At 43.1% G+C, this 288,358-nt stretch overlaps 1 protein-coding gene and 1 long non-coding RNA gene across 3 annotated transcripts; both read left to right on the top strand.

Moving 5' to 3' along the window:
• Positions 1-114,317: 114,317 nt before the first annotated feature.
• LOC148507665 (uncharacterized) lies at positions 114,318-211,824 on the top strand. Of its 2 annotated transcripts, none has more exons than XR_015869681.1 (3): positions 114,318-114,463; positions 174,433-174,721; positions 211,708-211,824. It is a non-coding gene; the product is annotated as an uncharacterized LOC148507665 (long non-coding RNA). The 2 variants fall into 2 exon arrangements; XR_015869682.1 differs by lacking the exon at positions 211,708-211,824 and adding an exon at positions 184,860-184,935.
• A 35-nt stretch (positions 211,825-211,859) lies between these two features.
• IL15 (interleukin 15) lies at positions 211,860-267,320 on the top strand. Its single transcript, XM_088445779.1, has 5 exons — positions 211,860-211,874; positions 239,133-239,168; positions 239,973-240,011; positions 266,405-266,569; positions 266,946-267,320. The coding sequence occupies exons 1-5, from the start codon at positions 211,872-211,874 to the stop codon at positions 267,063-267,065; spliced, it is 363 nt and encodes a 120-aa protein (XP_088301905.1). The 5' UTR covers positions 211,860-211,871; the 3' UTR covers positions 267,066-267,320.
• The last annotated feature ends 21,038 nt before the right edge of the window (positions 267,321-288,358 follow it).

Below are 288,358 nucleotides of genomic sequence, written 5' to 3'. Positions count from 1 at the left end.
GATTGCATGCAATCACAGTTGCGATCGCTGCTGAATCAGGCCCACAGTGTGTAGTATTTAAGATAATGAATTTCACAACCTGCAATTAGGCCTTGGCCTGCAATTTAATGCTGCATTCTAATTATGTCATTCCACAGATACAGAGTTATACTGTAACTGGAGTTGTACTGGATTTTGCCCCACTCCCTATTCTTAAAAATACCACAAGTTCTCAATCATTACATCCCTTGCATGATACTTCTCAAATCTACCTCCTGTAACCTCACCTGGTAATTTGACACATTGTTGCTTAACATGGACAATTTCTTCCTTCTTTCTTTTAAAAAAAGCACCATATTGTTGTCCCATATTTCAGTCTTACAGACGTTTTAATTTAACTGGGCACCTACACATTAACTCGTCTCTTTCCTGTAGAAGAATGTATGATAGAACTTTCAGTGTGCTTTGTACAGAGTACAATGTTCTACTTTCAAGTTGTGTGCAGTGAAAACGAGCATAACAGAGATAAAAAAAAAAATGATTGCTAAAACAAAACCATTAAAACATAATAGTTGGTATGAATAGCACTGGTGAATTGAGATGTAATGCAATACAATATTCTAAGAGGTTTGCAAACATTGCTATTGATTTCTTGCTGGTTTATGGTTGGAAAACAAAATGTAATGCTTATCTACAGCAGTAGGAGTTAAAGGACATAAAAGAACTGTAAAACTGTTCCAACAATGTCAGCATGTTGTTCTGGCTGTCAAGTTCTATATTAGTGTGTAAGTAAAGGCAGGGGACATAAGTGTTCATACCACTTTCCTTGCAAATTTGTCAACTGAAATCTTAGAACCCTAGGGCCAAATGTAATAGGGTGAGAGTTTAGAAAATGTGAGAGTTTTCTCACACTATTTAAACTCGCCCAGTGTAATAGAGTCCTAGAACAAAGCAACAGAGCAAACTCGCACATTTTTCAGACTCAAAAAACTCTCACGATTTAAAATCTCATGTGAGAGTTTACTGCTAATGTTTTCTCATTTTGAAGATAAAATTTGATCAATGTGAGAGAGTTTACTGCTAATGTTTTCCCATTTTGTAGATAAAATTCGATCAATGTGAGAGTTTACTGCTAAACTCTTAGGGCCAAATGTAATAGGGTGAGAGTTTAGAAAATGTCAGAGTTTAGCAGTAAACTCTCACATTGGTTGAGTTTTATCTTCAAAATGGGAAAACATCTGAATGAGATTTTAAAGTGTGAGAGTTTTTTAAGTCTAAAAAAACATGCAAGTTCGCTCTGTTACTTTGTTTTTGGACTCTATTACATTGGTAAAGTTTAAAAAGTGTCAGAAACTCTCACTTTTCTAAACTCTCACCCTATTACATTTGGCCCTTACATTTCCTAAACTCTCACCCTATTACATTTGGCCCGTAGTGTTTTCTCTCAGCGAGCTTTTCATCCTTTTGAAAAATAGATAAAACAAGGATACAGGGCCTGATTCATAGGTAGATGCAGTGTTGATTTCAGTTACAAGTGGATGTTTTCAGTCTGTGCATGCATCCGAGTCACACGCTCCAATGGTGACCACACAGAACAAATTTGACGCAGAGAGAGACAATTTTAGTGGGGCTCCCTGGGTGGTAATAGGGGGTGTTGCACAGCATGTTGTGGCCAAAAATTGAGTCTTTTTTTTACAGTTGCACTGGCAGCCATGTTCTGACAGATATTCTGAGCAACCATAGGGCTGTCCTAATGGCTGATGGCGCGACCGAAGTGCTTCCACTAGTGCCGATGGTACAACTTATTATGCAAAGCGGTAGATGTATGAATGCCATGGAATTAGCATAAAGATAAAGATGCAGCCGTCCACCTCTGAATGAGGCCCACAGTGTCGTTCTTAAAAATCGTAATTAATACTGCGCAGGATTTTTATTTCTCTTCTGCCCTAAGAAAAACTCAGTGTATTTTATTAGCTTTTGCAATATCGAGTCTATGTGGACAGATTAAGAATGCACAGTAATCATGCAGAGGAATATATGAGGGCTCTTAATGATCCTGTACCCATTGTATGGGCAAGCAGACAGTGTCATAGTTACTGAAGGGGAGAAGGAGACAAAAGACAAGGAACACTGGTGGGAAAGCCAGTATAAGGGAAGAGCAGTAGGGAAGAGGGCCCTGTCTGACAGCTTACACTCTACTGAGATGAGGAAAACAGATGGAGGGTGAACTGGGAAGGAGACAAAGTAGGTAGGAGATGAGAATGAGAGAAGGATTAAGAGGAGGGCTGATAGGCCTTAGTGAAAATCTGTGTCTTTAGGGAACATCTAATGCTGGGAGACTGGAAGATAATGGGAGAGAGAGTGCATTTCACAGGGGGACGTTGGAGGAGATATCTTGGAATTGGTCATTGGTCCAAGAGTAAAAGGTTTTTGGTGGGCTATATTATCCAGTCACACTGCAATGTTGGCCTGGCAGCACATTTCATTAGTGTGTGCACCTAGGAAAAGCTAGAGGGATATTTTTCACTGAGGGGTGTGTCTTGCACTATTTTAATGCCATCACATTCCCATCTCCCTACAACTGTGTCACACGCTATGAGCATATTATGCCACTCAGATCTATATAGCACATGTACAACTCACTGCACTGCTTCATTTTCACCACCTCCAGGGGTGGGTATAATTTACACAGTCTTCTCATTAGAATACTGGCAGCAGCAGAAATTTTGCTGGCATGAACGGAGATGGTGTTTGACATTAGGGTATACCTGGGCTACTTACCTTCAAGAGCCCGGATTCTAACTGTCGGGATGCCGCTGTCGATATTCTGACCGATGGTATCTTAACCGCGGGTATTCTGTACTCAACCACCTGAGTGGAGTCGGGGAGGTGACCGAAAGTGGACGCAAAAAGAGGCCAGTCCATTGCATATTATGGTAGTTCCAAGGGTGTGTCTGCGATGGTGGCTAAATTCCCAATTGCAGAACAATACTCTCAGAGGCCATATTTAGAGAGAAAGATGTATTTAAATCTGCGCAGCCTAGGGCCTGCTTGAGCAGCCGATGTGCGTCTGATGTTGCGTCGATGATGGTGTATCCTCAACCCCTCGCAGATCTACTCAGAATGCAGATAAGGAAAGTGGGTGTAACAGCATTTACTCAGTCCGTTGCATGGTAGCTCAAATAGGGAGTCTGTTGTCAGACATTTGCATATTTTCACACATAGGCTGCATGAGGAATTGCAGCTGCAAATGTAATAGTATACAACTCTAAATCAGGCCCAATATGTACTTTTAACATTCCTTTTTTAAAACTTTTAAAAATAGGATGCACTTACCAGCTGGTTCCTCATAAGCCGCACTGGATGCTTGTACAACTGTCGGGAGTGAGGGACCAGGCCCTACCTCATTCTCTTCAGGCCTTAAAGATGGCCCTGCAATTGTCTGTGATGTTCCTGCAGGAACAAAATACACTGCATTATAATATACAAAGTTTGCAAAACAAACTCTACCACCATTAGAGCAATAAAATTCAAAATGTATGCATTACCTGATACCTCCTTGTCTTGAGCTGGATGGTGCTAAGGGCCATAGAGAGCAGTGCCGGGCCAGGGTACTGTAGGGGGCGTGACTTAATCGTTAATTTTGGCGCTGCAAAGTGAAGTTGTGCACCACACTGCTGTGGTGGTGGTGGTGGTGCTGTGTGCCCTTCAGCCATGGGCAGATCCACAGGGGCACAATCATTGTAATCTCTCCCCATGCACATCAGGTGCAGGCAAAGGAGACTGCTGAGCACAGCAGCATCAGCCTCTCTAGACCCAGCATGTGGGTTTGGGAGAGAGGCTGCTGCCACTGACCGATAAGAGGGGGCGGAGAGGGTAGACCTGCGCTCCTCTAACAAGCCCAGGCCCGAGGAATTAGTACCTGCTCCCTCCCCCTCTCAGAGCCCTAACTTAATCACAGTGAATTATATAAACAAGTGAATTGTGGTTGGCGTGCTTATATGTTAACTTAATGTATATTATACATTATGTGTAATGCATGCGTGCAAACATGAAAAATATGCAAAATTATTACTAATATACACTCATGTGATCGGGTGGGTGTATGAATCATGGATAGGGGGCCCACCATCTGTTCTGACTGCCGTAAGGATACTGCCTTTGAACCTCTATATACCCCTGCCTATACCTTCTAATATCCTACCTATAAACCTCTAAGGATGACGCTAATTTGCGTACGCAGTCATCCAGTAAATAAAGACTCCAGACTTAGAACATGTGGTTCCAAAGCACAAAGTATTATTCAAGTAAAAGTACAGCAGTAGGACGCTATGATCCTCATATAATCTTAGCGCAAAGAGATTATATAGACCCAAGTACAATTATACATACGCAGCGCTCTCTGGTCTAGATGTTAGGCATCATCAAGAAACCCCTCGTCAATCAGCATTCAGCACAAAGACTAGGAACCCAGGGTCAGAGCATATTTATACCCCCCAGAAATAAACAACACAATAGAGAAGTTTGTTGCTAATACCATTGGTCCTAACGGGGAGGGCATATGTTACAAGGCATTTAACAGGTTGATTCAAATAGACACCACCCAGCCTCTAACAACTGCGTGTCTCTGGTTTCCTGCCTCATGCAATCATCCTAACAGTTGTTCATATTATGTACATTTTATTGCTTGAAGTCTCTGCAATCCATAAGTTGAGAATGCATGATGCGATCTCCACACCGATGGTACCGGAATACTGTTGAGAGAGTACACATCAGTAAAATTCCAAACATGGCTTACTTATCATGTATAAAACCTTAGTTACGAAATAACCTTTATTTCATAGCAATTATAGTAAATGTGCATACTTGGATCTTATACCTTAAAGCTTATTAAACCTTTTATGTGAATATGTAAGTATGCGGGGTGTGATGTAAAGACGCTAGTTTACTTGGGGCAGATGCGTGCGCATGAAGCTAATAAACAGCATTTTCATACAGGATCTTATGCATGAAGCTAATATGCGATTAGTTACCAGCGCAATTGTGCATATTAATGTGTGTATGAGAAATTATGCACTTAAATCTCACTTAAACTAAGTGAACACCTAGCAGTGTGGAATGCTGAGCCTTATAGTTCCACATGCCCCCCTCTCTCAGCAGTCCCCACCCTTCCCAGGCTCAGAAGTACAGTCCTTTGTTCTCCCAGGTTCTTGTGTAAATGCAAATTAGCACAGCTACAAGACCCAAACCTCAGATAACACTCTTGGCTTTGAAGGTATTTTATTGCAGGAAGCCTGCTAATGTAAGGTGCTACAAACGATCCTCTTGCTGTATTCGAGCAGGGCCACCTGGAGTGAGAGCAGACGTTATGTCCAAGAAGCTTGTCTACACAAGCTAGTAGTCACATGGCCATTTGCTCTGTTCAGCTAATGCAATCCAATTTTGACATACTATAAAGCCATTTCTGAAATATATCCTTTAGGGGAATTATAATAATATACACTTTATCCAGAGCACCCAAACTACGTAAAGTCATGAAATGGGCTTTTGGTGAATCGCCGTAATTATGGCGATGGTCACAGATGCAAGCGCATTATGCTAATAGTAATATCGCCACATGTACTAAAGTGTGAGTTTATCTAAAATGGCGCTTAGGTGGCCATTCGCAAACTGGCGTCTTGCGATCTCATTTCCAAGATGGCATCTTGCGGCCAGTCGCAAGATGGTGTCGCTGCGATTAAATTTTAAACTGATCTTGTCTCAGCCAATAATCCACCTTTGACAGTCCACCCTTTGATAGCGAACAACATGCTATCACAATCTGATTTTAAAAAATAATTTAGGCTTACATTTATATACTATTTAGTGTTATTATGGGATGGCACAGATGGTTCTTAATCCATCAATAATGTGTCTCTGAGTGGGGACATAAAACTACTATTATACGCACACCGCAGATCTTGGAAGATCATGTGAAAGGTGTGGGGATACACCAGTCCTATAAAGGCAGTCTTGAAAGGGAATTAAGACTTTACATTATCTGAGGTGTTTTTAAAAATTACATTTCAATAATACATTCTATGCATGTCTAAATATAATACATTAGATGATGGTATATCCTAGTTCAGGGTTGTAATGCAGTTCTGTATTTACCTCTGTATTCATACTGACCACCATCATAATTTTGTTCTTTCGTTTTTCTCTATTATTAAATTTTCCACACTTCAACACAATAGGAACACACCGGACACATATGCCAAATATTATGATGACAATCAGTATAAGGATTAAGAATTTGCCTATGCTGGCGATCACTTCCTGGACCCATTCCCCTAGACCTGAGCACCATTTCACTGGGTTCAGCCATGAAACCCATCCTTCTATCTTCTCCCCTACTTCAGCCACTGAAGCATTATGGTTCTTACGAAATTCCCATTTTAGCTGCAGAATTTCATCCATCTTCCGGTCTATCACCTCCCTAGGGTCGCTGGTATCATTGGTGACATAGGTGCAACATTTTACTCCAAATTGGGTGGCCAATGTTACGCAATACCCTCCAGTAACAGCAGTTAAATTAATTAACACTAGCCTGTGTTGCACCAGTTCTTTCTTGTACACTTTAAATTCTCTCCCTGTATACCTGAATGTGTCATTGTACATCTCGGTGATATTATCTATCAATTTAGCAAGTTCCTGAATATATCTGAAGTTTAATGTACCCCAAGCAATCCTGATGGGATCCAATGCGACTAAAACTTGAAAGCCAGTTGTCTCACTAATTAACTGAGTGGCTTTGTGCACGTCACCAGGTATCATATTTCGTTTGCCTCTGTGTTCATATTGTGTGTGAAGATATGGTGACAGTGTGTTTTTATGTATACCAAGCATTTCAACATGTGTGAGGGTCATAACTTCTGGGACTACTCTTCCCAGGTAACACAAACCTTCGGAACTCAGGGAGAGCCACTTATACGCTTTTCTTCCACATATAAAATATACATTATCAGGGAGAACATAAGGAATGCTATGCATCATTATAATTAAGCACATTTCCCTTGCAAACAATCCTATTTCTGGGTCTTCCATCTGGTACATGCAAGTTTCTGGCTGTATTATTTTAGCACAATAACCATCTGGCACCTTACCAATAATTTCTTTGGTGGAACTCAATGTATACCGATACCTAAAATGTTTCCCACTAGATTTAATCGAGCGTAACAGATCATGGTTTATGGACTCATTATCAGCTCTTTGTGAGAAGGTCATCGTCTGATTATTCCCTGTCACTTCCCAACTCCCGGGTTTATTGGAGTTGGTTATGTTTAAACACAAAAGTGATCTATCTACTTGGAATTGATATAGTTTGAAATGAGGGGGTTTGGATGAGAGAAATTTTCCATCCAATGTTTTCCATTTTTGTAATTCTAAAATTTCCGTGATATTCAGCAGAAATGGCACCAACCCTACATTATGCTGTCCCTGTGGCACATGTGAACACACCGAGCAATCAGTTTAATTTAACACTTTGTCTACCATGCTATGATAATCCTCTAAAGGAAACCCACCCCAGTACGGGTTATATTTAGGTTGGCACTGTTGGATACAGTTCTCATCAACTAGGGACCCACAAAGCTCACAAATACAGGAATCTTCAGACGATAAAACTCCACACCGTCCCCGAGTATCCGGAATGACAGCTCTCTTAACAATAACAGTACTAAGATTGGTCAGACACTCCCCTGATTGGCATTCTACTCCTCCTGACTCCACTCCATCAGCACTGCCATCAGCTCCCATTTCCTCAATCGGTCTCCCATCACAGAAACTGGAAATTCCCGAACCGACCAGGATTGTGAACACTCTAAAAGAGAATATGAAAATGAACACAGCAGGCCCGTCCATTGTCACAACAAGACCTGCAAATTTCTCTTAGTTCAGGTATCGCACTACGACCTCTTCGATCCTCCCGGAACAAGCTCGCGAGCAACAGGTCCATGCTATCAGCCTTGTCTCCGACTTGTTTCTCCACCGGTTGATTGACCTTTTTGCAGTGAGTGGAATGGACCCAGGTATCTCTCTCAGCCACCTTCAAAGATGTAGTACTTGTCAGCAGCACCTGGTACGGACCTTCCCACCGATCAGTCAATTAACCTGAACGCAAGAAATTTCTGATCATAACATATTCTCCTGGTTCAACATCATGACAGTTAGTTTCAGGCATATCATGGGACAACAATTTCAGTTTCTGCTGCTGTTGCTTTAACTGCTTACTCTTTGATATAAGATACTTCACAGTTACCTCGTAGTTACCCTTCAAGTCTTCCTGTGGACTTATAATCAAATGAGGTTGTCTACTAAACAGTATTTCAAATGGGGACAGATTTAGAGGGGGTCTAAGAGTGGTCCTTATGCTATGTAGGACCAAAGGTAATGCTTCTGGCCATCCTAGTCCAGTCTCTGCCATGATTTTACTTAACTTATTTTTAATAGTCCCGTTCATCCTCTCTACCTTGGCACTGGCTTGCGGTCGGTAGGGGGTGTGAAGTCGGCTATTAATACCCATCAGCTTACACATATTTTGAAAAACATCACCTGTGAAATGAGTACCCCTGTTACTCTCAATGATTTTAGGGATACCGTACCTGCATACAAATTCCTGAACTATTTTCTTGGCAGTAAACGCAGCAGTATTAGTGGCCGCTGGGTAGGCCTCAACCCAATTAGAAAATACATCAGTGCACACTAATACATACTTAAGATTCCTGCAGGGTGGCAATTGGATGAAATCAATTTGTATCACCTGGAAAGGTCCATCAGTCGGTGGAATGTGGGACGGTTCGGTAGGGATCGCTTTCCCTATGTTCTTCCTCAAGCAGGTTAGACAGGACATTGCTATCTTTTCTGCATGTGAAGAAAAACCTTGTGCGCACCAGTATGCTCTCACCAACTTGCAAATACCTTGTTTTCCCAGATGAGTCAGACCATGTGCTACCTCAGCCAAGTTGGGGTAATATGCCTTGGGGGCTACTGGTTTACCTTGTCCATCCCTCCAGAGCCCGGAGGACTCTTGCCCACATCCCTTGGACTTCCAAATGGACTTTTCCTGAATTGAACACAAATTTTGCATCTCAATTAATTTCAGCATATCAATTGTTTCGAAAGACATAATTTTTTCAGTGGGAGAAAACATTTTTAACCCTGCTGCCCATTTTGCAGCTTCATCGGCTCTGTTGTTGCCCAGTGACACCGGATCATCCTCACATGTATGGGCTTTACATTTAATTACTGCCACCGCTTTGGGCAGTTGGATTGCTTCTAAAAGATGTTTTATGTGTCGGGAATGTGCAACTGGTGTGCCCGCTGCTGTCATAAAATTTCTCAAACGCCATAGAGCCCCAAAATCGTGCACCACCCCAAACGCGTACCTCGAGGCAGTGTAAATGTTAGCAGATTTGCCTGCTGCCAGTTCACACACTCTAGTTAGTGCTACTAACTCTGCCACCTGGGCTGAGTGAGGAGGACAAAGAGGTTTAGCTTCTATGATGTCTGTGTCATTTACAACAGCATAACCTGTACATAATTCACCTGTTTGTCTATGACAACTCCCATCCGTATAAAAAGTCACATGCACATTCTCTAAAGGTGTGTTGTGTATGTCAGGTCTAGCAGTAAAGGTCTGATTCAGATATTCCATACAATCATGCATATCATTATGTCCGCTGAACTCACCTCCCGCCAGCAACTCGCCTCCTTCCACCCTTTGTACATCATGTTGTACATATGGTAAATACGTTGCTGGATTCAGCGTGCTGCAATGTTTAACGGTGATGTTTGCGGGTGCGATTAGAGCTAGTTCCCATTTGGTAAACCTAGCCGAAGAGACGTGTCTGGTTTGAGCTGAGTTCAACAGAGCAGATACAGCATGTGGAGTGTAGACAATCAGATCATGAACCAATACTATGTCCTCACTTTTACTAACCAATAAAGCGGTAGTGTCACGATCCAATGCAAGAATTCCTCTGTGGAGGACGGTGAGCCGAGGGGTTCGGGTGACTAGGGGAGTGAGTAGACTAGGTCTCCTAGTTGTGGCCAAACCCAGGGTTTGGCTAGACCTGCCCAGGGGCGCGGAGTCTAACTCACTTGGTGGTTTTCTCCAGTGACCCCTCCAATTGGGATTTGGTTTTCAGCTGCACCAAGTGAGCAGGTTGCGGCCCTCTGGACAGGTACCTCGGAATGGCAGAAGACCGGAAACTATAATGAATGCAATATGACTGGAGGTGAATGGAATGAATGAACTCTGGAAATGGAACTGAATGCTATAACACAGGCAATGACTGGAAACAGTTAAGTATGCAGAAAAACACAGACATATACTGGGGATTGCAAAGGCAAGAGCAGAGAGGACTCAGGGAATATATGGGAATGCTAGAAATGATTGGAGCTGATTACCAGAGACAAGATGCCGAGCAAAGAACACAGACATATACTGGAGATTGCACAGACAAGAGCAGAGTGGACTCAGGGAATATATGGGAACGCTGGAAATGATTGGCAGAGACAAGACACAAAGAGAAGTCAGGCATACACTAGGAGAGTGCTAAATGCAAGTGCAGATTTGCACTGACAAGACACAGGGCAGATTGACACAGATATGTGCTGGGAGGTCCAACTGTGGGCTAATTAATACCAGCAGGTAATCTGACACCTCAGTGACACAAGGAAGCTGCAATACTAGCAGCACATATACAAAGACACACAGACATAGAAAACAAAACAGACTGGATACTGGGAGAGAACTACTCTCAGACTAAGAATAGCTTGGAAGCTAATACTGGAAACTGGAGAACTGTGAACAGGCTGAAGTAACTCTCTGAAAGATTAGCACAGAGCAATGCTGGTATCACTGGAACAGAGAAGAAGAAGTTGAACAGCAACTTACTGGGAGTTCTGGAGGCGGATTTATACCCAGGGGTAGCAGATTACTGGAGCACAGCATCAGCTGACTGAAATCATGCTACCATAGGTTAGGAGTACTGTCACATGAGAGGAACTGTCATGGCGGTGCCCATGATGGGAACTCCGATCCCCAGCACACACAGCCGACCATGGAAGCTCGCAAAAAGCACCTAAGGCAGAATACTCAGCCCCACATCCATCACTGCACCAGACGTCTGACTGCAAGGAAGTCAGGGGAAGCTGGCAAGGAGGTGAGAGAGGCTGATCCTAGGCTGAACCCTGACAGTACCCCCTCCTTTTAGGGTGGGCACCAAACACCCATAAAGGTTCAACTGGAACTCCTCAGAAAGACACAAAAAATATATTTGAAAAACACAGGAAACTCGAAAATCTTGATTGAAGATACAATAAGAACTGGAAAATTTACAAGAACAAGGTTCCCAATACCAGATGGATTCTGAGACTAATAATTGGAAGAAATAGTCAACTTGTTCCAAGAAAGGTTGGTCACCAGGAAGTCATCGATTCTTCTTCTTTTTCCGAGACTTTTTCGAACCACTTGAAGAAGAAGAAGACTTAAGTTGCAAAGTGTCTTTCATGGGAACTACCGAAATTGTTTTTTCATGGTACTCAGGATCATAGTCAGAATCTGTGTTATAATTCATCATCCTTATGCCTCCTTGAGTCTTATCCTTCTGGACAGGTTGTTTTTGTACTGGATCTTTTTGAGAAGGACTCAAAGAAATGCATCTGAGTTTAATAGCAGAGGGTGGTACCCCAGAACTTGAGACTTTGTTGAGATGAGTATCCTCGAGAGAACTGTAAGGATAAGTTGGACCAAATTCTTTAATGACTGCCGCAGTAAAGGCTACTATATCTGACAGCATCGGTTCCTTTGAATCATAAATAGGCTCAACCCAGTCCCAAGCTTTACCTCTAAAAGATGAAATTATAAATTTTACTACATTAGTAGGCTTGATTTCAGACCATGGAGAGGATTTCATAATAGCGATGAAATGATCCACCAAAGCATAATACTGCGTTATATCTCCATCAAAAAAAATGGACATAGAAGCATCAGATGGATCCTGAGGTATACCTTTAAATGTAGTGGTAGCATCATATTGTGAACCTCTTAACGAATTGGGCACTAAAACATTTGACTTTGACACAACACTAGAAGATTCTTCCTTGAGTAAAAAACCGGAGATCTTTCCTTGGGATACAGATTTTGAAATCCCTTTTTGAGATGTAAAACTTGAGACTTTCCCCTGGACTATGAGACTTGATACCCCCTGCCGGGGTACATAACTAGAAACCTCCTCTGGAGGTATAATGCTTGAACCCCAATCTTGGGGAGTAACACTTGGAAACCCTTGTTCTTGGGGTACAAGACTTGAGACCCCCTCCTGGGGTAAGACACTTGAACTCTTCTTCGGAAATGTAATACTCGAAATCCCCCCCTGGGGGATGGCACTAGGAATCCCATCCTGGGGTGAGACACTTGAAGTCCCCTCCAGGGGAATAACACCACGAACCCCATCTTGGGGCATTACACTGGGAACCCCATCCTGGGGTAAGACACTTGAATTCCCCTCCTGGGGTATAACACTGGGAACCCCATCTTGGTATGAGGCACTTGAAATCCCCTCCTGGGGTATCACACTGGAAACCCCATCCTGGGGTGGAATACTTGAAATCCCTTTCTGGGGAAGAATATTTAAGGCTCCCTCCTGGGGCGTAACACTAGGAACCCCCTCTTGGAGTATAGCATTAGAGGCCCCTCCTTGGGGTACGACACTTGAAACCCTCTCCTGGGGTATAGAGTCAGGAAACCCCTGTTGAGGTACTTGACTTGAGGCACCTTCCTGGGAAACAAGATTTGAAACCTTCTTTTTGGGTGAGAGACTCAAGGCCCCCTCCGGGAGTACAGAACTTGACACTCCCTGTTGGAGTATGGGACCTAAAACCCCCTTCTGGGGAAGCTGACTTGGCTTTTCCTTTCGGGCTACGCAATATGAAACCCCCTTTTGGGATGCAAGAACACAGACTTCCTCCTGGGGTGAGTGGCTCAGAACCCCCTTTTGAGGTATGGAACTTGAGACCATTTCTTGGGGAGTAACACTTGAAATTATGGCCTGCTCCTGGGGCATAACACTCGAAATGAAGGCTTCCCCTTGAGGCATGAAACTTGAAACGAAGGCCCTCTCCTGGGGCGTGAAACTCGAAACGATGGTCTCCTCTTGAGGCGTGTAACTCGAAACGAAGGCCCCCTCCTGGGGCATGAAACTCGAAACGAAGACCCCTCCCTGGGGCATGAAACTTGAAATGAAAGCCCCCTCCTGGGGTACAACACTTGTAACCCCCTTCTGGGTGAGAGATTTGAAACCCCCTCCTGGGGCATGAAACTTGAAACGAAAGCCACCTTCTGGGGCGTGGAACTTGAGACCCCCTCCTGGGGTGCGAGACTTGGGACCCCCTCCTGGGGTGCAAGACTTGGGACCCCCTCCTGGGGTGCGAGACTTGGGACCCCCTGCTGGGGTGCAAGACTTGGGACACCCTGCTGGGGTGCGAGACTTGGGACCTCCACTCGGGGTAAGGAAGTTGAGACCCCTCCTGGGGCTACTGACTGGAGTCCCATATTGGGAAAAACAGAATCCGGACTGGGACCGATGGAAATGGAATCCGGGCCGTGACCAGTAGAAATGGAATGAGTAGTGTCCCTGACTTTAGAAGGTTGAAATATCCTCCCAATATTTCTTAGACAAGGGTTGAAGCATCTTGTAGCAGGGCCCCAATCAAAAACTTGAACTTTCTTTTGCTCAGTGGACATCACCTCCTTATCTGTAACTGAAGAAATGGGAATCACTGATGGATGATGGGGAGCACTGAAAGCGCAGACATTGGGAGTCACACACTTGTCACTACTTCTCAGTGGGCGCAGAGTACAGTCCTTAAGAAAGTGATTGTCATAACCGCAATATAAACAGAGATGCAGTTCCTGGCGTCGCTGACATTCAACCTCAGTAAGTTTAGGGTGCAGGAAACTTTGATGCTTTACTTTAGTTTGTTTGGAAAAGCTGTTAGTCAAGTCAGGAGTAGCACTAGAAAGCTTGGGAATAACTTGAAAAATTTTGGGACGAAGATTTTGTAGTTGTTCTAGAAGCCAGTAGAAACTCTTGAAAGGTTCAGGGTCACGCACATCAGAAAATTGAGGAACCAGAGGACACTTGAGAGGTTCACTAGCTTGCACAGAAAATTTTTAATCTGTAGGTGTAATTGAAACTTCAGAACAAAACTGTGGAGAATTCACTGGTGGAACTTGTGGTGTGTCTGGGGACAAAGCAGCTAGAACTGAATGAATAACCATCATTTGACTAGAGAGTTCTTGCAGCTGCTGTCTGACGGATTGTAAAGCTGTCTCCTGTGCAGTCACATGAAAGAGTAAATCCTGAAACCCTGCATCACCCTGGAACCCAGCGGCTTGCATATTGGGCTGTTCAAACTGTCACGATCCAGTGCAAGAATTCCTCTGTGGAGGATGGTGAGCCGAGGGGTTTGGGTGACTAGGGGAGTGACTAGACTAGGTCTCCTAGTTGCGGCCAAACCCAGGTTTGGCTAGACCTGCCCAGAGGCGTGGAGTCTAACTCACTTGTGTTATGTTCTGGGTTGTTTGTGGACCCGGGGTGGTAGCAGGAGCAATCACAGAAGCGGATTTGAAAATAAAACTAGGATTTTTAATAAGTGCTTGAGTAGACATATAATGTGGCAGTAAACAAAAGTCCAGGAACATATAAATGTGCACAAGAGTTCTGTGGTGGGAGTAATGGGTTAATGTCCAAGAAAAGCAATTAGAGCTGTCCAGGTGTGCAGGTAGTGAAACTGAAAATAATCAAGCCAGGTATGCAGGTAGTGAACTGAAAATAATCAAGCCAGGCATGCAGGTAGTGAACAGAAGCAATGAGTAGGATGTCAGCAGGCTCAGGCACTCAGGTATGGGTAAGGGTGATGGAGGAAGCGGGGTAGTCCAGTGGAAGCTAGGAGCTGACAGGCAGACTGGCAGACAGCGAATTCACAGGAACAGGATAAGCACAGAGAACTCCCTCTCAGCTAGGCTGAGATACACGTTGCACTGGCAAAGAAGGAAGGCACTGACCCTTCCTAAATACCCCATGCCGTGCTGTTACTGGCCAGAGGGAACATGTGACTCACCAGGATTGGCCAGCCGCATCACATGGCCAGAAGGCAAGATGGCGGCGCCCATGGATGGATGGAGACGATGCCAGGCCTTACCAGTGCAGAGTGACAACAGGCCCGCACAACAACGCACGCAGCCAAAGCCCCCCGCCAGACACCAGCTCCGCCACCAGACAGCCCGCGCCACAATGACCTCACAGGTAACACTCGCCTAGCGCCATGCTGAAATACCCTGGCCGTGACAACTTAGTGGTTTTCTCCAGTGACCCCTCCAATTGGGATTTGGTTTTCAGTTGCACCAAGTGAGCAGGTCGCGGCCCTCTGGACAGGTACCTGGGAATGGCAGAAGACCGGAAACTATAATGAATGCAATATGACGGGAGGTGAATGGAATGAATGAACTCTGGAAATGGAACTGAATGCTATAACACAGGCAATGACTGGAAACAGTTAAGTATGCAAAAAAACACAGACATTTACTTGGGATTGCAAAGGCAAGAGCAGAGAGGACTCAGGGAATATATGGAAATGCTGGAAATGATTGGAGCTGATTACCAGAGACAAGACGCTGAGTAAAGAACACAGACATATACTGGAGATTGCACAGACAAGAGCAGAGTGGACTCAGGGAATATATGGAAATGCTGGAAATGATTACCGGAGACAAGACGCTGAGCAAAGAACACAGACATATACTGGAGATTGCACAGAGAAGAGCAGAGTGGACTCAGGGAATATATGGGAACGCTGGAAATGATTGGCAGAGACAAGACACAAAGAGAAGTCAGGCATACACTAGGAGAGTGCTAAATGCAAGTGCAGATTTGCACTGACAAGACACAGGGCAGATTGACACAGATATGTGCTGGGAGGTCCAACTGTGGGCTAATTAATACCAGCAGGTAATCTGACACCTCAGTGACACAAGGAAGCTGCAATACTAGCAGCACATATACAAAGACACACAGACATAGAAAACAAAACAGTCTGGATACTGGGAGAGAACTACTCTCAGACTAAGAATAGCTTGGAAGCTAATACTGGAAACTGGAGAACTGTGAACAGGCTGAAGTAACTCTCTGAAAGATTAGCACAGAGCAACGCTAGTATCACTGGAACAGAGAAGAAGAAGTTGAACAGCAACTTCCTGGAGTTCTGGAGTCGGATTTATACCCAGGGGTAGCAGATTACTGGAGCACAGCATCAGCTGACTGAAATCATGCTACCATAGGTTAGGAGTACTGTCACATGAGAGGAACTGTCATGGCAGCGCCCATGATGGGAACTCCGATCCCCAGCACACACAGCCGACCATGGAAGCTTGCATAAAGCACCTAAGGCAGAATACTCAGCCTCACATCCATCACTGCACCAGACGTCTGACCGCAAGGAAGTCAGGGGAAGCCGGCAAGGAGGTGAGAGAGGCCGATCCTAGGCTGAACCCTGTCAGGTAGCTGCTACACTCCTCAAACAAGTGGGGAGTGATCTTGCCACAGTGTCCAGTTGGGCATTGTAGTATGCTGCGGGCCTACTGGCATCACTATGTTTTTGTGTAAGGACACCTGCAGCACAACCATTGCCTTCCGAACAATACAAATCAAAAGGTTTTTCATAATCAGGTATTCCCAATGCAGGAGCTTTTGTCAGACTATCCTTAAGATTAAGAAAAGCCTGCTCTGTTTCCTCTGTGTGTATGACACGATCGGGCTTTGAGGAAGAGTCTAATTCCTGTAAAGGCAAGGCCAAAATAGAAAAACCTGGGATCCACATTCTACAGTATCCACACATTCCCAAGAAGGTACGAATTTGCTGTTGATTCTTCAGCAGTGTCATGTTCTGTATGACCTGGATTCTATCATTTGTAAGATGTCGTAACCCCTGGTGTCCCAAATATTTTACTCTGGATTGGCACAGCTGTAGTTTGTCCTTAGCCACCTTGTGTCCTGTATGCGAGAGATGAAGCAACAAAAGTTTAGTATCATTCGGACATGACATAAACGAGTCAGAACATAGCAATAAATCATCCACATATTGAATTATAACAGATCCATTGGCAGGTTGAAAAGATTGTAAACAGTTGTGCAATGCCTGGGAGAAGATACTGGGGCTGTCTATGAAACCTTGGGGTAACCATGTCCATGTGTACTGTACACCTCTGTATGTAAATGCGAATAGATACTGACAGTCAGGGTGGAGAGGCACAGAGAAGAAAGCAGAACAGAGGTCAATGACAATGAAATGGGTTGCATTTGGTGGGATCTGCATCAGGATGACAGCTGGATTTGGCACTACAGGGAATTGGCTCTCTACTACCTTATTAACACCTCTAGGGTCTTGGACCAGCCTATAACCCCTCCCACCACTCTTCTTCACCGGGAAGATGGGACTGTTGGCTACACTAGCTGTTTGAGCTAAAATTCCATGTTGCAATAATCGCTCAATTATTGGAAAAACCCCTAATTCTACCTCCTGTTTTAGTGGGTACTGGGGAATTTTTGGAGCTTGCCTGACGCTTTTTAAATTTACCATTACAGGGCTTACGTTTGCCATTAATCCAGTGTCCTGTCCATCCTTAGTCCAAAGTGAATCTGGAATTTGGGACAACATTTCATCTACCTGAGATGGATTTTCATTTAAACTTGTAGAGTGATACATTATCCTTTGGGGAGTGTCCAACATATCCCGCACCTCGTGTGCAACTCTCTCTGGAATATCTAAAAATACACCATCAGGGGTGCAATATATAACACATCCCATCTTACATAACAAGTCTCTACCCAGCAGGTTAGTAGGAGTCACAGCAGCCAGAAGGAAAGTATGCCTGGTATGCAACGGCCCAATAGTAACCTCTGTGGACTTTGTTAAAGGATAATGTTCCACTTTACCTGTTACACCCATTGTTGGTACTGTCTCGTTGGTCACCTGTAAATTAATGGGAGATTTTATCACTGACCTGGTTGCCCCTGTGTCTACAAGAAAAGGATATTCAGTACCAGCTACATCAACCATCATGACCGGTTTTTCCCTAGTACTTCCCGTTAACCTGACTATCTGTAGACTACAGGTATGACCTGACCCCTAGCGTTGGCTACCATTCTCCAATAAAGCATTTACGGCCACAATTGGAGCTCGTGCCTGCTGGACATTTGCTGGTCCCTGTTCATATCCCTTATGGGGATGTCCAGGTCTTCCCTGATTTGGGGTCCCTACTCTTTTTACTGTACAGTTTCTACTTAAGTGTCCTGTTTGTTTACAATTAAAACTTGTTCGTGGATCGGGTGAAGACACGTGTTGTTGTGAGGTTTGAGCAGAGGGTAATGGTGGTGGATATAGGTAAGGATAGGGAGGGTAAGGGTATTGTGGGGGATATGAGGTTTGTGAGTAGTATGGGGCCTGTGGTTGTATAGGGTTTGTGGAATAGAGCTGTGTTTGTTGTTGCGTGGGGTTAGTGAGGGCATATAACTTTTCAGTTGTAAGTGTGTGTGCAGATGCGAGTGTGTCTGTTGACTGTGACCCCGAGCTTGTATACTGACAGCCATTCGTTTTTCACTCTGGGTCTCTCTCTTCTTTGAGATGTTTTTATCATGTTCTATGGCAGATTCTATGAGGGTATCTATTGTGACTCCCCTCCAGCCAGGTTGTGAGATCTGAACCCGAGTCTTTAAATTCTTTTTCAGACCGTCCATGAGTACCGTGACTATCATTCCCCTGTGGTGAGTGCTATCATTAATATCTTCTAACCCACTGTACTGGGTGATAGCCTGCAGAGCCCAGTCGCAATAATCTTCTGCAGATTCACTCTCCTTTTGCATAATGGTGAAAATTTTGTTCCAGTTAACTACTACCGGAAAATATATACCCAATTGAGTTACAATGCGGGAAGTGTTACCTTGGTTTACTTGGTCTGTTAAGTAACACAATCCGTGATACACAATCCGTGATAAATTTTGTAACGTCGGTATTGCGTGGTAAACAGGCCCTTAACACCACATGCCAATCTTTATTGGTTGGCTCATGAGAACTACCCAATTTCTCAAAAATCTTTGACATTTGGCTAATTCCTTTTTGGGATTGGGGAAATCATTTATGATGGAATTTAGTTCTGCTCTTATCCAGGGACAATGCATTACTACTTCCCTCATGGGCATTTTTAAGCCACGCATCCCATTCATGCTGCCACAACTTTAAACATTCATAATATTTGACCTTTTTCTCTCGGGAGCGCATCAGACTGATGTGATCCCGGACATTATCTAGTACATTTTTATAAAAACGGCCAATTCTTGGAAACGGTCTAACACTCTTCATCGTCATTTTAAACCATACATCACAATACCTTATCGCATAAGCACCGTACTTAGTATGCATAATACGACGGGCCGTTCCAAACGGCGCTTCCATTAGCAGCACATCATTGTCTAACATATCTATTGTTTGCATGGCCCCCATTCTGAGACAAATCCTAAGCTTTTCAATAAAGATTTAAACTGGTGAAAGACAATCAAGATCCTTTCACTTACCTGTGGACGATTTAAATGGCAGCACCCACACACCTGAATAAGATTTGAAAAAGGCAACTTCCATACCCGGATAAGATTTAGTAAGGCAACTTCCACACCTATGGAAGTTTAAGTAGGCTACTTCCATGCACCTCTCTACAACAAAGACAACATGTACACCTGCTACTGTGTATAGAACGGTAAGCTGCTTACCGAGTGACTAGCACTTAGCCCTTAAAGGTCATACGGTACCTCTAACTGTAGGGAACAAGTTACCCCTACCAACAAATACTCACTGTTACACACTTTGTCCTGTGCAGATAAATACACGTTAACCCAGATATTGATAACAAATGAAAAATATAAACCTCAACGGTTTTATTTAAACACGTAGCAGCACAACCGGAAGTACGTATACGCTATTGTGCGACCAGTCACATACACAATAATGCGACTACCACACAACCGTATGACAACTTTTTAGCTGCATATGCAAAAGTGCATCTTTACCGTGCGCAAAACTGTGACTCAGCCACGTGCTCAATACTGCGGCACCCCTTTAAATGTTAGGTTCTATCAACAAAGGAAAACAAACTTTTTCCTCTCTTGTTCCTGGATTCTAGTCAGCTTCCTTGGCTCACAAGAAAATGTATAGCGATCTTCCAGCACAAAGCGGTTGCAGGTAAACCCTGCATGTGGCCACTCCACCCTTTGCTGAGATATCGATAACCGTATGTGCCATGTGAGTAGGTAAGTGACTTCACGATGAGCCCCCAACTAAGGATACTGCCTTTGAACCTCTATATACCCCTGCCTATACCTTCTAATATCCTTCCTATAAACCTCTAAGGATGACGCTAATTTGCGTATGCAGTCATCCAGTAAATAAAGACTCCAGACTTAGAACTTGTGGTTCCAAAGCACAAAGTATTATTCAAGTAAAAGTACAGCAGTTACACCCTATGATCCTCATATAATCTTAGCGCAAAGAGATTATACAGACCCAAGTACAATTATACATACGCAGCGCACTCTGGTCCAAATGTTAGGCATCAGCAAGAAACCCCTCATCAATCAGCATTCAGCACAAAGACTAGGAACCCAGGGTCAGAGCATATTTATACCCCCCAGAAATAAACAACACAATAGAGAAGTTTGTTGCTAATACCATTGGTCCTAACGGGGAGGGCATATGTTACAAGGCATTTAACAGGTTGATTCAAATAGACACCACCCAGCCTCTAACAACTGGGGGTCTCTGGTTTCCTGCCTCATGCAATCATCCTAACAGTTGTTCATATAATGTACATTTTGTTGCTTGAAGTCTCTGCGGTCCATAATTTGAGAATGCATGATGCGATTACCACACCGATGGTACCGGAATACTGTTGAGAGAGTATGCATCAGTACAATTCCAAACATGGCTTACTTATCACATATAAAACCTTAGTTACGAAATAACCTTTATTTCATAGCAATTATAGTAAATGTGCATACTTGGATCTTATACCTTAAAGCTTATTAAACCTTTTATGTGAATATGTAATGTGTAAGTATGCGGGGTCTGATGTAAAGATGCTATTAACTTGGGGCAGATGCATGCGCATGAAGCTAATAAACAGCGTTTTCATACAGGATCTTATGCATTCGCTAATATGCGATTAGTTACCAACGCAATTGTGCATATTAATGTGTGTATGAGAAATGGTGCACTTAAGTCTCACTTAAACTAAGTGAACACCTAGCAGTGTGGAATGCTGATCCTTATAGTTCCACATGCCCCCTCTCTCAGCAGCCCCCACCCTTCCCAGGCTCAGAAGTATAGTCCTTTGTTCTCCCAGGTTCTTTTGTAAATGCAAATTAGCACAGCTATAAGACCCAAACCTCAGATAACACTCTTGGCTTTGAAGGTATTTTATTGCAGGAAGCCTGCTAATGTAAGGTGCTACAAATGATCCTCTTGCTGTATTCGAGCAGGGCCACCTGGAGTGAGAGCAGACGTTATGTCCAGGAAGCTTGTCTACACAAGCTAGTTGTCACGTGGCCATTTGCTCTGTTCAGCTAATGCAATCCAATTTTGACATACTGTAAAGCCATTTCTGAAATATATCCTTTAGGGGAATTATAGTAATATACACTTTATCCAGAGCACCCAAACTACGTAAAGTCATGAAATGGGCTTTTGGTGAATCGCCATAACTTATGGCGATGGTCACAGATGCAATTGCATGATGCTAATAGTAATATCGTCACATGTACAGATAAAGTATGAGTTTATCTAAAATGGCACTTAGGCGGCCATTCGCAAAATGGCATCTTGCGATGTCATTTCCAAGATGGCATCTTGCGGCCAGTCGCAAGATGGTGTCACTGGGATTCAATTTTAAACTGATCTTGTCTCTGCCAATAATCCTGCTTTGACAGCCGCCTTGGACATCTTGTCCATTTTGCATTTAATGTAGAAAAATACTTCTGCCAATGGGTTTCAGAGCGCTTGAACTGGCCCACAGCATTCATAACCTGAACTGCCAAAGACCAGCTCTGCCACTTTCGCTTGACTGATGTCTTCATGGCCTGACTCCTAATGATGTCATAATTGGGCAAAATACCAGACACCAGTACCAAGTTCTCATCGAGATGCAGTCAGGAAACCGACGGTCGCAATGCCGACCGGCAGCTTCCCGACTGTCAAATCCCGGCAAGGAACTAATAACAGGCATCAAAATCCCGATGCCTGTCATTAGATCTACGCCAGGAGGCTGACACCCGGCATACCGATTGAAGGTAAGCCGGGCGCGGACAGCTGCAGGGGGGGAGGGTTAAGGGCTTCCGGGGGGGGAGAACTTAGGGACAGGCAGCCCCCCAGGAGGCTTAGGCTAGTGGAAGAGGGGGGTTAGGGTTATGCACCCCTGGGGGAGGTTAGGGTTAGGCACCCTCCCAGGAGACTTTGGGCCTGATTCAGAGCCAGATGCTCTGACAGAGCTCTCGCTCTGAGGGCCTGATTCAGAGCCGGATGCTATTTGCGCTTGCTCGTTCAGAAAAAAGGGATGGCTATTCAAATGAACCGTTCACTCTTTGCGGTCTGTTCACGCCTCTAGGTCTGAACGAGCGTACAAAACATGCGGTCAATTTTTGGAAAACTACACCCCCTGGCCGCTCGCATCCTACGTCATGTCCGCTATTTATTAGATTAATCTAGTAAATCGACCAGCGTATGAACTGCTCGCTATTCTTGTGGTTGGTTTTTCCTACCGCAATCATGCGAGCAGTTCTGACTATAAAATAACCCAGTGACGTTGTCAATGACGCTGCTGTATTAATTATGCACACCCATAAAATGCCCGTTTTGACCTTTAAGCATGCCTGCATTCGGATCTCCACTCCCCGTTTTCAAGCACCTTCCCCTGTTACCACCCACATACGCCTCCTCATGTCACTCAAAATAGCAGGCATTCGCTATTTAGCGAACAAACGATTTTCATCCGCACTGACTAGTTCGCACATGCGTATTACGATCCGTATGCATGCGCAGTTGTGCAAACATCGCTCGGAACGAACGAGCTGCCACTTACGAGCGGCTCTGAATCAGGCCCTGAATCAGGGCCAGCCCTCTGGTTTTGCAGAACGGCCTCCTGGCCGCTCGCATAGCTGTGGGTGACCACCCACAGCTATAGCGAGCAGCCATGATGATGGTTGCGATGGTCAAGGCCATCGCGACCATCGGGCTTGCGACGAGACCCTTGTGGTACGGTCTCGTTGCCACAAGCCCAAGAGTGCTTTTGGCTCAAACAGAGCCGAAAGCACTCCCACTGACATCACTTGTCAGTGGGAGACGGTTTGCCTGTCGCTATGTGGGTCTCGCGCATGCGCACGACGGAGCTGACTCCGTCGTGCACATGCGCACTGGGCCACCATCGACCCGCTTGCGAGCGCATAGCGCTCGCGAACGGGTCTGAATCAGGCCCTTTGGTTTAGGCTGCGGGGACGGGGGGTTAGGGTTAGGCACTTGGGGGGGTGGTAAGGGTTAGGCACCCCTAAAGGAGGGTTAGGGTTAGGGGATAGAACAGGGTTAGTTGTACTTACCTTTTGTAGCTTTGGGATCTTCACCCCTGCCGGGCTTCCACTGTCGGGATTTGCAGCCGGCGGCATTTCATACTGATTCCATTGTCATCATGAGCAGTGCTCAAAGTGTGCGGTTATACAACGTCACGGTATACTGGCACTTCAAGCACGGAGTCCTACTGTGCTGCCCACCAGAAGATCTGATGCCGGGCCAACAGCTGATTACAGCTGGCACACAGGCAGACATCCGTGCATGGAGAGGGAGCAGCACTATACCACCGTAATTTTTAATCTGTCACTGTCCGCAAGCCAATTGGACCTCGTGGACCTGCAGCCAATCAGGAGACGCTGCAACAGTTGCTCCTGATTGACTCGTGGACAGCACCAGATTTGAAATGACAGCAGCATGATACCGCTATCTTTCCATGGATGCCTTCTGGGCAGGGCACCAAATCCACATGGTTGCCTATGAGGGGGAGATGAGAGACACAAAGGGAGGTAAGAGGCTGCAGGGGGGGTTACTGTGGGGCATAATGTTATAAGGGGAATTACTATGTGGCATAATGTGTAAGGGGCACTAATCTTGGGCAGCATAATTTGTACTACAAATTTTGTATAGGGCATTACTGTGTGGCATTGCTTGTAAAGGGCATTACTGTGTGGCATCATTTGTAAAGGGCATTACTGTGTAGCATAATGTGTAAGGGGCATTACTGTGGCATAATGTGTTATAAGGGGCATTACTGTGTGTGTCATAATGTGTATAAGGGATACGGAGACAGAGGTAGGTGAGTAGGTGCATGAGGCAGAGTAGGAGACAGAGAAGGACAGCCAGCAAGGTAAAATGGAGAAGTTGCTCATACTGTAGCAACCACTCAGCTTCTGTAATTTTTCTAGAACAGCCTGTAAAATGAGTTAGAAGCTGATTGATTTTCAGTTTCTCTCTCTCCAAGATTTGCCCCTTAATCTGATTTTTCTGGTGATTTTTGTTTAGCCTCCCTACATTTGGGGATTTGTAATTGCACTCCATTTCATTCCCACAGAGTTGGTAGCAAAGTGAGCATAACTTACACTATTTTATGTACACTTTTCTATTGAGTATATCCACACATATGGAGATCCATATGAATATGGAGATGTGTACAACTCTTGGGCAGTAAATGAACATACTTTATTACAAGTCAACATAAATGTGTACTTGTACCTGTTCTGTAGCATGTGCAAAAATAAAGAGGTGTATATGCGGGTAACTTACAGGTCTGTATGTGCTGCTTTTGCGTGAATACACTCTTAGTGAACTTTGCCAAAGGGTGAAGCTAGGGTTTCTGTCACCTGGGGCAAAGACTAAGCTTGGTACCCTCCCAGTAGACAGTAAAGACTGGTATATTAGTAGTGTCAGGGCAAAACCCATTTTAGTACTGTTACACTACCTTCACAGCACCTTCTGCATTTACTCTGTGGTTCTGGGGTGTCCTCACTTTTAAATGGAGCATGCAGGCTTCACTGTCTTAAGACTCAAAGTTGAGTATCGTTGCCTGTAGTACACCACCTCAACCGCCACAGAGAACATAGCAGTGACCTCCATATGATACAGAGAGTATTGCAGTGACCACCATATAATGCAGAGAACATCACAGTGACTACCATAAAAAGCAGAGAACAAAACAGTGGTTACCATATAAAACAGTGACCACCATTTAATGCAGATAACATCAGAGTGAACACCATATACTACAGTAAACATTACAGTGATTGTATATAATACAAATAACATCATAGTGACTGTCATAAATGCAGAGCACATCACAGTTACCACCATATAATATAAAGACCATCAGTGACGCCACATATTGCTGAGAAAATCATAGTGATGGTAATATAATATGAAAAACATCAGTGACCTACTTATATAGTTAGAGCATCAGTGACTGACATATAATACAGAGACCTTCAGTGACTGTCATAATATATATAGTCTACGCCTGAATAAGAAAACAAAGTTATTAAATGATTACAATAATAACAGGACATGTAGTCTGTAGATCCCATTTTATTCAACACTATTATGACCCACTTCTTGGCTCACAAGAATGCATTGCTTTGTTATCAAGTGGAGAAGTCACTAATCTTGGGTGCCTGGGGGTTGCCAACTGTGCATGCAGGGCTGCAGACAGAATTTCAGAGTTCAGGCCAGCAGCCAGTTTTCTCTGAGGCACTGTTGTTGCACTCCACTCAGGAATTGGCTCCTCAGTTACATGATACTATCTGGGCCCCCCTCACTGCACAGCGCCACCACCCTCCTCCTTGCACCGCCCCACTCCATCCTCTCTACACCACAACATCTCCCTACTCACTGCAAAAGCATACTGTGCATAGACAGACTGAGGCTACACTAAAATCCAGACGGCTGCAGTGTCACTCATGTGATCTTAATTTGATTTGTTTGGCAGTAATGGATTAAGCTAGGACTCCTTCGTTGCAGGGCCGTCTCTTGCATTGGGCTTTATGGGCAGTTGCCCAAGGGCCCGAAGATTCAAGGGGCCCCCCAGCCCTCTGCAGTCCTGAAATGTTGGTAAAGGTTTTTTTTTTTTTTTTTTACATAGTGCTGTGCATTTTGTTTGAAGACACCTTCCGCGGCACTGACAGCCCCCCCATCGTCGGGCCATCTGTCCGTCCGTCCGTCACCAGCGCCCGCCCCCTGCCTGCGGTTGACTCACCAGTTTGCATGTGGAGATCACTACATGCGTCATACGCAAGACGCAGCAGCTCTGCCCAGGCCCAGACCAGCTGCTGCTGGCTCCGCCTCCTTGTCCTGCTCAGCCGCTGCCGCCGATTGCCGCGTAGCCCGACTCCATCTCCCTGGTGCCGGTCGGATTGGTGGTGACGTCACCTGACTGGTGGTGAAGTGACTGGAGCCCCCAGTCTGGAGCAGGTGACAGGTCAGTGCTTATATTAAACTGATGACCTAAACCTATAGATAAGGTAGCCCTGCCCCTATCAAAGGGGCAGCCTATATATGGATTTATGATAGTAGTGTTTTAAATGACATAAATTACCACCTTTTTTTTCACCCTTTACACTACATTATTTAACTCCTCAACAGTGTATTTACTGGTTTGATCAACTGTAGTAGAATTCATCTACCTGATCTAACCCTTGTTTTTTTCTGGGTGGGAAAGGTGCTACATGAGGACTAGATTTCTATTCCCATCCCTTTTTGTGCATCATCATGAGTTAAACAAACCAGTAAATGCACTGTTAAGGAGTAAAATAATGTAGTGTAAAGGGTGAAAAAGAAGGTGGTAATTCATTATGTAATTTAAAACTATACTACATAAATCCATATATAGGCTGCCCCTTTGATTGGGCTACCTTATCTATAGGTTTATACAGTAGATGCAGCCCTGACAATAGGTCACATGATGTTATTTCTCCACTCTTTATGCATAGTTACGAGTCGAGCATCCGTCCGTCGTCATCTCGGGATCTGGTCTCAGCTTCCTCTCAGGAGTCAGTACACAGGTGACAGGTCAGGAGACTCTTCTTAATATGCATGGGGTGATGGGGGAGGGGGAGGGGAATGCAACCTACCAGCTTACTGTGAACCTATCATGTCATGAGTCATGACTAGGACATTTTTGATAATGTAATGTAACATACATTACATTACCAAAAATGTCCTAATAGTCATAGTCATCATGAGCGCAGCCAGCCATACTTATGGGTGGGGTCCCCATAATGGGGTGGTGTGAAATCGCATTTCACAATACCTGTATCTTTTTTGTATATAATGTATATATATATATATATATATCTATCAGTGGCGGCTCCAGGGTGGGTAGGGGTCCCAGTGCATTGCTTTGCCCAGGGCCCACAATGCTGTTAAGACAGCTCTGCTTCGTTGGCACTCCCTTTTCGGCCATTCGGGTTGCATGCCAACCCAGCTGTGCCCCTAACTTTGTCTGAATATACCCCTTCCCACACCATTTCCAACTTTATGACTGTTACAGGAGAATTCTATTGTTCACCATTTAGGCATATATTGCACTAGAACTTAGAGGAGCAGACATTCAATATGGTCCTCAGATACCAGCAATTTCCAAATAGCAATCTTGGCCTTTTGTGAGTAAACAACAGTTTTGCATGTTTTCGTTAACACGTGAACAGACTTGGCCACATACAATGGGCAAGGAAAACCTTTTGTACACAACTGGATCATATGAAATTACATAATATCTCCCCCCCACACACACACACACTTCCTGGGAGCTAGGTTACACCCAAGATCCAAATAGGAGAGCTTAACACAGTCTGGGGCACACTTGTTTTGGATGCTCAATAAAGAGGTATTCAGGCCTATAAACTACAGGGACCATAAGTATATTTTACAATTACAACTCATTAGCAAAACCAAAAAGTTTCTTATTGTATTGAATTGCTCAGATTGAACAGTTGGTGTTGAACAACTGTTCTTCTTTAAGCGTCTTTCACATTTCATCACGTCCCTTGGTAAATTTACATCTTGATTGAGTGCTATGTCATCCTGGGAATTTGGTGCTAGGGGTTGGAGATGTAATTCTTCACCGACATTTTCCTTACTACAATGCGGATTTAGCTTGGATTTCATATTCTTACACTTGGGTCTTTTTCTCCTCTTCCCCAACACTGTAGATATTGAATTTTCTAATTAACCCCAATATACAGATATATATATATACACATACACATAGTTCACAGTGGTACTGGACTATAGAAGGACAGTAAAAAGGTCCACAATGTCTAGTTAGACACCAGATGTTAGACAGGTATTAGGACGACAGTGACAAAGGGTCAACAGGGACAGAAGGTTGACACCATGAAGGTTGACATGGAAGAAGGTTGACAGGTACAAATGAATAGGGTCAAAAGGTTGACACGAAAATGGTCGACCCACAAATGGTGGACACATTTGTTTTTTATTTTTAGGGTTAGGCACTTACCCTGATGGTTAGGGTCAGGCACTTTCCCCGATGGTTAGGGTTAGGCACTAGAAGGGATGGTTAGAGTCAGGCACCTATCCCGATGATTAGGGTTAGGCACCAAGGGGAGGGTAAGGATGAAGATTGGGGTTAGAAAACAAAAAAAAGGTGTCCACCAATTGTGTGCTGACCAATTTCATGTCAACCTTTTGACAATGTCGACCTTTACTTTGGGGCCTATTCATGATGTTAATTATCAGGGTCCGAATGGACCCTGATAATTAACATTCTAATTCACCGTGGCCACCGGAGCAATTCATCATGTGATTCAGCTGCCACCGCAAGCGGCTTCACTGCTCCTTTTAGGAGCAGTGAATCTTTTCACTGCTCCTCTCGGAGCTGTGACGGCGATGCGCATGCACGAACTACAGGTCACACATGCGCAGGAGACCCCCGATGTCCGGCGGAAGGAGCCGGACTAGGGGCGGAGGGATCCAAAAGGATCCCTTCTCGCAATCCGGACCTACTTCCCATAGGGAAGAGCGGGTTGCGAACCCCAAGCAGGGGTATTTGCCATCTGAAGATGGCGAATGCCCCCGCAGTCAAGCTCCGAAAATATAATATTTTTTTGGAGCTTGATGAATTCTGTCCCCATACTAGTGTATGGGGACAGCGGGCCATTCCGCAAACGGAGGGTAAGTATTCGGGCCATTCACCTTCTTAATGAATGGCCCGAATACTTAATTGTCACAGTTGCAGGTGAAAATGTGCTTTTTCACCTGCTTTTGTGACAATTAAGTGATGATGAATAGGCCCGTGTCTACCTTTTGTCCCTGTTGATCTATTGCCTGTGTAACATCTGGTGCCTTTGCAGACTTTGTCAACCCATTTACTGTGTATCTTTTATACCATAACTGTACAAGGTTATGCTAAAAACAATACATTGATATATACTGTATAGTCATATATATGTGTGTGCTTGACAGTTCATTTGGGATCCGGTCTATAGATAGTGAGTGTCTAGATAGACACCAGAGGACAAATGTAATAGGGTGAGAGTTTAGAAAAATGGAGAGAGAAAACTGTCACATTATTAAACTCAGCCAATGTAATAAAGTCACAGAACAGGCAGACTTGCATGTTTTTCAGACTCAAAAAACTCTCAAGATTTAAACTCTCATCCAGGTGTTTCCTGTATTGAAAATATATCTTGATCAATGTATTAGTGAGAGAATTTTACTGCTAAACTCTCACATTTTCTAAACTCTCACTCTGTTACATTTGGCCCCAGATGTTAGACAGTCAATAGCTCAACAGGGTCAAGGTCAGCATGAAAATGGTGGAAACGCAAATGGTCGACACTTTTTTTTTTAACTCTAATCTTCATCCTAACTCTTACCCTTCCCTTGGTTCTTCTGCCACTCCCCCAGACTTTCTCCAATTCTCTGGAACCTTGGCCACATCTGAAATAAAAACATTTGGCTCAGGCAGGATGGCCCTACTGCCGCGTTTAATGGGCTACTATGATCGCTGGTCCTGTATATGCTTGTAAAATGACACACAAAACCAAATTTAATATGCATCATATAATCATATGTGTAAAGTGCAAATTAGTCCTCTTCATGGATTTGCAGTACTCGCTCTAAAATCAAGCATTTGGAATCCCCCCTCTAGAAATCCTTCTTTTGTCCCTGGGGGGGCGGGTAATTGTCAAAAGAGCTCTTGTGTGATCAAGGGCTCTATTTACTACAATCCGCATTTTGAATGCAGATTGTAATGTGATATTACCGACTGAATTCGCATTGCAAGTTCAGCCAATATCACAGGCATTCACTAACAATGCCTTGCAGGGACAGAGCTTGCGATAAAGCACTGTCCCTGCGAATCCCGTCCGCACACGTGACAAGTGCCCACGCATGCGCCGATTGGCCATTAAGTCCCACCCCCCATTGTTAAGCCCCGCCCCCCGCAATCGCAACTCCCCCTCACTTAATTGCATTTACCTGCTGTGATTGGGGCTCCGGGCAGCTGACATACCATCCTACACTGGGACCCGGTCTCCTGATGACCGGGTCCCAGTGCAGGATGGGAGACCAGCTGACCAGAGGGAGGACATCATCGGAGCACCGGAGCAGAGATCAGCGTGTGGTCTGTTTAGACCACACAGCTGATCACTGGGGCCGGCTCCGGGCTCCGCTCTGCCTGTTAGAGCGGAGCAGGAGTCCGGTAACCGGGGGGGACCCTGGATAACGCCACCTCTGGGTGGCATTATTATCACAGGGCTTCCCCCGGAATTTTTTTATTTTTTTCACAAATTATTTGTACCAAGCAGATCACATTTCCCATTACAATGATGGGAAATGCAATCTGATTACTAAAAATAAGTGATAATTAGGGGTTGGAGTAAAATTTTAAGAATTCTACTCCAATTTCCCTTTAGTAACTTTAGGTGTAACTAAAATAATGTGAAAAGGGTGTGAAAAAATAAATGTTATATATATATATATATACTCCTTTTAGAAACAATGGGGTCATTCAGACCCACTCACGAGTGGCAAGTGGGTCGATGGTCCCCACTGCGCATGCGCACGACGGAGGGAGCTCCGTCGTGCGCATGCGTGAGACCCGGCGAGCGAAGGACTTTCCATCGCTCGGGGTCTCGCACCAAAGGGGGCGTGCTGTCGATGTTGATTGACAGCACGTCCCCTTTGGTGGGCGTTCCGGGGGCATGCCTGCCAGACGGAGGCGTTCCTATGGGAACGCCTACCATCTGAAGCCGGCCCCACTGACATCACTAGTGATGTCAGTGGGAGTGATTTTGGCTCTGATAGAGCCAAAATCACTCCTGGCCTTGCAGTTGAGAAACCCGACCACAGGGTTTCTCTCGCAAGACCATCGCGACCATCTTGTTGGACGCTCATATATTCTGTGGGTGGTGACCCACAGCTATACGAGCATCCAGGAGGACGCTCCATTTTAATGGAGGTGGGCCCTGATTCAGAGCGAGCGCTCTGGTCAGAGCGTCCGGCTCTGAATCAGGGCCAATGTGTGCTGTCTGTACTTTTATGCCTATTTGGTGCCTCTCTTGAGATAACACTAGTAGCTCACACAGCTTGTCTCCGTATTTACATTTAGTTAGAATACTTGTATAATATCATATGTCTGTGTCCTGTTTTAGTAGTCAACATCTAATACCTTCAGACACTGACTAATATAAACATTTATAAGGCAGTCTCTATATTATATCAGTTGTGAGCAGAACTAAAGAAGAGTAAAATCTCTTAAATACTCTGCACTATTCAAGTGGTGTTAGAAGATGTTTACTTAAATTTTAAGCTGGCTGCAGTAGGCTGTGCTTATAGGGCTTAGTCTGGAGAGTGCTTACAGATGTCCCTGGACATTTTCTTGTCAGCATCATATGTAACTGACAGCTTCAGCCACTCCCCCTGTTCAGGGGCGTATTAAGAGAGGAAGGGGCCCTTATTCACTCCCCATCCGGAGCTCCCTCTTCTCTCTCCAGCGGCTGCCGTGCACTGACAGTCTTAGTAGACTCCAGGCACTAGTCTGTGCACGGAGTCTACTGTGTATGTGCTGGTCACCGGGAAAATGGCCACGGTTACCATTTTTTAGGCGTTGTGTTGCACCTCTCCAGCCGATGTTGGGCTTCAGGGAGAGGTAAGTATTAAAAAGTATGGATGCATGCCCCCCCTGGACCCAGGGGCCCATGTGTACCGCACACCCTGAACCCATTAGAGATAAGCCCCTGCCCCTGTTCCTCACACCGAAGGCTATTGAATGCAGTGACTCAATCTCCATCCTGCAGTCACAGCAACTCCTCCTCACAGTCCACGGTCTACAGTGCTCTCTCTGCTCTAAACTACTCCCTTCAGGTAAGCTCTTTTATTCTCTACCTCTGCATAAAGGGGGCTGAGACCTGATTCACTCCCCCTGCTCAATTGCATCTGCTCCCCACTTCTCCTCATCCAACTCTGGGAGCCTCCCATGAAACAACTCCCCACTACCATATGCAAAACTCCTCATGCTAGAGAGCACTGGTACCTGACGGTGACACGACTTACTCCTCTTTCAGCCATTGCCTTAGGCCAACTGACACCCTGCTTGCCTCACAGCTATATACAGTGTCTTCTCAGTTTCCGTGGTAAAAGTCCCTTCAAATCGACCAATACCGGTTACACTTACATTAAACCCCATTTTTGCTGACATTAGTACACATGCACTGCCTTAGAGGGGTGCCCTGCATGATTCACTTGTACTGGGCCCCATGATTCCTGATTGAGCCCTGGATAGATCAATAGAGAGCATGGGTGTACAATTATTTTAGTTTCGGGGTTGCTTTAGTTTTAGTAAACTTTTTTGGGGCTGCACACAAAATATTTTGTATTTACAATACCTATTAATAAAATTTAAAAAAGGGAGGACCCTTTCATATAAGCCTACCTACCAGCAAAGCCTGCATAGGTGAAAAATGAGGACAAACCTGGGAAACTATCAAAACACGCAAAGTATCTGGGGACTCATCTAGAAGCTATGATCTTAAATGTGCCATTTGAGCCGCATAATAAGAAAATCTAAAAACCGCCCATAAACCTTACTCTGGTTAAAACATTTAATTGAATACGGGGTCGATGTTTTGCCCAGACCAATTATGAAAGGCTATTAATAAATAGAACTGGAGAGTGCTGCAATGCATACACAAATTTTGTCTGCACCACCATTTTTATTTAGTTAATTCTACCAGTAACTGTAAGGGGGAGCCTTCCCCAAGACTGGAGTTTATCTTTTAAATACTGTTACAGTGTGTATCTTAAAATATCACTATAATGTAGAATGATTATTAAAATCGGTGATGCGGTAAGAATTTTGAGCAGAGAAGCGCGCACTGAGAACCTGTGAATGGCGTGAATTAGCTACTCTCGCTGGGTGATCTCAGATCTGTAAGATAAATTCTCCAATCTTGTAAGGATTGAGCACTTCATTTCCACCAATACAGACAGGAAAAAGTAATACACCAGCAGTGTCAGACTGGAACAATGGGGATCACCGGAGATTTACTGTACCCCTATGGCCCAGTCTGACCCTGTATACTAGTCATGGCTCAGATAGATATGGATTTCTGTAAATAGATTAAGGAACTCGCAAAGGGAGGTATGTGTTTAACCCATTTATTTAGTTCTGTGACAGATATATATAGGTGACACCGGTGTAAAGCTTAGAATCAGGTGATGTATTGCTAAGCAGGGTATGATTAATTGGATCATATAGCAGGTTTGCAATGAGTCCTATAATAATCGTTCTATATATATATACTGATAAGCAGAATGGAGTTTAAAAAGACTGAATCGCAGATTGGCAAAGTCTGTAATAAAGGTAAAAATTGATCATTTTATTTAAGATGCCACAGATGTTAGGATGTTTAAATAATTGTTTTCCTTTAGGTATATGACTGCAGGAAATATGATTTTTAGGCATCGATATACATTACATTATAGATATTAAGAGACAATGTGATATGCATAATACTCAGAAGTTAGACACGGGATGTTACTTATGGAGCGTACACACGGTCAGATTTGTCAGACTTGTCAGATTTGTCAGATGAACGATTGAACGATTAAACGATTTGAACGATTTGAACGATTTTACCAAAGTTTTGAACGATTTGAACGATTGAACGATTTTTGACTGCATTAAAATGAATGGAATCGTCCAAGTCTGACTGCAAACACATCAGATGTCAGACATCGTTATCTGACCATCGGGAACGCGCATCGTTGATCGGCCATCGTTCAGGCATGTCAGATATGAACGATTTTCCTTCAGATATGAACGACTGAACGATTTTTAAATCGTTATCGTTCATATCTGAAGGAAAAATCTGACCGTGTGTATGCACCATTAGAAGTAGGGATATCACATGAAAAGCAGAAATAAGGAAATCTAGATTTGTCGTTACTGCAGTAAATAAGGAGACATCTTTATGATACTGATTACAGGTGATAATGGATTTAACTTTTATGCTTATAGCACTGTTTACGGTATATGCAATTGTTCTGAAGACTGTATATGGTATAATATGGGTTAAAAATAGACAGGTGGTATAAAATCCTGCTCATTTTAAAATCCCAGGTGTATACAGGTAAAGTATAATGGTATAAATATGTATATCGGAGTAAAGGATTTAAACATCCCCTAGTGTTAATAAGTAAGTATTGCAACCCCTGACCAAATCCATAGGAATTGGAAGATGGGTGGACAAGGTCTTTTTTGTAGGATCTTGGAAATATTAATAGCTGAAAATATTGTGTATATCTCATGAAGTGACATGTGGTAAATGACATCGGAACTGTTGTAAATGGTAACAGTTCATAAGAAATAGTTCTTAGAGATCCCAAGTGATATATAGTAACATGCACAAACGAGATATTTTTGTGTTTATAAATCCCTGTAAAATATAGTTAAATTGTGATGTAGGTATTATGGATAACCCTATGGTGGAGGTTTCATTCACCAGAACAGGGGGATTGACATAGATCATAAAAATATGCATATGATCATATTGTTTTAAATTGTTGCAGTGACAGTAACTCAGCGGAATGTAAGTTTTTTTCCTCCAAAACACCTGTAATTTTGATGTTTTACCTCTAGTGGCCAGTAGGGACACTCACAGGTCCTAGGAGGAGAAGTAGCAGAAGGGGAAATACACATCCATTTCCCAGCAGAGGTGGTAATGCCTGGAATTACTAAGGGTTTTTAATGAAAAAAATTACATTTAAGGTTGTTTTAAAATGGTCTTTTATTTAAACAGGTTCCACATGATGATTTTCTGTTCTTACTAAATGAATTGGGTATATCTATTAACAGTTTGTATGTTTGGAATATATAGGAATTATTTACATATTGACATGTCTGTATTATGTAAACTAACATTTCTTTCTATTTTCTCGGAACACCTGAATGCAGGTTAAAGTAGATCAAATGGCCCAAGACTTCCCTGATTCTCCTCAACAATTAATACACAGATTATTGTCAGGGGAAAAGGGGGGGGGGGATGTTATATGGGTATTTGAAGGTTGGAAATTTAGAATTTCCCAGATTAGGGAAATTTTTTGGGGAGATTTTCATAGAAAATGAGAAAAACAAAGGCATTGTAGGATCTTGAATGCCATCTAGTGGAGAAAACAATGTAAAGTTGAGTCTGTAACACTCGTCAATGTTAATGATATGTGATTTTTGAAAACTCCAATATGGAGCATACAAAATTCTAAATTATCACAGTGGGTGGGGAGGGACCGCTAATGTACAGAGAATCTGTTTTTTGTCCATGTAGGCAAATCAAGTCAACAACAGGATATCTGAAGACTGCAGACAGATCGGATGGAAGACAAGACATCAGATTTGGTAGGAAAGATGGAGACATTCAAAAGTACTGATCTCTCAATTTCTTATTTAGATGCTGACAAGGCCCAGCTGCAGACAGACAATATTCCTGACAGATGACTACACAAACCCTAAGATGATCGAACGGAAGATGATCAGACGGAACACAGATCGGAAGATGATCAGATGGAACAGATCGGAAGGACCAGGATACGGATCATCCAAAGCAGATGTCCAAGATGACAACACTCCAGAAGTGCGCCCTCATCCCATGTGGCGAAGATGACAACTATAGGATTTTGATTCCAAATGTTAATAAAAATTAGGAAAGGGTTTGGTTCACATATGAAAGATTTTTTATCCTTACATACAATCAAACAAGGTTTTTTCCATCTACATATGCGAAGCAGGAGAGGACCGTTACTTCTCCACCCTTTCATTACCTTTTATTTTGAACAGTGAAAATTACATTGTTATGATTCTCTCCAAACTGAATTCTCTCTCTTCTCACCACCTGTACGATCAACGAACATACACATAACACATACACTAAAATAGTGATAATACACAAGCTTATGTCAGTTCAACTGTCAGATGTCATTGAACTCACAACAGGGGGAAATGTTACAGTGTGTATCTTAAAATATCACTATAATGTAGAATGATTATTAAAATCAATATAAATTAATACTCATTACGTAATCCCAGAACCATATATAAATGAAATGTGATAATTTTCCCAGAGCTTAGAGGTAACAGAAACCAGTTCACAATATAATCTAATTAGTATTTGTTTACCCTAGCTAGGAGCTTTAGCAGTTCACACATATAGACGACTTCCTGCCTGAGACCCTACACAATAAGGTTTGAAATGTCCTTTTATGGGCAAGATCCCACAGGTGAGGTTGAATGCTGGGAAAATAGCTTTTTCACAGAGACACAGGATAGCATTCACACTGTGGACACATGCTTGCAAGGACACACCAGACACAGATGCAGGCAGACACACACTTGCAGAGAGATACGAAGGACAGCAGACTTCTCCCCAGAAGACTGCCAAGATGGAACTAAATACACCTGGAATATGGCTAAGTAAACTGTACAGTGGTTAGCCTATATGATATCTATAACTAGTTTGATTTAACTTGTTCGTAGCTTATATAGATTGTATGTAATAAGTTTGGAGTTTGGTAAGGGAATTTATAAGTCTGTGTTAGCATACAGTGGATGATATGGTGTAGTCTTTGTATATTCACATGTGTTTAATGGAGACTGTAGTTCGTTCATACGATCCACCATGTGCTTTAACAATAGCATAGTCTGAGAAAGATAGGCTTAGTGTGTGTTGTATTCTTGTGGTCTGACTGTAACATTGTGTAGTTAAGATTAAGATGGAAATTGGGTAAAATATTGCAATCTGTAGATATATAATTGTTTGATATCAGCTGGTGATGAAGGAACCCGTAATTCGATAGTGGTCAATTACATTGTAATAAGTTTATAAGTAATGCACACTGTTTAGTAGTTTATACTTTCTGAAACATTATACAATGGAATCTGGTTGAAATATAGTAGTATGGAATGTGAATATTTCAGGTTGAATTCAGCTAGTGGTTGTGGTTCCATGGGAGTTGCGGATTGCTAGCCATATTGTGATAGTATTGTGAAGTTATGTACTATCATAGTTTGGGATTTTATAGTTCAAATAGATTGGTATAAGTAATAATTACCATGAGAAAGGTAATCTGCAGTTTGTTAAAGATGGCTACCTCCATGTGGTGTGAACAAAGGAAATTCCATGTGCTCCACGTTTCCCCATTGAATCATGTGCTTGATTCAATGGAAGTTGTGAATTACTAGTCTTGTGATCATAGTTATAACTCTACCCAGTTTTGGTGTTTTACAGTTCAGATAGGTTTATTATAGTTATTATAATTATGATCATTAATGAATATATTATTTACATAAGTTACAACATTATGTGAGTTTTGTGACATTCAAAATGGAGTTTGTGATCAGAGACCATGCGGTTTGAACAATAGGATAAGGGCTTCAACAACCCCCACACACATCTCACACAGCAGCCATTTTCTCTCTCTCTCTCTCTCTCTCTCTCTCTCTCTCTCTCTCTATTTTGTCTAGTATTGTTAAGTTTAAACACTGTTTTATGAAGATTGATTTGACTATAAAAACATTTTACTTACAACATTTTGTGTGCATCGTTATCTTTATGAAAGGTAATTATCCAAATGATTTAAAAGGTATATAATTCTGGTTAAACACTTTGTGAGTTTATATATTTATGTTACGTATAACCTGATGTTAGCTCCCACTATTGGGATATCAACTCTGAAAACAGAACAGAAAACCAGCACACTTTATATCAAGCAATTTTCATTCCTCCAGGAAAGTGTCTATGAATAACGGTTCCAACATCACTTAAACCTAAAGAATAATCGGAAATAAAAACTTTCCATAGTGTTATCAAACCTTGATAAAGACTAGACACAGTTCAAACTTGTCAGTGGGATAAGAGGACTGCTATCATTGGGGACCCTGGAAGGACTAGAACACCTTGCAGGAAAGTGTGAACATCCACTAGAGAAGTAATTCTGCGCTGGAACCAGATGGACAGAGAAAAGACATGCACTTTCAGAGAGGCTTGGCGGAGTCTGAGATCCAATCCAGCTTGAAGAAAGGCAAGGATTCTAGAAACCCTAAAAACCTGAGGGTCACAGTTTCTAGTAACACACCACTAGAAATATGTATGCCACACCTGGTGATAAATCCTGGCAGGGGCCAGTTTACCTGCTCTTAGCATGGTCTGGACCACAGAGCTAGAAAACCATTTAGATCTTAGGAGGGATGTCTCAAGAGCCAAGCCGTTAAAGACAGAGACGGGCCTGGTCTGGATGTAGACAGGGACCCTGAGACAACAGGTCTGGTCATAGAGGAAGTTGGAAAGGGAACATCTATAGAGAGACTTTGAAGATCAGAGTACCAATGGCATCTGGGCCAAGTTGGAGATACCAACAGGACCATGTCCCCATTTTGCTTGAACGTCCGAAGAACTCGAGGCAGAAGGGAGACTGGAGGAAAGAGGTATGCCAAATGAAAGGTCCACTTCAGAGATAATACATCCACAAAGGGTGCGTCAGGGTCCCTCATCCTGGCCCCATACACTGGAAACTTGTGGTTGTGTCATGAGGCCATGATGTCCACATCTGGTAGGCCCCATTTGTCCGCCTGGAGGTGAAAGACTTCTGGATTGAGAGACCACTCACCTGTATGCATGTCATGATGGCTGAGGAAATCCACCTACCTATTGAGAATCCCGAAAAATGAACATTGTGGAGATGGTTGGGAGATGGCGTTCGGTCCAGGTGAGAATGCCGGACACTTCTACCATTGCTGACAGACTTCAAGTACCTCCTTGGTGATTGAGGTAGGCCACTGCCATGGTGTTGTTGGACTGTACAAGTACTGGCTTGCCCTGAAGAATATCCTGAGCCAGAGAGAGGGCCTTGTCAATGGCTCAGAGTTCAGGATGTTGATTGGTAAGATCGCCTCGGCTGGAGACCAGTGTCCTTGGAATGAGTGCTGGCCAGTCATTGGACCCCACCCAAGGAGGCTTGCATCCGTGGTGAGGAGTATCCAGTCTGGGATCCAAAAGGGGCAACCCTTGTTTAGGTGGGACGTCTGTAGCCACCAGGATAGAGACAAGCAAACTTTCGGAGAGAGGCCCATCATCTGGGATCTGAGCAGGTGAGGCAGCCCATTCCCCCTGGAGAGTATCAGGTGTTGTAGTGGCCTGTAGTGAAACTGAGCAAACTCCACCATGTCGAAGGTGGACACCATGGATCCCAAGGTCAGCATTGCAGAGTGAATTAACACTCGGCGACTGTGGAGTAATCTGCACACTTGTTGCTGTAGTACAGAGATTTTTTCTGCTGTCAAGAAGATTCTCTGAGTCTGAGAGTCCAGAAAGGCTCCCAGATGTACCATTCTTTGAGAAGGGGGTCAGGGAAGACTTTTTTCAGTTGATCAGCCAACCGTGCATTTGTAGAAAGACAATGGTTACTTGTAGATGGCAAAGAATTTCTGGGGAGCTTGCTAATAGCAATAGATTGTTCAAGTATGGGAGCAGTCTGATCCCATGACAATGAAGATAGACCGCCATAACTGCCATGATCTTGGTAAAGAACCGAGAAGCTGTAGAAATCCCAAAAGGCAGTGCTTGAAATTGGTAATGTTGCTGTAGGACAGCAAACCAGAAATATTGCTGATGAGAAGGCGCTATAGGTACATGTAGATAAGCATCCTGAATATCCAGGGACACCATAAAGTCCCCAGGCTCCATCGCCAGGAAAATAGAGTGTAGAGTTTCCATACGAAACCTGGGCACCCAGATACACTTGTTCAGAGACTTGAGATTGAGGATAGACCGATGAAACCATTTGGGCTTTTGAACCAAGAAAACTGTAGAAGAATAGCTCTCTCTGTTATGAGGGGACCGGAATTATTACCTCCGAGAGCAGTAAGGGCTGAATGGCCTTCTGGAAGAGCAGGTCTTTGCTTGGGTCCAATGGAGGTCCTGTGCAAAATAATTGCTGGGTGGAGCCGCCTCAGGAATGAGAGGGCATGTATTCATGGAAGACCACTTCTTTTACCCAGGTGTCTGAGGTGGTCTTACACAAGAACTGGGCAAACTCAAAAAGTCAGCCTCCCTCCCTGGGAGTCCCCAGGGATAGGCCCACCCTGTCAGGCTGAAGGCTTGTCCTCAGATGTGGTTGGTGATCGTGTTGTAGCCCAGGTCTGTTTGGTCCTAGGCTTGGAGGCCTTAGTGGATGCCGACTTCCATGGAAAGGACTGACCTTTAGCTTTTAGCTGGGGATGAAATCACTGAAAGGATGACATCCTAGGCCTCATAGCAGATGCAGAGGGTAAGAATGTCATCTTGAGAGCTGCCAAGGTAGTCACAATCTTGTCCAATTCTGGGCCAAACAGGATCCCCCTAGAACAAGGCAGATACTCCAAAGCCTTTTTAGAGTCTGAATCTGCTTTCCGTGAGCAAAGCCAAAAAATACAGCAGGCTACCATGGAAGTAGCAGATGCATTGGAAGCTAGGTGACAAGTATCCAAAGCCGCCTCTCCTAAATAGCAGGCTGCATCTCTAATGTGAGATATTTAGGATAGCTGTTCCCTCGAAACATCAGAGGGAAATGCATCTTCTAGGGCCTCTGCCCAACTCTCAATGGTTTTTGCCACCCAAGCCATAACCCTGGCAGGACAAGTAATAGCTCCTGTAAGAGAGTATATAGACTTCAGACAAGCTGCTATCCTTCTATCCATAATCTCCTTTAAGGAGGTTGCAGTGTGGATAGGTAAAGTAGCGTTCTTAACTAGATGTGGGAATCCACTGCAGAGGGAACTTCCCATTTAGTGCAATCAGTAGCTGGAACAGGGTAAAAGGAAGTCAAGCGTTAGGCAGCTGAAACTTTTTACAAGGCATATTCCATGCTTCACACATGTGATCAGATAGCTGATCAGAGTGAGGAAACTCTGGCAAAACTACCTTCTGTCATATAGTGGCTCTTTTGCCCTAGGAGTGGGTTCTGCCTCTTCTATTTGAAGAATAGATTTTACAGCTCTCACAAGTGCAGGTATTTTCAATTTAGAGGGGGGCTCCTCCTTTCCCGAGGGGGAGTCAGAGTGAGAGAGGTCTGCATCTTCTGCCTCCCCAGATGATAACTCAGAATCTGATAGCTGGTTGAACTGGGAAGATAACACAGCATACTTAGTAGGTTTACTATGTAAGGGTCTCTCCTTTTGCAGCATTTGTTGAAAGGCTGTAGAGGTAGCTGCCAGACTCTGCATGGAGGTAGAAAGTACGTCTACACATGGGGTGGGCAAAGGATTTGCAGGGAGTACCTGCTCTGGTCATCCCACAGGGGGAGCTACCACAGGGACCACTAGGTGATCAACAACTTTTGCCAACACCTGTGAAAAAGAAGCCCGGGGGGGGTCTTGAGGATGCAGGGCTGAGGGGCTAAGTGCCATATAACAAGCTGCACATAGACCATCTTAAATGAGATCCTGCTAAACAGGACTTGCAGGACACCAGACTGGGAGCAGCAGACCGCTTGTTATTCTTGCCTTTGCTAGACATAGCTGCAAGGATAATTGTAGCACACAATCAGGCATAGTGCAGTAGGCAACCCAGATATATGTACAATATGACACAGTGTAGTGTGCAACACAGATATACAGTATGTGATTGTACCTCACACATATAGATAGATGTGAGGTACAATGAACCCCCTATACTTCAGTATGCCAGGGTTATGATGAAAGAAAGGGAAAGGTATAACAGTTGTAGAAAAAATTAACAGCATGCAGCGCTAGCACAAGTCACATACAATGCAGAGAATACAATATAACTGCAGTGGACGCTAAATTCAACTACACAGATCGCAGTGGCTGGTAGGAAATAGCGCTGTATAACCTGGCTCCTGGGAGTGGTATACAGAGAGACCAGACCCAGTGTTCCCAGAGACCTGATGCTGATGCAGAAAATGGCTGCCATGAGTCTCTGAGGGGCCGGGGGGTGAGGGAGGAGCAGCTCAGGGGTGGCAAGACCATAGTGGAATGGCGCCCTGAGCTGGGGGAGGGCCTTCTCCCCTATGCTGACATCAACCACCAGGTCCCTTACCTGCTCCAGTATATTATACCCTGGTGGTTTAGTGGAGTCCGGGACAAACCGGTGTCCACATCAGAGCCTCTGGTCTGTCTCCTGAGACCGGAGGTAATGTGCATAGACAAGGACCTGCCTTACCTGTCCCCTTGAGTCCCAGCTGCAGTCTGGGGTCTGAGGAGCCCTGTTAGCTAGGTCCTCCCGGAGCCCCGCCGAGGACTCGAGTCGCGGAGGGGTGAAGGAGCAGCAAAGCAGATGTCCAGAGGACTCTCTAGTGCTGCTTGCTCTATTATTATTAAATATATGAAAATAAAAAAAAATGGTAAAATAAAGTTTGGGTTGCTTATTACAGCCCCACTGTTCTAACGGTGATCCAGCTCCTGCCGGACACCAATGAAACTGGGTTGCCTTCAGGCTTTGGGCGGGGTATCGGGGGAAGGATCGGATCATCCTGGGATTGAAAAAAGCTTTGCTGTTGGTGTCCGGTCCTCCAAGTACCACCTACACCCCATTGCCTCACTGTGGAACCCTATTGACCCCGTATATATATATGCAAACGAAGAGAGAGCACTCACCAATCTTCATAAAGTGGGTAGGCAGCTTTAATAATTCATAATAGCACCATAAACAATATGGACAGTCGACGTTTCGGGCCACTCAGTGCCCTTTATCAAGACCATAGAATCACATCCCGCATAGTCCAAGCAGCAAGTACCACCACCAAAGCTAATAAGTCTATATATACCCCCAAAGTATAGCAAGTAGACACACCCCCAATCAAATAAAACACACAGCCAGCGCTATCATGAGATGTCCACAGATGTCCTACACAGGCAATCATGCAATCAATACATGATCCTTTACCTGCTTCCTAAAGTCCAGTCAGGGACGCTCGCGATCAGGAAGTGCAGACTGCACGAGCAACACTCCACGTGTCTGGCAACGCTGTCCGGCGTGCGTTCCACCAGCTGGAACGCAAACCGGAAGTGACCTCATCTCAGTATGGCTAACCGAGTGGGTCAAACCAGCTCTCAAAACAAATTCATAGTCAAGCAGTGTACAAACAATCACAGCGTCAAACTGTAGACGCGATACTCCCAAAACTGTCTGATATTACTACTAGAAACATTCTACTATATACATAGATGCCAATGGATCAACCCATCAGCAAAATTAAATGGGACATCCTCCTTCGATCCACTCAAAGGTGGATAACACGCTCATGTTGCCATGGCAACCAAGGCTCCTTAGCTCACAAAATTTATATTAACTAACACCTCATAATAACTACCATCGTAGCAATATCAAAACTGGGTGACGCGCTCATGTTACCATGGCAACCAAGGCTCATTTACTCACAATATTTATAGTATCTATGGACACCTCATAAATAGCTGCCATTGTGACAATATCAAAATATTAAAAACACAATACTAAACAACCCCTTAAAATGAGTGTTAGCAAGATCAAAGGTATAGTGGAACCTTGATCCAGAAACCTCATTAACACAAATAGATCAAAAAAACTACATTAACACAATATACAGAAAAAATTTTATGCACAAAATATAACAAAAAAATTTTATAAAAAAGAACACACTGGTACTGAACACCTTTGCACAATTACAACTAAATACGTATATCTTGCATAAGGCTAAACTCCATTTAAGAAGTTACACCAGCAAGACAATCATAGAAAGGGTTATTATAACCCCATAGGTCAGATGAAAATATTTAAAGGATTTATTTCATTTAGTCCTTTAGGGGACACAGTCTCCAATCGGTGGATCCATCTTGCTTCGCGCTTCAGGAGTTGTAGACCTCTATCACCACCACGAGCCAGTGGTGGAATCCAGTCAATGATCATGTAACTCAGAGTACTTAATTGATGATGTTCCCTAAGGAAATGTGACGCCACCGGTTTATCAGTGGTCCCTGTGGCATAAGCCAAAAGTATGGAGGAACGATGTTGCGTCATTCGCTCCTTAAATGTGCGTATTGTTTTCCCCACATACATTAGCCCACAGGGGCATATGAGAAAATATATGACATGATCCAGATTACATGTCAATCGATGTCTCAAGTAGATTTTTTGTCCACTATGAGGATGACAGAAAAAACGTCCCGTAATGAGGGACCTACATGTTATACATCCAAGACATTTGTGGCAGCCTTTCCTCATGGACAACCCATTATCTCTGTTGGATTTACTCGGGCGTAGATCAGGTCTAAGTAATATGTATTTTAAATTGCGACCTCTGCTAACGCTCAGAAGTGGAGAAACGTGATTCAAATTCTTGAAGGCAGGGTCCGAAGTGATCAATGGCCAATGTCTCTTAATCGCTTTTTTCGTAGCTTTCAGATTGGTATCACATCGTAGTCCCAATATGATCTTATCCGACTTTTCATCTGATGGCCTAATCTGCCTATTACCCACAATAGCTTTTGCTCTGGTGAGGCATCTCTCAATATCCTTCCTGCAGTATCCCCGTTCGAGAAATCTATTACTGCATTCCAATAATTGCTCATCAGCCTTTCTTGGGTCTGAATTATTCCTCAGCACCCTAACGAACTGAGAAACCGGTAAATTAGATTTCAGAGCATCCGGGTGATGGCTCAAGGCCCATAGGAGGGTGTTTCTATCAGTTTCTTTTCTATATAGCGTGTAACCTATCGCCGATTCATGCCTAAACAACGTTACATCCAGAAAATTCATCTGAAGATCATCCGCTGCTGCCGTAAAGCGAATCGGAGAGTCAAGATCATTCAAAAACTTGACCATTTCAAAGAAAGAATCCTTATCACCCCTCCAGACAACAAAAATATCGTCAATAAATCTCTTGAAAAAAACTAACCTCTCTGCAAAGTGTCCAAAAATGTGTTTCTGCTCATATTGGTTCATGAAAATATTAGCGTACGATGGCGCTAGGTTAGAACCCATCGCGGTACCCGCCAGCTGTATAAACCAATCACCTTGGTACATGAAGTGGTTCAAACCCAGCACCAGACGCACTAATGATAGCATAAATTCAATAGGTGGCCCATTATAAGGACCCCTGAGCAATGCTTCTTCTACCGCTTGTATCCCTCCTTCATGAGGGATCACGGTGTACAAGGATGATACATCTAGTGTTGCCAATATACAATCATGCGGAATGACTCCCAACAACCTGAGCTCACTTAAAAAGTGCCCTGTGTCCTTCAAGTAGGATTGATTGGATTTAACAACAGGCTGCAGAAAATAGTCCACAAACCTCGCCAGTGGCTGGAGCAATGAACCCCTGGCCGAGATGATGGGTCTACCTGGGGGATCAGTGAGAGACTTATGGATCTTGGGTAGAGTATACAATATAGGGCAAATAGGAAATTCCACTGTCAAATAATCCAAAGTCTCATCACTGATCCCCCATTGCTCACACCCAGGTGTAATAATGCATCAACCTGTTTTTTAAATGAATGAATGGGATCCTTCCCAACCATCTTGTATGTGCTACTGTCAGATAATTGCCTTCTGATCTCATGATCATACTGTTCAAAACCTTGGAGTACCACAGTGCCCCCCTTATCCGCATTACGGATTACAATTGAAGTGTCATTCTTTAGGACCTTCAAGGCCCTTTTCTCAGACAAATTTAAATTATCATACGGTTGATACTTTGCCGCCTCCTGCTGACATTCTAGATCCACAACCCTCAGAAAAGTTTTAAGGCTAGCATTGTGAGAAACAGGGTCAAACTGGCTGGGACGTTTAAATAATGGCATAGATGGACCCAGTCCAGTCTTATTTTGATTATCAAAGTATTCCCTTAAACGTAATTTCCTCCCCATCTTAAAGTGATCAATGGACCAATTAAAAGAGTCAAAGCGTGTTGTCGGTATAAATGATAGGCCCTTGGACAATAGAGAATGTTCAGCAGGGTCTAAGGTACGGGAAGATAAATTAAAAATTAATATCTCCGACCCTGTCTGTTTCTGGGACGCCCTCTTCCTCTTGCCACGACCCCTCCTGGGGTGCGGCCTTGTGTTTTTGGGCCTATTCCACTTCTGGTGACCCTTGGATGTGGTACTAAAAAAGCTGCACCGGAGGGGGGTAGGCTTTCAGATGATTCTGCTTCAGAGGAGGAGTGTGAAGAAAAATCACCTTCCCCTCTGTGTGTCCACTGGTGCCCCCCCTGTGGATGGGAAAAGCCTCTCGATCTTCTATTCTCCCCCACCAGCCATTTATATACCATATGTCTCTGATAGTCAGATTCTACAGTCTCTAGTTTTTTCCTTTTGAACGAAATCAGATCCAGTTTATATTTATCCAACTTGGTCTGTAGCCATTCCACCCAATTCTCAGTTTTATCTGCCTTCAATGTAGGCAAGAAATCCTTCTCACAGTTTTTAATTTCAACCCTAACTTTAGCTAATTCTACCCCAACCTCTTCAATGACAAGGGCAATCAAATCGAATGAACACTTATTCAACACCCCACACCATTTGACGCAGAACGCAGGGTTTCTGCGACCAATGGTGGGGGTGTTGTTCACCCTGAAACCCCAGGGTATACGCTTCTTGCGATAATATTCTGAAAGAAATTGACCGTGTAAGGTCAAATCAGTCTCACGCTTTTTGAGACGATTCAATCTATTAAACAAATCCTGCGGAGTTTCAGAGGGTAGCTGTTCAAACTCCAACTCATTAAACAAAACCTTATCAATCTCATCGTCAGTCAAGCTAATCTGACGATTCTCAGCGTCACTAAGTGCTATTTCATCTAATACAGCAAAGCTCATTGTCAAGTCACTTCACCACACTGATGCTCAAAGACTTAGTACTTAAATGAGCATCACCAATATGAGCAGAAAAACAAGTACCATGTGTTCTTATTTAAAAACAAACAACAAAAAATTATATACACAGAACTTCATTGTGATGGAAATTGCATTCCCTGAAAAAAATGGGGACAATGATCTCTGACAAAAAATCACTCCTTCCGGTACATCCAGTCACAGTCATCAGTAACATAAACGATGAAAGACATATCATCCAAGGGTGCACATTCAAAGGATTCTAAAGAGCAATCCTTATATATAATCCAATTAGTATGTAGACCGGCACTCACCAAAAAAGAGGAATCAGCTTGTTGGGGTGCATAGCTCAGGACACCTAACAGAATCCATCCATAGGTGGCCATACACATGTGCAAACGAAGAGAGAGCACTCACCAATCTTCATAAAGTGGGTAGGCAGCTTTAATAATTCATAATAGCACCATAAACAATATGGACAGTCGACGTTTCGGGCCACTCAGTGCCCTTTATCAAGACCATAGAATCACATCCCGCATAGTCCAAGCAGCAAGTACCACCACCAAAGCTAATAAGTCTATATATACCCCCAAAGTATAGCAAGTAGACACACCCCCAATCAAATAAAACACACAGCCAGCGCTATCATGAGATGTCCACAGATGTCCTACACAGGCAATCATGCAATCAATACATGATCCTTTACATGCTTCCTAAAGTCCAGTCAGGGACGCTCGCGATCAGGAAGTGCAGACTGCACGAGCAACACTCCACGTGTCTGGCAACGCTGTCCGGCGTGCGTTCCACCAGCTGGAACGCAAACCGGAAGTGACCTCATCTCAGTATGGCTAACCGAGTGGGTCAAACCAGCTCTCAAAACAAATTCATAGTCAAGCAGTGTACAAACAATCACAGCGTCAAACTGTAGACGCGATACTCCCAAAACTGTCTGATATTACTACTAGAAACATTCTACTATATACATAGATCCCAATGGATCAACCCATCAGCACAAATCAAATGGGACATCCTCCTTCGATCCACTCAAAGGTGGATAACACGCTCATGTTGCCATGGCAACCAAGGCTCCTTAGCTCACAAAATTTATATTAACTAACACCTCATAATAACTACCATCGTAGCAATATCAAAACTGGGTGACGCACTCATGTTACCATGGCAACCAAGGCTCATTTACTCACAATATTTATAGTATCTATGGACACCTCATAAAATAGCTGCCATCGTGACAATATCAAAATTTTAAAACAAAACAAAAAATCTACTTGAGACATCGATTGACATGTAATCTGGATCATGTCATATATTTTCTCATATGCCCCTGTGGGCTTATGTATGTGGGGAAAACAATACGCACATTTAAGGAGCGAATGACGCAACATCGTTCCTCCATACGTTTGGCTTATGCCACAGGGACCACTGATAAACCGGTGGCGTCACATTTCCTTAGGGAACATCATCAATTAAGTACTCTGAGATACATGATCATTGACTGGATTCCACCACTGGCTCGTGGTGGTGATAGAGGTCTACAACTCCTGAAGCGCGAAGCAAGATGGATCCACCGATTGGAGACTGTGTCCCCTAAAGGACTAAATGAAATGAATCCTTTAAATATTTTCATCTGACCTATGGGGTTATGATAACCCTTTCTATGATTGTCTTGCGGGTGTAACTTCTTAAATGGAGTTTAGCCTTATGCAAGATATACGTATTTAGTTGTAATTGTGCAAAGGTGTTCAGTACCAGTGTGTTCTTTTTTATAACATTTTTTTGCTATATTTTGTGCATAAATTTTTTTCTGTATATTGTGTTAATGTAGTTTTTTTGATCTATTTGTGTGTTAATGAGGTTTCTGGATCAAGGTTCCACTATACCTTTGATCTTGCTAACACTCATTTTAAGGGGTTGTTTAGTATTGTGTTTTTAATATTTTGATATTGTCACGATGGCAGCTATTTATGAGGTGTCCCCATAGATACTATAAATATTGTGAGTAAATGAGCCTTGGTTGCCATGGTAACATGAGCGCGTCACCCAGTTTTGATATTGCTACGATGGCAGTTATTATGAGGTGTTAGTTAATATAAATTTTGTGAGCTAAGGAGCCTTGGTTGCCATGGCAACATGAGCGTGTTATCCACCTTTGAGTGGATCAAAGGAGGATGTCCCATTTGATTTGTGCTGATGGGTTGATCCATTGGCATCTATGTATATAGTAGAATGTTTCTAGTAGTAATATCAGACAGTTTTGGGAGTATCGCGTCTACAGTTTGACGCTGTGATTGTTTGTACACTGCTTGACTATGAATTTGTTTTGAGAGCTGGTTTGACCCACTCGGTTAGCCATACTGAGATGAGGTCACTTCCGGTTTGCGTTCCAGCTGGTGGAACGCACGCCGGACAGCGTTGCCAGACACGTGAAGTGTTGCTCGTGCAGTCTGCACTTCCTGATCGCGAGCGTCCCTGACTGGACTTTAGGAAGCAGGTAAAGGATCATGTATTGATTGCATGATTGACTGTGTAGGACATCTGTGGACATCTCATGATAGCACTGGCTGTGTGTTTTATTTGATTGGGGGTGTGTCTACTTGCTATACTTTGGGGGTATATATAGACTTATTAGCTTTGGTGGTGGTACTTGCTGCTTGGACTATGCGGGATGTGATTCTATGGTCTTGATAAAGGGCACTGAGTGGCCCGAAATGTCGACTGTCCATATTGTTTATGGTGCTATTATGAATTATTAAAGCTGCCTACCCACTTTATGAAGATTTGTGAGTGCTCTCTCTTCGTTTGCACATGTGTATGGCCACCTATGGATGGATTCTGTTAGGTGTCCTGAGCTATGCACCCCAACAAGCTGATTCCTCTTTTTTGGTGAGTGCCGTTCTACATACTATTGGACTATATATAAGGATTGCTCTTTAGAGTCCTTTGAATGTGCACCCTTGGATGATATGTCTTTCATCGTTTATGTTACTGATGACTGTGACTGGATGTACCGGAAGGATTGATTTTTTGTCAGAGATCATTGTCCCCATTTTTTTCAGGGAATGCAATTTCCATCACAATGAAGTTCTGTGTATATAATTTTTTGTTGTTTGTTTTTAAATAAGAACACATGGTACTTGTTTTTCTGCTCATATTGGTGATGCTCATTTAAGTACTAAGTCTTTGAGCATCAGTGTGGTGAAGTGACTTGACAATGAGCTTTGCTGTATTAGATGAAATAGCACTTAGTGACGCTGAGAATCGTCAGATTAACTTGACTGACGATGAGATTGATAAGGTTTTGTTTAATGAGTTGGAGTTTGAACAGCTACCCTCTGAAACTCCGCAGGATTTGTTTAATAAATTGAATCGTCTCAAAAAGCGTGAGACTGATTTGACCTTACACGGTCAATTTCTTTCAGAATATTATCGCAAGAAGCGTATACCCTGGGGTTTCAGGGTGAACAACACCCCCACCATTGGTCGCAGAAACCCTGCGTTCTGCGTCAAATGGTGTGGGGTGTTGAATAAGTGTTCATTCGATTTGATTGCCCTTGTCATTGAAGAGGTTGGGGTAGAATTAGCTAAAGTTAGGGTTGAAATTAAAAACTGTGAGAAGGATTTCTTGCCTACATTGAAGGCAGATAATACTGAGAATTGGGTGGAACGGCTACAGACCCAGTTGGATAAATATAAACTGGATCTGATTTCGTTCAAAAGGAAAAAACTAGAGACTGTAGAATCTGACTATCAGAGACATATGGTATATAAATGGCTGGAGGGGGAGAATAGAAGATCGAGAGGCTTTTCCCATCCACAGGGGGGGCGCCAGTGGACACACAGAGGGGAAGGTGATTTTTCTTCACACTCCTCCTCTGAAGCAGAATCATCTGAAAGCCTACCCCCCTCCGGTGCAGCTTTTTTAGTTCCACATCCAAGGGTCACCAAAAGTGGAATAGGCCCAAAAACACAAGGCCACACCCCAGGAGGGGTCGTGGCAAGAGGAAGAGGGCGTCCCAGAAACAGACAGGGTCGGAGATATTAATTTTTAATTTATCTTCCCGTACCTTAGACCCTGCTGAACATTCTCTATTGTCCAAGGGCCTATCATTTATACCGACAACACACTTTGACTCTTTTAATTGGTCCATTGATCACTTTAAGATGGGGAGGAAATTACGTTTAAGGGAATACTTTGATAATCAAAATAAGACTGGACTGGGTCCATCTATGCCATTATTTAAACGTCCCAGCCAGTTTGACCCTGTTTCTCACAATGCTAGCCTTAAAACTTTTCTGAGGGTTGTGGATCTAGAATGTCAGCAGGAGGCGGCAAAGTATCAACCGTATGATAATTTAAATTTGTCTGAGAAAAGGGTCTTGAAGGTCCTAAAGAATGACACTTCAATTGTAATCCATAATGTGGATAAGGGGGGCGCTGTGGTACTCCAAGATTTTGAACAGTATGATCATGAGATCAGAAGGCAATTATCTGACAGTAGCACCTACAAGATGGTTGGGAAGGATCCCATTCATTCGTTTAAATAACAGGTTGATGCATTATTACACCTGGGTGTGAGCAATGGGTGGATCAGTGATGAGACTTTGGATTATTTGACAGTGGAATTTCCTATTTGCCCTATATTGTATACTCTACCCAAGATCCATAAGTCTCTCACTGATCCCCCAGGTAGACCCATCATCTCGGCCAGGGGTTCATTACTCCAGCCACTGGCGAGGTTTGTGGACTATTTTCTGCAGCCTGTTGTTAAATCCAATCAATCCTACTTGAAGGACACAGGGCACTTTTTAAGTGAGCTCAGGTTGTTGGGAGTTATTCTGCATGATTGTATATTGGCAACACTAGATGTATCATCCTTGTACACCGTGATCCCTCATGAAGGAGGGATACAAGCGGTAGAAGAAGCATTGCTCAGGGGTCCTTATAATGGGCCACCTATTGAATTTATGCTATCATTAGTGCATCTGGTGCTGGGTTTGAACCTCTTCATGTACCAAGGTGATTGGTTTATACAGCTGGCGGGTACCGCGATGGGTTCTAACCTAGCGCCATCGTACGCTAATATTTTCATTAACCAATATGAGCAGAAACACATTTTTGGACACTTTGCAGAGAGGTTAGTTTTTTTCAAGAGATTTATTGACGATATTTTTGTTGTCTGGAGGGGTGATAAGGATTCTTTCTTTGAAATGGTCAAGTTTTTGAATGATCTTGACTCTCCTATTCGCTTTACGGCAGCAGTGGATGATCTTCAGATGAATTTTCTGGATGTAACGGTGTTTAGGCATGAATCGGCGATAGGTTACACGCTATATAGAAAAGAAACTGATAGAAACACCCTCCTATGGGCCTCGAGCCATCACCCGGATGCTCTGAAATCTAATTTACCGGTTTCTCAGTTCGTTAGGGTGCTGAGGAATAATTCAGACCCGAGAAAGGCTGATGAGCAATGATTGGAATGCAGTAATAGATTTCTCGAACGGGGATACTGCAGGAAGGATATTGAGAGATGCCTCACCAGAGCAAAAGCTATTGTGGGTAATAGGCAGATTAGGCCATCAGATGAAAAGTCGGATAAGATCATATTGGGACTACGATGTGATACCAATCTGAAAGCTACGAAAAAAGCGATTAAGAGACATTGGCCATTGATCACTTCGGACCCTGCCTTCAAGAATTTGAATCACGTTTCTCCACTTCTGAGCGTTAGCAGAGGTCACAATTTAAAAGACATATTACTTAGACCTGATCTACGCCCGAGTAAATCCAACAGAGATAATTGGTTGTCCATGAGGAAAGGCTGCTACAAATGTCTTGGATGTATAACATGTAGGTCCCTCATTACGGGACGTTTTTTCTGTCATCCTCATAGAGGACAAAAAATCTACTTGAGACATCGATTGACATGTAATCTGGATCATGTCATATATTTTCTCATATGCCCCTGTGGGCTAATGTATGTGGGGAAAACAATACGCACATTTAAGGAGCGAATGACGCAACATCATTCCTCCATACGTTTGGCTTATGCCACAGGGACCACTGATAAACCGGTGGCGTGACATTTCCTTAGGGAAAATCATCAATTAAGTACTCTGAGATACATGATCATTGACTGGATTCCACCACTGGCTCGTGGTGGTGATAGAGGTCTACAACTCCTGAAGCGCGAAGCAAGATGGATCCACCGATTGGAGACTGTGTCCCCTAAAGGACTAAATGAAATGAATCCTTTAAATATTTTCATCTGACCTATGGGGTTATAATAACCCTTTCTATGATTGTCTTGCGGGTGTAACTTCTTAAATGGAGTTTAGCCTTATGCAAGATATACGTATTTAGTTGTAATTGTGCAAAGGTGTTCAGTACCAGTGTGTTCTTTTTTATAAAAAATTTTTGTTATATTTTGTGCTTAAAATTTTTTCTGTATATTGTGTTAATGTAGTTTTTTTGATCTATTTGTGTGTTAATGAGGTTTCTGGATCAAGGATCCACTATACCTTTGATCTTGCTAACACTCATTTTAAGGGGTTGTTTAGTATTGTGTTTTTAATATTTTGATATTGTCACGATGGCAGCTATTTATGAGGTGTCCATAGATACTATAAATATTGTGAGTAAATGAGCCTTGGTTGCCATGGTAACATGAGCGCGTCACCCAGTTTTGATATTGCTACGATGGTAGTTATTATGAGGTGTTAGTTAATATAAATTTTGTGAGCTAAGGAGCCTTGGTTGCCATGGCAACATGAGCGTGTTATCCACCTTTGAGTGGATCGAAGGAGGATGTCCCATTTGATTTGTGCTGATGGGTTGATCCATTGGGATCTATGTATATAGTAGAATTTTTCTAGTTGTAATATCACACAGTTTTGGGAGTATCGCGTCTACAGTTTGACGCTGTGATTGTTTGTACACTGCTTGACTATGAATTTGTTTTGAGAGCTGGTTTGACCCACTCGGTTAGCCATACTGAGATGAGGTCACTTCCGGTTTGCGTTCCAGCTGGTGGAACGCACGCCGGACAGCGTTGCCAGACACGTGGAGTGTTGCTCGTGCAGTCTGCACTTCCTGATCGCGAGCGTCCCTGACTGGACTTTAGGAAGCAGGTAAAGGATCATGTATTGATTGCATGATTGCCTGTGTAGGACATCTGTGGACATCTCATGATAGCGCTGGCTGTGTGTTTTATTTGATTGGGGGTGTGTCTACTTGCTATACTTTGGGGGTATATATAGACTTATTAGCTTTGGTGGTGGTACTTGCTGCTTGGACTATGCGGGATGTGATTCTATGGTCTTGATAAAGGGCACTGAGTGGCCCGAAACGTCGACTGTCCATATTGTTTATGGTGCTATTATGAATTATTAAAGCTGCCTACCCACTTTATGAAGATTGGTGAGTGCTCTCTCTTCGTTTGCACATGTGTATGGCCACCTATGGATGGATTCTGTTAGGTGTCCTGAGCTATGCACCCCAACAAGCTGATTCCTCTTTTTTGGTGAGTGCCGTTGTACATACTATTGGACTATATATATATATATATATATATATATATATACACACCCACATACTGTATATTCCACAAACTTCCGGCACTCCAGCTGCAATGCATGTAATCATGCCTAAGGTACATTCCCAAGTTCAGTAATATATATAGATGAAGGCAGGCGGCACTCACGGGACTTCAGTCAATAAATAACACTAACACAGTGTGTGTTTGCCCAACGTTTCGGTTTACTTATCTTAAGGACATGAATCTAATACAACATAATCCACTTACCTATCTAGCCATGAATCACCCAGACAGTGCAGAGACATGCCTCCCACACCCGGCAGCTGGACACACTGATGACGTCATTAGGCAACGCCCACACTGTAGACCAGGGGTGGGGAACCTTTTTTCTGCCGAGGGCCATTTTGATATATATATATATAACATTATTTGCGGGCCTGGTTTAGGTGATGCCCCCACTGTGTGACGTCACAATGGGCGGGGTCACAATCGCCGGTGATTAAAGTAATGCCGAAAGCATCCTGAGGATGCTCCGGGGAGCTTTAAGGGCAGCGGTGTGACAGTCTGAAGCAACCTAAGGACGCTTCAGGTGGCACTGCTGCATAGATTCTGGCTGCATTGTGCCATTCTAGGCACCCTACTAGCCAAATGAGGCTAGCAGAAAAAAGCTCTGGGGGCCAGACCAAATGATACCGAGGGCCTTATAAGGCCCCCGGGCAGAAGGTTCCCCATCCCTGCTGTAGACCCACACCAATGACTCACCCGGACCCTACTGCCTGCCGGGCTGGGTTGCTTAAGGGATAGGTGTAAACAAAATAAATCACCACCAAAAATAAAAAACAAGGAAATCCTGAAAAACTTGCAGGTATAAATAGGAAAAAACAGGGAAATCCTGAATAAATGCAGGTATATCAGTACAAAAAAGGTCATAGACCTCAATATATTAAACTAACCTAACATAATACAAAAAATCCAATATTAAAGGTATAATCTAATTAATGCTAAAGGACTAATTTATAAGATACATGTATATGACTTGTATTTGTTTAATTTGAAACAAAAAAGAGGGGGGTATGGCATATTGTATACTCAATTAGTCTATACCAACAATATTACATTCTTTTAGTGATAATACACAATAATTTGTCATTGGTGGTGCTCCCAATGCCCAAGGTATAACATATAGCAAAGAAAATAGAAGAAAAAGAAGGGCTTGTTGCTGGGGCACTCATTAAATCATAAATTCACATAAAATATAACATTTAATAATAACCATTTAAATCACAAAAGGACCCCTCGCTACACAAGGATACTTGCTAAAATTAGAATTCATTATATAAATCTGGAATAAGGAATATGGCGAAAATATTCAAATGGGGGTAATCGATCGCCTACAATGATACAGTATAAGTCTGAATGCCGTGTTTACGGAGTACAGCACTTGTGTAGAAAGATGGTTACTCTAGTGACCCTGATAGTGTAACAGAAAACTTGATAGTTGATTAACAAACCAGTAGATATGTAGAAATAATAATGTACGATTAATTTGATGTGTTAGCACTCTGGGCCTGATTCAGACCTGCTCGCTAAGCAGCGTTCGCTCGCTAAGGGCGATTGTCGACCGTTTGCACATGCGTATGCTTCACAGTGCGCGTGCGCAAGCCAGTCACTGCGACCGGGAATCGTGCGCTCGTATCACAAAGACTGAGTGCTACTATGAGTGACAGATCATGCCGTTAGTGGGTGGTAACAGGGGTAAGGTGCTTGTGAATGGGGGAGTGGTGCTGTGAACGCAGGCGTGTCTACGTGTCTAAGCAGCGTTTTACGGGTGTGCATAATTAGCATGGAGATGTCATTGTAAATGTCACTTGGTTGTATTTCAGCCTGCAGTGATCGCAGTGCTTCCGGTGGGGTAGGGTCGACCTCAAGGGCTGCGAGCAGCTCCGATGGCTCTCGATGGTTTTGATTAATCATACACTTCCTGGAGATGACGTGTGTTAAGAAAGAAAAGTGGGTGTCTTTAGACCGGCGTGCGTTCGCTCTGTCGTCACTCTCTAAGACATAGAGGGCGTCCTTACACCAGACAGTGCGATTGCGGAATCTGCATACCTGGATCCTTTTGGCTGCGAGAGAGAGTGCAGCTTAGCGTCTGGGTCTGAATCGCCCCCTCTGTCCCAATCCACCTCCTACATAGTTCATCCTACAGCACCTGGCATTACCAGGTGGTGTCCCATCACCAGTACTAACCAGGCCCAATGCTGCATAGCTTCCAAGATCAGACAAGATTGGGCTTATGTTCATACATGAATAATATCATATCAGCAAGAATTGGAATTAATCAACTACTATACATTCCTGTAAGATTCAAATAGAAGGCTGATTTCACAATTAATTCTGTTACTGTATACCATCTGTGCAAGAGTAAAATCTATTGCGTCCAACTTAATTAGTTATACCTATAACGTGTGTCAGCCATACAAATATCAAACATACATTGGACCAGTTGAGGGAGACAATTACTCCATACATTGTATAAAGATCTCTCTGAGTCAGACCCTTTCTGTGAATAGTCTGTGAGAAAACAGAGATTCCTCTAGTGCCAGTGTAAGAGAGTCATACCTTCCTGCATATGCACGTTTGTAATTAACTGATTCGACTATACAAGAAGAAATATGAGGGCACTGTGCCAACAATAACTCCAATGCTTCATAACAACATGCATATGTGAGCCAATGATTGAATACATCACTTATCCTAGGAAAACATGCACTGTGCCAACGATAATCTCATAACAATTGCAAAAGCTGTACAGAAAAGGCACTGTGTCAGTATTGTTATCAACATCACTGCTTCAAAGCAAATGTATATCTGAGCTAATGGTTAGTTGCATCAGTTATCTAAGGAAAACATGCACTGTGCAAACAATAATCTCAACATAAATCCTTCCTAAGAATGTTTTTTACCCAAATATTATAAGCAGCATGATGACAGTAGAGGTGATCTCTATACAGAGAGTTATAGTAAATACTTAGACATGGGGCATTTCGCCTGCCAAATAACATGTACAATAAATTAATAAACACGAGGGGGAGAGAGATCTCTCTGTCCGTGTGTGGTTCAAGTGAGAGTAGCAAAAATAACTTAGTATAGCAACAAATATAAGTATAAGTCCACGTAGTGCCTACCACTCAAATGTGGAATCAGCAGCTGCACTGACATAGTAGTCAGGCAGCAGATATATGCACAGTTTCAGAGTTGCACGAAATGCCTTCCACTCAAATGTGGAGCCCAGCAGCTGCACTGTCACAGGGGTCAGGCAGCAGATATACATACAGTATCAGGGTACAGTAGTAAAGGTGCGGTCCATGCACTGACAAGATCTCTGGAGTCCAGATGACGCGCGTTTCACCTAGTAGGTGGCTTGTTCACCTTTCCATTGCCGCGTCTCATACAGGTTGTTCCACGTTCATTTAAGCAAGATGGTGAAACTGTTTCAGTCTATGGATCCATCCGTCTTCCATCTGCAAAAGCTTTCTATGACGATCTCCACCTCGAATGGAAAAAGGGACTTGATCAATCATTCTGTACCTGATTAAAGCCAAAGTATGATTGAAGTCCTTGAAGTGACGTGCCACTGGTTGTTCACACTCCTTACCTGAAAGTGCACCCCTATTGGCCGATCTATGAAGGGCCATTCTTTGTTTGAATTGTTGGGATGTATTGCCCACATAATGAAGCCTACAGGGGCAATGAATGATGTACACTACAAATTTACTACTACAAGAAAAAACATGTCTTATAGTAAACATGTTTCCTGAATGTGAATAGAAAAATTTGTCGCCAGGTTCCAGGAAACTACATATAACACAGCCAGTGCAATGGTAGTTGCCTGTTTTTTTACTGAGAAAATGACTCCTATTAAGTTCCTTGAAGCCGATGATGTCCGCATGGACCACATAGTCCCGGATTTCTTCCTCTACAGAAACAGGGCATCACACTTGAATCTTTGACTACCTTTAACTCTTTATCTCCGCTAACAATAGGCCAGTAGTTCTTAGCTGTACGCATGATGGTATTACTGGAGAATGTGTAGGTATTTGGATATGGTATTTTGTTTTGATGTTGCTCATGTCATTTTATAGAGAGCAGACTCCCTGGAGAGTGACAGGGCCTTATTTTTAGCTTCCAGCAATAGCCCTAGATGGTAAATCAAGTTCTAAACTATTGTGATCCACGCTTAATAGGGCAGCTAGGGACCAAAGTGATTTTCATGGATTACCAGAGTAGCATGCAATAAAGAAAATTAGTTCCCAAGTGCTCCTAATGGGAATTTCTCATAATAGGAGAAAAATAATTACTTCTCAAAATAATTATTTCTTATACATTCTTTACGTTATGAATGAGTCCAGGCAATTCTCCTGATCAGTCAATTTATTGCGTTGTATACAAATGCTGATTCCAGACGTAGAGCAGTCACTCCAATTCCTCTAATACTCCTCCTTTGCTCTGGACCACCTCTCCTGCATGCAGAATTCTCAGTATATGTTTATGCAAAACAAAAGAAGGGTACCAGCATAGCGTAAAACCTTCAACATTTATTTAAATATCATAAAAAAGGTGTACAACTTGATAAAGACCTGTGAGGAGGTTGAAACATGTTGGTGACTTGCTGTAAGGTGATTACAACTTTGTACCCAGATTGGGAAGGTAATGCTCTATAGGGGGAGCACAGAAATACCCCTATATGCTTGACAGTGTGCTTTTCTCAAAAGGTTATTAATGGTACACATCCATTCGCACATTTTTTTAAATATTGTAAAAGAGAATATAATAAAAATAAGAAGAACATAAGGAGACATACACAAAGCAGTGTAGACAATGTGGCTATAACAGTAATAGTGAAAAGGGGATGTAGTTATGAGACCGCCGGCCGCTGGTCTCAAACTCACCAGCGGAATTCCTGCAAGGGATTTAACATAGGCGTCGAAATACCGACGCCTATGTTAATCCCGATGCCGGAACGCAGAGGACGCCAGCCTGAACGAAGGTAAGTCCAGGGCGCCCTTAGCATTACCCGTGGGGGGGGGTTATAATTAGGAACTCTAGCAGGGTTAGGGTTAGGTTGGGGGAGGATTAGGGTTAGGCACCCCTAGGGGGGAGGGTTAGGGTTAGGCACCACCGGGGGAGGTTAGGTAAAGACACCTCCCCTGGTGGGTTAGGGGGTGCATAGACGGGGGTTAGGTTTAGGAAACCCTGGGGGGAGGTTAGGGTTAGGTATTAGGGGGGGAGGTTAGGGTTAGACAGCACTAAGGGAGGGTTAGGGGGGGGCAGGGGATGGTTAGGATACTTACCTGCCCCAGTCGGGATCTTCTCCTGTCGGGCATCCACTTTTTAGCCTCCGGCATTTCAATCCCATTACAGTGAAAAGATCACAATGAATTGCAATACTAGAATAGAGGACACATCCTATTAACTATTCCATGTTATTACAGTGGATGAATGTAAACAGCACAACAAAATAATATATAAGTATACTAAGGGCAATTACATTAGGCAATTCCAACTAATCTTATCATTAAGCCCACCCGACGAAATGGAATTAAGTCTAAAAATCCACTGCACCTCCTTGCACAAAAGCGCACGTATTCTGTCCCCAACTCTTGGATTCACTGGTACATGATCAATCATAAAGTATTAAATCATCGATAATCCATGGTTTAAACAATGTTGTCCTGACGAATGAAACTAGCAGAGCAGAAGTATCTGTGCTGTATGACGAGCACCAGGGGCTGTTGCTGTCATATACACTGAATGCCAGCAGTTTTGGACAGATCATACAATAATACACACACACACACAACAGGGTCGGGGAAGCGGTACCATCTCCTGGGGCAGATGGCACTGTGCAGCAACTGAGAAATCACACAAATCTGTTGGTTTGGTGCAACTGGCCTCAGCCAATTTTATTATGCAGCAAAAACAAAATAAACAAAAATAAACACCTTGCCGTATGATCCTAGCTAACTAACACAGTATGATCCTAGCTAACTAACAAACCATACAAGTTTTACCAAGCATAATTCACTTGATTCAACAGCACAATTTGCTCACAGAGGGCCATATTCAATTTCAACCGAAATGGCCCTTTTTTAATGTATCGCCGATGACGTCATTTTCGCCTATTTCCATTATCCCCGTATTCAATTTTAAAGACTTTTCGCTGATGCTATTTAAAAACCTCCAGCACAGACTTTTCGCTCCAATATTGAATACCCCCCCCCAGAGACACTATAGACTCTCCTTTTCCCCAGGCAGTGTGTCTCCCATTGATCAGCCTCACAGCCTTTAAAACACACACACAGCTGAGAGCCCTGATTAGCCTCATGTGAAGCCAATAGCCCAAAAACCGAACTGGGCCTAATGAATGGAGCCCATCCTCTATCTCGATTCATAAACCCCAGGAACCCTTTTTCCAGCTTTGTCAAAAAGCCCACAAAGCTGTTAACAACAACACAAACATTTTCCTGGGGTTTTTAAAATACATAGGTTAGGAATCCAGGGCAAATATATCTGCCTTCCACCTCTATGCCAGTGATTCACTATATTAATATATATATATATATATATATATATATATATACACACACACACATATATATATATAAATCCAAATCAACCAGGCACTCCCACCATCATATAAATAATGCTCCGATGCCCTCCAGGGCAAGCAGCCCAAAATATACAAAAGTCCACAAACGGAGGCACTCACGAGACTGAAGTTTCCAAGATTTTAAAAGTCCTTTAATCCTACGTTTCGGGATTATTACCCGTCGTCAGGGACATACAGCATATGTCTACCCTCCAACATGACCCGTTCCATTAGGTACAAAATGCTCTGCTCCTGGACTTCCCACCTAATTAATGATTGCAGTCACCTCTGTTGAACTAGGTAATTGATGAGACAGGTGTTTCATGACAGGTGGCTGCAATCATAAATTAAGAAGGAAGTCCAGGAGCAGAGCATTTTGTACCTAATGGAACGGGTCATGTTGGAGGGTCTGCATATGCTGTATGTCCCTGACGACAGGTAATAATCCCGAAACGTAGGATTAAAGGACTTATAAAATCTTGGAAACTTCAGTCTCGTGAGTGCCTCCGTTTGTGGACTTTTATATATATATATATATATATATTTATATATATATAGGGGCGTCACAAAATTTTTAGGTTGGGGGGGCCTAGATATAATTTCATTTCGGCACCCCATAATCGCTGAATGTCGCCCCCTCATTGGCAGTTGGAGTAACTTGCCACACCACCTACCTGAAGACAAGCCTTTGCTTTTGCTGATTTGGCCTCTGTATGCAGACATCACTGCTCTCTCACTCACAGACACAACACTAACACAGCACTACCGCGCAGCTCCGGGAACACATGTAGCCAAAAATGCATCCCTGCGCAGGCAATTAAATCAACCAGCAGCGGGAGAGTAGGACAGTTACTTGTGTACTGCCGGGAGTTGTAGTTTGGCATAGGCAATGGAACTTAACACTTCAGTGCACTGAATCTCGCTCTAGGACTACAGAGACCATCATGCAATGCAAGTTCACAGCAAGAACAGCTAGCAGGACCCTACTCACACCTAATAGAACTGAGCCTAGTGTATGCACCCTGCTATTCCCTGTACTATACACAAACCACAAATATTCTGTAGGCAGGGCCGGCGCTAGGCAGCGCTGCACCCAGCGCCGTCCTGTGTTGCCACCGCTTCCCACGTCCGCTCCTTCCCCCCTGTGCTTAAATATGCCCTATACCGCCGGGAGGGTGGTGGGTGTTTCCTGTGCCCTCCGGAAACAGTAGCACTCCGGGCGACGGACCGGCTTGCCCGAACCTGGAGCCGCTACTGTCTGTAGGTATAATAAACCAAGAAAATAAGACAAGGTTGAAAAAAACAAATATATATATCAAATGCCGCAAACTTTGCACCATCTGGCTACCCTATGTACAGACATGAACGTGCACATATAGTGACTACAGCGTCAGACTCCGTAAGTCTCATCATGGGACTCAGGGCCCATTTCAGACTAGCTCGCTAGGCTGCATTCACTCGTAGCTGCCGATGGTTCACAATGTGCGCATGCGCATGCATCGCAGTGCACGTACTACTCCATGAGATGGGGAAGCATTCGCTCACTGCGCATAGATAGCTCGCTAGACTGAGTAACAGTACAAGCTGTTTGTCGGTGGTAACAGGGATTGGTCCATGGAAACGGGGGAGTGGTGGTGCAAACGCAGGTGTGACTGAGCGTCTTAACACCGTTTCAAAGGTGTGCATAATTATTACAGAGTGTCATACTACACGTCACTTGCTTGTATTTCACACTGAAGCACTCAGTGTGCTTGCAGTAGGGTATGGTCAACCACAAGCGCAGCGATCATATCCGATGGTACTCGATGTTACCGATGGTTGTGTACACTTCCTGGAGATGATGTGCATAACTGGGCGTCTTAAGCATACATGCCTACCCTCCCGGTTTTCGCGGGAGGCTCCCGATTTATCGGGTAACCCCCCGCACCCCCGGAAGGGTAGGCATTTCTCCCTCACTAGGAAGTGGGCAGAATGAGGAGAATACCTGTGGCGATTGCGGGTCTCCATGAAGGGGGCGGGGCTTAAGATTTGATTCTGCATGAATCACAGCATTTGGCCCCGCCCCCTATGTAAATTTTACCCAATCGCGGCAGTTTTGCCACGAGGGGGTGGGGCTTAATGACACAAATCATTCGGCCCCACCCCCATCAGCCCCCTGCTGCTTCTCTTACCCGGGCTTCTCCCGGGAAGAGATTATTAAAGGTAGGTAAGTATGGTCTTAAGTCATGCTTGTGGGCGTCTCCATACACACCGCAATCGCACGGCAAAACATAGTGGGGGTGCTAATGTCTTCCCGTGCTATCACCTGCCTTTGCCAGATTTGCATACGCTGTGTGCGTGCAAATGCATGTAGCGAGCGGGGCTGAATCGAGCACTCAGCTCCAAGTAATGCACTGTGCAGTGCACTCAGGGCCTGATTCAGACCTGGTCGCAAGCGCTGAGCGCTCGCAACCGGGTTAATGGTGGCCCAGAGTGCATGTGCACGATGTAGCCGGCACGAGACCCGGATAGGGACGGGCAATCCGTCGCTCCGGGTCTCGCACCAAAGGGGGCGTGGTGTCGATGTTGAGTGACAGCACACCCCCTTTGGTGGGCGGGCCGGGGGGGTGGCTGCCCAGACGGAGGTGTTCCCATGAGAACGCCTACCATTTGGGGGCGGCCCCACTGACATCACAAGTGATGTCAGTGGGACAGCTTTTGGCTCTGTTTGAGCCAAAAGCTCTCTGGGGCTTGCGGCCATGAGACCCTACCACAAGGGTCTCGTCACAAGCCCAAGACCATCGCGACCATCATCCTGGCTGCTCGCATTAGCTGTGGGTGGCAACCCACAGCAGTGCGAGCGGCCAGGAGGCCGCTCCATAAAAAAAAAATAGATGCCCTGATTAAGAGCGAGCGCTCTGTCAGAGCGTCCGGATCTGAATCAGGGCCTCAGTGTGCTCCTGGACCCGTTCTGAAATTTTTGGGGGCCTATATTAATATTAATGCCATAAATGTATGCAAAACAGAAAAACTTTTGCTATCGGCGCTAACAATAATATACTGCAAACCTGTATAGATGTGTCCCTCTGTATCTAGGAGGTGAGTACATTTAACTGCAATGTAATGGTGCTAGTGTAGGAACCTGCAGAAAAATAAGGGGTCCCTTGATGATGGGCTGCGGGCTTAAATGCTTTGATCAAATCATGACAAAATAATCTTGGTTTTATTTGTTGCACACACATAGATTTGCAGTATATTATTGTTAGCGCCGATAGCAAAAGTTTTTCTGTTTTGTTTACATTTATGGCATTAATATTGCCACGCTGCTGGTGCCATGTGTGATATGGGTAAAACTGAACTCTTGCATATTTATTTTCTGTTTTGTTTCCAAATTTTGCCTTGTGCTGTCATGACTAGTTTCAATTAAGGCTATAAACGGCCTAATTGGGTGTGGCTCACAGGCAGCCCCTGTATAGATGTGTCCCTCTGTATCTGGGAGGTGAGTACATTTAACTGCAGTGTAATGGTGTGCTGGGCATATATGCTAGAGTAGTGACCTGCAGAAAAAGAAGGGGTCCCTTGACGATGGGCTGCAGGCTTAAATACTTAAATTTATGGCATTAATATTGCTACGCTGCTGGTGTGATATGGGTAAAACCAAGCGCGTGCATATTTCTTTTCGGTTTTGTTTCAAAATTTTAATCAAATCATGACAAACAATTTTATTTGTTGCATACACATAGATTTGAAAAACCATTTGTTGGACTGCACTTTAGTGGTTAATATCTGAAAATGACTTAATTATTTGTAGTATAAATGTTTTTGAATAAATATTCTTTATACCTTGGTAGCCCTTGTTTGAATAATCACAACAAAACAGGGCTTCTCTTAAAAAAATACACAAATTTATTACAACAAAATAAATATCATAGACCCACTGACATAAAATACCCTAATAAAAAACATACAAAACTTGATATAATGTATCTCAGAAAAACTGCATCGCTAATCGATAGATACTTGTAACTTATTAATGTTAACCCGCTAGGAAAGCACAGTGATTATTTCAAGCACATCAAATATTTCATCTGTAACATTATCAAGCAATTTGGCTAAAGCTTCTACATTGTGTTTTAACTCAAATCGGGGACTCAATAGAAATTTTAAATGCACCACCTCCTGAGCTGCGAGTTGCCATCAAACATATACAAAACAGTGTGATTTGTGTATGTTTCTGAGTGGCAAGTGTGTTCTAATGGTGCATACACACGGTCAGATTTTTCCTTCAGATATGAACGATAACGATTTAAAAATCGTTCAGTCGTTCATATCTGAAGGAAAATCGTTCATATCTGACATGCCTGAACGATGGCCGATCAACGATGCGCGTTCCCGATGGTCAGATAACGATGTCTGACATCTGATGTGTTTGCAGTCAGACTTGGACGATTCCATTCATTTTAATGCAGTCAAAAATCGTTCAATCGTTCAAATCGTTCAAATCGTTCAAATCGTTTAATCGTTCAATCGTTCATCTGACAAATCTGACAAGTCTGACAAATCTGACCGTGTGTACGCTCCATAAGGGTTAATTTAAAAAAAAAAATGACATGAGGTCCACCCCAAAAGGCTAACCAGCCCTGGACTTGCCAGCCTCTCCTGGTTCTTAAAATTACGGGGAACAAAATGAGCACCTGGCTGCAAGGCTAGTCCTGGTTTTAATTATAGGGGGGAAAAAATTGCGTAAGGGTCCCCCTATAATTAAAAACAGTACCGGACCCTTTTTAGCGGGGGCTTAATTTACATTGGAACCCTACACGTTTTGTTCCCTGTAATTTTAGTACCAGGACAGGCTGGCAAATCCAGGGCTGGTTAGATTTTTTTGGGGGGGACCCCACATCAATTTTTTTAAACAAATTTAAGCCTAAAAAGAAAAAAAAAAGAACAGACAGTCTGCACATATTTCACTGCACAAGCAGGCTGCTTATTCGAGAGACAAATTCAACAGCTTCAAATCGGATAGGATCGACAAAATACACCATTAATCAAAACAATCCTGTGAAAACCGGGACCTTGGTAAATTCCCGATTTTAAAAGTGTAAAAAAACGTCCGTTTTTGATCAATCCAAGCTGATTTGAAAAACGGGACAAATCGGCACCAACACGAATGATAAAAATATTTACCCCTGAGTCTGGATATTGTTACTGCCTCCTGTCTCTTGATATATTACTATTTGTACAACTACTCAGCTTAGTGCTTGTGATAAAAAAAATTCAAAGTTTAAAGCTAAAATTAAAAATATATCAAAATCAAAGCAAAGTATACATGCCCACAAGCTTTTGCCTGGCTTTGGGCTTAACAACATATATCTGTTCATAATTTAAAATTACTCCATCTCCCCTTGGGTGAAGATTTTGCAGTGGGAGGCGTGTATCCAGGTGTCCTTTCTCTGAAGTTTCACCGAAGTATGTGTAGTCAGCAAGATTTGGAATGGACCTTCACATCTGGGCTCATTAGCCTTCCTGGTATGTTTCCAAATTGCCACCCAGTTTCCTGGTTGTAAACAGTGTCTACCTGTATCAAGATTAGGGTCTGGAATAGAAGAAAAGACCTAATTATGTATTTTAGTTAATTGTTTCTATAGAGTAGATACATAGTGCACCATATTTGCAGATGACCTCAGTTATGATTTTCTTAGCCATTATCTTTTCATCTGCCCTCTGACACACCCACCCTCTAGGCCAGGGACTGAAGAGGCCCATACAAGAGGACATTACATCCAAAGCATTTCGGAAGTTGTATAAAATCAATTTGTATCCTCTAAAAGGAAATACTGAGTCTGGGGAGTACTTTTCAAAGTGGTTGGGACAGACTTACCTGGATTGTTCAATGTACATGTAATACCCTGGTAGGGAGAATTCATGGTGTGTATACAATTCACTAAGCTCTTGATTTTTCAGCTGAGTTGTTTCCACTTCAGGTTCTCTAATGATGGTGGAGCTATGGAAGTACAAGACCAGTCTCTGGTATGGCATGCAAGGCTTATGTGAGGTCATTTTATTTGCATGAAAGAAATTAATTTGAGTAAAGGAACACTGACCGCAGGATGGGTGCACCACAATGACAAACAATATAAACACTGGATATGCAACTCATCAAAAATTAGCAATAATCACTTGTGTATCAATGTACTGTACTGTACTCAATCTATGAATCACTTTTACATGCACCATGGATCGCGCAATAACATGAGTGACTTTCCAATATTATATGCAATAGTATACATCACTTTCAGACATTACATTCAAGAAAGGAATAACTTTTCCAATATATTGGCAGTATCACTATTCATTTATTAAGTATCCTGTAATATAACACCAAGGGAGTTCACTGTAACAAGATATAGTTCCGGTATATTTGAGCTCAGGGTGTGAGATCCAAATATAAGAAGGGATGTATATGCATATACATAAAGCCCTTAAATGCAAGATTAATTCCTCCAAAAGACACAGTAGTGGGAATGATCCTGAGTGACAAGGACACTGTTCTCCCTAGGATAACTCATGTGTTGTATTATCAAAAGCTTGCAATGTTCTGCACCACAGACTAAAATCTGCTTCCTTTCAACTAAAGGTAAATTAGTTGTCCCATAGCTAAACTAGTGTCTCCCTTTACTACTAGCTTGGTCAGGGGCCAGGACACAATACTGGGTGGTATGGGTAGGTACTCAGTCAGTCCTGGTAGGTGTGCTGGTTCACCGGGTCTCTCACATGCATTACTGGATTAGGGCTTCCCTCTCTGCATCAGCTCATGTCCTTGTGTTGATAGCAGGGGTTTTCTCTGTTGCTGTGGCTGTCTCCTCTGCCCTTGTGTGGTTACAAGTGTCGCTGGGACTCCCTCTTTACTTGCTGCCAGCATTCTCCCTGGATTCTCCCTTTCTGCCTCTCCGCAAGGCTACTCCCCTGTGACAGCTGAGGACCTACAGCTGGATACTCTGCACTAATCAGTCCTTCTCTGCTCATCAACAATGCTGTCTCTCCACACTGGCTCTTCTCTGCACTACTCAGCTCCCTTCAGGTTCAGGGCATATTTAACCCTTTCTCTGTCCAGGGCAACATTCCATGCCTGGGATTCCAGCTCTCAGAGCATCCAGTCAGGAGAAGGTAAGGAGGCTTGCAGCTGGTAACATTGTATTGTCCCTAACTGCATTAACCCATGTTGTCCCTGTGATTTCTGTAGATGTGGGCTGTGTGCAGCATGCCTCAGCCTTGCTGGCTGCAGAAGCATGCTGGCATCTGTAGTTCCACAGGTTTCTATGGGGGTACCACACATATTAGATACCCTGTTACAAAGGCCTGTGCTGTCTGTGGAAAACCTGGAGCTATCCAATTATGGTTGGTGATAGCCACCATTGTATTTTTCCCCAAGTGCACTTTACCATGTATCATCTGGGACATAACTGGGTAAAGTGCTTTTGGTAGACACAAACATTGACCTTCCCCCCACTCACCATTTGTGTTTTTAGCTCCTAGTTTTGACCATGCTCTTTTCTCAGCCTCTGGAGCTTGTGCCTGGAGCTTTATGAGGGAACTTAAGTCAATCTTGGGGGGTGGGATCTGCCACATAAGTGGGCTCACCCTGGGAGTAGTGACTTATGGCAGCAGCATGTGCGGCCTGGTCTACCAGTCTATTGCCTTCAGCTTTGGGTGTAGACTTTCGAGTGTGCCTTTATCTGTATCACTGCAAGGTTTTGGAGCAACTGGAATGCAGTAAGCAGTGCTCTGATGTGGCCAACATATCCTGTGTGTGTAACTTATGGATTCCTACCTATCGATTCCTACCTACCTATACCTTCTAAAATTGTCGCTATTTAGCGAAATGAGTCGCACAAGAAATAAATGCTTTCGGACTTTGAGTGTGGTTCCAAAGCACAAAAAGTTATTATTCAATATAAAAACAGTTGGCTACACGCTGTGATCTAAATACAATTAGCGCAAATAAATCATACAGACCCAAGGTACAGTTGTTACATACGCACGCGCTCTGGACCCAGATACCGGCATCAATATAGAAACCTCTGTCAACAGCAAGGCAAGAAAACTGGAATCCAAGTGTAGAGAGCCCACATATATACTCTTACAGGGATAGGCAATACAATAGAACAGTTTGGCATGATTCCATTGGTTCTTCTTCCTGGTTCATCTGTTACAGTATAGTTCATAGGTCAATTCGAATGGACACAAACCAGCCTCCAACAGCCCTTTGTATCCTTTTTCCTGCTGCATACTAAATCTAAGCTGGTTACATTACAGAGTACATTTTAATGTTTAACTCTCTATAGTCCATAGTTTGCAGACACATGTTGCGATCTTCTCACCGATGTTACCGGAAATCTGCAAAGACACAGTGGATCAGTACAACACCAAACACAGGGTCTCATTCAGACCCGCTCGCGAGCGCAGGATGCTCGCAAGCGGGTCGATGGTACCCAAATGCGCATGCGCGAGACCCGGATAGCGACAGCCAAGCTGTCATTCCAGGTCTCGCACCAAAGGGGGCGTGCTGTCGATGGTGAGTGAGAGCACGCCCCCTTTGGTGGGCGTGCCGGGGGCATGGCTGCCAGATGGAGGCATTCCCATGGGAACTCCTACCGTCTGGGTCCGGCCCCACTGACATCACTAGTGATGTCAGTGGGAGTGATTTTGGCTCTGATAGAGCCAAAATCACTCCAGGGCTTGCGGCAGTGAGACCCTACCACAGGCTCTCGTCGCAAGCCCAATGGTCGCGATGGTCTTGACCATAGCGACCATCATCATGGACACTCGCATAAGCTGTGGGTGGTCACCCACAGCTATGCGAGCGTCCAAGAGGCCACTCCATTTTTAAGTAGGAGGGCCCTGATTCAGAGCGAGCACTCTGGTCAGAGCGTCCAGCTCTGAATCAGGCCCACAGTCTGCTTACCATGTACTAAACCTTAGATATCAAATTACATTTATTTCACAACATTAATAATACTGAATAAACCTTGAATATTACACTCTAATACTAGGGAACCTTTTATGTAAGTGTGCAGTATGTAAGTATTGGGGTTTTGGGTAAAGATGCTAGTTAGCGTTGTGCGACTACGTGCTTGTGGAGTACACCATGGTACATGCTTTGCAGGGTTGATCATTTTATATGTTTTAGTGACTGTATTTATATGATGAGGAATTAACTTCTTTCTATTGCGTGGGAATCGCACAACGCTAAATAATAGCATCGCCGTATGTACTTATAATGGGCGAGATTCACTAAAATGGAGCTGAGCGGCCAGTCGCAAAATGGCATCACACAGATTTAATTTTAAACCGATCCTGTCTCAGCCAATTATCCGGCTTCGACAGTCCACCTTTGATAGCAAACAACATGCTATCATACTCTGATTTTAAAATTAATTTAGGCTTACATAATGACATCATTTAATGTTAATTATGGGATGGCACAAGATGGTTCTTAATCCATCAATAATGTGTCTCTAGGAGGGGACATAAAACTACCCTTATACGCACACCGCGGATCTTGGAAGATCATGGGAAAGATGTGGGGAAGCACCAATCCTATAAAGGAAGTCTTGAGGGGGAATAGGGACTTACATTATTTAAGATGTTTTAAAATAACATTTTAATAATACATTTCATGCATGTCTAAATCTTATCCATCATATGATGGTACCTTCTAGTTTAGGGTTGTAATGCAGTCCTACATTTACCTCAGTATTGATATTGTTACTACTGACCACCATCATAATTTCATTCTTTCGGTTCACCTTATCTTTACATTTTCCACATTTCAATACAGTAGGACCACACCTGACACATAGGCCAATTACTATGATGACAACCAGTATGAGGATCAGGAGTTTACCTATACTCACAATCATTTCCTGGACCCACTCTCCTAGACCTGAGAACCATTTCACTGGGTTCAACCAAGAAACCCATTCCTCTACCTTTTCCTCTACTTCAGCCACTGAAGCATTATGGTTCTTTCGAAATTCCCATTTCAACTGTAGAATTTCATCCATCTTCCGGTCTATAACCTCCTTGGGATCGCTGGTATTGTTTGTAATGTAAGTGCAACATTTTACTCCAAATTGGGTGGCCAAAGTTACGAAATACTCTCCAGTGACAGCTGTTAAATAATTTAACACGTCTATGTTGCACAAGTTCTTTCTTGTAAGCTTGCAACTCCCTACCTGTATACCTGAATGTGTCATCATACATCTTGGTGATATTATCTATTCATTTAGCAAGATCTTGGATATATCTAAAATTTAGTGTACCCCGAGCGATCCTGGTGGGATCCAATGCTACCAAAACTTGAAAGCCTGTTGTCTCACTAATTAACTGTGTGGCTTTATGTACGTCACCAGGTATCATATTTCTTTTGTCTCTGTGTTCATACTGTGTGTGAAGATATGGTGATGTTGTGTTTTATGAATACCAAGCATTTAACCATGTGTAAGGGTCATAACTTCTGGTACTACTCTTCCCAAGTAACAAAAATTTTCGGAACTCGGAGAGAGCCACTTATACGCTTTCCTTCCACATATAAAATATACATCATCGGGGAGAACATAAGGAATAGTAAACATCATTATCATCGCACACATTTCCCTGGCAAGTGATCCTACTTCAGGTTCTCCCATTTGACTCATACAAGTTTTTCGTTGTAATATCTTGGCACAATATCCTTCTGATACCATACCAATCATTTCTTTGGTGGAACTTCATGTATATTTATACCGGAAGTGTCTTCCACCCGACCTAATTGTGTGTAACAGTTCATAATTAATAGGCTCACGATCAGCTCTTAGTGAGAAGGTCATCGTCTGGTTATTCCCAGTCACCTCCCAACTTCCTGGTTCATTGGAGTTGGTGATGTTTAAACATAAAAGTGATTTATCTACTTGGTACTGGTGGAGTTTAAAATGAGTTGGTTTTGATTTAAGAAATTTTCCATCTAGTGCATGCCCTCTTTGTGATTCTAAAACCTCAGAGACATTTAATGGGAATGGCACTAATCCTACATTATGCTGTCCTTGGGGCAAGTGAGAGCACACCCAACAGTCAGTTTGGTTTGAAAATTTGCCCACCATGGTGTGATAATCCTCTAAAGGATACCCACCCCAATACTGGTTATACTTAGGTTGACACCGTTGGATGCATCTCTCATCAATTACGGACCCACAGAACTCACACATACAATAATCCTCAGATGATAGCCCTTCACACTGCCTCCGTGTATCCAGAATAGCAGATCTCTTAACAATCACTGTACAAGATTACAAGATTGGTCAGACACTCCCCTGATTTGCATGGCAGTCCTCCTCTCAACTCCACTCCATCAATACTGTCATTAGTTCCCATCTCCTCTATCGGTCCCCAGTCACAGAAACCAGAAATCACCGTACAAACCAGGATGATGGAAATTCTGGAAGAGAATACAAAAATGAACACAGCAGACCAGTCCATTGGCGTAGCAAGGATCTCCAAATTTCTTTAGCTCAGGTATCTCACTGTGACCTTTTAAACCTCCAGGAACAAGCTCGCGATCAACAGGTCCATGTTATCTGCCTCGTCTACGCCTTGTATCTCCACTGGTTGGTTGACCTTCTTACAGTGAGTGGAATGGACCCAGGTATCTCTCTCCACCACCTTCAATGAGGTTGTACTTGTCAGCAACACCTGATAAGGACCTTCCCACCGATCAGTCAAACAACCTGAACGCAAGAAATTTCTGATCATAACAAATTCTCCAGGTTCAACATCATGACAGTTTGTTTCCGGCATATCATGTGACAACAATTTCAGTTTCTGCTGTTGCTGTTTTAACTGTTTACTCATTGTTATAAGATACCTTACAGTTACCTCGCTCTTACCTTTCAATCTTCCTGCGGACTTATAATCAAACAAGGTTATCTACCAAACAGTATTTCAAAGGGGGACAGTTTAAGAGGAGGCCTAGGAGTTGTCCTGATACTATGGAGGACAAGTGGTAGTGCTTCTGGCCAACCTAGTCCAGTTTCCGACATGATTTTACTTAATATGTTTTTAATAGTCCCGTTCATCCTCTCCACCTTGGCACTGGCTTGCGGTCAGTAGGGGGTATGAAGTCAACTATTAATACCCATCAGCTTACACATACTTTTGAAAACATCACCTGTGAAATGAGTACCCCTATCACTCTCAATAATTTTAGGGATACCGTATCTGCATAAAAACTCCTGAACAATTTTCTTGGCAGTGAACGCAGCAGTATTAGTGGCAGATGGATATGCCTCAACCCAATTAGAAAACACATCAGTGCACACTAATACATACTTGAGATTCCTGCAGGGTGGTAATTGGATGAAATCAATTTGAATTACCTGAAAAGGTCCGTCAGTCGGAGGAATGTGGGATGGTTCGGTAGGGACCATTTTCCCAATGTTTTTCCTCAAGCAGGTCAGCCAGGACATTGCTCTCACCAATTTGTACATACCTTGCTTTCACAGGTGAGTCAGACTGTGCACTGCCTCAGCCAGGCTTGGAGTCCAGAAGACTCTTGCCCACATCCCTTGGACTTCCAGACTGCCTTTTCCTGAATGGAACACAAATTTTGCATCTCAATTAATTTCAGCATGTCAATCATTTGAAAAGTCATCATTTGTTCAGTTGATACATTCATTTTTAACCCTGCTGCCCATTTTGCAGCTTTGTCTGCCCTGTTGTTGCCCAGTGACACCGGATCATCCTCACATGTATGGGCTTTACACTTAATTACCGTCACTGTCTTAGGCAATTGGATTGCTGTCAATAGTCCTTTTACATGTCTGGAATGTGCAATTGGTGTGCCTGCTGCTGTCATAAATTTTCTCAGACACCATAGAGCGCCAAAATCGTGTACTACCCCGAAAGCGTACCTAGAGTCAGTGTAGATATTAGCAGATTTACCTTCCGCTAATTCACACGCCCTCTTTAGTGCCACCAGTTCTGCCACTTGGGCCGAGTGTGGTGGGCCTAAAGGTTTGGCCTCTATAACGACCTTGTCATTTACCACAGCATAACCTGTACATAACTCTCCAGTGTCAGTTTGTCTGTGACAACTCCCATCCTTGTAAAATGTTACATCTACATTTTCTAAAGGTGTCTCCAGTATGTCAGATCTTGCAGTAAAGGTTTGATTCATATTTTCCATACAATCATGTGCATCAATATACCTGCAGAACCTTTTGCCAGTGACTCACCTCTCTCCACCCTTTGTGCATAATGTTGCACATATGGTAAATAAGTAGCTGGGTTTAATGTACTGCACCTTTTGATAGTGATGTTTGCAGGTGCTATTAAGGCTATTTCCCATTTTGTGAATCTAGCTGAGGAGACATGTCTGATTTGGGCAGAGTTTAGCAAAGCAGATACACCATGGGGAGTATAGACAATCATAGCATGGCCTAGTACCACATCCTCACTATTACTGACCAATAGAGCAGTTGCTGCTACACTTCTTAAACACGTTGGGAGTGATCTTGCCACAGTGTCCAATTGTGCACTGTAGTATGCTACAGGCCTACTGGCATCACCATGTTTTTGTGTGAGGACACCTGCTGATAACCATCAGATTCTGTACAATACAAATCAAAAGGTTTTTCATAATAAAGGTATTCCCAATGCAGGTGCTTTTGTCAGACTATCTTTAAGATTAAGGAAAGCCTGCTCTGATTCCTCTGTGTGTATGACACGATCAAGCTTTGAGGAAGAGACTAAGTCCTGTAATGGCAAGGCCAAAATAGAAAAGCCTGGGATCCACATTCTGCAGTATCCACACATTCCCAAAAAAGTACGAATTTGCTGTAGATTCTGCGGCAGTGTCATGTTCTGTATGGCTTGGATTCTGTATTTTGTCAGATGTCATAACCCCTGGGTTAGGCAATGTCCCAAGTATTTAACCCTGGACTGGCATGGCTGTAGTTTGTTCTTAGCAACCTTGTGTCCTGTTTGTGCGAGATGAGGCAATAGACGTTTAGTATCATTTAAACATGACATAAATGAATCAGAACATAACATTAAATTGTCCACATATTGTATTAGAACAGATCCACTGGCAGGTTGAAAAGTTTGTAAACAGTCGTGTAAGGTCTGGGAGAAGATACTGGTGCTGTCTATGAGACCCTGGGGCAATCGTGTCCATATATATTGTACACCCCTGTATGTAAAAGCAAATAGGTACTGGCAGTCAGGATGAAGAGGTACAGAGAAGAAAGCAGAACAGAGGTCAATGACAGTGAAATGGGTTGCATTTTGTGGGATCTGCATAAGAATGACAGTTGGATTTGGCACTACAGGGAATTGGCTCTCTACTACCTTATTAACCCCTCTAAGGTCTTGTACCAGCCTATAACCCCTCCCACCACTCTTCACAGGAAAAATGGGTCTGTTGGCTACACTTGCTGTATGGACTACAATTCCCTGCTGTAATAATCGCTCAATTATGGGATAAACCCCTAATTCTGCCTCCTGTTTTAATGGGTACTGGGGAAATTTTGGAGCTTGCCTACCGCTTTTTAGATTTACCATTACGGGAGCTACATTTGCCATTAATCCAGTATCCTGTCCATCCTTGGTCCAAAGTGAATCTGGAATTTGGGATAACACTTGATCTACCTGAGATGGATTTTTACCTGAACCGGTAGAGTGATACATTATCCTTTGGGGAGTGTCCAACATATCCCTGACCTCATGCGCAACTCTCTCTGGGATATCTAGAAACATACCATCAGGGGTACAATATATGACATCCCATCTTACATAACAAATCCCTTCCCAGTAGGTTAGTAGGAGCCGCTGCTTCCAGGAGGAAAGAATGCCTGGTATGCAATGGCCCGATAATGACCTCTGTGCATTTAGTTAAAGGATAATGTTGGACTTTACCCATTACACCCATTGCTGGTACTGTCTCGCTTGTCACCTGTAAATTATCTGGAGCTTTTATCACTGATCTGGTCGCCCCTGTGTCTACAAGAGAAGGATATTTAGTACTAGCTACATCAACCTTCATTACCGGTTCTTCCCTATTACTTCCCGTTAACCTGACTATCTGTAGACTACAGGTATGACCTGACCGCCAGCGTTGACTCTCACTCTCCAATACAGCATTTAAGGCCACAATTGGAGCTGGTGACTGTTGTGGATTTCCTGTGCTCTGTGTATATCCCTTATGAGGATATCCAGGTACTCCCTGGTTAGGGGGTCCTACCTTCTTCACCTTACAGTTCCTATTTACATGTCCACTTAGTTGCAGTTAAAGCACCTTCATGAGTGGGGTGGGTGAAAGGGTTGCTGTGTGGGGTGAGCGGTAGGGAAAGATTGTGTGTGTGGATAAGGATGTTGAGGGTAACATGGTGGTTGTGGGTAGTATGGGTTTTGAGGCTGTGTGATGTGGGGTGGGGCTGTGTTTGTGGTGGTGCAGGATTGGTGGGAACGTGTAGTTGTACAGGTGCAGGTGTGTCTGGTGGCTGTGATATTACAGTCATTTCTTCTAGAGCTTGAATACTAACAGCCATTAGCTTCTCGCTCTGGGTCTCACTCTTTTTGAGGATGTTTTTATCATGTTCATAGCAGATTCTATGAGCATGTCTACAGTAACTCCTCTCCAGCCAGGTAGTGAGGTCTGAACTTGGGTCTTTAGGTTCTCTTTTAGACCATCCATAAGTACAGTGATGATCATTCCCCTGTGGTGAATGCTATCTTTAATATCCTTTATCCCAATGTACTGGGTGATAGCCTGCAGAGCTCGGTTACAATAATCTTCTGCAGATTCACTCTCTTTTTGTTTTATGGTGAAAATTTTACTCCAGTTAACTACTACTGGAAAATATACACTCAATTGAGTTATTATGCGGGTAGTGTTACCTTGGTTACTTTCGTCTGTTACGGGACCATCTCCATCCAATACGGAATCCATGGTAAGTTTTTTCACGGCGGTATTGGGTGGAAGACAAGCTCTTAACACCACTCACCAATCCTTATTGGTTGGCTCATGAGCACTACCCAAATTTTTAAAAAATCTTTGGCATTTGGCTAATTCCTTTTTAGGATCAGGGAAATCATTCATTATGGAATTTAGCTCCGCTCTTGTCCAAGGACGATGCATTGCTCCCTCCCTTGTGGGCACTACACCGTTCGCATCTGCATTCCCATTCGGAACAGTTATTGTCCAGATGGGATGCAGACCGGCCGCACTGCTATTTTTGACCTTGTTACCTGGCTGCGGATTGAGTCTATTACTGGTACGTATGTGATTAACAACTTCCTCTATGGGTGCAGTGGACGTTAACACTTCCTGTACTATCACTGATGAAGATGGCGGCACCACTTGTGCTTGTTGTGATGGAGCATCTAACATGTGTACAGCATGGGAAATGGCAGACGTAACAACAGGTTCATCATCCGCATCATAAACATTTTCTTTGTGATTACTCAAGAGAGGGCACAAGTTACTTGTTACATTTTTATGGGTTTTAACAAAGACTGTACCTGTACCCCCATCCGCATAGGGCGGTGGTGGTGCGCGTGAACCACTGGCAATACCTTCCACAATGCTACCTTGCTGCATGTGCGCGCTATCTCGCAGCGTACACGCACCGCAATTTAGAGCTGCGTGTGCACTCTCCTGTAAAGTGTTCGCGGGCACACCTTTAAGCCACGCATCCCCCTCACGCTGCCATAATTTTAAACACTCATTATATTTTACCATTTTCATTCAAGAGCGCACCATACAGATGCTATCTCGGACATTGTTCAATACCTCCTTATCAAAGCTGCTAATTCTGGGGAAAGGTCTAACACTCTTCATCGTCATTTTAAACCATACATCACAGTACTTAATCGCATAAGCACCGTATTTAGTATGCATAATATGCCGTGCCGACCCAAGCGGCGCTTCCAACAGCAGCACATCATCTAACATCTCTACTGTTTGCTTGGCTCCCATTCTGGGAGAACCCTAAGCTTTTCAATAGAGATTTAGACTGGTGAAAGACAGTCAAGATACTTTCACTTACCTGCGGACGATATTAACAAGATACGCCCACACACCTATGGAAGAATAACCAGGCTGCTTCCACGCACCTAATCCCTTTTTGACTACATTTCAACTGCTAATATGTAGGTATTCCAATAACACCTACCCTTTTCAGTGATTTCATCCACCCTCTGCTCAGTTCACAATCACAATTTAGCCAAAACTGTGCGGTTCAATCACAATGCTCAAATAACCCTAACTGATCACTGAATACTGCAACCACACTGAGAGCCGAAACTACAACAAAGACAACAACTACACCTGCTTATGTGTATAGACTGTGGTATGTACTACCAAGCCACTAGGCCGACACCAGGCGACTAGCACTTAAGGGTCCTACGATACCCTTAACTAGGGAACATGTTACCCCTACCAACAAATATTCACTGTTACACACCCTTTTCCTGCGCAGAAAAATACACGTTTTCCCAGACTATGGCAACACTGATCAAGGTATTTACAACAATGCTATCTATCAATATCACCGTGCACTCTCGACGGCTTTATTTAAAACACGTGGCAGCAATACAGGAAATACGTATACGCTATTGTGCGAGTAGTCGCATACACAATAATGCAACTACTAAACAAAACGTATTATTACCCTTACGCTATTGTGCGACTTCCCCTTTTAAACATAAAAATCTATCAATGAAGGAAAACAAACTTTTTCCTTCCTTGTCCCGGGATTCTTAATCAGCGCTCCTTAAGCCACAATAACGGGTAGCGGACTCTCGGCAACAAAGTGGTAGCAGATTTTCGAAGGCACAATGCGTTCTCCTGTTATGGTGTCTCCACCCTTTTGCTGAGAGTTCGCTGACCGAGTGTTACATGTGACTGGTAGCGTGATTCACACTGATAGCCCCCAACTATGGATTCCTACCTACCTATACCTTCTAAAATTGTTGCTTGAGTCACACAAGAAATAAATGCTTTCAGACTTTGAGTGTGGTTCCAAAGCACAAAAAGTTACAATTCAATATAAAAACAGTTGGTTACACGCTGTAATCTAAATACAATTAGCGCAAATAAATCATACAGACCCAAGTTACAGTTGTTACATACGCATGCGCTCTGGATACCGGCATCAATATAGAAACCTCTGTCAACAGCAAGGCAAGAAGACTGGAATCCAAGTGTAGAGAGCCCACATATATACTCTTACAGGGATAGGCAATACAATAGAACAGTTTGGCGCGGCCAGTCGCAAAATGGCGTCTTATTGCCATTCGCAAAATGGCGATGGGCAGATTTAATTTTAAACCGATCCTGTTGCAGCCAATTATCTGGCTTCGACAAACTCCATCTACATAGTATCTGTTCTGGAACCATCTACAAAGAAAATCCGAAATGTTAGAAAAGAGCAATGAGTTTTACTTCATAAATTCAACATAATACAATCAAAAAAGTGTGTATATTTTCAGTGTCCTCCTTGACACTGTCACTATCACTGTCATCATTATTTGTACTTGTACAAGGAGAAATATTGTCTCCTCTCCCATCTTATAATTCCTGCGGGAGCAATGACGCAGGGCTTACTAGTGTACACCTTTTAAAAGTTACATTATTTGCTATCATTAAAACGACCTCATATTTTGTAAGCCTAGCAGCAAACAAATGCTTTGTTTGAGCCTTAGTCAAGATTTCTATAACCCACTTGTGGTACTATAAGGGTTAAGGGTTGTCCTAACACTATGTCAGCACTTTTTTTCCAACATGAGAGCTGTTGCTGCCACTGCCTTTAATGCAAGTGGCTGTTGCCCTGACTACAGGGTCTAGCTAACAAGAGTAGTATGCCAAAGATGTATCCTTGTTTCCATGTGATTGTGTAAGGACCCCCGGAGCATGTGAGTTAGACTCATGGCAAAACAGTGTAAAGAGCTTACTATAATCAGGTAAAGCTAATGCTAGTGCATTAATGGTGTCTTGTTTTAAAACATGAAAGACTTCAATGTGTTCAAGTGTTAATTCAAGGGACCCTGTTGTATATGTCCCTTCAGTGCATCATACAAAATTGCAATTTATTTACATAAGGTATCCATATTCTGCAATATGCAAGTAAGCTTAAAGAGGCTCTAAACTGTTTGTATGCATGAGGGACATCTGCTTTTTGAATCACACTCTTTCTTTCTTCTGTAAGGTGTTTAGCTTGGTGTAATATTAAATGTCCTAGAAACTCAACTCTTGTCTGTATGGGTTGTAGTTTTTCTCTAGATACCTTACAATTTTTTTTATTAATCTCTCTTAAATCATGAATCACCCTAAAAGAGGGGATCCATCTGGATTTGGGTCTTCTTTTCACTAGTAAAAAGGGCGAGTTCTAACTGGAATGGCATTCCCTAAGAACCCCTTCTTTCAGGTAATCTTCTACCCGTTTGGTCACTGCAACCACTTGATCTAATTTTAAAGGATATTGTTTAACTTTAACAGGCTGCATATGTGGCTTTAAGTTTCATTTTCACCGGCTGGATGGGCAGTAGCCCTACATCCATTTTACCCTTTGCCCATAGCGTATCAGTGACTTTAGCAAATATCTCATTATAGGTGCAGGCTTTCAGTGTTAACAACATTAATGAGACCCGTTAATACATTACTAGTATCAAAGCCTATTTTTCCAAGAAGTCCTGGTTTGGAAGTTTGAGTCACTACCCCATCTCTGTATTCTAATGCGGCATTCAATGCTGACAGGGTCTTAAGTAAATCAGGTTTCAAGCTGTTTAGGAATGAATTTTTTAACATTCTCAGATTTCTAGCATTTTGTAAATTAGCCCTGTTGTCCTCATGTTTCTGTTTACATTGCTGATAGTAATCAGTGACAGATTGATTACATCCTTATGGGATATCTTGGGCAGCCATACTATTAATTTTGCCTTCACAATAAGTGTCACATTTCAACACCCATTCACACTTCCATGTATTTCTCGTACATGGGTCTATGTACTTCTTATCCCCATCCCAACTTCTGGTATTTTTTCTGGGTTCAGTATAGAATACCTTCAGTCTACAAGCTCTATAACTTTCTGACCAATAAGCACCACAATTCCAACAGATCTGATCTTTGGGGTTATTACATGCTTGACAAAATCTCTGTCACAAGCCGTGGCAGGGGCTTGTTTCCCAACGGCTCGGGACCTACACTGACTCACAATATTCAGAATCCGGTTCCGCTGATTACCAAGCACCGGGGATGCTGCAGAGAGTGACTCATACTCCCATATGCTGCTGATTGGCTGCCTCTCCTATTTGTAGCTTCCAGATTCATTCCCCCTCGTCGGTTATAGAGTTTTCTCCTACAGCTCAGTCTGGTTGTTCCAACTATCCTCCGTGATTGTCTACACTTCAGCCCCTGCTTCTGTTTACCACTCTCCATCTCCCTCCACGCTGCCTTCCAGGCTTCAGCAGGTAGCTCAGTTATTCAAACTGTTGTTCCACTTTGCTCTGATTGCCGTTAGCTTGCTGTCTGTTTTCACCATCCACATGCTGTGCTCAGTGTATGCAGGCTCAAGCCTTTGGGTCCGTGCTTCCTCTATGTAATCAGCAGCTACAGCTTTCTCAGCCCTACTGAGTGTAATCAAACTGTACATTTACACCTGTACTATTTTGAGCCTGTTGAATCCTGCACTCCTGACAGGCAACTCATCTAGCTAAGTTATCCTGCCCTACTGGCAGGCAACTCATCTAGCCAAGTTATCCTGCCCTACTGGCAGGCAACTCATCTAGCCAAGTTATCCTGCCCTCCTGGCAGGCAACTCATCTAGCCAAGTTATCCTGCCCTCCTGGCAGGCAACTCATCTAACCAAGTTATCCTTCCCTCCCAGCAGGCAACTCATCTAGCCAATTTATCCTGCCCTCCTGGCAGGCAACTCATTTAGCCAAGTTATCCTGCTCTCCTGGCAGGCAACTCATCTAGCCAAGTTATCCTGCCCTCCTGGCAGGCAACTCAACTAACCAAGTTATCCTGCTTTCCCAGCAGGCAACTCATCTAGCCAAGTTATCCTGTCCTCCTGGCAGGCAACTCATCTAGCCAAGTTATCCTGCTCTCCTGGCAGGCAACTCATCTAGCCAAGTGATCCTGCCCTCCTGGCAGGCAACTCATCTAGCCAAGTTATCCTGCCCTCCTGGCAGGCAACTCATCTAGCCAAGTTATCCTGCCCTCCTAGCAGGCTTCTCTACAAGCCAAGTTTTCCTGCCTTTTCTGGTGAGACACTTTTCCATTCATTAAGACACTCTCATAACATTATAACCGGCCAACTTTGTATTTAAGTCTGTGTGTTCCGTGTCCTTCATTATGGAGCAGGCTCAAAACCCTGCACAAATCCTTGCCGCACAAAACCAAGTGCTTACACAAAAAGTTCAGGAACTCTCTATAAGATTTTAGGATGTTTGGGCATCCACTCCTGGAGCTGTTCCCAAGGAACCTAAAATGAATCTCCCCGATAGGTTTTCTGGAGACCGTACTCAGTTCCTGAACTTCCGTGAGAGTTGTAAACTCTATGTTCATCTCCGACCTTTATCTTCTGGATCCGAGACTCAGCGGGTAGGATTAGTGATCTTGCTCTTACAAGGAGATCCACAGACATGGGCATTTGGTCTCGCTTCAACACATTCTGCACTTTTATCAGTAGATGCCTTTTTTAATGCTCTTGGATTATTGTATGCAGATCCTGACTGTAGTTCTTTGGCTGAATCCAAGCTGCGGGCCCTTTGGCAGGGAAAGAATCCTGCAGAGGATTATTCCTCAGAGTTTCGGAGATGGGCAGTGGATTCAGGATGGAACGACCCAGCATTACATAGCCAATTCCGTTTGGGTCTTTCAGATGCCATCAAGGACATTTTGGTCCAACATCCATCAACTGAGTCCGTTCGCAACTTAATCTCTTCAGCCATCCGTATTGACTGTCACCTCTGAGAACACAAACGAGAACGCAGTCTTTCTGTACAGTCGCCTCGGTCACCTTCCTGGCGGAGGACTCTGAGGAACCCATGCAACTGGGAGCTTTCTGGATATCGCCCAGGGAGAGACAAAGACGACGATCTCAAGGCCTCTGACTATATTGTGGAGCTAGAGGTCATCTGCTGAAATCTTGCATAGGCCAGTAAAAGATCAGGTTTGAATGTAAAGGAGGAGTTACATTTAGGCCTGGCATCTGTTTCCGCAAAAAATTTGTTGCTAGTTCCTGCGGTGGTACATCTGTCGCAATCCGTCCATTCCGTATCGTCGTTTGTGGACAGTGGTGCTGCTGGGAATTTCATGGACTTATAATTTTTTCATTCCTTAGGTTTAGCTGCAGTTCCTTTACCTCAACAGGTTCCTATTTGTGGGTTAGATGGTGGTCTGGTGGCTAATGGTCTTATCAAATTCAAGACACCACCTCTTTGTCACTCAGTTGGAATTTTGCATTCAGAGATGATTTCTTTCATGCTACTCCAGTGTCCTTTTGCTCCCGTCATTTTGTGGTTTCCATGGTTAATGACCCATAATCCCGTCATTGATTGGATTACGGGGAATATTGTCAAATGCAGTCCAGCGTGTCTAAATTGCTGTTTATCTACACCAATCCGGATGGCTACCTCTGCTGTCTCAGAGTCTCTTCCAGGATTTCCTGCTCAATACCATCTTTTTGCAGATGTTTTTTCTAAATCAAAGGCCAATTCTCTACCACCTCATCGTCCGTATGATTGCGCCATACAGCTGATACCAGGAGCCAAGTTACCCAAGGGTCGTCTCTATTCTCTTTCAATTCCTGAGAATAAGGCTATGGAGGAGTATATTGCGGATGCCTTGGCTAAAGGATTCATCCGTCCTTCTAAATCTCCGGTTGGGGCTGGTTTCTTCTTCGTCCAGAAGATGGATGGGTCATTACATCCTTGCATTGACTTTAGGGCATTAAATGAAATCACCATCAAAAACTCGTACCCTTTGCCCTTGATCTCTGTACTTTTTTATCAGCTCCGGCAGGCTTCCATTTTTTCTAAGATCGATCTCCATGGAGCTTATAATCTGATCCGGATCAAGACCGGAGATGAATGGAAAACGGCATTCAATACGCATATGGGGCACTATGAAAATGTAGTTATGCCATTTGGTTTGGCTAATGCTCCAGCAGTCTTTCAAGACTTAATCAATGATGTACTCCGGGAGTTTCTTGGCGTTTTTGTGGTTGTTTATCTCGATGACATCCTCATTTACTCTCACTCCATGCACCAGCATGTCCAGCAAGTCAGTCAGGTCCTATCTAAATTGAGAGAGAATTCGTTATTTGCCAAGTTGGAGAAGTGTGAGATTCATGTGGAACAAGTATCTGTTCTTGGATATATTATTTCTCCTCATGGTTTCTCCATGGATCCTGGAAAGGTGAAAGCAGTATTGGACTTGGTTCAGCCTACTACATTGAAAGGCATTCAATGTTTAATTGGTTTTTCCAATAACTATCAGAGATTTATTGACTCTTTTTCCTCCATTGTTGCCCCCATAGTAGAGTTAACCAAGAAAGGTGTGGATGCTTCTAACTGGCCTAGTCAGGCAGTTCGGGCCTTTGAACATCTCAAGCTTGCTTTCACCAGTGCCCCGGTTCTCAAACATCTGGATCCAGATCTGCCTTTTGTGGTTGAGGTGGACGCATCTGAGATTGGGACTGGAGCTATTCTCTCTCAGAATAATCCGTTGGATGGCAAACTCCATCCGTGTGCACTTTTTTCACGTAAATTTTCTTCAGCAGAGTGTAATTATGATGTTGGGAACAGGGAGCTGCTTGCCATTAAGTTAGCTTTCGAGGATTGGAGACATTGGCTTGAAGGAGCCAAACACTGGATCTATGGGCCTGATTCAGACCCGCTCGTGAGCACTGAGCGCTCACAAGTGGGTCGATGTTGCCCAAGTGCGCATGCGCACGACGGAGGTGGCTCTGTCGTGCGCATGCGCGAGACCCAAATAACAATGGCCAAGCCGTCATTATGGGTCTCGCACCAAAGGGGGCGTGCTGTCGATGGTGATTGACAACACGCCCCCTTTGGTGGGTGTGCCAGGGGTGTGGCTGCCCAGACGGAGGCGTTCCCATGGGAATGCCTACCATCTGGGACCAGCCCCAGCGACATCACATTACTAGTGATGTCAGTGGGAGTGCTTTTGGCTCTGATAGAGCCAAAAGCACTCCAGGGCTTGCGGCAGCGAGACCCTACCACAGGGTCTCGTCACAAGCCCGATGGTCACGATAGTCTTGACCATCGCGACCATCATCTTGGCCGCTTGCTATAGCTGAGACCACTCCAAAAAGGAGAAGGGACGGCTCTGATTCAGAGCGAGCGCTCTGTCAGAGCATCCGGCTCTGAATCAGGGTCTCTGTCCTCACCGACCACAAAAAATTTGGCATACATTGAATTGGCCAAGAGGCTTAACTCCAGGCAAGCACGATGGGCACTATTTTTTACCAGATTTAATTTTATCATTTCTTTTCGACCTGGATCTACTAACATCAAGGCTGATGCATTGTCCAGGAGTTTCACTCCTGTCCAACAGGATACTGTGATCAAAGAATCCATTATTCCCAGATCTTGTATCCAGGTGGCTGCATCTTGAAATTTGGCTGAGGATCTGTCTGTGTTTCAAGTGGATTCGCCTCCTGGTATACCGTCCAATCGCCTGTTTGTTCCTGTAAATTTGAGAAAAGCTGTCCTACAGGACTTCCATGTGAGACGGGCTTCGGATATCCAGGCATCATTGAATTAATGTCTCGTGTGGTTTGGTGGCCGTCTTTGGCTTTGGACATTTGGGAGTTTGTTTTGGCATGTGAGGTTTGTGCTCATAACAAGACTCCTCGTACCCCACCATCAGGATTACTGCTTCCTCTTTCCACACAAAAAAATCCCTGGACACACATTGCGATGGACTTCATTGTGGACCTTCCTCGCTCTGCTGGCTGTTCAGTTATTTGGACTATCATGGACTGCTTTAGCAAAATGACGCACTTTGTTCCTCTGCCCAGATTGCCATCTGCCAAAGAACTTTCTGTCCTCTTCATGGAACATATTTTTCATTTGCATGGTCTTCCCTGTGACATTGTTTCCGAACGCGGGACGCAATTTGTTGCACGGTTTTGGAGATGTTTCTGCACTGCACTGCACTGGGTATCAGTCTCAGTTTGTCTTCAGGATATCACCCACAGTCTAATGGGCTGACAGAACATGCTAATCAAATTATTTTGATATATATATATTTATGGTGTTACATCTCAAAATTCCAGAATGATTGGGTGTCTCATCTTCCCATGGCTGAATTTGCTTTTAACAATTCCTGTCACCCTTCTATTGTGTGACTGGCAAACATCCTCGGGCCAATTCATTTGATTTATCTTTCTCCACATCCTCTGATTCAGGGACTGTTTCCAGACTCCATGGTATTTGGGCCAAGGTGCATCATAATCTCCTCAAGGCATCTCTCCATTCTAAAAAATTGGCAGATAGACATCGGAGGCCTTGCACGCTGAAAAGGGGGGACAGTGTGGCTGTTCACTAGAAATATCAAACTCCGGCAACCCACTCACAAATTGGGTCCTCGGTTTATTTGTCTTTTCCGGATCATTTCTCAAGTTAACCCAGTTGCTTTCAAACTCCAACTACCAAATTCATTAAAGATTAATAACACTTTCATGCCTCTTTATTAAAGCCAGTCCATAAGTCAGATAGATTTAGGAACTGGAGTTCTTTCAGGCCTGCTCCGGTGGTGGTCCACGGTCAACAGGAGTGTGTGGTTGAGAAAGTGCTGGATTCTAGAGTATTTAGAGGTTGGTTGCAGTTTCTGGTCCATTGGAAGGGCTACGGTCCGGAAGAATGTTCCTGGATTCCAGAAGATGCATTATATAGTCTCAGGTTGAAGAGGATGTTTTTTCAGGAATTTCCCTTTAAACCAGGCTCTGGGGGTACTTCAACCCCGCGTCAAGGGGGGGGTACTGTCACAAGCCGTGGCAGCGGCTTGTTTCCCACCAGCTCAGCACCTACACTGACTCACAATATTCAGAATCTGGTTCTGCTGATTACCAAGCATCTGGGATGCTGCAGAGAGTGACTCATACTCCAATATGCTCGCCGGTTATAGAGTTTTTTCCTACAGCTCGGTCTGGTTGTTCCAGCTATCCTCCGTGATTGTCTACACTTCAGCCCCTGCTTCTGTTTACCACTCTCCATCTCCCTCCACGCTGCCTTCCAGGCTTCAGCAGGTAGGTCAGTTATTCAGACTGTTGTTCCACTCTGCTCTGATTGCCGTTAGCTTGCTGTCTGTTTTCACCATCCACATGCTGTGCTCAGTGTATGCAGGCTCAAGCCTTTGGGTCCGTGCTTCCTCTGTGTAATCAGCAGCTACAGCTTTCTCTGCCCTACTGTGTGTAATCAAACTGTACACTTACACATGTACTATTTTCAGCCTGTTGTATCCTGCACTCCTGGCAGGCAACTCATCTAGCCAAGTTATCCTGCCCTCTTGGCAGGCAACTCATCTAGCCAAGTTATCTTGCTCTCCTGGCAGGCAACTCATCTAGCCAAGTTATCCTGCCCTCCTGGCAGGCAACTCATCTAGCCAAGTTATGCTGCTCTCCTGGCAGGCAACTCATCTAGCCAAGTTATCCTGCCCTCCTGGCAGGCAACTCATCTAGACAAGTTATCCTGCCCTCCTGGCAGGCAACTCATCTAGCCAAGTGATCCTGCCCTCCTGGCAGGCAACTCATCTAACCAAATTATCCTGCCCTCCTGGCAGGCAACTCATCTTGCCAAGTTATCCTGCCCTCCTGGCAGGCAACTCATCTAGCCAAGTTATCCTGCTCTCCTGGCAGGCTTCTCTACAAGCCAAGTTTTCCTGCCTTTTCTGGTAAGACACTTTTCCATTCATTAAGACACTCTCATAGCACTCTATTTGGGCATCTCCATTTCCCACTGAACAACTTGGACCTGCTGTCCTTACAGTTGTCCCTTCAGAACAATCCTTAAAGGGCATACACTCACCTCTACTTTCCTTTCTTGTGATTCTTTCTCTGACAAGATCTGTTCTAACACTTTTATCCAGTTCAAAAGTTGTCTTCAAGTTTGTTACTCTTTATGTAGGGGCCATATGATTTATGTATCTGTTGTAATTTAATCGGGTCAAGTGTGCATTTCTGTGGATTACAGCCTTTTTAAAGAGTTTGGACATCCCCTCTGTTGCCCCAAGATCTAAAACTGTGTGCATGATATACATGGGGGTCTGACAGTTGTACAGGTGCATACTGTCTGTATTACCCAAATATCACAAGGTGTATCAAGGAACAATACTCATGCCAACCAAGGAAACCAATTATCAGACTGTTAAATAATAATAACACATTTGCATTTCTCACATTTAAAACTATAAGGACTATAATCAGTATACATTTTTAAACATTCATTAGATATGTCATTTCATAAAATAAAAACAAAAAAACAAGAGTCTGAGACACATAGATATCCGTACCTGAATCCTTAGACAGACACAGGAGGTTGCAACACAATGGAATCTGACTGAGCAGAAAAAACTACTCACCCAGGATAAATTCAGAATCCGCTGTCCTGGTCACTCCTGTCGTGTCCGTCCTTGGATCACCGTAGGACATCTCGGTGGGGCCTCCAAATATGATGGATCTAAACCAGAATCCTCAATGGTCAGTCTCCGGGCCAGAGCTCTTTATGTGTGTCAGAACCCCTATGATGAGCGCTCATTGAAATGTATATTCAGCTGAGGAGAAAAACAACACAAGACCAGTGCTGTGTTAATATTTCTCTGGTTATAATTGCATATCACACAGTTTTATAGATTTCTACAGACATAGTGATCTCACAGTGTAACATGTGAAAGTATAAACACTCATTGTTAGTCTTATCTATATTTTAAAGAGTGAAACACACACTGTTAGGGAGTAAGCACGGGAGTAAGCATATGTCATTATGTCTGGTACATTCCAATCTCTCTAGTCTATGAAGGTCACTAAAACCTGTCTCTATCTGATTCAGAATTTATACACTTATGAATAACTTATAAAGGCATACACCATCCTGTTACAAAATGGAGTCTCATGTGGATAGCTTAAGATCAAATTTCTTAAATGGAAATCCTTTGATGGTGTTCTGATATTTTTTTGCTTTGCTTTTTAAGGGTCAGCCTTGAAAGAGGTGACTTAGACCAAAATCGCCGTTTGGAAGGCCGGGAGCTGTGATGATGTTTGTACTCACATCATGTTTATAAGTATAGCCTAATTTTGACTTGAAGGCTTTTAAGGATGGCCACGAATGGTGTGTGTGTGTGGGGGGGGCATTTACAATGGCATAAGGGCTGGATATAACAATAGTTCAAGTGGATCACGAGACTACTGCCCATTCAGTCCCCAGCTGTCTGAAGCCCCACCAATGGCCAATGAAGCTCCACCCACTCACAGGTGTTTGAAGCCCTGCCTCATGAGTTCCGATCATTTACCCCTGAATCCTCCATCAGCAAATGAGGTAGACTTGGAGACTGGAGTGGGCACTAAAATTATGCAGAAAGTGGAGCCGCAGAGCATTAGCTGCCTACAGAAGTACACAGACAAGGGAAACACTGAGCAGAGGAATACAGGGCAGCTGCATGCATCCCCCACAGGTCAGTGTAATATCTGGTACTGCTCTGCCTGCTATGTGTAAGTGTGATCTTATACTCAGGCTGTGTGTATGCTTTAGTACTATTTGGTGTGGGCTTGAGAAAGGGGGTTATACCCGTATATTTCTGCGTTTATACTCAAATTTAGGAAGAATCTCTCTCCGGGACACGGGCTCTTTCTGTGCACTTAGGGCCTGATTCAGCATGGATCGCTAGCCTGCGTTTGCACGCACCCAGACGATGTTTGCATTCTGCGCATGCATACGCATCACAGTGTTTGTGCGCGAACCAGCCCCTGCATTCGGGAAGCGATCTCAGGGAGCATGCAGAGTCTTTACACAGTGATTGACAGGAAGTGCCCATTTGGTCAGAGAAATGCAAGCGTGCCTGTGCGTTCGCACAACCACAACTGTGCATATGGGTACAATGGTTTTCGAATTTACCAATGTTTTTGCTGTCTTAACTAATGCGGATGTAAGTACAGGTAAGAGGGCGGCTTTATGTAGTGCTGGTCATCTGCATCTTGTGCTGCGGTGGCAGTGCGATTGCATTCATTTGCATAATTTTGCATCGGCCGGGTACGTGTACGCATGCTTGCAATCCGTGCTGAAACAGACCCTTAGTGCACATGCACGCCCATCAGTCTGAGCATGGGGTAACCCATAGATTCCAGACACTTAATGCGGAATCTATTGATTAACAATGAGCCGCAGGTATACAGCGCAGGGAAAAGGCATAATAATTTAATATTTCTGGACCGTAAATCCGGAGCTTTACCTCCACAGCTAATTTAATCTGCTCCTATAAATAAAAATAGGAAAGCGCTAGCTATGCCTCCATAGAGCTATCCACACCCCATGGCACAAACCACACACCCTGTGTTGACCATACCCACACAGCACTGGTCACGTTCCCACATCACTATTCGCACCGCCTGTAGTGGCACACAATAGGCCCTTAATAAATTTTAGCTCCAGGCCCATGTGGACCTTAATCTGGCACTGATCAGGACAACCCTTTCTCTGGCTTTTTGTAGGTCTATCACTAGTTAACTCCTCCTTCATCTATTTGCACTTATTATTGCCATACCTCTCTATTCACTGTGGCAGATGGTTACGCCCCTTCAGCGGGCCCCTACCATTGCAATCCCATGGTGGTCCCTTCATGCCACAGTCCGAGACTGCATATGACTGCCACGGTGCTCAATCCACATAATTTAGACATAGAAAAATATGATGGCACTCCCTGGACTTATCTCTTAAATAATACACGGCCACACAGCTTACTGCCAACATTTTGGGTTTATTAGACCCGTTCTCAAGGACCAATACAAAATACAAATACAATGCTTATCTTAAATAAGATCACCCCAATTGAATTCAGCGCTGGACAGCCGTGTGCAACGTCCGGAGTGCACAGCAGGACTTCTGGCAGACGCTTTCGGTACTGCCACATGTCACTCAGCATCACCCCAGCAACCCAGACGCTGTAGTAAATACAGTAAAATCAGAGTTAACATAACTACATCTATGTAACATACAATTTTCACTAGCTAAATGAACATAATACCTTTCTATTTTATTTTATCTCTAAATATCATGGAAACAGCTATCTACAGACTACGTGCTACCATATTAACTAATAGCTTACCTACTAATATATAAAAATTTCTATCTATCTATCTATCTATCTATCTATCATCAGTCTTAGGGGCCTATTCATCAACATTAAAATAATGGTTTTAAGGACATTTTCCTTAATTACCGTTATGTATTTTCGGAATTTGATGGTGTTACTATACGCCACTCTCAGGTGGGGTATAGCGTGTTAAATGTACCTGCTTTTAGCTGGGCAGGTCCTCCTTCGGCTCACTCCGTCGCTCCCTGGTCCCTCCTCCGGCTCTGGCTGCTGCTCTGACTGTGTTCTCCCTGCAGAACACAGTAAAGTAAAAAAAAAAACACAATAAAGTCTAAAAAATGTCAGGGTCCGGGCAGTCGAGTAGGTGGGGGAGGAGAGCAGGGGGGGGGCGGACGGACACAGAGTTACCGCAGCTGTAATCACTAAAATTAAAAATTATTTACAAAACAAAATGATTGCAAAATGCAAAGACTGTATTTGCAAGTCAAATTGAATAAACATAACTTCAAAAACAAAAAAATAAATATAAAACAAGTTGATTTGGAACAGAAAAGCCAGACAAAATTTTAGGCGTGATGTATCACTACAGCACTCTGCACCTAGAGTAAACACTACATATGTGTGTGTAAATATGTGTATATTATATATGTGGTCATGCTCCCTCTGAGTGACGGAATGCACAGAGTGCATTGTGCCCTGTTACTGCTCTGTTTATATATACAGAGCCGTAACAGGGCACAATGCACCCTGTGCATTACGTCACTCAGAGGGATTGTGACCGGCAGCTCCGATATGTGCAGTGCTGACCGTGCGTCCACAGGATGCCCAATTGGCTGCATATACTATATACAAGGGTGTCCGTCTGTGTAGTATATATGTATATAAATACTGTATGTTTTCATATATATGTAAATATATACCATAGTTGCCTACTTTTGCTGTCGCTTCCCCAGGAGAAGCCCTGGGAGGAGAGGCAGGTGGGTGGCAATGGGGGCGGGGCCTGACAAATCATGTCATTAAGCCACGCCTCGTCACAGTAAAATGCCCACAATAGGCTTAAATTTAAATAGGGGGCAGAGCCAAATGACGAGGATCACTTCATTAAGCCCCACCCCCTGCACGGACACCCACGATTGCCACGGAAAATCTCCTAATTCTTCCCACTTCACTAGGAAGTGGGCAGAATGTGGGAGAAATGCCTACCCTTCCGGGGGTGCGGGGGGTTACCCAAAAAATCGGGAGGGTAGGCATGTATGATATATATACATGTATGTATTTACATATACAATATATACACATATTTACTAGAGATGTACGCCGACCCCCGTGTTTTGGTTTTGGTTATGGATCTGGATCTCCCCTGGTTTTGGATCTGGATTGGTTTTGCCAAAACCTCACCTCCGTGTTTTGTTTTCGTGTTTTGGTTTTGGAACTGGATTTTTTCTTAATAAATAAAAAAAAAAGCTAAAATCACATAAAATGGGCCTTTTTTGTTCATACAGTATTAATAACCTTAATAACATTTATTTGCACTCGTTTCCAGTCAATTTTGGCCAAAAGGTTGCATACAGCTTTCGGGCTCAATACTGATTGATATAATTATTAATTAAAAATACAATACTGGTGCACTCTGGGGTTTTCCTATTTTGTGGTGGGCACTCTTATAGTGAATCCTTCAATATTTGTGAATATTATTCTGTAGGTAGGGTGTTCTTAAAGAATAACCATAAAGTCTTAATATGCTGTATCCCTGTCCCTGAATGGGAAATGCCTCTAAATGTGTCCACAATTGTAAATAAACTCTTGTGGAAAAGGAATCATGGATAGTCCCAGCAAAGTGTTCTCGTAATAGCTGTAGTATGGGTGTTCTGATGTAAACGTTATGACTCTTCGCTCTCCTCTCCACCTTAAATATAATACAGTAGCACTGTATCAGGGACTTGGTGAACACGATAATGCGGGATAAGTCAGTAATGGCTTGTACTTACCAAATTATGTGGTTTGTTTCTGCTAGTTCTTCTCGTCCCGGTTCTTGCAGAGGTTGTGATGAGGAGTGATATAAGGGTGATATTACTAGTGCTATACAATATATGTGAGACTTTGGACTCCAGTCTGATTCAATACTTTTATTCTCAAAATATAAGCACTGTGACTCATCAGAGTCTTGCCATAACTGTTAAAATATCCTAATATTGGTAAAAAAGTATCAAGGTGCAACATGCACAAATAGTCTGTTAAAGCAGTCCTGTATATAAGGGGCACGGCCTAACACTTCATCCAAAATTATGGACTTTTCAAGGTGTCTACCTTTCTCTGTGTCCTTCTTTAAATAGGCTGTGTACTCAGCTGTGTCCTCGCTGCCGGTGTTCGCGCTGCCCGCACTTCCGGGTTGTGTCGCGTCATCAACGGCTTGTACTGTCCAAGTTGCGTGCACTAGAGTGTGCATTGCAGTCTCCATAATCGCTTTGCGCATGCGCCGTCCTCGGCGGCCATTTTGGTGGTGATTTTTCTAGTTGTATGATGCAAGGAGTCCTGCGGCGGCCATCTTTTTGGTTAGCTCTAATCATTGGCCTTAGAGTGTGCGTGGGAATGTTTCTCTCAGTGGTGCGTGGCCATTTTGTTGGTTGTACCTTCTATGTTGATATCTCCTGTATACCCATGATATTCAAATTGATCTTGCCTGATTACCTCATTCTAGTAAATATGTCTAGAGCTTTTTGTATTGGGCTGTGTGGTGCCATTCATCTGTTGGTTGGTGATCTGGATATTTTCAATTAGATAGGATGTTAATATCTATATCATTAACCACTTCCAGTGATCATTTTTATTTTTATTTAATATATTTACATTGTAATCATAATGTCACTTCCAAAGGAGTTATGTATTGGTTTTTATTGTAACCTAATCAGATTCCAATTGTTAGTCAATGTGGTTACAGGTGACTTCTGTTGAACAGGGGGTTTGAATTGTAGTGTTATTTCATCGATAATCGAGATATGCTCAGTGTGGACCTATGGATCAATATTTAATCTTTCTGGGATAAAGGTGTGTAAATGAAAAATGCATCTGCTTTCTTTCTTGTCTATCCTGACGTTGTGGTCTCCTCCCCTCAAATTGGGTATAACCTGGTTTATTGCTAAGAACTTCAATTCCTTGGGGTTGTTATGATGTTCTTTCTTAAAGTGTTATGACACACTATGCTGTTCGAAACCAATCTTAATATTGCGAATGTGTTCTGCTATTCTTGTTTTTAGATTTCTAGTGGTGCGTCCTACATACTGTAAATGGCATGGACATTCTAGTATGTAGATCACGTTTTTGCTGTCACAGCTCAGTGTGTGGTGTATTTTGTATTCCTGTTGAGTCTGTTTACTGATAATGCTCTCTATCGGAGCAGTGCTTCTATAGCCCTGGTTTTTACATGGTTGATAGCGGCCGCAATAGTAAAAGCCTGTCCTTGTGGAATACAGCGAATCCAACTGGGGTGATGATTATTCTCTGCAAGAATATAGGTGCAAGATTGAATAGTCCTTGGGCCCTCCCACTCACCCTTATGTTGTATATGAAACAGGACATTCACAGTTTAACAAACCAATCATTTCAGCGACAAGGACTGCCAATTGTGGCTAAGATGATTGGTTTGTTTGGACCCCCATAAAACAAGCTGCCAATGTGATACGGACATGGAAAAGAAAATGACCCCATACACAAACTGGCTTTACATTACTAGTTGTCGTCGTCCTCATCCTCATCATCCCCATCAGTGTGTACATCCTCTTCTACACACAATATTAATTTGTCCCCGCTGGAATCCACCATAGGCGCCTCTGTAATTTTTTCATGTAATTGTTGGTAGAGGTCTTCCTCGTGGAATTTGTAATTCATTTTAATGAACATCATCTTTTCCACATTTTGAGGAAGTAACCTCCTACGCCGATCACTGACAAGGTTGCCAGCTGCACTGAAAACTCTTTTGGAGTACACACTGGAGGGTGGGCAACTTATGTAATGTAAATCCAGTTTGTGTATGGGCCTCCAAATTTACTTTTTTTCCTTCCAGTACTGAAAGGGACTGTCTGACATGCCTATTAGGATGTTATCTTTGAAATAGTCCTCTACCATTCTGTGAATGGAGACCGTTTCACACATAGTCACGGTAGAAGACAAGTCACTAGTAGGCAGTTCTCTCAGGCCCAACCAGATGTCATTTTTTGGTGAACGATCTGCTTGACCAGCAGGCATTCTGTAAGGAAAATTGAGTCTTTTCCTGGCAGCTGCAGAAACTGAAGGAGGAGATGATGGCGTTTAACGTGCAGCTGCAGCTGACAATTATTTTACCAACATCTCTTTGCACAGTTTTAGATTTCGGTCTGTTGGAAAACTCACAAGGTAGGACTTAAACCTAGAATCCAGAATGGTCACCAAAATATTTTTCAGATTTCAATATATTGACGACTCTTGGATCCTGGTGAAGTGAATCAAGGGCTTGATCCACCAGTCCGACATACTTTGTGCAATCGCTCCGTTTCACCTCCTTCAGTTTCTCCAGCTGTTTTTGCACAAGTCTGATGAGGGGAATGACCTGAGTCAAGCCTGGCAGTGTCTGAACTAACTTCACGTGTGGCAAGTTCAAAGGGTTTGAGAACCTTGCACAACACGGAAATTATTCTCAACTGCGCTTGAGTAAGGTGCATTCCCCCTCCATGGCCTATGTCATAGTCCATTCTATAGCCCTGGATGGCCTTTTGCTGTTTCTACCATCCGCTGAAGCATATAAAGGGTAGAATTCCACTGAGTTACTACCTCTTGCTTCAGCTGATGGCAGGGCAAATTTAACAGTACCTGCTGGTAATGCAATCTTCGACAAGTGTTTGCCAAATGTCTAAAATGTCCGGATATTTTGCGGGCCACGGAGAGCAACTCCTGCACGCCCCTGTCATTTTTTAAAAATGTTGCCACCAAATTAATTGTGTGAGCAAAACATGGGATGTGTTGAAATTCGCCCAGATGTAATCCTCTCACAATATTGGTGGCATTGTCCCAAATCACAAATCCCGAGGAGAGTCCAAGTGGGGTAAGCCATTTAGCAATGATTTCAATGAGTTTTTCTAAGAGGTTCTCAGTGGAATGCCTCTTAGTGAAACTAGTTATACAAATAGTAGCCTGCCTCTGTATCAGCTGTCTTTTGGTAGATGTTGCTGCTGCTGTTGTAGGCAATATACCTACCCAGTGGGCTGTCACAGTCATGTAATCCTTAGTTTGCCCTGTCCAACTTGTCCACATATCAGTGGTCAAGTGGACAGTGGGTACAACGGCATTTCTGAGGACATTAATAAGGTTTTTTTTAATGTCCTTGTACAGATTTGGAATTGCTGTTCTAGCAAAGTGGAATCTAGAAGGGATCTGGTAGTGAGGACACATGACCTCAATTAACTGTTGAAACCCCACTGTGGTAATGGCGGATACTGGACGCAGTTATGGCATCAGTAATCCGCTGTGCAACTGTGTGATTGGTGTCATACTTGTTTCCCCTTGCAAACGATTGTTTGACAGTTAATTGTTTTTTGGAGGATACACTACAAGTAGTCTTCCTCCTGGTCCCCTTCTGGGATGAAGATCCACTGACAGCAACAGCAGCAGCAACAGGCATAGTCATCAAGGATCCTTCTGAGGAATCACGGATAGGAGAGGAGTCAATCATGCTTCCAATAACAACATTTGATGTAGCAGGACTACTCCCGATGATGAATGAGGATGTTCATGATGCAGGTGTTGGTGTTGGAGATCAAAGGTGCTTGGATCCCACAGAGAGGGAGCAGGTAGGTGACACTGAACTTGTTACGTTTGAGTTTTGGAACTTGGCGACATACACTTTGATATTTGATGAATGCACTCCAAGTGACATAACAAGGAGGATGTTACTAGGTGGTTTAGGTCCCTCCCTCTACTCACTCTTGCTAGGCAACAGTTACATATGGCTTGACAACTGTTGTCCGGATCGGGTTGGAAATAATACCACACGTGAGAAGTAGATTATTTTTTACTTTTGTCCTGGCATGACAACAATGGGCTTTGGCTTTTTCAAAACATGGGCAACAGCTGTTGCCTTACTTACACAAAGGACATCCTCGGCAACAACATCCTCATCACCAACACCAACATCCTCATCATCCTTAGCGCCTTCATCCACCAAAATATCCTCCTCCTACATGTGCAATTCCACAGAAGCATCCTCAATGATAACGTCTGCAAGATGTTGACTGCCCTTCCCCACATTTACAGATGGCACACAAATGTTGGAACTTGGAGGATCCTCCAGTACACTAGTATTTAGGTCTGGCACACACATAGCAACCACGGACACACTTGCACTCTCCTTGGGGATTTGAGATTTCGATTTCTCAGGACACACAGTTGGTTTTTCCGGAGCTGTCTTAACAACTTTCAAATTTTTAACTGGACCACCACTACTACTACTACTACAAGCAGAAGGGCTATCAGAATCAGCAGTCTTCATAAAGAAAGGCCAAGGCCTTATACTTTCCTTGCCACTTCGTGTAGTGAATGGCATATTGCCAATTTTTTGTTTATCTAAAGGCAAATTTCCTTTCAATTTTTTTTTCTTAACTTCAGTAAAACTTGCTTTACCAGATCGATGGCGTGACTTAAGCCCTGGGGCATGGGCATTCATATAGGACGAGGAAGTTGACGGCCTTGCACTGCTGGCGGCAGCTACAACTTGTGGTTCTTGGCCTTGCTCTCCTGTCATGTGACAGCTTTCCATATTTTCTGCGGTCTTGAAGCAGTGTCACAAGCACCAATAGTGTAGCCAAGGTGCGGTTACAAAATTCACACACATGCAGTCGTGCACACACAGACAAAATTATTAGACAAAAAAAAGACAATTGATTTTTAGCACTAGGTTGCGTTGCTGACTTGCTAGATCTTGTGCGGCTAAGCCTAAAACGCACAGACACACAGACAATTATTATAAAAAAGACTATTGATTTTAATTTTTTTTTAACCCCAGAACTTGAGCCCAGAGCACCAATTGATCATGACTGGATTCGGGCAGCAATAGGTTGCAACTTGCATTGCTGGCTGGATCTTGTGCGGTTAAGACTAACGCACGCACACACACAGACAGTAAAACATAAAAAAAAAGACAATTGATATTTAGTTTTTTTCAGCTCCAGAACTTCAGCCCAGAGCAATGATTGATCACAACTGGAGTCGGGCAGCACTAGGTTGCAACTTGCGTTGCTGGCTGGATCTTGTGCGGTTAAGCCTAACACGCACGCGCACACAGATAAATATTACACAAATAGACACTTTATGGTTTGTTTTTTTTGACTATTTTTTTTTTGAGCCCAGAACTTGGGCCCAGATGGATGCAGCAGAGCCCACATGTATTCTGCACCAGCCCAGATGGACACAGCAGACAGCACAGCCCAGAATGGACCAGTAGCACCAGCTCAGGACACAGCAGACAGCACAGCACCACCAGCCCAGGATACAGCAGACAGCACCAGCCCAGAATGGATCAGCAGTGCACCAGCCCAGGACACAGCAGACAGCAGACAGCACAACACCAAACAAAACCAGCAACTCTCCCAGGCCTGCACTACCCACACTCCCTGTTCAGTCTCCACAGCCGGAGTGAAATGGCGTCCGCCGCGTGGTCCCTATATAATACATTGATCATAGAGACGTAAGCTCGCGAACCGCGAGATTTCCGACTCTATGGTTTTGCTCGGTTTTGAGATCCGAGTCAGACGGGAAACCCCAAGCCTGCTTGGATCCGACTTGGATCTGCTAAATTCGGGTGGGTTCAGATCTCTGAAATCCAAACCCGCTCATCTCTAATATTTACATACACATATTCACACAAATATTATACATATACACATATATGTATAATATATGCCTATAACTATAGCCTGCATCTTAAGCGTGTCATCTGAAGCATGGAGTTAGAACTGGAGTTGAGTTTTAATACCATCTTTCATCTCTTTCCAGGTAAACTAATGCCATCTTCCATATCTGATGCCTTTCACTGAAAGAATAGTCTGTTTTGAAAGTTTGTTTTACAACTGTGAGGCTGCATCTTCCCCCACCATTAATTAGCTTGCTGAACAAACTGCTCAAACATTCCCTCCCACTGTGCTTAGATACTCCTGCAAAAGGGACTTGTTTTAAAGCCTGCACACACAGGCTTGGCATGCCACTATAGCCTGCATCTGAAGTATGGAGTTAAAACCGGAGTTTGAACTGGATTTGAACTTTTGACTACTTTTTAACCAAAAATTAAACCATTTCCCAAACTCAGCAGCACAGGAATGCTGCCACTCCACCTTCATTTACACTCCCCTGAGACTGGGTTCAGGTGCTGTCTCATGCTGCACCCAAATCGAACTCCACAAACTGCTGAATGCGACAAGACCACACACTCGAGCAAAGGAGATGCTGTGGCTTTTTGCAGATCATTCTATATTTTTTTTTATTTTTGATTAAGTTTAACATGGTTTTAACTTATAATGTGTTCACCATTTATTTGTTTTATTTTTTTTCCACCTGGACATTATACTTCCGCTACTTGCACACCTTGCCAGATGTAACCTACGCAGTGCACCCCAGATGGCTTCCTCAGATGGTTCTTTCTTGGGCAGTATGAACAAACACGCGGATCTAATCATTCAGGGGATTTCATATTTCAAATGTTTCAGTCACCCATATATGTCATGCCCAAACGGCAGCACTGTTTGGTGTATTTACTATTCCCTGTTTTGTAAAATGTGCTTCCACCCAACTGCATGATATACTGGTGTGCTATATACATCCATGGGCAGGATGTGGATCTATTCACACAGGATATATCATGCTGCCACACATGTGTCACTTTTCCCATATATGCCTTGGGTCCTTGTATGGCTTATCTCCTACAGTGCAAAATTCGTAGTGCACCCAACATGGCTGCCTCACCTGGCACACTCATGGATGGGATGTAAAATACATGGACCTGACTATTATGGTGGGACCCCACTCCTAGAGGTAAATTTACTAAGAATCAAGATAGGTCGAGATGACCATCTCAGGTGATTTATTGATTTGTTTCCCTGCTTGCAAATTTACTAAAGGCAAAGTCAGGTGAGTTGGAGAGAGATTTCTCTCATCTCACTCGTAAAACTCGGCTGAGATAGCAATCTCAAATTTTATCACCATCGGGCCAAATCAGAAGTACTTTTCACCTAAAACATACATCTCTCAAATTTACCAAAAATCGGGATGACAAGCTCGGGTGAGATAGGAGCAAACTCTCTGTCAAAATCACTTTTCAAAGTCTCAACCCCTGAGCTGCGAGATGGTCATAAACATACACAAATCATTGTGATTTGTGTATGTTTCTTTCTGTAACTGGAAAAAATAGGCATAATTTGTAAAAAAAAAGCTGTGAGATCCCCCCCAAAACACTAACCAGCCTCGGGCTTGCCAGCCTGTCCAGGTTCTTAACATTACAGGGAAAAAAATGTGTAGGGATCCCCTGTAATGTAAGAACCAGCACAAGGCAGCAGGGACAGAGCTGGTTTTAAATATACAGAGAAAAAAAATGACGTGAGTTCCACCGTATATTTAAAACCAGCCCTGGACCCTTTCTAATGGGGTACTGATGCCACAGCAAGGGGAGATGAAGCTGTAAGGGAAGCTATAAATGTGGACGATGCATTATATGTAAACATCTACACGCCACACGAAAAACTTTCACGAACTCAGAAGGATCTAAGGAATTTACAATTAAAAGTTTTATGAATTGCAATTCCACCTCAGTCATTTATTTGTTGGAGTGCACGTGTGGAATCAAGTATGTCGGCAAAACCAAAAGAATGCTGAAACTACGAATTCAAGAACATATTACAAATATTAAGAATAAAATTGAGGGTCATGCAGTGTCCAAACACTTTATTACCCACCATAACTCCAATCCTGAGGAATTAACGTTTAAAGCAATTGAACATGTGACTGTAAGTGAAAGAGGAGGTGATTTAGGGAATCTTTTATCCAGACGGGAAATGTTTTGTATCTATGAACTGAACACCTTGGCTCCCAAAGGTTTTAACGAGAGCTACGAAATAGCACCATTCCTGTTAGCAAGTACTAAGAAGATGGACAGAATGTACTGTACCATTACTACTATACCATCATGAAAATGCCGATGGGCACCCTGGGGGGCATATCATGCTCTGGGCCTGGCAAGTATCTGGGAGGGAGACCCCCAGAGAATACCAGGTGTAGTAATGAAATTCATTCAACAAGTGAATATCACCCTACATATGTAATGGAAATAATTGGTGATAAAGATGAGAATATGAGGAGACTCAAAAGGTACCTACACTCATACCAGTATTCGTATGCCCAAACTTGTCCGATCTTGGAAGCTATACATGACTGGGCCTGGTCAGTACTGGGATGGGAGACCTCCTGGGAAGACCTGGTTTTGTAGTTACTGGAGTCCTCAAGGGCGAATGAAGAATCACCTACAAAACTTGTGAAGTGCATCCTAGAAGAAGATATGGCTACAAGGAATTTTCTATACTAATATCACCTACCTCAGTTTCTTATCAAAAGGAAGAAATTACTGAAGATGATTTATCAGGAGGACAAACTAATAAACAGATATCGTGAGATTGGCAATTGGGAATTCTGTTTCCACTACCCTACACAAATGACTGTTTTAAAATCTGTTACCCTGAGAATCACAGAACTTGATAAGAATTGACTATCTTTGTCCTAAGATTATATACTTTTCTATTTCTGCTTAATCATCTCTCTAATATCTAATAACTTGTGGTAAACCTACACTATATTGATAAAAAAAACAAACCTACAAATTCTTTCTTAAATAATATAATATATATAAGTGACCTTGATTAATTCACTTAAGTTTTGTTTCAACTTTAATCTAAGTGAGCAACTGTGAAAATACTTTCATGTGACTATATACAAAAAATATGATGACCATTCTGGTTCAGAATTGTTTATTGTTGCATATTCATGATTGACTCTGCTTAACCCTAGGAATCCTGATATTCCGCATAGAGGGAGCCTGAGGATATGAGATGTGATTTACGAGCAGAGTATGGAAGTCCACTACATATAGGATCCCAAGGGCGGAAGCTATTGGACTATGAGAGACCATATCCAGACATGTAGTGAAGGCGGAAGTCCGGAAGTGTCCACGGTGGAGTACAAGAACAGAGGTGACGCTGCAACATCCGGAGCTGAAGGAAGAGGGCGGAAGTAGCGTGATATGACAACATCCAGAGTAGAACAAACGAGGGCGGAACTGATGCGATGCTCTGAACTACTGGCAGCCTGTTAGAAGCGTGTATGCAACACTGGGAGCCCAGCAGAGTGGGCGGAAGTGACATATCGCTCTGGACTCCAAGCGATACACTGAACTTTGAAAACGCATATAAATAGTAGTCTATGAATATTTTTAAATGTGGAAGATTTTGCCCATTGTGTATATGCTTTCCAATATATTCTGTATGGAATATTTAGTAAATTGAAGCTCACTAGGAGTATAGTTGAACTTTGTACCTGGAAATAATTGGTCCCTAATGAGATATGGAGGGGTATAAATAGGTGGACATTACACCACAACCCTCATCCCCATGAAGAAGTCAGCAGATGAAACGCGTTGGTTAAATTCTCTCCTTGTCCAAGAAATTCTCATACCTTGACTCAGATAAGCTATTATACTCTCATTATTTGTTTATTTATTTTTCTCCCCTCCTTTTTTAATGATTGTATATGTTGTTTGAACTGATTGAGGCAGAGTTTTTTTTCCTAGCAGTTTCATTTTATATATGTTTTTTAAATCCCTGAGTTAAATTGTATTTTAAAGTTTTTAATAGTATTTATCTATTTTAAACATCACGGATCTATGCTTTTAAACAGCTCTTCTATTTATTTGTATGCACTTTATCTGTTTAGCACTTTTTGCACATAAGCTTTATACATGCCTTCCTAAGCTTGGTATAGGATATATATTGTGTTAACCACTTTGCACATAATAAGCGGATTTGTCGCCCAAAGTCAATCCCCCCTTCTCTTTGTTATTTAATAGTATATCACCAATACTACATCCATTGACACGGAGCTGACGCCCACCTAAAGCATTGGGTTTATCCGCAATATTCACTAAAATCCACTAAAAGTTTGGTGTTATTCACGTCACAATTGATTATTGAAATTATACTGGCGCCGAATCCACATATATCTTTATATATATGCATAAGAGATGTGCACTGATCTGGTTTTGAATCTTTTTCCTTGGAGTTTTATTTTTAGGTTTTTGTTTTGGATCTGTATATTTCCCAAAAATTATATAAACCACTAAAACAACATAATTTGGGCCTATTTTAGTTTCTACAGTATTATTAACCTTAATAACAATAATTTTCAGGCATTTCCATGCATTTGTAACCACCTCACAGCTCACAATATTGATTTCACTGTTTTTCACTAATATAGGCGAAAGGCTGCAGCGAGCTGGCTGGCTAAAGTAAGTAACAGAGCAGCAGCACAAACAGATGGCAGTTTAAGAAAATATAGAACATCTATGAAACATTGCCACACAGCAGTGGCAGACAGGCTGGCAGTTTAATAAACTATAATAATGTCAGTCGGCAACGCACCAAATTGTGCAAAATGTAAAGAAAAGAGGTGCAAGATGGAATTGTCCCTCCCACCCACTCTTTTGTGGGTTATTAAAATGGACATGCACAGTTTAACAAACCAAGCACTTTAGCGACTAGGACTGACACTTTCGTGTCTGAACTCCTTTATTTGGACTCCTACAAAACATTTTTTGGAAGGACTACCTTCAATTATTAAGGAGGAGGTTGATGATGAGGGTGTTGGTGGTGGAGATTGCATGTGCTGGTCCAAACTGCTGGTAGCTGATACTGGACTGCTTGTTATTAATTTACAAATTCTTATAATTTTGTTAAACAAATTGCATGAACTTGCTGAAAATTATGTAACAGGGAGGAGGTGCCTAGATGGTTAACGTCCCTTCCTCTGCTAACTTTGGCTTTACAAATGGAACATATGCCTTCACAACTGTTGTCAGAATTTAGATTAAAATAATTCCACACCCAAGACGTGGCTTTTCTGGCTTTTCTTTTATCATGAGCAAGAACTGCTGCCACTGGTGGCTGATTTACGCAAACCACATCCTCATCATCAACATCCTCATTACCGTCAGATAGGACACAAATTTGCCCCTCATCCTCCTTTTGCACTTCCTGCACACTATCATCCTCATTTTTTATTATTTTACCATCTAATACTAGCACAGCTGTCATGGCGTCAGTGATCCACTGTGAAACTGGGTGACAGCTGTTATACTTACTTCCTCTATCAAAGGACTGTTTAATAGTCAATTGTTTTTTAAAATTACTACTAGTAGTAGTCTTCTTGGTCCCATTCTGGGATGAAGATCCACCCCCAGCAGCAGCAACAGGCGCTACGCAAGGATCCTTCTGAGGAATCATGGATAGGAGAGGAGTCAGTCATGCTTATGAAACTGGATGACTACTTCTGATCACGAATGAGGATGTTGATGATAATGCAGGTGTTGGTGGTGGAGATTGCAGGAGCTTGGATCCAGATAGAAGGGAGCAGCTAGGTGACACAGGACTGAATGTTCGGTTTTTTGTCCCCAAAGTTTCAGAATTTGAAATACCCTTTCCAATTTGATGAACATGCTGCAAGTGACGTAACAGGGACGAGGTTGCAAGATGGTTAAGGTCCTTACCTCTACTCACTGTTACTTGGCATTGGTTTCAAATGGCTTGGCAAAGGTTTTCCGGATTTGGGTGGAAATAATTCCACACATGAGAAGTGGATTTTTTGGTCCTTTGCCCAGGCATGCCAACAATGGGATTTTTCCAACATGGGCAACAACCGTTGCCTGATTTACAGTTTTTATACAAACATCCTCCGCAGCAACATCCTCATTATCAACATCCTCATCATCCTCCTCGTGCAATTCCACAGAAGCATCCTCAATTCCTACATCAGCATGTTGACTTGTGCTGCTCATCCCCACATTTGCAGAGGGCACACAAATTATAGAAGCAGGATCCTCTTCAAGTACAGTATTAGAAAGGTCAGGCTCATACATGGCAACCGCGGACAAACTTGGACTCTCCTCAGAGATTTGTGTTTTTTCCAAGCACACAATTGGTGCCGGTGTCTTACTCATCTTAACAATTTTTTTTGTACCTCTCCTACAAGCAGAGGGGCTTAAATCATCACTAGAACCACCAGTCATAAATATAAAAGGCCAAGGCCTTATCCTTTCCTTGCCACTTCTTGTAGTGAATGGCATATTGCCAACTTTTTTGTTTCTCTAAAGCTGACAGCTTAGATTTTTTTTTCTTTAACAGGGTAAAAGGTGACTTTTTTTTAGCCTGGCTTTTTTACCTGACTTAAGCCCTGGTACATCAGCCTTCATAGATAACGTTGGTGGCCTTGCATCGTCAACATGACTGCTGCCGGCAGCTAGAAGACTGGTATGTGGATCCTGCTCTCCTGTCATGTGACTGTACTCCATACTCACTGCAGTCTTACAGCAATGTCACCAAGTAATTAAAGCACAGCTAATTTGCAGCTACTGTAATGCAAACAACCAACCACACACACAAAAAATTGTTTTTATTTTCACACTGGTGGTGTGGCTAACACGTACACACAAAAATTGTTTTTATTTTCTCACTGGTGGTGTGGCTTACATGCACACACAAAAAAATTGTTTTTATTTTCACACTGGTGGGGTGGCTAACACGCACACATAAAAAGTTGTTTTTATTTTCACACTGGTGGTGTGGCTAACACTGCCACACAAAAAATAGTTTTTATTTTCACACTGGTGGTGTGGCTAAAACGCACACACAAAAAAATGTTTTTATTTTCTCATTGGTGGTGTGGCTAACACGCACACACAAAAAGTTGTTTTTATTTTCACACTGGTGGTGTGGCTAACACTGACACACAAAAAATAGTTTTTATTTTCACACTGGTGGTGTGGCTAAAACGCACACACAAACTTTTTTTTTATTTCACACTGGTGGTGTGGCTAACATGCACACACCAAATTTTTTTTTATCTTTTCACTGGTGGTGTGGCTAACATGCAAACACAAAAAATTGTTTTTATTTTCACACTGGTGGTGTACACACACATTTTTTTTAATTTTCACACTGGTAGTGTGTGACAGGCTAACACGCACACACAAAAAATTGTTTTTGTTTTCACACTGGTGTTGTGGGTAACACGCACACACAAAAATTGTTTTTATTTTGTCACTGGTGGTGAGGCTAATACACAATTCCGCACACACACTAAAAATTGTTTTTATTTTCACACTGGTGGTGTGGCTAACATGCACACACAAAAATTGTTTTTATTTTCTCACTGGTGGTGTGGCTAATATGCAATTACGCACACACAAAAAAAATGTTTTTAATTTTTCACTGGTGGTGTGGCTAATACGCAATTACGCACACACAAAAATAGTTTTTATTTTCTCACTGGTGGTATGGCTAATACGCAATTACGCACACACAAGCAATTGTTTTTATTTTCTCACTGGTGGTGTGGCTAATATGCAGTTACACACACAAAAAATAGTTTTTCTTTTCTCACTTGTGGTGTGGCTAATACACAATTATACACACACACACAAAAAAATTGTTTTTATTTTCTCACTGGTGGTGTGAGTAATACACACAATTATGCACACACTAAAAATTGTTTTTATTTTCACACTGGTGGTGTGGCTAACACACACACACAAAATTGTTTTTATTTTCACACTGGTGGTGTGGCTAGCATGCACACACAACACGCACACACAAAAAAATGTTTTTATTTTCACACTGGTGGTGTGGCTAATACGCAATTATGCACACACAAAAATTTGTTTTTATTAATTCACTGGTGGTGTGGCTAACATGCACACACAACACACACACACAAAAATAGTTTTTATTTTCACACTGGTGGTGTGGCTAACACACACACACACAAACTTCTTTTTATTTCACCCTGGTGGTGTGGCTAACATGCACACACCAAATTTTTTATTTATCTTTTCACTGATGGTGTGGCTAACAAGCAAACACTAAAAATTGTTTTTATTTTCACACTGGTGGTGTACACACAAAATTAGTTTTTTACTTTCACACTGGTAGTTTGTGACAGGCTAACACGCACACACAAAAAAATTTTTTTATTTTCACACTGGTGTTGTGGGTAACACGCACACAAAAATTGTTTTTATTTTCACAGTGGTGGTGTGGGTAACACACACACACAAAAATTGTTTTTATTTTCTCACTTGTGGTGTGGCTAATACGCAATTACGCACACAAAAAAAATTGTTTTTATTTTCTCACTGGTGGTGTGGGTAATACGCAATTACGCACACAATAAAAATTGTTTTTATTTTCTCACTGGTGGTGTGGCTAATACGCAACTACGCAATTATGCACACTCAAAATATTGTTTTTATTTTCTCACTGGTGGTGTGGCTAATATGCAATTACGCACACAAAAAAATGTTTTTATTTTCTCACTGGTGGTGTGGCTAATACGCAATTACACACACACAAGCAATTGTTTTTATTTTCACAATGGTGGTGTGGCTAACACGCACACACAAAAAATTGTTTTGATTTTCTCACTGGTGGTGTGGCTAACATGCACACACAAAAAATAGTTTTTATTTTTTCTCACTGGTGGTGTGGGTAATACGCAATTATGCACACACTAAAAATTATTTTTATTTTCTCACTGGTGGTGGGAGTAATACGCAATTATGCACACACAAAAAAATGTTTTTATTTTCACACTGGTGGTGTGGCTAACACGCACACACACAAAAATTGTTTTATTTTCTCACTGGTGGTGTGGCTAATACCCAATTATGCACACACAAATTTTATTTTATTTTTTTCATACTGGTGGTGTGGCCAATACGCAATTACGCACACACAAGCAATTGTTTTTATTTTCTCACTGGTGGTGTGGCTAATACACAATTATGCAATTATGCACACACAAATTTTTTATTTTATTTTCACACTGGTAGTGTGTGTCAGGCTAACATGCACATACAAAAAAATTATTTTATTTTTTTTCACAGTGGGGGTGAAGAGCACCCCTGAACAAGGCAGCAGTCCCTTGATAAATGAGACACAGACAGCACAGCACCCCTGCACACCTACATTTCTGATAAGTGTGGCTATCAGGTGCACATACACACAGAAATAAAAATAAAATACTTTATTGTTTTCACACTGGGGGTTAATAACACCCCTGATGGACAGAGCACCCCCTGGATAACACAGCAGCGCAGCCAGACCCTATAGATAACAGCCAGCCAGCCCCTATGGAGTGGACAGGACAACAGCCAGCCAGCCCCAGTATATATGGATATTATGGACAACAGCCAGCCCCTATGGAGTGGACAGGACAACAGCAAGCCAGCCCCAGTATATGGACAACTGTCAGCCCCACTCCCTATGGACATAAGCAGCCAGCCCCTGACACAACAGTAGCCTTGTCAGCCCCTATGCACATATGGACATAAACAGCCAGCCCCTGACACAACAGTAGCCAGCTGCTATGCACAGCAGAACAGGACAGCACAGCTCCCAGCTACCTCAGCACAGTTCCCAGCTCCCTCCCTCTTCAATCTCCACAGCCGGAATGAAAAATGGCGGCAATTGCGGGACCTTTATAGTATCGAAAAACCTGCAAGAATCCAACAGCGAGATGATGATGTTTTGCCTCATTTTCAGATCTGAGTCAGGCGGGAAAACTCGAGCCAACTCGGATCTGACTCAGATCCCCTAAGTTCGGGTGGGTTCGGATATCTGAGATCTGAACCTGCTCATCTCTTATATATACAGCGGATAAACTAAATATTGAACACATCAACATTTTTCTCAGGAAATTTATTTGTAATGGGGCTATTATAATGAAATTTTCACCAAATGCCAACAACGACCCATGCAATCCACACATGCAAAGAAATCAATACTTTTTCCCTGTCATTTCACATTATTACACATAACTTAATTTATGGATATCTATGGTTTGAACACATGAAGAAAGGCAGGTGCAAAAAGGCATGGAAAGTCAAGACACCAGCTGAAATCTATCAGTAATTAGAAAGCAATCCTGCCTCTTGTCAGTGCAAATGATAGCCTATAAAAAGGTGCCCCTTTACAATGGTGTCACATAAGAAACATCTCATGATGGGTAAAAGCAAAGAGCTCTCTCAAGACCTTTGCAACCTTATTGTTGCAAAACATACTGATGGCATTGGTTACAGAAGGATTTCTAAACTTCTGAATGCTCCAGTGAGCACTGAATCTGGAAAGAACATCACCATAAACCGGCCACGACCAGGTGCTCCTCACAAGATTTCTGACAGAGCAGTGAAGAGAATTATCAGAAGAGTTGTCCAAGAACCAAGGACCACTTGTGGAGAGCTTCAGAAAGACCTGGAATTAGCATGGACAATTGTTTAAAAGAAAACAGAAAGTAATGCACTCAACCACCATGGCCTGTATGCACGCTCACCAAGCAAGACTCCATTGCTGAAGAAAAAGCATGTTAAAGCTCATTTAAAGTTTGTTGCACAACATTTGGACAAGCCTGTGAAATACTGGGAGAATATAGTCTGGTTAGATGAGACCAAAATTGAACTCTTTGAATGCCATAATACACACCTTGTTCGGAAGAGAATTTGCACTGCACATCACCCCAAAAACACCATACCAACAATGAAGTTTGGAGGTGGGAACATCATGGTGTGGGGCTGTTTTTCAGCATACTGTACTGGCATACTTCATTTAATAGAAGGAATGATGATGATAAAAATCTGCTGCCATCTACCAGGATGCTGAAGATGAAACAAGGGTGGTAATTTTAGCAAGACAATGATCCCAAACACACAGCCAAGGACACTCTCAATTGGTTTCATAGAAAAAAAATAAAGCTGCTAGAATGGCCCAGCCAATCACCTGACTTGAATCCAATTGAAAATCTATGGACAGATCTAAAGATCAGAGTTCACAGAAGAAGCCCATGGACCCTTCAAGATTTGAAGACACTTTGTGTGGAAGAATGGGCCAAAATCACACCTGAGCAATGTATGTGACTAGTTTCTCCATACAGGAGGTGTCTTGAAGCTGTCATTACCAACAAAGGCTTTTGTACGAGGTATTAATTACATTTCAGTAAGCGTTGTAACGCTGTAACCAGGAAGTGGGCATGAGCATGTGACTCACAGCGCTTAGGTAACCAGGATGTGTGCGTTCCACGAGAAGGAAGGAGCAGGGTTTGAAACGCACGCATGTCTGACCAGATTACATAACAATCAGTGGGTTTTGCTTTGGATGTTTATTTAATATGTGTATTATAAGATGTGTCCATTGGATTTATCATCTAAGTCCCCTTACAGCCGGTTAGTTTGTTGATTATACATGTAACAGGTACCACGCGGGTGTTTTAAGAGGGAGGTGTTGGATCAATGTAATTGCATTAATTATGTAATTAGTGTGTGTATTTATATGTTCAGTGTTGTATGTACTTGCATCTTGACAAAGGTCCAAGCATGGGACCGAAACGTCGATGGATGGCTGTACTATGGCTGTATTTTTAAGATGACGTAAATAAAAACAAATTTTTTTGATATCTATGAAGTCTGGTGAGTGCACCCTCATTTTGTTTGGAGATTGTCTTTGACAAGGTATTTACCTTGTTTGGGTCAGCTACCCCAGCATTGGATTCAGGCTTAACGTGAGTGTGGACAGTTTGCGCTTTTTATATATATATATATATATATATTATTCAATATGGGTAGCACTCCCACTGTAGAACAGAATATCAAAAGCTGCTGCCTTCCTAGGTATCCCTCGGAGAGGAGCCAATATATAGAAAGACAAAGGCGGCACTCTATATAACATGCCAACACACAGCTGGTTAAAATAGAATCAATGTTTCAAGACTTAGTCTTGAATCGTTGATTCTATTTTAAACCAGCTGTGTGTTGGCATTTTATATCTGAATGCTGCCTTCGTCATATATATATAGGATATCGATACCGGCGGCACTCAGGGATTTGATAAAGGAGACAACACACACGTTGAAGACAGTCAAGTTGACGTTTCAATGCAAAAGTATTTTCATCAGGACACTTTTGTATTGAAACGTCGACTTGACTGTCTTCAACGGGTGTGTTGTCTCCTTTTTCAAATCCCTGAGTGCCACCGGTATCGATATCCTGTGTTTGGTGCATGTGCTGTGGACCGCTGCCGGATACTTCCAGTGTTTCCTATTTATATATATATATATATATATATATATATATAAAAACATATATATATATATATGTATATATATATACACATGTGTTGCTGACAATCTGACGTTTCCTGTTCTCTGTGGCCCCGATCAGCAGGAGCCAGCAGACTGTTTAAGTCTGACACCTCAGTCCACAGTTGGGCAGTCGGGCAGCAGCAGCCCTCCCTGGAGCCAAAGGAGAAAGAAGGAGCACCAGCGAGGTATCTTCATTCTTGGCGCTGACTGATGGGGTGACACACATGTATGCCACAATGGAAGCGCCGGCACTGCACACTCCCTATGCTAAGCTATTATGGCGCTACCATTTGGAGGTACTGGACCATGCTCCTTTCAGCCCTGACCTGGCACCAACTGATTTCCATCACTTTGGATCATTTAAGAAGCACCTGGGTGGAAGGTGATTCGCAGTTCAGAAAGCCGTCATGTCCTGGCTTCAGGCGTTTGACACTGATTTCCTCTATGCCGGGATAAATACCTTGGTGTAACATTGGAACAAATGCTTAGGCAAGTACAGTAGGTGGAAAAATAATCTGTACTATTCATTATACGTATACAGTATGTAAGAGTTGAATACATTTATGCAACAAGAGGTCTTGTTAACTTATTAAGTGAACCACTCTTATATATTTAGTAAACCACTCATATATATATATATATATATATATATATATATAATATATATATATATATATATATATATAAATATATTCATATATATATATATACCACTTACATATATATATATATATATATATATATATATATATGTATATATATAGGGCATATTCAATTGGGTGCGAGTGTTAGCGAGGTAAAAAAATCTTGCACCCAATTTTGGAATACCGCGGGTATGCACGCTCCCGATACCCGTGGTATCCAATTTTAAAAAAAAAGGTTGCAGGGTTTTCGGCTCTGAAAACCCGGCGGCGCGAGAAAAAATAATAATCGTCACTTACCTGGCCGGGGGTCTCCGGTGGTCTCTGCAACTCCCAGTGGCCTCCTCTCCATCTTCTCACTGGAGAGGGGGCTGCTGGTAGGCCCCAGGCGCTGGTGGGAGGGGCAAGGGCTGCTGGGAGATGTAGTTCTCCCAGCACCCATTCCAGGGGGGGGTCACACAGACACTGGGGGGGCACACACTCACTCATACACACTTACAAACACTCACACACCCTGACATACTCACCCTGCAGCAGAGGACACGGCTTCCGACGCCGGATGAAGAAGAAGATGCAGAAGACAGTGCTGCAGAAGGTGAGTAATTATGGACTAATTGAGCTAATTGGATACAATTGCTTAATTAGTCCTCAGGGGGGGTGCCGCTGGGGTCCCAGAGCAAGTCTCAGTGATTTTACCCCAAAATAACGATTTGGGGAAAAATCACACTTGCTCTGGAGGTGTGTGAAAAAAAACACAAAAGTGAATTGTGGCGCTAGTGCATCTGTTCTTCCTGTTTATATATATATATGTATATATATATATATAATCTTTTAACTATAATATGTTCTGTTTTCTTTAACATAACAAGTGGGTTGGCACAACTTTTGTTTTGAAACCTGACGAAGGAACGTACAGGAATAGTAATAAGGAAATAAAAATGTTACAGTCATAAACCGGTTAGTATGCCTCCACTGTACTAATATACATAAGGACATAGGCGTATGCAGCTTGGAGGGTGGAGATAAAAAGTTCAGATTAGAATCTGCCTCCTCTGTCAACGAAGAGTAATGAGACAGCTTTATTTTTTTATACTGTTGTTTAAAAGTTAAGGAAACAGTCATTTTCCATTCTTGGAAAGAAGCACATCTGCAAATAATCAGGAAGTAGAGAGAGTGGATCCTGGTTTTCCCTACCATGTTCGGTTACAGCTTCTGATCCTGAACAAAGTTCCTGTGCTGAAGGTTGGTGTTGCAGCTTACACGAGATGCAGCTGAAATGTAAGTCACTGTATAAGACTCTTGCATTGTATTGAGAACGCTGTTGCCTGTTTCATACTATCCAGTGTCTGGTGACTAAAATAATTGTTTGTAAACATGCATCATAGAAAGGGTTAAAATAGTTGCCTAGTTTTTAGTTTTTGTTTTGGGACTGTTTATGAAACTTCAGTGCAGACTTTCTTTCAGCCGAAGATACTTTTATTTTTTAACCCCAGTGAGCATAATAGGCCATTTAGTTAAGAAAATGTACTGTACTAAACTGCAATGTTTGTTAAAGAACTATGCACTTTAACTGACACCTGACTGCAGCAACAAAGTCTGATTTAATTCTGGTTAATAACTGTCTATAGTCCTTGACGTAGTAGGAATGACTTGTGATGAAAAGTTATACCTGGCTGAAGCAAGCATAATTTGCAATAGCAATATTGGAGATAATGTTACACAGGATCATACTTTACCGCATTTTTTCACATTGCAGCAATAATTTTTTTTTTAATCCTGGGACTGATGGCAAAGTAAGACCTACTGTATACCAGTTCTTGTAGTTCTGCACCCGCCCAGAAAGCAGACTGCACACATAAGGACCAATGGAAATATGCGTGCAGGTACTGTGTACAGAAGAGGGCAGTTCTGCGTAATTAGGAACATAATTTAGTCAGGCACAGAGATGCATATAATACACCTGTCCAAGACATACAGTACATTATACTTTGCAGGTATCCGAGGGCAGATGCAGAAATCTATTGAAGATAATGATGGTTGTCAGCACTACCAAACTGCTTCTGTTTGGCGGATTTAAAATTTTCACATGTGCAGAATGAATTTCCTCTGACCCCCCTTACCCCGGGCAGTGACGCATCGGTCCATGACCACCAACATCACTGCCGGAATTATGACATATGGTGGGTACACACCTGAAAGATATATCTGCAGATCGAGTGATCTGCAGATACATCTTTAGATGATGGTTGTTCATACACACTGAAAGGCCATCATCTCTCCGGCAGCCGCGGGTTCCGCTGGCAGGGAGGCAGGTCGGGCGTGGGACCGCCCCCCTCCCCACACCTGCCATTGTGTGTGTACGGGCAGTCTGCAGACCGCCCGTACACACTTGCCAATGCAGCACACCCTTGCCCCATGCAGCACAGCCAATGCGATATGTCTGTGAACTACGCGATTCACAGACATATCGCCTGTACACACTGGCCGATGGCCAGCAGTTATATTGGTTGATCAACTGATCGGCCAATATATCGGCCAGTGTGTACCCAGCATAATAATGCTGTACGAATGTGCTGGGAACAAAAGTGGGAGGAGGGGAACTTTGTCCCCCCCAGCACTATTTGACTGAGCTATGTGGTTGGGGGATGGGTGGTGATGATGCTGGGGGGTAAATATAATTTTTTACATTTACACGGGTTACAGAGGTTGTGTGCAAAAAACAGGAAAGTTTTACACACCGGGGTGTGGGGGGATTATAAAACAGGGTCTCATTTACTGCAAAGGTGGTGGGGAGTGATGTTAAAAGGATCTATTGTCACTGGGGGTTGGAGGTAAATTTACAATCGGGACCTATTGAAATATTTTATTTTTTCAATAAAATATTTAAATTCATATTTAAAATGTTTTTGCATTATATTTGTTAAAAAAAATGTCTGTTAAGTGTTAAATGTTTATGCTTCTAATTATTTGTACCAATGTGTCTGACTGAGGGTGCGTCTGAGTTTCTGTGCAATGTCAGTTTATCTCTGAACAATGTATTTTGCCTTCATGGTTCATACCCATAAATTTCAGTTTTGGATATCAAATATTGGTATGATGTTTTGGGGTGCTGACTGGTATGATGGAGCCCAAACTTGTATACTTGGCATGGGCAGAGGTAAGGTTGTTTTGACCAAAGGCTTATGTAATATTCTTAGGAGCATACACTGGGTTACTAGTGGAGGCAAATATAATGATTAATAGACTGATATAATGATGATACAGTTGGTTTAATGTGTTGGACACAACATGCCAAATGTAATAGGGTGAGAGCTCACAATTTTTAAACTCGGCCAATGTAATAGAGTCCGAGAACGTGCAATCTCACATGTTTTTCAGACTCAAAAAACTCTCAATTTTAAACTCTCATCCAGATGTTTTCCCATTTTGAAAGTACAACTCCACCAATGTAACAGTGTGAGAGGTTACTGCTAAACTCTCACATTTTCCAAACTCTCATCCAATTACATTTGGTCCAAGATGTTGGAAACAGTCACACAGATGGTAATAATGGAGAAAAAGATGCTACAGTATAATGGGTACAACAGTATTTCTACTCTATTGGATAAATAAGTTTGGTATAATGTAGTTCGCAGAGGCTTACTGTCATGTTGGGCACAGGCTGTATAATGTCCTTAGCAGAGGCTGATATAATCAGATGTTGGCCACCAGGTGGTATAATGTGGTCAGGGCCACTTCTAGACCAAGTGGAGGCCAGGGAAAAAATTTCCTTTAATGCCCCTCTCCCTATATTTTCACACACACACGCTGCATCCATAGCCTCACACACGCTGGCCCCATAGTCTATCATACACACACTGACCTGATAGCCACACCCACACACACTAACCCCATGACCTCACACAAACTCACTGCCCCCACAGGCACTAACACACACACACACGCTGCATCCATAGTCTCTCACACACACACACTGACCTAATAGCCACACACACTAACTCCATGACCTCACACACACTCACTGTCCCCACAGCCTCACACACACTCCCTGTCCCCACAGCCTCACACACACTCACTGCTCCCACAGGCACTCACACACACACTGCCCCCATAGTTTCACAAACACACACTGACCCCATAGCCTCACTGCCCCCACAGCCTCATACACACTCACTGCACCCACAGCCACACACACACACTGATTCCACAGCCTCACACACACACACACTCACACACTGCCCTCATGGCCTTACACACACAAATACAATGACCTCATAGACTCATACACACTCACTGCCTCCACAGCCTCACACACACTGACAACATGACCTTACACATGCTGCCCCCATAGCCTCACACACACACTGACCTCATAGCCTCACCCATGCACATTGACCCCATGGCCTCACCCACACTCACTGCCTCCATAGCCTCACGCATACTCACTGCCCCCACAGCCTCACACACACACTGTCCCCATGGCCTCACACACAAACTTCCATATAGCCTCACACTCACTGCCCCCATCAGGGCCGGATTAAGGTCTGTGGGGGCCCCTGGGCAACAAACATGTGGGGGCCCCTATTAAATGTGGACAAACTGGGGGTATGCGCAATGGGGACCTCATGCAGAGCCCAAAGTAGTGGTGACCTTTATGCTGTGTCCCCAGGAATGGTTCCCCTTAGGCAGTGCCCCCTATGAAATAACGCCATTAGTAGTGCCCACAGTAGTCATGCCCTCTGTAGTCATGTCCCCAGTAGTAATGCCCCCTGTTGTAGTGCCCCAGTAGTAATGCCCCCAGTAGTAGTGCCCCCAGTTCCTCCAATAGTAATGGTCCCTGTAGTAGTGCCCCAGTAGTAATGCCCCAATTAGTAATGTCCCCTGAGTAATGTACCCCAGTAGTAATGCCCCCCACTAGTCATACCCCCTGTGGTAGTGCCCCCAATTGTAATGCCCCAATAGTAATGCACCCTCTAGTAGTGCCCTCTGTATAAATGTCCACAGTGGTAGTGTCCATGTATAAATGCCCCCGAGTATTACCCCCAGTAGTAGTGCCCCCTGTATAAATGCCTGAGTAGTAATGCCCCTAGTATTAATGCCCCCTCTAGTAGTACCCGCTGTATAAATGCCCCCAGTAGTAATGTCCCCCGAGTATTGCCCCCAATACTAGTGCCCCCCATATAAATGCCCCAGTAGTAATGACCCCCTAGTATTGCCCCCAGTAGTAAAGCCGCTTGTAGAAAAGAAAAAGAAAACCTAATACTTACCTTGAACCCCCCAACCGCTGCCATCCAGTCTGCTGAGCTGCTCCTCTGCACTATGAGAGAGACGTCATCACACACTCACTGTCCCATAGTCCCATAGGAACCTTCTCCTGCAGCTGCTCCAACCTCTGAGTCAACGCGCTGTTCGGGAATCGCAATGCAGCGGAGGAAGAGGCGCACCATTGGTCAGGCTAGGAGCGGCAGAGAGGGTGGTCACTGACACACTGACAGCGACTTCACAGTCCCTTTTAGATTCCCAGATGCTCATTTCCAGAGTGTCCAGGGAAATCCCAGGCCTCGTCTAAGCCACAAGATGTGCCCAGTGCAGAGGGCAGGCCCCTGGTCTACTATCACACTGTGCTAGAATCTTAGAGCACCTTCTTCTCTAGCCAACTATGTTTATAATTAATACTTTCAATAACAGTAAAATAGCATTTAATTTAAAACTGCACCCAGTGGCCTTTATGTTATTGCCCCCATAGTGCTCCTATATCCCATTGCTCCCAGAGTCAGAAGTGCTTCTATATGCTAATGCTTCTGCAGTGCCCTATTATGTAATTGCCCTAACAGTGTTTCTAATTTTATGCAGAACACCCATCCCTGGCCCACCTTTAAAACGTTAAACAGTAAATGGAGGCATGCAGCACAGACAGAGAGTGGTCACCCAAAATATGCTACATACAGCTCCCAGCCTCCCACAGCCAGAGCATTGGAAGAGGATCCTGCTGGTGCTGCGAAAAAGAGGGGAGAGGAACCAGCAGGTGGTAGGGGTGCCAGTTCTCCAGCCCCTGTTTTGTTTTGTGATCAGAAGACCACCTTCATTGTCTTCCACCATGCAGTAGGGATGGCCATCAATGGGTCCATCGGTGGTTACCATTGATGGCACACAAACCATCTATTCTGAACCAACAATGACTCCAGATATTTGAAACGTTCCTGTAGAGTTGGCATAATCTGCTGTGTTCTTCTCTTTTATTTCTGAGCAGTGGTTCTTATCAAGATGGACATCCACCTACTGTACATATTTCCAGAGGACTGCGCTTCTTTGAACCTCTCAATTGTGTTTTGTGAACCAGCAATGGTTTGCACAACTCAATGGGCACCGCTGAAGGGGAAAATGGCGGGTCAGGGGCCAATCAGAAAACAGGGGCCAGGCTTAGCAACACCAGAGGGTGCCCCGTCCGGAAAAAAAAACCATCAGCTCCCTATTATACATCGATGGCTAAGAAACCGTTGATGATTTGGAATCATCGATGATCGATGGCCATCCCTACCACGCAGCCCAAAAAATGTACTACTCTGGGAACCAACTGCAAGGCTGGTCTCTCAGAGTTGATCAGCCTTGCAGTTTGCCCCCCTGTGGCATTGTGCCCCTGCGTGGCTGCACCTGACAAACAGGCCTTGAGCCAGCCCTACCAGTGCAGCATGGCTCGGGCCAGATGTTCAGGTGGCGGCTGCGGGGGCAGGGCTGTGCCCTTCCAGGCTCCAGAGCTCTGGGCAAGGGTCCTGTTAGTCCGTGCCTTCAGCAGCCCCTGAATGTGGTGATGGCTCATTAATCACTAAGGTTCCTCTCTGCATAATCTTACATTATTTGCAATATTTCTCCTCTTTTGTTGTCTTTTGACTTTGAGAATGTGGCGTGTGTGATCAGGGCCGTAGAGAGCCTGGCCGGGCCCGGGTAAAGGAGGGGATGTGGCCTAATCACGGGAGGAGTGGCCATGCCCACTTGAAAGAAAAAAACCTAACTTTGCAGCGCTGAGGAGGGGGGCGCTGTAAGTCCCCCAGCCTGGCACTAAGCGTCAATGTAATCGCTCTCCCCCACAGCCATAGGAGATTGCTCAAGCTGCTGCAGCAGCCGCGAGTAGTCTCACACTGCAGCCCAGCACAAGCTATATGCTGAGCTGCTGTGAGGGGGGGGGGGGTTTGATGCCAGACCCGGGTCCCGCCGGGCCCCTCTAGCAAGCCTGGGCCCAGGTAAACTGTACCCGCTTCCCCTCCCTCTCGGCGCCCATGTGTGTGATGCTCCCTTAATGTAGTCCGCTGACTATGATCCAGGGGCACAACTCTGGTTAACCTCACTTTGTCGCTGGGCTTAGACAGGTCAAGGCAGTAACTCTTAACCTGACCATAAACTGAATGATTATATCATTCAGATTCGGCTGATACATGACAGTTCTGAAAAATTACAGTGCAGTGTATATACATGAACAATTATTGCTGAATGCTTAAAAATAGGAGAAAAACAGTTGTAACTGTTTATTTGATTATGAAACATGTTTGATTGTCCTGACTTTCATTCTGCAGATTCCATGAAGTGAACTGTACATTGTGCCCATATATCATTATAGGAAAATTACTATTGGGTCTAAGCCTTCAGAAAATCTTGCAGTGTATGGTCAGAATCAGTGATGTGCGGTCAGGTGAGGCAGGTTATCAGAGTCTTTCCTTTTATACTTAGGTATACTCCAAAGTTTTTACTATAAAAATTATAAGAAACATTAAAGAAAATATTATAAATATCTTCTTTGTATTAATCTACTAATTTTTATAGTCAAAACTCTGTAGTAAAAAGTGTATGGCAGGTGAGGCACTGCCTCCCTTGTCTGTCGTTTCCGCACATACCTGATCGAAACACACCAAATTTCCGCGCACTATATACTGCTGCACACTTGTATAATGCCCACATGAACCCTCGGGTTCATATATGTATGTGTAAATCTGGCTCTGCTACTAGCCAATGCCTCCCCAGCCATTTACCTCACCGCACTTCACTGGTCAGAATTTGTTTCTCAATCCCCCTGTGTTGATTGGCTGATCCATGAGACACCTGCACAGATGCACTTAGTTACTGTGACAGAATTATCAGGTAACAGGTAAGTAGTGTCCATGCTTCTCCCTGCACTTTTCATACTGCAGCTATTTCAGCACCGTCCTCCTCCCCCCACAACCACCTGTCCAGTACTCAATGTCTTTCCAGATCCTGTTGTTCCAAAGCACCGTCCCTACTTTCTCTCCATAGAAACATATAAAAATAGAATTTGACGGCAGATAAGAAATCATTTGGCCCATCTTGTCTGCCCCTTTAGAGTTAGATTATTTGGGTTAGGGTTGTTATGGGTTTAGGGTTGTTACGGTATTAGTGTTAGGGGTTAGTGTTATAGAGTTAGGTATATGGTATTACGGTTAGGGTTGAGTTAGGTGATTGGGTTATAGGCTTGGTTAGGGTCAGCTGTTAAGGTTATTAGGGAGTTAGGGTTGTTTGGGTATTAATTTGAAATGGAATTCCATTGACTTACCTTATATTGGATGCACCAATTCCAGCCATCTTTTGGTCAATACCGGACGGATTACCATTCCATAGGGGGGGGAGAAATATATTTATTATACTTATATATTTTATTTTGATTCCTATTTGTTATGTTCTTGGATTTTAAAGCTATTTTTCTGTATATGAACTGATGAAAGTGTAGTTATGTGGTTTTAACAATGATCTCAGGTAGTCGCAATGATTGCAATCACATGACACTGACATCTAGGTTTATAAGTAGGTCAGTTCCTCTTTTCCCCCACACACCTTGAGGAAGGAACATCATTCCGAAACGCGTCGGTGGTGAGGGGAGAAACACTGTCATCCGTTTGGTCCTGAAGGGAGTTCTTCTACTGTATGGGTGTAGGAGGTGGTGTACACGGGTTCATTAACATCCATCCGCTCACGCTTGCTACAGTGCCTACCTTATAGGCCCTTTCCGGTACACAGTATAACCCTAAGGGGATTTGTTGTATATATTTCTTTCAAAGTGTATTTATTTGTATTTTTATTAAACCTGACTGTTATATGTGATGAGAGGTCATTTCTTTATGATCTTTCCCCGAGTTTCCACACTAAAGGACCTTATGTTTTGAAGTGGTCACTCACAAACGATGGTGGTTTGATATAAAGGAGGCTTTCAAAGATACCTTTATGGGCATATATCTCACCGGTGTCAGGTGAGCATCTATCCTTGTGGGAGGAATCTTTCCCTGGCTCTCCTTGGAATATTACTATTATCCATCATTTTTGGACTTTATTGTTGTTTATATGTTTCTATGTTTTATTTACTCCACCATATTTCTTTTAGATCAGTGCTGGGTGCCTTTACTCTTGTGTTTAAGTGTATTTAGTGGATAAGGGATTGGTGATCCTTTGGGTTTGGACCCCAGCAGCCGGTCTGTAAGCGCAAGTCACCACACACCTTTTTGTTTTGATAAGGTTGATAGGTGATTAGAGTTTAAGTGTTAGGTAATTAGGGTTGAGGAATAGTGAAATGATATTAGGGTTATGGTATTTAGGTTAGGGATTAGAGTTACGGTATTAGTGTAGGTGGACAGATACTATCAGCCAGGGCACTGAGATCCAACTGAGAAAAGTGTTTAGAAACTGGTAATATTATAAACTTTCCAGAGAAAGAGAGTATATCTGCACACTCTAATATATGGCGAGTTACGGTCACGTATAAGGCCCCATAGTAATTAACCAGTAATGATCAATTTATGGGGGTGCAGCCCTAATCCAACCAAGGTAGACTATATTAAACAAAAAGAGGCTAGGGATTGTTAGAGATGGGTGCACATGCACAAAATCAATACATCAAAGTTTGACTTTTATTAGCTATTATACTAAAAATACCATTCACTAGGAATGGTACAGTGAAAAATACAGCTGAAAAATAAATTAATTAAATTGATAAACATACATATAGATTAGTGTATAAAGATAGAAAAATGTGAACAAATAATGTATAAAAAAGCAGGGTTCACCATTTCAATTTCCCATTATTATGAAAGCAATGTACTATGTTGAACTGGAGCAAAATTATATGTAATATGCACAGTTAATATATCTAATGATAATAACCTACATATAAATGCTCATTGTTGGCCATAGAGCTACATTAGTAATGGAATTCACTAATATTGGTGGTAATAATATCACATCTACTTGAGTGGCTTGCGAATACTTTTATTACCAGTTATTTATATAGCGCACACATATTCCGCAGCGCTTTACAGAGAATATTCGACCATTCACATCCGTCCCTGCCCCAGTGGAGTTTACAATCTATATTCCCTACCACATGCACACACACATACACACTAGGGATAATTTTTCTTGCGAGCCAATTAACCTACCAGTATATTTTTGGAGTGTGGGAGAAAACCGGAGTACCCGGAGGAAACCCACGCAAGCACAGGGAGAATATACAAACTCCACACAGTTAGGGCCGTAGTGGGTATCGAACCAAAAACCTCAGTGCTGTGAGGCAGTAATGCTACCATTACACCATCTGTGCTGCCCAATACTTCAGCACTAATGTCCTCCTTAATATAAGGCATAACTGTTGGTTCAATCCTGTAAAGGTCAGACAATCACATAACGATACTTATTATCATTAGCTATCTCATATGTCACAATTTATTCACTTAATATAATACACATTGATTTGTGAGCATAGAGTAGCGTCACACTAATACTGCTGTATAATATCACTTTTATTCTGACTGATCATTTCATATGAAGCTCACAGATCACTTTAGCTGTGCTACCAATGAATAATGTTACTGCAATGTTAACATCATCCCTATTCAAGTAACATTATTAACACACCATATATTTATAGTGTTTTCACTTCTGAACTGGTACAAGCATTATAAAGTCACTGTTAGGCTGTGTTGCCAATGACTAGTGTTGTTTCAATGTTAACATCCTCCCCAATCAAGTACCATTATTACCACAGCTCAGATAATCACAGATTGCTAATAATTATCTATATGTTATTCTGGTAGATTTAATTATTATTGTTGTTACTAAGTATTTATGAGCACTCCTAAAAAGGAGTGCAATAATCACATAATAATTGATATCATGTGCCTCACTGCAGCTTTCAGCAAGGTTCAAAATAATAATAAACAATCTGTGTGATAAATCACAAATCTATAAGTCACACATTTTGTTGTCTCATGTGTCACAATTTATTCACTTATTGTAATACATATTGGTTTGTGAGCATAGAATAGCATCACACTAATACAGGCATATAATGTCAGTTTTATTCTTATTGATCAATTCAAATAAAGCTCACAAATCACTTCAAGCTGTGCTGCTAATGAATAATGTTACTGCAATGTTAACATCATCCCTAATCAAGTGTCATTATTACCACACCATATATTTATAGTGTTACCACTTCTGAACTAGTACAAGCATGATATATACATTTTCATGGGACTATGTGGTGGACCCACTTGAAATGCCAACGTGCGCGTTTTACTGTGTAAACAGCTTTATCAAGGCTGAACCAAATTGTCCCCTCAGGTGCATATTTAACAGATATAGGCGACCAATCAAAATGCTGCTCCAGATCAGATGCATGTGGCAGCCAATAGGATCCATAATTACAGCTAGCTGCATCAGAGATCACATGATCTCCCTTAATATAGCTCATTCATGCCATTTGTAAACAAGACCCGATCACATGATCAGATCTCATGTCCTCCTTAAGAAGGAGAAGAACATACAAATACTATGATAATAAGGTAAGTAGTGTCAGAATGATAAACAAAGCAAAATAATAAATGTAATATAAAATAATATAATAAATACTAAAGAAAAAAAAAATATATATATATTTATAATAATAAACTTAAAGACCATCGAATCCATCTCACAAATAAAAAGAGGTAATAAACCACAATTATATTAAATCTAAAAAAAATATATATATATTATATATATAAATTATTTATCAAGTGAGTAATCTAATTGTTAGGGATGATGTTAACATAGCAGTAACATTATTCATTGGTAGCACAGCTAAAGTGATCTGTGAGCTTCATATGAAACGATCAGTCAGAATAAAAGTCATATTATACAGCAGTATTAGTGTGACGCTATTCTATGCTCACAAATCAATGTGTATTATATTAAGTGAATAATTAAGTGAATAAATTGTGACATATGAGATAGCTAAAGGTAATAAGTATCATTATGTGATTGTCTGACCTTTAAAGGATTGAACCAGCAGTTATGCCTTATATTAAGGAGGACATTAGTGCTGAAAGATTCGCAAGCCACTCAAGTAGATGTAATATTATTACCACCAATATTAGTGAATTCCATTACTAATTTAACTCTATGACCAACAAGGAGCATTTATATGTAGGTTATTAGATATATTAAATGTACATATTACATATGATTTTGCTCCAGTTCAACATAGTACATTGCTTTCATAATAATGGGAAATTGAAATGGTGGACCCTGTTTTTTTATACATTATTTGTTCACATTTTTCTATCTTTATATACTAATCTATATGTATGTTTATCAATTTAATTAATTACTTTTTCATCTCTATATTTCACTTTACCATTCCTAGTGAATGGAATTTTTAGTATAATAGCTAATAAAAGTCAAACTTTGATGCATTGATTTTGTGCATGTGCACCCATCTCTAACAACTCCTAGCCTCTTTTTGTTTAATATTGTAAACTTGACATGCTGTGGAAAAATTGAGTTGTTTTGTTCCATTGTTTCACTGTTGTTCAAAAAATTATCCAAGCTGACTGACACTACTTGGTTCCTGTGGTGGTGATTTCATTATGACTCTAACACTCTGTAACACATCCTGTATAAACACATCTTACACATTATTAGCCAGTATGCACTAAAATTCAAGGATATGCGATTTCCAGCATTGCCGGTTTCAGGCAACATGTGGCACTCCAGCTATGGTACTGATACAAGTTTCAGAAGGCCAACCATTTTAGTGACTGGACCACTTAGTTTTGTCATTTTAAAACAGGTTAATGAGTCACAGGTTGGCTACCCTGATCTACAGTGGGTAAAATAAGTATTGAACACATCAACATTTTTCTCAGTAAATAGATTTGTAATGGGGCTATTGGAATAAAATTTTCAACAAATCTCAGCAACAACCCATGTGATCCACACATGCAAAGAAATCAAACATAGATGTCCAGAAATTAAGTTATGTGTAATAATGTGAAATGACACAGGGGAATATTATTGGAAAAAGGCATGGAAAACCAAGTCACCAGCTGAAATCTATCAGTAATTAGAAAGCAATCCTGCCCCTTGTCAGTGCAAATTAATATAAACTGGTTCAGTCCCAACTGATGGCCTATAAAAAGATGTCTCATTACCAAGGTGTCACACAAGAAACATCTCATGATGGGTAAAAGCAAAGAGCTCTCTCAAGACCTTTACAACCTTATTGTTGCAAAATATACTGATGGCACTGGTTACAGAAGGATTTCTAAACTTCTGAATGTTCCAGTGAGTACTGTTGGGACCATATTCCGGAAGTGGAAAGAACATAATTTCACCATAAACCGGCCACGACCAGGTGCTGCTCGCAAGATTTCTGACCGAGGAGTGAAAATTTTTATCAGAAGAGTTGTCCAAGGGCCAAGGAGCACTTGTGGAGAGCTTCAGAAAGACCTGGAATTAGCAGGTACAGTTGTTTCAAAGAAAACAATAATTAATGCACTCAACCGCCATGGGCTGTATGCATGCTCACCACACAAGACTCCATTGCTGAAAAAAAAGCATGTTGAAGCTCGTTTAAAGTTTGCTGCACAACATTTGCTGCCATCTATCAGGATGCTGGAGATGAAACAAGGGTGGACATTTCAGCAATGATCTCAAACACACAGCCAAGGACACTCTCAATTGGTTTCATAGAAAGAAAATAAAGCTGCAAGAATGGCCCAGTCAATCACCTGAGTTGAATGCAATTGAAAATCTATGGACAGATCTAAAGATCAGAGTTCATAGAAGAAGCCCATGGACCCTTCAAAATTTGAAAACTGTTTGTGTGGAAGAATGGGCCCAAATCACACCTGAGCAATGCATGTGACTAGTTTCTCCATACAGGAGGTGTCTCATTACCAACAAAAGCTTTTGTACGAAGTATTAAATACATTTCAGTAAGCGTGTTCAATACTTTTTCCCTGTGTCAATTCACATTATTACATATAACTTAATTTATGGACATCAATGGTTTGATTTCTTTGCATGTGTGGATTGCATCGGTTGTTGCTGACATTTGGTGAAAATTTCATTACAATAGTCCAGTGGTTCTCAAACTCGGTCCTCAGGACCCCACACAGGTCACGTTTTCCAGGTCACCCAGCAGGTGCACAGGTGTAATCATTACTCACTGACACATTTTAAAAGATCCACAGGTGGTTATAATAATTTCACTTTTGATTCTGTGAAGAGACCTGGAAATTATGCACTGTGTGGGGCCCTGAGGACCAAGTTTGAGAACCTGTGCAATAGTCCAGTTAGAAATATACGTATTTACTGAGAAAAATGTTGATGTGTTCAAAACTTATTTTACCCGCTGTATGTGAAGCACTATCCTAATTTCTCTAAGCATTCATCATGATAATCTACTATAAACTACTATTAGTCAACTGGTGGTGCTCTCAGTTAGGTGAATCTTAAGAAAAATGGTTTTCTGTATAATTGCCATTATTTCATATAATAAAACACTTCCGCTCACCAACCGATAAAATCATGCCCTATTCAAAATATAAGTCCCTCTTTGTGAATTCTTGTGTGAGCCTGCTTATGGAAGAAATAGTTTTTATATGTTGTTATAAGCCTAAGGGTAAAATATTCCTATTTAGCTAGTTTAAATAATATTCAATGTTACATAAGTATTAAAACATCCACATACAGTATATATAGTTTATTATAGGAACATTTCAGCGGTATCGATAAAAGATAAATTAGAACTCCTTAATACGTCTGTGTCTTTCAACTGCTGTATTTTCTGGCATGGTAGCCTCAACATATCCAATAGTTATTTTTAATCTTCATAATCTCTAATTTCTTTATTCTACAGCTCAGTTAGTTGGGACAGTGTGTTCTGATTATAGCCTGATCAGGATAGTTCCTAAAATAGAATGTCTCCCGAAATGTCCTTTTCTTGTTGTATATAAGAAACATAGCTAATCAAAGTAATACTATGTTGTCTATTTACTAAGCAGTGTTAGGAGACAGAGTGAAAAGTGTTAAGAAAGTGATAAGGTGCCAGCCAATCAGCTCCCACCTGTCATCTTTCAAACACAGCCTGTGAGATGGCAGTTGGGAGCTGATTGGCTGGCACCTTATCACTTTCTTATCAATTTTCACTCTGTCTCCTAACACTGCTTAGTAAATAGACCTCTTAATTTGAACCAATGAAAACAAAACAATGTGTCATTGATATACACTGTACATGCTTATGCTTATGATGAATATGAAGTAACGCTGCAAGGAATTAGTATAACATAATCCAACTACATTTGTACACATGCAGAATATTATACCATGTTTAGTGGAATAAATGACATATTTCTGCAAAATTCAAGAAGAGTGATATAGTATATATTGGGGACTCTTGAACTGTTCTTTAACAATAGGTTAATAAAGCAGTTGCAAAAAAGGTTAGCATACTGCACACATCTTTCAAAGACATCAGTGATAGAGGAGGGAAGTTACTGAAGAAAGAAGTCAGAATTTTTTTTGTAGAAATTGTCAGTTTTTACGGATCAGTTTTTTACTTAAATTGTGTAAATTGTCTAGTCCCTTAATCATCTCATTATGTGAAATGGTACATGAGAGTAGTTGGCATATAGAAAATGGTGGTGTCAATCTCATCGTCTCCTCTTGGTATAAACTAGGAGTAAAACCTCATATGGTGTAATACCATATTATTTCCCAGTGGCGTAACTAGGATATTTGGAGGCATGGGCAAATTGCAAAATGGAGCCCCCCACCCCCATCTATGTGCGGGGCACCGTAGGCGCACACGGTGAAAATGGGCGTGGCCACAAGGGGCGTGGCCACTGAAAATGGTACATGACACACACCCCTTTCTTGTCACTGGGAACATTTCTTTCCATGTGCACCTTAAAGCAGTGCCCCTTATACAGTCCCCCGTATGCAGTGGCCCTAGTAGCGGTCCCCCTTATGTAGGCCCCAAGTAGTGCCCCTTATACAGTACCCCCAGTATGCAATGCCCCCAGTAGTGGTCCCTCTTATGCATGCCCCCAGTAGTGCCCCTTATACAGTACCCCCAGTAGTGGTCCCCCTTTTGCAGCCCCCATTAGTTCCCCTTATACAGAGCCACCTATAGTGGTCCCCCTTATGCAGGCCCCCAGTAGTGATCCCCCATATGCAGTGCCCCTGTAGTGGTCCCCCTTTTGCAGTCCCCCATTAGTTCCCCTTATACAGTGCCCCCAGTAGTTATCCCCCATATGCAGCCCACCAGTAGTGATTCCCCCATATGTTGTGCCCCTTATACAGTGCCCCCTGTAGTGGTCCCCCTTATGCAGCCCCCCATTAGTTCCCCTTATACAGTGCCCCGCAGTAGTGATCATCCATATGCAGGCCCCAAGTCTTGATCCCCCATAACCAGTGCCCCTTATACAGTGCCCCCAGGAGTGATCCCCCTTATGCAGGCCCCCAGTAGTGCCCCTTATACAGTGCCCCCCCAGTAGTTGTCCCTCTTATGCAAGCCCCCAGTAGTTATCCCCCCTATGCAGTGCCCCCTATAGAGGTCCCTTCTGTGCAGTGCCCCCAGTAGTAAGCCCCTTATATAGTGCACCCAGTAGTAGTCCCCCTTATACAGTGCCCTTTATATAGTGCCCCCAGTAGTAGTCCCCCTCGATGCAGTATCCCCAGTAGTAGTCCCCCCCAGTAGTGGTCCCCCTTGATGCAGTTCCTCCAGTCGTAGTCCCCCCCAATGCAGTGCCCTCAGCAGTAGTCCCCCTGGTAGTAGTCCCCAGTAGTGGTCTCCCCCGAAGCAGTGCCCCCAGTAGTAGTCCCCTCCTTAGTACCTTAGTAGTAGTCCCCAGAAGTGCCCCCCCGATGCAGTGCCTCCAGTAGCCAGTAGTGGTGCCTCCCCCCCCCCAGCAGACACACACATAAAAAAAAATAAAAAAAACACTTACCTTAATCCCAGCTCCTGCTCCCGCCGCAGCCATTAGCTCCTCTGTCCTCCCGTCATGATGTCTCTCCCATTACTAACTGCAGGAGGCGGAAGATGGAGCTCATGAGTGAGCTCCAGCCTGGCTCCGGCAGTGGGTGCAGCAGTCACCCAATAGTCTGTCTGACTCTGACTATTAATCAGTGGTGGGCATTGGCCAATAGTCTGTCTGACTCTGACTATTAATCAGTGGTGGGCATCGGCTCTAAGCACGGACTAGGAGGTCCGTCGCCTGGAGCGCAACCCTGCATCCTGCCTGAGCCCGCCCCCTACTCTCCTGCTAGCGCTATTGGGTAATCACTCAGGGGAAGGGAAGGGGCATGGCCATGCAGCACAGGACGGTGCCTAGCACCGGTCCTGCTGCTAATTAAAACAAACACACAGCTTCTGGTCGGTGGCTGTGGGTTTGTACTGTGTGTAGTGCTGACCCAATGGCACTATACTGACCTCAGTGTCCTGGACTGCGTCTGGCGCCCCCCCCCCCGCACCGCTGGTCTGATGGCGCTCATGGCACACGCCCTGCTTGACCCCCCTTAGTTACGCCACTGCTATTTCTTAATGTATCCAATCCAACTTACCATTACATTGGATATTGTATTTTAAAAAAATCTTAGATAACTTCAGGTGTCATGGAGACCCTGTGGGCGTCACATGACTACCTGTACTTTGCATGCAATTATTAATGTATTATAGTGAATTCACTTACTTGCCATTACCGCTATTATCCGGTGCTAATGGTGCTGTATGGCAATGTTATTACTAGGCTGTGAGCCTAGACGCAGACTAAGGGGTCCCGACACAAAGCATTTCAGCAAGTCAGCCTCAAGGCTGAGACTATACAGCCTAGTAATAACATTTCCATTCAGCTCCATTAGTGCCAGATAAGAGTGGTAATGGCAGGTAACACATGATATATCCCACTTATTTTGGAATTTAACTCTGCAGAATGCAGTACTCATTATTCCCCATGGGGACTGCTGTCTGGTACAGGTTACCAAGCTCCAAAATCTTAGCAATACAGAACTTAGCCCCATTAGCCAATGCCATCTTCAGATGGGATTTGGCACCCTAGCCCTAAGTGGGGAGTATTCCTGGAGAGGTATTTTTAGATGACATTATGGACAATCTAGCCGTAGGTGGATAGCATTGCTGGAGAGGGATCTTCTGATTTATCCTTGGCTGCCTCAATGCTCCTTCCTACTACTATATTGCAAACTTTTGAATAAATGTAATTCACCCTTTTAGAGACCTAGTATTTCCAGTTGCTTGTTTTCTAAGTGAATTTTAAAAACCTAACTCTACGTGTTTCATCTGATAAGACTTCTTCAGGGGTTATCCTTTACTACAAAAATATATACTAATGGGTGTCAGAAATACAATTTTCTTAGTGTTACAAGAATATATATATATAAATAACTTTTAGATTTTTGCAGCTTGAAACTTGTACAACTTAAAAGTATACATGGGAAAGACACAGTAACATCACATTACATCACAACAAATCGGTGCGAGTAACATCTTATTAATAGATGAGTACAAATAAAATATAGGTTTACAATTTAATACCTTTGGAGGTTATACAACATACAATAGTCTTGGAAAATTCAGGAAATATCAGCAAGGAGTGGATTAGTGATTCCCTCAATAAGATCAGGGACACAATGGTCTTTATGCATAAGGCACACCTATTAGAGTAGGAACTTTATGATAATGGATATAACAACTTAATAATAATGGATGTAACCAACACTAGCAATATCAATGATTTGTGACTCACACACCTACCACAAGCCTTAATGTATACACCAATGTGTTGAAATAAAGGCTTTTGATGGCAAAATAAAACTCAGGCAAAGTAAAATTCAGGCAAATTCACCTAATGGTACATTCAAAATAAATGACACTCCTAGTAAGTTTACAGGAGCATTGGCTATAGCTTAAATTGTCATATAAAATTAACATAAGAATAGTTCCATTATTAATATATTACAAGGCTTATAGGCAAATCACATTATATTTACATATAGATAGCCATATAAATGGATATTATATTTATATCTAAGATAGCCATATACATGGACAATCAGTAAATCCCTTAATATGAATATATGACCACAATTTTAATGAATTGTGGCCACAAAAAGTACTTAATTGTTTAAGGGTGTTAATAATATTTTCATTAATTGTATGGGCTTTTGATACAGATAAAGTTAATAAGTAAATATAGCATGTACCTGGGTAAAATCTATTACTATCTTTCAATACAATATAACTTAGAATATTAGGAATATAGCGCCCCCAGTAAACATATACTTGCCTACTTTTTTGAACTCCCCTTTGGGATCCAAAAAGGAAGATGGAATTCATGTCATGACAGACCCGCCACTGCTGCACAGTGATGGAGATTTACATCATCACACAGTGGGGGGCTGGTCATGATGAAAAGATGGACAAGACTTACATCATCGTGTTCTGCACAATGCCTCATTGCCCCATCATAGAAAGAGAATGGGGATGCCCTAGTCTCTCAGCAGTCTAGGAGGACTCACCAAAATTCACTAGTCTCTGGACATTCTGGGAGAGCAGGTCAGAATGGTCAAAAGTAGGTGACCTCAGGTGTATAATCTGCACTTAACAAGAAATGCTTTTTGTCCACCCAACTGGCTCATACAACCCTGCAACTGCCATCTGGGACTGTATATCTATATGCCTCCATGGAAAACAGAGTGTACCTTTTCAGTCTCTAGATAAACCTTATTGGTTAATAAAACAAAAGTATGAACATGTTTCTTTTGATTAATCAAGTAATTGAAATAAAAAAGTCCCATAGTGCATGCAATTATGTGCCAACACATGTATTTTCTAGTTTAGAGCATATATAAGTAGAGATGTGCGCCGACCCCCATGTTTTTGTTTTTGTTTTGGATCTGTATCTTTTCTGGTTTTGGATCTGCTAAAACCGCCCTTCAGTGTTTGGTTTTTGGTTTTGGATCTGGATTTTTTCTTAAAAAATCATAAAAACAGCTAAAATCACATAAAATGGGCCTGTTTTTGTTCCTACAGTATTATTAACCTCAATAACATTTATTTTCACTCGTTTCCAGTCAATTTTGACCACCTCACAGCTCACAATATTGATTTTTTTCACCTAGTTAAGGGCCAAAAGGTTACATCTAGCTAGCTGGCTGTCACAATTCCTAGGCAGAATCAAAACTGAGTGATAAATAGAGTTGAGGACTGTGCAAAACTCATGGTTGGGGTACCCCTTGATGATTGAAGAATTGATAGTTGTTAATTGATACAGTCACTGACTGAAGAAGGAATTGATAGTTGATAGTTGGCGCAGCCACTGGCTGAAGTAAGAATAGTTGATACTTGATAATTGGTGGAGCCACTGGCTGAAGTAAGAATTTATAGTTGATAGTTGGCGCAGTCACTGGCTTAAGTAAGAAATAGTTGATACTTGATAATTGGGGCAGCCACTGGCTGAAGTAAGAGTTGATAGTTGGCGCAGCCACTGGCTGAAGTTAGAATACTTGACACTTGATAATTGGTGTAGCCACTGCCTGAAGTAAGAATTGATAGTTGATAGTTGGCGCAGCCACTGGCTGAAGTAAGAATAATTGATACTTGATAATTGGTGCAGTCACAGACAGCACTCCTGAGCAGCTAATTCGTTGATAAGTGTGGCTACACACACACAGGAAAAAAAAACACTTTGTTTAATTTTTTGTTTTTGATTTTTACACTGGGGGGAGAGCACCACTGAACGAGGCAGCAGCCCTTTGATAAATGACACAGGCAGCACCCCTGCGCAGCTACATTGTTGATAAGTGTGGCTAACGCACACACACACAGAAAAAAAAACTTTGATTATTTTTTGTGGGTTTTTTTACACTATGGGGGAGAGCACCCCTGAACGAGGCAGCAGCCTCTTGATAAACGACACAGGCAGCACCCTTCCACAGCTATATTGTTGATAAGTGCTGCTAACGTGCACACATACACAAAAAAAAAACACTTTGATTAATTAAATTTTTCTACACTGGGGGGGAGTGCACCCCTGAACAAGGCAGCAGCCTCTTGATAAATGACACAGGCAGCACCCCTGCACAGCTATATTGTTGATAAGTGCAGCTAACGTGCACACATATATACACACACAGAAAAAAAACTTTGATTATTTTTTGGGGGGTTTACATTGGGGGGAGAGCACCCCTGAACAAGGCAGAAGCCCCTTGATAAATGACACGGGCAGCACCCCCTTGCAGGTATGTTGTTGATAAGTGCAGCTAACGTGCACACACACAGAAAAAAAGCCACTTTGATAAATTTTGGGGGTTTTTTTTACACTGGGAAGAGAGCACCCCTGACAGACAGAGTACCCCCTGGAAAACACAGCAGCACCCCTTTATGGACTGCAGTGACACAGGAGCCAGTGAAGCCCCCTCCTTCTGTCTGCAGCACAGCTCCTATAGAGTATAGAGTGGACAACAACACATCCCTTATGGACAACAGCACAGCCCTGGACAACAGGCTGCCAGCCCCTATGGAATACAGCCAGCCCCTATGGACAACAGCCAGCTCCTATGACAAGTGACAACAGCAGCAAGCCCTTATACACAGCAAGTCAGCAACAGCACAGAACAGCCGCTATGGACAACAAGAGCTCAGCCCCTCCCTTGCTTCCTCTTCACTCTCCACGGCCAAAATGAAAATGGCAGGGAGCGCAGAACCTTTTATACAATCCAAAACCCGTGATAATCCGACAGCAGGACGATGACGTTTTGCCCCACTTTGAGATCCGAGTCAGGCGAGAAAACCCGAGCCGCCTTGGATCTGACTCGGATCTGCACAATTTATATAAGTACTTGTGTGCATTTTGCTTTTGGAATCTGCCCCTGTAAAAACACTGTGTAACATTGAACTGAGGGCCTTATTCAAATATGTACACTAGTGTAATCACAACTGTGTTCCCGTGAGAAGCTGCTGTGCGAAAATATGCAAATATTTCAAATGCAGGGATATGTATTGAGAAACCCACCGGGACCATCACAAATCCAAGCAACTGCGTACACATTTGCAGCCGCCGTCGCAGATCACGCAATAATCGCCCATCTAAGTAGCCCTATGGTTGAGCAGAATGGCCACCTGAACTGAGATGCTGGAAACCACTTTATCTGCGTACGAGATCACAGTTGTAGGCTGAGACATGACTGCAGTTTGCCCCCAAATGGTCCTTTAGAGTCAATCTTCACTGCGAGCTGCATCATTATGGTACCTTGGCGCATGCACAATCAGATGATAATCACTCAGCTGCGTAACTATCTGAATCAGGCCCAATCGTGTGCAGATGGAAATCCACATAATGGAAAGAGTAATCATAGAATCTCAAAGTTCTGCCTACTATCACAATATAACAACCTATTTATTCATTGTAACTTTAATATTTTTATCCCAGAATGCTGTTCAGTCGATCCATATTCTTTCCTAAATTAATCACAAGTGAGAGACAGTTCTCATTACACCTTTGTGTATTTCAATGTTTATTACATAGGCCAAAATCCATGTAGAAAATCACTTTCCATATAAAGGTTGTATGTAAAGTGCAAAAGTCAACTTGTTTAGAGAATAACGTAGGCTACACACTGATAGATATATTGGATGTTCCACTGAATGGGCGATATATCTATAGTGCATATTCTGGTGTGTACGATGTCATTCACAGACTTATCCAATCTGCTATGCAGCACAGCACATGAAGATTTATCATGCAGATATAACATTTCATCCACTGGTGTGTAAGGACGACCTGCCAATCACCGTACACATGCTGCAGGAACCCGGCAGTGAGTGACAGCTCAACTGGGTGGGGAAATTTAAATGCCCGCACAATTGTGACATCAGCGCTCACTGCGCAGACAAATTGCCAGAATGATTGGTGAGTGTGTATACACTTACCATTCATTAGATAGGTCGGCGGGTCAACCAAACGGCCGACCTGCCGGCCTAGTGTGTACCAAGTTTTAGCCAGGGATTGATCTCTCCCACCTTCAAGTAGATATGAAGATCAAGTCTTTTGGTGGCAAGAAAATGGCTCTGTGGTCACACTAACTTAGGAGTGCCCCAGGAATGTAGCCATCTTGCCCCAGAGGCTTATTTAAATGTTTTGATCTACAAAGCAATGTGGGTGTGCATAGATTGCAGTTTGTGAAAAATGTGCTGAATCACCCGATTTCAGCCAAATCATGCCATCAGAAAGGTTCCAGCTTCACATAAAAATTAGCACATTAGTTCACATATGGGTACATGCTGTCACAGAACGTAATTTGCACTGAGATGGCATCCAGAGCACATCATACATTAACTACATAGAGAAGTACAATTACCCAGACTAACCACGCAGTTGCTAGTGTTTCCTTGTGTTGCTTGTGTTTGTCTAACAAGTTTAAAACATGCTTATCAGGTTCAGGAGACATGTATGAGTTCATCCAAAGGTCAACATATTGATTACTTTATGGCACATTGCTGTCAGCATTTTGTCATTGTTCTCTAACAAATATTAGAAAATGGAGAAAATTAAGAGAAAACCAATTGAACCCATTTAGTAACAGATGTGACCTGCACCTCAGTTAATAGAATATTTGTCTTTATTTACACACAGGGATTTTTAATACTAACTTTTTATAAATTAGTCTACTGACAAAATGTATATAGTTTGTTTACCAGATACAAATATTTATTTTAGTAGCAAATTGCTAAATATTTCCTGAATGTTGACTTTGTGAAATATGTATTCATTTACATTATGCAGTCAGTGCAATTGTACATCACCTAAACATGTAATACATTCTCCTGACTACTGAGGTCTGAAAAAGTTATGCATGCATACAGCATCTATTCACAAGAAAGAGGAACTGGAGGCATGCCCCCAACGTGACATAAATGGGGGACGAGGCTCGCAAATATGGCATTTCCCACTAAGTCATGCCCCCTGTCCTGAGACCACTCCCCTTTTATTGGGACTCACTATTACAAATTGTCATCGTCACAACATGGTACTGATACAGCCACATACACCCCTGTCCTCACTAACACAGTCACACAAGGGAACAGCTCACTGCCTCCCATAATACCAGCACTCATATGCTGAAAGACTCTTTGCTACTGTGAAGGGATGTAGATGCCACCCACAGCTATTGCGAGCTGCCAGGATGATGGTCGCGATGGTCTCGACCATCGCGAACATCGGGCTTGCGACGACCCTTGTGGTATGGTCTCGTTCATCGCAAGCCCCAGAGAGCCGAAAGCTCTCCACTGACATCACTCGTGATGTCAGTGGGGCCGCCCCCAAATGGCAAGCGTTCCCTCGGGAACGCCTCCTTTTGGGCAGCCACCCCCCCCGGCCCGCCCACCAAACGGGGCGAGCTGTCACTCAACATCGACAGCTCACGCCCCTTTGGTGCGAGACCCGGAGCGACGGATTGCCCGTCGATAGCTGGGTCTCGCACATGCGCACGACGGAGCCGGCTCCGTCGTGCGCATGCGCTGTGGGCCACCATTGACCCGGTTGCGAGCACTCAGCACTTGCGACCAGGTCTGAATCAGGCCCTCTGTACATAAAAAGGAACAGAAGATGAAGAATGGTTTTAGAAAATTGCTCAGACCCTAGTCAGGCCTTTATTTGTGAAAGGCTATGTAATCAGGTATTTTAAAAAAAAATAATAATAATTACACCACAATATATTACAGTGCCAGATATAAAGCAGGTTAAAATACAACATATTGGGATTTATTTAATCATTTGGAATAATTGAGGATGTGAAATGATAGCCAGGGATGTAATTGCTATGGCTCCTCTGCCTTCCCCCCTCAGTAATGAAGTGGGTATGGCCAGCATGTGGGGACAAGTTAATGTAAAAAAAAGTGAAACACGCATCAATGTTATGTTGCTGTGTGCCTCAGTCTACACTGTGTGTTGCTACTATACAAACCAATTGTAGAAATAGAGAGTGAACAGTACTAATATGTCTGAAAAAAATATTACACCATATGAAAAATAATTAACATATTGTTCTAAAGTAACTTTGTAATAAATCAATAAATGTATTATATATATATATATATATATATATCTCATATATTTTTAAAGATACTTTTTTAACAGACTTTCACTTTATCAACTATTTACACAATTACCATTTACCGATGCTCTTTTGTGCCATTATTGGGACTTATCAATTATTACCCCACCAATGTATGTTTGTTTTTTTAAATGCAGCAATAAATAGCTTTTTTTAAATTTCTCAACCAAGCTGTATAAGAGTGATATGTTTCATGTTATGTTTTCATTTGTTAGGCATTATTGAGTGCCTGTATATTGTATGTATTGATCTATCACAAAGTTACTTTAGAACAATATGTTATTTATTTCTCATATGGTGTAATAATTTTTCAGACATATTAGCGCTGTTCACTCTCTATTTCTACAATTATTTTGCATATTGGGAGGGTGACATCCTCCAATTGAACTAGCTGCTATAAGACAGCACCATTCTGATCTGTCCATTCCCCCTTTTTTATATATATATATATATATATATATATATTGTATAGTCTACTATACAAACCAGCCTAACTTTATACTGAATGTGTGAAAGGTGTTATACTGATTAACGCTAACTAGAAACAATGGGATAACATGGGAGCCTCAGATTAGACTTTATTCTATGACGTTATGTTATTTATAAGTGCCTCCTCATTCTACAGGGAGCATTAATTTCAGAGAATTTATACTGCTACAGAAACTACTGATCCTTACGTTCCAAACTGCCAGTTATAAAAACTGAACACTGACATAAAAATAACAGGCAACGGAATAGATTAGATACCACACATGCATCCTTGGCAAAAATATTGTAGATAATGTGTCTGTGAATGTGAATATTTCAAAACTTTGGTCTATCCAAAAGTTATATACATGTGATAATACTAAACACCTACCAGTTCTATTAAATATCAGCTGGTGGCTAAAATATAAAGTGATTGCCATAACAACCGCTGATCACAAATTACAATGACTGGCTAACATTGTAACATAATGGCAAAAAATGTATTGAACTATCAATTAATGAACGTTGTATGGTTACTATAGCTATTTCAATAAATATGCTGTTAAATAGATCTCAGGGAATTCGGTCACGTAGTCAACTACAAATAGGCTGATGGTTAAAATATTGACACAAGAATAATGGTTGACAAGTACAATGTTGATTCAGTTACACCTATGTACTAGGTTGACTACCATAAAGGGGGCTGTGCCTCAAGGAAACTCTCAATCACGTCACTCTGGGGGCATGCCCAGCATCCCTGGAGATGCTGAGCTGTCCCCGGAGACTGTACCGGTCTGCACTGCTGACTCCTCCTCTGTTGCAGAAGCTGAGTGCTGCAGGAGAATGTCACACTGCAGCACCGGGCTGCTGCCGCTGAGGAGAAGCCGACATTTTTGTTTCACCCCCTCTGAGAGTGACACCCGGGTGCAGGCCGCACCCCCATAGTAACACCACTGAGACCACCCCCAATATTCCCACTATCTATGTGGTCAGTTCACGAAAACATAGTCCTAGGTGTTCCAAGAACACAAAATAAGTTGTACGGTTGGCATAGACAATGTAACACCATTCTTGGGCAAAATTAATAAATTGTATAGCTCAGGAGCATTTCATTAGCACATGATAAATTAAAAAAAATCACTCTTGATGTTGCTTGCACACCACCAAAATAAAATAAATGAAAATCTGTGAAACAGCAGTGCACACCTGTTTCACAATTGGAGAGAGTAGATGTTGTTTACAGCCAAAATGTTTCTATATTTTACAGTTTTATTTTTAAAAATACACTTTCTACATAAATTTTTCAAGATGCATTTTGTTTTTGATTAAAATGGACTATTAAATATGATGACAGTAGGAATAAGATCCTAAATAAACACAACAAGAAAACAGCACCTTACATTAAGTCTCAAATGTGGAATAAGAAGATTCAAGGCTCCCTGTTGTATGCTCCATGATAAGCTTAATAATAATAACAAAAAGCTAGCACTATACACTGAATATGGCCCGTATTCAATTCAACCGCGAAAAGACAAGCCACGATGTTTTCGCCGCCTTCGCGTGTTTTTAGGCAATACTTTTTCCCTGCGTGCTCCAGGAGCTTATTTCCGTATTCAATTCCAAAAGATGCGAAAAGGCAAACAGGTGAAAATCAGCGAAAAGCGAGACTGGCGAAAAGTGCCTAAGCTTTTGGGGAAATCAGTCTGTACCCATGAAAAAGCTGCACTATATCAATATAGAAGAGTTCTAATAGCCCTAATAAAAGTGTTTTGTGTTTTTAAAGTATCAGAATTGGCTGTTATATGCTTATATGCATAAGTGCTGAAAAATTATAGAAAGCTATTTTTTTTAGAAAAATAAGTACCGTAGTTAAATTTGGGGTACATGAAAATGGGTACTACCGTGTTTCCCCGATAATAAGACCTACCACGAAAATAAGCCCTACCATTACTTTTGGAAAACGGTCAAAAATAAGCCCAACCCCGAAAATAAGACCTAACAAAATCCCCATATTTATCCGGTCCCTGCCTGCGCTACACTAAAATGCCCCCAGCTCCGCCCCCCCCTGCATGAAATTGATGCCGCTGTTAAAGATTTAACAGTGGCATCCAATCACAGCTGCAGCGTCTCACTCTCTCACAGTGAGCGCTCGGCAGCTGGCGTGCGTGGCAGCATCATTTACAGCAGCGCCGTGGAGGAGAAGAGAGAAAAAGAGGAAAAAAAATAAAGGTAAGTAAAGAATTGTATTGAATTATTGAAATTGCTGTCAATGTTAATTAAAATAAGCCCTACCCCGAAAATAAGCCCTATGGAGTTTTTTGGACAAAAAAAAAATAAGACAGTGTCTTATTATCGGGGAAACACGGTAGCATATTTTTAAGTCTCTAAAGTGAAGATTTTAAATATCTTAAAAATACACCTGCTGCAGCCTCGTACAATCCGAAAAACACCTGTCCCATCCATATAGCCCCCCCAAAGTACCAGGCCCCTCACTTTTTAACCATTTTCCAACACTTTTTTTTTTAATGTTTTTTGGACTGTCATTGGGGGGTGTCCAAAGGGTTCTGGACCAAATCCCCACATTTGCACCACCAAAATAGTGATTTTGCCCTTCCAATTTGCCTGCCTATACATAGAGAAAACTTTTCTCCTGTTTTTTTTCCGCTCAGGCTAAAACTCCTGCAATTGAATATGGAGATAAGTTGAAAACAGGCAAAAAGTCCAAATCAGCGAAAACTGTTCTCCAAACGGCACTTTTCGTGGTTAATTGAATACGGCTCAACTCAGAGTGCTTTACCTGTGCATGTAAAAACAAGCAATAAAACACAATATAACTTAACTGCAAAGATATAAAGTATTGTCTGTAATATGTATTAGATGGCTGATTGAAGTTCTTGCACAGGTGTGTTCTCATACACCTAGCCTTATCACTTCATTCAGCGAGACCCCAGTTGCCACTGAGCTACCCTGAGAGGTGCAGTGTAGCGTCTTTTTCTTTAAACGCTGCAAAACACCACAGTGTAATACTTCGACTTCAACCACAAGGAATTAGTTCTAAATATTTACAAAGTCTCAGATGATGCAAAAGGGAATTTAGTGTGAGAAAAAGCTGCAGTCGCTGCATTGTAGCTCTTTGTATACAGATTCAGACTCATTCGCACACAGATGTACAAATGTCACGCATGAAATTGATCAGTTCAATCTAGCAGAGTCATATTGTTGCTTCCAGTTATTTTATTTATGCGAATAAGATGCACATTTTGATCGAAAAAGAGGCCCAGTGCTGCCAGGTTGCCAAGGATCTGGAGCACTGAGAGGTCCTGTATGACACAAATATAGCCACAGTGTATGAGGATACATCTCTATGTTTCTCCTTATCTGTTTCTTAATCTATCTCAGTAGTACACTCAAGAGGGGTTTCTGAGTACCCTGACAGAGGGGAGAGCAAGCACCACAATGTTAATAAGCTCCATCCCCTCGCAGCAAAATGTCGTGATTCGCTGGTCAATGGGGAGGAGGCAGAGCCAAAATGATGCTATATAATTAGAATTGCATCATTTGGCTCCGCCCCTCCCAATTGACCCGCAAATCGCTGCATTTTGTCACGAGGAGGCAGGGCTTATTGACATGGTGCCTAGTCCCATCTCCATCTCCAACCTGCAGCATGGTAAGTGTGTGTACGTGTGTAATGTATGTGTGACATAGGTCCATGTATAGGACCGAAACGTTGGAACTCTGAATGCTGTAATTTTTTACTGAGATTAAATAAAGATATATTTTTAGAAGACTGGTGAGTGCACCTCCCTCCTTTCCATTTTGTACATGCAGAGCATACAAGTGATCCCCTATGGGTAGCTACCCCAGCAATTGGAAGCTGTAAACGTGAGTGTGGACCATTTTTGGACTATATATACGCCTACTGACGAAGTCCCATTGTGACGAAACTAGTTTGGGCACTGGAGTGATGCTTGGTATTGGTCCCGCCAGCGCGAAGGAGAAAGGGCTGGTTACCCGCATCTACCATTAGTGGTCAGACGGATTACAGGATATCCGCCGTGCGGTATTCACCTGGACTCTTTGTGATATGCTTGCTCATGTTAGACAAAATGTGAGTGTTCCTATTTAGAATGCAATAAACTCTTTGTGATTTATTTCACAATGGTGCGCTCTCTTTTCTTTGTGCCATATATATATATATATATATGTCAGTGTATATATAGTAGAAACCTCCCCATAAAAATCCTGCGTTTGTCCCTGTATCTGTGACATTCTAAATTAACCTTTTGTGGGTAATCAGCATTCCTCAAATTTTTAACAGTGTTGCTGATCTGCCATGCAGTACACCCTTTGAACTATCTAGAGATTCCATTAAGTGTTGTCTGCTGTAAGTAAATTAATTATCTCCCAGTAGTTAATATTTAACAACAGGAAAACTGTTACATTAATAAGCATAATATTATTATATATAGTCATATTGTAAATATAACGACAGATTGGCCATGGTCAGGGATGAGGGAGGGTGCCTGCACTGAACGACATATCGTTCAGTGCAGGCACTGCAGGGGAAGAGGAACGACTGTACGATTACGATGTTGTAATCGTACTGTCTTTCCATAGTCGGGTAGTAGATGCGCACCTTTACAGTCTAATATAGCTTCTAGTACATCACAAAAAGCAACTATTTTTTCCCTTCTTTTGTATAGTAAATAAAGGCCCTGCATGGCACTGTCAGATTAGGCCATGAAGTGCCCCAATTACATAGGTTTTTCTACATATTGAAAACATTACACCCAGATCTACAGTTTTTATTCATTTTTTATAATTTTATTCATTGAGCTAGTTTAATAGGATATTTGACCTTTTTTGACACTGCTGCAGGGGAATGGTATTAAGGTAACACATAGGATACAAATGTTACTATTATTTAATAAATACTCAATACAAGAGGAAACAGAATCAATTACCATAAGGAAAAAAAGTATTTTTAAGTTACACCTTTATTTTATTGCCTCTCAGATTGATTTGTTTGTTTGAAGTGGAGAAGTGCATTATACATTAAATATTTCAATGTTTTATGGATTATTTATTTATCAATAATTTTACTATTATGAGATTTTTAAAAAGTGATACTATTGCTTATTTGTATATTCCTGGTTATTCTAATGTACTGTATGTTGAGTCCAGGATCCAAATCTCAGTGCTACTCGTGGTTTATTTTATTATTTTAAACGCTTTAAAAAATAAATTACTGGGTTGCCAGACAGGCATAGTGTGTGGACACACTTCGCGGAGGGTTTTGGAGCTTGACCATAAAATCTGCCAGAATCAGGGATTCCCCAAGTAGCCTATTGCAGCCACATTAGTGATCAGGGCCAAATGTAATAGGGTGAGAGTTTAGAAAATGTGAGAGAAAACTGTCATATTATTAAACTCAGCCAATGTAATAAAGTCACAGAACATGCAAACTTGCATGTTTTTCAGACTTAAAAAACTCTCAAGATTTAAACTCTCATCCGCGTGTTTCTAAATTTTCTAAACTCTCACTCTATTACATTTGGCCCCTGGTATTCAGCCTGCTCATTATGAGCTGTTGAAGTTAAAAAATACTTTTCCCAGTCTTGTTCATGGCAAAGTAAATATATTTATTTAAAGAGACATCTCCACTTTTCTGCGCAGAGATTCGTGGAGTATGTACAAAGAGAAATCAAGGAGAATTCTGTCTCTATACCAGAAAACATGGGATTTTATACACATAATTACATAAAACAAAAGATTCATTAACATAAGGATGTTCATATGTACATTATAATAAAGGTTTTTCATTTGATGATGTAGAGAAATGGGCTGTGACAATGGCCCTCATTCAGAGCCGTACGCAAACAGCAGTACGCTCGTTGCGTTCCGATGTTGACTAACCGCGCATGCGTCGGTGTAACACTGCGCATGTGCGTACGGCAGATTGCGAGCTTTTTTGGTCTCGTTCGTCAAATAGCGTACAGGAAGTGACATGTCAAATGTGATTGACAGAACAGGGCGTTTTTGGGTGTTGACGGGGGTGGAGATGGAAAAACGCAGGTGTGGCGAGGCGTTTTTGGGGCGTACATACATTAGCAGATGCGAGCGTAAAATGTGTACGGACCGACTCATACGTCACTGGATGATCCTCTTTCCCTTCAAAATGCTCGCACAGCTTAGGGTCTGGATTACTCGACCACATTGGCGATGGCCTTCTCCTCCATCCCAGCACTCCACGATGTTGCTGCGATTAATCACGGGTGGTCAGAACAGCAATTAGTGTTGGATTGAAAACCGGCTTGGTATGTGTTTTGAAAGCAGTTTTTTGTGTTAGCACAAAAGCGTACGCAGGTGGAAATCATAGCTGCTAATGTGATGATTACACAATCAATTTTCGTACATTTGTGGTTGTTTCTTTTGGGCTCAATTTGTTGGTTAGGGCCTATTGTAACAATAATGTCTTCCTGTTTTTTGGGTTTTTACCTTTTTCTTTTGGCCTGTTGAATTTGCATCGTTATGTTAAATTTTAAACGTTCCTTAAAGAGCCCTTTTTTTTTGGCCATGTAAAATGTGGTTTTTGCCAGTTTGTGCCTTTTGGCCCTGGATTAAATGTAACCCATTTTGACAATAATGTGAGAATACAATGTCAGTTTTTTACTTTTTTTTATTGCTCAAACAAAAAATAAAAAAAAAAACAAATTTGTGGAAAAGTTTATTTGCAGGGTTCATTCCCAAAGTTACAATAATTGGGCCAACATAAAAGATTTATGAAATGTAGAACACAAAATTAAAAACAATTCACAAGAAAGGAGAGGGAAGTTTGACCAGAAAGGAATATGAGCCAAGCACAGAAGGAGTGTGGGAAAAGTCGCCATTGCTGTCACCGTTTTTTCACCCGTTTGGCTGGGGGAGGGAGGGCGCCAGACCGGGTCCGGGATGTCATCGGGCTTGCCTGTCCAGAGGCAGATGTTGTGGCCTCTGGACTAGGCACAGGGCTAGGCACATTTATAGGATTGGCTGATGTTGTGCCAGAGGTGGAGGATCCTGATGTTCCGGCAGGAAGGGAGGTCGGCTCCACCATGTGCTGGCGAACGAGCTGCTCTAGGGCATTGGCGATGCAGATGTTGGCCCTGGTATTTTCCGCCAGGGCCTGACCAATGGTCACGTTGGCCGCAGCATTTTGCTCCAGGGCCTCAGCCACCCGTAGCAGACTGGTGTCCATCCTCTGCAGAATCTCCGTATGGAAATCCGATTTGAAATTGAGTTCTGTGAGGAGGGCCACTGCCTGCGAGGGGGATTGCCCTGGACTGGCTTATGCAGGGTCCTCAGCCGGATGTACTGGTTCCTCCCCTGCAGAGCCAGCAGAAATTCGGCGGCCAAGGCTCCCCTCTGGAGCAGACTCATCCGCCTGTTTCTCTGTTAGGAAAAATGAGAAAAGACTCACATTAGAATCTACATATTGGCCCAATAACATTTCAGAGTTGGTGACATCACAAGATTTACCTGGGACAACATGAGGAGCCGCAAAGTCTGGCATGTCCGTATCCATGTTGGACACGCCAAACACCTCCACAGGCTGCACACACCCCTGTGCCAGCTCTTCTAAATCCGTCAACTCCAATGACACAGGGGTGGGACCCCCACCTGTCCCCCTTGCATGCCTAGCCCTGTCCGCGAGTTTTTGCTTTAGGCGATATTTGAAGTCGCCCCATCTGTGGGATAAAATGGGAACCATTATCCTTTTGTTTAAAATGGGGTTTGTTTATATGGGGGGCAAGTGTTTACTTACCGCCATTTGACATCCCACGCTAGACGGACATAATCACCCACCCTATTGACAGCAACGGCTACCTCTTCCCACATTCTCCGCTTCTGGCTTGTACTCATATTCCTGTCTGCCTGTGGCAGGATGTCCACACACTTCTGAATCAAAACCTCCATCTCCTTTCTTGTGAAATGTGGCTGCCTTTTCTTTTTGGCAGCTTTGGCCGGAATACTGGGCCCAGCAGCCTCTTCCATGTCATCCTCCTCACCTATTTGTGTAAATAAGCAGATTTCTCAAATTCACAACTTGCCCAATCTTATGTTTCAAATTAATCATTGAGACAAAATGCATGAAAGACTTACCGCCTGACTCTTGTCCATTGTTTCCCTGGTCTGTAGCCATGTCTGAGGTCCAAACAAGAAATACACCAGAATTTAAATGTTGTTTTGTGACGTATTTATACATGCGTCCTTATTTTGCGGCCGCATCATTGATTGTGCGTTCCTATGATCCCTCCTTAATTTGTGCGGGAAACGAAACACTATTTATGGCTTGGTGTGTCTCGAGTCGAGGTGGCGTTTTTGGATTGTTGGAGGTTACCTTGGTTGGAGTTTCTTGTTTGCGGATTCAGGAGTTGGCGTTTGGAGTTTATTTTGTTTGCTAGATTTGCGTTCTTATTTTCCGTTCGTTTTTTATTTGGTTTTTTTTTCGGCCTCGTTTATTGATTTGGTAAGTTTTGTGAAGTCTAACTTGGGTTCAATTGGTGTCTCCTTTTGTTTGTTATTGTTCTTAATTTTTTGAACCATAATTTCATCTCTTTTAGTTTTTTTTTTATTTCGGACCCAAAGACCTTTTGATTTGGAATCTTATATATTTGCTCTTGGTAAGTCCATTTTTTAACTTGTATTTGCGAACTAATTAGCGCATTTTTCTCTGTTTGTTTTTTAACTTGTATTTGCGAACTAATTAGCGCATTTTTCTCTGTTTGTATAGTGACTTGTATTTGCGAACTAATTAGCGCATTTTTCTCTGTTTGTTTTTTAACTTGTATTGGCGAACTAATTAGCGCATTTTTCTCTGTTTGTATAGTGACTTGTATTTGCGAACTAATTAGCGCATTTTTCTCTGTTTGTTTTTTAACTTGTATTGGCGAACTAATTAGCGCATTTTTCTCTGTTTGTATAGTGACTTGTATTTGCGAACTAATTAGCGCATTTTTCTCTGTTTGTTTTTTAACTTGTATTGGCGAACTAATTAGCGCATTTTTCTCTGTTTGTATAGTGACTAGTATTGATGAACTAATTCGCGCATTTTTAAATGCTTATTCATCCTGTAAATTTGTTTGTGGCTGCCCTTTAGCATTTTTGGCTTACATTTCACCCCAATTTGACGTACTGTGTGCAATGTCGTTTTGCTCTTTGCCCAAATGTGTGTTTCGCCTATTTTATGTTTTGTCTAGCACCAAATTTAGAAACATAAATGCACAGACTAAACTTTTACAAATTAATATTGGGATTATTTTCAGTTTTGACGTATCATGACAATACCCCGGCATGTAAGCAGCAATGGATGGTATCATCAAGCTAAGTAGTTTTAATTTTCTTTTGGGGTGGGTCCAAAGCCTTACATTCAAATCTTGCCATTTCAGGTTGATCTTGGGCGGATTGTTCTGGCCAGGCTCCCGGAAGCCGACCAACCTCAATCTCGTCCCAGGCGTAGGCATCGTAGGCGTGCAAGGCCCCAGATATTTCGAACACGTGTCACCCTTTTTGGAATGCCCGATGATGAGGTTTTAAGATGATACCGTCTTCCTCCCAAAATCATCATAGACACTCTCTCATTAATAGAGAGTGATCTTGAGCGGCAAATTGACAGTCCAACAGCAATACCACCACTTACGCAATTTATGGCGGTGTTACATTTCTGTGCCTCAGGATCGTTTCAAACAACGGTGGGAATAGTGGCGGGCATCTCACAATCCTCCTTTTCCAGGATCCTGAGGGCAGTGATGCAGGCACTTTTCAAGCACCTCCATCATTTTATTAAAATGCCTTTGGATATGGGTGCCCTTAGTGTGGCCAAGGCCAATTTTTACCAAATAGCTGGCTTCCCACACATCGGGTTGTGGATGGTACTCACATACCACTTCAGCCTCCAGCATGGCTGGAGGCAATATTTCGCAACCGTAAACACTATCACTCCCTGAATGTAATGGTGGTATGTGATGCCTCCTTCCAGATCCTGTCCCTGAATGCAAAATTACCAGGAAGTGCACATGACTCCTTCGTCATCCGGCAATCAGGGATATGGCACAAATTAAATAACCTACAAGCTGGTGATGCGTGGCTTCTGGGTAAGTGGAGATCTTTAGTACATAACAATGTTAAGCTTGATACACAGTGATCCTGATGTTGTCTATTCTTTTTCACAGGAGACAGTGGATACCCTTGCATGCCCTGGCTGCTCACTCCTTATTTGGCTCCCACATCAGGCCCACAAAGTGAATTTAATACCGCACTTACAGCCACCAGGCAAGTGGTGGAGCGCTGTATCGGCCTTTTAAAAGGCCGATTCAGATGCCTCCACCGCTCTGGTGGCGAGCTCATGTATTTGCCGGATATGGTTTCGAAAATTGTGGTCCTGTGTGGGATATTTCACAACATCGCCATAAGGAGTGGTGTCCCAATGCAGCCAGAGGATGCCTTACCTGAGGATGGCCCCCCCGAGGTTGGTCGGAGTTCAGTATGTGGGGGGGCCATACGCGATGATGTGGTGGCCCGATATTTTAGGTAATTATTGACCAAACAACAGTGTGTATACCCAATGTGTTACGGTTTTTTGGCGTTCATCTTTTTTGATATTAATTCTTGCACCATCTTCTGTTTGTTTGCATAATCTTTGCCACTCCCACGATGACTACTTCCTGCTACCCTTCAAAAACCTTTCTGTGGAAACTTCTGGAATATATTATGACCCATATTGCAACGCCATATTTTTGAAATCATGTGGGCATGGACCTTCGTCAACCAGTTCTTGATTTGTTGTGTGTTTGTTTCCTGTTTTTGGTATGTGGTGTATTTCTGATTATCACTGTGTGTTTTGTTTGTGAGTGACCACTTTGTTTTTTGATTTCTGTTGTGAATAAATATTTGGAGAGTGTAATTTGTTTCCTTTTTGGGCACGTTAGAAGCAAGTGTAACCAAACTCCCAAACGTTAAATTTACCTAAGGGGTAACCCAGTAATGAAGCAAGTGGAGCGAAAATGTAATATGTTTTCGGGGTACTAACCAACACACCAAGGAATCCTGTACAATCAGTTGCCTTCGTAAGATTGGCCTAAGCAGATTGGCCACCAAATAGGAACCTGTAAAATGTTGTAAACTATTATGTTGTCCACCCCAAAAAAGGAAAATGACATTGGTACTGGGAAGTGTTTCTTGTGCCTGTTTGCCTTCAAAAAACAACACACAATCTGTAGTGAGATTATTTGGCAATCCTTGCTTGTAGAGTCTACTTATGTCAGTGTAAAGAATCTTGGATTTATTAAAAACGCATGAGACAGAGCGTGAATTAAAACTGATTTATTTGTAAACAATTTGAAAAAAAAAAAAACTAATTCCTAAGGAGGACCGCCAGATGGTCAAGGCCCTGCAGAAGCCCAGTGACTTGCTCCCGCATACGTGCCACACACTGACAGATTTCTGCCCGACGCCTCTGTTCCTCTGTGGGTGACAAAAGTTTGGGGATTAATACATCAATAATGAAGCAACATTCAAAAAAAACACAAAACAAGCAAACCAAAACTTAAAAGCTTGTGCCAAAAAACAACATTACACGGATAAAACCCAGCACCCCAAAATGTCCGAGCCCAAAAATACAAGGGCCCTAAAAAAATGCACACAGGTGTGATATGTGTATGGTGAAATCAGCAGGAACAGGTAAAGACAACCCCCGAAAATACCCTAAGGCGACAGAAAGCCAACAAAAATGGGGACGACACATGATTACATACAAACAGTTTGTGGTGCCCTAAAAATAAAAAAAAAACATACCGTTCGGCAAAACGCCAGAGCGAGAAGCCACTCCCTCGACCACCTCGGAGGTGGCTACATTCCCCAAACCTAGGGGCAGGGTGTTGGAAGAATCCTGGGAGGGGGTATTTGGAGGAGGGGCGGATGGAGGAGAGGGGGAATTGGGCTGGAGGGGAAGTAGACCAGAAATCTCGGCCACAGGGTCTGGGGAGGAGGGGGTAATTGAGGAATTGGGGGTGTTAGAGAGGGGCCGGGACCGGCGTCTTGTCTGGCGATGACGCCGTAGTCTTTGCTGTGCCCCTAAAAGATGTAAAAAATATTGTGGTTAGTTTCAACAGGAATCCAAATACAAAAAAAATAAAAAATAAAAATAAAAAAAATATAAGTACAATGACTAAATAGGACAGACATGAAAACATGCACATGCAGATATGACTACAATGACTAAATAGGACAGACATGAAAACATGCACATGCAGATATAAGTACAATGACTAAATAGGACAGAAATGAAAACATGCACATGCAGATATGACTACAATGACTAAATAGGACAGACATGAAAACATGCACATGCAGATATAAGTACAATGACTAAATAGGACAGACATGAAAACATGCACATGCAGATATAAGTACAATGACTAAATAGGACAGACATGAAAAGATGCACATGCAGATATAAGTACAATGACTAAATAGGACAGACATGAAAACATGCACATGCAGATATAAGTACAATGACTAAATAGGACAGACATGAAAACATGCACATGCAGATATAAGTACAATGACTAAATAGGACAGACATGAAAACATGCACATGCAGATATAAGTACAATGACTAAATAGGACAGACATGAAAACATGCACATACAGATATAAGTACAATGACTAAATAGGACAGACATGAAAACATGCACATGCAGATATAAGTACAATGACTAAATAGGACAGACATGAAAACATGCACATGCAGATATAAGTACAATGACTAAATAGGACAGACATGAAAACATGCACATGCAGATATAAGTACAATGACTAAATAGGACAGACATGAAAACATGCACACGCAGTTAGGGCCCACAAGATAAACTTGAAAACCACAGTCCATAAAACTTACTTTCCTCGATCTGCATGCGAAAGCATGCCAGCAAGCGGGGCGTACGCCGGTGCAGGTCCGACCACCTGCACTCCAGCTGGCCAATATGTCGGCGTGAGCCGAAGGAGCGCAGGCGGCGACGTACCTCCGCATATGCGGAACGCTTTCTGCTATTTGAGATGGGTGGAGGCTGACTGGTGATCCGCCTGTCCATCACCTCCGTGAGCACCAGCAGTTCACGCCTGGTGAATGCGGCGGATCTCATGATGGCAATGGTGTATTTTTCGAAAATTATTTTTAATAAAGCACCAAAAAAAAATTTGATTGGCTAATGTATTTGGGAAATTAACAGGACAAATTCTATTGGTTAGTGTATGAGTCATGTGTTCGACAGGGCCACAAATCTCTTGAGAGTTATGATAGGCTTGATGCAGTGACATGCGTAAGCAAATTTAAATAAAGAAATGAACCACAGAAAATTTGTGGGGATACAAACAAATAGAACAATTGTTTAATTGGGGCTAACATGTCTTTTGAACAATAAAAGCGAAGGTTTCAGCCGTACGTATTCTGCGAGTAAACACAAACACGGACAAGATTAAAGTTTATTGCATTGTGTTGAAAAAAAAAAAACAATTAAGCTAATTGATACATTGATTGGCATGATACGATTGAGGGAGGTAGGCAGAAAAAACGAGCAGGTAATCGGAATCTGACAGGCCCACTTCCGGTTTGTACTTGTGCGTGCGTTCCCTTCAAGCCATTTCGGGGATGTACGCTCGCTATTTGGCACGCTCGTTAGTTAGAGGAGGGGTCGCCTGAGTTTGGGGCAGATTTTTAGCTGCGAACGAAAAAACGAGCGAGTGCTTGAATTTAATATTTTTTTACGTACGCCGAACGTACGTACGCCCACTTGCGAGTGGGTCTGAATCAGGGCCAATATACAATGCATGTATCGGGGTCAGCTCATTAGTAAAAAAGTAAGCAAAACTGCTGACGCATCTGTGTTCTTAGCATCTGATGCCCCGGTCGAGATGACCATTAATAAATTAAATACGATGTTGATTTTGTCTCTTTCAAAGCAAATATGAATACAGGTTCCTTTGTCATTTTCGAGACAGTCAGGCGCAAAAAAGTCACGTAATCCATATTAAGTGTCTTTTTAAACTTGTTTTTCCTTTTATTGAAGACATTTTAACCCATATCCATCCGAATCACTGCAAGAGCTATAATCACATATATTAAAATAAAACCTTAATAATTCCTTTTATCAGACAATATAGGCAATACAGACTCCATTTTAATTTAACCTCAACAATTAACACCTGCTGAGGGGTATGTTATTTACCTTCGCTTTTTGCTTTGTTCTGTTTTGTTTGTACCTGCTGGCAATTGCCAGTTTTACACTCATATTTTTGAAGCAAATATTCTATTTTTATCATATAACTAACACCAGGTTATAATTAATATATATATGAACTCGCAAAGTGTTAACTAGAATTAAATACCTTTGAAATAATTTCAATCAGTTGGATAATTTCCTTTCAATAAGAACGATGCACACAAGATGTAGTAAAGGAAAGATGTATTTATAATAGGGATTAGCGGGTTTGGATTTCTGAAATCCGAACCCCCCCGAGCCCCCCTGATCAGAGTCGGGAACCGAGTCCGGCTTGGGTTTTCCCATCTGACTCGGAACTGATATCGACGCAAAACGTCATCATCCCGCCTTCCGGATCTCGCGGGTTTTGGATTCTATAAAAGTTCCCCGCGTCGGCGCCATTTCTCCCTCCGGCTGTGGACAGTGAAGAGGGAGCTAGGGCTGACTGGGCTGTGTTGTGCTGCTGTTGTCCAAAGGGGCTGTGTCCACTCAGTCCATAGGGGCTGACTGGGCTGTGTTGTGCTGCTGTTGTCCATAGGGGCTGGCTGGGCTGTGTTGTGCTGCTGTCATAGGGGCTGGCTGGGCTGTGTTGTGCAGTCAGTTGTCCATAGGGGCTGTGTCCACTCCAAAGTCTATAGGGGCTGGATGGACTGTGTCCCATAAAGGCTGTATTCCTAAAGGGGTGCTGTAGTGTTGTACAGGGGGTGATCTGTCCATCAGGGGTGCTGCCCCAAAGTGCACTCCAAATAAAAATAAAAAAAAAATGGTTTTTTTGTGTTTGTGAATTGTGTGCGCAGTAGCCACACATGCATCAACAAAGTAGCACCAAGCGTGCGCCTGTGTCATAAATCAAGGGCCGACTGGCTTGACTGTAAATGGGTGCTGTAACCCCCAAAGTGCACTCCAAAAAAAAATATATATATTTTTTGTGTTTGTGAATTGTGTGCGCAGTAGCCACATGTGTATCAACAAAGTAGCGCCAAGCATGCGCCTGTGTCATAAATCAAGGGCCGGCTGGCTTGTTCAGTAAAAGGTGTTGTAACCCCCAAAGTGCACGCCAAAAAAAATTAAATATTATTTTCTGTGTTTGTCAATCGTGTGCTCTGTGGCTGCACGTGCATCAACAAAGGAGCAGTGCCAAGCGTGCGCCTGTGTCATAAATCAAAGGCTGGCTGGCTTGTCCGGTAAAGAGTGGTGTAACCCACAAAGTGCACGCCAAAAAAAAATTTTAACTTTTTTTTTTCAGTTTGTGAGTTGTGTGTGCAGTAGCCGCACGTGCATCAACAAAGTAGCGCCAAGCGCGTGCGCCTGTGTCATAAGTAAAGGGCCAGCTGGCTTGATCGTTAAAGGGTGCTGTAACCCCCAAAGTGCACTCAAAACAAAATAAAAAATTATTTTCTGTGTTTGTGAATTGTGTGCACTGTGGCTGCACGTGCATTAACAAAGGAGCAGCGCCAAGCGTGCGCCTGTGTCCCATAAGTAAAGGGCTGGCTGGCTCAACTCTTAAAGGGTGGTGTAACCCCCAAAGTGCACTCTAAAAAAAAAAATTTTTGTGTTTGTGAATTGTGTGCGCAGTAGCCACACAGGCATCAACAAAGTAGTGCCAAGCATACGCCTGTGTCATAAATCAAGAGCTGGCTGGCTTGACCATTAAAGGGTGCTGTAACCTCCAAAGTGCACTCCAAAAAAAAAATGTAATTCTTCTTTTCTGTGTTTGTGTGCACCTTAGCCGCACGTATATATCAATCAATATAACATAAATGGAGGACCAATCTTTGTCCCCTAAAAATAAAATAGGTAAAGATCAAGAACCACTTCCTCTTAGTGCTGAAGCTGCTGACACTAGTCATGACAAAGACAATAAAATGCCATCAACGTCATCTGTCAAGGTTGATGCCCAATGTCATAGTAGAGGGCATATAAAATCCCAGATGACAAAGTTCAGGAAAATGACCTTAAAAAAACATTTAAATCATCTGAGAAGAAACATAAACTTGCCAAAATGCCATTTACGACACGGATTGGCAAGAAACGGCTAAGGTCTATCCCTGTGTTCATGACTATTGGTTCAGCTTCACATGACGATGGAAGCCCTCCTCCCACTACAAAAATCAAAAGAGTTAAGCTGGCAAAAGCACAGCGTAGAACTGTGCGTTCTAAGAAGATATCACAAATCCCCAAGGAGAGTCCAAGTGTGGTGGCGGTTGCAATGCCTGACCTTCCCAGCACTGGATGGGAAGAGGTGGCTCTTTCCACCATTTGCACACCCTCTGCAGGTGCGGGAAGGAGCACCCACAGTCTACTTGCTGATATGCAAATTGAAGATGTCACTGTTGAAGTACAACAGGATGAGGATACTGGTGTAGCTGGCGCTGAGGAGGAAGTTGGCGAGGAGGATTCTGATGGTGATGTGGTTTATTTAAATCAGGCTCCGGGGGAGACAGTTGTTGTCCGTTTGATGAAAAAGCCCATCACAGTAATGCCTGGGCAGAAGACCAAACATTCCACCACTTTGGTCTGGCAATATTTCTATCCAAATCCGGACAACAACTGTCTTGCCATATGTACCATATGTAAAGGTGAAATAAGTAGGGGTAGGGACGTTAACCACCTAGGAACATCCTCCCTTCTACATCACCTGCAGCGCGTTCATAAAAAGTTACTGTCAAGTTCAGAAACTTTGGCTAAGACCGTAAGCAGTCCAGGGACACCTAAATCCCTTTGTCCTGTTGTATCCAAGCACCTGCAAACCACACCGTCAACTCCCTCCTCATCAATTTCCTCCTTAGTCAGGATCGGAAGTAGTCCTGCAGGCCATGTCACTGGCATGACTGACTCTCTTATGCTGATTCCTCCAGAGGATCCTGCATTGCTACGCCTACTGCTGCCGCTGCTGCTGTTGCTGCTGGGATTCGTTCATCATCCCAGAAAGGAAGTAGGAACACCACTACTTTTACTAAACAACTGACCCTCCAACAGTACTTAGTGAGGAGGATGAAATAAGACAGCAGTCATCCTGAAGCAAAACGGATAACTGAGGCCTTGACTGCTATGTTGGTATTAGATGTGCATCCGGTATCCGCCATTAGTGCAGTGGGATTTAGACAATTGATGGAGGTAGTGTGTCCCCGGTTCCAAATCCCGTCTAGATTCCACTTCACTAGGCAGACAATACCGAGACTGTACAGAAACTGTTACCTGTGTCCTCAGTGTCCTGAAAAATGCAGTTGTACCCAATGTCCACTTAACCACGGACATGTGAACAAGTGGAACAGGGCAGACTAAGGACTATATGACTGTGACAGCCCACTGGGTAGATGTATCACCTCACGCAGCAAAAACAGCAGCATCACCAGTAGCAGCATCTCAGAAACACCAGCTCGTTCCAAGGCAGGCTATGCTGTGCATCACCGGTTTCAGTAAGAGGCACACTGCCGACAACCTCTTATAGAAACTGAGGGAAATCATCGCCCAGTGACTTACCCCACTTAGACTCTCCTGGGGATTTGTGATATCTGACAATGCCACCAATATTGTGCGGGCATTACATCTGGGCAAATTCCAGCATGTCCCATGTTTTGCTCACACAATAAATTTGGTGGTGCAGAATTTTCTGAAAAGGAACAGGGGTATGCAGGAGACGCTTTGGGTGGCCCGAAAATTTTCTGGCCACTAATGCCATTCAGCGACAGCAAACACTCTTGAACCTGCCCCGCCATCACCTGAAGCAAGAGGTTGTGACGCGGTAGAACTCAACCCTCTATATGCCACTCAAGCCTATACATCCACCTATGACATAGGCAAAGGAGGGGGTATGCACCTGACTCAAGCGCAGTGGAGAATGATCTCCGTGTTGTGCAAGGTTCTCCAGCCCTTCGAACTTGCCACACGTGAAGTCAGTTCAGACACTGCCAGCTTGAGTCAGGTCATTCCTCTCATCAGGCTTTTGCAGAAGCAGCTGGAGAAAGTGAAGGCGGAGCTAAGACGGAGCGATTCCGCTCAGCATGTGGGACTTGTGGATGAAGCCCTTCAATCACTTTGCCAGGATTCCAGGGTGGTCAATCTGTTGAAATCAGACCACTACATTTTGGCCACCGTGCTCGATCCTAGGTTTAAAGCCTATGTGGTGTCTCTCTTTCCGGCCGACACCAGCCTGCAGAGGTGCAAAGACCTGCTGGTGAAAACACTGTCAGCTGAAGCGGAACGTGACACGTCAACAGCTCCTTCTTCATTTTCTCCCGCAACTGGGGCTGCCAGGTAACAACTTAGGTATCCTAAGCAACCCGCGGGGATGCAGGGCAAGCAGGACCAAGTTTGGACATCTGGTCCGGACTAAAGTACCTGGCAACAATTTCTGACATGTCTACTGTCACTGCCTATGATACTGTCACCATTGACAGAATGGTGGAGGATTACATCGGTGACAGCATCCAAGTAGGCATGTCAGACAGTCTGTACCTGTACTGGCATGAAAAAGAGGCAATTTGGTGGCCCCTGTACAAACTGGCTCTATTTTACCTGAGTTGCCCCCCCTCCAGTGTGTACTCCGAAAGAGTGTTTAGTGCAACCTGGAACCTTGTCAGCAAAAAGCGTAGGAGGTTGCTTCCACAAAATGTGGAGAAGATGATGTTCATAAAATGAATTATCAACTCTTCCAGGGAGACCAGCCTCCAGAATGTACAAGGGGACCTGTGGTGGTGGATTCCAGCGGGGACAAATTAATACTCTGTGAGGATGAGGATGTACACAACACTGAAGAGGGTGATGAATCGGTGGATGAGGCGGATGAGGACGACATCTTGCCTCCGTAGAGCCAGTTTGTGCAGGGACACATTAATTGCCAGCTTGTTTTGTGGGGGCCCAAACGAACCAATCATTTCAGCCACAGTCATGTGGCAGACCCTGGCGCTGAGATTGGTTTGTTAAAGTGTGCATGTCCTGTTTATACAGCATAAGGGTGGGTGGGAGGGCCCAAGGACAATTCCATCTTGCACCTCATTTTTTTCTTTGCATTATGTACAGTTTGGGGCCTAGTTTTTCAAACTGCCATCCTGTCTGCCACTGCAGTGCCACTCCTAGATGGGTCACGTGTTTGTGCGGCCCACTCGTGTCACTTAGCATAGTCATCCAGCTACATCGGTGCAACCTTTTGGACATAAAAACACTAGTGTGAGGTGTTCAGAATAGAAATGAGTGGAAATTAAGGTTATTGAGGTTAACAATAGCATAGGAGCAGAAAAACCAACAAATTCTGTGATTTTTATGCTTTTTTTCAAAAAAATACAGATCCAAAACACAAAACTCAAAACCCAAAACACGGAAGGGTGGTTTTAGCAAAACCAATCCAGATCCAAAACATGAAGAAAGATCCAGATCCAAAACCAGAACACAAAACACGAAAAGTGGCCGGTGCACACCCCTAATATATAATTAAACAAATTTATGTATTGATGTTCATAAAACAGTATTTAAACCTTACAATACCAGTCAAAATACAATCAGCGATAAGAGAAAGGGAGAGGAGAGAGAGATAATTCAAGATGGTTGCTAAGAAAGCATGGTGAGAGTTATGTATGGTATTCTTTGATTATGCGTGTTTATAGGTGATAAGAATTATGCTTGCAATATGCAGATACTATAACTATTAGTGAGATGAGGAGCTCATCGCACCTAAAATAATACTTAAAGGTGTGTGTGTATGTATACAGCTATGCAGAGAAATGTAAGGGGGATGGTAAGGCCGCATGGATCTTATTGTTTACTGACCTCATGGTGGCAGCCATTTTGACTGCAGACTCCATTAAGCACATGGAATCCCTTTTGTCTACAAGGCCTAAACTCCCATTGAAAACTCTCATAATGCCATTACCATACCAATCCAGTAACTCACATATATATCCATACACCTCCTTAGTACTATCATAAATATGCAAACTGGATATTGTATGCAGATTGTTACACTATTCTCACACACCACAACTGTGTGATATCTTCAGACAAAACATTACATTATATCAGGCTTGCATACCCTCCCGATTTGGCCGGGAGCCTCCCGATTTTTGGGTGCCGCTCCCGGCCCCCCGGAAAGGCAGGCAAGCCTCCCGGAAGTCTCACACCCTCCCCACCTCCCCCCTGAAAAAAAAAACAAATCCCCGAAGCGGGGGGCCCGGTGACGCGATTCGCGCAGAATCGCGTCATCGTGGCCCCACCCCCTGCTTCACAATGCCGAAAATCAAGGCATTGTGAAGAGGGGGCGGAGTCACGATGATGTGATCGTGCAGCTCCGCCCCCAGCTCCGCCCCCAGTGTGACCCAAAATGGCCGCCCCGCCCCCCCGCTATTAGCTGACAATCAGCTCCCTCCCGGAAGGCTGGAGCTGATTGTCGGCAAGTATGCGTTATATTGTATTCCAATATCTAATACAGCCAGCATTCACTAGGCCATTATATTGTCTAAACACATAGTGAACAATATGAAGAAACTGCAGTCTCCATTAAACACATGTTTCAAGGCCTTTTCACCAAGGGAACAACACATGGAACCAAACCTATTGTTTAAATCACATAGTGGCTTCTATATATTAAACTACAGTAGACAGTATATATGTTTATCTGAGCCAGTCATCCATATAATAGACAAAGACTAAACTTTACCAAATTACTATATACTCTACTGCATGTTAACACCGGGATGCAATCGGGAAACCGGCTGACATGATCCCGACAGCCGGCTTCCCGACTGCTTTTTCCCCGCGTGGGTTAAATGACAGGCATCTATATCTAGACGCCTGTCATTTTCCCGACGCCGGGAGACAGGCGCCTGGCATCCCAATCGAAGGGATGCTGGGCGCCGCGAGCGGACAGCTGCGGGGGGAGGGTTAGGTTTAGTGCACCCGGGGGGGACTTAGGGTTAGGCACCCTCCCGGGAGGGTTAGGGTTAGGCTAGGGGGAGGGAGGGTTAGGGTTAGGCAGCCCCAGGGGGGACTTAGGGTTAGGCCCCCCCGGGGGACTTAGGTTTAGGCAGTGGGGAAGGGGGGGTTAGGGTTAGGCACCCTTTGGGGGGACTTAGGGTTAGGCACCCCCCCGGGGGACTTAGGTTTAGGCAGCGGGGAAGGGGGGGTTAGGGTTAGGCACTTACAGGGGGGATTAGGGTTAGGCACTTGGGGTGGAGGTTAGGGTTAGGCACCCCTAAGGAGGGTTAGGGGAGTTAGGTTAGGTTAGTTATTACTTACCTGAGGACGATTGGGATTTCCAGCGCTGTCGGGCTGCTGCTGCCAGGATCTGTTCATCTGTCGGGCTGCCGCTGCCGAGAATCGAACCGCCAGCCATACGGCCGGCGGTATTTCATACCGATTCCGTTAACACCAATCATTACAAATACCATAATTCTGTTTCACAGAATATTACAAAAAATCCAATTACAAATCTCTTTCCTGCATGCTGCCCCCTAACCAATACACAGACTTACACCTATTTAACCAAAGCTTAATTAACCATAACCCTTAAAAGACATGATTTCAACTAAGCCATGTAAGCCATGTGTGGTTTGAGAGACAGATACTTATCCACCAGGTAGGTAAGAGGCCAGCTTCTCCATTGAGGAGTGTTGGAATTTCATCCTTCTCGTCTGGTTGCAACAGCCTGAATGAATATCTCTACCTGTGTCCTGCTTCATGAGCCCTGTGTGAATGCGTGAAATGCTATTTTCCCAGCCTCCACCTCACCTGTGGGGTCTTGCCTATAAAAGGATATTTCAAACCTTATTGTGTTAAGTAGGGCCTCAGACAGGAAGTGGTCTATATGTGTGAACTACTAAGGCTCTGACTAGGTCTGTTGATATGTACATGACCCTGATAAACTGGTTTCTAAGCCCTGAGTCTGATATTTTGTGATTCATCTATATATTATTGCTGTATAAGTAAATTAATATTAATTTATATATATTGATTTTAATACATACACTGTTACAACACCTAAAATACATAAATCAAAATGGTACTAATTACACAGTTTTAAATATCTTCCTCCACATAGGAGGTGCTAAGTGAGATAGGAAAAGGAAATGAGGATATAGGGACATAGTACATGCTCTGGTTTTGTCACGCAGGACTATTGGTAATGGTGTGGAGCGCACCATCCCCGCCAGAGTTAGTGAAATCCAGGAGAATTGCGACAGTAAAGAGATTCTTCAGTCCTTCATTGGATTCAGGCACAAGCCTTGTTGCGTTATATATATATAGTATTTAAGCAGAAAATAACTGGGGGAAAGTGATATATATATGTTAAGTTTGTGTTGCAGGTACATACAGAACAGGCTTTGAGTTCATAAGATAGGTTGGTGCTGACCTTGGTGTTGGTGTACACATGTTCTTGAAGAAATGTACCATTGTTGGAAAACATTTTATACATATATACACTATAGCAATTACTAGCAAACCTGTGGGCTTGATCACCGGCAGTGCAAGGACAAATCCGGTCCTTGCACTGCCGTAGGCAACAAGGACCGCCTAACACCACAACGGGTCAGTGTCCTCCCGCCTACTTTTATTTCTATCAGCACCACTCAGGTTCCCTCTGTCATCAGTGGTCCTCTCAGTGAAGACCACAGACAGCAGAAGGTGACCAGAATTTTAAGGTGTTGTACTTTGTCATTCTACCCTTACGAACTTGTGAATATGATTGCGAACAACCTGTCTAAATGATGCAATTATTTGTGAATAACTGTATATTTCCTGATTGAATTTGTCAATGGTTCTAAACAAACTAGGAGAACCATCTATTCAGGATCACCTTATTATATATGGTTACAAACTACTAAATATTAGCAGTTTCTTTACTGCTGAATGGTATGCTGTATATCTACAGAATTCACATTTTTGATATCCAGATGTTGGACACATATATGTTAGTAGATACTACTCTCCCAAATCCTACTCAAACGGTTTAAGTGGTAAGAATTTTTATACAGTATTAAAAACTTGATTGTATATTATTTGTGTTATTTAGAAGAATGTAACATGAGAAAAACCTATTGTATACTGGATGCCTGATAATATTACCTCATTAACTAGGGAAAACTGAATCTTCCAGTATTTTTTGCCACAGCACTCATAAGGGCAAGTTAGTCTATTATTATTGCTGTGAATTATATTTCCTTAGGAGTGCTGACATAGTATTTTCGTCAGACTATTGTTACTCAATATATATCATTAAAGAAAAACACTATAATTGATGATTTTAGTAATAGGGAGACTCATTATCATTAGTCTTACTGACATTTATTTGAGTCATCAAATATTCCTTTCTTTTAATATATAATAATAAAAGCTAAATTTTATTGCTTTCATCATTTCATATTACATAATAATTACTAATTTAAGAGTGCCCCTGAAAAGAAGTTTCTTGTCTAGCTCTAGTCTAGAAGTTTTTGTCATTTAGGAGTATGTTGCATACTTTATCCCAGTGAGCACCACCAACATATAAAATCATTCCTATTTAAGCATCATTGATATAATTGTTGGTTCTAATAAGTACAATTTAACATAATTGACTAAAAACCTGTGCGGGATGAAAATAACCTTTTTGGATGGGTTTACATTTACCAGCTCTATTATAATGGTTTTTACTTTTTTCGTAAGCAGCTATTGGAGCAATACAGTTTAATTCAATATTTACATATATAACAGGGAACTTCAGATGACCACTGGCACCTATAATGATTATACCATATATTATTATTCTTTTATTTCATGATAATGACTTAACGGCCAATGTCAACAATCACGTAGGAACCATAGGTGGGTGTTGCTACCTGCTTACCACAGCACTCGACTCCAGATCTCCAGTCAGTTGGAAAGTTAAAATTCCTACTATTCATTTTTACTAAAATCAACTTTATCATAAACATTATAAGGTCTTATGATCTATTATCCTCCTTTTTCTTTGTGGGGTTTGGGTTGAGCAGGACAGGCTCACCTGCCCACTCTCCTCTATTACCCCCTTAACATACCAAGCTATTTCCTTATTCACTGTTTGAACAGTGCCTCCAAAGCTGGGGTCAGATCAGCCTCCTTGTTGGTGCCTCTTGCTCGAGAGGTGGAAGTTGCCGGGTCGGCTACTCTCTTATAATGTGAACCATGGATCCCGGTAGGCTTCTCAGCAACCTTTACTGCAGTGGAGGTGGTTAGGAGCACCTGCTATAATCTATCAATTATCCTAAGTTTAGAAAATGACTTACTATTACACACTCACCAGGAATCACGTCATGGCAGGTTGTGACCTGGGAGGAGACAATGCTCTGCTGTATCAATAAAACCTGCTTGTTTAACAGTAGTAGTGTAGTTTATCATGGTTGTCCTCTGGACCTAAAATTAAATGTGGGCATTTCCTGAACAATCTCTCATATGGAGACTAATTTTATGGAGACCTGGGCGTAACCAGGATGTTATGCAAGACATGGGTAGGGTATTCACCCAATTCATTCCTGTATCCTATGTGACCTTTGACCAGTGGCGTAACTAGGGCAGGGCGAGCGGGGTTCGTGCCCTGGGCGCCGTTGGACCGGCGGCGCGGAGGGGCGCCGCCGGCCACGGTACCGGCCCGCCCGCCCTAGATAGCCAGTATAGCGCCGACCGCAATGAGTGCGGTCAGCGCTACACATTTGCACAGGACCGGCGCTAGGCTTCCAGCGCCGGTCCTGTGCTGCACGCCTGAGCCCGTTCCCTCCCCCTGAGCGCTTGCCCAATAGCGCCAGGAGGCGGGCTCAGGCTGTGCATAACACACGCATCGCCGCAAGCGCTGGCGGCGATGCGTGTGTTAAACAGCAGCCAATGAGAGTCAGATAGACTCTCATTGACTGCTGCAGCACCCACTGCAAGAGCCGGACTTCCGTCCGGCTCCTTCAGTGGGTAATGGGACTGACGTCATGATGTCACGACGTCATGACGTCAGTCCCATAATGCTGAGCGCGCCAGCCCGGGCGGACTGGAGGGCTGGAGCGGCATCGCGGACAGGAGCAGCGTGGAATCAGGTAAGTATATTTTTATATATATATATTTATTTATTTTTAAACCTATCTGCACAACGGGGGAGGGGTTGGCTACTACTGGGGGGGACATCTACTGGGGGTGCCATTGGGAGGACCTCTACTGGGGGGGGCTACTCTACTGGGGACTACTACTTGGGGGGGGACTACAACTGGGGGCATTCTAAAAGGGGCCTAGTATTACTAGAGGCACTGCACTTGGGGGACCACTACAGGGACCACTGGATAGGGGGGGGTCACTACTGGGAGCCTGCATCAGGGGGACCACTACTGGGGGCACTGCAAGGGAGGGGGGGACACTACTGCTGGGGGCACTATATAAGGGGCTTACTGCTAGGGGCACTGCGGGGACCACTACAGGGGGCACTAGATAGGGGGGATCACTACAGGATGCCTGCATAAGGGGACCACTACTGGGAAAACTGCATGGGGGGGACTACTGCTGGGGGCACTATATAAAAGGGCACTGCATAAGGGGATACCGCTACTGGGCACACTGCATTGTGGGGACTGCTACTGGGGGCACTGCATAAGGGGGAACACTACATAGGGCACTGCATTTGGGGGGGCCACTACTGGGGGTACTGAGTAAGGGGAACTAATTGGGGGCTGTATAAGAGGGACCACTACTGGGGATACTGTATAAGGGGCACTACTATGGGCCTGCATGAGAGGGACCACAACTGCATACTGGGGGTACTGTATAAGGGGTACTACTGGGGTTAAGGTGCATATGGATAGGAATGTTCAGTTTGAAAATAAAGGGGAGTGTCATGTTGACCCGCCCCATTTTTAAGTGACCACGCCCATTTTTTTGCCGCGCACGCCTTCGGCGCGCGCACATGGGGGTGGGGCTCCCTTTTCAAATTTGCCCTGGGCTCCAAATACCCTAGTTACGCCACTGCCTTTGACAATTTATTTTACGTTCATAGTGACTTGTAGGTGCAGTGCACCCTGAAATACTTGTCCTGTGAAATGTCTACCTTGATCATATTATACTAAAATTACACTTGAAAACCTGCTTCTGTATAATGAATACTTTACACCACAATATCTAATACATATTGTACATCTCTACTGGATGGAAACTGTATGAAGTCAATCTGTATTGCCAGGAAAGGTCCTTGTAAACGCGGGATGTGACAAATGGTGTGGGAACCATTCTTCCTTGGTTTTCCTCCTAAACAAGTGAGACACCTGCTCTTTTACCTGCACAGGAGGAGAAGTCTGGAGAACACCAATATAACTCACCTTCCCTTACAATGTGAGTAAACCTATGGGCTGTCTCTGCCAGGCCAGGTAATAGTGATTTTGGTGTTACTGGTCATCTCCTCTCATTTTCCCAGATACCTTCCACAAAGAGATTTCTTGCTTAAAGACATTTATACATTTTTTTTTTCCACAAGTTTCAAGTGTAAAACCTTGCAGTGACCCAAATATTTTCATTTTCAGGAGTTTAAAATTCTCCTTTTTTCAGCCTGCTTTGCTGTTTCATCAGGCTGGATCATTTCGACGATACATTTCTTTAGGTAGCTTGAATTTTTAACTTAGGGTTAGGCACCCCCCTGGGAGGGTTAGGGTTAGGCCAGGGGAAGAGGAGGTTAGGGTTGGGCACCCCCCCGGAAGACTTAGGTTTAGGCTGTGGGGATGGGTTAGGTTTAGGCACTTAGAGGGGGGGTTAGGCACTAGGGGAGAGGTTAGGGTTAGTCACCCCTAAGGGAGAGGTAGGGTTGGGGGGTAGGGTTAGTTATACTTACCTAAATCCCCTGTCAGGATTTTCACTGCTGTCAGTCTGCCGGGGTTGGGATTTGAACCGCCAGCACATAGGGCCGGCAGTCATTCATACTGATTCTCTGTGGAGTATAGTAGTGTTGAGTAAGGTTTCAAATGCATCAGATAATTCAATATCCTTGAAGTCTGAACTGTCCTATGTTACACAGATTCAAACACATTCATATTACATACATCTAAACATATCCAGAATATGTATATATAAAAGTACCCTTCTCAAAATCAGACTTTCCTCATCCTCTCTCCAACTCTTCCAGTGTGCCTGAAAATATTCCTTTTCAGGCACGCTCTTCACATTCTAGGATCCAATCATCTTCACTCTATACATCATCTCTATACTTCTACATACTTTGTCTTTATTCACTTTCATATAATTTCTTCCTTTTATTAGGAATAATCTATTTTTTTTCTTATTTAATCTCTCCCCACCCCTTGTGACAATCCTGTCACACACAAACAAAGACCAAATCCCTTACCAATCCACATAATATATCATATCCCAAAAATGAGAGTTATGGTAAGAACTTACTTTTGTTAACTCTCTTTCTTCGAAGTCCATATGGTCTAAAGGAAGACCTTGGGGTGTAGGTGATGATACTGAATCTGGGCACCACACAGTTAAAGCTTTCAGATCCCAGGATGCACTGGGTCCACTCTCCCTATATCTCGCCCCCAAGCCAGAGGCACCTCAATTCGTAATAAGCCGAAGGCCAGAGGAGGATAAGAGAGATGGAAGACAGGTACACTCAAGAATCACATTCTCACACAGAAGGAGATGGAAAAACCGGTGACAAGCAACATAGCCCATACGAAGCCAATTGCGTCAGGGCAGGTGCCCTGTGGACCCTATGGACTTTGAAGAAAGACAGTTAACAAAGGTAAGTTCTTACCATAACTCTCATTTTCTTCTTCAGGGTCCATAGGCTCTACATGGAGACCTTGGGGATGTCCCAAAACAGTCCTTTTAAGGGTGGGGACGCTCCTGCGCTGAGAGGAGAATCCAGCGCCCAAAGGAAGCATCCTGAGAGGTGAAAGTATCAAAGGCATAGAATCTCTGGATAGAAGACCATGTGACCACATTACACAGCTGAACAGCCGAGGCGCCATGGCAAGCTGTCCATGAGGGACCCACAGACAGAGTAGAATGAGCATTAACAGAAGCCGGAACAGGCAGGCCAACCTGCTTGTAAGCCTCTGAGATAGTCATACAAAGCCACTTAGCCATTGTTTGCTTATTGGTTGGCCGTTCCTTCTTGTGAAATCCATAGAGCACAAATAAGGAGTCTGATTTCTGAAAGGGAACTACTACGATCCACATAAATCATGAGGGCGCGTACCACATCAAAGGAGGCCTCACCTGCCAAGGTCTGGTGACTGAAAGGCAGGGACTATAATTTCCTCATTAATGTGGAAAAAAGAAACAACTTAAGGAAGGAACTCAGGGCGAGTATGAAGCACAGCCCTATCCTGGTGAAATATCAGGAAGGGAGAACGACATGAGAGCGCCCCCAACTCTGATACTCTCCTGAGATGCAATTGCCAGAAGAAAGAGAGTCTTCGCTGTTAACCACTTAAGGTCTATTGAAGCTAGAGGTTCAAATGGAGGACCCTGGAGGGCCCAAAGAACTACTGCCAAATCCCAAGGAGCCACTGGGGGGACAAAGGGAGGTTGAATCCAGAGGACATCCAGGAGGAATGTGCGAATATCCAGAAGTGGAGCAATTCTATGTTGGAACCATACAGAGAGTGCAGAGATATGCATTTTCAGTGAGGCCACAAGGAGTCCGAGGTCCAATCCAGCTTGAAGGAAGGCCTGGACTCTGGAGATCTGAAACACCTGGGGGTCATAATTTCTAGGACGACACCACTGGAAAAACATATGCCACACTCTGTGGTTGATCCTAGCAGAAGCTGGCTTATGCGCTGTAAGCAGCGTGTTGACGACAGAATTAGAAAATTCTTTGGACCAGTGGTCGAAGTGGGGCAGTATACAGCGGTATGACATACCACCACTTCCCGGCCCCACTTAATTTTAGCTGCAGAAGAGAATGCACCAGCGCTGGGATGCAGTATGGCATCCCAGCGCTGGAGCAGCGGCTGGCATGTAGCCAGGTCAAAGCAGCCATCTGGTCCCGGCTGCATTGTAAGCAGCGCACACTGGCTGCCAGCCAATCAAGGGGCTTGCGGCCGCCAGCCAATCACGTGGCTCGTGACTGCCAGCCAATCATGGGGCTCGTGGCCGCTGGCCAATGAGAAGCTGCCAAGTGGCAGCTTCTCATTGGCTTGCACTATTGCAGCAGCAATGAAGACCCGGTACTCCTGGCAGCTCCGTTCCAGCAGTGCAGGACCGAAGTTAAGAGGGAAGTAGAGAGAGGGGAGGATGTGAGAGAGGGAATAGAGAGAGGGGCAGACAGAGGGAGGTAGGCAGTTAGTATTGTAGGGGGTGAAGGAAGAGAGGGAAGCAGTGAGAATGGCAGAGTGTGAGAGAGGGGAGCAGGCAGGGATAAATGTGGGGGTGGGTGAGACGTACAATGGGGTGATATGGAAGCAGGGGCCCTGGGGGGGGAATTCAATCTCCATATCCCCACCTCTAAATTCTCACTTCGAGCACTGCTTTGGACCTTAGGAGGGATGTCTCAAGAGCCACACTATCAAAGACAGATGATCCAGGTCCTGATAAAGGTCCAAACTGTAAGGTCCACTTCATTGACAGAGTGTCCACCAAGGTTGCCTCGGCATCTTTTGTTCTGGACCCGTACACTGGTAATTTGTGATTGTGTCAGGAGGCCATGAGGTCCACCTATGGGACGCCCCATTTGTTCACTAGGAGGTGAAACACCTCTTGGTGAAGAGACCATTCCTCTGGATGCACAGTGTGATGGCTGAGGAAGTCTGCTTTCCAATTAAGATCTCCCGGGAATGAACACTGCCTAAATGGCCAAGAGGTGACACTCTGCCCATGTCAGAATGTGTGACACTTCTGTCATTGCTGCCTGACTTCGAGTGCCTCCTTGATGGTTGATGTAAGCTACTGTGGTGGCGTTGTCAGATTGAACCTTCACTGGTTTTCTTAGAAGTATATGCTTGGCCATCTCAAGGGCCATGTACATGGCCCAAAGTCCAATACGTTGATTGAAAGTGTTGCTTCGACTGCTGTTTAATGACCCTGAAAAGAGTGCGGTCCGGTCACTGCACCCCAGCCCCAAAGACTGGCGTCCATTGTAGGAGTAGCCAGTCCAGGATCCAACAGGGGTGACCTTTGGTTAGACGAGATGTCAGTAGCCACCAAGACAGAGACAGACGCACCTCTGGGGAGAGCACTATTGTCTGAGCCTTGATCTGGTGGGGCAATCCATTCCATCTGGAGAGGATCAGCCCCTGCAGAGGTCTGAAGTGAAATTGAGTATATTCCACCATGTCGAAGGTGGACACCATGGATCCCAGAACCCACATAGCCAAGTGTATTGACACCTGGTGACTGTAGAGGCATCTGTATATCTGTAATTGCAATGTGGAGATCTTGTCTGCAGTCAGAAAAATTCTCTGCTGTTGAGAATCTAGGAGGGCCCCCAGATGAACCTGCCAACAGAAGAGGTCATCCAGGTATGGTAGTAGCCGGATACCATGATTCCGCAAGTGGGCCGCCATGATGGCCATAACTTTAGTAAACACCCTTGGAGCAGTGGATAGGCCAAAGGGTAGCCCCCTGAGCTGGAAATTTTGCTGTAGTATTGCAAACCAGAGATAACATTAATGAGAAGGGGTTATAAGAACATGTAGGTATGCGTCTTGAATATCCAGTGATACCATAGAATCCCCAGGTTCCATAGCCAATATGATGAAGCGCAAGGTTTCCATCCTGAACCTGGGTACCCTGAGGAATTTGTTCAGGGATTTGAGCTTGAAGATAGGCCGATGAGATCCATTTGGCTTCTGCACTAGAAAGAGAGTAGAATAGTAACCAGTCCCTCGCTGAGGTAGTGGAACTGGCACAATTACCCCTGCCTGCAGCAAGGACTGAATGGCTTTCTAGATCTGTGAGGCCTTGTTATTGTCTGAAGAAGGGCCTGTGCAGAAAAACTGGTTAGGAGGTCTTCAAAGGAATGAGAGGGCGTAACCGTGAGAGACCACTTCTCTTACCCAGGCATCCTTGGTGGTCTGACACCAGCACTGGGAAAACTGAAAAAGTTGGCCTCCCACTCTGGGGTCACCCAGAGGGAGGCCTGTCCCATCAGGCTGCGGGTTTATCCTCTGGTTTGGAGGCCGGACAACTTGTGCCACAGGCCTGTTTCTTAGGTTTGGCAGCCTTCTTGGCAGTGGACTGTCTAGAAAAGGACTGCCCTTTAAATTTCCCTTGGGGACGAAAGCACCTAAAGGAGGAGGCTTGAGACTTTGAAGCAGATGCCAAAGGCAGAAACGCAGATTTTGATTTTGCCAACATGTCCACAATCTTGCCCAGGTCTGGATCAAACAAAATCTCTGCATTATAGGGCAAGGCCTCTAGGCCTTTCTTAGAATCGGCATCCACACTCCAAGAGCGCAGCCACAGGGAACTGCGAGCAGACTCAGCTGCAGCCGAGACCCTGGAGGTCAGTAGACTAGTATCTAGAGCGGCCTCACCGATATATGCAGCCGCATCCAGGATGTGGCCAACCAGCGACACCTGATACTCCGGAGCTTCCGAGGGGAAGGAGTCCTCAAGTGCATCCGCCCAACACTCTATAGCCTTAGATACCCAGAAGATAGCCATGGGTGGGTGGACAACAGCTCCTGAAAGAGAGTATATTGATTTCAGGCAAGTTTCCACTTTCTTATCTGTAGGATCTTTCAAGGAAGAAATTGAGGGCATAGGTAACGTTGAACTTCTAATCAATCTTGTAACGAGGGAATACACAGCGGGGGGTGATTTATACTTTTTACAATGAGCCTCAGGAAATGGCCAAACATTTTTGAGGTTGAAACCTCTTACCTGGTGATTGCCAGGCAGCAGCCATGTGATCCACTAGTTGATATGACAGAAGGAACACTGTCGAAGTCACCTTTATTTGTTTAACCAGAGGGTGTTTGGATTTGGGGGCTGGCTCGGCATCCTCTATAACCAATAAGGATCTGACCATATGCACCAAGACAGGGATATTAATCCTTGACTTAGTCTCAGTCTCTTGCAAAGGGGAGTCTGGGTTAGAGATGTCAGCTACTTCTCCGTCATCAGATGACATCTCAGACTCTGATAGCTGAGTGGATTGAGATGACACTACAGGACGCTTAGCTGGCTGTACAAAACCGTCTCTCATTCTGCAACATGGTCTGAAATGGCCATATAGAAAGCTGCAAGACTCTTCACTGAAATAGAGAAAACATTCACCCATGGTGGAGGTATACCCTGTGGAAATCCCGGAGTGGGAATTACAGCCTGTTGTGACACAGGAGGGATCTGCATAATGAGTAGTCCCTGTGAGGGAATTACAGGCTGCTGTGGTGTCCCCATAGGAGGAAAATCGGGACCGCTAGGTGGCCCGCAATGGAGGCCAGCATCTGTGAAAAGACCGCCCAAGGGGGCTCCTGTACCGATGTTGGGGGGTTTGCGCTACCCGGTGGGTTATAACACTTCACATATAACCCATCACGAAAGAAATCCTCCTCACTGCAGAATGGGTGCAGAAATATGTTCATTACCCTTGTCAAACATCTCTGCAGGGTAAAATAACACACAATATGGTACTGGGTACAATGCAACCATGAAACCTGGTCCTGTCTTATGCTTGGGTAAGCTTCAGGGACCTTCTGCATAAATATGGCACAGTGCAGCATGCAACAGTACGTGACCAACCTCACAAAGATTGTTTATATGTATGAGGTTATTTAAGAACCATCCTAAAACACCTGTATTAGGGCATGAAATAGAGAAAGGGTATAGCCATATGCTGACAGTAGAGAAAAGAGACACAGACAGTCAGCGCTACCACAAGTCACATATAATGCAGGAATTACTGCAAATTGGCCCTACACTCATCTACACAGACTCAGTGTCTGGTAGGAAATAGTGCTACGGACCACGCATTGTCCTGAGAGAGCTGTGACTGCACCATGAAGAAAATGGCTGCTGGAGACCTCAGAGGGGGCAGCTCAGAGAAGCCAGACCTCAGAGGAAATGTGCCCTGAGCTGAGGGGAGGATCCACTTAAACAGGGAAGCTGTCTCCCCTGGTAAATTATTAACCCCTGGGATGCTGGTTTCCTGCACTAAATGTCCCTGGTGGTCTAGTGGATCGTGATGTCTTGTGCCTGCATCCAAACTCTGCACCTCCGGTCTGTTCCCTGAGAACGGAGGTATCGACTGCCTTAACATGCGGGTCACCACAAGCGACAACACACCTTACCTGTCCACTAAAGTCCAGTTGCAGTCTGGGCGCTCTCCAAGGGCCCTGGCTAGCATCGACCCCAGGAATGTCCACCGAGATCCCCAGATCGGTACTGGCATCGCGGCTCGGAGGGGTGATGGAGCTGCAGCGCACACATTCATCGGACAGTCTGCTGCTGCATGCTTTATGATGTAAAATAAAATCATAAAAATAATAGCTTAAGGTCTGCCTAAGCAGCCCTCTGCATAACAGTGACCCGACTTTGAACAGGCACCAACAAAACTGAGGTGCCTCTGGCTCAGGGGCGGGGTATAGGGAGAGTGGACCCAGAGCATCCTGGGTGGTGAAAGCTTTAACTGCATGGTGCCCGAATTCAGTTCCTTCACCTACACTCCAAGGTCTCCCTGCCTATGGACCTTGAAGAAAATATATATGTATATATATATATATATATATATATATATATTAAACTACTGGATACAATATAAAACATAGAAGATATTTCTGAAAATCAATTAAGATATTAAAGACTATCTACACAATATACTATAAACTTTTAAGATAAGAGATAATATGAGTATTGTACAATTATAATACCCCTCTATGGCCCCCATTTATTAACGAGTTTTATCACCAAAACGAGTGATAAATTTCACTGCGTATGATAAATGGTGCTCCAGCCAATCAGCTCCCAACTGTCATTTTTCTAACAGTTGACAGTTGGGAGCTGATTGGCTGGAGTACCATTTATCATACACAGTTGGGAGCTGATTGGCTGGAGTACCATTTATCATACACAGTGAAATGTATCACTCGTTTTGGTGATAAAACTTGTTAATAAATGAGGCTCTATGTGAGGTATTACATCTGACATTGTACAGTACATGTGTATGTTATTACACATACAGACTACAATTCAAAGCAGCCTCTGCAGCTGCTGAAGAGGTCAGGAGTCAGGTGGTCAGACATGTGGCAGTTGGTCAGGGAGAGTCTGAGGTAATGGTCTGAGAGCAGGACACCGGTGCTGGTAAAAGACCCCTGACAGGAACCAGTAGCTGTGGCACTGTTAGTGAGCATGGACATGGAGGTGAAGAGTGGAGCCGCAGACCAGCCCTTGAAGGGGGGTCCTGAGGTGTCCTTTTAGTAAACAGACCTGCGCTTCTGAGGTGACTCCTCCTGGCTGGAGAGTGATCAGTGAGGAGAGGGGCTTGGCAGATTCATTCCTGTCAGATGAATAAAACAGCAGTTAGTGACTTATATTCTCCTTACCTGTCTCTGCTTGGAGCTTATATAAGAACACAGTCAGTATACAAGGACGTCAGGAAAGCTAGCTACTAACAAACACGGGTGTGCACGATTCTCTCAGTTACTGCTAACAGCTTGCTTCTATTTTACCTCTACCCACCTCCATAAATACTGTTCCTCCTTTATTAGACTGCTGAGGTCAGTTATGCTATTTGGCGTACTCATGAAAAGGGAAAATTTATAAATCTATGTGCACCGACAAAAGAGTTAAAGAGCAGACACTCATTTTAAAAAGGATATTGTATAATAGTTACCTTATACTTTGAATCTCTAGTGTTGTAATAGTGTGATAGGATTATGTTTATTATAGGGTTATAGCAGGGTGATAAAGTCGCTCCTTTAGGAGCAAATAACCTGTTAGCTTATATGTCCTTGTTGGAGATAAATATTTCTTTGTTCATGTATCTTTAATGTGAAACGTTAACTATATTTAAACAGTACAAGCAAAGAAAATGTTCCTGTTCAATAAACATATATAGATGTACTTTTTTGTTCATATCTAATATATTAACGACTAGGGCTTTTTTCTGTACAGGTTGAGTCTCCCATATCCAAATATTCCGAAGTACAGAATATTCCGAAATACGGAATATTTTACGGAAGTCTTTTGTCCCAGCACTTCAGGGCCGCACCCTCACCACCAAACCAGACTCCCAGAATTTTGATGAAGTCCGGCTTGACAGCAAAGGGGAATGGAGCGGAGGATGACAGGTGCCACTGCCCGAACAGCATAGCCTCTGACTTCCCGCAGTTGACCTTTGCCCCTGAAGCTCGGCCAAAGTTCTCGCAGGTCTGGACGAGTGCTGTCACCAAATTTCCGAAAGGTAAGATTGTCAGGTAAAGCTGCTTGCAAACATGACCTATGATCGTTATTTGTGGGTTCATGTGCAGGATCTATAGAGGAGATAGGGGATCTAGAGTCTAACGTGCCTGTGGAAGTTAAGGGTAGACTCAGTTTACTTTCCCCTGGGTCAGTTTCTTTTCCCCTGAAGTAGCTGTACATTTCCCAGGGTATCATTGTCATTGTCCCTTGATTCCCCAGAGGCCTGTACATCCCCTACATTCTTCTCCTCACTATTTTTGCTGGGTTGTGGATTGGTCATAACCATAGCCACAACAGAGATCATCAGTAGGTGATTCCCTGATGGGGCTGCAATAGGTTCTTTTATAAGAACAGGATATAATTTGGTGACCATATTTTCCTTGGATAGTTGACTATTTAGAGTAACATATAATTGGCTACAGGGCTGGCTCTAGGAGTGTTCTACCAGTGCACTACCTCGATAAAGCAGCCATAGGCGAAACGCGTGTCGGCATTCCCTGAGTGCTGCCAGTCACCGCACTACTGTATGCGGCTATAGGATCGTTATTTGCATTATATGTTGTAACATTTGTATTTGTGTTTATGAGGGTTAACATCTGAATCGGGAGAGAGCATTGGTGTACCCACTAAGCCTGTTATTATACCCGCGGGTCACTCTGAGACTATTCATACCTCAGAGAAAATACAGAGATATACGATCTGAACTATTTTGGATCAGTGTGACATAAAGATACCATTCTAGACCAATGATTCAAGAAAGGGTTAACCTTACCCATACACACGAAAAAACTGACACAGCACTGTTATGAATGTTTTATTGGCTAAAGCAATCATGGAATAGAGAAATTATATGTACTTATTATAATGAGATCCATGTAGCAGCATAGAGTTATAAATGATTAGATATTATTAAAGGAAATAACATTTATAAAATACAATTGCTGCTACCATTTAGGTCACTGAGTTATTACATCCTACTCTCTATTTTCCAGAAAGTTACTTTGAAACAACATCTAAAAAAGATACATTGTACACCCATTATAACTTTACTGACTGATACTTTGCCAAAAGAGAATTCACAGACAGATACTAAGAAAGATCCAAATGACTGACAGCACCGGGAAGTGTTTTTAAATCACTTTTCATTACAATCTTTTTCACTTTCTAAACTCTTTATTTTTATTTTTATATTCGCCAAGATATCTGTACATCATATTTTAAGAGATATTAATAAACGTTATATTTTATTGATGATTCAGAAACCATAAAATGAGTACATTAAACCCATGAAAGTGCATCGGACCTTGTATCTTACCTTTTTTCTTCTCCAAAATATGATTTGATAACATTTATATAAGATGATATAGTAGCACCTCCATATGATAAATCTCTGTTGGATACCCCTACAAATATAGGGCCTGATTCAGACCCACTCGCGAGCGGCTGTCCGCTCGCAAGTGGGTCGATGTTCTGGACTGAGCATGCGCACGACGGAGGGAGCTCCGTCGTGCGCATGCGCCAGACGCGACTAGCGAAGGAAAGTCCTTCGCTCGTTGTGTCCGATCAAAGGGGGCGTGCTGTCAATGTTGATTGACAGCACGCCCCCTTTGGTAGGCGTGCCTCCCTGACGGGGGCGTTCCCACGGGAACGCCTCCCGTCAAAAGCCGGCCCACTGACATCACTAGTGATGTCAGTGGGAGTGATTTTGGCTCTGATAGAGCCAAAATCACTCCGGAGCTTGCGGTTGAAAACCTCAACCGCAGGCTCCGGCTCGCAATTTCGATGGTCGCGATGGTCTCGACCATCGCGGCCATCAAAATGCACACTCGTATAGCCTGTGGGTGGTGACCCACAGCTATACGAGCGTCCAGAAGGACGCTCCATTTTCATGGAGGCTGGCCCTCATTCAGAGCATGCGCTCTGCTCAGAGCGTACGGCTCTGAATGAGGGCCATAATGTTATATGGAGTCTTGTACTAAGAAAAATTTTATGAATTTCTGAATATAATAAATATTTATGAATATTAAGGTCAGTGCAGTATCAATATTGTTTTCTCAGTTATAGCTTAATTTGCCACAAATGTAACACACGTAAACTGAGTTCAATCTGCCAGTCATCTGGTGATACAGATATAGTATCTCAGCTCTTGACAATGAATGTAAAAGTTAAAAAGTATAAAAAATATTTATATTTACCTTGATCCGGATCACTCCAGTCCTTTGACAAGAGCTAAGATACAGTAGCACGTAGAATCCTTGATGTAGCAGAAATTGTGGCAGTCAGACTTTGAGCCCTCATCTGTTTAAGGTAAAAATACTTTTCCCAGTCTTGTTCATGGCAAAGTAAATATATTTATTTAAAGAGACATCTCCACTTTTCTGCACAGAGATTCGTGGGGAATGTACAATGAGAAATCAAGGTGAATTCTAGGCCTGATTCAGACCCGGTCACAAGCACTGAGCGCTTGCAACCGGGTCGATGGTGGCCCAGAGCGCATGGGCACAACGGAGCCGGTTTCGTCGTGCGCATGCGTGAGACCCGGATAGCGACGGGCAATCCATCGCTTCTGGTCTCGCACCAAAGGGGGCATGCTGTCGATGTTGAGTGACAGCATGCCCACTTTGGTGGGCGGGCCGAGGGGGTGGCTGCCCAGACGGAGGTGTTCCCATGAGAACGCCTACCATATGGGGGCGGCCCCACTGACATCACAAGTGATGTCAGTGGGAGAGCTTTCGGCTCTGTTAGAGCCGAAAGCTCTCTGGGGCTTGCGGCCACGAGACCCTACCACAAGGGTCTCGTCGCAAGCCTGATTGTCGCGATGGTCTTGACGATCGTGACCATCAGCATGGCCAATCGTAGTAGCTGTGGGTGGCAACCCACAGCAATGTGAGCGGCCAGGAGGCCGCTCCATAAAAAAAAAAAGACGCCCTGATTCAGAGCGAACGCTCTGTCAGAGTGTCCGGCTCTGAATCAGGGACTCTGGGCCTAATTCAGACCCGCTCGTGAGCGCTGAGTGCTCGCAAGTGGGTCGATGTTGCCCAAGTGCGCATGCGCACGACAGAGGTGGCTTCGTCGTGCGCATGCGCGAGACCCGAATAACGATGGCCAAGCCGTCGTTATGGGTCTCGCACCAAAGGGGGCGTGCTGACGATGGTGATTGACAGCACGCCACCCTGTGGTGGGCATGCCGGGGGCGTGGCTGCCCAGATAGAGGCATTCCCATGGGAACGCCTACCGTCTGGGACCGGCCCCACTGACATCACTAGTGTTGTCAGTGGGAGTGCTTTTGGCTCTGATAGAGCCAAAAGCACTCCAGGATTTGCAGAAGCGAGACCCTACCGCAAGGGTCTCGTCGCAAGCCCGATGGTCGTGATGGTCTTGACCATCGCAACCATCATTTTGGCCGCTCGCTATAGCTGTGGTTGGTCTCCCACAGCTATGCGAGCGGCTAGGAGGCCACTCCAAAAAGGAGCAGGGACGGCCCTGATTCAGAGCGAGCGCTCTGTCAGAGCATCCGGCTCTGAATCAGGGCCGCTGTCTCTAAACCAGAAAGCACGTTATTTTATACACATTTTTACATAAAACAACAGACTCATTAACAGGAGGATGTTAATATGTACATTACAATAAAGGTTTTTCATTTGATGATGTAGAGAAATGGGCTGTGACAATATGCAATAATATGGCTCATTAATAAATAAGTAAGCAAAACTACTAATTCATCTGTGTTCTTTGACATCTGCTGCCCTGGTCGAGATGACCATTTAGCAAATACAATGTTGATTTTGACTCTTTCAAAGCAAATATAAATACGGATTTGTATGTTATTTTCGACACAGTCATGCGCCCAAGGTCATGTAGTCCATATTAAGTCTATTTTTAAACTTGTTTTTCCTTTTATTGATGGTCGCGATGGTCAAGACAATCACTACCATCGGGCTTGCGACGAGACCCTTGTGGTAGGGTCTTGTGGCCTCAAGCCCCAGAGAGCTTCTTGCTCTAATAGAGCCAGAAGCTCTCCCACTGACATCAATGACGATGTCTGTGGGGACGCCCACAAACGGCAGGCGTTCGCTTGGGAACACCTCCGTTTGTGAAGCCACCCCCCGGCCACGCCTACCATATGGGGCGAGCTGTCAATCCCCATCGACAGCTCGCCGCCTTTGGTGCGAGACCCGGAGCGACGGAGCACCTGTCGCTAGCCGGATCTCGCGCATGCGCACGGTGGAGCCGGCTCCGTCGTGCACATGCCCAGTGGGCAAATATCAACCCGATTGCGAGCGCTCAGCGCTCAGCGCTTGCGACCGGGTCTAAATCAGGCCCTCTGTTCTGACAGCACATACTGTAGTTAACATTAAAGTTAATTGAATTGCATTCTTGGAATAATTGGGATCCAACTCCAGATCATACTGTTTATACAATCCTACTAGAGACCTTGTCACAGATTCTACATCCAGTCTATGCGAACACACTTGTCCAATTTTTCAGCAGACCACCAATCTGCATCTGCTGAAATTGTAACACCATACACACTCTTCTAATCTTTGTCTGACTGGCTCCAACTGACACACAAATTTACATAATAAGGGGCAGAGCTACATGGCACATTACCATACAGGAAAAGCAAATATAATCATTGCTATTTGTATAGTTGCTGTTCTGGTATGCTTTTGCTGGCTGCACTTAAAGTGTCGCAGAGCCCATGCTTTAGCCCTTGTTGCTATGGCTTCAATGCTGCAATTGCTGGAACTCAGTAAAAAGAGAAGCAAGAAGTATTCCTGTTGGTCCAAGGAGTAGCTGAGGAGGTGAGATTCATTTTATAATAATAATAATAATTTTATTTATATAGCGCTTTTCTCCTAAAGGACTCAAAGTGCTTTACATTTACAGTACAAAATACAAAATAAGCTTAAACAAGGGACATTAGTGAAATGCTTGGGTGAATAGGTGAGTCTTGAGTCTATTTTTGAAGGATTCTAGAGTGGAGGCCTCTTGAACTGTGCGGGGAAGTGAGTTCCAAAAGGTTGGAGCCACAAAACTGAAAGCTCCACCCCCAGACGAATTCTGTGAGATTCTAGGTACTTTCAATAGTCCTTCATCAACGGATCGCAGTAATCGAGTGGGACAGTAAGGAATCAGAAGCTGCTTCAGGTACCCTGGGCCATGGTCATGAAGGGCTTTGTAAATTATTAATCCAATCTTGAAGGCAATTCGCCATCTGACAGGCAGCCAGTGAAGGGAGTAGAGACTGGGTGCTATGTGGCTGGAACGGGGCTGGTTGGTTAATAGCCTGGCAGCTGCGTTTTGTACCATCTGCAAGCGGTGTAATTCTATTGCTGGGAGCCCGAGGTAGAGGGCGTTGCAGTAGTCTAGGCGTGATGATATAAATGCATGTATGACTTTAGGCAGATCTTCTGAGGGAATTAAGTGCTTGATTCTGGCTATGTTCCTCAGATAAAAGAATGAGGATTTGATTGTGGCTGATACCTGATGTTTAAGTGTCAAGCCACTATCCAGGACAACACCAAGATACCGCACATGTTTAGTGTTTTGTAATTCTGAACCCCCAAGCGTAAGTCCTGTTGGTTGGCTATGCTGTAGCCCAGTCCTGTGACCTATCATACGAACCTCTGTTTTATCAGGGTTCAGTTGCAGCCAACTGGCACTCATCCACTCCTGAAGCTCAGCTAGGCAGCCTTTTAGGGTTGTTATTGGGTCCTTTGTACCTGGAGCAAAGGACAGGTACAGTTGTGTATCATCTGCATAGCAGTGGTAGACCAGGTCATGACGTCTGATTATTTCACCCAATAGTAGCATGTATACTGCAAAAAACATGGGAGATAGTATAGAACCCTGTGGGACACCACATGGAAGTGACACTGGTGATGAAGAGTTTACTCCAGAAGAAACTCTCTGTGACCTGCCAGTGAGAAATGATTTGAACCATCTAAGGACTGTGCCATCCAGTCCACAGAAATTTTTCAGGCGCTCAATTAGAATCCCATGTTCCACAGTATCAAATGCTGCTGAGAGATCCAGAAGGATTAAGATTGAACAATCACCTCTGTCTCTTGCCATCAGAAGATCATTAAGCACACATACCAGGGCTGTTTCAGTGCTATGTCTTCTCCTGAATCCTGACTGGAATGGAACATAAATATCATGGGTAGACAGGTGGGTTTCCAGTTGCATTGCCACCACTTTCTCAATGACCTTTCCTAGAAAAGGAAGGTTTGATACTGGTCTATAGTTGGTCATGCAGTCGGGGTCTAAATTAGGTTTTTTAAGAAGTGGTCTAACAATTGCTTCCTTTAGTGGTTCTGGAAAAATGGCTGTTTGCAAAGAGCATTGAACTATATTTGCAATTACAGGGCCAATAATGTCTATACACCCTATGAGAAGCTTGGTTGAGGCAGGGTCCAGATCACAGGTGGTGGGTCGCAACATTCTGATAATTTTAGCAATGTCTTTTACATCCATTATGTCAAAGCTGTTCCAGGGAGACAGGTGGCTTTCCTTGGCAGGCTTGGTAGTTTGGCACTCCTTTGATGGCACTGTGGGGATTCCAGCCCAGATGGAGGATACTTTATCTGCAAAGAATTTTGCAAACTCATTGCATCTTGACTGGGAGAGGGTTTCATCATGCTGCAAGCATGCTGGTTTGCAAAGCATCTCCACTGTACAGAAAAGCTGAGCTGGCCTATTGTTTGCTGCCTTGATCTCATTTGAAAGGAACTCTGTTTTCTTACGGGTGATTTTTGATTGATATTCTCTTATATGTTTGATTAGTGTTAACTTATCCTCTACCAGGTTCTTCTTCCTCCATTGTCTTTCAAGTCTACATCCCCTTTTCTTGAGTTCACTAACACTATTGTAAAACCAAGGGGCTTGACGGTGTGGCATGAGGGGTAGTATACGCACAGGGGCATTAATATCCATTGCAGTTGTCACATCCCTGTTATAGTAATGGACAAGGGAACAAGGATCTTCACAGGCCCCCATTACCGCAGAAAGATCCTGGTTTGCTGCAAGAGCCTTGGGAGTCATGCCCCTCCTTGGACGATGCCTTGTCAACTCCATGGGTAAAGTTCTATTTTGAGGGGTTGCAACTGAGAAGTGAATTGAGTGGTGGTCTGACCACGTGACTGGGTTTATATTTAGGTCAGAGACATCTAATCCAATCTGGAAGACAAGATCAAGAGTGTGACCACTTATATGAGTAGCCGAAGGAATGACTAGTGTGAGGCCCAGAGCATTCATTGTGCACAGGAGATCTTGGCCAAGGTGTGAGAGCTCATCATCAACCCATGCATTGAAATCCCCTAGGATCAGCCATCTTTGATGCTCCAGAACTAGTCCAGCAACAATATCTGCAAATTCTTGTAGAAATATATTTCCATCTCCAGTGGGGCGGTAAATGAGAAGTACTCTGAATCCTAATTCTGTAGAACTCCGAGCAGCGATGCACTCAAATGAGTGAGTCATTTCCATTGGGTGGACCCTAAGTTTAAGTGCTTTTCTAAAGCAGATGGCCACTCCCCCTCCCCTGCGGTTAAGTTTTGGGTTGTGAATGACAGAATAATTTGTTGGAACTGCAGCTTCCAAGGTAGGTGCTGCATTTTCATCTAGCCAAGTCTCTGTAATACTGGCAAGATCTGCAGATTCACTAAGGTCAGCAATTGTGGCAGTCTTGTTTCTTATAGATCTGGCATTACAATGGACAGACCTGATTGGGCATACCGGAGTGCCTCTAGTTTTCTTTATATTGAGTGTGGGAGCTCTGGGGATGTCAGTCACAGAGCGGGCGTTTAATAATCTGTTCTTCCAAGCACAGGGCCATTTGAAAGGTACCACTTCTATTTGTCTTCTATATGAAACTGGTGAACCTGAAGGCAAGGAACTTACGTGGCTACAGCGGATAAGAGATTTTCGTCCTCGCTTCCCACGACTGCCCCATTGAGTTTTTTTGAAAATTCCAAGGGATTTAAGAATGGAAGCCTGTGCTGGATCAATAGGAACTGCTGCTCGTGGTGGGCGGAGTGAAAGCATAAAGCTGGAGGTGTAAAAATACATTGGGTCATCGATGAGAGAGCATGAATTGCATTTGATGATGAGAGAAGATCAAGTAGTTTTTTTCTGTTTTCTCAACTCTGTGTATGATCCAGAAGTTATAATGGGATTCATGAGCAGACTAATTTAATTTGGCCATTGCTATGTCCAGTTACTTCTCTCTTGTACAAAAGGTATATTTTGAGGAGTATCTAATAAGCTAACTTGTCTTTTCAGTTGATGATTTAGTTACACAAAGTATTCCAGGGCAAAGCAGGCTTGTGGAAAGGTGTTAGAAGCCATTCCTATTGTATAGGTGTGAAAATCCCAGTGTGAGACTCCTTTTGAAGTAGATATTCTGTGCAAGGGTAAAGATAACATGTCTCCAGGGGAAAAAAAAAAAAATGGAATCCTGTGTTTTAAAATGACCAGACTTCCAGATTGCAGAGACTGGGGATACTGTATTTTAGATTATTAATGCAAGAAATCAGAGTTATTTGCTGAGCAGACACCTCTGAATGATGTCTTAGGGGGTAGATGGAGCTAAAGATAATTTGTATTCCACAGTACCTCAGACCCTCCAACTATACCGATTTGGCCGGTACAGTACCGTTTTTTAACGGACTGTACCGGCAAACACTGTCTGTACCGATTGTACCGGATTCTACAGCGCTGCGGGGACACAGACTCCCGCAGAGTTGCTAAGTAACAGGCGGATCCCTCGGCGTCGTCTGGTCTGTTATTGACTCAATCAGCTGTCTCAGTCTCAGCCAGGAGGAGCGGAACTTAGAGGCGCTGCCGCCGCTGCCCGCCGACCGGGTCCCCAATTGGCTGTAGCCGGAGCATGACGTCATACGCGCATGACACATCACAACGTTATGCGCACTGCTGGAGGGCCTGGGTGAGCTTCGAATGAAGAGCAGCAGCATCGGAGAAGATGCCAGAAGGATTTTGAAAACAACTTACAAGTAACAAGGTAAGTCAATATAAGTGTTAAAAAAAGCTGGCCGGGCAGCGGGAGGGAGTTGCAGCGGTTGTGAATAAGTTACTATCTTAATACATCTACTTTAATAGCTGTTTCTATGAAAAATGGAAAGAAAATAAGGAAATGTCTTACTGAAGATACCATTTATTTCAGAATCCAGTTCAGTTATTAGTATTACAGGCTTGGAGACTCTTCCCCTCCGTTCTAATGCTCAGGCTGTTACACAGTGGACAGGACACTTTATAATAATACTCCTACAAAATTATAAAACACAATGGGTGGAATTCAATTGTTTCCGCGGCCCGGATCTCCCGTCTAAAGTGACGGGAGATCGTGGGCCACTATTCAATTGTTCCAGCTTTACACGCTGATCGCGAAAAGTGCCGTTTGGGCGCCCAAACAGGTCACTTTTCACCGATTTCAGCTCGCACCCCTCTAGGGCTGCAAGCTGAAATTTAGCGCTGGCAGCTGATCGCACCCGACAGGAGCAACAATTGAATAGCTCCGTCGGGCGCGATGGGGACTGGAAACAATTGAATTCCACCCAAAGTATCAAATACCAATTAGAAACTATGTGGCTGCAAGAGAGGAAAATATAATGTTTATATTTTCCTCTCTTGCAGCCACATAGTTTCTAATTTGTATTCAATACATTGTGTTAAGGTGCCCACACACATAGCGATATTTTACCCAATCTGGCCGATTCCGACACATTGGAACGACAGATCGTGTAAAATATGGCCAAATCGTGAGTCCCCACTCACGATCACGATGCGATGCGCGTCCCCACTGGTCGTACATCGCATCTTCAGATCTGCCATGCAGTAGGGAAGATCTGACAATCTAGGACACGGTGCACTGTGAAAGTCTGGATGCAGGAGACATCGTATGAAGATTGGACACCAAATCGTGTGCAGATCGTGTGCAGAGCTGCCGGGGAGAGTTTCAAGGGAAATCGTACACGAATCGTACACATCGGCTGATCGTGTGCAGATCGCCATGTGTGTGTGGGCACCTTTAATCTTTTACAATTATGTAGTTGTTAGACTATTGCCATTATCATGCTATGTTGCTGACAAATAATGATGTGTTTTTAACTGTTTAGATTAATTATGTGTGGTGATGGGTTTCACTCCAATGACGTCAGTAAACTTCTTGTCCGGAAACGGTGCCGTCTTGTTCGCGAGGTGAAGTGAATAAAGGTATGTGTTTGTAATTTCTGTATCAATTGTGGGGTCCATTGATAGGCATATTCTCCCTCTCACTCTCCTCCTCCCCCTCTCCCTCATACAGATGTGCCGTACTCCCTTTCCTGGCGGTATTTGCATATTTAGTCAGCTGCCGTCCGCGAGCCAATCACAGCTCACGAACCAGCAGCCAATCAGATGTTGGCCTCTAATCAACTGCCACTCTGCATGGCCAGCGCTTGGTTAAAAAAATGCTGCAGTGGAAGTGAACACTCTGCAGGAGTTGACCGTGAGTGCTGCGGGGAGTGGAGGCACGATAAGTTTATTATTAAAAACACATCCTGTCCATGGGTGCAGTCAGGCTAATTATTATTTTGAAGTGGGGCTCAGCATATGAGCTTGCCTAATTAAAGGCCCCCTGATATTTGCATACCCCGACTTCAAAATTTCCACTTCGACCACTGGTGATATATATATATATATATATATATATATCATAGATTTAAGCAAGTGTTTAAAGAACTGAAATTTCAAGTTCATATGTGTGTGTGTATATGTATATATATATATATATATATATATATATATATTAGCGGTGAGCGGGTTCAGATTTCTGAAATCCGAACCCCCCCGAGCCACCCCGATCCGAGGCCGATCCGAGTCAGGCTCGACTTTTCCCGCCTGACTCGGATCTGAAATCGAGGCAAAACGTCATCATCCCGCCTTCCAGGTCTCGCGGGTTTTGGATCCTATATAAGGTACCCGCGTCGGCGCCATTTTCTCACTCGGCTGTGGACAGTGAAGAGGGAGGGTGGGAGTTAGGGCTGGCTGGGCTGTGTAGTGTAGTGTAGTGCAGTGTAGTGTTGTGCTGTGCTGTGCTGCACTGTGCTGCTGTTGTCCATAGGGGCTGTGTCCACTACTTGAAAGTCCATAGGGGCTGGCTGGACTGTGTTGTGCAGTCAGTTGTCCATAGGGGCTGTGTCCACTCCAAAGTCCTGTGCAGTGTCCCAGTTCTAAAGGGGTGCTGTAGTGTTGTCCAGGGGGTGCTCTGTCCATCAGGGGTGCTCCCCCCAAGTGCAAAAAAAATATATATTTTTTCTGTGTTTGTGAATTGTGTGCACTGTGGCTACACGTGCATCAACAAAGGAGCAGCGCCAAGCGTGCGCCTGTGTCCCATAAGTAAAAGGCCGGCTGGCTTGTCCGTTAAAGGGTGCTGTAACCCCCAAAGGGCACTCCAAACAAAATAAAAATATATATTTTTTTGTGTTTGTGAATTGTGTGCGCAGTAGCCGCACGTGCATCAACAAAGTAGTGCCAAGCGTGCGCCTGTGTCCCATAAATAAAGGGCCGGCTGGCTGGATTGACAGCTAAAGGGTGCTGTAACCCCCAAAGGGCACTCCAAACAAAATAAAAATATATATTTTTTTGTGTTTGTGAATTGTGTGCGCAGTAGCTGCACGTGCATCAACAAAGGAGCAGCGCCAAGCGCGCGCCTGTGTCCCATAAGAAAAAGGCAGGCTGGCTTGTCCGTTAAAGGGTGCTGTGACCCCCAAAGGGCACTCCAAACAAAATAAAAAAATATTTTCTGTGTTTGTGAATTGTGTGGGCTGTAGCTGCACGTGCATCAACAAAGGAGCAGCGCCAAGCGTGCGCCTGTGTCCCATAAATAAAGGGCCAGCTGGATTGACCGCTAAAGGGTGCTGTAACCCCCAAAGGGCACTCCAAACAAAATTTAAAAAAAATTCTGTGTTTGTGAATTGTGTGCACTGTGGCTGCACGTGCATCAACAAAGGAGCAGCGCCAAGTGTGCGCCTGTGTCCCATAAGAAAAAGGCCGGCTGGCTTGTCCATTAAAGGGTGCTGTGACCCCCAAAGGGCACTCCAAACAAAATAAAAAAATATTTTCTGTGTTTTTTAAATTGTGTGGGCTGTAGCTGCACGTGCATCAACAAAGGAGCAGCGCCAAGCGTGTGCCTGTGTCCCATAAGTAAAGGGCCGGCTGGCTCATTTCTTAAAGGGTGGTGTTACCCACAAAGTGCACTAGTCTCCAACAAAAATAAAAAATTACTTTCTGTGTTTGTGTGCGCCTTAGCCGCACATATATATCAATATAGCATAAATGGAGGCCCAAACTTTCTCCGATAAAAATAAAATAGGGAAAGATCAAGAACCACTTCCTCCTAGTGCTGAAGCTGCTGCCACTAGTAATGACATAGACAATAACATGCCATCAACGTCGTCTGCCAAGGCCGATGCCCAATGTCAAGTCCAAGTGTGGTGGCGGTTGCGATGCCTGACCTTCCCAGCACTGGACGGGAAGAGGTGGCTCTTTCCACCATTTGCACGCCCCCTGCAAGTGCTGAAAGGAGCACCCACAGTCCACTTGCTGATATGCAAATTGAAGATGTCACTGTTGAAGTACAACAGGATGAGGATACTGGTGTAGCTGGCACTGAGGAGGAAGTTGGTGAGGAGGATTCTGATGGTGATGTGGTTTGTTTAAATCAGGCTCCGGGGGAGACAGTTGTTGTCCGTGGGATGAAAAAGCCCATCACGGTCATGAATGGACAGAGGACCAAACATTCCACCTCTTTGGTCTGGCAATATTTCTATCCAAATCCGGACAACAACTGTCTTGCCATATGTACCATATGTAAAGGTGAAATAAGTGGGGTAGGGACGTTAACCACCTAGGAACATCCTCCCTTATACGGCACCTGCAGCACGTTCATAAAAAGTTACTGTCAAGTTCAGAAACTTTGGCTAAGACCGTAAGCAGTCCAGGGACACCTAAATCCCTTTTTCCTGTTTTATCCAAGGAATCGGTGGATGAGGAGGATGAGGACGACATCTTGCCTCCGTAGAGCCAGTTTGTGCAGGGACACATTAATTGCCAGCTTGTTTTGTGGGGGCCCAAACGAACCAATCATTTCAGCCACAGTCATGTGGCAGACCCTGGCGCTGAAATGATTGGTTTGTTAAAGTGTGCATGTCCTATTTATACAACATAAGGGTGGGTGGGAGGGCCCAAGGACAATTCCATCTTGCACCTCTTTTTTTTCTTTGCAGTATGTACTGTTTGGGGCCTAGTTTTTCAAACTGCCATCCTGTCTGCCACTGCAGTGTCACTCCTAGATGGGCCACGTGTTTGTGCCGCCCACTCGTGTCGCTTAGCATAGTCATCCAGCTACCTCGGTGCAATCTTTTGGCCATAAAAACAATATTTTGAGGTGTGAGGTGTTCAGAATAGACTGGAAATGAGTGGAAATGAAGGTTATTGAGGTTAATAATTGCATAGGAGCAGAAAAACTACAAATTCTGTGATTTAAGTTGCTTTTATGCTTTTTTTCAAAAAAATACAGATCCAAAACACAAAACCCAGAACCCAAAACACGGATGGGTGGTTTTGGCAAAACCAATCCAGATCCAAAACACGAAGAAAGATCCAGATCCAAAACCAAAACACAAAACACAAAAAGTGGCCGTTGCACACCCCTAATATATATATATATATATATATATATATATATGTATATATACAGTCAGGTCCATAAATATTGGGACATTGACAGAATTTTCAGATTCTGGCCTCTATTCACCACCACAATGGTTTTGAAATGAAACAAACAAGATGTGTGTTAACTGCAGACGTTCAGATTTAATTTGAGGGTAATTACATCCAAATCGGGTCAACGGTATAGGAATTACAACATTTTCAATATGTGCCTCCCACTTTTTAAGGGGCCAAAAGTAATGGGACTATCAACTCAAAAGCTATTTCATGGACAGGTGTGGGCTATTCCCTCGTTATTTCATTATCAATTAAGCAGGTAAAAGGTCTGGAGTTGATTCTAGGTGTGACATTTGCATTTGGAATCAGTTGCTGTCGACTCTCAATATGAGATCCAAAGAGCTGTCACTATCAGTGAAGCAAGCCATCATTAGGCGAAAAATCAAAACAAACCCATCAGAGAGATAGCAAAAACATTAGGTGTGGCCAAATCAACTGTTTGGAACATTCTTAAAAACAAAGAACGCACCGGAGAGCTCAGCAACACCAAAAGACCCGGAAGACCACGGAAAACAACTGTGGTGGATGACAAAAGAATGATTTCCCTGGTGAAGAAAAACCCCTTCACAACAGTTGGCCAAATCAAGAACACTCTCCAGGAAGTAGATGTATATGTGTCAGAGTCAACAATCAAGAGACGACTTCACTAGAGTGAATATAGAGGGTTCACCACAAGATGCAAACCATTGGTGAGCCACAAAAACAGGAAGACCAGATTAGAGTTTGCCAAACAACATCTAAAAAAGCCACTACAGTTCTGGAACAACATCCTATGGACAGAGGAGACAAAGATCAACTTGTACCAGAGTGATGGTGGTGGTAGTGTCATGGTGTGGGTATGTATGGCTGCCAATGGAACTGGTTCACTTGTATTTATTGATGATGTGACTGCTGACAAAAGCAGCAGAATGAATTCTGAAGTGTTTCGGGCAATATTATATGCTCATATTCAGTCAAATGCTTCAGAACTCATTGGACGGCGCTTCACAGTGCAGATGGACAATGACCCGAAGCATACTGCAAAAGCAACCAAAGAGTTGTTTAAGGCTAAAAAGTGGAATGTTATGCAATGGCCAAGTCAATCCCCTGACCTGAATCCGAATGAGCATGCATTTCACTTGATGAAGACAAAACTGAAGGGAAAATGCCCCAAGAACAAGCAGCAACTGAAGACATTTGCAGTAGAGGCCTGGCAGAGCATCACCAGGGATGAAACCCAGCGTCTGGTGATGTCTATGCGTTCCAGACTTCAGGCTGTAATTGCCTGCAAAGGATTTGCAACAAAGTATTAAAAAGTGAAAGTTAGATTTAGGATTGTTTAGTTTGTCCCATTACTTTTGGCCCCTTAAAAAGTGGGAGGCACTTATAGAAACTGTTGTAATTCCTACACCGTTCACCTGATTTGGATGTAATCACCCTCAAATTAAATCTGAAAGCCTTCAGTTAAAGCACATCTTGTTTGTTTCATTTCAAAGCTGTTGTGGTGGTGAATAGAGGCCAAAATATGAAAATTCTGTCAATGTCCCAATATTTATGGACCTGACTGTATATATATATATATATATATATATATATATATATTATATTACTGCCAGGATGCAGTAGTAAATCTATTTGCAATATGCTGTAATGGTGGACAAGGTGGGGCGCCAAATTACTGTCTTTCCTCTTGTGACACAAATGCTAGTTGCGGCCCTGGCATGAAAGACAAAGGGATTTGACCAGTTTTATCTTAGAAAATAAATAGGGATAGAAGTAGAGCAGGAGTTTGAGTATGTAAATAAAAATACAGTATATGTATTTTGCGTCACTAGTTGTATACAGAGTCTTGTTTAGTCTCTGCATGTACGAATTACAATTCTGTCTGCAGAGGTTCACTGTGTGCAGGGCTACAACATGCTGCAAGGAAGGATTGATTGTGTATAAGAATTTTATTTCTGTATTTTACGTTTAGCATCCTGTGTGTCACTAACATTTTTGAATACTGAATACTAAGGGCCTGATTAAAAAATGGACGGAACTGCTGCGCCGCACACAAGTGGCCGTGCAATGATGTCCATCTCAAATGCTAATGCAGGAGGTGGTGTCTGTAGGAAACAAACACCTCCTTGCTGTATCTGCATGATCTCAGCGCTGTAACCATCGGTTGCGATTGTTGTCCCCTTGGCCAGGCTGTGGTAGTTGAAGCTAACCGCAGCCTGACCGAGTCCTGGCGGCTTGCGAGGCCAGGAAGTCAGACCCTGTGCTCAGCAGTCCCAGAAAAGGGGGCAGCTTGGGGAAACTCCATGCGGTATCGCAAGACCCATTCTGCACATGTGCAGAACAGGCCCTGCGAGTAGAAAACATTGGAGATGTGCGCTAGCCATCAGGTTAGTGTACATCTCTGAATCAGGGCTGGTTCTAGACCAAGCGGAGCTCAGGGCAAAAATGCCTTTGGTGCCCCCTCACCCATTAAAAAAATTGAACTTATCTTACTTTAAGCATATCAATACATGTGCAGGGTATGGCGCTGTTCACTCATATTAGACCTCTGATCTTTACCTTTATTTTAACCAGATTGTATACCTGTTCCTATATTTTTAGTGTCTTCAGTTAATAGTGTACTAAGGGGGTCATTCAGACCCACTCGTGAGAGTCAGGACGCTCGCAAGCGGGTCGATGTTCCCCACTGCACATGCGCACGACGGACGGAGCTCCGTCGTGCGCATGCGCGAGACCCGGGGAGTGACGGGCTTTCCATCACTCCAGGTCTCGCACCAAAGGGGGCGTGCTGTTGATGTTGATTGACAGCATGCCCCCTTTGGTGGGCATGCCGGGGGCGTGCCTGCCAGATGGAGGCGTTCCCATGGAAACACCTACCGTCTGAAGCCGGCCCCACTGACATCACTAGTGATGTCAGTGGGAGTGATTTTGGCTCTGATAGAGCCAAAATCACTCAAGGGCTTGTGGCAGGAAGACCCTACTGCAGGGTCTCCGTCGCAAGTCCGATGGTCATGATGGTCAAGACCATCGCGACCATCATCATGGACGCTCGCTATAGCTGTGGGTGGTCACCCACAGCTATACGAGCGTCCAGGAGGCCGCTCCATTTTCATGGAGGAGGGCCCTGATTCAGAGCGAGCGCTCTGGTCAGAGCGTTCAGCTCTGAATCAGGCCCTAAGTACTTGGGATTAATATTTTACTGACCCCTCCATACTTGACACTATATCACAGACCCCACTGTACCCTACAATACAGAACACAGACCCCGCTATAACCTACATTATATTACTGACCCTTCTTGTTAATAAATCTCTCCCTATGTCACTGTCACTATTAGAAAAAAATTGCAATGCAGACACTTACCAAATCCCCAGTTCCTTCAAGACAACCCCCTCCCCCCTTCCCCTTTTCTCTGTAGACACCTATAACTAACTTTAAGCTCCTATGTGCTTATCAGCTCCTCAGTCTTCTTGCTTGGGGTATCTCCTCCGTGAGGTCATGGGTTTCATTCCCACCATGGCCCTAACCAGTGGCGAGTCTAGAGAAGGCTGCAGCATGGTCCAAAATTCAAATAGAGGAGCTATACCAACTGCCATTCTAAATGCTGCCAAACTTCTCCAGCCGGGACTCACTGGCAATTGGTGTGACTCCCATATTTCAATTTTGAATAGTTCTACCATCCCACCTCCTGAGCCCCCACTCATCCCTAACTATGTGGAGTTTGTATATTTTCCACATGCTTGTGCTGGTTTCCTTCGGGTACTCAGTTTTCCTTTTTTTATTTAATCTTGTTTTGAGGCTCTCCAAGTTATGTCACAGAATAGGTTTAAAGAATTTACATTGATTAAACTAATTTATATATGTTGACTGCTAATTTTCTTGCTAATTTTAATTAGGTATGAGCGGGTTCGGTTCCCTGAGAACCGAACCCACCCGAACTTCGGGGATCCGGGGCGATCCGAGCCCAAGCTCGGATCTCCCTGTCTGCCCCGGATCCCTCTCCCGAGGCAAAACCTCGAGATCTGCTGTCGGATCTCGAGGTTTTGCCTCGAGCGGCCATTTTAAAAAAAATGCCTTTGCCTTTAATGGGCAAAGTGCTGATTGGCTGACAGAGCCGTCTGTCACGGCTCTCAGCCAATCAGCATTATGGTGCTCATTTGCATGTTGCACGGACTCGTGAGATCCGTGCTACATGCATCTGTGTGATTGACAGTGACACAGAGCACAGATGGGTCAGTGAGACCCGTCTGTGCTGCTGTGTATTTCAATGACACAGATGCACGCACGGACCAGGAGATCCGTGCTACTTGCATCTGTGTCATTGACACAGAGCACTGACGGGTCCGTGAGACCCGTCTGTGCTGCTGTGGTAAAAAAAAAAACCTGTGTAAAAAAAGAAAAAAATGGCGTGCCCCCCCCCCAAAAAAAGAGCAACCAGCCCCGGGCATTAGTGACCCAGTGCTGGGTGTGCTTAAATACAGGGGACAAACGACGTAGGGGTCCCCTGTACTTAAGCACAACCAGCACCGGGCTAGTCAGAACCAGCGCAGGTTGCCAAAATACGGGGGACAAACGACGTAGGGGTCCCCCGTATTCTGCGCAACCAGCTCTGGGCTCTGATCCGGTCCTGGTTCTGGAAATACAGGGGGAAAAAATTAGTAGGGTTCCCCTGTATGTTCCAGAACCAGCACTAGACTTTTTCTAGCGGGGGGCTGATGCCACAGCCAGGGGAGCCCTTTCACCGGGCCCCCCAGCCGCAGCATCAGCCCTGACCGCTAGTCAGCCCAGGCCGGGGATCCCTGGAGAGCTGGGGACCCCCCCAATAAAGGGGTCACCCTCTCCAGGGCACCCCAGGCCCAGGCTGATAGCCCGGGGCTATCCCCGCCACCCCTGGTGGCGGTGGGTGGCGGGTTGATTGTGTGGTGTGTGTAAATAAAGAATAACAAACATTGTCTTTACAAACTGCAAGTCCCAGCAAGCCTGCCCCGCATGCTGGTACTTGGAGAACCACAAGTACCAGCATGCAGGGCATTAAGGGCCCACTAGTGCCTGTAGTTCACCTGTAAAAAAATGTTTAAAAAAAACACAAGACACACACACCGTGACAGTATAAGTTTATTAAACATACATACACACACACACATGTACACATACTCACCTATGTAACCCTGTAACATCGGTCCACTTGTCCGGTAAAGTATCCATAGGGGACCTGTGAAAAAAAACATACTCACCATCTCCTATGCGAGGTTCTGTCCTCTTCGTTCCAAAGAAGGCATCCCCGGACTTGGCAAAAAAAAAAAACGAAAACGCAATCCACGAACTTAGTACTGTTCTATAGAACGGTACTTCCCGAATGAGAGCTTAGCGGCGGGGTATCACCATGGAAACCCCGCTGCTAAGCGTTCATTGGCTGAGAGAGGCCATCTCCCGTCTCTCAGCCAATGAACGGCTCCCTCCATTGTAGTCAATGGTGGGAGCCGCAAGGTTATTAAAGTTTACCCTGCGGTTCCCACCATTGACTACAATGGAGGGAGCCGTTCATTGGCTGAGAGACGGGAGATGGCCTCTCTCAGCCAATGAACGCTTAGCAGCGGGGTTTCCATGGTGATACCCCGCCGCTAAGCTCTCATTCGGGATGTACCGTTCTATAGAACGGTACTAAGTTCGTGGATCGCGTTTTCGATTTTTTTTTTTGCCAAGTCCGGGGATGCATACTTTGGAACGAAGAGGACAGAACCTCGCATAGGAGATGGTGAGTATGTTTTTTTTCACAGGTCCCCTATGGATACTTTACCGGACAAGTGGACCGATGCTACAGGTTACATAGGTGAGTATGTGTACATGTGTGTGTATGTATGTTTAATAAACTTATACTGTCATGGTGTGTGTATCCTGTGTTTTTTTAAACATTTTTTTACAGGTGAACTACAGGTACTAGTGGGCCCTTAATGCCCTGCATGCTGGTACTTGTGGTTCTCCAAGTACCAGCATGCGGGGCAGGCTAGCTGGGACTTGCAGTTCTACTTGTAAAGACAATGTTTGATATTCTTTATTTACACCACACCACACAATCAACCCGCCACCCACCGCCACCAGGGGTGGCGGGGATAGCCCCGGGCTATCAGCCTGGGCCTGGGGTGCCCCGGAGAGGGTGACCCCTTTATTGGGGGGGTCCCCAGCTCTCCAGGGATCCCCGGCCTGGGCTGACTAGCGGTCAGGGCTGATGCTGCGGCTGGGGGGCCCGGTGAAAGGGCGCCCCTGGCTGTGGCATCAGCCCCCCGCTAGAAAAAGTCTAGTGCTGGTTCTGGAACATACAGGGGAACCCTACTAATTTTTTCCCCCTGTATTTCCAGAACCAGGACCGGATTAGAGCCCAGAGCTGGTTGCGCAAAATACGGGGGACCCCTACGTCGTTTGTCCCCGTATTTTGGCAACCAGCGCTGGTTCTGACTAGCCCGGTGCTGGTTGTGCTTAAGTACAGGGGACCCCTACGTCGTTTGTCCCCTGTATTTAAGCACACCCAGCATTGGGTTACTAATGCCCGGGGCTGGTTGCTCTTTTTTGGGGGGGTGCATGCCATTTTTTTCTTTTTTTACACAGGTTTTTTTTTTTTTTTTTACCACAGCAGCACAGACGGGTCTCACGGACCCATCGGTGCTCTGTGTCAATGACACAGATGTATGTAGCACGGATCTCCCGGGTTCGTGCTACATGCAAATGGGCACCATAACGCTGATTGGCTTCTTGTCTGCCACTGCAGTGCCACTCCTAGATGGGCCACATGTTTGTGCCGCCCACTTGTGTCGCTTAGCATAGTCATCCAGCTACCTCGGTGCAACCTTTTGGCCTAAAAACAATATTGTGAGGTGTGAGGTGTTCAGAATAGAGTGGAAATGAGAGGAAATTAATGTTATTGGGGTTATTAATAGCGTAGGAACAAAAAAAGGCCCATTTTATGTGATTTTAGCGGTTTTTTTTATTTTTTAAGAAAAAATCCAGATCCAAACACAAAACCCAGAACCCAAAACACGGAAGGGTGGTTTTGGCAAAACCAATCCAGATCCAAAACACGAAGAAAGATCCAGATCCAAAACCAAAACACAAAACACGAAAAGTGGCCGGTGCACACCCCTAATTTTAATTAGTATTTTTTCACGATATTGTGAAATACCTATGTAGTTTTTGCAACTGTATAATATAAATATTATACATAATAATAACTTATTATTATTGTGAAACAGGCACGAGTGAAAAGGCAATCGATTCAAGAAATAGATGCAGGCAGACCAGGAAAGGCACAAGTTGCAGAGATAACACAGGCAGAGGTGGGAAGGCGATCGATTCAGGAAGTAGATGCAGGCAGGCAAGGAAAGGCACAAGTCGCTGAGATAATAATGCAGGTAAGAGGGTAAAGGTGATGGATAGAGGAATTACCGTAATTGCACAGTAGTTAGCATCAGAATAAAGAAAGAAAGCAAATATAAAACAATGTCTGAAACCAAGGCCAAGGTGTCACGACGTGATAATACCTTTAAGGCCTCTTATTGTGCTAGTGGTAGGGATTTCATAAAAGCTTCCCGGAAAGGAGTAAAGTATGCATTTTGTGAGCACTGTGCTTGTGATTTCTCTATTTCTCATTGAGGAATGAATGATGTGAAAGTTCACATAAGCACTGTCAAGCACAAGTCATACGCAGAACTGAATAAGGGCTTAGCCTCATCAAAAGCTCTGATGAATGTCTGGGCCAAACCATAGAATCCTACAAATGATGCTACAATAAAAGCAGAGGTTCTTTTTCAAGGTTTTGTCTTGCAGCATAACTTACCCTTTGCAGTGAATGACAGCTTCAATAAGATGGTTTCCAAGATGTTCCCTGACAGTGAGATAGCAAAACGATATTCATGTGGACACACAAAGGCTAGTCACTTAATTCATTAATTCAGTGCATTGGACAAGAAGGTATTAGTGAAGTAAAAAAACAGCTGACAACAGAATCCAGAGAAAAAGTAAAATGGTATGCTCTTAGCACTGATGGAGGGTCTGATATCGATACAAATACTTCCCAATACTGATAACATACGAACATGCAGATGGGTTCATTAGGACTCGGTTTCTTGACATGCCCACAATAAACTATGCAGATGCAAAAAACATTGCAGAAACTGTGGAGAGATGTCTTTCCAATGCCGGACTTAGTCTCACCAATTGTGCAGCATTTGTATCAGACAATGCATCTGTCATGATAGGCAAGCACAGGGGAGTCCTTAAATTGCTCCAGAACAAGCATACAGGTGGAGAGATCTATGGAGTAGGCTGTGCTTGCCACCTTGCACATCTTGCTGCAAAACAGGGAGCAAAGGCTTTGTCATTTGATCCACAAGATTTTCTAGTGGATATTTTCTACCATTTTAATAAAAGTGCCAAAAGAAAGGAGTTGCTAAGAGAAGATATTGCATTTTGCAATGAAACAATAAGAAAAGTGCTAAAACATGTGTCTACTCGTTGGCTAAGTATATCTCGCACACTTGAACGTGTCCTTGCCATCTGGGATGGACTTCGCTGCTATTTTTTGACCCACTTCGATGAAGACATTGATGAACCCCCTTCTTCCAAACAACAGAAGATGGACAAAATACAAAAACATTTCTCTATGGCCAGGGAGAGAAGACTGGTGAAGATTTTCAAGAACCCTGTCTACAAGTTATATATTTTGTTTTTGCATGCAGTTATGCCCAGGTTTGAAAACTTTAACACACTGCTTCAATGTGAAGATCCAATGATACATTGGCTACACCCGGCTATGATGAAACTTTACCGAGATTTGCTTGGATGCTTGATGCAACCTTCTGTTATTGTGGAAAACAGCAGAAACTTACTTGATATTACCATCAATGAACAATTACAAAAGCCTGATGAAGATTTGTTTATTGGTTTCTCTGCAACTCAGCTGATAAGGAAGGAAAATCTTGCTGGATCCTCAGAAGTAATCAAGTTTTATTCTGAGGTGAGAGGATTTTTTGAGAAGTCTCTGAACTACCTGAAACAAAAGTTCCCTCTCAATGATCCTGTTTTGAAGGCTGCTGCTGTTTTTGATCCCAAAGTTAGGTTGACATCCACTTCTTCAATGATTGAAATATTAACAGAAAATTTCCAGGATATTATTCCCTCAAACAAAGCTGACCAACTTCTCATTGAGTTTACATCCTATCAAACTTCCCTGGATCTACCCATATTCTCTGAAGAGGAGAGAATTGATAAATTTTGGCATGATGTAGCAGAGCTTACAGAACCAGCAACTGGGCAGCCCCAATTTAAATTGCTTTCACATTTAGCTAAATATATTCTTCTCATTCCACATAGCAATGCTTTCTGTGAAGGTATATTTAGTATGGTAAGGAAGAACACAACTGAGGTACGAAGTTCTCTTGGGAAATCGGTGGAAGGTCACTCTTCAGATGGACCCTATGCAGACTCTACAGGCATCAGGAACAACCTCTGTGCTTTGTTGGCCTCCAAAATTAATGTATTTAAGAGTACACCATGCACAAAGAGGTCACCATCAGGGGATCTGCTGCAAATGGCAAAGTCTTCAACTTACAAGAGTTTAACATCAAGAAAAGAAGCACGTACTTAAGATTCAAGACAGTGTCTTCTATGCATCTGCATTAGATGTTTTTGTGACTATACATAAATTAAGAGTTGTCAGTTTTTGTTAGTGTAGTAAGCCCATTGTTATCTAGCTTCTGTATAATAATTGACATTGATGCAGTAGCAGAAAATGCTTTTATGATTAGGTTTATATATTTTGTACATTTACAGAGTTCTATTTTAAGTACAATAAAATAAATGTTCATTTATTTAAGCTTATTGAACTTCTTAGCAATTATTAAAGGTAAAGACACAACCAATGGGGCAAGACACGCCTCCTCTAGCTAACACGCCCCTAGGTGGCAAAGTCTCACCTCTGGTGTTTCAAGTGTACCTTTTTCTAGGTGTGAAATGTTGGAGGGTATGAGTACCTTGCTCTGGGGTGTCCACTGCAGAGGTAATGCCAGTCTGGGTTCTGGTGGAGAGGGCAGAGGTTTCAATCCAATCCAATGTGAATCTCAGTGCAGGAATGCAATCCGTTGATTTTGGAGAGATGTCCATGTAGTGCAGTACAAGATAAAGGTAAGTCCTTGGATATTTCTTGTGTTTCTAATGTCACTTTTGTAGAATTTAAGCTGTTTTATGGAGATGTTCAGGAGCATATAAAAGGTGAGGCAGCCATCTTGGGTGCCTGTGCATAATTTTCCCATATGCGTCAGTGAGATACGTTACAATAATCCTGATAATTTCCAGAATTTTCTCCACATGAATCACCCCACGTTCTAGGAGCTATGGCAGCTAGTCACCACGCTTATACTGTAGATAAAAAGGACAGCAATTTAAGGAGACCCATTCCAGTGATGCAGAGATTATTATCTTTCTTGGCTACTGGAAGGACCATGGCCAACTTGAAATATAGTACAGTTATCTCACCACAAGCCCTAGAGATCACCATTCTGTGTTGTTGCATGTAGGCTGGACCTGTATACATCATGTCTTTGTGCAGTATCCATGATAAACATTGTGCTTGCTATGCCTCTGTGTGCCGGCCCAAGGATAATTCTCTCCATCCTGTTTTTTCCATCCATCCTTTTTACTTTTTGTGCCAGCGCTGCACAAAACAGGTCAGCATCGCCCTCCTCTTTTTCCAAAGGGTGGTTTGCAGGATCAATTATATACCATGTAATTGACTGCGCTTGTCGAATGGCATCATGTGGTCTACTCTTCCCCCTCTTTATGGCAATGGAACGTTGCTATGTTGTTGTGACCTCTTCCAACTGACTTTCCATTCAAGTCAACATATCACTGGTGCTTTTAGTAGGGATTTCTGGTGTTTCTACCATGATAGGTGAGGTTTGCTTGTTCATAAAAAGAGATGGCTGCTGGAGAAAAAAAATTATATTATGAATTACGTATGAATAGTACATTGTTTTTAACATTTACGTTCTTTATCTACAGTATGTTACAGTTCCCATTATGTGCAGAGGAATGGAAATGTATAGCTGATAATTGAGGAATTGTGGAATTTCCCAAATTTCTGTGGTGCTATCGACGGGAAACACAAAACATCAGAATTATGTCACCATCTAATTCATCTGCCTATTTTTACAAGGGATTATTCAGAACAGATCTACTTGCAATTGTCAATGCTTGGTATGAATTCGTTTTTGTGGACATTGGTAAAAATGGGAGAGTGTCAGATGGTGGTGCACTGGAACAAACTGTGTGCCAAGAAAGGCTGAAGTCCAATGCACCCAATTTGCCTACATGGGAACAGGCAACGTGATATGGAATTTGTTTTCGTAGCTGACAAGGCCTTTGCACTTCATAAAAATGTTCTGAGACCTTTCCCACAAAGAACATTCACTTCTGAGAGGAGGATTTTCAACTATACAGTAGGTTTTCCAGGGTCCAGAGAGCAGTGGTAAATGCTTTTGGAATATTAAGCAACAGATTTCATATTTTCCATACTGCAATCAAACTTTGCCTATTGATAAAGTGGCCATGGCCTGTTGTGTTCTATATAACTACCTACATAGAAAAGGCACCACTATGCACAGCACTGCTTCCCTGAAGAAGGAAACCATGGATAACCCTGATGATCTGCTGGTTCTTACATCACTAGAACATTGTGGTTTTAAAAATGCCAGTGCTCAAACAAAGGCATGCAGAGAGGAGTATGTCAATTACTTTAATGGGGCCAGAGCCTTGCCATGGCAGAATGACATGATATTACTGATTGCTTTATAATATAATTGTCTTGTTTAGGAAAATGTTTCACACTTGTTTGCATAACAACTATTTTTTAAATTAAATGTTTTTTTTTTATTGCGTGTCAGGGTGTGTGTTTTTTGTGTGCAAACTTACTATTTCACTGGTGGGAATGTCCTCCATTTCTCCACTATTTGATGCAGATGACCCAGCACTCACTCCACCACTCAGGTTCCGAAAAACAGAAGCTTACAAAGATGACTCAAAGTTTATCTGGACTTATCTGATTTGAGAGGTTTATCTGATTTGAGAGGTATAAAATGGTTGTAGTTTAAACAAAAAATGTATGTTTTGGGATGAATTAGGTGGGGCCTATTTTGGGATTAACTGACATTTGTAAATGTTTGGAGGTTTGTTCTAGTGAGTATATGCAGAGTATATTATTGTATATGGGGTGGGATGGTGAACTTTAAGTAGGGCTTAAATTCTAAAAGTGGCCTCATGTAGGCTGGTCACATATGTGGCAAGTGAGACAAATTCAACACAGAATGTAAGGTAGCAATACAAGGCAGAACTACCAGACAATTTGCTTGTTTCATTTCTGTTTTAGGGGTCTATTTATTAACTTGTAAATCACTGCAATTTGGAATGTTGTTTTAAAAAAAAAAAAAAAATTGTAGGCTCATAACCCCCACCCCCAGTTATTAAGCAGAAATAAGAGGTGTGGTTAGGCAGATGCAGGTGTGGCACTATCAGCAGTTGTATCTAATGACACAGAAGAACCACTTCCTCAGGAAGCCATGTTCTGATGGAAAAATTGTGCCTGTCATAGGGCTGTTGCAAGTTTCAATGGTGCATCCAATCAGGTGTGGAACTAGCGATGGTGCAGCCAGTGCATTGCACTGAGCCAGCCGCTATGAGGGGGCGTGCAGCCGGTAGTTTTATAATGAGTCACACTGACTCATTAGTACACTGCTGCTACGTGGGCCACAGCTAAACAGGACCTGATTAGGGCTTGTGGGGGCTCTGGGGCAACTAAGTTGTGGAATCCCCATCAATAAAATTGCTATGGCCCCACACAACAACTACTACTGTCTCCAGCCTCTCCAATGACCATCAAGGTTGCAGCATACTACCTTATGTCCGCAACACTTCTGGAAACTGACTCCTGGCAGCATAGCGGACATGATCTAGAACACTGATAGGGGCAAACACAAGAATTTTGAGTGGGGTGGTTAGAGAGAGAGGGGGGAGAAAGAGGGACACCCCTACACCGATTGGGATTAAATGAATGTGAGGTGGTCCAGTTGGATCCTGGCCGTTTTAGGGTGGTTGAGGTCCCAGTCGGACCTCTTGTTGGTGTACGCTCTGTAGAACTTCGACCCAGAGATGCTGGTCAGAACATTGATCTGGGGAGCCTGTTCTGAGCCTTCCACTGGATGGATTTGGATAAAAACTTCACAGAGGGGTGGCAATTGGTCTGGAATGCATAATGGAGTGGTTGTGGTCTCGTTCAGACCCCACGGCAGAGTGCACCAGGAAGAACTTTGACCCATGGAGCCTGTTCTGGGCCTTTCACTGGATGGATTCAGATGATATCACATAATTTGAATGAAAACTTCACAGAGTAGTAACATTGGATCCCAGAAAACATACTAGGGAGTTGAGGTCCCGGTCGGACCTCCTGTATGTGTACACTGGGCAGAACTTTGACCCAGGAAGCCTGTTATATGCTTTACACTTAATGGATTTGGTTGAAAACTTCACAGAGGGGTGGAAATTGGTCTGAGATGCCTGGCAATTAGTCTGGGATACTTAATAACTTAAAGAGTAGGTCCCAGTCAGACCTCCTGTTTGTGTACGCTGGGCAGAACTTCATGTATATATACAAATAAATAAGAGTGCACTCATCAGGCTTGATACAAGAAGTGAAAAATATACTCAACACTTTATTCTTTCATTAGAAAACACGACAGTTGTCCTAGGTCGACATTTCGGTCTGTGCAGGGACCTTTCTCAAGACCAACAATCTGCCACAAGGTCAGCCATACTGCGGAAGCAATTACTGACATGCATCTGCGCTCCTCTTTTATACCGTACACATGTATTGCGGCCGGAAGTGATGTCATCGTCACAGCATAACCATTATATATCATCCCATCCAGGTAACACACATAGGGGGTCATTCAGACCCGTTCGCGAGCAAAGGATGCTTGCAAACAGGTCGATGTTGCCCCACTGCGCATGCGCATGACGTAGGGAGCTCCGTCGTGCGCATGCGCGAGACCCGGACTGTGACAGCCAAGCTGTCGCTCCGGGTCTCGCACCAAAGGGGGCGTGCTGTCGATGTTGATTGACAGCACGCCCCCTTTGGTGGGCGTGCTGGGGGCGTGCCTGCCAGACGGAGGCGTTCCCATGGGAACGCCTACCGTCTGAAGCCGGCCCCACTGACATCACTAGTGATGTCAGTGGGAGTGATTTTTGCTCTGATAGAGCCAAAATCACTCCAGGGCTTGTGGCAGCGAGACCCTACCGCAGGGTCTGCGTCGCAAGCCCGATGGTCGCGATGGTCAAGACATCATGACCATCATCATGGACGCTCGCTATAGCTGTGGGTGGTAACCCACAGCTATGTGAGCGTCCATGAGGACGCTCCAAAAAAAGGTAGGAGGGCCCTGATTCTGAGCGAGCGCTCTGGCCAGAGCATTCAGCTCTGAATCAGGCCCATAATTATATCATCCTTTGTCATAAAACCTCGCTACCACCAATATCCATTACTGGGAGATCTTACCCTATGTCATGCTCTATTCTATTCTCCATTTTTCAAAGCTCCCATGCTGTGGTGCCAAACATGTCAGAGCTAACTGCTGGACTCACTTTGTATACTCACTGACACTTGCTGTTTGCTGTGGAGACCCAGAGATTCGGCTGCTTTACTGTGCGGCTGGACACGCTGCCACTGTCCCAGTGGAAACTGGGCACATCAGGAGATCCACAAGATCGTGCACACCTGACTATTGTGGAGCCCTGGAGACATAGACATTGTACTGCACAGCTGACACATTGTTGCAGTTAAGGTTGAGGCTGGGCACAACACGTGAGTTACAGGACTGTACTTATCTGACAGAAAGTTGATGCCTGGTACCTCCGTTTGGAGAAGTGCCTCCCTTTGTCTCCCCCTGTCCAAATATTGTGTGCACAGCGTATGACTATACCTCAAAGCCAGCATTGCTATTATGGATATCCACAGAACTCCACAGAGCCTTGGTTGAGTTCTATTGAACTAGCTATGGGACTTCAACTATATTGCATCGATTGATGTAAACTTACATTCTTCAAGTATCGCACAATACAATCCTTATACTGGTAATACCAGGTTTTTTAGGATCCCCTCCTCTAGGTTTTATTATACATTGTAGTGTATTATTGATTCATTTAGCTTATAATAATTTTCTGTAGTTAATAATATTATTGTCTTATATGTGATATTCTATGACCGGTCATATTGTTGTTTCAGGATATTAAATTTTCATTTATATTTTGATAAATTATATTGTGTTTTATTTTCAGTCAGGTCTTCTTTTCATCCCAATTAGCGCAGATAATACAATTACTAGTTTTGTGGATATATTATGTGCAAAACTTTGACCTTGGTATTATGTTAAATGTCATGTTTTTTTTCTATATTTCGCTGTCCATAGGGATTAGTAGTATATTTCCAATCCCCTTTTTTCTAAGATATGTGCTTTATGTGTAATGTCTATGTAAGTCTATTTTATTTAGACAGCAGTTCTAATTAAAAGTTATATTTTATATCCCTGTGACATTTCAGACTATGAGAGTGCACTCATAGAGTTTCTTGTTTGTTCCTCTTTGAACAATTTTTCACTTGTTAGTAAACCTGCTGTGTTGGAGATGCAATAATTAGCAGCCTAATTCCTGCATTTCTATGAAATTGCTATGAATTGTCCAACATAACTAATTAAGCACATGTGCAGTACGGGTTTGTGATCATGCATGCAGAGTGGCAGCAGACTGTCAGTGATTAGGACTCTGCTGTTTCTAGGTGGAGAGGGGCGGCGACAGCCTCGGGGCCTGATTCAGAGTCGGACGCTCTTTCAGAGCGCTCTCTCTGAATCAGTGCCCTCCCTCTCTTTTTTTAGAGCGGCCTCCTGGCCGCTCACATAGCTGTGGGTGACCACCCACAGCTATAGCGAGCGGCCAAAAAGATGGTCGCAATGGTCAAGACCATAGCGACCATCGGCCTTGCGACGAGACCTTTGTGGTAGGGTCTCATTGCCGCAAGCCCTGGAGTGCTTTTGGCTCTATCAGAGCCAAAAGCACTCCCAATGACATCACTTGTGATGTCAGTGGGGCCGGCCCCAGACTGTAGGTGTTCCCATGGGAACGCCTCCGTCTGGCCAGCCACACCCCCGGCATGCCCACCAAAGGGGGCGTGCTGTCACTCACCATCGACAACACGCCCCCTTTGTAGCGAGACCCATAGCGACGGCTTGCCCGTCGCTATCCGGGTCTCGCGCATGCGCACTTGGCCAACATCGACCCACTTGCGAGCACTCAGTGCCCGTGAGCGGGTCTGAATTAGGCCCTCTGTTCCACAAAACAGGCATGTAGCCGCCGTTGAGGGTGAGGGATGAGCCCAGGATCTCCTTCTGCTTTGGGAGATTTCCTGGCCTCTTTTGAGTAACTGCAATCACCGGCTTGAGTGACCCCCATGGTCCCACAGCTGGCAGGGGATCATGCAGATGATCCAATGCTTCGTCCTCAGATGCAGCTTGGATCAGTAATGCATGCAGGAGGCAGGAGGCAGGATGCTTCCTGCTGCATTACCAAATTTCTGCTATCGCAGATGCTAACATGTTAGTAGCTGTGATAGCATATATGTCCAAGCCTGAATCACCCCCTAAGTTTCTTCTTGCTCATAAAGAGCACTCTGTCATCAGGAATATTTGTAGACGCCATTGTGTATAACCTCAAAACAGTTCAAACTGCAGCTTTCTGAAAATTTAAGCTTCATGGACAAGTTATGGACAAATTAAAGCTATATAATCTTTACTTAGGGGTCTATTTACTAAGCAGTGTTAAGAGACAGTGTCAACAGCCAGTGGAAAGTGTGTAAGGCTTCTCAATCTGCACACCCACTATGCGCACTAATCAGCTTTTATCGGAAGGGGTATGGGATGCAGAGCCCTCTGACAAAGTACTATATGAAATGCGTTAGGACGGGGCCTGACTGACACAACACGCACACACCCATGGCGTTCTCCAGCTGGCATGGAGCTCCGGTGGTAACTGAGCACGGCATGTGAGTGGGCTTACAGCGTGGTGTGGGGACTGAGGAGACTCGTGGTCGAGATGGAGTTTGCCGTTGTGGTGCAGTATTATCATGTGGTATCCAGCCCACAGAGTTTTATGATCTGGTACGAGTACTACAACCTCGTTACTGGGAGTTATATGTTTTACTCCATGTAAATAAATTGATTAATGCACTATAGAGCGCTCCCTTTTCTCTTTTATACTTCCTATATATATATATATATATATATATATATACAAATATATATATATATATATACACACACACACATATATATATATAATTACACACACATTATATATATATATATATATATACACACTTATTATATATTTATATATATATACACACACACACATACTATATATATATACAGTATATACATATATATTTATATATATATATATATATATAATCGTCCATAGAAAATCGCACATCTCACACCTTTCTATGGACGATTATTGTAAAAAATCGTTTTTTCTTCTTTTTTCAAAATTGCACTTATGATATTTATTTTTATTGCTTTTCTTCAACATGTTTTTTGAGAAAATTTTTTTTTACAGAGAATGGATATAGGTGTTGGAGACCTGACTGGTACCAAGCGTTTTTTGGAGAAAGATATTTCAAAAATATTGTTTGCAGAAACTGACCAACTTGCCTTTGATATTGACAGTCCTGCTGATGTTTTTTCTGATTTAATCAAATTGAAGAAGAGGTATATTGAACTAGAACTTCATGGATTAACCTTGTCACAGTATCACAAGGACAAATTGATCCCTAGAGGGTTTCGTATTAAAAATCAGCCAACAATCGGCAGAAATAAAGAATTCTGCAGACAATGGTGTCTCATATTAAACCAATGTAGTTTCGATCTCATGATCTTGGTTATCCAGCAAGTCAATTCTGACATTGAAAATTTGAAAAAGGAAATTGCCGTGTGTGAAACCAATGGTTTGAATATATTGAGAGCAGACACTAGTACCGAGTGGTTGTCCAAATTAGAGAACAATATTGCAACTTTTAAGACTGATTTATTAACCTTCAAAAAATCCAAATATAAAAAAGTAAAGGAGGATTACAAAGATCTCAGGGTATATCCCTGGTTGGTGAGTCAGACAACCAGACGTCCCTGGAGAGGGGGTTCAACAAATAGGAGGAGATTTGAAAATACTTTTACTGATATAGAGTCACATACGTCATTCAGTGATTCAGATAATTCAGTTGCACAGAAGGGGCATTTTTTAAAAGAAAAAGTGTACACTCACAGCAGGATCAAATTAAAAGACCCTGCAGGCGAGGGGGGGTCAGGCATAGAAGGAAAACCAGAGGTCCCGACGGGGAATAAGGAGGTAGTGTTGTTTAATTTATCTAACTATACACCTAACACAGCAGAAATGTCAGTGTTATCAAAAGGTTTATCATTTGTACAAACTTACAAACAGAATGCTTTTAGATGGGAAACAGAATTATATCGCTTCCATAGGCAATTACGTTTAAAAGATTTTTTTGCTAGACAACCAAAAAGCTTGAACACTGGTCTACCATTTAGAACCAAAAGTTCTTTTGATCCACCTGTTAATAATCCTTCCATAGAAACTTTCATGCGACTAGTTAAAAAGGATACTATACCATTATTAAAGAAACAGGGTAAAATTCATAAAAATTTGAACAAAGACGAAATTAAGGCTATCCAGACCTTAAGAGATAACCCTGAGATTATAATTCGCCCAGCAGATAAGGGTGGGGGTGTAGTTATATTGAACCGGTCAGATTATGTTAATTAAGTTTTACGGCAACTTAATGATAGTACATGCTATCAAAAACTTACCTATGATCCTACAGGTTTATACAAACGTGAAATTGATAACATAATAGAAATGGGTGTTTCAAATGGTTGGATTGATGAACAAACCGCCGGGTTCTTAGTACAGGATTTTCCCAAGATTCCCCTGTTATATATATTGCCAAAAGTCCACAAGTCACTCATTAATCCTCCAGGTAGACCCATTGTCTCCTCAAGGGGTTCTTTAAGTCAAACACTTTCACAGTATGTGGATTATTATTTGCAGCCTATTGTACAAAAAACACCTTACTATGTGAAAGATACAACTGATTTCCTCAATAAATTAAAATCTTTTGGACCACCACCGGAACAGTGTCTACTTGTGACATTGGATGTCAACAGTTTATACACAAATATTGATAATGTTGAAGGGATGGAAGCCATTAGAAGAGTAGTGGGTATGAGCCCATACTATAATGGTCCACCCAGTGAATTCCTTTTCTTACTTATGGAGATCATCTTACACAAAAATTATTTTTTGTTTGACAACATGTTTTTTATTCAACGCAGGGGTACTGCCATGGGTTCGAATATGGCTCCGGCCTACGCGAATCTCTACATGTATGACTATGAGGTTAAGCACATTAAGTAAAATCAGCATTATTCATAATATATAGCATTTTATTTGCTTTACATAGATGACTTATTTTTATTCTGGACTGGCAGTGCCCCTGCGTTGAAAAGTTTTGTTGATTCTTTAAATTCTCTACCGGGTTCTATCAGGTTCACGTATTCCTGCAGTCCACTCAGTACTTCATTTTTGGATGTGTCTGTTGCAATTGAAGCAGGAGAATTCACTACGTCCATTTTTAAGAAATTGACTGATAAAAATAGCTTTTTACTGGCCAGCAGCTTCCATCTGCAACCCTTGAAAAAGGGATTGCCTTACTCACAAATGGTGAGAGTCGTAAGAACTACCTCGGATATCGATAAGATCCCAGAGGCCCTACAAAAAATGGGTCAAAATTTCATCAACAGGGACTACGATACTAAAGAGGTTCAGGCAGCTATTCAAAAATGTCTTAAATTAAAAAGAGAGGACCTATTAATTCACAAGATTAAAGTGGATGAATCTGAAAGGATGATAATATCAAGCACATATTCAATTTCGTCTACCTTGATGAGGAAAGTGATCATCAAATACTGGTATATTTTACAAAGTGACCCCATAGTGGGTCCTTTTTGCCAACAAAATCCACAATTTTGTTATAAACCCAGCCCCAATCTAAGAGAACGTATCACATTCTCAGATATAAGTCCAAGGGTCAATACGCGGGGTAATTGGCTCTCATCGAAAATTGGAGCCTTCAAGTGTGGTGGATGCATTAACTGTCGGCATTTACTAGTGGGAGAATCCTTTCATCACCCTGTTACGGGCAGACGTTACCAGCTCCGACATCGATTAACTTGTGAATCAAAGTATGTGGTATACATAATTGTATGTCCATGCAAAAAACTTTATGTGGGTAAGACCATACGTATGGTCAAGGAACGCATTGCGCTCCATAGGTCCTCAATTAAAAAAGCAGCCACTATGATGGACACCAGCACACCACCGTTAGCAAGGCATTTTATCCAGCATGGCCACGGTATGAAGGATTTTGTATTCAAACCAATTGATCACATACCACCACTAAGAAGAGGTGGTGATAGACACAGACTGTTGCTGCAACGTGAATGTGAGTGGATTTATAAGTTGGACTCAATGGTCCCTTTGGGTCTCAATGAGGAATTCACATTTTCATAATTTTTGTAAGCCATGAGCGAGACTGCAGGAATTAATACGTGCAAGAAAAAATAAGAAAAAACATAAGTAAATGTTTTGTGTAAAGCTTAGTGAGATTAGAAATATTAACATGTGTAGAGAAAAACATTGGTTTGTGTATACACAGTATATTTTTCTTTTTTTGATTGGATCCTTTCTGTGAAATTGTGCACGTGATTTATTGAAATTGATGGTCATTTGTACACATGAAATTGGATTGGAACTTGTAGAAAACATGTTTTTAGAGCATGTATTGTATACAGATTAGAATTATTTCCCCTTGGATTTGCATATAACTTTATACTAATTCCTAATATGTTTTGTACAATATTTGAACACTAGATATGTATATTGATGTTTTGCATATGGGGTATAGAATGTATTTATTGTTATATATTTTATTGCATTGATGGGTAAATTTGATCTATCTTGTTGGTAAACAGGTAGTGCTACTGCGTTTGATTAGCAGCGCTGGAGGACATTTGTCAGAATTGAGTGCCTTCGGTTGCTATGGTGATGAGACGCTAGTGACTCTGTATTGGGTTGTATTGTTAGAGATCTGGCAGCCGCTTCCTGTCAGACGGAACTCTGTGGCTGATAGTAGTTGGTGGGGAAGCCACAGTAGTTCCGTTGTGTCCGGCGCATCACTTCCGTTTTGACGGAGGACGGCGTCCCGCCATGTGGATCATGGTGTGGATGCGGAGAGTCCGTCTTCCGGGATGTGATGGCCGCTCAGATGGGAGGTGATGCATGCCAGGTGCGTGCACAGGTGAGAGTACTCATCATGGGGGTGTTAGGTATTTAAGGGCATTCGTTGCTAGAGTTGGCATAGCAGACCCTTGAGGAAGGTGGCAACACCGAAACAGCTGTCGGGCTGGGAGCTATCAATATGCCTATAACAACGGCGATATGATAAGTATCATTATGTCATCTACATGGATGGAATGCAGCTATATGCCTTTTTTTGCATTGAAATAAATGTTGTCTTTTTTGCTACAAAGCTGGTGTGCTGGTTGGTGCTGCCTGTTTCCTTGGATACAGTTTAAGCATTACATTTATATATATATATATATATATATATATATATATATAAATGTCTATATACACATATATGTACACATATATACACACACACACACATATATATATATACACTATATATGATATATATATAGTTTGTGGGTTATGCTCTGTCTCTCCAGCCCTGCACAGTGTTCTTGCAATCCCCTTCTCCCCCAGCCAGGCTGCATGAAAATCTTACCCCTTTGCTCCAGGTCCAGGCTGGTGATGGTGCGGCTCCTCTCTTCATTATTAGCGCGCTGTGACATAATGGGATTCTGACTGGTGTCTGGATTCCGGCGTCGGCATTTTGAGCACCGGTATCCCGACAGCTGGGATATCAACTACATCCCACTTTTATCAAATCCTTTCTTTGTCACAGTGAAATATACCATCTTTACAGAGGCAAATTATTGGTTCCTTTGGACATGCAATTTAACTGTGTTTTTATGCTGCTGACCAAGACCTGATGCTATATCCTAGTGAGACGTCATCAAGTCTTTTTATTTATATACCATTTTGTGTATCCTGTGGGTTTTTTTCTAGTTCTGCTTTATTAATTAAATTTTTACATGAATTTAATGTAAATATGTTTTATCTTTATTTTTTGTGAGTTAAGTCAAACCTCTTAATGCTTAAAACCGGGCTCACGTTGTTTGATTTAGAGCAACACCAGGGTCTCACACATTCTTTATTTAACATTGTAACTATAAATCAAATTATTTCAATCTGTTGATGTATAAATTTGCTTCATTGTGCATAAATGACTGTCCATCCTTTTATCCATTTCAATAATAGTTACATACAAATAGAAGGTTATTTGTACATGGAGGGTGGGGCAGCACCTAAGATCTGTGGTGTAGCTGTTTGTCACTCAGGTTGTGCTAGAACAGTTTTTCTTGTCAGAAAGCTTTATTGCATGTAGATGAAGAACGAGTCTCACAATTTTCTTTTGTAAACTTTCAGTACAGTTCTTACCTTATGTGACTTGTTGACTGGGAGTCTAAAGTTGGGCACACACACTGCACAGATATATCTGCAGATGATGGTCGTTCATACACACTGAACGACCCTCATCTGCTTCTGGCCACGTGTCTTGCCCCCTCCCCGCGGCCTCTGATGCATGTGTATGGGCGGTCAGCAGACGGCCTGTACACACTTGCCGATGGACAGATATGTCTGCAGATATATCGGCCATCGGCTGTGCAGCACAGCCGACATGATATGTCTGTGAACGACGTCATTCATAGACATATCGCTTGTACACACTGGCTGACGGGCACCCGATATATTGGCCGATCAATTGATCGGCCAATATATCTGTCAGTGTGTACTCAGCTTAAGTGAAAAGCGCAAGGTGCATATGCTTACATGTTTATTAAGTCATGGCATTATCTTTTAACACAGATTGCTGCAGGAAGTCTCAGTTTCTAGATGAAATCTTGGAAGATGTCCCATCAGTGTCGCTTACTTCATGATGACATACATGGATAGTAGCCTTATTTTAACTTGGCTCCCCAACAATAAATGCATTTCATGACCCTGTATATAATCATCATCTCTTTATTTTCATGGTAAGTGACACTCTGTAATTCATTGTTATGTGTTTATCAATGGTCATCTTGTAAAATGTATATCTGCATATCTTTGTAGTCAAAGGGGCATATGTATCACGCCTCAGAGAGAGATAAAATGGAGAATCTTCCCAAAGAATCCAATCAGCTTGTAACTATCATTTATATAGCACAGACTTTAAAATGACAGAAGCTGATTGATTGCTTTGGGCAACTGTTCCACTTCATCTCACTCCAAGGCTTGATACATCTCCCCTATATTATCTGCTTGGTTTCTAGCCTATGTCTAGCCTATGATGCAACTATTGTACATTTTGTTAGAAGTGGAGTGCACTACTACGTAGTCTCCAACAGAATGGCCCCTGTAGGGATAATGCATACCTTAACCAAAATGACTGCTTGTAATGTATCTGAGCATGTGCGGCACCATCTTATCACTGTGAATGAGCGACATAGTGGAGTACAGACATCATCCTCTTAGCTCCAGAGTTCTGTGACATTACCCCACTGCATCCACTGTTCCAGACTCTGTACTGTTATCCTGATAGAGGAACATCACTGGCTGGTGAGCTTTCTGCACTCCTGCTCCGCTACAGGCCCTGCTTCATTAATAAATATATATGTAACAGACAGTAAGTATGGTTGTACATTCACTTTCTACAAATAAACCGCAGAGCCTGGTTAAGCTACCTGAGAGATCATTGCCTACATAATTACCCACTAGTGTGTACAGTATTCTGCTTATCCTCAATATACATACATTCCCAACACATTTCAGAAAATCATAGGATAAACCACAACAGACTAATGTTGTGCTGAATATTCTAGTACAGAGTTTCCCAAAATCCGCCGTTACAGTTTAGGTTTGAAGGCTATTCATGCTTGAACACAGGTGACTTAATAGGTACCTCAGTCAATTTTATTTAACCATCTGAACTTAAGCACGGATTAGTAATGTTAAGCAGAAGGTGTATAGGGTAGTCTATGCAGATACATAGAAATTCAAACGGCGTCAGTTCTCACCTAGTATGCTTTTGATAAAGACCCAGGAGATCAAAACGCATCAAGCAGGAGGTGTGTGCATGTTCCTGAGACTTGACCGGTGACCAAGGGATTTGTAAGCAGTGGGACCCTGTTTATGTTGATCCCTTAGGATGATCCGGACATCCTGAGCACCGGCTACCTGGCAGGGCTGGCTCCAGATGTTCTAGCACCCTGTGCAAGAAATTTTGGAGCGCTTCCTCCTCCCAATCCAACTATATGCATAATTAATACTTTTATTATTATTATTTTTATATATATTGTCCCCCACAGGAAATAAAGATAAAACACGTTGGCCCAAACACAGGAAAAAATAAAACACCCGCCCACACACACACAGGGAAAAATAAAACTGCATCACTGTAGAGAACTGTGTGGACCGGACGACTTCAGGCTGCGTGACCTATAATTTGATGCTGCCGCATCACCATAGGACACCTCCTGAGCCGCGTCTGAGCCACTTGGAAGAGCCCAACATTAGCCCAAGGTTAGTACTGCTGCGTTACCTCCACACCAGTTATCATCAGCCAGCAGGTGTGTTAGCATCTCACATACTGTAGCAGCACTGTTACATGGGCGCTGCCATCTTGGATTTGCTCTATCTTCGCAACTGACCAATTCCTTCCCTGAACCTGTGGTCACCCGTGTGCTGTCAGCCAACCCTGATTTGGCCCTCTTGAGGCGGGCTATTTAAATGGCTTCCGTGGACTTCCTTTGTGCCTATACTTTGCCTAACCTACCTGGTCAGCAGATCTCGTGTGTCCAGTTTCTGGATATCTTTGCGTTCCTGCATTCCAGTGACTCCTTCTGGAAGTCTCCTTGTACCACTGTACAATGTGGGGAAGGCCGAATTTGAAGGAAACTCTGAATTCACAAACAGTGGTGTCAGGAGAGATAACTAGGAGGAAAAACTGTATGTGCTTGTTTCTGAAGCTTGTGCCAGCATGATGTAGAGGGGCCAACTAGTGTTTGCTGTTGTCCACTTCAAACTGAAATCTCAAATGAATACTAATTTTAAACCTACTGTTCTCCCCAGCCAGGAGCAATTTTTAGTGTATCAGATTCTCAATTCATTAGAGTTTTTGAAGTAGAGGGTGGAAATTGATTTTATAGATTTGGAAAGTGTTTTTGTTAAGCAGGATGCACAGAATGTGATCTGGATGGGGTGCCACAAAAATGCAAGCCTTCCACCAAAGCTGGAGCAATGGTAAGGTTGAGCGCTACTGACTGTCCATGTTTGATTTGACATTTTATTCATTAATCCACCTATCCTGCTGATAAACGTTTTCTCTTTAAAGAAATAAAGTCTATTTTACTAGACCCTGTATTGATTAATAACAGCCTCATTAAAAACTACTATTCCTCATCACCGCTTGATATCAGAGTTGGTTGAATGTAGTTGTGGATCCTCCATGTTTTGAAATTTGATTTGCTTTGAGCAATATTAATGCCAGTTTATCATCCCTCAATTTCTACAAAAGTAGATGAAAATTAACATTTTCACCTACTTTTGTAGAAATTAAGTATCGGGGTCATTCATTATATCACAGATATCTCCTGTTTACCTTTCAGTCATCAAGCTCCAATAATATTTTTTTCGGAGCTTGACAGCGGGAACCTTGAGTATATCAGGATACACTTGATAGAAGATAAGGCATCAATCTTTCTTGGGCAAACTACTGTAAGTCATACTTTATAGAGCCAAGTAAACAAGTCCTGCAGTTTAGACAGCCTGACCTTAAAGTCTGGAGAATAACATTTAATCAGTCATGTGATGTTTATTCAGACTGATGAGTTATGCACAGTAACAAACAGCATAAGAAACAGCACGTAGCGATTAGCCATTTAACTACATATCAACACCACTAATATTAAATGCACAACCCGGCATGTTTAAGAAATCTTACCAAATGTTCTTATTAATATAGTATCCTTTATGATATTTAATTTCACATGAAGTTGCCCTTAGTAGCTTTTAAAGCAAATACATTTTATTTTGATCTTTTTTTTTACTTAAACCTCATCTTTGTAGATACCCATTGTCTTGTCTACTAAAATGTCTATTGTTCCGCTTTTAATCAAGAAGTTTTATTCTATGGGTTCCTTAAGCCTAACAAAAAGACTTTGCCACTACCCTTAAGAGGATGGGGTACTGTCACAACCCTGCTTTTGCAGTCCTTTTGCAGTAATGCTGTCTCTGTATAGGTTGCTTTGCTTCTTGCACATACCCAGTTTGAACATTTCTTTATAGGTCCTTCGCCCAAAAACGTGCTTGTTTAATTGTTGCTCCCAAGTAGGTATGCAGTGTGACTTGTAAATGAGAGCTTTCCCATGACATTGATCTTGCCTGTAATGAACCTGGTCTGTTATTTGGTTAGTGACTGAACTATTATTGTTGCCTGACATTTCTGATCATTTAACTTCATTATTGTATACTGACCCTGCTTGTCACCATGTTTATCGCTTGTGACCCTGACTGTGCTGTCTGCCCCTAACCAGGGACTAAATTCTAAATTAGTACATAAGCTGCCTTGGTGTATTTCTGATAATTATCCTAAATGTCTATAGTTATCATGCACTACTTGCCATTGCCTGTGGGTCTTCCCAACTTGCCATGGCATACGGGTCTTTCCATTAAGACATGCAAACAAAATTCACGTTAAAAGTAGTTAAGTGTTGCTTTTTAATAAAGTAATTTCTGAGAATTCTTCTTATGTCCAAAAGTGATAGAGCCAAATTGAAAAAGTATGGGTATTCTGTAACACTCAATAGGCTCTGCAGTTACCCATGGTTTGAATGCAGTTATCATTCTTCATATGGGTAGGCATCTTTTTTTTTTGTAAACAAATTTTTATTAATTTTTCAGATTATTATTCAAATAATACATCACATAGGAATACGCGGACATAACAAACATAATATGAATAAAGGGAGAAGCACAAGGGAAAAGACATAGAGGAAGGTGAGGGGAAGGGGGGAGAACATAATATAAAATGAGAGTCGATTAGAACCATATATCTATACTCTGAGGTAGAACTTTATATCCAGACAAAATTAAGTGGAATAAATGCAGGTGTGTGTGATCTAATTTAGGAAAACCAGTTAGTCCAAACACTTAGTTAGGACCTAAATCACGAGGATGAAGCAATACGCCTTAGTAAATACCATTCAGTGTTCTCGAATAGTTTAATAATATGAGCCTTAAATGAGTCATCTAGAATATTGATATAGAGTTCCCATATTTCATAGAACCTTTCTACTCCCTTATCTAGATATGGTTTGGTCGAGTGCCTGTCAAAGTATTGTACAGTAATTGTAGCATTTTTGTTTGACCTCATTGAGGGTAGGGGAGGATTTTGTGGTCCAACGAGCAAGGATGAATTTCTTCGCCAATGTTATTTTTGCCTGGACTCAGATCCCAGAATTTAAAATGAACACAAAAACAAGCAAGTAAGTTAGGTTGCAGGTGGAGAGAAAATATTAAGTTAACAAAATGTATTACTTTGTGGCAAAACTTGCTAATTTTACTACACTCCCACATGCAGTGTATAATGTAGCATTAGCTGCATGACACTTAGGACATTCGCCCTTTTCTGATGATACCATATATTTACTTTGGGCTGGGTAGATGGAGGCTCTCTGAATTGTTCTTATGTGAACTTCTTGTAGATATGCTGACTGCAAACATCTGAGAGTGGAATCATAGTGAGTAATCCAATCTCACAAAGAAGTGAGAGAGGGAATATCTACTTTCCAAGTATTGAAAAAAGAGGACCATTGAGGTGCAGAGAGTTTATGAGTTAAATGAGGACATATTTATTTTATATGAAACTGTATTGATAATTTTCAAGAGTGAATAAAGTGGGTTGAGTTCCACGGCTTCATGCGATAGCGATGGAAGAAATGTAATTCCTAGATTGTAAATACATATAGAAATGTTGTTTTTGCGAATGAAACAGAATCGGTATGACATACTGCCAGACATAAGCCCGGCAGATGTAATACAAATGCTTGAAGGCAGAAGACTGAAGATCCCAACAAGGTAAGTGTGGGGGGGTTAGGTTAGGTTTAACCCTCCCCCTCGCGGCTGTACGCTGCTGACGCCTGGCTTACCTTCGTTCGGTATGATGGGTGTCGTGATTTCGTCGGGTGGATAATGATAGGCATCGGGATTTTGACGCCTATCATTAGTCCCATACCAGGATTTCACAGTCAGGAAGCCGGCAGTCGGCATTTCGACCGCCGGCTTCCTGACCGCATACTAATTAAACATCTGTTGTAAGTCTGTGAAAGATAATATATGCCCACCTGGGTCAAACAGTTTGGCTATCAATGATAATCCTTTTTCTTTCCAACAGTGTTACGCACAAAAAGGGCTAACGCTGGGCTCTTGATTGTTTTCTGGAGACCAACTAGTCTAATGTTGTTCCGGCAAGACTGGTTTTCCAAGTTGTCTATTATATTCAACAAGTGAAAGTTATCTTATTCAAGCTTGAGCACTGTGCACTTTACATGTGAAACATCTTGAAAAACTTCACCCAGTTTGTGTTCTGATTCTGTGACTCTATGGGTTAACTGTTGTAACTGTGAGGTGATGTCAGAGACAGCCTGACATAAGAGGGGACCCATAGATGTTTTTATAGCATCAACCACAACATTATATTTGATAGGTACCACAGGGGAGCAGCGTGTCTGTGGCAAGGTAGATGAATCTTGTGCAACTGTTGATTTCTTTGCTGTAGGAATTACTGCTTCAGTCTCAGCATTCGGCGCCATGTTGGGATCCGCATGGCGTGTCTCTGCTGCTGCGGCTTCAGCGTGGTGGTGGAGGAGATATATTTCCTCATAAAAGGTCAGCCGGGGGTAGGCAATGTGTTATCCTAGGCAGGAGGCTGGAGTGCAGCCTTGAAATAGGCTTTAATTGCGGGACAGCGGCGGAGCTCAGCGCCGGAGCTGGCTGCTCCATCGGACCAGAACCAGAAGTCTCAGGTAGGCATCTTTTTTTGTAAATGCCGAACCAATGTTTGTACCTCCTTAAATTACTAAACAGCTGGCTGAGATGGAGAATATACAGTACATGGAGGAACTGGTCTTATGGACCCATGGTTGCTTGGAATCCTTCTATGACATGGTCCAACTGTTTTTTATTTAAAGACTCTTCAGATGATAAAACTGGTAGAAGTTATTAATGGTTCTGCCCCGTAATATGAGTTTTGATGCAAAACTAATTTTGTGTTCTCCTGTGTTGACCGACAAATTCTAGGACCATGACTGTTTATTCCATGTTAAAAGTTGTTGCATAGTTACAGCAATACTTCCGTGGGATATGATTGGCCGCTGTCCACTGTAGTCCCCTCCTCATTGCCTACGTCCCCACCTCACTCTGATTTGTACTAAGACACATGAAGTATTATAGAAATAAGATCTGAATGGTCATTGGAATGTATGCAGCCTCTCAAAAAAAAATAATATTTCATCCCTAATTTATTTCTTATACTTTCTTTTTTCTTCAGCTTTGCTTTTTCCACTATGGATCTATGGAAGGCAATACATGATGATCTGGAATCACTTTATAAAGCAAGTAACTTCTGTCTTGTTTTAGTGATCTACTATATTTTTCAGAAGTATTGGAGTGCATCCTTGCAGCAAATGCAGCATACTTGGAGAATTATAAATGTCACATATACTATTACATTTCACCCTTAATTTAGGAGGTACTTGTAGAATTATAAATGTCACATATACTATGACATTTCACCCTTGGTTTAGGAGGTACTTGTAGAATTATAAATGTCACATATACTATGACATTTCACCATTAATTTAGTAGGTACATGTAGAATTATAAATGTCACATATACTGTTACATTACACCCTTAATTTAGTAGGTCCATGTAGAATTATAAATGTCACATATAATATGACATTTCATCCTTAATTTAGGAGGTACTTGTAGAATTATAAATGTCACATATACTATGACATTTCACCCTTGGTTTAGGAGGTACTTGTAGAATTATAAATGTCACATATACTATGACATTTCACCCTTAATTTAGTAGGTACATGTAGAATTATAAATGTCACATATACTGTTACATTACACCCTTAATTTAGTAGGTACATGTAGAATTATAAATGTCACATATAATATGACATTTCATCCTTAATTTAGGAGGTACATGTAGAATTATAAATGTCACATATACTATGACATTTCACCCTTAATTTAGTAGGTACATGTAGAATTATAAATGTCACATATACTGTTACATTACACCCTTAATTTAGTAGGTACATGTAGAATTATAAATGTCACATATAATATGACATTTCATCCTTAATTTAGGAGGTACATGTAGAATTATAAATGTCACATATAATATGACATTTCACCCTTAATTTAGGAGGTACTTGTAGAATTATAAATGTCACATATACTATTACAATTCACCCTTAATTTAGGAGGTACTTGTAGAATTATAAATGTCACATATACTATGACATTTCACCCTTAATTTATGAGGTACTTGTAGAATTATACATGTCACATATACTATTACAATTCACCCTTAATTTAGGAGGTACTTGTAGAATTCTAAATGCCACATATACTATTACAATTCACCCTTAATTTAGGAGGTACTTATAGAATTATAAATGTCACATATACTATGACATTTCGCCCTTGGTTTAGGAGGTAATTGTAGAATTATAAATGTCACATATACTATGACATTTCACCCTGAATTTAGGAGGTACATGTAGAATTATAAATGTCACACATACTGTTACATTACACCCAGGGCCGGATTGAGTACCACATGGGCCTGGAGCTGAAAATGAACAAGGGACTATAATGAGAAGCAGAGGAGGTATGACCGCTGTGTGTGGCCAGTGCCATGTGGGCACTGGCCACCCCTATACTCTCAGCCCCAATGTCTCCCTAAATATGTAAAAGAGAAAAATGCTTCATTTTGTGAGGTAAATAGAATACAATTTTACTACTTATGATCTATGGCTGAGCGTGTGGAGAGTAGATGGCCAGTCAACATCATGTTGTCAGGACAGTGGGCCTATTTTGTATGTGGAGGCCTGGAGCTGTAGCTCCATCCGCCCCATTGTTAATATGGCCCTGATTACACCCTTAATTTAGGAGGTACATGTAGAATTATAAATGTCACATATACTATGACATTTCATCCTTAATTTAGGAGGTACATGTAGAATTATAAATGTCACATATACTATGACATTTCACCCTTAATTTAAGAGGTACATGTAGAATTATAAATGTCACATATACTATTACATTTGAAATGGTCAAAGACACTAACCAAAGTATGCGAATGTAGTATGGTAGGCTATAAAATAAAACATATAATTATACACACTCTAAATACTACAGCACATACAAGGTAGTGACACAAAATATTAAACAATCTTTTGTGCTTAGGACCAAGAGAGAATCTAAATGTTATTTATGAAGATTGCTTAAATGTGCAAATCTGCACTAAAACTAGGGATCAGTGGGTTCGAATTTCCGAAATCCGAACCCCCCGATCCCCCCCGATCCGAGCCGGGAACCGAGTTTGACTCGGGTTTTCCCGCAAGACTCGGTTCCCGAAACAAGGCAAAACGTCATCATCCTGCTGTCAGATTCTCGTGAGTTTTGGATTCTATAAAGGTCCCGTTGTCGCCGCCATTTTTCATTCTGGCTATGGAGTGTGCAGAGTTAGGGAGCTGGGAGCTGTTGGTTGTCACTCAGTGTTGTGTGTTACTACTTAAATAATAAAGTACTGCTGGCTGGCTACTGTGAAGAGGGAGGGAGCTGGGAGCTGTTGCTGATGCTGACCATAGGGGCTGGCTGGCTACTGTTGTCCATATACAATCATAGGGGCTGGCTGGCTACTGTTGTCCTTGTCCATATTGGGGCTGGCTGTTGTCCTGTCCATAGGGGCTGGCTGTTGTTCTCTCCATAGGGGCTGGCTGGCTGCTGTTGTCCATATACAATTATATAGGGCTGGCTGGCTACTGTTGTCCTTGTCCATATAGGGGCTGGCTGCTGTCCTGTCCATAGGGGCTTTCTGGCTGGCTGGCTACTGTTGTCCATATACACAGGAGCTGGCTGGCTACTGTTGTCCATGTCCATATAGGGGCTGGCTGGCTGGCTGTAGTGCTGTGTTGTCCAAGGGGTGCTCTGTCCTTCCGGGGTGCTCTCTTCATCCCCCCCAGTGTGAAAAGCTGCCCTTCATCAAAATTATTTTTACAGGGGCTGTCCTGAGGGTTGTACGCTGCTCTTCAGCATCAAAATAATTTTTACAGGGGCTGTCCTGGGTGTTATACGCTGCCCTTCATCAAACTAATTTTTACAGGGGCTGTCCTGTGCAGGGCCGCCATCAGGGGGGGGACTGTCGGGACTACTGTCCCGGGCCCGGAGACAATGACAGAAAAGGGGGGCCCGGCCCGCTGCTACCACTCACCCGCCGCCGCTACTGTTGCTCCCAGAGGGTCCGCTCCCTAACCCACCCTTCCTCGTCCCCAATGTGAAAGGACGGATGCCGCCGCACGCCGCGAACGAGGTGCCTGCTGTCCGCTCCTTCTGGCGATGTAACTTTATTGTACATCGGCAGAAGCAGCGGACAGGCCACCCGTGCATGGCAGGCGGCGGACTCAGTGTCCCTACGTCACAGCGCGGCGCGAGCTAATGGAGAAGAGGAGCCGCTGCCGCACCATCACCCTGGAGCAAAAGGGTAAGGTAAGATTCATATGCTGTCACTGTGCTGGGCTGGAGAGACTATATATATATATATATATATATATATATGGTAAGGTAAGATTCATGTGCTGTCACTGTGCTGGGCTGGAGAGACTATATATATATATGGTAAGGTAAGATTCATATGCTGTCGCTGTGCTGGAGAGACTATATATATATATATATATATATAATATATATATATATTAGTGCGTATGAATGAACATATATATATATATATATATATAATACAGTATATAATATATATATATATATATATATACACATATATATGTACTGTGTGTATATATATGTATGTGTGTGTATACATATATATATATATATATATATACAAAACAATCAACTTGATCTGGGTTTTATTAGTATTTACTGCTATGGATATAAAATATTTGATAATATAGCAACAACAGTGTACTATGTTTATATACACTGTGTTGCTAGGCTATATGACTCCTGCATGTGTTTCACTTCCGGCTGAGAGCGGCGCAATACATATGTGAGTGCGCTTGTTGCCAGGTAGCGGGATGCGATGTGTGCATTCCCGGTAATGTGAGGGAAGTCATGTGCTTCCGGCCACGGGCGGTGACGCATGTTATGCTCCCATGACATGTGACCGCTGGGAGACGCCAGCAGCTATTATCAGCTGATGATAACACACCAGATGCACCTGGCTGCGCTGATTCTGGGTATGTGTAATTTATGGAGACACGATCCTGAGGTATGCAGATCAATAATCCATCTATTTGTGTGGTTGTGCATTGGATTATATAATGTTCAGTGTGTCTGTGTCTGTATTTCTTTGTTGCTTAGGGGGAGGGGGGTATGGGTATTTAATGGCACTATGTACAGTTGATTGTTGTACCTTGACAAAGGTCCAAATAGGACCGAAACGTCTGATTTTTTTATGGAATAAAGTTATCAGCTTGAATAATTGACTGAAGTCTGGTGAGTGCACCCCTGAACTATATTCTATATTTTTGGTCTGTGGATTTTACCTAGACCAAATATTGATGTTGCACCCCAGCAAGTATAGGCCACGTAAGTGAGTGCGGATCATCCAAAGAAATTATATATATATATATATATATCTCCAACCAAACCTTCCTATACAAGAAGCAGACGGCACGGCATCGGTCTTAATCCAAAAGTTTTAGTGTATAGTTATTCTGTCACAGTGCGTATCATGTAATTATTGTGATTAGTTATGTAAGTGTCCTAGTATGTCATCCATTGGTTTTTAATGTTTATCCATGCTTTTCTCCTTTATTAATAATGTATATGTCACTTTGCCCATAGCAATGTTCAGTGACCGTGGCGCCGTAGCGGGCTGCCAACCCCCTCCGCTATCTTGACAGGACTAATAGCGTCCTTGGTTACCACCCCAGAATGCATAGAGTCAAGACACGGCGTGATGACGTCATCACCCAGTGGCGCCCGGAGCACGGAGACGCGAACGGGCATCCTCTTCACTTCCTCATTTTCAACTTGCTATTTAAGGCAAGCACTGTTGCACTTTTGTCTCACTTTCACACCCTGATGTCAAGGCCTCTCCGGCTTTGAAACGTCGGCTGTATAACTATGCACTAAAACTTTTTGATTAAGACCGATGGAGTGCCGCCTGCTTCTTGTATAGGAAGGTTTTGTTGGATACATGCTCTTATAGGAAGGTACTCTGGCTATTTTCATCCTTTTCCCAGAGTGCCCATCTACATTTTGGTTATATATATATATATATATATATATATATATAAATCCACATAGGGCAGCACTCCCACCTTGAATTGATAATGTTCTGGTGCCCTCCTAGGTATCCCCCATAGGATCCAACATATCCAGACGTAGAGGCGGCACTCAGAGATAAATCACCAGACTTGAGACAGAATAATAATTCTTATTCTGTCTCAAGTCTGGTGATTGATCTCTGAGTGCCGCCTCTACGTCTGGATATATATATATATATATATATATATATATATGCACATTTTCTACAGGGTGCACTATATATATGTGTACTAGGCACATGTGATGCAGATATACAGGGCCGTAAGCCGGGGAATGCGGCTATAAGTTTCCATATTGGGGGGTGGGGGGCCCTGCCTATTTTGTCAGTCCCGGGCCCCACAATTTCTGATGGCAGCCCTGGTCCTGTGGGTTGTACTCTACCCTTCATCAAAGTAATTTTTACAGGGGTTGTATGCTGCCCTTCATCAAAGTAATTTTTACAGGGGCTGTCTTGTGGGTTGTACGCTGCCCTTCATCAAAGTAATTTCTACAGGGGTTGTACGCTGCCTTTCATCAAAGTAATTATTACAGGGGCTGTCCTGTGGGTTGTATGCTGCCCTTCATCAAAGTAAATTTTACAGGGGTTGTACACTGCCCTTCATCAAAGTAATTTTTACAGGGGCTGTCCTGTGGGTTGTACGCTGCACTTCATCAAAGTAATTTTTAGAGGGGTTGTACACTGCCATTCAACAAAGTAATTTTTACAGGGGCTGTCCTGTGGGTTGTATGCTGCCCTTCATCAAAGTAATTTTTAGAGGGGCTGTCCTGTGAGTTGTACGCTGCCCTTCATCAAAATTATTTTTACAGAGGCTGTCTTGTGGGTTGTACGCTGCTCTTCAGCATCAAAATAATTTTTATAGGGGCTGTCCTGGGTGTTGTACGCTGCCCTTCATCAAACTAATTTTTACAGAGGCTGTCCTGTAGGTTGTACGCTGCCCTTCATCAAAGTATTTTTTACAGGGGTTGTACACTGCCCTTCATCAAAGTAATTTTTACAGGGGCTGTCCTGTGGGTTGTATGCTGCCCTTCATCAAAGTAATTTTTACAGGGGTTGTATGCTGCCCTTCATTAAATTAATTTTTATAGGGGCTGTCGTGGGAGTTGTATGCTGCCCTTCAGCAAAGTGATTTTTACAGGGGTTGTACGCTGCCCTTCATCAAAGTAATTTTTACAGGGGCTGTTCTGTGGGTTGTACGCTGCCCTTCATTAAATTAATTTTTACAGGGGCTGTCATGTGAGTTGTATGCTGCCCTTCATCAAAATTATTTTTACAGGGGCTGTCCTGTGGGTTGTACGCTGCTCTTCAGCATCAAAATATTTTTTACAGGGGCTGTCCTGGGTGTTGTACGCTGCCCTTCATCAAACTAATTTTTACAGGGGCTGTCCTGTGGGTTGTACTCTACCATTCATCAAAGTCATTTTTACAGGGGTTGTATGCTGCCCTTCATCAAACTAATTTTTACAGGGGCTGTCCTGTGGGTTGTACGCTGCACTTCATCAAAGTAATTTTTACAGGGGTTGTATGCTGCCCTTCATCAAAGTAATTTTTACAGGGGCTGCCCTGTGAGTTGTACGCTGCCCTTCATCAAAATTATTTTTACAGAGGCTGTCTTGTGGGTTGTACGCTGCTCTTCAGCATCAAAATAATTTTTACAGGGGCTGTCCTGGGTGATGTACGCTGCCCTTCATCAAACTAATTTTTACAGAGGCTGTCCTGTGGGTTGTACGCTGCCCTTCATCAAAGTATTTTTTACAGGGGTTGTACACTGCCCTTCATCAAAGTAATTTTTACAGGGGCTGTCCTGTGGGTTGTATGCTGCCCTTCATCAAAGTAATTTTTACAGGGGTTGTATGCTGCCCTTCATCAAAGTAATTTTTACAGGGGCTGCCCTGTGAGTAGTATGCTGCCCTTCATCAAAGTGATTTTTACAGGGGTTGTAGTGCTGCCCTTCATCAAAGTAATTTTTACGGGGCTGTTCTGTGGGTTGTACGCTGCCCTTCATCAAACTAATTTTTATAGGGGTTGTACACTGACCTTCATCAAAGTAATTTTTACAGGGGCTGTTCTATGGGTTGTACGCTGCCCTTAATCAAAGTAATTTTTACAGGGGTTGTACATTGCCCTTCATCAAACTAATTTTTACAGGGGCTGTCCTGTGGGTTGTACGCTGCCCTTCATCAAAATAATTTTTACAGGGGTTGTACGCTGCCCTTCATCAAACTAATTTTTACAGGGGCTGTCCTGTGGGTTGTACACTGCCCTTCATCAAAATAATTTTTACAGGGGTTGTACGCTGCCCTTAATCAAACTAATTTTTACAGGGGCTGTTCTGTGGGTTGTATGCTGCCCTTCATCAAACTAATTTTTACAGGGGCTGTCCTGTGGGTTGCACGGTGCCCTTCATCAAACTAATTTTTACACGGGTTGTACGCTGCCCTTCATCAAACTAATTTTTACAGGGGCTGTCCTGTGGGTTGCACGCTGCCCTTCATCAAAGTAATATTTACAGGGGCTGTACGCTGCCCTTTATCAAACTAATTTTTACAGGGGCAATCCTGTGGGTTGTATGCTGCCCTTCATCAAAATAATTTTTACAGGGGCTGTCCTGTGGGTTGTACGCTGCCCTTCATCAAACTAATTTTTACAGGGGCTGTCCTGTGGGTTGCACGCTGCCCTTCATCAAATTAAGTTTACAGGTGTTGTACGCTGCCCTTCATCAAAGTAATATTTACAGGGGCTGTACGCTGCCCATTATCAAACTAATTTTTACAGGGGCTATCCTGTGGGTTGTATGCTGCCCTTCATCAAAATAATTTTTACAGGGGCTGTCCTGTGGGTTGTACGCTGCCCTTCATCAAACTAATTTTTACAGGGGTTGTACGCTGCCCATCCTCAAACTAATTTTTACAGGGGCTGTCTTGTGGGTTGTACACTGCCCTTCATCAAAATATTTTTACAGGGGCTGTCCTGTGGGTTGTACTCTGCCCTTCATCAAAATAATTTTTACAGGGGCTGTCCTGGACAAAAGTCCATGAAAGATTATGTTTGTCCATGAAAGATGACTTTTTGCCTCTTTCTGAGACCTGATTTTTGGCGGGAAAATCCGAACTAATCCAAGCCTGCACATCCCTAGTCTCTGCTACTGTGGTAACTCTCCATTTGATGAGGATGAGAGCTATCGCTTCTACTGGATCAGTGGCTGGAAGAGGAATCATATCTGTGTTGGGGAGAATTATCGGATCTGTGACTGTACCAACTTTGGTGAGGCGGATAATGTGATGGTGAGTAACTGGGTTGGGCCATCATTGCTGTGCTGGATCCATGAGGGTTTTCCGACCTATAGAAGTTATTCATCATTGCTCGTCTTTGAAGATTGTCCAGAGAAGAGTAAGATATCTGATAATTTGGAACAGGAGGTGAAAGTTCAGAGTATTTTGTGAACTCCCAATTGCCATCATGCCTGCGGTCATGTGTTGATGGACTGTTTCCAGTAAAACTGCCATTTCCTTGTGGTGAGTAGGCTGTGCTATTTGCTTCTGTGGAGTCATGGCTGCTTCCTGATCTGATTTGAATTTTCAGCGGCCTCCCAAAGAGTTTGATTCCATTTAACAAACTCATTCCATAGGGAACAGACTCCTCATGTTTGAAATTGACTAAAGCAAATTGTTTCGACTTTCCATCCTTGTCATTTGGAATTTTAACGTTAATTGCAGGACCAGCCTGCAGAGACAGCTCGAACAGGATCTCCTCGGTGGCCCTGGGATCTAAGTTCCCATGAGCTTCCTATCAGTCTCGGCGGCGCCCATCTCTCTCCCGAATCCCGTCCTGTGTGCCCAGCAGCAGCAGTCAATGGGTGACGTGATAAGTTACCTCGCAGCACCTTTTGGGACTTAGTTTTTCAAACTGCTATCCTGTCTGCCACTGCAGTGTTGCTACTAGATGGGCCACGTGTTTGTGCCGCCCACTTGTGTCGTTTAGCATAGTCATCCAGCTACAGTACCTCGGTGCAACCTTTTGGCCTAAAAACAATATTGTGAGGTGTGAGGTGTTAAGAATGGACTTGACATGAGTGGAAATTAATTTTATTGAGGTTAATAATACTGTAGGAACAAAAAAAAACAAATTCTGTGATTTTAGCTGTTTTTATGCTTTTTTCCAAAAAACTACATATCCAAAACACAAAACACAACACCAGGAAGGGTGGTTTTGGCAAAACCAATCCAGATCGAAAACACGAAGAAAGATTTAGATCCAAAACACAAAACACGAAAAGTGGCCGGTGCACATCCCTAACTAAAGCCATAGCAATGAATAAGACATTGCTTTCACAGTCTAATGCTGGGTACACACTGGCAGATATATTGGCTGATCAATTGATTGGCCAATATATCGGATGCCCCTCGACCAGTGTGAACCAGCAATATGTCTGTGAACGATGTCGTTCACAGACATATCACATTGGCTCTACTGCAGAGCCAATGGCAGATATATCTGCGTTGCGACCCGCGGTCAGCAGGACCCGCAGCCAGGAGAAAAGATGATGGTTGTTCAGTGTGTATGAACAAACATCATCTGCAGATATATCTGCCATGTGTCTACCTATCTTAACTTACAATAGATATTTAAAAGTTGATTGGTTTTAGTGCAGATTTGGAGATTAGAAATAACACTCAAGCTGGGTACACATTAGACGATGTGTACCCAGCACAGCATAACTGGCGACGGGACCCAGCATGCGGCAAGTGCATACACACTTGCTGATGCCGGGTCCGACTGGGGGATTCTGCACCTTGGCATCGTTAACGACATCCCCCGTCGGCCCTGCAGCAGAGCCATTAGACAATGACACTAACGACCTGCAGGAGTACACATATCATGGGTACACACTAGACGATGTACCCGATATGTCGCTCCAATCGCCAGGATTTGATGACATATAGTCTAGTATGTATCCAGCATAAGGGCCTGATTGAGAGTTTTAGGTCCTGCTAACATGCACGCTAGCCCTTGAATGCCTTTGTCTGATTGATAGGTCGATGCATTTATGGTGCGGTGCGGGGGTGTGGTGGCATCCCCGGAATCGGTGCGTGTCCGCCCTGTGTTCCGGAAGTGGTCAGCCCAGAGACTGCGTGGACGTACGCAGTCTGCTGGGCTCACAAGCCGGCCAGCCTGTATAAGCTGAGGCATCATACACCTGCTGCTGCATTTGCATGACTGCAAGGATCGGATTGCAAAGATGCCTGGGTGCAGTTTTGCAATTGCGATCCTTGCTGAATTAGGCCCCAAATCTTTAAATCTGACCAACCTCTTTTTTGTACATTTTTTCCTTTTAATAAGAGCCTGATCAGCTCTGTCTTAACAGTGCTATATAAAATAATTGGTCTGTGAGTGGAGGCATATTGCACATTTGATTATTCACATGTGGAAACGAATAGACAACTATTTCTGCTACATGTAACAATATTAATTGATAGAATTGTTTATATGATTATTGCATTATTTGCTTGTTTTTTATATGTATTTTACGTTTGTTTTATTAATTGATTAATTGATTGAATAAGTATGATTTGCATATTATTATTTGTATGAATTAATATCCCAACAAAGGTGCAACAATGCAGTAAACTGTTTTTTGATTTGTGAGGGCCCCTACCAATACAATTTACAATATGATATGCTGATGATGTTATTAAAAAGTATATTGTGAAAATTATCCCTGCACTCCAAATGTGGAATCACACTGTAGCTAACATGTGCCACAGTGGTCTCTCTCTCTTACCTTCAATAGGGTGAGTTTATAATGTACCTACTGTACAGACCATCATGCTGAAATTCATTAGAATCATTTGAAGAATGTACGTTTCAAAACTGTTTTTCATTACTTCACAAAACTCTTAAGCCTGCTATATGATAAGCTGTCATGCATTTATGTAATTGCTTGTAAATGGAAATGGCTTTGAGTTCCATGGGACAAAAGTTCTGTTTAAGTCTTGTCATTAAAAAGAATGACTGTTGCTAATCAACAGTTTATTTGAGCAAGTCATAGACTCCTTACACATTCTTCAATGTATTTTCCTTATTCTGTGCAAGAAAGCAAAGTAAAGCCAAAAAAAAAACGTCTTTTTGGGGCACACATTAAACAGAATAATTTCATCAAAATTAGCAATTGTAATTTTAAAATATAATTTTAATTTGGGTGCTACCCCCTAAAAATAGTCCCAAAGTTTCAAAGTTTGGGGTACATCAAAAAGAAGTATTAAATGTTGACAGGTTCTGCAAAGTATTTAAATAATTTCCCTAGTTATTTATTCAAAGGGCTGTTACTTATACTTCACCCCCTAGGTAAATCGTCAAAACCCACTCAGGGTACCTCCTAATTCGATTAAAATTGTATATTCATGAAACACATCTCACATGTGAGCATATCTAGATAGAATGTAAAAAAATGTTTTTCAATCAATATACACACAGAGGACATATAGGTGCTAGTAGTTCAAGTGCAACATATCAATAAATAAATAAAGAGATATCTTCACTCTTAATGTAAAAAGTATCTAGGCTTTTAAACGGAATGGGATTGAAATACCGAGCATCAGCCCGAGAGGATGGAATCCCGACAGGGTCAGGTAAGTTACCTAACCCTCCCCTCCCCCTAACCCTAACCCTCCCGTAGGAGTACCTAACCCTAAACTCCCAGAGTGGTGCCTAACCCTAAGTCCTCCCCGGGGATGCCTAACCGTAACCTTTAGTCTTATGGTGGACTTTGTTCCCCCTTTTTTTGATCACATGTCCCATGTAATTTGTACATTATTGCCATTAACTGCTTTATATGATTAATATAGATATTATTCCATATATTGTCAGTACTGCCTCTAGCCTCTTGTTGTATCTTTGTTTGTGTTGTTATGTTCTATATGATGTGCATTCTATGTCTCTATTGGTGTTTTTAAGTTCTATTCTAGACCAGTGTTTAGATATTTTATCTTTACAGGTGATGTTGACACTTTATTGATATCCTGTTTATCCAGCAGTTGTCCTGTTATACTTGGTGAATTATGAACTCATACAGCTCTATTATATGGTATCTAGGTATTTCTATTTATCTTTGAATGGATGGGGCCAGATAGACATTGTCATGTTTCACTGACTTCACTTTATGTATGTTTTGTTTTTAGATGTCTATTTTTGTATTATGTATCTTACTTGACATACACTAGTCTTGAAAAAGGTCTGATGTAGACCGAAACATCGACACGAACAATGAGGTGTCTCATTTAACGGCTGAACAGCCTGTGGAAATTATGTTTTAATAAAAATTATATTATATATAGTGAGTGCCTTCATCCGAAAAATTAAAGGATACATTTTCCTATTTTTGGACTTTGGTCTTGAAGTGCACCCTGATCTTACTATTTGTTAAGGTGTGAGTGCAGAACTTTGGAGATATATATATATATATATATATATATATATATATATATATATCTATGTATATATATGTATGTATATATATATATATATATATATAATGTGATCTATGAAGTCTGTAGTCTGTGCATATAGTACAGTAGGTGTCACTGGAGCAAGATAAGGAAAGCCTGGCCCTCCCCATGTGGAAAGGAATAGGCGGCATTCTTTTGTCTCAAAAAAATGTGTATTGATCACCGATGGATTAAGTACGTAGTCAACGTTTCAAGGTCCTAAGACCTTTCCATCAGGATTCAAGAGTGCCGCCTATTCCTTTCCACAGATCGGACAGGTTTCCTTTGGAGAAATAAAACTGTATATAGGCGGCACTCTAGCGACTTAAAAAAATACACTGGACCCCGTGAAATAAGGTCAACGTTTCAGAACACTTTTCTTGGGTTCTTCTGGTCCTGACGAAAGAACCCAAGTAAAGTGTTCTGAAACATTGACCTTATTTCATGGGGTCCAGTGTACTTTTTTAAGTCGCTAGAGTGCCGCCTATATATTCTGTGTTTCCATCCCTGCATAGGGCTGGTAATTTAGGAAGGCACCGGCACACGTTGTTTAAGGAGCATTTGAGTGCCAGCTATCTTTTTCCTTGGATATATATATATATATATATATATATATATATAATTTTCCAAAATTTGGCACTCGTTTGTTATAATGCAGCTTTGTGTGGACGTGTTATATTGAATATACCATTATGCAGGTCCCGAAAGAATCCAGTCCACATACGGCACTACTAATGCAATTTCATATATTGATACTATTCAGCACATTTGTTCAGTACATAAGTTCAGTACACAGCGATATAAGCAATGTTTCAAGATCCATTCGGACCTCGTCCTCAAGCTGCTATGTTAGTTATACTGGCCAAAAATATGGAAAAATGCAGTGTGATGAAAACCCTTACCTTTATCCCCTGTGTAAGCGTGTGAATGCCAATCCCGGAGACCAGCTGCACTCCCTCGCCCGTTGGGACACTCACCGATGACGTCAGCGCTGTGCGCCGGGTCGTTGCCTACCAACCCTTTCGCTGTCTCCGTCTCCGGGACTTGGCTGTGAAAAGACAAAAGTACAATTGTACTTATGTGGACATAAAATAATGATAAAATAGTATGGAAAACCGTTATATTCTCTACATGTATGTAACATATCGATATTAAATGCTGCCTATAATGGTATGCTGTAATGTATTATACTATGATGTAATAACTGGGGATGTGTAGACTAAGAGGTGGTCGTTGAGAATAATGTGTAGAACTAATACTGTTCTTATAATGTTACCATCCTGATATGCTGCACAGGTAAATATATACAGAGAAAGTGTATGCATAAAGTACATGTTATATTTGAATAAAGATATATTGTAATTTTCTATGTTCCAAAATCCAAATGTCACAAGTGTCTTTAGAAAGCATTCCAGTTAATTTTTTCGTTCAACCCCGCGGGGTACAGGGTATTCAATCTATAGATCCACCTCGATTCCAATTTCATAAGAACGGAATTTCGGTCTCCTCCTCTCCTGAGGGGGGTACCTGATCAATGATTTGATATTTAAGAGATGATAACGGGTGATGTTTCTCCTTGAATTAACTGGAATGCTTTCCAGTCCATAGTAAACTTAAATTAGAAGGAAAATTATAAATGTTGTAATGTTTAGATCTCTGAATCATTGATCATAGGAAGAGTTAATGCTTATTTGTCATATGTCAGTTTAATATGACAAACCTATCATATTTTCATTTATTATAATAGTTGCAATGGTGTGCTACAACTTAAATTAACACAGAGTAAATAAATATTCTATATTGTAACCTAAATCGCATAAGCAAAAGACTACCTATGCTCGTATAGTGAATCATATTAATAAGACTACCTATGCTCGTATAGTGAATCATATTAATAGGATATTGGTTGGGTTATCACTTAAGGGTGAAAAACTATATGGGAGTGATGAAAAGTGCAAAAAAGGTGTTAATAACATGCATGGTTCTATAATGTGTGATGGATTGGTATAAAAGATATTTATCTGATACTTGATTGTAAACTGATCTTGTGCGGACTCGACTTTTGTATATGAATGATATTCTTCAATGTGTCTAATGATTATTATTGTGGTATTATTGGGGTAATTCAATGGATGGAATACTACATCGGCATGCATCACAGCAATAGTTGGCTGTGCATCCTTTGTGGTCACTTGCTCTGCTTTTCTGAGCATATACTGTGAAGCTTCAAAAGCAAAATGCCACTGTAGAAGGAAATGAGGATGCTACAGAATCCCCCTCACTTTCAGGATTAATAGTCACTGCACCCCTGCCACAGTAATACTTCCACCATTGTGTCATTTCTATCACAGGTCCCTGCCTCTGCTACTGCTAGCCTACCATGCCAACAGTAAAGCATCCTGAGACCATTCAAGTGTGGGGTTGCTTCTCAGCCAAGGGAGTGGGCTCACTCACAATTTTGCCTAAGACCACAGCCATGAATAAAGAATGACACCAAAACATCCTCCAAGAGCACATTTTCCCATCCATCCAAGAACAGTTTGGTGATGAACAATGCCTTTTCCAGTATGATGGAGCACCTTGCCATAAGGCAAAAGTGATAACTAAGTGGCTCAGGGAACAAAACATAGAATTTTGGGTCCATGGCCAGGAAACTCCCGAGACCTTACCCGAACTTCTGGTCAATCCTCTAGAGGCGGGTGGATAAACAAAACCCACAAATTCTGACAAACTCCAAGCATTGATTAGGCAAGATTGGGCGACCATCAGTCAGTATGTGGCCAAGAACTTGATTTACAGCATGCCAGGGTGAATTGCAGAGGTCTTGAAAAATAAGGGTCAACACTGCAAATATTGATTCTTTGCATAAACTCAATGTAATTGTCAATAAAAGCCTTTGACACTTTAAAATGCTAGTCATTTTACTTCAATATACCATGGTAAAATCTGACAAAAACGTCTAAAAACACTGATGCAGCAAACTTTGTGAAAACCAATACTTGCGTCATTCTCTAAACTTTTGGCCACGGCTGTAAATGGAGAGCATGTCTTTTAGAATAATGGTGCAATACTAACCTCCAACAATGATATGTTAGTTATAATAGAACATGCTGAAATAACCCCTGCTTCCTCTATTAAATTAGGCAATTGAACACATCACACCATTTGGCTAAACCTATGCACAATGAGCAAGAAAATAAAAACTTTGCTCTGCATGTGACAGAACGTATAAACTGCCACTGTATCATCATTTGTCCTAATGGATGGAGGGACATTATTAAGCTATTTGTTACTGCCTTCTTTTAAGAAGCCTTGGATTTCTGTAAAGCTATCCATTATCTGTCCCATATCTCCCAAGTGTCCCAATTTAGGTGGAGTTTGTTCTGGTTTGAAATATAGACTGGCTTGTCATCCTGAAGATTAGAACTTTTCTGCTGATTACAAGATTGTTGCAAGATGTGTGTCCAGGGGCGGATTGTCCATAAAACTCACCGGGAGGATTCCCGGTGGGCCGACGCGGATGTGGGACTGCCTGACAGACTGGTGGCTTTTATATATTTTTTGACATGTGGTCCCGCCCCCACTTTTTGACAGGCAGCCCCCACACTGAGTGGTTTGTTGGAGTGACTGCTCACAGGTGCTGGCCGGTCATAGGAACAGTGGTGAGCCAGTTTTCTCCTAGTTTTCTCCTGTAGAGATCAGCTTTCAGTGTAGGTGACTGCAGCAGCGGGTGTACATAATGTCGGCTTCTGAGCTCACCAGGAGATTTACGCTGGTCACAGAGACTTGTTGTACCGGCTCTCTCTCAATAGCACTGATGTGTGGGTCAGCTGAGCCTGACAGTAATAGTAAATGCTGCGGGCAGCTGAGCTGGGTACAGTGCGTGTTAGTCCTGGCTGGCTATTAAGCTCTATCATTACCAAGGGGTTTGTGAAGTTGCTGCTTTGTGAAGCTTGCTCCTTGGAAAATTTATTATAACAACTGCGTCCAGGCTTGTCACTAGATGATAATGTGGCCAGGGTATTTACAGTCACTGTGTGACCCTTTTATATACAGTCTTGCACTCCTCAAGTAAAAGTCTCTGCCCCTTCCCACTGGATAATGTCTCTCACCTCCTACCTATAGATGGCGCTGCTGCTGTTGCTTTCCTCCTACCATCTCTCCATGTGTGTTTGTTTTTTCATTTACTGTAAATTGATACTTGGTAAAAATCCATGATCCCCAGAATTGCCCCACTGTATCAGCCTATGTGCTAGGTAAGAACCAGAGACCCATTATTTGCTCTATTGCTGCTGTGCTAATGCCACCACCATGACAGATATCATATGTGAGACGATAATGATGTGTATCACCCTATCATACCTCCCAACATTTGAAGATCTCCAATCGGGACATCCGCGCTCCAAAGGCGCGCTCGGACCCAAAAAGGCGCATGACCTACACGAAAGGGGATGTGGCCTAGCGGCACGCCCCCGTTTACATCAGTAATATTAGGTACATCTCCCCCAATATAATACTTAACACTTTCTGCTGCAAGTGACTACAATTTTCTTGTACACTACTTTGTATATTTGGCAATTCAATTGTAACCATTTCCTTACCACACTTTAGACCATACTTACCTACCCTCTCGATTTATTCAGGAGCCTCCCGAAAATTGGGTGCTGCTCCTGGCCTCCCGGGAAGGCAGGCAAGCCTCCCACAAGCTGCCGACCCCTCCTGTCCCCCCCCCCCCGCGATTAGTGAGAATCCCTGGCAGCGGGGGGGCCTGTGACACGATTCACGCCAAATCACGTAATTTTGGCCCCGCCCTCTACTTCAAAATGCCGGTATTATCGGCATTTTGTAGCGGGGACGGGGCCAAAATGACACGAGCGCGTGGCCACGCCCCCGCACCACCCACAACAGCCGACCATGCCCCCCGAATTTGCCGATCTGGCTGACCCCTCCTGGAAGGGCAACCAGAATGTCGGCATGTCTGCTTTTAGACTGACACATATAAATACCCCCACTTATATGAATTGAATATGCTGTTTACACAAGTTCGCCTTTGTGCTAGTAATAATAAAAAAATCTGCGATTATGATGGCAGTCTTAGAGGCATATAATTTCAGAGCAGAGCAGGAGTCGGGGAACAGGGGGAAAGCACTAATAAGGCCATCTACAGGTGGCGTTATTATCATAGGGGTTTCCCCCATATTTTTTCACATTTTTTTTTTTAAATCTAGGCAAATCACGTTTCCCATTACAAGCATGGCAAATGTGATCTGTTCACTAAAAATATGTGAATTGAAGGGATTGGGGCAGTTTTTCACAAACACGAATCCAATTGCCCTTTTTAATAAATTAATTTGACACTAAAATAATGCGAAAAGGGTGTGAAAACACCCTTTTTCACATTATTTTAGTAAAAATAATGTTAATTAATATGCCCATTAATCCATTAAAGTTACTAGCGACAGCAGTAAAAACAGAATGGCATCACGTTAAATGGTTGACACTTGCTATGACTTCCTCATGTTTCTCATACACCTAAGTATGTCTGTGTCAAATTTCACTAAATTACATTAATTACTTTAAAAGTTATAAGAAAATCTTTAGGGCCAATAGCAAGGGAAACATCCCGTATATGTACACATATAGGTACACATACAGTACAGTATTTAATACATTATGTATAACAACAAATATTTAATTACAAGACTACCTACACTATCTCTATCTATTGTTATTAGTTATTATCCAGTTTTTCTTATAACAAAATATATATATATATATATATATATATATATATATACACAGTATATATATATATTTTAATTATTATACATGGATAATAAATATATAATAATACTTATATCGCAATTCTTAACACAGTTTACATAGTTATAACATATATTACAGTCAGGTCACCTATTTGCTGGGTTAACCCTAAATAAGGGGTTACACTTTATTAAAGGGTTATTTTTAGGGGAGGTAAAGAAGGCTGTGGATGACTCAGGGCTTTGGAACAGTGGGATTCACCCCTGGGGAACATGGTACACCCCAATGTTAGATGAATATGCTTTGATTAGGAAAATCTAAACATTGGGAAGTATTCCATCTTGTGAGGGAAGAGTAGTGTCCATGTGTCCTATTAAGGTTTTCAGGGTGCACTGAAAGAGAACGTTTTGAGAGCACAGTACTATATACATTTGCATCACAATTAATTTACAGTAATGGTGCAATCGCCTGAAGCACAATGGACTTGCTGGATCGCGTGATTAATACACTATGGGCTCTATTTACTACAATCTGCATTTAGAATGCAGATTGTAGTGTGATATTGCGAATTCAGGCAATATCACAGGGATTTATTAAAAATCCCTTTCAGGGACAGAGCTTGCGATAAAGCTCTGTCCCTGTGAATCCCCTCCGCTGCCTTATCACTGTATTATTCGGAAAAAATACAGTGATAAGGAGCACATGCATGCACCAAACCAGCTGCCGCTACCCCCCGCGATCGCAACCTCCCCCGTGACTGCCCTTCCCCCTTAATTTCACTTCCCTCCAGTATTCGCTGCTCCGGTGATGTCCTTCCTCTGTGGCTCCGGTCAGCTGGTTTCCCATCCTGCACTGTAACCCGGTCAGCTGTACTATGTAGCAGCTGACCGGATCACAGTGCCGGATGGTAGACCAGCTGACCGGACATCACCGGAGCACCGATCATCGGCCTTTTTTTTACTTTTTTTTTTTTTTTTGCAGTGATCAGCTTGTGGTCAGTTTAGACCACACAGCTGATCTCTGGAGCCCGGCTCTCGGATCTGCTCTGCAAGAGTCCAGTAACTGGGGGAAAGCCTGTATAACGCCACTTCCAGGTGGTGTTATTATCACAGGACTTTATTCGGTATTTTCTCACAATTTATTTTTAGTAAATCTCAGGCAGATCTGTTTACTAAAAATATATGCTAATTCTACTCCAATTGCCCTTTAGTAAATTTAGGTGAAACTAAAATAATGTGAAAAGGGTGTGAAAACACCCTTTTTCACTTTATTTTAGTAAAAATAATGTTAATAAATAGAGCCCTAAGTAACATGCACTCCATCACATGATCTGTCTAAACCCAAAATACTCATTGTGCAATAAGAAGAACAAGTGGATTTGAAATGAAAGAAGTGAAGAAGTGCCATTGTCTGTGAGCATGACTTTGGAAACATATGAGCAAAAGGCAGTTTAGAAAAGATTGTTGAGGACACTTTATTTTTCAATCCGCAGTTACCGAGACAGGCCCTAGCCATGCAATGCTTATTATCACCTTATTTACCCTCATTAGTATCATAGCTGTTTACAGACCCCTATAATACACCGGCTACAAAAAACTATACCATACTTGCTGACAATATGGCTGCTTTCTCCGGGAGGAGACAGCCAGGTCAACACGGGGGGGTTGATGCGAGTTATTGGGAAGTGACAGGGTCGGGGCCATGATGGCGCGATTTAGCACAAATCGTGCCATCTGCTCTCCTGGACAACTCACTTATACAAGGGGGAGAAGACACCGGTGGGGGGTGGACGCGCCACCCGATTTTCGGGAGAGTAGGTAAGTATGAACTGTACGATTCAGTATATACAATACATGTAAGAATTAGCAGTAAATAAATACATCTTAGAAATTTTATGTTTATATCAATAAAATCAACATTACTATTATTTATTATTAGACGTATATGTGCATGCCATTACTCTACTTGATATAGCTCCCGTAATTAAGACTTTATGTTATACATTATTATTTTAGCCCAGTGGTTCTCAAACTCGGTCCTCAGGACCCCACACAGTTCACGTTTTCCAGGTAACCCAGCAGGTGCACAGGTGTACTCATTACTCACTGACACAATTTAAAAGATCCACATGTAGAGCTAATGATTTCACTTGTGATTCAGGGAGGAGACATGGAAAACATGCACTGTTTGGGGTCCTGAGGAGTTTGAGTTTGAGAACCTGTGTTTTAGCCTAATATTAATGGAATACTGCTCCTTGTAAGTAATTTACAATATATTATAAATTAACATTACATACATATCAAATAAACTTAATGTAATATATGTAAAGAAAAATAGAATGTAGATATTTGTGTCGCATTTTAATTGCATACATATATTCACTTCTATTATTTTACTCCTTTTTATTAAAGCTACTTAAAGAAAGTGACTATTGGAAAAATAATCACGTAAGTATTTATGGTTCTCAAGTTTGCTTAAGTTACACAATTTGCTGCTGGATTGTTTATTTAGAAAGATGAGTGACCTGTAGCATATTAATAAATAACTATAGTATATGTAGCAAGATCCCAGCACTTAAAATCATCTGAGGCCTATGCTCTTTTACAGTAGAGAACTTTGGTGGCGAGGCAAAGTTAAACACAAGTTGGTTTAGCAGAGAATCTTGCATGTGTTTGTACTGTCCATGCTCTGATGCAGAGCCTATGCATTGCAAATCCAGGCGATGCAGAGTCGTATGCAGTTCAATCTACACTTACATAGAAATTAGTACAACTGAAAATTTAATTTAGTTCAGTGCATGCAATGTGGGAGCAATTATGGCCAACTTATGTTCAAATCTCCTTATTTTAGGCTGCAACGGCGTACGTAATAGCTATTGCGATCGCAATAGCGATCCTTACTGAATCAGGCCCTCTATTTCCGAAATCTGAATCAGGCCCATTGTGTGTATGAAGCCAGACCCTCAGCGCCAGAACCTGTGTAATTTAAAAATGTCTCGGTTTTATGGGATTGTGTGGCCTTGACGAAGTTCAAACCTAGGCAAAAACCTCATCTAAACTACAGCACCATGCCAAATTTGGTGGAGCTAGGTACAAAACTCTGGCCGTGTATAAATGACAAACAGACAGACAGGCACGCTTTCTCACTTATTACAGTATATATATTTTTGCTGGCCTTTGCGTTATCTATTTAAGAAGTCATAACATTGTATCCTGATTGTCTCATTAATTTTTCTTCTCTTTACTTTCCAGCATAAGAATTTAAATCTCTACACTGCGAGGAATGATAATGTAAGTACCCACACTCCTCTATAACTAATTTACTTTGGTTTGTTATACAGTAGTTGTTTCCACGGAAGAAAACTAAAGAATATGGTTAACCTTATGTCCTACATTAATTAAGTGTTGAGGGCCTGATTCAGACCCGGACGCTATTTGCGTTCGCTCGTTGGCTAAAAGGGGCCGGCTATTTAAATCATGTGCTCGCACTGCGTCGCGTAAAGCCGCCCACTAAGTAATAGTGAGCAGCCGCACTATGAGCTCGCACCTGTATAAAGACGCCCCTTTGCCACTCGCAACACACGCCATCTCGGGCAGTTGTAGTATTAATCGGGAACATCGAGAGCCATCAGAGCTGCTCGCATTGCTTGTGGTAGCCTTTTCTCACCACAACATTGCGAGCAGTTCTGGCTAAAATACAACCCAGTCACGTGTGTAATGACGCTAGTTTGCTAATTATGCACACCCATTAAACGCCGTTCTGACAGTCAGGAACGCCTGCGTTCGCACATCCACACCCCGTTTTCAAGCACCTTCCCCTGTTACCACCCACAAACGGCACTATCTGTCACTCAAAATAGCGGCCCGACTGTGGGATACGGGCGAGCACTTTCCCATCGCAATGACTGGTTCGCGCACGCACATTGCGACTCATACACATGCGCAGATTGCGAAAAATCGCTCAATGCGAGCGAGCGCAGCATATTGTCCGGGTCTGAATCAGGCACTCAGTTCCGTCATTATGGAACATTGTTACTGAGCTTAGTTTATTCTTACCATTATACCACTTTCTACTGTACATTCACATTGCTCAAAGTACAAAAAAAATAAATAAATTTCATCACATAACATTTACTTCTTCGTTCAAAACTCTTCTCCAGTCTGATAGAGTTTGGCTGGGCCGTGTTTTTCTTTTTGTTTTAATTTTTTCCTGAGTGGTACATTTGAAGTGGTGTTTCTTAAATCTGGTCCTCATGGAACACTAACAGTGCATGTTTTCCAGATCATCTAGCTGGAGCACAGTGGTGTTAATCGACTAGCACATTAGATCTACAGGTGGTACTAGTTATTACTGAGTACCCGTCACACCATGAACTCATCAAATTGCTTTGAAAATTTAGAATGGTGAATTAATTTAGATTGATTCTAAGGTTGTATGCAACATTTGAGGCTGCTATGCAAAATAGAATGAAATAGAGACATATGTGGAACCAGGGCCGTAGGGAGGGTGGTGCGGCCAGTGCCTCCGCACAGGGCAGAATCCTCCAGCGGCACCAGCCACACAAAGTGACCTCCGGCAGTGGTGCGCGCCGCTCAGTGAATGTCGGCGCAGGAATACCCTCGGAAGGAAGGGTAAGCGCTCAGGGGGGAGGAGGGGGACGGAGAGGGAGTGAGAGGGGCGGCAGTGCTGCACAGGGCGCACTGCGGTCCAGCTACGGCGCTGTGTGGAACGTTTGTGGGTAAAAAGTTAAAGCATACCTAGGTGCTTATCCTGTAGCAGGAAGATGGTATTTGTTTTATGTCCTGTTTTTCTGCTCACTAGAACCATAACTTTGGTGCTCTTTTATAAATAAAAATAGGCTCTCAGATAGGTACATTTCCCAGTAACTTATTACTTAATAGAGCGCTGGTGGGCATCCTGTTCTCGTTTGGTTCTCTTCATGTGGACCTCTACTTCTTAAGTGGCCACACCTTACATTTTTATAAAATTTAGCTTAAAAATAGCTAAACAAAAAGAGTCAAATTTTTGCTGTAATATTTTGTTTATTACCTGTTTTTTTATGTTTCACATAATACATCCATAGCAAGTGGCATACACAAAGAATATGTACACATAGGTTGTCATGTACTTCTACAGCTATTATAACATATACACAGGCTTGCCTACCCTCCCGATTTGGTCAGGAACCTCCAGAATGTCAGGTGCCGCTCCCGACCCCTGAAAAGGCAGGCAAGCCTCCTGGCTGCCGCCTACCCCCCCCGACTACAACTAGAAATTCCGCAGCGGGGGGGCCCGATGACGCGATTCGCGCTAAATTGCTTCGTAATGCTTTTATTTTTGGCAATGTAAAGAGGGGGTGGGGCCAGGGGCTTGTCTGCGCGATCGCATCATCATGGCCCCCATACAGAGTCAGTGGCCGGCCACGCCCCTCGCTGTGTGCAGGCATTCAGCTCAATCCCGGAAGGATGCATATACATTGTGAAATAGAGGAAGAACAGACTATAAACACAAGTTATGATGATTTTCTTCAACACAGGTATCACGTATGTGGTACTGGAACTCTATGTTAATTTGGCCACTCCTTGGACTTTTCCCTTTTGCTAATGTGCTGAGGCGAACCTCTGTAGGCATGGGGCTGCATGCAGTGGTTAACAATTCTTCCCTATTATTTGGTGACATCAGCGTGGAGAACACAGGAGGCAGTAGGACCCAGAGGACGCAAGTGGCAGCACTGGGAAAGCGCAAAGAAAAGAGTCCGTGATTGGCTGCTTCCTGGTGGTCAAAAATGCAGAGCCTAGAGAGCGGGAAGCGGAGAGAGGGCGAGAGCTCTGAAGGGGTTGAGTCCAGAGCTCTGTGGTGTGGGTGAGCCTGAGATGGACTGTGTGGACTGCGCTGAAAGAAGAGGTGCTGCTGAGAGAAACACCAGGTAAGCTGCCGGACCCAGGCAGCGGCCATGCAGACCGAGCTGGTGAGTCAGGCTGAGGAGAAAACAGCTGGTGTGACAACAGCAGGAGTGCAGTAAGCTATGCACTGGGGGTCCAGAGAACGACCCCTGAGGGAACGGCAGGGAGAGAGAGCACTGTAAGTGATCGGCAGAACTGTTGCCACCTGGGGTTAGATCACAGGTCACTGTAGTAGTGGGGTTTACTAGCAATAGGTGACCACCTTTAGAGCAATTATTACGAAATATGAATGGGATACAGTATACTATACAATTTAGGTTGAGGAATTTCCTCACAAAAAAATCCTATTGATGTCAATACCTTACACATACAACAGGTTCAATAATACTCTCAACATAACAGTAAATTATGACATTAAAGAGAAGAACTCTGACTCGGGGCCTGATTCAGAGCCGAACGCTCTGACCAGAGCGCTCGCTCTGAATCAGGGCCCTCCTTCATGAAAATGGAGCGGCCTCCTGGCCGCTCGCATAGCTGTGGGTGACCACCCACAGCTTATGCGAGCGTCCATGATGATGGTCGCGATGGTCTTGACCATCGCGACCCTCGGGCTTGCGATGGAGACCATGCGGTAGGGTCTCGCTGCCGCAAGCCCAGGATTGATTTTGGCTCTATCAGAGCCAAAATCACTCCCACTGACATCACTAGTGATGTCAGTGGGGCCGGCTTCAGACGGCAGGCGTTCCCATGGGAACGCCTCTGTCTGGCAGGCACGCCCCCGGCACGCCCACCAAATCAACAAAATCAGGCACGCCCCCGGCACGTGCTGTCAATCAACATCGATAGCACGCCCCCTTTGGTGCGAGACCCGGAGCGATGGAGAGCCCGTCACTCGCCGGGTCTCACGCATGCGCACGACGGAGCTCCCTCCTTCATGCGCATGCGCAGTGGGGTACATCGACCCGCTTGCGAGCTTCCTGCACTCGCGAGCAGGTCTGAATGACCCCCTCAGTTCCTTATGCTGGGCATACACTGCCAGATAAAATGCCTATCCGACCAACAGACATTTTATCTGGCAGTCTGACAACACATACATCTACCCACAGAACAATGGTATTATTTGGGGAGGAGATTCCGTGGAACACTTCTTTGAATTCTCAAATAATTAGCCAGTTGTGAAGGCCAGATCCAGGGCATTGGGATGTAAAAAAATCTTGGCATACAGAACTGAGGGCCTAATTCAGACCCGCTCGCGAGCGCTAAGCGCTCGCAAGCGGGTCGATGTTGGCCAAGTGCACATGCGCACAACGGAGGCGGCTCCGTCGAGCGCATGCGCGAGACCCGTATAACGACGGCCAAGCCGCCGTTATGGGTCTCGCACCAAAGGGGGCGTGCTGTCGATGGTGAGTGACAGCACGCCCCCTTTGGTGGGCGTGCTGGGGGCGTGGCTGCCCAGACGGAGGCGTTCCCATGGGAATGCCTACCGTCTGGGGCCGGCCCCACTGACATCACAAGTGATAGAACCAAAAGAACTCCAGGGCTTGCAGCGACGAGACCCTACCGCAAGGGTCTCGTCGCAAGCCCGATGGTCGCGATGGTCTTGACCATCGCGACCATCATTTTGGCCGCTTGCTATAGCTGTGGATGGTAACCCACAGCTATGCGAGCGGCAAGGAGGCCGCTCTTAAATTCAGAGGGACGGCCCTGATTCAGAGCGAGCGCTCTGTCTGAGCGTCCGGCTCTGAATCAGGGCCTGAGTATTTGTAGATCATTTTCCTTAGGTGCGCCAACATTCACAGTTCAAATGTTCACCAAATGGAATATTTTTATAGCAGTGTTTCCCTCCTTTTTTATGGACCTCTCTGTGTCCTTGGAAACTCCCTCGTTTTGGACCAGTGGATGGACGGATGAAGAAGTATTCTTAAAATGACTTCTACAACGAGACCCTCCCACCAGAGGCACCTGAAATATGTGACCAATCAGGTCCTTGCCCCTTACGATGTATGAGCACCCCTTAATGCAAGTGTGACCTAAAGGGGCAAAAACCTTTAGAAATATTTTATAGACAGATCTATTGCACCTGGTATAGGGCTCATACAAGTGTGCATTGACAATCATGAGAGCTATGGAACAAAGCGACCACAGAGATGTGTACAACTCAGCATAGAGGTGGATATCCGCATTTAGGGCCTGATTCAGACCTGCTCACTAAGCTGCGTACGCACGCTGCCAAAAGGTGCTGTGATCGCACTGAATGGCTTAAGGACGCCCTCTATGTCTTAGAGAGCTACGGCAGTGAGCGCCCGCTGGAGTATAAAGCCGCCCACCTTTCTTTCTTAGCACGTCATCTCCAGGAAGTGTGTGATTAATCGGTAACATCGAGACCCATCAGAGCTGCATGCAGCGTTTGAGATAGTCCCTACCCCACCGCAAGCACTGCGATTAGTGCTGTCTAAAATACAACCCAGTGACGTGTACAATTACGCTTCTTTGCTAATTAAGCACACCCCTAAAATGCCGTTTAGACGCCCAGACACGCCTGCGTTCGCACATCCACTCCCCCGTTCACAAGCACCATCCCCTGTTACCACCCACAAACGGCACTATCTGTCACTCAAATTAGCGTCCAGTCTGTGTACTACGAGCGCCCAATTCCCAGACGCAGAGACTGGTTCGTGCATGCGTACTTTGACGCATGCGCAAATGTGCGATAATCGCCCATAGCATGCGTATGCAGCTTAGCGAACAGGTCTGAATCGGGCCCTTAGTTCCATACACACAGCATTGGCCTCTACGAACATGGTAATAAGGTGGCATCCAGTGTACTGCTTGGGAAACTGTTCTCATTATATGCTAGTGTGTCTGATCACTCCCTGCTTCACTGCTCATATATCTTTGCCAGGGTTGGCCAGCAGAGTACTCCGCTATTAGCAGTTACCAGTACCCTGCTAATATAGAAAATATTGGGACCTCCAGAGAACATTTATCAATATACTAATGTAATAAATAGAATTATATGTGTATATATATATATATATATATATATAATATTATACAACATAGGCTCGGCACTCTTCCTTCAGACATATAGAAATATGGGTACCCTCTGCAATGATGTAGATAGCAGTGTAGAATGGCAGCGCCACTCCGGAATAATCATATAACGTTATGAGTTGGCTTATGGGAAACCTAGTTTACTTCAACGTTTCAATTACACAATTTTCTTCAGGAAGTATAAAAAAGATAATAACAAAACTTACCTAAATAGCTCACCACGAGTGCAACACACCTCGACTGCCGGAGGCACCGTCTGACGTCACAGCGATGCACACATCCAGCGGGCGCAACGTCTGACGTAATCCTCACTATGGCAACAGGATACACAATAACAGAAGTGAACAAAACCATCACCAAAATACAATAACATGTTACAAATATCAGCATGAGGACACATGCAAAAATAGCATATACAGTAAAATCAATCACGGCAACAGCAGGAGAGTGTGAGGAGTAATAACCATATGGAATGTAGTATGACAAGTCACTAATGTAATGAGAGATATGTATACATATCAGTAAGCGTTATATGGATATTAAATGAAGCAAGAAAGTGGTAGCTTTTCATTAAGACCATTAGGTTGAACTGTGTTAAGTTGGTGTATCCACCTTGTCTCCATCTGTAACAGCGTTCTAGCCCTGTCACCTCCTCTCTGCCTCTCGGGTACATGATCTATCATTTTGTAGCGTAAAGTTGACAAATTATGCCTATGTTCCCTGAAATGACGGGCCACAGGTTGCTAGTTATCCTTTCTTCCTAGGGCTAATCTCATGGCCGATCTATGAAGTGCCATTCTTTCGTGAAACTGGTGAGTAGTCTTGCCAAAACAGGGGCATCTAATATAATAAACAACGAACTGGCTAGTGCATGTCAGAATATGTTGTATCTTATACCTGCGTCCCGTATGGGGATGTACAAAGTTATCACCAGTTTCCATAAAGCTGCACGCAGTACAGCCCAGGCACTTGTAGTTGCCTGGTTTCTTTGACAGAAAATGAGTTTTAGTAGATTTACCAAACCCTGTGATGTCATTATGGACCAGCCAATCACGAACGTCCTTACCGCGTTTGTAACAAGGTGGTATCCCTTAAAGTTACCAAGTTCGTGTCAGTCCTAATTAAGGGTCAGTATTTTTTGGCCGTGTTAACAATGGAACTACTCCCCGCACTATAATGATTGACCCAAACCATCTAGTTATTCAGTTTTTCATCATTCTTATTACATGAGGTGTCAATACTCTTAGTAGTGGCTAGAGCTTTATTTTGGGCGTCAATCAGGGATCTCAGGGAATAACCTCTACACAGAAAATTGTCAGTCATATGTTCCATTTGTTTAAGTTCATCAGTTGGATCGCTGCAAATTCTGTGTATTCTCAGATACTGGGAGTAAGGCAAGCCCTTCACTAGGCTTCTGGGATGGTAGCTAGAGACTAATAACAAATCGTTATGGTCAGATGGTTTTTTATACAACGAGGTGTGCAACTTGCCATCAATAAGCAAAACTGTGACATACAGAAAATGTACCTCGTCAGGACTGATGTCATAGGTAAATTTGATATCAGGGTCAGAAGCATTGACATCATCCATCATGAGTAAAAATTAATCTCTGCTACCCAACCAGACCATGAATATATCATCTATGTATCGAGTGAAGAACCGTATATTGTCAGCAAAAGCTCTCTTATTATCTTATTAAAGAACAGATTTTGCTCCACACAATACATAAACGCATTAGCATATGCAGGTGCAGCACAAGAACCCATAGCACAACCAAGGGTTTGCAGAAAAAACATCCCATCAAAAATAAAATAATTTCTGGTAAGTGTTAACAACTGTAAAAAAAAAAAAGGTAAGATTAGGACCAACATTAGTAGGATTATTAATCAAAAGCTGTTCTACAGCCAGCAAACCCCTGTTATTAGGGATGGCATGGCCGGCGGTTCGATTCCCGGCAGCGCCTGGCCGACAAAAGCAGAGTTCCTGGCAGCGGAAGCCCGACAGCGCTGGAAATCCCGATCGTCGCTAAGGTAAGTATAAACTAACCTAACTCCCTAACCCTCCTTAGGGGTGCCTAACACTAACCTCCCCGCCAAGTGCCTAACCCTAATCCCCCCCTTCCCCGCTGCCTAAACCTAAGTCCCCCGTGGGGTGCCTAACCCTAAGTACCCTCCAGGGGTGCCTAACCCTAACCCTCCCTCCCCCTAGCCTAACCCTAACACTCCCGATGGGGTGCCTAACCCTAAGTTCCCTCCAGGGTGCCCTAAACCTAACCCTCCCCCAATGCGGCTGTCCGCTTGCGGCGCCCGGTATTCCTTCGATAACGATGCCGGGCGCCGGTCTCCAGCCATCGGGGAAATGTCAGGCTCCTACATAGACGCCCGGCATTTCACCCTCGCCGGGATATGACAGTCGGGAAGCCGGCTATCGGTATTAAGGCAGCCGGTTTCCCGATTGTATACCATTAGGGATGCTGGTATATAAGCCGACTATGTCAATGGTATACAGAAAGCAATCTATAGGTAAGTCACCAAGATCTTTCAGTTTCTGTAAGAAACAGGTGGTATCATTAAGATAGGTTTCTTTAGATTGTATCATAGGCTGAAGATGGAAATCAATAAATCTAGAGACCTCATAATATAGGGAATCTCTAGCCGCTATAATCGGCCTGCCTACGAACAGCTTTGGATGCTCATTATATTTCCCAGTCTGTTATGGACGCATTTCTACCCCCTTTTCCCAGAGTCCCAGTGTTTTACACATTGCCCAAACTTCACAAGGATTCCACTAATCCACCTGGCAGGCATCCCTAATAACAAGGGTTTGATGGCTGTAGAACAGCTTTTGATTAATAATCCTACTTATGTTGGTCCTTATTTTACCTTTATTTTACAGTTGTTGGCTTTAACCAGAAATTATTTTATTTTTGATGGGATGTTTTTTCTGCAAACCCTTGGTTGTGCTATGGGTTCTTGTGCTGCACCTGCATACACTAATGCGTTTATGTATCGTGTGGAGCAAAATCTGTTCTTTAATAAGAGAGCTTTTGCTGACAATATACAGTTCTTCACTCGATACATAGATGATATATTCATGGTCTGGTTGGGTAGCAGAGATTCATTTTTACTCATGATGGATGATGTCAATGCTCGTGACCCTGATACCAAATTTACCTATGACATCAGTCCTGACGAGGTACATTTTCTGGATGTCACAGTTTTGTTTATTGATGGCAAGTTGCACACCTCGTTGTATAAAAAACCGTCTGACCATAACAATTTGTTATTAGCCTCTAGCTACCATCCCAGAAACCTAGTGAAGGGCTTGCCTTACTCCCAGTATCTGAGAGTACACAGAATTTGCAGCGATCCAACTGATGAACTTAAACAAATGGAACATATGACTGACAATTTTCTGTGTAGGGGTTATTCCCTGAGATCCCTGATTGATGCCCAAAAAAGAGCTCTCGCCACTCCTAAGAGTATTGACACCTCATGTAATAAGGATGATAAAAAACTGAATAACAAGATGATTTGGGTCAATCATTAGTGCGGGGAGTAGTTCCATTGTTAACACGGCCAAAAAATACTGGCCCTTAATTAGGACTAACACGAACTTGGTAACTTTAAGGGATACCACCTTGTTACTGTGTTACAAACGAATGTTCGTGATTGGCTGGTCCATAATGACTTCACAGGGTTTGGCAAATCTACCAAAACTCATTTTCTGTCAAAGAAACCAGGCAACTACAATTGCCTGGGCTGTACTATGTGCAGCTTTATGGAAACTGGTGATAGCTTTGTACATCCCCATACGGGACGCAGGTATAAGATACAACATATTCTGACATGCACTAGCCAGTGCATTGTTTATTATATTAGATGCCCCTGTGGTCTTCTTTATATTGGCAAGACTACTCGCCAGTCTCGCGAAAGAATGGCACTTCATAGATCGGCCATCAGATTAGCCTTAGGAGGAAAGGATAACGAGCAACCTGTGGCCCGTCATTTCAGGGAACATAGGCATAATTTGTCAACTTTACGCTACAAAATGATAGATCATGTACCCGAGAGGCAGAGAGGAGGTGGCAGGGCTAGAACGCTGTTACAGATGGAGACAAGGTGGATACACCAACTTAACACAGTTCAACCTAATGGTCATAATGAAACGCTACCACTTTCTTGCTTCATTTAATCTCCGTATCACGCTTACTGATATGTATACATATCTCTCATTAAATTAGTGACTTGTCACACTGCATTCCATATGGTTATTACTCCTCACACTCTCCTGCTGTTGCCGTGATTGATTTTACTGTATATGCTATTTTTACATGTGTCCTCATGCTGCATTGATATTTGTAACATGTTATTGTATTTTGGTGATGGTTTTGTTCACTTTTGTTTTTGTGTATCCTGTTGCCATAGTGAGGATTACGTCAGATGTTGCGCTCGCTGAATGTGTGCGTCGCGGTGACGTCAGATGGTGCCTCCGGCAGACGAGGTGTGCTGCACTTGTGGTGAGCTATTTAGGTAAGTTTTGTTACTCTCTTTTTTATACTTCCTGAAGAAAATCGTGTAATTGAAACGTTGAAGTAAACTAGAGGTTTCTCATAAGCCAACTCATAACGTTATATGATTATTCCGGAGTGGCGATGCCATTCTACACTGATAGATTTTATATGTATATATATATATATATATATATATATATATATAAAATCTATGTCATGGTCAGAGCTGGACCCGTTGATTATTTAGGTTAATACAATGTAAAATATGTAAAATAAATAAATCATGGTCCCCTGACCATATGACCCATCAAAAAGCTCCTGGAGGAGCCTAATGCCAATCCCTTCCTACACAGAATATTAAACATATCAGTAACCCCTTTACAAGCTAACTAGAACATGCTCATTTCAGCAGTAATTCTGTAAATATATCACAGCAACAGTATTCTAAAAATATATTCATAATTTGGAAGGCTGTAGACCCTTTCAGCCACTGGTCATCATTATTATCATTGGTTTGCAACTTGCACAAAGGGTGAATCATCCAGAAGTGATCAACTTCAAACAGGCACATATATAGATCTTAAGCTGGTACACATTAGACGACTTGCAAATGATGCAATGTCATCAACGATTTCCCTTGAACTCCCTGGAATTCCCGGACAAACAATATAGTGCATACACTCTGTGCAATCTTACCAATGACCAAACGATATATCGTGAGTCATTAATGATTTCCAAATTGGTTTTGGAAATACATGGGACAAAATGAGTAGGTTTATTTTCCATAACCAGCACGAGACTTTTTCTAGCGGGGGTGTAATGCAACAGCCAGGGGAACCCTTTCACCTGGTCCCCCAGCCAAACCATTTTCATCCTTGGGGAGGTGAGGACCCCCTCAATAAAGGGGTTTCCTCTTCAGGGCACCCCAGGCCTGGGCTGATAGCCTGGGGCTATCCCCGGCACTCCTGGCTGGTGGGTGCCGGGTTGATTGTGTAAAGCAGTGGTCTCCAACGTTAATTGAGGTGTGAGCTACTTTAGTAAAATTAAACCTCCTGAAGAGCTACTAAAATTGTAAAAAAGAAAATCTGGCTAATAACTGAACAATTAAAGGTAATTTCATGAAAAAAAAATGTTTTATAGAGAACAACAATGCATTTAATTATAACAGCGATATTGTTGTAGTTTGAAAATAACATTTAAGCATAGGCATATTTCACTGATAATTACTGTCTCCAAGGAGGTACATGCTGTAGAGGAGCAAAAGATACAGGCGGGGCTGCTGTGTGATTTTCTGGCAGGGCTGGGCGGGAGTCACTTGCTCCGCTGTAGCGTAGACGCCGTGGGTGGATCCACGGGGAAGCAAGTTAGGTGAGTTCTGTAGAGGCTGTGGAAATCACCTGACGTGCTCCCCTGTGGCTCCACCCATGGCATTGAAGCCATGGGGGGGAATACGTCAGACGTCACTTCCTCCTAGTTGACTCTGCATTACTGTAGCTAGGTGAGCTACCAAAATTAAGACCGCGAGCTATAGGTTGGAGAACACTGGTGTAAAGTGTAGTGTATAAGATAGTTGTAATAATATTGTCTTTTTGATGGAGAACTACAGGTCCTAGCAAGCCTCTCCCATATACTGGTACTTGGAGAACTGGTACCTGCAGTTCACCTGTGAAAGAAATATTAAAATAACTAAAAGACACACACACCGTGAAAGTATCTTTATTACACTCACACATATTTCACCTACAATCCCTGGACACGTCCTCTTCTCCATGTATGCCTTCTTGCGTGCTAAACAGCCCTTCTAGTCGCACCATGTCGTGGTGTGACTCTGTAGCCCAGAGCGTCTTTTCTGCAACTTCTTACCTTCAAATGTGTCTTATTCACACAGCGATGCGCATAGTTAGCATAAACAGCTTCTGCTGATTAAAATGATATGCAGCAAGCCTATGTTCTGTAAGCAAGTGCGGGTGTATCTGCTTGCGAAACGATACATTACAGTGTCAGCGGCTGTAAAACTGTAATGTAGTGTTTAGCATGTAGGTCCACCCGCTGCTTGTGCTATCTATTCGAATCGCTGTATGAATAAGATGCAAGGGAAAAAGTTGCACAAATTTGACCACCTCACAGCTCACAATATTGTTTTCACTACTTTTCACCAATAAAAATCAAAACCTGCAGCGAGCTGGCTTGCTAAGCAACAGAGCAACGGCACAAACGCACAGCAGTTTAAAAAAATATAGGACATCTATGAAACATTATCATACCGCAGTGGCAGACAGGATGGCAGTTTAATAAACTATAAAAATGTCAGTCAGCAATACCCCAAACAGAGCATAGTGCAAAGAAAAGATGTGCAAGATGGAGTTGTCCTTGGGTCCTCCGACCCACGTTATGTTGGATATTAAAAAGGCAACGTTGACTGACACTTTTGTGGCTGAAGTCCTTGGTTTCTTTGGGCCCCACAAAACAATTTTTTGGAAGGACTACCTCCAAGTGCTGGCCCAAACTGCTGGTAATTTATACTGGACTGCTTGTTATTATTTTACAAATTATTATAATTTTGTTAAATAAACTGCATGAGCTTGCTACAAATGACGTAACAGGGAGGAGGTGTCTATATGGTTAAAGTCCCTACCTCTACTAACTTTGGCTTCACAAATGCCTTCACAAATGTTGTCAGGATTTAGTTTAAAATAATTCCATGCCCAAGAGGTGGCTTTTCTGGTCTTATACCCAGGCATGACAATGGCTTTCTTTTCATCACGAGCATGAATTGTTGCCATTGGTGGCTTATTTACACAAACAACATCCTCATTATCAACATCCTTATGAGCATTGGATAGCTAACAAATATCCCCCTCATCCTCCTGTTGCACTTCTTCTACACTATCATCCTCAATTTGTATTATTTCACCATCTAATGCTAGCATAGCCGTCATGGCATTAGTGATCTGTTGTGCAACTGGGTAACAGCTGTCATACTTGCTTCCTCTATCAAAGGATTGTTTAACAGTCATTTTTTTAAACTACTACTACTAGTAGTCTTCTTAATCCCCTACTGGGATGAAGATCCACCCCCCAGCAGCAGTCCTAGTGCTTAAGGCTTCTTCTGAGGAATCCTGGATAGGGGAGGACTCAGTTAGCCTTATCAAATTGAATGCAGGACTAGTTCAGTTCATGATTGAGGATATTGATGATGTAGGTGTTGGTGGTGGAAATTGCAGGTGCTTGGATCTAGCAGATAGAAGGGTGCTAGCTGACGCTGGACTGCTTGTTGTTACTTTTTTAGTAAAAGTTTGTTTTTGCCAAAAACTTTTCGTGCCCGTCCTGCAAATGATGTAATAGGAAGGAGGTTCCTAGATGGTAAAAGTCCCTACCTCTACTGCTGACTGTGGCTTTACAAATGTTACATATGGCAAGACAATTGTTGTTCAGATTTGGGTAAAAATTATTTCACACATGAGAGGTAGATTTTTTTGTCTTATGCCCAGGCATGACAATGGCCTTCTTCTTATCATGGGCAAGAACTGCTTCCACTGGTGCCTCACTTACACAAAAAACATGCTCATCATCAACATCCTCATCATTAAGATCCTCATTAGTGCCTGCATCAGCTACACAAATATCCCCCTCATCCTGTTGCACTTCTACTGTTCAATGTCTAGGTCCGCATCTTCTTGATTTGTGCTGCTCATCCCCACATTGGCAGAGGGTGCAGAAATGGAGGAAGGAGGCTTCTCTATGAGTTCAGAAAGGTCAGGCATACAGATAGCACGCGCTGACATACTTAGACTCTCCTCAGGGATTTGTAACATTTCTATTTGTGAACACACAATTTGTTCTAATTCCTTAGTGGTTTTCATTTTTATGACACCTCTTCTAGACTTAGAATGCAAAGGTCTTGCATCATCATGAGAAGCATACAGCCTCACTAACAGTTGCATAAATAAAAGCCAAGGCCTGAGCCTTTACTTGCCACTGCATGTGGTGAATGGTATTTTGGCAATTTTATGTTTTTCTGCACTAAACTTTCCCTTTACTGGAGGTGTTTTTTTCTTTACCACTGTAAAATATATATATTTCTAAATTTTAGATGCCCTGACTTAAACCCACCTATACCCTTGGGCATTGGCTTTAGTAGATGACGTTGAAGGACTAGTATCATCATTATGTGGCAGCAGCTGCAGCTCTAGTATTTGGTTGCTGTTCCTGCTCTTCTCTCAACTGATCGTTATCCATATTGAGGCGATAAACCCACAGAATTAGTACACACAATAGAACACTATATTTTTGTTTTACTACTCTTTTCACAAATGACAGCTCACCCTGCAGGGTATTACAGCACTTATATATGTATGTGTAAACAAATGCAACAGCATACTGTATATAATATGTATACATCAGCACTGGAATGGATGAACACTGGACAGATATACGTCAGCAGCACTGGAGTGGATGGACAGTTATACGTCAGCATCACTGGAGTGGATAGATACTATATATAATATTTATATATATGTCAGCACAGCAGCACTGGAGTGGATGGACACTGGACAGATACTGTATATAATATTTATACATCAGCGCAGCAGCACTGGAGTGGATGGACACTGGACAGAAACTGTATAGAATATTTATACGTCAGCACAGCAGCACTGAAATTTTTGGACACTAGTCAGATATACATCAGCGGCACTGGAGTGGAACAACTTTTTTTATTTATTTTTTTTACTTTTTTTTAAACTGTTTCCGCAAATGACAACTCACACTTATATGAACAGTGGGGTATAGCCTGCCAGTGCAGCACCAGTGTAACACACATAATAGATGTAACTAATATAATACAATTATAATTCCTGCACTATAAAAAATAATAAACAATGACTTGCTAACTGCCTGTACTGTGAATCGAATAGACACTGGACAGCTGTGCATCAGCACTGGAGCAGATGGACACTGGAGTGTATGGACAGAGCACAGCAGCAGTCACTGGAGTGGATGGACTGAGCGCAGTACAGCAGCATCCACTGGAGTGTATGGACAGAGCACAGCAACAGTCACTGGAGTGGATGGACTGAGCACAGTACAGCAGCAGCCACTGGAGTGGATGGACAGTGGACAAAACACAGGAGCAGCTACTGGAGTGGAGGACGGAGGACAGCACAGCAGCAACGGAATGGATGAACACCACAGCCCAACACTAGAGTGAATGGACACCACAGTGCAGCACAGGAAAAGCCACTGGAGTGGAGGACGGAGACCAGTACAGCAGCGTGGTTGACTGGAAATGGTGCCCAAATCACCTCCACGGGGTCTTACATAGATTCCAAAACTCGTGAGAGATCAGACGCCGGCTGATGGCGTTTTGCCTCATTTTGAAGTTTAGAATCGGCAGGAAGATCTGATTGGCGGGTCTGGATTCCCTCGGATTAGGTAAATTCTTCATCATGATGATGTGTCGACATTGAACATGTTGGCATCTGCAGAATGTAAATAAAATGGAAATGTGGGTATGTAAATATGATAAATTAGTCATGGAATACAGCCAGTGGTACAAAAAGAAAGAAGTTCCACCTTCTTAAAAGGAAGAGGAAGAAGAAGAGGAAGAGGAAGAAGAAGAAGACTACTACTACTGGGGGGATCTACATTGAAGGACATGGGATCACCTCCCTGTGTTTTATATTCACCTGAGTTGTTTTACAACTATCACATTGTTAGCAGTGTTACACTATGTTATTCCTATTGTTTGTTCTTTTGTTCATGTCATTATGATTTTACCACTTTGAGGAAATAAGGAATCTGGGAAGGCACCTGTGTGGGACAATTTAATGAAACACATATCTGCAGAATGTTGACTTGTGATATGTTGACATTCTGCAGGGACAGTGTTGGGTTAAAGTTAGGCTATGGGAGGGGAGGGTTAGGTAATAGGAGGAAGGTTAGGGTTAGGAGTAGGACACAGTAGGGAAGGGAAAGGTTAGGGTTAGGCACTAGGGGGAAGGTTAGGATCAGCAATACTTTGCCGGATCTGCCAGAAGTCAACAGAAAATCAGCACCCGACTCAGAAGACAGTGCTGGAGCCGCAAGACCTGCCAGGCCAGCTAAGTCACCGCAAGACCACCAGGCATTTTGCTGACATTCTAATCATGTCCACATTTCATCAGTGTCAACATGCTGAATGTCAAAATGCAGCATTTAAACATTATGACCATGTCAACATTCTCAGCCATGATGAATGTCGACAAGATATACCACAACCCATATTTGTCATGTGTTTACTTTAATATTGCTCTGTACATCAACTAAAATTAACAATATTTAATTATTGAGGACCATACTTTTATTTTTCTGACACTTGCAATTGCAGAAGCTGCCACCCATAGATCAGTGCAATGCTCGAAGTGTCTATAACCATGATTTTTAAATTTGCACTGTACCTGAAGCTTCTCCACAATCTGCAAGCAGATCATTGAGGAAGGCCGCTATGTACACTACTGCATTATTATCAACAACTACCTCTCCAGCCGTCTGTGTAATATACAATAGTGAAGTCTCATGAGACTTAACAACCCAGAATGCAGAACTTATGAGAAGACCAGGAACGGGGGATTACCCTACTCCCAAAGGAAGAACACATCACCCACCAGCACTCCCAGAGGATACCAGTGAGAGCCAGGTATCTAGGACTGAGAGAGACTGATTCCAAACCACTGCAAAAGGTAAGTAGGTGTCACACAGAGGCACGGGACGCCATCCTCTGAAACACAGAGCCACTTCACAAAAATACTTTTTGTGGCCTAATATGTTTAAGGGGCACTTCTGCTGCATAATGTGAATAAGGAGCACAATGGTGTGGCATAAAGTGTATAAGGGGCACTAATGTGTGGCATAACATGAATTGTGGATATAAACATGAAAAGCCATCCCCAGTCTGTGACTTGGATCAATAAAACTATATTTTAAGAAAAATTCAAATTGTACTGACATGCCAGTCATGGCCTCCCCAGGCACATTTCAATACTGAGGGAGGTGGGGGCTCCATAGCATACTCTTGCTCTGGGTCTCTGCAGTTCATTGCCACTCAGTGTCAAATTTCCATACCTCCACTTATAAATTTCCACTTCAACCGCTGGATCAAAGGACACGAGTTTATTAAAAAAGACTGTTTGGCTCTCTACACACAAAGGGTCTGATTCCAAGATTTACACTAATGCAATCGCAACTATATTCTCTCATGGATCTCTGTTGCTACAATATTCTAATGCCATTCCAAAGCACAGCCGATGCTGCTGCCTCTTCATATCTGTCTGACGACGTGCAACAACGTAAATATCGATTTACGGACATTAACGCACATCAGGCAGTCACGTAGAGAGCTCTCAAGCTGTGAAGGAGATCGCATTGGCTAATTTATGCACGCCCATGACACTGCGTTTAAACGGTCTGACACACCTGCAGTTTTCTAGCCACCCTCCCGATTACCACCTCCAAACACTGAAGCCCCCCACTCATCAGAACGATATCGTTCCAACCAGCCAACTATTTGGCTGGTTGGAATGATAATCGTCTAGTGTGTGGGAGCAAACGATAGTCAGCCGTTTGCTCCCACACGCTGAAAAATGGTCAAAAACGGTCGTTCCAACTAGTTGGAGAAAATCAAATGTTTGATTTTCACCAACTATCGTTCTAGTGTAAGGGGAACTCTCCCCCCGACTGAACGATAAGTAGGCGGACAGTGGCCGGTAGTGTCCGCCTACTTCTCCACCTTACACCTTCCAGCCTGGGTGGGATCCCTGTCAGCGGCAGTGAGCATCGGTGCTGCAGCTGGATCTGTCCTGCAGCAGCAGCGCTGCTGCTGAACTTCTTTCAGGTACCTGTCTGCCACACTAGTTTCACCCCTGCTATTGTGGCCCCCCGATAGCGACCAACACCAGCGTACCCCTGCAATCGTGGCACCCCCCTCTCTCCCCCCCTGGACTACCACACACCCACGATCACGGAACCTTCCTCCCTTTCCCCCCAGACCACAGCACACCAGCGATCGCGGAAGTTTTCGGCATGCCCCCTCCTTTTTCTCCCCCGAAGGACCACCGCACACCACGATCGAGACCCCACTCCCCCTCCGGGATCACCGTAGCCTGCGATCGAGACCCCCTTCCACTCCTCGCGACCACCACACCCTGCGATACCCCCCCCTCTCCTCATGGAGTCAGATACCTGTCTGCTCCAAATTGTCATTGTGTTTATACATATATATGCTTATATATATACTGTATATATATATATATATATATATACATGTATATGTGTATGCAGACATACATACATACATGTACTTGTGTGTGTATACAGGTATACAAATATATGTGTATATATACATATATATATATATATATGTGTGTATATACACATATATAAACATATATGTGTGTACATACACGTATATAAACATATATATATATATATATATATATATATATATGTGTGTATATATATATATATACATATGTATGTATATATACATACGTATATGTGGTGTGTGATCATGTATAAACTAGGGGTGAGCGGGTTCGGATTTCTGAAATCCGAACCCCCCCGAGCCCCCCCGATCCGAGTCCGATCCGAGTCAGGCTCGACTTTTCCCGCCTGACTCGGATCTGAAATCGAGGCAAAACGTCATCTTCCCGCCTTCCGAGTCTCGCGGGTTTTGGATCCTATATAAGGTACACACGTCGGCGCCATTTTCTCACTCGGCTGTGGACAGTGAAGAGGGAGGGTGGGAGTTAGGGCTGTGTAGTGTAGTGTAGTGTAGTGCTGCTGTTGTCCACTACTTCAAAGTCCATAGGGGCTGGCTGTGTTGTGCTGTGCTGCTGTTGTTAATAGGGGCTGTGTCCACTACTTCAAAGTCCATAGGGGCTGGCTGGACTGTGTTGTGCAGTCAGTTCTCCATAGGGGCTGTGTCCACTCCAAAGTCCTGTGCAGTGTCCCAGTCCTAAAGGAGTGCTGTAGTGTTGTCCAGGGGGTGCTCTGTCCATCAGGGGTGCTCCCCCCAAGTGCTAAAAAAATAATATATTTTCTGTGTTTGTGAATTGTGTGCGCAGTAGCCGCACGTGCATCAACAAAGTAGTGCCAAGCGTGCGCCTGTGTCATAAGTAAAGGGCCGGCTGGCTTGACCGTTAAGGGTGCTGTAACCCCCGAAAGTACACTCCAGTCCAAACCAAAAAAAAAATTATTTTCTGTGTTTGTGAATTGTGTGCGCAGTAGCCGCACGTGCATCAACAAAGTAGTGCCAAGCGTGCGCCTGTGTCATAAGTAAAGGGCCGGCTGGCTTGACCGTTAAGGGTGCTGTAACCCCCGAAAGTACACTCCAGTCCAAACCAAAAAAAAAATTATTTTCTGTGTTTGTGAATTGTGTGCGCAGTAGCCGCACGTGCATCAACAAAGTAGTGCCAAGCGTGCGCCTGTGTCATAAGTAAAGGGCCGGCTGGCTTGACCGTTAAGGGTGCTGTAACCCCCGAAAGTACACTCCAGTCCAAACCAAAAAAAATATTATTTTCTGTGTTTGTGAATTGTGTGCGCAGTAGTCGCACGTGCATCAACAAAGTAGTGCCAAGCGTGCGCCTGTGTCATAAGTAAAGGGCCGGCTGGCTTGACCGTTAAGGGTGCTGTAACCCCCGAAAGTACACTCCAGTCCAAACCAAAAAAAAAATTATTTTCTGTGTTTGTGAATTGTGTGCGCAGTAGCCGCACGTGCATCAACAAAGTAGTGCCAAGCGTGCGCCTGTGTCATAAGTAAAGGGCCGGCTGGCTTGACCGTTAAGGGTGCTGTAACCCCCGAAAGTACACTCCAGTCCAAACCAAAAAAAATATTATTTTCTGTGTTTGTGAATTGTGTGCGCAGTAGTCGCACGTGCATCAACAAAGTAGTGCCAAGCGTGCGCCTGTGTCATAAGTAAAGGGCCGGCTGGCTTGACCGTTAAAGGGTGCTGTAACCCCCAAGTACACTCCAGTCCAAACCAAAAAAAAAATTATTTTCTGTGTTTGTGAATTGTGTGCGCAGTAGCCGCACGTGCATCAACAAAGTAGTGCCAAGCGTGCGCCTGTGTCATAAGTAAAGGGCCGGCTGGCTTGACCGTTAAGGGTGCTGTAACCCCCGAAAGTACACTCCAGTCCAAACCAAAAAAAAAATTATTTTCTGTGTTTGTGAATTGTGTGCGCAGTAGCCGCACGTGCATCAACAAAGTAGTGCCAAGCGTGCGCCTGTGTCATAAGTAAAGGGCCGGCTGGCTTGACCGTTAAGGGTGCTGTAACCCCCGAAAGTACACTCCAGTCCTAACCAAAAAAAAATTATTTTCTGTGTTTGTGAATTGTGTGCGCAGTAGCCGCACGTGCATCAACAAAGTAGTGCCAAGAGTGCGCCTGTGTCATAAGTAAAGGGCCGGCTGGCTTGACCGTTAAGGGTGCTGTAACCCCCGAAAGTACACTCCAGTCCAAACCAAAAAAAAAATTATTTTCTGTGTTTGTGAATTGTGTGCGCAGTAGCCACACGTGCATCAACAAAGTAGTGCCAAGCGTGCGCCTGTGTCATAAGTAAAGGGCCGGCTGGCTTGACCGTTAAGGGTGCTGTAACCCACAAAGTACACTCCAGTCCAAACCAAAAAAAAAATTATTTTCTGTGTTTAGCCGCACGTATATATCAAATCGATATAACATAAATGGAGGACCAAACTTTCTCCGATAAAAATAAAATAGAGAAAGATCAAGAACCACTTCCTCCTAGTGCTGAAGCTGCTGCCACTAGTCATGACATAGACGATAACATGCCATCAACGTCGTCTGCCAAGGCCGATGCCCAATGTCATAGTAGAGGGCACATACAATCCCAAATGGCAAAGTTCAGGAAAATGACCTTGAAAAAGACATTTAAATCAGCTGAAGAGAAACGTAAACTTGCCAATATGCCATTTACGACACGGAGTGGCAAGGAACGGCTAAGGTCGATCCCTAGTATGTTCATGACTAGTGGTTCAGCTTCACATGACGATGGAAGCCCTCCTCCCACTAAAAAAATCAAAAGAGTTAAGCTGGCAAAAGCACAGCGAAGAACTGTGCTTTCTAAGAAGATATCACAAATCCCCAAGGAGAGTCCAAGTGTGGTGGTGGTTGCGATGCCTGACCTTCCCAGCACTGGACGGGAAGAGGTGGCTCTTTCCACCATTTGCATGCCCCCTGCAAGTGCTGAAAGGAGCACCCACAGTCCACTTGCTGATATGCAAATTGAAGATGTCACTGTTGAAGTACAACAGGATGAGGATACTGGTGTAGCTGGCGCTGAGGAGGAAGTTGGCGAGGAGGATTCTGATGGTGATGTGGTTTGTTTAAATCAGGCTCCGGGGGAGACAGTTGTTGTCCGTGGGATGAAAAAGCCCATCACGGTCATGCCTGGGCAGAAGACCAAACATTCCACCTCTTTGGTCTGGCAATATTTCTATCCAAATCCGGACAACAACTGTCTTGCCATATGTACCATATGTAAAGGTGAAATAAGTAGGGGTAGGGACGTCAACCACCTAGGAACATCCTCCCTTATACGGCACCTGCAGCGCGTTCATAAAAAGTTACTGTCAAGTTCAGAAACTTTGGCTAAGACCGTAAGCAGTCCAGGGACACCTAAATCCCGTTGTCCTGTTGTATCCAAGCGCCTGCAAACCACACCGTCAACTCCCTCCTCGTCAATTTCCTCCTTAGTCAGGATCGGAAGTAGTCCTGCAGGCCATGTCACTGGCATGACTGACTCTCCTATCCGGGATTCCTCTGGAGGATCCTGCATTGCTACGCCTACTGCTGCCGCTGCTGCTGTTGCTGCTGCTGGGAGTCGTTCATCATCCCAGAGAGGAAGTAGGAACACCACTACTTTTACTAAACAATTGACCCTCCAACAGTCCTTAGCGAGGAGGATGAAGTACGACAGCAGTCATCCTGAAGCAAAACGTATAACTGAGGCCTTGACTGCTATGTTGGTGTTAGACGTGCGTCCGGTATCCGCCATTAGTGCAGTGGGATTTAGACAATTGATGGAGGTAGTGTGTCCCCGGTTCCAAATACCGTCTAGATTCCACTTCACTAGGCAGGCGATACCGAGACTGTACAGAAACGTCAGAAAAAGTGTCCTCAGTGTCCTGAAAAATGCTGTTGTACACAATGTCCACTTAACCACGGACATGTGGACAAGTGGAACAGGGCAGACTAAGGACTATATGACTGTGACAGCCCACTGGGTAGATGTATCACCTTACGCAGCAACAGCAGCAGCGTCACCAGTAGCAGCATCTCAGAAACGCCAGCTCGTTACAAGGCAGGCTACGCTGTGTATCACCGGTTTCAGTAAGAGGCACACCGCCGACAACCTCTTAGAGAAACTGAGGGAAATCATCGCCCAGTGGCTTACCCCACTTAGACTCTCCTGGGGATTTGTGATATCTGACAACGCCACCAATATTGTGCGGGCATTACATCTGGGCAAATTCCAGCACGTCCCATGTTTTGCTCACACAATAAACTTGGTGGTGCAGAATTTTCTGAAAAGCGACAGGGGCGTGCAGGAGACGCTTTGGGTGGCCCGAAAAATTTCTGGCCACTTTCGCCATTCAGCGACTGCGTGCCGAAGACTGGAGCGCCAGCAAACACTCTTGAACCTGCCCCGCCATCACCTGAAGCAAGAGGTTGTGACACGGTGGAACTCAACCCTCTATATGCTTCAGAGGATGGAGGAGCAGCAAAAGGCCATACAAGCCTATACATCCACCTATGACATAGGCAAAGGAGGGGGTATGCACCTGACTCAAGCGCAGTGGAGAATGATTTCCGTGTTGTGCAAGGTTCTCCAGCCCTTCGAACTTGCCACACGTGAAGTCAGTTCAGACACTGCCAGCTTGAGTCAGGTCATTCCCCTCATCAGGCTTTTGCAGAAGCAGCTGGAGAAAGTGAAGGAGGAGCTAAGACGGAGCGATTCCGCTCGGCATGTGGGACTTGTGGATGAAGCCCTTCATTCGCTTTGCCAGGATTCCAGGGTGGTCAATCTGTTGAAATCAGACCACTACATTTTGGCCACCGTGCTCGATCCTAGGTTTAAAGCCTATGTGGTGTCTCTCTTTCCGGCCGACACAAGCCTGCAGAGGTGCAAAGACCTGCTGGTGAACACACTGTCAGCTGAAGCGGAACGTGACACGTCAACAGCTCCTTCTTCATTTTCTCCTGCAACTGGGGCTGCCAGGAAAAAACTTAGGTATCCTAAGCAACCCGCTGGCGGTGATGCAGGACAGGCAGGACCAAGTTTGGACATCTGGTCCGGACTGAAGGACCTGGCAACAATTTCTGACATGTCTACTGTCACTGCATATGATACTGTCACCATTGACAGAATGGTGGAGGATTACATCGGTGACAGCATCCAAGTAGGCATGGCAGACAGTCCATACCTGTACTGGCAGGAAAAAGAGGCAATTTGGAGGCCCCTGTACAAACTGGCTCTATTTTACCTGAGTTGCCCCCCCTCCAGTGTGTACTCCGAAAGAGTGTTTAGTGCAGCCGGGAACCTTGTCAGCGAAAGGCGTAGGAGGTTGCTTCCACAGAATGTGGAGAAGATGATGTTCATCAAAATGAATTATCAGCTCTTCCAGGGAGACCAGCCTCCAGAAGGTACAGAGGGACCTGTGGTGGTGGATTCAAGTGGGGACGAGTTAATACTTTGTGAGGATGAGGATGTACACACTGAAGAGGGTGAGGAATCGGTGGATGAGGAGGATGAGGATGACATCTTGCCTCCATAGAGCCAGTTTGTGCAGGGACACATTAATTGCCAGCTTGTTTTGTGGGGGCCCAAACGAACCAATCATTTCAGCCACAGTTGTGTGGCAGACCCTGGCGCTGAAATGATTGGTTTGTTAAAGTGTGCATGTCCTGTTTATACAACATAAGGGTGGGTGGGAGGGCCCAAGGACAATTCCATCTTGCACCTCTTTTTTTTCTTTGCATTATGTACAGTTTGGGGCCTAGTTTTTCAAACTGCCATCCTGTCTGCCACTGCAGTTTCACGCCTAGATGGGTCACGTGTTTGTGCCGCCCACTCGTGTCGCTTAGCATAGTCATCCAGCTACCTCGGTGCAACGTTTTGGACATAAAAACACTATTGTGAGGTGTGAGGTGTTCAGAATAGACTGGAAATGAGTGGAAATTAAGGTTATTGAGGTTAATAATAGCATAGGAGCAGAAAAACCTACAAATTCTGTGATTTTAGCTGTTTTTATGCTTTTTTAAAAAAAAATACAGATCCAAAACACAAAACCCAGAACCCAAAACACGGAAGGGTGGTTTTGGCAAAACCAATCCAGATCCAAAACACGAAGAAAGATCCAGATCCAAAACCAAAACACAAAACACGAAAAGTGGCCGGTGCACACCCCTAGTATAAACACACACAACGCAGCACTCAGAATAATAATCGGAATGGGATTGTAATGTCGGCGGCTGAAATCCCGACAGCAGATTCCCGATGGAGGAGATCCCGACTGGGGTAGGTAAGTATACTTACACCTCTCCTCCCCCTAACCCTAACTCTCCCGTAGGGGTGGCTAACCCTAACCTCCCCCCTAGTGCCTAACCTCCCCCCCATGGGTGAGTAAACCAACCCCCCCTCCCTGTACCCTAAACCTAACTCTCCCTGTGGGGTGCATAACCCTAACCCCCCTTCCCCTAGCCTAACCCATATCTTCCCCTATAGAACGGTATTTCAGTTCGTGGCTCCGCGATCTCTGTTCGTTTTTTTTGCCAAGTCCCTGGATGCCTACTTTGGAATGAAGAGGACCGAACTTCGCATAGGAGACGGTGAGAATGGTTTTTTTTCACAGGTCCCCTATGGATACTCTACTGGACAAGTGGACCGATTCTACAGGGATACATACTGTAGGTGAGTATGAGTACATGTGTGAGTGTATGTATGTTTAATAAACTTATACTTTGTACAGTGTGTGTCCTTTCAATATTGCTTTTGCAGTGGAACTACAGGTACCAGCGGGCCCGTAATGCCCCGAATGCTGGTACTTGTGGTTTTCCTAGTACCAGCATGCGGGGGAGGCTTGCTGGGACCTGCAGTTCCACAGCAAAAGACAATATTAGTTCATATATTTTTTACACACACTATACACAATCAACCCGGCACCCACGGCCCAGGGGTGCCAGGGATAGCCCGGGGCTATCAGCCTGAGCCTGGGGTGTCCTGGAGAGAGGGACCCCTTTATTGGGGGGGTCCCCAGCTCCCCAGGGATCCCTGGCCTGGGCTGACTAGTGGTCAGGGTTAATGCTTCGGCTGGGGGGACCGGTGAAAGAGCTCCCCTGGCTGTGGCATTAGCCCTTTGCTAGAAAAAGTCCGGTGCTGGTTCTGTATAATACAGGGGGACCCTACTCATGTCTTTCCCCCTGTATTTCCAGAACCAGGACCGGATCAGAGCCCGGTATTAACATAGGCATCCAAATATCTACGCCTATGTTAAATCTCTTGCCGTGATTCCGCAGTTGGAATTGAGACCGCCGGTCTCATAATTGCATAATTACATCCCTATGGATCATATGTATGTATGTATATATACAGTATATATACGTATGTGTGCTTACGCCATCTCCAGAAGGCTTATGCTGCGCGCATCAAGGTTTCGGAATGTTTCGCATTCCGGAACTTAATAAATCTGTCAGCATTGCATCCCCTATAGAAACTAATGGGGGTTGTGTTGCCGACGGAAATGGAGGGACAGCAACAGATATCTGAGAATACTTAATATTTGCGGCTATCCCCCCGAAAACGGTTTTCGGGGAATACAGCGCAAATATTGAATGATAAATGGGCCCCTATATATTTTATGACCATCTGACTTCTGTAACGTATTAGGCATAATAATGCACTTCTTTTCTTTAGCATTGCCTACATTCCACCCATGTCTCAAATGATCAGTTCTCATTTTAATACAAGCTGTAGTTTCACCAAAGAGCTATGATTGTATAAAATATATCAGTTTGAATGCGCCTAAGCATAATTCTATTAATGATTTAATTACAATAAAACATGCTTTATGAAGACTTTGCCATAATAAAAATGAGATTATCGTTCCACTGTATAGGAATCATAACTGAATGTATTTTATAGTTCTGTTTATTTTTTCAGAAAGAATGTGTGAAAACATTCCTTGATTGCTATGTCCAGGAACTTAAAGTGATCGTGGAGGAGTTAAACCTGTTTGAAGATCATCAAAGAGCAAACAACATAAATAAAAAAATTAATGATATAGAGCAAAATAAAAGTAATATAATAGAGATCAATAATAATCTGGTGAGTGGTTTGTGTAATCTGTAATTTCTTAGGGAGAGGGAGTGTTAATAAAAATCGAAATAAATAAATATAGGGGTAAATTCTAGAATGGTTTACACTGTGATATACTTTCAATCGAAATTTTTAATTAATGGTAACAGGTCCATTTGTAGCACATATTTGTATCCTATAGTTACCAATAAACAGAAAATTAAATCATATAGCATACATAAATATATATATATATATATATATAATATATATGTATTTCCGTAATAATCAGTGATATTTTGTATCCACTTATACTAGATCAATATAGATGTCTGTGTCATTCTTCAGAATTGTCAATAATAGCATTACATTCTAATGGCACATGCATTTTATTTCCCTCTCCTAGACTGGTAACTGTAATAAGTGTGAACAGTATGAAGAAAAACCTATTGATGAATTTAAGGACGGCTTTACGGCACTAACTCGAAAAATGCAATCAAATCCAAATGGCAGTACACTTAAGTAAAATGAGAATGTAGAAAGCAAGGTCTTCCATACAGGTGTGGCTGCTGGCTGCAAGAAGAGACCTCTGTGACTTTGATAAGGGAGTGGCTGTTGGAAAGTCTTTGGCAGAAATGCAAAGCAAAACATCAATTACTGCAAATGGGAAGCACATTTCACCAGTTTCATTAATAAGTGTATTATGAAATACAGATCTGCCCAGCTATTTTGTTGCTCATGGCGTGGCGTGAGTCGCGCCACGGACTTGTGGCGTGGCATGCAGGCATCTGAGTCGCGCCATGGACTTGTGGAATACCGTGGTATTCTTCAACGAAGGATATGGTACGGCATGTAATACAGTGCTTAACCGCTGGGTGGCGAGTGCTCCACTTTTGTAATTGCATGTAATATAGTGCTTAACCGCTGGGTGGCGAGTGCTCCACTGTACTGAATGTCTATCATATTCACAGCATTTGCATGAACGCACAACCCATACTGTATTTTTAATGTCGCATAATATACTGTACAAATCACTGCACATACTGTATTGTACATACGGTACGGTGCAGTAACTGAATAGTAGAGAAGTTGCCGGAGTTGTTGTCACGGTATAACCGATACTGTAGAATAATTAGATGCACGCACAGCTTTCACTGATATGGGAAGCATTACAGTATGACATTTTTTTATTTTTTTATTTTTTTAATTAAAAACAGCAGCGGGAGGAGTGCACAAGGATGAGGCCACTCTCTGTGGTTCACTGTACTGTAGCTGTCATGTGGGCTAGTGGTTAGGTGATCACTTTAGTAGAATTATGGTCCGGGGTTCGATCCCTGGAAAAGAATATACTGTACCGTACTGTATATTTTTTTTTGTCACTGTCTGCTCTGGACACTGTAGTGCCCAGAGAGGGCTCTGTACTGTACTGTATTTCACTGAATAGTGATTTCATACTGTGGCTATGGTGCGCCCAGAAACCGCAAAACGCAAACATGCGACAACGCATATGCGGGTACAAAATAGCGTTGCATCCCAAACTGATGACATTGGTGATGCTGCTCCAACCTTGCACACTAAGTACGGTAGTAGTGGGATCTGTAGGAGAGAGAGCTCTCTGTATTACACGGTTGGCGCTACGGTGGCTGCGATGGATTAGAAATGGAGGGGGTTACAATGGGATCTGTGGCGCCAAGCCATACGCCATGTAGCGCTATGCTATCACTGAGCATGCGCAGTTGGCTGTATTACTGCAGTCGGTACAGTATTGTATTCTGTTGCATTTCCATCTCTGGCGGGCGCATGCCCAGTAGGAGGGTTGCGATGGGATTTCTGGCGCATGCCCAGTGATCCCAGAGTCATACACAGTGCATCAGGTCCCTTCCCCCAAAGCAAGCCAAGAGCCTCACATTACCATAATAAAGGAAGCTTTGTTAATCCATTTACTGTAAGCAGTCAGCTCTGCCCTAGTGTCCTGAAAAATGCTACGAATTGTCACCATTGCCAAAGACACCATCCCCCGTCTGCTAGGACAACTAGTGTGCCACTATGAATGTGCCTGTACTGAATATTCAAAAGTGACGGTGCCCTACAATTTAGCACCACAGAATAGTGATTTCATAACTGCAGGAACTGTTAGTGAAACTACTGTCTAGAATGTGAGACAGGCCTCTGCATCACAAACTGTGCGCCAAAAAACCGCAAAACGCAAACATGAGACAACGCATATGCGGTCTCAGCCTCGCACACTATGGCTACGTCCCTTGGACTGTGTCTGAGAGTGCTTTCCGTCTGTGAGAGAGCGCTCTGTGTTCAAAGCTGACTGTGCGTTTGATGCGCAAAATAGCGTTGCATCCAAAACTGATGACATTGGTGATGCTGCTCCAACCTTGCACACTAAGTACGGTAGTAGTGGGATCTGTAGGAGAGAGAGCTCTCTGTATTACACGGTTGGCGCTACGGTGGCTGTGATGGATTAGAAATGGAGGGGGTTACAATGGGATCTGTGGCGCCAAGCCATACGCCATGTAGCGCTATGCTATCACTGAGCATGCGCAGTTGGCTGTATTACTGCAGTCGGTACAGTATTGTATTCTGTTGCATTTCCATCTCTGGCGGGCGCATGCCCAGTAGGAGGGTTGCGATGGGATTTCTGGTGCATGCCCAGTGGGCCCAGAGTCATACACAGTGCATCAGGTCCCTTCCCCCAAAGCAAGCCAAGAGCCTCACATTACCATAATAAAGGAAGCTTTGTTAATCCATTTACTGTAAGCAGTCAGCTCTGCCCTAGTGTCCTGAAAAATGCTACGAATTGTCACCATTGGGAAAGACACCATCCCCCGTCTGCTAGGACAACTAGTGTGCCGCTATGAATGTGCCTGTACTGAATATTCAAAAGTGACGGTGCCCTACAATTTAGCACCACAGAATAGTGATTTCATAACTGCAGGAACTGTTAGTGAAACTACTGTCTAGAATGTGAGAAAGGCCTCTGCATCACAAACTGTGCGCCCAGAAACCGCAAAACGCAAACATGCGACAATGCATGTGCGGTCTCAGCCTCGCGCACTATGGCTACGTCCCTTGGACTGTGTCTGAGAGTGCTTTCCGTCTGTGAGAGAGCACTCTGTGTTCAAAGCTGACTGTGCGTTTGATGCGCAAAATAGGGTTGCATCCCAAACTGATGACATTGGTGATGCTGCTCCAACCTTGCACACTAAGTACGGTAGTAGTGGGATCTGTAGGAGAGAGAGCTCTCTGTATTACACGGTTGGCGCTACGGTGGCTGCGATGGATTAGAAATGGAGGGGGTTACAATGGGATCTGTGGCGCCAAGCCATACGCCATGTAGCGCTATGCTATCACTGAGCATGCGCAGTTGGCTGTATTACTGCAGTCGGTACAGTATTGTATTCTGTTGCATTTCCATCTCTGGCGGGCGCATGCCCAGTAGGAGGGTTGCGATGGGATTTCTGGCGCATGCCCAGTGGGCCCAGAGTCATACACAGTGCATCAGGTCCCTTCCCCCAAAGCAAGCCAAGAGCCTCACATTACCATAATAAAGGAAGCTTTGTTAATCCATTTACTGTAAGCAGTCAGCTCTGCCCTAGTGTCCTGAAAAATGCTACGAATTGTCACCATTGGGAAAGACACCATCCCCCGTCTGCTAGGACAACTAGTGTGCCGCTATGAATGTGCCTGTACTGAATATTCAAAAGTGACGGTGCCCTACAATTTAGCACCACAGAATAGTGATTTCATAACTGCAGGAACTGTTAGTGAAACTACTGTCTAGAATGTGAGACAGGCCTCTGCATCACAAACTGTGCACCCAGAAACCGCAAAACGCAAACATGCGACAACGCATATGGGGTCTCAGCCTCGCGCACTATGGCTACGTCCCTTGGACTGTGTCTGAGAGTGCTTTCCGTCTGTGAGAGAGCGCTCTGTGTTCAAAGCTGACTGTGCGTTTGATGCGCAAAATAGCGTTGCATCCCAAACTGATGACATTGGTGATGCTGCTCCAACCTTGCACACTAAGTACGGTAGTAGTGGGATCTGTAGGAGAGAGAGCTCTCTGTATTACACGGTTGGCGCTACGGTGGCTGCGATGGATTAGAAATGGAGGGGTTACAATGGGATCTGTGGCGCCAAGCCATACGCCATGTAGCGCTATGCTATCACTGAGCATGCACATTTGGCTGTATTACTGCAGTCGGTACAGTATTGTATTCTGTTGCATTTCCATCTCTGGTGGGTGCATGCCCAGTAGGAGCGTTGCGATGGGATTTCTGGCGCATGCCCAGTGGGCCCAGAGTCATACACAGTGCATCAGGTCCCTTCCCCCAAAGCAAGCCAAATAGCCTCACATTACCATAATAAAGGAAGCTTTGTTAATCCATTCACTGTAAGCAGTCAGCTCTGCCCTAGTGTCCTGAAAAATGCTACGAATTGTCACCATTGGGAAAGACACCATCCCCCATCTGCTAGGACAACTAGTGTGCCGCTATGAATGTGCCTGTACTGAATATTCAAAAGTGACGGTGCCCTACAATTTAGCACCACAGAATAGTGATTTCATAACTGCAGGAACTGCACACTAAGTACGGTAGTAGTAGTGGGATCTGTAGGAGAGAGAGCTCTCTGTATTACACGGTTGGTGCTACGGTGGCTGTCAGCCATCTGTGATGGATTAGAAACAGTAAGACAGTATGTAAAAAAGTTTTGCCTACTGTATGAGTAGCAGGTGGAAAAATTTCGTGAATTGGGGTGCAATGTTGCGGGAAGCCTTCAACGTCCCCTAAAGGTACTGTAAACTGTGTAAGTTTTTTTTTTTTTAAAAAGTCAGAACACACTAAAAATTCACTTTCATTTTGGGGGGTGGAAGAAAAAAAATTGGGGGGAAAAAGTGAAACTTGTAGGGGTAAATTTACTAAGATGGGAGTTCTATTTAAGAAGTTACTGTACTGTACAGTATGTTGCCCATAGCATCCAATCAGATTCTACTGTACTTAGCATTTATCTACAGTAGCACCTTCTAGAAGATACTGTACAGTAATACCTGGAATCAGATTGGTTCCTATGGGCAAAATCACTTAATAGCACTACCATCTTAGTACATTTACCCCCTAATATATAAAATGTACTGAGTTTAGTAAAAAAAAAAAAGTGCTAAATGGGTATACAGTAGATCTGGGCATGCGCCTGAGATACGATGATGTACAGTATTGTAGGAAACACTCAAGCCAGGTGCAAACTTGGTATTGCAGGCGGCTGTAGTGTAATGGTAAATAATCAAACCAATACATTACGCTGCCTGTACAACCCTTTTGCGGGTTCGAAGCTTGAAAGGTTACACTTTTTATTTTTTATTAACAAGGTTAGACTTTTTGGTCAAAGTACTGTGGCATAGAAATACCAGAATTTCTGGATAATGTACTGTAATAGTGAAAATTTAAGACAAAATAAAATTACCGTATAAAGTATGTACTGTACTTTAAAGGTCTCGAACCAGTGGTACAAGAAAATGGTAGATGCAGTAGGGCTGGGCATTAGCCCCCTAGACTACTGCATCTACTGTACTGTAGTTCCTAGAGTCAGGGAATCACTACAATGTCTACCGTATTGTACTTACAACTACAGTTATAAGTACCGTATAATACAGACAACTGGGCATGCGCAGTGCTATGAGACTCAATACGCCACAGTGTAGCGCGCAACAATGCGGTATACTGTATGGCGTACCGTATGGAGCAACAAACTACAGTACTGTAGCTGGGCACATACACAGTACAATAGATTGATTTTTGTAAGGGTTGGATAACAAGACTGAACTACAGTACTATAGTGAACATTAAAAAAATCCATTAAATTATAAAGGTCTCGAACATAAGGAGAGAAGTGTAAGCAAGACGAATCACCTAAGCCCTTGCTCACAAGTCTCTCCTAGTCCTCTACAGTACTTTATGTGACATCTACAGTACCATACGATGACGTACAGTACTCAGGCGTCTGTAGCGTAGAGGTAAGAAATCGTACTTCTACATTGCAGACGTCTGTACAACCCGGGTTCAAAACCAAGAAGCTTAATAATGAAGCTTTTCATTATTATTAGACAGTCAAGGTTACACTTTTTATTTTTAATATTATTATTACACAGTCAGTGTAATAATAACACACTTTCACTGTGTGTGAATCATGACCTGGTACTGTACAGTATGATATTCCATACTGTACGCCATGGCGTACAGTACATAGCCATAGCGCTACAAGGGTATGGCTATGGCGCAGCACCACTGGCAATGCATTGCAACCCCGCCACTGGCTATAAGTTACCACAACGCAAACTGTGCTGACAGTTGACGCAATTTTGCGGTTTAAACGCCGAGTCAGTTGTACTAGAGAGACCCCTCTCTTATACACAGTCAACTATCAGTTACTAAACATATTAAATTAATAATGTTACCAAGTCTAAGACAGCATTTTCATTGACGCAAGTTTGCGCTCTGCATCTGCCCTACAAACTGCTGTTAGTCCACTACTGTAGCACCTTATGTACTGTAGTAATCAATTTACTATTGTGTATACTGTGCGGTACTGTAAGTCTCGGACAGTGCAGAATGGCACTAGTGTGAAAATTCAACAGTACTGTTGGCAATACAGACAACTGGGTATGCGCCACGGAACAAGAAGAGAGGAGAAGCAGTGAGACTAGGCATTAGACCGCTAGGCCACACGCTTCACCCATAAATAGAGTTCTGTAGTTTGTAAAGTCTAATGTCTAAGCTTCTGTCAAACAATCATCGGCCGGTGATACAGAACATACCGTACGGTACATTGGAAAGTGACACCTGGTGGGCAAAATGTTGTATTACACATCATGAAATCACACGCATGCGCTATGTAGTTTAGGAAAAGTGACACCTGGTGGGCAAAAAGTTGTATTACACTTAATGAAATCTGACGCATGCGCTATGTAGTTTAGGAAAAGTGACATCTGGTGGGCAAAATGTTGTATTACACATAATGACTTTTTTCACTAATAAACTTTCTTTGTGGCGCGACTCATGGCGTGGTGTGTGGCGCGCCATACGTGGCGTGAGAGATAGCGCTGTGATGCCACGTTATAGCTGGGCACATCAGTAGTCTACATACACTATATGGGCAAAAGTATTCGGACGCCTGACCATTACACCAACAGGGACTGTAATTACATTGTATTCATATACATATACTTTAATATGGAGTTGGTCTCCCTTTTGCAGCTATAACAGCTTCCACTCTTCTTGGAAGGCTTTCCACAAGATTTTGGAGTGTTTCTGTGGGAATTTGTGCCCATTCATTCTGTAGAGCATGTATGAGCTCAGGCACTGATGTTGGATGAGAAGGCCTGGCTCACAATCTCCGTTCCAGTTCATCCGAAAAGTGCTCGATGGGGTTGAGGTCAGGGCTCTGTGCGGGCCAGTCAAGTTCTTTCAAGCCGAACTCATCAAACCATGTCTTTATAGTCCTTGCTTCGTGCACTAGGGCACAGTCATGTTGGAATAGAAAAGGGCCTTCCCCAAACTGTTGCCACAAAGTTGGAAGCATAGCTTTGTCCACAATGTCTTGGTATGCCGAAGCATTAAGATTGCCCTTCATTGGAGATAAGAGGCCTAGCCCAAACCATTATCCCTCCTCCACCAAACTTCACAGTTGGCACAATGCAGTCAGACAGGTAACGTTCTCCCGGCATCCGCCAAACTCAGACTCGCCCATCTGACTGCCCCACACAGAAGCGTGATTCATCACTCCACAGAACACATTTCCACTGCTCCACAGTCCAGTATCGGTGTGCTTTACACCACTCCATCCGACGCTTGGCATTGGACTTGATGATGTGAGGCTTGCATGTAGCTCCTCGGCCATGGAAACCCATTCCATTAAGCTCCCGCCGCACAGTTTTTGTACCTAAATTAATGCCAGTGGAAGTTTGGAACTCTTCAGCTATGGAATCAGCAGAGCATTGGCAACTTTTATGCATCATGCACCTTAGCAGTCGTTGATTCCGCTCTGTGATTTTACGTGGTCTTCTGCTTTGTGGCTGGGTTGCTGTTGTTCCTAAATGCTTAAACTTTCTAACAATATCAATTACAGTTGACCGTGGAATATCCAGCAGGGATGACATTTCACAAACCGTCTTACTGCAAAGGTGGCATCCTATCACAGTACCACGCTTGAAGTCACTGAGCTCTACAGAATTACCCATTTTGTATCACAAATGTTTGCAAATGGAGACTACATGGCTAGGTGTTTGATTTTATACACCTGTGGCAACAGGTCTGATTTGAAATACCTCAATTCAATAATTAACAGGTGTGGCCAAATACTTTTGTCCATATAGTGTAGCTAGATAGCTTAACTGATTCACAGAACATAAACCAAGTCACAAGTTCAGTGGTGCAAAGACACTGGCAATGGATTACAGAGAGGTGGAAGAAGATAATATGGTCAGCTACATTGTCGTTCACCAAGTTCTCAACAAACAGAGATGTGCACCTGTGGCAACATCCTAAAGAACTCTACAGCCCTGAGTGCTTCTTTCTAACAGTGAAGGATTATGGTACAGTAGCTCTGTTATGTTTTGGGGCCCATTTTTGCAGAGTGTTGCAATATCCACTGGAGGGGTGTCTTCTATGATGACACTGATCCCATACACACAGGATGTGTTGTTACTGTGCCGACCAAATGCTGAATTAAGAGACTTTGGGCCTGATTCAGAGTTCGGAATAGAGAGAGATCTCTCTCTCAACTGATCATCTTGGTGAAACCATGCTGCACTGCAGGTGGGGCAGATTTAAAATGTGCAGAGAGATTTAGATTTGGGAGGGACGTGTCCAAACTGACATCTAAAGTGCAGTGTAATAATAAAGCTGTGCAGTATTTGTGGGCTACATGTAAAAGCAGCCAATATTTACACTACACGCAAACAAATTTATGTATTTACACCCCTTGCATTGCAACATGGTTTGCCCAGGTACACAGTTAAGTGCTACCTCTCTCTCTATTCCCAACTCTGAATCAGGCCCTTTATTTTAGAACTTTCACTTTTTGCCTACTACGTGCAGCTGTAGCTATAGCAAAAAGGCTCAAGCCAGCCAAAATTCATTTTGGCATGAAAATGACCTAAGACAACTATCAATTCTTACTTTTTTTGTACAATGAAGATCTGAAAATAATCCTTGTTGTTATCTACTGTATATTGGCACATCCATAATATTGAAGATGATACATGATGGATGGTATCCTTTGGATGTGTTCTGTAATATAATAGTTTAAAGTGTACAATAAATTATGATTAAAAAGTATAACTATAATACTTACTGTAAGTGATGCTAATTTATGTATAAAACACCTGTAAATTACATCTGTTCTAACATCACCAATACCCTATATATGCATTTTCTATGTTGATTTAAAATGGTCTTTTTCTCACTCATAGTTTTAAAGTTATGCCTAAATATACATTATGATATATACTGTATAACCCATTTATAGAGTGTTAAGGGAGTAGAATAATAAACAGTTGAGTCATATTTTTCTTGATGATGCACTTTGGACATGATGAATTATAGGAATGATGACTAAGGAAACCTTTCTTACTAAATCACCATTCCCAGCCAGTTGGTGGTCGTCGTTCGTTCTATAAACATTTAATGCTGTGTGTTTCTATGTCATAGTAAAAGAGTTCAGTATATATTTTTTTTGGTTAAGAATACTAGAGTAGAACAATGCATAGAAATTGTGTTAAAGATCCTCACTCTTTTTGCGACATTAGTGGTGAGGTAACATTTAAATTTCAGAAACATTGTTTTACCTCACTCATTCACGTGTTATGAGCTTGACTTTAGATGCAAACTTGGGGACCAAGATAAAAGTGCAGCCCCTCATTTTTGTTGTAACACTTGTGTCAGACTCCAGGTTGGTTAAAGGGTTCTCAGCAGCAGTGGCTCCTACCCTCTTCCCATAGGGGGTTTGCCCCTGCTGCAGTCTGGACTTGGAGCCTGAAGAGACAGACATGGCATCTGCATAATGGATCTGGTGGGCACTGGGAATGGCACATGTGCACAAACACAGGTGGGACTGGCCGGGGTGCATGCACATAAACACCAGCTTCTAGGGACTAAAATGGCTCCAGCCCCTAGAAGCTGGGTGGGCTAACAGTAAGGCAGAAGAGTGGCTTCCCTTTGGAAGTGCTCTCTCTAATCGCTGGCAGTCCCAGGTGTAGAAAACACCACTGCCTATCCTGTGTGTGATTGGCAGTTATTGCTTCCAATGGGAAGCCATGCTACAACCAGTGAAGCCATTGCACTGACTCACTGGCTCACTCGAGGTGGCAGATTTTGCTGGGGCCCCTAGGTAAAATCTGCCATTGGTTTTCAGCACATTCATTTTGGTTGTTCTAATCTTTTAAAATATTACAAGACCATAGGATGTAACATGTCTTTTAAAATCCATTTATTGGATTTGCATTTGGATTTCTTCCCAGAAATCTTGGAGCAGTCAGCGATGAACACGGCGTATGGCTTCACCAGGACCCTGAGCAGTGGCGGCTCCAAAGGTGGGCCTGCAGTGCAGTCCAAAATTCAAATAGGAGAGCCACACCAACTGCCAGTGAGTCCTGCCCGGAGATGTTTGGCAGCATTTGGGGTGGCAGTTGATGTGGCTCCGCTATTTGAATATTGGACTGTGCTGCTCCCCACCGCTGGAGCTCCCACTGCTCCTGAGGCAAAATACAGCAGAAAATCTTATACTTCTACATTTTAAGTGGGTTCATTGTTTACTATGTGTGTCTACTCTATGGGGTAAATTTACTAAGATTCGAGTCTTATCGAGTTTGTTTTTTTTAAAACTCGATTAGCATCGCCGAAACTTGGATGATTTGAGGCTCCTGAAACTCTACTAAGAAGTGAGTTTAGCTGAGAGCGAGTTGGCTGATGGGGAAGCAGGACAAGATTTCTCCCCCCGAGTAGCAAGTTTAGATGAGATTACTCACCCAAGATTGCAGTGTTTTCTCTCTGCAAAACTCTTCAGAGCAAGCAGCCTGCACATATCAGTGAGATATGTGAAGGCTGCTTTTGTGTTGTACCTGTAAAAATTAGATATGTGCACCGACCCCCGTGTTTTGGTTTTGGATCTGGATCTCCCCTGGTTTTGGATCTGAATCTGGTTTTGGATTTTTTTTTCCGTGTTTTGTTTTCGTGTTTTGGTTTTGGATCTGGATTTTTTGCAAAAAATCATAAAAACAGCTAAAACCACATAATTTGGGCCTGTTTTTGTTCCTACAGTATTATTAACCTTAATTACAATCATTTTCGGCATTACAGGCATTTCTAGGCATGTTTAACCACCTCACAGCTCACAATATTGATTTCACTATTTTTCACCAATATAGGCCAAAGGCTACAGCGAGCTAGCTGGCTAAAGTAAGCAACAGAGCAACAGCACAAATGCACGGCAGTTTAAAAAAATATCAGACATCTATGAAACATTGCCACACAGCAGTGGCAGACAGGATGGCAGTTTAATAAACTATAATAATGTCAGTCAGCAATGCCCCAAATTGTGCCAAATGTAAAGAAAAGAGGTGCAAGATGGAATTGTCCCTCCCACCCACTCTTATGTGGGATATTAAAAAGGACATGCACAGTTTAACAAACCAAGCACTTTAGCCACTAGGACTGACACTTTTGTGGCTGAACTCCTTGGTTTATTTGGGCCCCACAAAACATTTTTTGGAAGGACTACCTTCAATTTTTAAGGAGGAGGTTGATGATGAGGGCGTTGGTGGTGGAGATTGCATGTTATGGTCCAAACTGCTGGTAGCTGACACTGGACTGCTTGTTATTAATTTACAAATTATAATTTTGTTAAACAAATTGCATGAACTCGCTGCAAATGACGTAACAGGGAGGAGGTGCCTAGATGGTTAACGTCCCTTCCTCTGCTAACTTTGGCTTTACAAATGGAACAAATGCCTTCACAACTGTTGTCAGAATTTAGATTTAAATAATTCCACACCCAAGACGTTGCTTTTCTGGCTTTCTTTTTATCATTAGCAAGAACTGCTGCCACTGGTGGCTGATTTACGCAAACCACATCCTTATCATCAACATCCACATTAGCGTCAGATAGGACACAAATTTTCCCCTCATCCTCCTTTTGCACTTCCTCCACACTATCAGCCTCATTTTTTATTATTTCACCATATTAGCACAGCCGTCATGGCGTCAGTAATCCGCTGTGAAACTGGGTGACAGCTGTTATACTTACTTCCTCTATCAAAGGACTGTTTAATAGTCAATTGTTTTTTTTAATTACTTCCGATCACGAATGAGGATGTAGATGATGATGCAGGTGTTGGTGTTGGAGATCAAAGGCGCTTGGATCTCACAGAGAGGGAGCAGGTAGGTGACACTGGACTTGTTATGTTTTGAGTTTTGGAACTTGGCGACATACACTTTGATATTTGATGAATGCGCTCCAAGTAACGTAACAAGGAGGAGGTTCCTAGGTGGTTTAGGTCCCTCCCTCTACTCACTCTTGCATGGCAATGGGCACATATGGCTTGACAACTGTTGTCCGGATCAGGAAGGAAATAATTCCACACGTGAGAAGTAGATTTTTTTGTCTTTTGTCCCGGCATGACAACAATGGGTTTTGGCTTTTTCAAACCATGGGCAACAGCTGTTGCCTTACTTACACAGAGGACATCCTCGGCATCAACCAACACCAACATCTTCGTCATCAACATCCTTAGCGCCTTCATCCACAAAAATATCCTCCTCCTTCATGTGCAATTCCACATAAGCATCCTCAATGACTACGTGTGCAAGATGTTGACTGCTCTTCCCCACATTTACAGAGGACACACAAATGTTGGAACTTGGAGGATCCTCCAGTACACTAGTATTTAGGTCGGGTTCACACATGGCAACCGCGAACACACTTGCACTCGCCTCAGGGATTTGTGATATCGATTTTTCAGGGCACACAGTTGTTTTTTCCGGAGCTGTCTTAACGACTTTCACATTTTTAATTGGACCACCACTAGCAGAACTGCTATCAGAATGAGCAGTCTTCTTCATAAAGAAGATGGCCAAGGCCTTATCCTTTCCTTGCTACTTTGTGTAGTGAATGGTATAGTGCCAATTTTTGGTCAAATATCCTTTTAATTTTTTCTTCTTAATTTCAGTAAAACCTGCTTTACCATGTCAATGGCATGACTTATGCCCTGGGGCATGGGCCTTCGTAGAGGTCGAGGAAGTTGACGGCCTTGCACTCCTGCCGGCAGCTACAACATGTGGTTCTTGGCCTTGCTCTCCTGTCATGTGACAGCCCTCCATATTTTTTTTGCAGTCTAGAAGCAGTGTCACAATCACCAATAGTGTAGCCGAGGTGCGGTTACAAAATTAACACACATGCAGTCGTGTGCACACACAAAAATATTACAAAAAACGACAAATGATCATTTATATTTTTTGTCAGCTCCAGAAGAACTTGGCCCCAGAGTAACGATTGATCACGACTGGAGTCGGGCAGCACAAGGTTGCAACTTGCGTTGCTGGCTGGATCTTGTCCACTAATGGGGTTAAGCCGAAAACCCACCCACACAAACAAGAAAAAAATATGACACTTTAATTGTATTTTTTTTTAAGAATGATTGGAGTCTGTCAGCACAAGGTTGCAACTTGCATTACTTTCTGGATCTTGTCCACTACTACGGTTAAGCCGAAAACCCACCCACACAAACAAGAAAAAAATATGACACTTTAATAGTTTTTTTTTTTATTGAACACCACTGTAGTCGCTGGATCTTGTGCACTAATGTGGTTAAGCCTAACCCACGCACACACAGAAGAAAAAAATATATAAGACAGTGACACTTGTATTGTTTTTTTTTTGATTGAACACTACTGCAGTTGCTTGATCTTGTGCGCTACTGTGGTAACACCCACGCACACACAGAAGAAAAAAATATATAAGACAGTGACACTTTTATTGTTTTTTTTTTTAAGAACGACTGGAGTTGGGCAGCACAAGGTTGCAAGTGCAACGTGCGTTGCTGGCTGGCTCTTGTGCGCTACTGTGGTTAAGCCTAAGATGCATGCACACACAGAAAAATATAAAAAGACACTTTTCTTTTTTTTTTGGAGTCCAGAACTTGGGCTCCAAAAAAAAAAGATGGACACAGCACAAGCTCAGGACACAGCAGACAGCCCAGATGGATCACCAGACAGCACCGTGACCAGAGACCAGAATGGATCAGCAGTCACCAGCCCAGGACACAGCAGATAGCACCAGTACCTCTTCCAGCCTTACACTACCCACCCTACCTGTTCACTTTACACAGCCGGAGTGGAAATGGCATCTGTCGCATGGTCCCTTATATACTACATTGATCATAGAGACGTAAGCTTGTGAACTGCTAGATTTCTGTCTGTATGGTTTTGCCTCGGTTTCGAGAACCGAGTAAGGCGGGAACCTCCGAGCCTGCTTGGATTCGACTCGGTTATGCTAAATTCGGGTGGCCTCGGTTCTCTGAGAACCGAACCCATTCATCTCTAGTAAAAATAGGGTTAAATGTACAAAAAAAATTATGTAGGGTCCCCCTCACAAAGACATATCTAGCCCCTGACTGCCCAGCCAGTCCTGGTTCCAAAAATTTCAGGGAAAAAATGTGTAGGGTTCCCCCGTAATTTAAGAACTAGCATCTGGCTGCAGGGCCAGTTCTGCTTTTAACTATAGCGTGGGGAAATGCATAGGGGTCCCCCTATATTTAAAACCAGCACCAGACCCAAACTGACTGGGATGTAATGCCACAGCCAGGAGACCCTTTCACCAGGTCTCCACGGCCAAAGCATTAACACCCCAAGCCGGGGATCTCAGGGCATGTGGGAAACTCCCAAGAAGGGGTCCCCCCTCTCCTGAAACCCCAGGCAGGCTGAAGCCTGGGGCCCTTCCCCACACCCCTGGACTGTGAGTACATGGGTAATAGTATTGTAAAAATAGTTCTAAACTATTGTATTTTACAGTGGAACTACAGGTGCCAGCATGCCTGCCCTTTGGCATTTGTGGAACTAAATAGAAAAAGGAGGGGGAACCTCTCATTCCACACTTAATGATTACTCACACACAGCTTTACTTTACACTGCACTGTCACTCTTTTTCCATTTTCGTGTGATGCCCTGGGGGGGTCCTGGGCTGGACGTTTTTTGGGGTGCACTGCGCCCCGGATGTGAACCTCTTAGTGTTAGGGACTGCTGGTAACAGAGAAGCCGTGACGTGGCCCAGCAGCCTCCCATGTATTTGCAAATGCATGCAACTAATATCTCTGAATTTCTATGACCATATAGTCTTCATATATTGTTGCAGGTATTATTCAGTGTGCTGAGGTACAATAGGGGGTTAAATCCCCCTCCTTTTTCTACTTGGTATGACCCCTCCCTTTCATGCACCTGATTAGTACTGCTAGATTGATTGAGCAGCTGCCATTTTTGTTTGTGCATTTGTGGAACTACAAGTGCCAGCAGGTGGCCAGCACCCATATCCCCCACTGTAAAATAAATAGTTAAATAACCACAACACTCACACACCGTATAACTTTAAAATATACACCTATCCCACTCACACATACTTACTTGCTGCCAGCTGTTCATGTCCACTTCTCCATGTACAATCCAATGGGAGTACCTTGAATAAAGATCCCATACTCACCGCTATCATACAATTTGAAACATAGAAACATAGAATTTGACGGCAGATAAGAACCACTTGGCCCATCTAGTCTGCCCCTTTTCATGTATCCTTTAGGCAACTTCAACCCTATTTACTCCTTACATCTCTCAAGGATATTCTGATGCCTATCCCAAGCGTGTTTAAATTGTTCCACTGTTTTAGCTCCAACCACCTCTGATGGGAGGCTATTCCACTTATCCACTACCTTTCTGTGAAGTAATTTTTCCTCAAATTTCCTCTGAGCCTACCTCCCTCCAGTTTCAGTGCATGTTCTCGTGTTCTTGTACATCTCTTCCTTTGAAGAATGCTTCCCTCCTGTCCCTTGTTAAAACCCTTCATGTATTTGAAAGTTTCTATCATGTCCCCCCTTTCCCTTCTCTGTTCCAAGCTGTACATATTAAGATATTTTAGTCTTTCTAGGTAAGTTCTGTGCTGTAGGCCATGCACCATTTTAGTTGCCCTTCTTTGTACCGTCTCTAATGTGTTTATATCCTTCTGGACATATGGCCTCCAGAACTGAACACAATATTATAGATGAGGCCGTACCAAGGACCTATACAGTGGCATTATCACTTCTTTTTTCCTGCTACTTTTTCCTCTCCCAATGCAACCAAGCATCTGACTTGCCTTCCTCATTGCTTTGGTGCATTGCTTGCCTGCCTTCAAGTTTTCTGAAATGGTGACTCCTAAATCCCTTTCCTCCTCTTTATTTTCTATTATAGTGTCCTTCATACTATATTTAGCCTTTGGGTTATTGGGACCCAAGTGCATGATTTTGCATTTTTTGACATTAAACTGTAGTTGCCATGTTCTTGCCCATTCCTCTAGTTTACACAGATCCTCAGTCATTTGTTTTACCCCTCCTGGTGTGTCTACCCGGTTGCATACTTTTGTATCATCTGCAAAAAGGCTTACTTTCCCTTTAATGTTATTTGCAATATCACCAACATAGATATTAAAAAACAATGGCCCAAGTACTGATCCCTGGGGTACTCCACTGGTTACCTTTCCCTCCTGTGAATACACTCCATTTACTACAACTCTCTGTTTCCTACCCTGCAACCAATATCTTATCCATGCAACAGTCATAGAATCCAATCCCAAGCTTTCCAGTTTGTTTATCATTCTGCGATGCGGGACCGTGTCAAAAGCCTTACTAAAGTCTAAATAAGCTACATCTACGCCCCCCCCCCTTGATCTATTACTTTGGTCACCCAGTCAAAAAAATCAATAAGATTTGTTTGGCATGATCTCCCCTGAGTAAATCCATGCTGTTTGAGATCCTGTAAATTGTTGGATTTCAGATATTCCACCACTCTTTTAATAGTGTTTCCATAATTTTTCCCACTACTGATGTAAGGCTCACTGGTCTGTAGTTACTTGATTCTTCTTTGCTGCCACGTTTGTACAGTGGTATTACATTTGCTCTTTTCCAGTCCTCTGGAATCACTCCTGATACTAGCGACTGGTTGAATAATTCTGTTAATGGTGTTACCAGGACCCCTTTAAGCTCTTTTAGTATCCTTTGATGTATCCCATCTGGCCCCATTGATTTGTCCACTTTCAGTTTAGAAAGTTCTGTTAGGACCTTATCCTCTGTAAATTAAATTTTATGTACTTCATTTTTATGAATGCCTCTGCAACTTAACTGTGGCCCCTTCCCCTCTTTTTCTGTAGTGAAAACTGAACAAAAATAATTATTTAGATGATCTGCTATTTCTTTGTCTCCCTCGATCATGTACTCACTGTACTCTGTCTTAAGTCTTATTATTTCTCCATTTGACTTCCTCCTTTCACTTATATACTTAAAAAAAGTTTTGCTCCCTTTATCTGTTGACTGGGCCATTTTCTCCTCAGCTTCTGCCTTTGCACGCCTAATCACCTTCTTAGTCTCCTTCCTTCTGGCAAGATACACCTCTTTGTCGTTATTATTTTGGGTCTGCTTATATTTCCTAAAAGCCATCTTTTTTAATTTCACACTAGTTGATTCCTGTAGTGTAAACCACACTGGTTTCTTCTTCCTGGTGCTTTTCCTAACCCTTTTAATACAAAGGTCTGTAGCCTTCAGTATTGCATTTTTTATTTTTACCCACCTCTCCTGCACTACTTCCAAGTTCCTCCAATCTGCCACTGACTCAGTAACACATCTTTCCATCTCTGCAAAGTCAGCCTTCCTAAAATCTAACACCTTTGTTTGTGCATGGCATGAATTGGACCCTGTCTTTATACGAAACCATACTGCTTGGTGATCACTGGATCCTAGGTTCTCACCCACAATTACATCCGATATTCTGTCACAGTTTGTGAGTATCAAGTCCAAAATAGCATTTTTGCGAGTGGGCTCCCTCACTAATTGTTTGAGAGATGCTCCCTGCAGAGAATTTAGAAAGTGGCCACTTCTAGAAGAACTTGCAGCAGACACCTCCCAGTTTACATCAGGTAAATTAAAGTCACCCATGATTATGACCTCTCCTTTTAAAGCCATTCTAGTAATGTCCTGCAATAGGTACTTATCCAGTTCTCGACCCTGTCCAGGTGGTCTATAGATCACAGCAGTGCGAATTATGTCCTTGTCCCCTGTTTCTATAGTCACCCAAAGGGCCTCAGTTGTTGCTTCAACATTTTGTATTATAGTAGCATTTATGCTGTTTTTCACATACATAGCTAATCCTCCTCCAATCCTCCCCATTCTGTCTTTTCTAAATAGATTATAGCCTGGTATAGTTATGTCCCAGTCATGATTTTCATTACACCATGACTCTGTAATTGCAACAATATCTAGTTCATCCCTTGTCATTACTGCAATTAGTTCAGAGATTTTATCAGCTATGCTCCTGGCATTTGCACACATAGCTCTAAGAGTGTTGCTGGTGTTTCTTTTTTTCTGAGACATGGTTTGTGAGTATATTACAAAATAACAATGGGCAAAATGATTTTTTTAAATTACCTGGTCTCAGATGTTGGTCAATGTTTTTCAACTGTTTTTTTTAACTGTTATTTCAAATATTTCTACACTTTTTAAATTTCTTCACTTCGTAAATTTTTGACCTCAGACAACTGCCCCCTCAACTGAATGCAAATATAAAGTAGGTCTGATTAATACAGGCTACAGCTGAAGCCACATGACCAGCTAATTAAAGGAGTTGAATTACCCTATTTGAAGTAAACACTAGGCCATAAATGACACTTCACTGACCAACATCTTCAACTGGCAAAACCAATTACAAGCATCTACAATATTATACACATACTTTTAAATACGCATCTATAGATTAGAAGTTGTAGTTTGCAGGATGACTAATAAAATCACATACATTTCTTAAAGAGCTGATGATGCATGAGGGTTAATGCAGATTCTGGGACTTGTAGTATTCAGTAAGGAATATCACATACAGTCAGGTGCATAAATATTGGGACATTGACAGAATTTTCATATTTTCCCCTTAAAAAGTGGGAGGCACATATAGAAACCATTGTAATTCCTACACCATTCACCTGATTTGGATGAAATTACCCTCAAATTAAATATGAAAGTCTGCAGTTAAAGCACATCTTGTTTGTTTCATTTCAAAGCCATTGTGGTGGTGAATAGAGGCCAAAATATGAAACTTCTGTCAATGTCCCAATATTTATGCACCTGACTGTACCTGGGATGAAAAGAAACAGATGATAAGTCCATGTTCGTTGAGATTCATGCAGGATAATTGTTTTTTTTTAACTGTTATTTCAAATGTTTCTACACTTTTAAAATGTCTTCACTTGTGCTGGTCTCCGTAGCATCCCCAGGCATGGCCAAATAAACAAACTGACTGACCCGATCCAAGCGGACAAGTATTGGTATGTGTTGTGTTGTTGTCACACATACCAATACATTGCGAATGACAGGTGCCGGGCCACTTCGGGAAAACCCACAGCCCGCCAGCCAATCAGAGGCCCCTTTACATGTAGCGGCCACTCATTGGCTGGCTGGCCGTGGGATTTCCCGAAGTGGCCCGGTACCTGTCATTCGCAATGTATTGCAACACACATACCAATACTTGTCCGCATGGATCGGCTTACTCGTTTTGTTATTTCTCCAAGTACGGGGATGCTACGGAGAGTGGCGCCAGGATGATGGTGAGTATAAGATATTTTTTTCAGGTACACCCACGGATTCTATGGGACATGGGGAACATCTGGCAGCAGGTAAGTGTGTGTGAGTGGGATAGGTGTATGTATTAAAGTTATATTGTATACTGTGGTTATTTAACTATGTATTTTACAGTGGGGGTATGGGTGCCGGCCACCTGCTGGCACTTGTAGCCCCACAAGTGCCAAAGGGCAGGCATGCTGGCACCTGTAGTTCCACTTTAAAATACAATAGTTTTGAACTATTTTCACCATTATTACCCCCATATCCACAGCCCAGGGGTGTGGGTAGGATCCCCAGGCTTCAGACTAAGCCTGTGGTATTGGGAGAATTCCTTCTTGGGGGGGTTCCCCACCTCAACTGAGATCCCCGACTTGGCCTGAATGGCTTGGGGTGTGAATGCTTTGGCTGGGGAGATCAGATGATAGGGTCTCCTGGCTGTGGCATTACACACTGGACGGTTTGGGTCCGGTGCTGGTATTAAATATAGGGAGACCCCCTATGCATTTTTCCCCCTATATTTAAAACCTTGACTGGCCCTGCAGCCAAGTACTGGTTCCTAAATTACGGGAGAACCCTACACGTTTTTCCCTCCATAATTTTAGGAACCAGGACCGACTAAGCAGCCTGGGGCTGGTTATGCTTTTGGGGGGGACCCTACATTATTATATTTTTAAAATAACCTTTTTTAGACTATTTACAGGCAGAAACATACATGGATCACACTGACCTGTGTATGTTTCTGCTGAACTCGCAGCTCACAGGCAGGTGAATTGATTTCACAAATTTGGACAGGAGTTTTAAAATTATAAAAGACAAAAAAACCACACCGGCGCTCCTAGATATGCTGCCAAAGAAGTTCCAGGTTGTACCCCTATTACAACAATAATACCAGAAAAAAGAGAAAAGAGGGCGCTACTATGTTACTCCTTATATGGATAAGAGAGGAAAAATTTATAAATTCATACAAAGTCCTAAAGTGTTCAATAGTCAAAAAATTGAATGAGACTTTTTGTAGACCAAAGTTCAATCCTGTATATATTTTCCTTATATAGATGAGGTCGTTATCTGTAAAGTTTGTGTGTACAGGATAATGGACAGTCTTCCACAATGCAGAATAGATTGAAATCTTCTCCTCTGATTACACACTCTGTCAAAACAAAACACAAAAAGGAGAGCACATAGTGCAAATCAAAGGCGATTTAATATGCAAACTTTTTTCAAATGAAAATAGATATAACATAAAATTACCATACCATTTAAGCTAAAATAAGTATACAAGAGATAGGTATGGGAGGATCCATAAAAAGTGCAAATTGGAGGCGTATCGTGTTAGATCCTTCAGCAAGGAGCATGGAAATGAATGCAAATGGATAAGAGGCTCCGGACACTTCCCTCCTCACTTCCACGTTCAATCACATAGGGTTCCACCGGCCAGGTCCAATAGTAGCAATGTCTCTAATAGTGTCTGGTTACACACAAGTGAATACAATAACACTGACAACGCGTTTCAAGTGTCTAGGATTCTTCCTCAGGGCTGCATGTCAAAACGCCTTTGATTTGCACTATGTGCTCTCCTTTCTGTGATTTGTTTTGAGAGAGTGTGTAATCAAAGGAGAAGACTTCAATCTATACTACATTGTGGTAGACTGTCCTTATCCTATACAAACGAACATTACAGATAACGACCTAATCTATATAAGGAGAATATATACAGGATTGAACTTTTGTCTACAAAAGGTCTCATTCCATTTTTTTTACTATTGATCTCTTTGGGACATTGGCCCTCATTCAGAGCCGTTCGCTATTTGTGGTCGCTCGTTTAAAAACAAGGGGTGGCTATTCAAATGATCCGTACGCACATTGCAGTCTGTTCACACCTCTAAGTCTGAACGAGCGAGCAAAACATACGCTCG

The sequence above is a fragment of the Taudactylus pleione genome, unplaced genomic scaffold (genome assembly GCF_031769625.1).
Source record: "Taudactylus pleione unplaced genomic scaffold, aTauple2 ptg000389l, whole genome shotgun sequence".
Classification (NCBI taxonomy): Eukaryota; Metazoa; Chordata; class Amphibia; order Anura; family Myobatrachidae; genus Taudactylus; species Taudactylus pleione.
The sequence above is the reverse complement of the archived record's forward strand: the minus strand, read 5'-3'. Positions and strand labels throughout refer to the sequence as shown.

What these genes read in the sequence shown, in the direction of transcription:
- IL15 (XM_088445779.1), top strand. An exon ending in ACTATTGGAAAAATAATCAC is followed by an intron (nt 239,169 to 239,972) that starts GTAAGTATTTAT and finishes TTTACTTTCCAG; the next exon opens with CATAAGAATTTAAATCTCTA. An exon ending in TAGAGATCAATAATAATCTG is followed by an intron (nt 266,570 to 266,945) that starts GTGAGTGGTTTG and finishes TCCCTCTCCTAG; the next exon opens with ACTGGTAACTGTAATAAGTG.